A 256,779-nucleotide genomic window follows, 5' to 3' on the forward strand; every position below is an offset into this window, starting at 1 on the left:
AAAATGCCCAAGCAGATGTCCAAGCAGAATGATAGAACAACCAAGGTAGCACAGTTCACCAATGGTTCAACAGGATGGGTAGCATTTTTAGTACACTATATACAATGAGTATCCAACAACTGATGGGTAGTGTCACAGCTCTGGTGTACAGGTGCAGGAGTGGCACGAACCAACCACCAAATGCGTGGTCTGGGCACTTGCATGGTAAAACTTACACAGGCCTCCGAGACCCCGGCGGGGAAAGATGGTCAGGGATCCGTTGTTTGGATAGGCATTGGTATTCAGGATAACCGGAAAGAGGGGCAGGAGAGGGGAGTTGGATGGGCAAGGTAAATCAGACAAAATACTAAATACAACTATTGACAATAACACATACTCAATCAGAGAAACCATGTTCTTCATGCACATTGTACAAAATGGATCAAATGCAAGCCAAAGAAAGACTTATCTCTGGGTCAGTGCTGGCCTGCGCACTCTCAGGTCGGGTAACAGGAGCAGTAAAATGCTGCAAAGAGAGAGTGAGTTACTATCTGTGTGTGTTTACAGCACACACACACAGAACACCATTCATGCCTCAAACTAAGTGACTTCTCCACAAACAAACACTCTTGTCTGCTGCTTTGTTCTTATACTCTTGCTTGCCCCCGTGATGGTTTATGCACTGTCAATGCAGTAAGGCAGCCACACGTGGCCCCGCGGTAAATGGAAGACCAATGTGTTAAGAATCACACATGATAAAATGGTCCTTGGGTGAGCTGCTAGATGCGTTTGGCGAGCTGCGACTTCAGTACAAGTCGTGTTCTGCCAGCCGTGGATTTCAATAGTCAGTGCACGTGGCAATTTGCATATGCAAATGATATGCACAGCACTCGAGTCTGTGCGTTGCTGGGTGACCCCGTGTGTTGTATTAGTTTCTGTATAGGAACGCTACTGCACTATCAACTCAGCTTCCATGGAGCAGGGGGGACTCGAGGATATGGGCGACGCCCCCTACGTGTGCCCCTGACAAAATTTAAAGCTACTTGGCATTTGTTCCTCAATGTGTCTTAGCTGTACTGTGCGCTTCTTCCCCAATGCCTGGCCAAGCTCCCCAGCACTGGCGCTACTTAGCATGCATGTGCAAGGGGCCTTGAGGAGGTTCGGCATGGGTGTGGCCCCTCGTGCTGCTCACCTTGCCTGGAGCTCCTGGAAACACGTCTGCTTCTGTCAGACGTCTGAGCACAAGCCCTGTGCTTCTGCTTGTGCACGCATGGGCATATGTGCACCACCTAACGTGGCCAGGTTTCTGTAGTTCTTGGCCCTGTGTCTGCTGGGAAAGGTAGTCTGGAGGCTCATTTTCCTGCAGAAAGTTCAGAAAAGCTATTAATAAGGCTGAAAAGTTCCCTGTGTGTGTCTTCATGCTGGTTGTCACTGGGCAATGTTTGAGAACTACATCCAACCTCCTCCGACCATCAGTGTGACTTTGACAGCCAAGCGGTGCAGGCTACTGTCTGCAGCATGAAGTGCATCAAGCACAGATACAGGCAAGAAAAGAACACATATCACAATCAACATCAATAAATAGACATATCAATCATGTACTCACCAAAATTGATTGCACACATGCAGTGGAGAAAAACTACATTATCCCCACTAGGGGTGTTAATACAAGTAGTACAGCAGCAGACAAGCCACAGATATGACGAAAGTCAAATGCCCTTGTGTAAATGGTTGTAAAACCAAACCATCCTTGCAAGCCCATAGATAGGGAAAGCAGGAGTGGCATATGTGAGTCAGGACCCCAAGCTGCAAACACATACACAAGACAAGCTTGAAGGGCTTCAAGAAAATGGCCACATACGACCCAGGGGTGAGGGAGTGCACCCAGGAGGCGGGAGATACAGTGTGCACCTCAACAGCATGTAGAGATAAAAAAAAACCTCCATGGCTCAATGCCTGCACAGCCCGACCTGTGTGGGAGATAACTCGTCGTCCTCCTCGCCCTCTGGAACAAAAGGTTGACGTGGCACAGTACCCTGACCACGCCTATGCAAAGCTTGCCCCTTGTTGGCAGCAAGTCTGTGGGACGGGTGAGCCTGGTTCTGTGCGGCAATGACATGTAGGTCAGCATGCAGAACCTCCCGTGATACGTGTGCTTCCTTTTGCAAGGTAACACGTGTAACACAGACTTCTTCCTGCAAGGCCTGGTTGGAAAACTGATACATCTCCCGGCAAGCACATAGCTCAGCCGAGATGGTATGCTCAAGCTGCTCCAACCTCTCCTCTGACCGCTGCCTCTGGATCATCAAGAGCAAACCCAGAGTAGATCTGAGGGATTCATAGTCAACCCTCATGGCATCCATGTGTGCCTCTGCGTGCGCAGCAATTGCTTGATGCAAAAACACCATTTCAGCCAGGCGTGCCCTGTCTGAGGCCATCATGCCCAGCCTGAGCGAGCAGGCCGTGGACTGTGCTGCCCGCTTGTGGAGATCCACCTGCCTAGCAGGGGGGAGCACGGATTGGGCCACACACTCCATGCTCTCAGCGATGTTATCAATTGCTGCCCCCTGGTGTTCAGAATTGGAAACCATGGCTTGCTCCCACTCAGTATACCCCAGTGGCGCTCGGCCACCACATTGCTGGGCTTGACACCTGCAGGGCCCAAGGAGCCGACGTCCTTGTTGGGTTGGCACCGCCCGCAGCTGCAGGAGTACATTCCTCCATTGACGTGATGCCCCAGGCACATCAGCAACTGGTTTGGAGTGTGACCCTCCATCCCGATCCACCACAGGCAGAGGTCCCACTACCGTCTGGCCCCTCAGTGCAGGTGTCGCAGACAGAGGAGTGTCCACATCAGAATCACTCACCGCTGACGAATGGACTTGATGCACATCCAACTATACATTGTTGTCAGAGTGATCATCCAGGCTTGACTCATTGCCTTGAGACACAAAGGTCTGTAACACAAGTGGGATCTCGTGGTCTACCACTCCACGACCCCCACTTGTGCCGGGTTGCTGTTGTGATAGCAACCTTGTGCCTGGCATGACAACACCATCATCTGGCTCCATTGCGTCATCATCTGAAAAGGGGGAAGAAACAAACATGAGTACACATGTCAGAAGCACATAACCCACTCACACAGACATCATATTGACAGCCAACACATGAAGCGGACATGTCACACACAAATGAGAACCTGGCATGCATCCAGTGGCCTTGATATGCAAACACATCCCAAAAGCAGAAATGGATGTGTCTACATAGCAAAGCCTACACAAGTACAAAAAGTAGTACATGAACTCCATCAGACACCACCTCGATCAGGCACATGTCACAGGCAGAAAAGACAGATGGCAACAAAGAGATGGCACATACCATAAGCATGTCTGAACTGCAAATTGACCACTGCTGCAAGTTAATCCAAACACACAATGACACACGTAATATGCATGTACACATGCATCACTAAAACATCATCACCAAAATAGCTCCATCCATCCGCAGCTCGGCCTGTACCGGGTAGCATGGCCCATGTGGATATAATGAATCTCCCAAGCAAATCAAGTGCCGGCAACCAGGCATGAGGGACCATAATGCCCAGTATGGTCCGAGCTGCAGGACATGAAGCCTCCACAACACCCTTCAGGGCCTGATTGAGCACAATGTGCTATGAATGTGCCCTATTCCATCATTCCTTGTGTAAAATCGCCATGGCCAGGCACCACCGTATTAGCTAAGTGGGCCGGGGTGTACACATACTGCACTACAGTGCACCTTCAGGATTGTGCCAGTTGAACATAACCTGCGCAATGCAGAAATCCCACCAGCATGAACGTCAATCAACTACATATTAGTCAGTCAAAAAAAAAGCTGTGGAAGACACATGTGTAAATGAACACTTTCACACACACATAAGTGAGTAGTCGCAATGTTGCACTACACAATGTTGAAGCTGCTTGCATATGTACATGTGTAAGCATTTAAAAACACCCCTTTCCCCATACACCTGTATTGTGAACATGAACAGCATTCAATACAGCAAAGAAAGCAGCTACAACGCTGCTTGCTTTGATGTATGCGGAAGTGTACACATACACACGTGAAGGCAGCTACACAGTCATTACACCGCGATTGGCAGGCTACATTCAATCTGCGCCCTATGCCAGTTGCTATAGGCCGCAGATTGACCAATCAACTTTGCTAAACAACCACTAGGGAGTTCCATTACTGAGTACATGTATCACAGGATGCACCTGTGCCCGTGGCATTCATGACAGAGAAGGGATGATAATCTGACCATACATGCCAGGTCACTTTGACATTGCATAAGTGAGTAGGCATGTAGAACGGTGTAACACGGCTCAGAAGTGGGTTGATGCAGTGCAGAACATGTGTACGTTACCCACTATCTACATGAACTAGTACATTATGATGTCTATCAATAAACGTGAAGGCACTGTACGGGCAAGTTCAGGCATCACGTGCAATGTGCATGCAATGGGTTGCATAACTACAAGCAAACCCAACCCCCCCCCCAAGTGAAAATGCAGGGAGGCATTGCATGGCAGCGAAAGGGTGACCAGAGACCTGTGTATTGGCAGACAGTGTTGACTAGCGTTAATTGCACTATCTGAGTCAACTGACAACACACCAGATGATAATGGGACAGTAAGCAGGACACATGATGAACCCTCAGTAGTACACCCATGTGTGCAGAAGCCACTACACCAGTTGAACAGTTGAACAGAGTCAGGAGGCCTGAAACAGGGGGAGGCCTGTGCCCCACACAGACTGATAACCTAAACATATGCGTGATGCAGGACTGAGCCAGATTGGTCATGGAATGGATGATCAAATGCCATGAAATGTAGGTCATCCTGGACACGTACTACAATGATCATCCAGTCAAGGACACATAGGGGCATGCATGGAATGCACATGGAGCATGAATGGGCACTCATGTCCCTGCGGAGCATCTGCCATCTGCACAGTCTGAGACACCCTGTATCAAGGACAAAGGATGTACACCACTGTATGTGTCTGGCAGGTTGGCAGGGGGAAGTGTGCATGTACACAGGAGCGTTGAAAAGGCCATTGCAGTACTCCAACATGATACCCACCAGAGCCATGGTGAAATTGGGGTGCAGTGGGGTGGAGGGGCAAGGGAGCATGCCTACGTGGAGTACCGCATACAGGCAGAAGACACATGCACGGCAGTCATGCGATGACATAGTCCCAGTGCTGAGTGGAAAGATACCCTAGGCTACATGTAGAAGGGCCAGTGAGTTGGAACATGGACCGGAGGGGCAGATGGGTGACTAACATGTGAGCAGGGCGCAGGTGTGGTGATGAGGACAGTCCCCGCCTGCAATACAAGTCCGGCATCCTGCACAGCATGCAAGCATCAGTGAAGCATTGCATGACTCGCACATGAGAACCATGTACACATAGCATGAAGTGGCAGTCAAGCACAACACATCACACAAGCAAACCACACATGGTCTGGACAAACACACGACAACACTCACTGGATGGGGTGTCAAAGTCCAGCCTCTCTCCCACTCTTTCGACCAATTCTGCTGGTATGAACCCCGCAACGACTGACTCATGCAAAGTGAGGTATTCCTCCTGAGCTGGTGATCCACCGCCAGTCAACCCAGTCACGGCATAATTGGAGGCATGCTACGCCTTAGCACTGTGTTGGAGGTCATCCCAACGCTTTTTGCACTCTTGAGCTGTGTGCACCTCATGTCCGAATGCACTCACTCAATCTGCAACTTGCTTCCAGTGGGACATACGATGAGCAGCCGTAGTGTGACAATTCGGCCCCACTAGGATATCACAGTTGTGGTCCCGCACATAGTCCACAAGGAAGTCCAGTTCCTGTACGCAGAAAGGCTTCTTCCTGACGTGCTGGAGGCCAGAGCTGTGTCTGGGGTCCCAGCATCTACTGCAGGTGCAACCTTCCTCCTCCTGTGGTGCGGACCCTGACTGGCAAATGCCACACTGATCAGTATGGGCAGTGGTGCTGGTGGATTGAAACAAGGGATTGGCAGGTGGAACAATGAGGGAAGCCCTGACTTGCGTCAGTGGCTGCCGGCTTCCACTGACTTGACCCTGCACAGCAACATCCGCTGTCCCAGGGTCATTGACCGTGACTGTCCTGGATGATAGACTCACAACCGGGGTGGTGTTGGCTGCATCTGCCCATTCACTTGCTAACATCCGGCCGCTCGGGGCAGTTGATGACAATACTACCCCAGAGACGAGTGCCTCGGTCAGGGCAGCCCTGCGTGCACTTACGGTGTGCCTCCTGACCTCCTGGAAATCTTCCTGGAACTCTTCAGGTGCCAACGCAGCCTGCGCTGGCAGAACCTGAGCCTGGGTGGTGGTGTCCACAGCTGCACCTGCAGCTACCACTACCCTTGGGCCTATGGCAGTCAATGAAACGGACTGCCAGGTCACATGTGCGCCAGTGCCAGATGCAAGAACTGCATCTCCCGGAGCCGCAGGGGTTGGTGGCATGACTGCGTGCCGAACAAGCGCACCCCTGCCTCTTCCCCCTCTGCAGCCACCCTGGACACTCTGGAGTCCCCCTACTCCCTGGTCACCCCAGCCACATCCCTGACCACGCCCGCCATGTGGAGCACACCCAGCTGAAGCGCACCTCACCTTTCGTGGCCTCCCAGCCATGGCACAGATGTAGTAGTGCCGGAACAGATGGAGTAGTGCCAATGGGAGGTGTACATGACAATTGCCCTGGGCAATTGGGGTGAAGGGGGTGGGATACAAGATGTTAACAGCACCTCTGTGCACCTGCAAGGCTGTATATGACCCGGTGATAAAGTGATGGGTCACGCAATGCTCAGGCACCCCAAAACTGCAGTAAAACCGTGCACGCATCCCCTGGTAGCCAACGTGTGTGGAATTAACCTCCCGCAGTACGCAGTGGCACCCAGGGACATGAGAAACACGTACGCGTGGGACACTCAGTCTACTATGACCTCGGAAACGGGTACGTGACACACAGGGGCACCCACAGTGGGAAAAATAGCGTGCGCGACTCACCATCAGACTAGCATGATAATGAAAACCACGCGTAGCCAATACCCCTGCCAAAAAAAGAGATACGTCCTTGATCTGCTGTGAAGTTGTGATGGCGTGCATAACAACACGAAGTAGCAACACACACGTCGGACTCCACGAAAGGCACGTACAGCGAACTGCTGGACCCGCTCAACTTTAACCCATGCTGAACGCCCACGTGCGTCACTTCACTTACGCGCTTAGGCCCTTTCCTCGAATTACACGCATTGACACGCAGACGTGTTGTTTTTTCACGTGCTGATTCACTATGCACCCGTCACGAGGGAAATGCCTGTGCGCATTACGTCACAGACGCGCTTACGCGCTAAGGGCCTTTCCTCGAATTACACGCTGACATGCTATTTTTTCACATGCCAATTCACGCTGTATCAAGCTGGCCACGCTACAACACACGGAAGACCACGCTCCTGCCCAGAAGGCCATTTACCTACCCCCCAGAGCCCCAAGCCCGCTCCCACCTGCCATCTGCTGCTGCCTGCCTGCCTGCTGGCCACGTGCCCTGCTATTTGGTGCCTGCACATCAGCCATCTGCAGGGGTCCAGTTGCTGTGACCACCCCTGCTGGAACAGAAGACTCCCGGCTGAAGTTCCATCGCTCCACAGCCCAGCCCCAGGACCCAGTTGCCCACCCACACCTGCCTCAGGGGTTGCCATGTCCAAAAAACACCATCTGGCACTAGTGACAACCCCCCAGCAGAGAGGCAGGGGGCTACAGCTTCATTGCCAATGAAGTTGGCATCCTGGTGGAGCAAGTCCTGGGACATTATGATGCCCTCTTTGGAGATTTACGAGCCGACAATGAAAGACCGAAGAGGATCTGGAAGGACATTGTGGCTGCCATCAACGTGGCAGCCCACGACATGCAACACATCCAGAAGCGCTGGGAGGACTTCAGATACAGGACCCTCAGCAAGGCCCGGCGCCTCTTGAAGGCAAAGCATGCAGAGGGGTGCTGGGTCCGCCTTACCAACATCCAGATGAGGGTCCTGGAACGCATACACCCAGCACTCCACCTCCAGGTCCTTCAAAGGCAGACCCATCTGGAGTCGAGCGGTAAGTGTCCATGCGTACTGATTGGATGCAGTGCATGTTGAGGTGTGCCAGGAGTGTGCAGGTTGGACATATGTCTTGAAAGACCCATGTATGGATGTGTATGTACAGGGACATGAGCCTGCCGCATGTGAGTCCAGTCATGTGTGAGGCACATCAATGGTGTATGTGCTCAAATGCATGATGGCCAAATGCATGTGTAGGTGCACACATGTATACATTTCTGTGTATGTACTGTGGCATGTTTGTGGTGTGACACATGGATGCTGGTTCCACCTTCATGTATGTGCACAATGTACATTTGTGCGTGTGTGTATTTGAAATGTGTGCCACTGTGATACACCATGGATGCATGTGACACCGACATGTAGGAGGCTGATTGGCAGATGTGAAATGGATGCCGATGATGTCACTGCGACAGGTGGTGGAGATGTCCAGATGCATGTATGTCTGGTGGCATGTGTGCATGTGTTCGGCACTCCCCGTGTTGCATGTGACGTCAGGCTAAGCTTCGGATGCTCATGTGTATGTATGGTGCTGCCTGTTGCAACATTCCTGTTAATTTGCACATGTGTGTGGGTTCAAATGAAATGTGTGTTGGGGAGTGTGATGCCATGTGTGAAGTTTGACACTGCCACTCATGTGCAACTGTCATGTGTGTACCAGACCATAGTACAGTGCCCTGATACCTGTGTTCTGTCTCTCCCTGTCTGCAGCGTCAACTGATGAAGAGGGCGGAGATGGTGCTGTGGAGCACAGCAGCAGGGATCCCATTGCCAGCCGGAGAAGCAAGGCCCAGCTCCACTCCCATGTTGTCATCTCATCAGGGAGTGAGGAGTCTGGTGTCGCGTCCGCGGCCGCAGCTGCAGAGGGTAGGTCCTAGAGGCGGAAGTCGGAGGTGGACTCCTCTGCAGCAGAAGAGGCAGCTGAGACCCCACAGGGGCCTATGGAGGAAGATGGCTCAGATTCATCCAGGTTGGTGGGGGTTTTGGTTGAGGAGGAGGCCGTGGAAGGCCCGCACATGGGGTTGAAAGGGGGGATTCCACTGTTGCTAGTGGTACAGTCCAGGGGCAGGGACAGGAGGCAGCACAGGCAGCCGCGGAGGTGCCTGTGTGTAATCCTGTCCCCAATCCTGTGACTGCATCATCTGGCACCAGCAGGGATGCCTTGAACCAGACCCTTTTTCAGGGAGGGGATGCGCACGCAACAACTGGCCTTCCCCTCCCTGCGGACTTGGCAATCTGGGACCGTGTTGAGCCTGTCTTGGCGAGGTGGCGTTGCATCAACAGGGCATTCGGGAGGACGTGCAGGGTTCTCGTGTGGACACTGCATGTTATTCCTGATGCCTCGTTGACCGCGTCAGCCAACTAGGACGGGTCACCAGTGCTGGGTTCCTCCGTGTGCTGGACCTTCTACCGACCTCCTCCTCAACTGAACCCCCTATGCGCCAGTCGTCCTCCGTGCCATCTTCCTGCCCAAGTATCACCTCGGCACACTGTGGAGCTGCACCTGACCTAGCGGCCAGGCTGGTGGAGGACACATCCCTGCCACAGTCGGGAGTCGGAAGTCCAGCAGGGGTGGCCACCACAACAAATGGACCCCAGCAGGAGGAGGACGTGCAGGTATCAACAGACAGGGCACATGCACGGCAGCAGCAGGCTCAAGGTGAGAGCGATGATGGCTCGGGGCCATCAACATCAGAGGGGCAGGCATCGGCCAGAGGGCAGGAGGACCCTCGATCGGGAGTGTCTTCCATGTAGAAGCGGTTGGCCCGGCAAATAGATGCGGAGCAGCGGCGGGCGGAAGAGGTATGGCTCACTATGGTCAGGGCAGAGAACTCCATGCGCAGGGCGTTGAGGCGGGCTGAGTGCCTCAAGGCAACACGCAGGGAGTTGGAGGAGGCCATGGCTGTATCACTGCAAGACCTCAAGTTCGATGATGCCCTGGCCCGGAACATCAACAAGTGAGCTGTTGGACTTGCCCACCGCCTTTGTAAATAGTTCTGTAGGTGTACGTTTCCTTTCTATTTTTTTTTCCTTTGGGGCGCATGGACTATGCCCCGCCTTTTTGTATATAGTTATTTATTAGATATGATTTAGTTTAGGTTTCCTTTGGATTGTTGGGCTCATGGACCCTTGGATGTTCATTTGTAAATAGTTTTGGACCTGGATTTCATTTTTTTGGACCCATGGTGGAATACTTTTTTTTTCTGGAACTCAGATTTTTGTTTGATGGACGGACTCATTGGAGCCATTTTACTATGAATTTTATTGGTTACAGCATTCATTTTTATTCTCGCCTTTCTGAACTTCCAGACTTTTTTTTCTATACTTTACTTGGGTGGTCTTCTGTCATGTGTTTTGTGCATGTCACAATGTGGTTTTTCACAGTCATATGTCGCCATTGTGTGGGTCTGAGGGACATGTATTCATGGGCATGCTGGTTATTTATTTTCTATCATGACATTGGGAATTGAATGTGGAGTGGATGGAATGCTTGGTTGGGTGTTTTGCCTGGGGTGGCGTGGGGTGGGATTTGGGTGGCCATAAGGGCCATGGGTCTGGAGTGTGATGACGTGTCGGGTGGGGGGACATGAGTCGGGGCCTGCTGGCAGGTGCCCGTCAATGGTGGGCGGGGGACATGAGTCAGGGCCTGCTGGTTGGTGCCTGTCAATTTGACATGAGTCAGGACCTGCTGGCAGGTGCCCGTCAATGAGGGGTGGGTGGGGGACATGAGTCGGGGCCTGCTGGCAGGTGCCCGTCACTGGTGGGTGGGTGGGTTGGTTGGGGACATGAGCCGGGGCCTGCTGGCAGGTGCCCGTCACTGCTGGGTGGGTGGGGGTGCAGGGGGACATGAGTCAGGGCCTGCTGGCAGGTGCACGTCAAGACTGGGTGGGTGTCAAAGGGTACATGTACATGCTCAAAGGTGCATGGTGTCATGTGGGCTGCCTGCGGGGCATGGTCAGGGGTGTAGGGTGGTCCCTGTGGTGTGGGCTGCCTGCAGGACATGGGGAGGGGGGAAAGGGCTCACCCAAGGGCCCACACTGCCAACCCAGCAGTGACGGGCACCTGCCAGCAGACCCCGACTCATGGGCCCCAAATGCCCACCCACCATTGATGGCCACCTGCCAGCAGGCCCCGACTCATGTCCCCCTGCACCCCCACCCACCCACCATTGACGGGCACCTGCCAGCAGGCCCCAACTTATGTCCCCCTGTACCCCCACCCACCCACAATTGACGGCACCTGCCAGCAGACCCCGACACATGGCCCACCAAACAACATGTCCTAACAAAACAGACCCATTTCCCTAATGCCAACCCTATTCCCCTTTGCCCCCAGTACAGGCATGCAACCATCCACAGAACCCACTCCCAAATTACCCATGCCATCACAGTCTTAAATGGACCACCATGCCCATGCAGGAATGCACAACAGAGCCACACAGTGACAACACATGACTGAGGCAATGTTCATTGAGACATGCACAAAACCAATGATAGAACACAACAACAATCTTGAAGTTAGCTAAAATGTATTACAACATTATGAACTGACAATGAAGAAATTAAACTTGAAAAACAATGTCCAATGAGAGAAATTAAAGAAGAGAAAATGTAGATCCAATGAAGGAAAAATGAAATATGTCATGTTGGATTAAAAAGTGGTCCATTGCCAATGTCGATTAGAAAAACATAACCCAAATTAAAGAAAATCATTGATCCCTGGGAACATTTAGAATAAAGAGTATGTACAAGTCTGTAACTACATACAATGGAAGTCCAAATGGTCATGATCCACAAACAAAAGGAAACCAACTAAAAAGTCCTATGAATAATGAACTATATACACGAAGTGGAGCAATGTCCATGAACTCCACAATGAAAGTAAAAATAAAGGAAACCTAACACTAATGAACTATGTACAATGGCGGCGGGCAAGTCCAACGGCTCACTCGTTGATGTTTGGGGCCAGGGCATCATCAAACTCCATGTCGATGTCCCGGAGGCGGGCCTCTTCCCTGGCCTCGAGGTCTCACAGGGATGCAGTCATGGCCTGTTCCAACTCCCTTCGAGTTACCTCAAGGCACTCAGCCCTCCTCAATGTCCTGCACATGGAGTTCTCTATCCTGACTATAGTGAGCCATGCCTCCTCCGCCCGCTGCCGCTCCACATCTATCTGCTGGCCCAACCGCTGCCACATGGAAGACACTCCCAATCCAGGGTCCTCCTGCTCTCTGACCGATGCCTGCCCCTCTGATGTTGATGGCCCTGAGCCATGATGCCTCCCACGCTGACCCTGCCGGTGCCTCCGGCGCAACTGCCTCTGCCAGCACGACAGCATCCGGGATGATGGAATCCACCAGCGTTGTCATGCATGTGCCCTGCCTGATGATGCCGGCTCATCCTCCATTCGCTGGGGTCCAGTTGGTGGGGTGTCCACCCCTGCTGGACCTCCGACTCCCAACTGTGGCAGGGATGGGATCTCGACCAGTCTAGCTGCGTTGGTTGGGGCTGTTCCACAGAGGACCCTGGTGGCATCTAGGCCGGAAAACGGCACGGAGAACGACTGGCATATGGTGTGCACAGAGGACCCTCCGAACTGGGCCACATTGGCACACAGCTCTTCGTGATGACGTGCTTTGTCCCCCGGGAACCACGCATGCCATCACAAATGCACATGTGCGCAACACGACACCAATCAGGACAGACTCCATCCGGTCACATATCCCCTCATCCACAGGTAGAGGAGTGCCAGATGACATGGACCTCCCCCCTACCTGCGGACGGGCCTGGGATGGGGCATCCCTGCTGGTGCATGGTGATGCAGTCACAGTGTCAGGGACAGAGACATGCACAGGCACCTCTGCGGCAACCTGTGCTGTCTTCTGCCCCTGCCCCTGGACAGCACCACTTGCACCAGTGGTACCACCCCCACCAGGCCCCATGTGCGGACCTGTAGCAGCCTCCTCCTCCTCTATGTCCACCACCAACCTGGAAGGCTCTGCACCGTCTTCTGCCTTCCCAGGCCCCTGTGGGGGCTCATCCGCCCCTTCTGTTGCAGCCGTATTGGCAGATGCGGCAATAGTCCCCTCGCTCCCAGATGATGGTATTTCCTGGGAGGGTGACTGGGCCTTGCATCGCCGGCCGGTGGAGGGATGCCTGCCGCTTTCCCCCACAGCGCCGTGTCCGCCTTCTTCTTCACTCACTGCTGTGTAAAGGGAGACATTGAACACAAGCATCAGGGTACTGAATTATAGTCCCCTAGATACAAAGCAATGGCACATGAGTGGCACTGTCAAACATCACTTCCATCATGTCCCTCCACAACACATGGGTCAGTGCAGGCAACACACATGCAGGAACAGGCATGGCACATGCAACATATATTGGCATCCATATCCAAGGCAACATAGTTGCATCCAATGGTGGGCTGATTCTCACATGCACCATGCGACATGCGGGTCATATGCACATGCGTCACCGGAGGGTCATGCATTTGGCACGGTATACCCCCAGACACAGTGGATACAGGAATGACTAGGCTGTATCAGTGAATCAACACATCATCACCAACATGTGTCATGCATCCATGGCGCACACAGTACTCAAACACACAGACATGTACATCATGCATGTCCATGATAACAGCACACATCTCTCACACCCCAAACATGTAAAATTACAGACACAGGCATACATACATGTGTGCATTCCGCATGCTGCTCCGCATGATGCATTGTTACACATGCCAGACTGGACTCACATGTGGCACCATCGGTTTATAGTCATAATGTCGACAACAAAAATGTCGACAGTCAAAATTTCGAAAAAGAAATGTCGAAAAAAAAAATGTCGACTTTTTTTTCAATGCATTTTTTTTAAAATGTGGGGGTTCCCCCCCCAACCCCCCTTTTTTATTTTTTTTTAAATTTTTCCCTTTTTTTTAACTCTCGAACCCCTAAAATAAATATATAATTAAAAAAAACGAAAGTCGACATTTTTTTTTCGACATTTTTTTGTCGACATTTTTGTCTGTCGACATTTTTTTTTCGAAATTATGACTGCCCACCGGCACCATCATGTCCCTGCACACACACATCCAAACATGACCCATTTCACACATGCAGCCAAGTAGCTAACTACCAGCACACTGCAACATGCCCTTTTTTAAACATAAGTGCATGGCCACTTACCGCTCGACTTTCAGACAGGCCTGCATCCTGAGGATCTGGTGGTGAAGCACTGGGCGAATGCGCTCCAGGACCCTCATCTGCTGGTTGGTAAGTTGTGGTCCTCCCAGCGCTTCTGGACGTGTTTGATGTTGCGGGTGCCACACCCTCTGCGTTGATGGCACCCACTATGTCCTTCCAGATCCTCTTCCGTCCTTCCTTGTCGGCGCGTGATAGTGTGAAGAGGGCATTCTAATGCCCCAGAACTTGCTCCACCAGGATACCAACTTCATTTTCACTGAAGATGGTAGCCCTCTGCCTCTCTGGCTGAGGGTTGCCACTGGAGCTGGAAGGTGCTGTTTCAGACATGGCAACCCCCGAGGCAGGTGTGGGTGGGCAACTGGGTCCTGGGGCTGGGCTGTGGAGTGATGGTAGTCGGGAGTCTTGTGTTCCAGCAGGGGTGGTCACTGCAACTGGACCCCTGCAGAGGGCAGATGTGCAGGCACCAAATGGCAGGGCACGGTGGCAGCAGGCAGGCAGCAGCAGATGGCTCATGGGAGGCTGCTCGGGGCTCTGGGGGGCAGTAATTCGGCCTTCAGGGCAGGAGCGTGGTCTTCCGTGTGTTGTCGCGTGGCCAGTTTGATACAGAGTGATTTGTCACATGAAAAAACAGCACGTCAGCATGTAATTCGAGGAAAGGCCCTTAGCGTGTAAGCATGTGCTTGGGGGAGGGCTCTATGTTGGTCCCCTGGCCTTTGCGCCATGTAGGAGATTTGTGCAATGTTTTTGGCGCATGGGGCTGGATTGGGGGCGTTACTGGCGCTGCTGCAGGGTCGCTGTGCCACTCTGCACCACGGCTGGTTATGGATGTTAAAATCCATGAATACACTGTGCGCTGAAATGGGTTTTGGCGCACGATTCTATGAATTACCCCATTAGTCTTGTTGTGGCTTGTTGACACATGGGTAGTGTCATACCATGTACGTCCAGTTGTCTGTGGAGCAAATTTCAATTATTGGTTGCATTTCTTTTTTCAACATTGTTTCATTTAATTTGAAACAGTGTGCAAGAGTTGGCATTAAAGACATACAATTGACATTTTTGTGTGCTAATTGTTCCATGACTTCTGTAGCACATGAGTTATGGCCCTAAAGTGCATGGATGTGCTGGGTTTTTAATATTGTTTGTGCTTCTTGAAATGTACACCAACACTAATACTTTTTAAAATGTTGGCGTAAGTGAGGCCTGCAGATTGGTGCATGTTTTCTGTAAATTCTATGTATTGGAAATGTTGCCAAAGGTTGACATTTCCTATGCTGCCAACAGTTTTACGGCAGATTCTGTGTCCTAAAGTTTTAAAAATAGGTTAAAAATAGGTTCACCTTTCACTGTTGTCAATTGAAGAAGGTCTCCGAAAACAATAATGTGTTTTCCTCCAAAGAGATCTTCGTAGTTTGTTTTAAATACTTCTTGCAATCTGAGTTGAATCACAGCCAACTAAGGGTTGGAGATCATGTTCACTTCATCTATTAGTAGCATTTTCATTTGTTTTAACACTCTGCATAGTTCCATTGCAGCTTCTGTAGAAAGTTTGTAATATTCTAATTTGTTTTGGTGTTCTACTGGAAGGAGTAGCATTCGGTGTAAAGTGACACTGCCTATGTTGTAGGCAGCTAAACTTGTGGGGGCAGTTACAACAGCTGACAGTTTGTTGTTTGTCAATTGTTGAAGGAACTTGCTGATAATTTTGATTAAGATTGTTTTGCCTGAACCAGCTTCACCACTGACGTATAGTAGTATAGGTTTGTAATTTTGGCAGGTACATTCTTTATTTTGATGTTGTATACCATGTGCAATTTGTTCTGTTTCTTCTCCAAAAATGGTACGCAGCGCTTTGTTCAATTTTGATTGTAGTACAGTTAAGTCTTCTGTATCTTTTTCATAGTGACACATGGTGTTCTCTACTTCTGTCATAGCTAATTCTGCCTCATTTGCTATTAGTGGCTGTCCCAGTGGTTCTTGCCTTCCTGTTACAGAAGGTTGGCTACTTTTGGGAGTGTCCTTATCTAGTTGGGTCTGGAGTACTTCTTCGTGTTGCTGTTCATTGGGCAAAATTGTTTTGTACTGTGTAAAGTTTACATCGGTGATAATGCTTTCATTTGCTTTGAAAGCGTCTTCATAGGAGTTATAGTTTTCTAGTATCTCTTCTTCTTTTCTCCATGGGTCAAAAAGTTGTAGCAGGGACATGTAATATAGTTCTTTATGTTGAGAAGTTTTTAATGACAATTTGATGTGATTAAGTAAGCTTTGTTTGGTAAGTCTCACTAAGCTGCCTTCACAATTTGTCACTCTATATCTACCTTTTTTTTCATTGGGTTTTATATTATTTTTGTATGTGAAATTTTGGGCTATGTGGTATAGACACATGGTTTCCAAAGTGATACTCCTGTTTAGGTAGTATGTGTCTAGTGAATTGTTTTTCAAAATGTCTTGGCTGTTGGGATCATTTTTGGCTACTGTTTCTATGTCATTGTATGATTTGAGAACTCTTTTTCTAGATTTAGCAGGACCAAGACTTAGCTATACTATATTTTCAGATTTTCCATACAAAGCAGTACCAGTTAAACGATCTGCAGCTTCATAGGAGCCACATTCTCTATGAGAGAGCATTTTTATGCCTAAGCTGTACAATTTCAGAGATAGTGTTTTGTCTGATGATAGGTCATTCCAGAGGTCTTGAAGCTCTGTTTTTTCTGCTTTTGTTAAGTAGGTTGTAACATATCGTGCAACTGCAGTGGAATTGTCTGCAATGTACTGCACATCTATGTTTGCATTCCATAAGAGGGTAATGAGTGCATTGTAATCATTGATATATATTTTTTTTTTTTATTTTTTTTTATTTTGCAATTTTTAATCAAATAATTGATTTTTTTGCAACATTTATACTTGCAATGTTAAGTCTGAGGACAGAGAATCCTAGTTATGTTCCTTTCGTTTGAGTTCTAGCTTTTCTGTTAACTGTTGTAAGATCTTGAAGGTCGCCAGTTGCCATGTTGTTCGGTGGCCGCCAATCAGCCGAGCCCACCAAGTGTCTTCATCAGTCATGAAAGAATGTAGCAGAAAAGTTTTAAGGTAGGGCGAACGAATCTCTTTTGTGTCTGGGCATGAAAGCAATAAATGGCGCAGTGATTCCTTTTCTGTGTTACAGAATCTGCAACTGTTTGATTCTGACAAGCCTCTGATGTGTCGTATTTCATTTGTATCAAGGAGGTTTAGTCTTGCTCGCATTATCAAGTTGCGTGCTGCTCGGCTCGGGAATTTTTTAATATAGTTTTGTAAGGTATTCAGTTTCGTTGCCATAGGCGGCAAATGTGAGGTGAGTTTGTAGTTAGTTGTTGTATTTAGTGTATTGATCCAATCCATTTCTTTTAGTTTCTTAAGTATCCTTGATGGATTGTTAATCAGTTCGTCTTCAGTGCACTCTATTGTGTTTAGTAGGTATGCGTTTTCTTTTTTCCACTGGGTCAGCATTTTGCAGCTTGATGTTTGTAATTCTTTAAGGATCAGGCCGTGAGCGAAAGTACCGTTTGGAAGTATGCATTTTCTGTAAAGCATAATTGAGTTGCAATCGACCGTACTCCGGAGGGATAACAGACTCAATTCTCGACGGATCAGTGGTATAGGAGTTGAGTTTGGTAGAAAGAGAGTCGATCTCCAGAAGTAGGCTTCTAGCTTAGGCCAGAGAGTTTTAGGAAGGTAAGGCATGGCTTCAGCAGCGTATGTCACGGAAGGGACCACCTTTGCTTTGTAGAAGTTTAAGAGAGGAATTGCCGAAAATTTGCCAAATTTTTTGTCAATGGCTTTTCCCTTTGTGGCTAGGGTGCGAATTTTGTCCCAGAGGTGTTCTTGCATTGCTGATTCTTTTGTTGTAGTATCGAGGAACGCACCCAAATATTTGTAGTTTTTAACTTTTTCAATCGTTGTTTTCTCAATGGTCCAGTTGAATTTTTCCTGTTTCTGTGACTGGCCTTCCATCACCATTATCTTTGTTTTTTCGATGTTAATTTCCAGATTGTTTTCGGAACAGAACTCATGTAGGTTTGAGAGTTGGCGTTGAAGGCCTATCGGGGTCATGTCTAGTAAGATAAGATCGTCCGCGTAAAATAGTCTGCTGATGTTCGTTTTTGCAAGTTTTGGTGGAAAAGACCTGATCCGGGATTCTGTATGTTGAAAGTCTCCCATATAGGCGAGAAAGAGTGCCGGGGCCAGAGGGCAGCCCTGTTTAACACCTCTACTGGTTGCGATTTCAGAAGAAAGGCTTCCTAGTTGATTCAGCCGTATCTTAATGTTGGTGTCTGTGTGGAGGGCTTTGATAGGATTTAGAATAGCACTTGGGCAGTTCCATAATGACAATTTTTCCCAAAGTCTAGAACGATCTACTCGGTCGAAAGCCTTGGAGAAGTTGATGAAAGCCATGTATATTTTCGGATTTCCCTCTTTTACCTTGGCTTTCAAAGTGGATATCATGAAGATGTTAATAGCTGTCCCTAACGACTTCTTAAAGCCTGCTTGGAAGTGGTCATTACAAGGCGCACTAGCAGCCCATGCTTGAAATTTTTTCAGGAGTAGTGTTCCAAAAACCTTCCCTATAGGGTCCAGTAAGGCGATGGGGCGATAGTTTGTAGGATCTTGTTTGTCTCCTTTTTTATAGATCGGAACCACAATGGCAGAGAGCCATGAAGGGGGTACCGATTGAGAAACCATACACCTTGTGAAGACTGATCTTATGAATTTTGCCCACTCTTTCGGATGGGTTTTTAGTTCAAAGTTTGTGATCCCGTCGGGGCCCGGGGCCCTGGATTTTTTCAGATTATTCAAGATGGATCGTATATCATCTAGATCGTCGAGTTTCGTCCAGGAGTCTTTGGTTTTTATGTTTTTAGCAATAGGTTGGGTCACCTGAGTGCTCGTGCCGGCTGTTTCGTCAGATGAAGGTTTCTCAAAAAGGGCGCTAAAGTGGGCAGCCCAGGTGGATTCGCTGATGCTGTTTGCGATGTTCAGACCATTCGGTAAAGTTGTTTTGTTCATCAGAGACCAAAATTCTTTCGGATTTTTATGGCAAATCGCTTTTAGTATGGCTTCTGCGTCTTGTTGGTGAAGTTGCCATCTGTATGATCGTACCCAGTTTTTGTAGTTCCTGGTGAGATCTTTAATCGCTTGCGTTCTTTCATTGCTCGAGAGTTTTAGAGCGTTTCTTTTGGCATTTCTGAAGATCCTTCGTTTCTGGACGATCACTTTGTCGTACGAGTGAGGAGGCGCTTGCTTCTTTTGGTTTAGTTTACCTCTCGAAGTTCTGTAGGTAGTTAGTAGTGGGCCATAATCGACCAAATCGGGGGTATGTGGTAGGCACGAGTTTGTGTACCGGTTTGTGAGTTCTCTAATGTCATGCGCTGTTAAGCGTATTCTTGTGCCTTGAGGAGTTTGTTCCACCGCAGATTCGTACCTGTCAGAATTGAAATAGGATGTTTTCAAGGTGGTTTGAAGAATGTTATGATCACTCGATGATGTGTGAACGACGTCGAAGGCAGTCGTTAGGTGTAGCATGGGTTCCGAAACAAAAGTGTAATCGATGGTTGAGTTTAGTACTCCATTTGACCAAGTTGGTAATCTGTTGGTGTTTTTAAATACTGCGTCAAGATTGTGCAGTTTTCTTGAGTTCATCAGTTTTGTCCATTTGTTTCCTCGCTCTTCACTCAGGGATTTTTTGTTGGTAGTTTTCTGGTTGCAGCACAAGTTTAAGTCACCACATATTATAAGGTGAAAGGTGTTGTACTTCGTCCGTATTTCATCGATTATGTTTTCAATCAGTTTTATAAAGTTCTTTTGGTCAATTGCCGCCGGGTTCCAGTATGTGTTGAGAATTGCTACGGAGATAGGATGTTGGTAAACTCCGTCTGGTGATCGTGAAGACCAAGTTAGTAAAAGGGCCACTACCGAGTAGTTTGAAGCAATGATGTTAATTGCTGTGAGACCTCTGTCCATTCGGAGGCCGATAAGCAGGCCCGAGGAAGGTCTGCCCATTGGGCCTTTCGCTGCTGGAGCCAAAAAAAGGTTATATCCATCAAGTGTTGGTAGTTTAGTCAGCCAAGTTTCCTGGAGACACAGTATGTCCAAGGAGCCCAAGTTTGTGTCACTGGGCGAGGTGAGGTGTTTAAATCCCCTGGTGTTCCAGGAGGCAAGCTTGAGTTCAAGAAGGGTTTTGTTGCAGTTTTTCGACGAAGGTGGAGCGACGGTCAAGTTCTTGTGTTGCTATTTTGAGCGATGTAATGCTAGGGCTTTTGGGAGCCATGCCCAGAAGCTGGATGAAATTGATTTTTCGTCGGGAGATGTTTTTGGAGCATTTTTTTCCCGTTGGATGGTTCTGTTTAGCTTCCTGATGCTTTCTTGTCGTTCTTTGCGGAAACTAATTTTTTCTTCGGGATTTTCTAAATTTGAATTTGTTCTTTTGGTATTCAGTGTTGTTGAGGTATGATGTGAATCATATTTGGTTTTGTTTGAGAAGGTCACTTTTGAACTGCAATGGCGACTTGGTGGGTCTACTCGATCAGCTAGGTTTTGATGCGCCTGTGAGGTCTCAGAGTTACGGTGTTCACTTTCAACTCTGGTGTTTTTTTTCGAATTCTTACGGGGGGTTCCGGTAGTTTCCCTTATTTTATCAGAGTTTTCTTCTGTTAACGTAGTTTTTGACGAGAGGTGGTAGCCCAGACTTAGAAAATCTTTTTTCCGGTCGATCAGTTTGTCTTTGACTTTTCTTGAGACGATGTGAAGGTAACACTCAGCTCTTCCATGGTGGTGGCTAGGTTCGACTAACCACAAGTCGTCAGACGAAATCCATGTCAGTTTGGGGATTAGATGAATCAGAGTCAGCATACCACCTCTATTCAAGGTGACATTGTCTCGGTTTTCTCTTATTTGTTCTAGTTTTAGGATCCATTTCCCCGGTGGTTTGCCCTGTTTTTTTGTCGTTTGACGAGGAGGAGTTGTCTTTGTGCCGATGAGCTTTGATGAGTGATGTTTGTTTTTCTTAGGGGAATCCTCTCGCAAGCGTTTCCATGATGAAGTGTTTCGAGAGTGTCGAGAGGAATCTTGTGAGTCTGGAAATTGTTGAGAGTCTGCTGAGAATCGCGAACGCCGATCTAGGCGGGGTTTATTGGTGTTATTTTCTTTTCTTTCATTCAGAGGAGAGAAGGAGTCTCTATTTTATTTTTTTTGTAGAGAGAGCCTTTGCTTTGGCTGACGTTGTTAATTCGATCTTCTTTCGTCTCTCTTCTAGGGTCATGAACTGTGGCCAGTGATTTTCATCACTGGCGGTGGGTGACGAAGGGGTCTTTGTATGTAAATCAGAGGAAATATGGTTTTCCAGCTGTACTCTCCGTTGAATTGGTGACGTCGTAGAGGTAAATTCATCACAATGTACTGAGAGGTTCGTCAAATCTGTGATGGAATTTGAGTCCTCTGTAGGATTTGTTGCTGTCTTTGAGTCGTTATTCGCAAGTGAATACAGACAGTTCAACAAAGCCGAGTCTTGATGGGAAAGGTGGTTTTGGTCGGTGCAATGAGTATGTGGCTCGGAGGCTAGTTTTTCGGCTGGATCCGTCACTTTTGCACGGGCCATGGTTGAATCAGAGATTTTCGCAGGCGGTACAGAAGTGTGAGGTTTTGATTTTGTGGAAAAAATTGAGTAGGGTTGCTCAGGTTGGTGTAAAGGTGTTTTGTTTGAGTATTCCTCTTCGTCAATCACCAAAACGGTACTGGGAACGTCTCCGTTTGTGGTTTGTGGCGGTAATAGTGATGGTTTTTTCAAAGGCAATTTCGTTTTCGTACGAATAGTGGAAGTCTGTGGGGTGTCAAGTGTCTGATCAATGGACTGGACCGGGACAGGGAGTGCCTCCCTGTGAGTGTTTGGAAGGACATGTTTCTCCAGACGGCTCAGTGTTTCTTCGATTTCTTGGAGCCGTGTTTCTATGGTCGTCATGGTTGTTGTTGGTGGTTGATTTGTTTCTTTTTGGGCAGTAATGTGGCCTTCTAAGAAGATTAGTTTGGTGTGAATCATCGCTTGCAGAACGGTATGGTCCTTTAGGGTGTCATACAGTGACTCGTATAGTTTAGTAAAGGGGACCAGGGCGATGGATAGTGCCGACATATAGGAAAATAAGTCCGGCTTTTTTGATGATGCGTCTTTAGTAGTTGACGAAGACACACGGGCAGGCTCATGTAAAGGGGTAATATGAATAGAAGCGCTTTGGCTGTCCGAACAGGAATCAGGATTTTGGTAAGGTTTTCTGTTGGCTCTCGGGTCAGCGCTCGGTGGAGTCTGAGGCGCAGCTTGATGGCACTCATGTTGAGTGTCTGATTCTTTGGAGGTTGGGATCATCGTTTCCATTGCACAAGTAGAAATATTTTCTGATTTGTTTTGTGAAGCAATTTGTCGTGTCAGAGCCAGGGAGGGCGAGCTTACATCTTCCAGTAGTTGAATTCTTTGGTTCGTCGACTGAGGTAAGGTGTCGTCGACAGGATGGAGACTTGTTGTTGTAGAGGCCTGAGGATCTATTAAAGGCAGTGAAGGGTTAAAAGGTTGGTTCGCAGCCGAGTTTAAATTGAAAACAAACTCCGTAGGTGCAGGGAATAGAGGCATTTGGCCAAAGATGAATTTGTTTTCTTTAGCTATTAAAGGTTGTGATCTTTTTTCTGTAGTAGGGTGTTTTGAATTCAAAAGGTCAGGTCTGGAAGATGGGCCCTCTTCAGTTCTTCTTAATTTAGTTTGTGGTTGTAGCTCAAGAACTGCGTCTAGAAGTTCTGCGTCCGTTATCTCTGTCAGTGAGATGTTACCATTTTTAGTTTGAAGTTTTTTTTTGAAGAAAGTTTTCAAGCTTCCCGATGGGAGGTGAGCGAAATCTCGGGGCTTCGTTATGGGTTCTTTGTTCTTGCAGTTTTCTTTTGCAGGTTGATTTGTTATGTGCTCATTTGTTTGGGATTTTGGTAGCCTTGCTTTGCTACTTTTTGCTTTTAAGTTTGTTTTTTTTTTTTTTTCCTTTCTTTTTTCAGTGATTCGGGTCGGCGATGATCGTGAACGTTTTTTTTTATTTATCTTTGTATTTGTATTTGTTGACGAGTCTTCGAGCAGGAATGTAAATTGCTGCGGACATCGGGGGCGGAGTTTGGATGGTTCAGAAGGGCCTCTCGCCCCTTGCTCTGATGGCACCGCGTTGGGTGTATTCTCCGCGTCCTCGTCCAGAGCAGACGTCCGCGTTTCGGGGCCCTCAGTCGCCCCCGGTGAGCTCAGCTCGTCAGCCTCCGTCGGCTCAGCGTGCACCTGGACGGAGACGAGGCGGACAATCGACGTCGCCGAGGTAGGCGCAAGCCCCGCCTGTCTCGTTTCGGGACCGGCTCCAAGCCCCTCGTCGGAGGTACACGCCGCCAAGACGGCTTGGGTGGAAACGGCACTCCTGTGTTCCGAGACGGCTCGGCCTCGATGTTCTCCACTCGCGGAGCCGGCGCCGCTCCCCGGCTCAGACTCAGCCTCCTCCTTGTCGAGGTATGTCCGACCGACTGCGAACTCAGTCCCCCCTCCGGGGAAAACTGGTAAGCGAGCGGACGGGAACTCGAAGGAGAAGGCAGTAGAGGGCTCGATAGTCTTTTCTTGAAATTGTGTCTCTGGAGCATGGCTTGACAGAACTGAGAGGAATGTTTGGTCAGCGAGTCCTTGTTGAGTCGCATTTATCAGTGGGTCATCTTCCTTCTGTAGGGATGGAAGTTTGAGCACTTTTTTGCCAACTTTTTTGTTCGGAGGTTTTAATGCATTTGTTGGGTTGTGGAGAGTCTTTATGGATTCGGCTGGATCTTGCAGCAAGGTTTTGTCAGTTTGCTGGCGTGCACGCCAGCTTCGTAAACGGCCATTTTCTTCTTCCAGGTGAACCAAGGGGGGGGCAGTCGATCCAGTCACGACAGTCATGACTGCACGACTGCCACTCTCCGCCACTCCGCGTCCGCTCCGCGGACTAGTAGGTAATTGTAGGTAGCTTCTGTAACTCCTCCTTCAAGAAAGAACAGGCAGGGTGAACAGACTCAGCACCAGCGAAATCTGCACGACTGCCACTCTCCGCCACTCCACTTTGCTTCTTCTGTTCTTTTTATGTAATATGTGTTCTTAGGTGATTTACCTTTAACACTATATCTAACTGAAGGCATGAAGTTGTTCACTTCACCTGTTTCTGTAACTGGTCTAGGGAAACCAAAGCGGCATTTGGTGTAGTATTTTCCTATGTATTTGTATTTGCAACAGCAATATTTACCACATTTTTGTCTTTGAAATTGTACTATTTCTCCATGAAGATCACTATTTGTTGCTTCCGATGGAATTTCACAAGTGACATATTTTTCGATAAACTGTAAAACAGTGGCATCCCTGTCTTGACCAAATTTGGGAACATCTTTAATCCATAAAAGTATGTGGATATGTGGTGCTCCTCTGGCTTGGTATTCTTTTCTCCAAAAGAAGTGTTGCACTTCTCCGAGGGGAAGAAGGGTTTTATTACAAATAAAGTGTAGCATAGCAATGAAACGATGATGGAAATAACTTGAAACATTAACAGGATCTAGAGAGCAAAGTTCTCCACGTGTTAGTATATCTATGTTTGTTTTGTTTTTGTTTGATATGCTTAGGAAATCATGTAGATCTTCCCATGCATATTCTGCACAACTTAATGTAACATACCAAGTGGGTGGGCCAAGGTTTCTTATCATACAACGTACATCTCTGTGACGTCGGAACCAGTACTCTTTTATACCACGCATGTTTGCTAACAGATTTGTAATGCTTGATTGTAAAACCTCATCCTTTTCTTGCACTTTTTGTATTAATTGCGTAGCTGACATATTTTGAAAGTGGGCTCCTGATTTCAATGTGTGTGAAACTCCGTAACATAGAGTTGCTACTCTTTCAAAGAGTAGGTGGAATATGTATTCCACATTTTGTCTAAATCTGGGATCTTCAGAATACATTTGTAAAGAGCGGTATTCTGATGCTGTTATCTGAATAGGTCTATCATCATACCTTCCTCCTTTGCCAGTAGGAAAGAGTAGAGGAAAAGTATGTGCTTCTATACTTTGTTCCCATATGTTGATGGGTGATCGTTTGGTTTGTCGCATTTGGTACGTTTATAGTGCATCATCTATGGTGTCATTAGAGTGTAATGGATGAGTTGTATAATGGTCTAAAATATTGGATACTGTAGCAGGATTTAGAAGTTCAAATTGACCAGTGTCTGGTGACTCTTGAATTATTTCAGTTGTTTCCCTAAAGTTTTCTTCAATATTTATTTCTTTGTAGTATTCATTATTGTCTTTTAGATATTGCAAGGCTTGTCTAACTTTATGGAAGTCTACGAGTTGTTGCCATTTTTTTTTGTCTTTTGTAGGTACACCATTTACTAAGACAATTAAAGATTGATCTATTGGACGTTGCACTCCCAGAGTGTGCACATTTTCTTTCAGATCTAATGGTAAATAAACTACTTTGCCACAAATGCCTTTCACCAATTCAGAGGGAGGTAATTTTGCTGTTTTTGGTTGAAGGCGTATTATTGCTTGAAATGGGTGCACTGTTCGAATTATGGTGCTCTCAGATACATTTAGTTGTTGCAGGGGTTTTGGTAGTGGGAATAATTCCAAGTTATTTGTGATAGCACGTGAAGGAGTTTGGTTTTTGTCAAGTTTTGTAGTGCAGTAACTGCAAAGTATTAAGGGGTCAGTTATTTCGTATTTGTTTTCTGTTATAAGGTAGAGAGCTAATTCAAACCATTTGGAATCTTCATTGTCTTCTATTTTGTATGTTACGTCTACAGTTTTTGTGTTACTTTTATAAAAAGTTCTGCGGCAACACACACACACATGGTTTGGTACTTCAGCGGATGTACATTTAAATTTTAGTATTTTTTTTGTATGTGTGTAGTAGAAGGTTGAAATAAAGCAGTTAGAGCTGCAGAGTCCTCTTTTTTTAGGGGGCTTTGTGGCAAAGGACTAATATGAATCTATAATGCAACAAGAATACCACAAAAACAGCTACCCGCCTACACACATACGTGTGTAGGCGGGTAGCTGTTTTTGTGGTATTCTTGTAGTAGAAGGTTGCCATGTGCAGAACTCTTGCTAGTCTGTTGTAAAGCTATTGCATTTTGTAAGTGACTTTCACTTACACAATATTTTCTCTGGATACGGTTGATTTCTTCTTGTAGGTCTTTGGGTGTATCATGTAGAAGATTGTTATTTAAATTGGCTAGTGCTAAAGCAGGTCTTTTAGCATAATACAGTTTATAGACTAGATTTCTTATAGTTGAATGATGTGTTGATATCATTTTGATACAATGGAAGGTGCTTTTGCGATAAAACCCTGAAATGCAGGCTAATGAATGTCCTTGTAGTCCTGTGTATTTCCAAACTGGACAGGTATCATATTTTGCAGCACTTTCATTTTGATTTTGTCTTTGCCTTTCACATACTGATTGAGGAACTGGCGTAAAGATTTGAAAGATTTTTTTGGAATGTTACACATTGATGTGCATGGCCATTTGTATACTGGACGTTCTGGTTCAGTCGAATGGAGAGGTAATTCTGAGTTTTTTGGGGATATTTCTGTAAGTAGTATTTCTTGCTGCATTGTGGCATTATTAAGTTTTTCATAACCTCGTCCACTGCTATGTATGGCAATTGTGTTTGTTTGGTTTTGTTTGTATGCTTCTTCATTAAAATATGGTTCTGTGCTCGTGGTGTTACTCCATTCACCTCCACAGATATTTAAGAATTTATTTTTGTTGACATTCCGTTTATTGAGAAGTCTTTTTTGTAATTTAGCCGTTAGTTTTGTTAGTGGTTTCATTCTTTTTAACACTAAAATAAATAACATTCTTTTGAGAATGATTGCACTGTCTATCAAAGCTTCTAAGATTAATTTTCTACGGTAGGTTTTAAGGGTTGTGCATGATTTGTCTCCTGTTTTTATAAGATTCTGAAGGACTCTGTGGCGGAACATTTTTGCTAAAATAGTTTATTTGGTATGGTTACTTCCTAGGATATCAAGATGTATAGGAGCAGTTTTAGCAGTAGTGGTAGCTGAATTCTTGTTGTGAAGAAACATATCCATCAATACGACTCTGCATTTGCTGAGAAAAAAAAGAAATGCAAAAGAATATCCGCAATCTAAAACCAACAACTGGCATCTCACTCAGTGTACAGAAGAAAAAAATTAAACAAGCCTATGTAAATTTGAAGACATCACATCAGGCAATGTTGTTACAAAATGACACATAACTTATCATGAAGGCCCACAGGAACCACAATCCAAGACAGCTCTGGAATCTTTTAAATAATTACTATAACAATGGAGAACTTATGGAGAACTTATGACAGCAAACATGACTGAACAAGCTTGGATAGCTCATTTTTCAAGTATATATAATGCTTCTGTACCTTCCATAGCCAGGCTCCCACAGTCCTCGATCAAATTTGGAAGATCCCTTATGAGAAAGAAGACCTAACTCCCATCTTCCATAAACTAAACACCTCACGAGCCCCGGGACCAGATGGCCTGTCAAATGCAGCTTTAAAACAAAATGCTGACCTATGGATTCTCTTCATGATACAGCTGCTAGAAATCATTAACAAGTTGAACAAAATTCTGCCATCCTGTACAACAGAACTTCACACCAATTGCATTACTAGACCCGTTAGGTAAGATCTTTGCAACACTACTTCTGAAACAACTCAAGGAATGGGCCACGAAAACCAAACGATTCGCTCCAAGACAGACTGGATTTACGTCTAACGTTGGTACCAATGTAAACCTCCTTATCATGAACCTGATTAAGAATGATGCCATCAACAAAAAAACACTGATCTATGTGGCATTTCCAGATTTACATATTGCCTTCGATTCGATATCGAGAACAAGATTATGGCAAAAAATAACAATCTACCGGAGATTCCAGAGCCAATAAAATTACTCTATTCCAATACCACAATTACTGTGAGATTATCAAAAGCTGGCATTACCACCCCCTTGATAAATACAACCAAAAGCTTAAAACAAGTCTACCCCCTTGCAGCCACCTTATACAACTTGTACACAGCAGATTGTGAAGAACATCTACATGACCAGGCTCTGAATTCTCCAAAACTGAACTCTGTTCCGATTTCAGCACTATTCTACGCCAATGACATTATCCTTCTGGATAAAACCATACCAGGCTTACAGCAAAGCTTACATCTCATGGGCGACTACATGAAAGCCAACGACCTGCATATAAATACCACAAAGACCAAAGTCATGACTCTAGTTAAACTTCCATTTAAGAAGAAAAGATTGCTGAATCTGACCATGGATGACACTTGTCTTGAAGAAGTATCAACCTTCAAATATCTCGGCATCACGCTGAACCAGATGAAACTAGAAAAGCCTTGGTTTAACACTCTTGAAATGAAACTCAACTATTAGCCAGGCAAGGTTGTATCCTCCATTGAAAATATGGCAAATTTTCATTTAAGCCTATCATAACCTTCTACAGACAGAAGGTTGTCCCAGTAATAACATAAGGCAGTGATGCAATGATACATTCCCAACCAAAAATCTGGACTAAACTTGAGGCAATCTTCTGGAGGAAGTTATTAAGATTGCCAGATGTTTTTCCAATTGGTAGAATTCACAATCAATCGCGTCAATAGTAAGATGGAAACAATTTGATCTCCTAAGAAAATTGCTGATAAATGACGATATACCAGCCATAGCAATCCTGAAATTCAACCCTACCGCCATGCACAACACAGTCCTACAGTAATGGCAAGAACATCTACTTCGACAGCTAAACTCATGTATAGACCACAGCATGCAAAACTTAAACTGGCAAATAATGACTGGATCAGAACTTGTCATACTAAAACTCTATACTCCAGAAACCTCCAATGCCATTCGGATATACGAGCACTTAATGAAATCCCAAACTATTTGGAATTATTCCCTGACTGTATAGTTCGAGCTGTTTACATAAAGATATGACTAAACAACCTACCCACAAGAGACAAACTAGCGACGATACGGAAAATTCCGAAAAGTGAAAGACACTGCCGCTTCTGCAAAAACAGTGAAGTTCCAGAGACAATTCATCATTTAGTAGTGGTCTGTCCAGACCTCATGGACCAAAGATAAATCTTTGGCAATCATTTCAACATATCGGCCCAGCAGTTGGATGAAGATTCCCGTTGGTGATTAATACTGAATGGCCGGGGAAAAAAAACCAATTTTCACAATTGTGAAATTTTTAGAACATGTTCTAAATCGGGATAGTAGACAATGAAAATAGTAAAAGGGAAAAACTGATCGACTATCTATTTTAGTTACTTCTAGAGTGAAACCAGGGATTTCTTTTTCTATTCCTAAATTGTAAATAATAACTAATGACAAGTTAATCATTTTCTGTTTCGTTTTACATTTTGATAGAGGAGGCAAGTTTTCTGTACTGGAAGCTTGTTTTGTTTCACCAAATGAATGTATTAGCTGTTTTGTTTGAACTTTTTGTACAAACTCTGCTAGAGATGGATGCTTATTTTGGACACTTTTATTTTCATTTGCTATATTTCTGCGTTGCTTTCTACGGACCTGCTTGTTGGTAGGCATTCTTTGGGGTCTGTTGAAAAAAAAATGAAGGTATGGGTTAGGCCGTTCTGCAATGTATGTGTGCTGTGTGCATGAGTGTCTGAGTATGATGGTAAAGATGTATGTGGTGGTGTGTGATTGTGCATTGGGCAGCTACAATTAGTTGGGAAGGCTAATCTTCTATGTGTGTGTTACTATACTGTGGTTCAGATGACAGTAGAAACTGAGCTAGTGGTGAGGAGAAGCACTAATAGTAAATCTAATGGTATAACATTAAAAAGGTTATTTGTTTTGTAGTACTAGCATTCTAGGGGCTCAGTTATGTTATTTGTGTTCCAAAAAACGGGGATTTGTGTGTCATTCTGCCTGCTAATCCTTGTTTAATAAATGGGGATTTGTGGGCAGAATGGTTCAGAAATCTCTGTTTTTGTGGTGCGCAAATTACATGAATGAACTACACAGTGTGTTTGAGTAACAGTAAGAATATTAAGGAAGTATTGTACTTACTCTTTTTTTGTGGAATGAGCAGGTTTCTTCGGATATGTTGTTTGTAGTTCAGATGCTGGTGATTTTCAGGAGAGCGGTCTTCACTGCAATTGTAAAAGAAAGAAGTTAGTAATGTTGTGTGTTTATAGCACTGATGTTAATTTAGACATTGATTTTTCTGCTTTTGTAGTAGTATTCTTATTTGATATCTGAACATAGTGTATGCATGCATTTCATTTGACTATGTGCAACCTTTATATTTTATTTGCAATTGTTAGTTCAACAGGATTTGCAAATAACTAGAATTTTAAGTGTATGAAATTCCCTTGGTTTTTTAAAGCTGTGTTGTAGATAGTAACCAGACAGGTTTGGAAGTGACAGTTTATTATAATAGATTGGAGAAATGTCAATAAGTTCATTTTATAGGCAGACATACCAACAATCGGGAGCCCCTGAGAGGGAGATTTCACCACAGCAATCGGGAACATTTATTTTTCCCCTAGGATTGCATTGGGATTAACATTAATTTAGGCAGGAGAACGTAAAAATAGTGCAATTTTTCAATGAAAAATCGTGAGTCTCGCTCCTAAATTGGGAGGTTTGGCATGTATGTATATGTTATGCAGGTTTAGTGGCATTGCTCTGTTTATATGGATTCAGAAGAGTTGTACATGTACTGTGAATAAAATATGCATACCTGTAGTTTGTATTCATGCATGTGGATATGCATGCAGTTGTAAGTAGAAATCTTGGAGACGTGTAGAGTAGTTTTTGTAGTAGGTGCTTTCGAATGATATGAGACTTGTACTCAGAGTGATCAACAGTACATTTGAAGTGTGGAACTCTGATGATGGAGTTAGATGTAGAGATCTTTGATGTGATTGGTGGATGGCTGTGTGACTGCTTAGCTGTATCCAATGAGGGAATGGCACCAAGAGTGATGTGGAAAGGGTAGAAGGGCTGGCTAAGAGTTACGTGCCACGCAGACACTGCGGCTGTCCGCGGATAGGCCGTGCCACATCCGGGGTTTTCCAGCAAATCCAGCATGGAAAGTGGACTGTAGAGATCAGCCAATCAGATCTTGACGTTGTGGATTTGTGTAGAAAGAGACTGTGTGTAGTGAAGAGATGGAGAAAGTCAGGGTGTTGGTGCTCAGAGATATGTTTGTGCATGCTTTACAGAAGAATGCTCAATGCAGGCATGTTGCAAAGAATTTTGATGTTGAAGAAGTGGAGGTTGTGTGGAGCACTGTGCCTGATTGCAATGTACAGGGAATTGTACAAGTTTGTGAAGATGTGGGCAGGATCAACAGTCCGCATGTGGTAGTTTTGCACTATGGTGCTTTCCGTTTGGGCTATGTCAGTGCCCCTACTTTGTTGGCAGATTTGGAACACTTGGTTCAAGCAGTAATGAACATCCTTCCAAATGCCAAAGTAATTTTTTTCTGGATTACTACCTAGGGCAATATGGACAATAGTTCTGTTTTTTGTCCTCAGCAAAACAATGCTAGGTGTGTAATCAACCGAGGCATGTGTGCCTTCATGCTTAGAGCTGTTATGTTCTTCTGTAGTAATGAGAATATTGATTCCAGTAATGCTGTTTATTTTAAAGAAGATGGCTTTTAATTATCTTTTATGGGACATGCCATGCTGTTTTGGAATTTAAGGGTTGCTTTGGAGAAGGTTATGTGAAGATTTTAGGAGTAAAGTAAGAAAAAAAGAAGAAAAAAAATACAAAATAACAGGTGTCTGTCAAGCATCTGCAAAAAAAACAGCTTTTTTCAGAGCCAACCTCAAAGGGAAATGGGGCACATTATTTAAATTTACATTCACCACGCTCAGATTTTCGATATGTCCGCAGATATGGCGGTAGTCCGCGGACATCGATAGCTAGGGGTTCAATATGTTCTATGTTACATGTATTTAAAGTCAGGGATATTATGGTTAAGTTGTGCTATTAAAAACCTATGAAATTCAGTAAAAGAACTTTGTTAAAGGGATGTTATGGTTAAGTTTCGCTACTAAAAACCGATGAAATTCAGTAAAAAATCTTTGAAAAAAAGGAACGTTATGTTTAAGTTGCGCTACTAAAAACCTATGAAATTCAGTGAAAGAACTTTGTTAAAGGGACGTTATGGTTAAGTTTTGCTACTAAAAACCTATGAAATTCAGTGAAAAAACTTTGTTAAAAGGATGTTATGGTTCAAAGTAAAACCGAAAAACCCCAGAAATTTGGCAGTTATGCTAAGCTAAGCAACCATAACTCGCGCCACCACCGTGCACTGCTAAGACTAACACCCAGGACATCAAAGATGACATCACAAATGTCATTGATGACATCACTGATGACATCACATACCTGGCTCCCCCTTTTTTCCTTTACTGACATATCTAGTCCACATGGTTTTCTTCAGTAACAGTCAGGAATTAAAAGTGGAAAAGGTAGTATATTTGTACACTTATCCTTCAAGTATATTCTTACAATAATTCCCTTAGGGTACAGTCATATCCTATGAAACATATACATAGGGGAAGACACAAGCTTGAAAGACAGCAATCCTTTCTCTGCATTAAAATTATCAGTAGAGTTATCAGCACTTTCTGATAGTTTTGATGTTTTTTTATTATTGTACTTTTGCGGTATATGCTGATATTGTTATATGTTGTACTCACACTATTTTCCTTAGGGTCCAGACACATCATGTGATATATATAGATAGGGTAAGTAACAGCTTTGAAACAGTGCAATCATTTCTCTACATAAATGTATTCAGGTTATGAACACTTTCTGCAACTATGCTGTTTTTTTTTCTTCCTTCAATTCCCTTGTATATATTCATATTTGTATGTGGTGTTGTCTCTTTGTGATCTGTCTGTAATAATGAAATTATGTAGTAAGTGGGTTTTATTACCTACTTATCACAAGTTTCACTGTACGTAAAACTCTAATATGAAAACGGTTATCATTTCACTATTCAACATGGCAAGCTTATGAATATTGCACCTCCATCATGTATGCTGCACACAATGCCTATGTTTCTACATGAGTACCTTAGTATACTGGATTGAAGATAATAATAGAATGCTATTTATATCAATGCATATCTTAATGCGCTGATTAGCACTTGATATTTATTCCAATAATCTTTGACACTTTTTTTTATTAACATTACACTAAGAATCCCTTGTACGGACTTTTCATGGAAGGTAAATGCACATGTGATTTCATCAGTGATGTCATCAATGACATTTGTGATGTCATCTTTGATGTCCTGGGTGTTAGTCTTAGCAGTGCACAGTGGTGGCGCGAGTTATGGTTGCTTAGCTTACCATAACTGCCGAATTTCAGGAGTTTTTTGGTTTTGCTTTGAACCATAACGTCCCTTTAAGAAAGTTTTTTCACTGAATTTCATAGGTTTTTAGTAGCGAAACTTAACCATAACGTCCCTTTAACAAAGTTTTTTCACTGAATTTCATAAGTTTTTAGTAGCGCAACTTAACCATAACGTCCCTTTAACAAAGTTTTTTTACCAGTGGACCACCGTCCAGTGGTGTTACATGAAGAAATTGGCAATAACATCACTACGAACTTAACTGCCATCGTCTTGATACTCATCATTGTGTATGGGGACCTCCTCCTCATCCTCCTCCTCCTCTGATAATGCATCCACTGGCTCGGGCAGTCAGTGTTGAATGCTAAATTATACAGCATGCAGCACAGCACTACAATTTTACAAACTTTGTCTGGAGCATACATGAGATTCCCTCCAGAAACATGAACACACCTGAAAGAACTTTTTAGGAGCCCAGAAGTTTGTTCTATTGTGTTCCTTGTCCTTATTTGTGCTGTATTATATTTCTGTTCAGATGCAGTAGTTGCATTCAAGATTGGTGTCATTAGCCATGGTTTTGTATGGGAGGATATGTTTTTAGGACCCCCTTTCCCCCACATCCCTCTCCTACGTGAGGCTCATGACTCGTCGGCAGCCCTCCATGCACCTGGACCTGGGATGCAGGATGGCTGTGGATCGACACATGAGGCTGCACGGCTCACCTTGTAGCATAACATAGACTCAATGTTGTAATGCACTTGGACTCCATTTTGAGTATGCTAAACCCAGGCCTCTGTGGAACAGGCAGCCTGCAGAAGCTGCAGCTCACCTCCCACTTGACCGCACACAGCGAGCCCTGCAATTCCCCCAGCCTCCTCCCCATGGCACATCCGCTGAAGGCCCGTTCTCACGAGCAGCTAGATACGAACAAGTAACAGAACAAACACTGTATCATCTACCGTCCGCAGTGCATCATTGCCCTGGCAGTGACCGGACTTTTAGTTGGGGTCTGGGAAAGAACAAAGACGTCCCTATCAAGCATACCTCGACCCTCCACAGACCCCCCATATCCTTGATATATGGTGTTCATAACCCCCAACCCTGTTCCCCCAGATGAAGTGTTAAACATGAATGTTAAACCCCTGTGCCTCCATGTCTCATCTATGCCGCTAAGCCTGTAGCAAAAAGGTTTAAAACCCATAATGCAGGTCGCTCATATTAAAATGATACGACCCACGCCCACCCCAGGCCATCTTCGTATAATGGTGTCAAACGTACGGACACTTGAATCCGCCCTTTACTGACCAATGTTTGCTGCTATTGTAAAACGGTTAAAAAAGCAATATATAAAATGCTCATGTATGGTATGATTGAAAATGTTGTGACAGATGTGGGCCATTTAAAGTATGGTGTCACATCTACTGTGATTGAAATGTCAGTTGAACTCGTCGTTTCCTAGATCCTTGGGTATGTACACAATTTTGATCATAAGCATAATGTTGGAATTTGTCACTGAGATCAATGCATCCACCAAACTGGTTCTACCTCACGTTTTAGGTTCATTGTTCCTCATGGGCCTCCAAGCAACAGAGTAATGAACGTTATATGATGCAATACTAATGAAAAACTTTCACTCCATTGATTCAGTAAACACGAGTATGCGCAAGTTGTAGAAATGTGCAATTTACACAACGCCCCCAAGTTCTAGCAACCCATCTCTGTGATAGTATTCACAATGTTCAGTAAACAGGGACCCGCAAAACGTTACAAGGCCATCTCCCCCTCCTTTCAGAGAGATGCACTTCTAACACCCCTCCTCCCTCCAAGGCTCACCGGAGCTTGAAGGACCCCAGTTTTTTGTTGTTGGAACACCTCCCTGCATTCCTGCTGGGCCTGCATCAAGTATTCTCCTCCCCCCATGCCTCCGACACCAGATGCCATCATAAAATCCCTGTGCACCGCCCTGACCAGGCCAAGAAGAATTACGAGCCCCACGGTTCCAAATCTCACCGCATTTTGAGGTGTCACCTATGTGCCCCCTCTGACCCAATGGTACTTCAGTTCACCCTAAGCTTAACGGGCCATGGAGACAGTTGTTCACCCCTGTACTAACATATCCTAAAACTATCACTCACTACATCTAACAGAATAGAATGATAAAGGTAGCCTAACCCGCGCCCCCTGATAAGACACCTGGACTCCTGAGATTGGATTCTTTGTTAATGGCAACTTTATGGTGATAAATTAAGGAAGCCTTGTATTGCATACTGGTATTAGATTGATTTGTTGTAGGATTTAAATAACAACTTGACATAGAAGTTTTTGATGAATGTGTATGAATGGCCACAAGGGCAAATTGTTAGAACTGAAGTAGTGGATCTACATGGACAGCTCGCGCCCTGACACACCACCCCGATGAGCCCAGCTGACCCAAGCTCTCTGTGATGCCACCACATGGATCTCTGTCCATCATGAAGCACCGCGCCTACATCATACATAGTAGCTAGTCGTCGCCATCCAATCCCCAAGGCCTCATTACACGGTAGGCGGTAGGGATTTAACATTACCGGTAATGGAATACCAGTAACGTTAAATCCCCATCCAAATTACGACCTGGCTCACCACTATTTGCGGCATCGCTCAGTACGGTGCCACTAATAGCGGCCAGTCCGCGGGCGCGCGACCCTCGAGTCCGTAATTTACGCCATGCCGCTATTAGCACATCATCACAAGCCAGGTGGATGTGCCAATAGCGGAATGGAAAAGCACCCAAAACCCCTTACCGCCAAGGTGCTAATACCGCCATCGCGAACCACCTGTTAAGAGAACTGAGCAGTGTCCCCACCTGCCACAGGTGGACACAATCAGCACAGGTGGAGGCAATGGAGAATCAGGCAGCACAAAAGGAGCACACCACACCCCTTCCCACACCAAGATGGTTCCAATACTAACAGCATTACATGGGCTAGAGGACATGATCGCAGTGCAGCAGCAGCAGCAGCAGGCAGTACAGAGGAAATGCAGGAGGAGGAGGGCAAGACAGGCACAGCAAGCACCACCACGGCACCTAACCATACCACAGAGGCACCCACCAATCCCCAGGATCAGAGCCAATCCATTTAACCTAACCCCAGAGCAGATACACACCCTGTACCGTCTAGACCGGGATACCATAACCAGCATTGTAGACATGATACACAACGACATTGTGAGCCTCACAAACATCCAAACTGCCATCCCCCCTCTACTCAAGGTGGTGACTGTGCTCCACTTCCTGGCCACAGGCACTTACCAGCATACGGTGGGGCAGATGCATGGCATCTCACAACCAGTATTCTCATGCATGCTGACCCAGGTACTCGATGCCCTCTTGAAGCATGCACCTGAACACATATTCATGCCACGGACTGCCCAGGAGATTGCAAACACCAAAGTTGGCTTATATGCACTGGCAGGCATCCCAAGTTGCATCGGGCCAATCAACTCTACCCATGTGGAATTGGTGGTCCCACATCACAATGAAGTAGTGTACCGAAACAGGAAGCAATTCCACTCCATCAATGTCCAAATGGTATGTGACGCCAACAAGCTAATCACTCATTGCTGTGCCCAATTTCCTGTATCAACCCATGATTCCATGGTCCTGCGGAACTCAACTATCCCACGCTACATGGAGTGACAAGCCGGACAACGTTTGTGGCTACTTGGTGAGTAGCAGTGCAAGCACATGGCAGTGTGTTTGGGGGGGAGAGATACATACTCCCATTGGGTGTAGCTTGTTGTCCGTTGGACAAATGCACATACAGATGTACGCCAACATCCATCTGGGTAGGCCCAAAACGTACCAGAGATGAATGGACATGCAAGTGTGAGCTACATAACATAGATGACAATCAAGGTCTAGAAATATCAAACATCCATCCACATCCACATTGCACAACATTCCACACCTCAAAATACACAAATCTCATACATGCCACCAACATAGTCCTACAAAATGAGCGCAGCACCACAGCAATAATGCATTGTGGCCTTGAATGCATGCAAAGGGATCACCCCTAGCCATAGCATTACACCACATACTTATAGCACAACTCAAGTGATGCCTCTCAGCATGGCAACATCAATGTTGGAATGGCAGTACACCAGCAGTGTGATACCAAATCTGCCTAGGACCAAGGAACCCCTAACACACGGCTTCATCCAGGACATGTCAATTACTGTTGTAGGCATTGACGGGGCATGTGTACTTGCAGGGTCGCCCTTACCTTTGCACATTCCAGTCACACAGACAGTATGCATGTATGCTGTTAATTGTGCACTTCAATCACAATGCAAATTAAAAAAGCCTCAAATGAACTGGCCGCACTTGAGCTGAACAGTAACAGGTCCCCATTTGTCCCCCCATAAATGTGATGCTGGCTATCCCCTGAAGAGGTGGCTCCTTACCCCTGTACGGAACCCACAGAACAGGCACGAGGAGGAATACAATCATGCACATACCCGTACCCGCAACGTGATTGAGCAGACTTTTGGCCTTTTGAAGACACGGTTTAGGTGCATTAGCAGGTCTGGTGGCGCTCTCCTGTATGGCCATGAGAAGGTGGCCAATATCACCATGGCATGTGTCATGCTGCACAATATGTGTATCAGACGGAATGTGCCACTGCCCCCTGACGTTGAAATGGAAGCACCTGATGAGGATGATGATGGTGATGAGGACAGAGGTGAAGGGGATGCAGGACATGCAAAAGGGGATGGTCAAGAGGGACGTGCTGTGAGACAACATTTGATCACCCATATATTCTGAGTAACGTGGTTTTTTACTGTCACATGGATATGGGTATGAATGCACTGGTGTATGTTTGGAAGCACGCAATGGACCCTGTCGCCAATAAAGTACACAAACACAATGAAGATGTCCAAGCCAGTGTTTTGATCAGACACCAGTGTATTAAGTAACAGAAAGATGAAAAAGTGCATGTTCCCAAACATTCCACCACCCTTCCACCCACACCCCACAACAAACCCATAACACCCTTCCACCCACCCCCCACAACAGACCCATAACACCCTTCCACCCACCCCCCACAACAGACCCATAACACCCTTCCACCCACCCCCCACAACAGACCCATAACACCCTTCCACCCACCCCCACAACAGACCCATAACACACTTTCACCCACACCCCACAACAGACCCATAACACCCTTTCCCCCACCCCCCACAACAGTTCCTCATGTGTCTGCCACTATGTTTGCGTCGGGCCATGCACGCAGAAGCTTCGCCATAAACTCCCTATTGGCCATTGTCTGCAGCAGCATTTGGAGGCTGGCTAGACATGCGCCTGGTGGTGCGTGTGGAGCGGCGGGGGGGGCTTGTCTGCGTTGAACCGGCGGATGACGACGTGGCAGACTGTCCTGGTGGTGTGAAGTGGCGGTCGATTGTGTCCGCTATTCGAGTGAGGACCTCCTTATGTATGCCTATCTCCTCACACAGCCTGTCTGTACAGGCCTCCATCCCATCCCTGGAGTGCCTTGCTGTCTCCACAATCTCCTCCCTGAGATGGGCAGCCTCCTCCACATGCTGGCCAACCAGCACAGTTAGTTCCTGTTGCTGCTGGCTGATGGTGGCCAGGTCGAGGGCAGTGCTGGATGCTGGTGGAGTGGCTGCTGTGCCCTATAATGCATCCATGTCAGCAGGTGAAGCCACCGTGTGGGACATAGAACCTAGAATGTTGTCCTCGCCAGTGGCATCAGACCCAGGTGTCTGGAGTGGTGATGGTTCAGGAGTTCCAGGGAGGGTTGGGGTGTGCATCTCCATTGTGACATCTGTTGTGTCCTCAACATCAAAAAGTGGGGCAGTGGCTGCTGCCTCTCCTGCAGAGCTTGGCGCAGCTGATGGTGGGCCCTCCGTGGCTGGGATTGGTGGTTGTGGGTTCACCTCCGGTGGTGGGGCTGTAGTTGGTGGTGTGGCTACTTCTATCCGATGCTTGACACTCATCATGTGGAACCTTCCCCCCTTGCCCCTTGATGTCGTGCCCTCAGAGTCCTGTGCCCTTGTTCTCTTACTTGCAGGGGGTGCCTGGGATGCATTTCCGGCATCCTCACTGTCTGTATGTGAGCCTGTCAGGGACAAGAAGGGGTATGGCATTGGTTACGTTTCTATGTACTTTATGCAGAATACATCAATAATGCAGTTGTGGCCATTGGGACTTCATTGTTGGGGATGCAGGTGATGTGTCAGTTCAGTGCCTCATCCATGCATGGTTGTGTTTCGCACTTGTCTCCGGTGATGTGTGCATGTGTGTGTGTTTGGGTCTGACACTGACATGGGCAGGGATGGATGCATGTGTGGATGTTTGTCCATCCATGAGATGATTCTGGGCTCACATTTGGGGGGACCAGTACATTCACATAGCATCCTGTCATGTGTACACTCACCTCCATCTGAAGTGGTTGCCACGCCATGCTCCATAGTGTCAACTCCCTCAATGCATTCCACTGTGATTAGGTTCGCACAGGGCTCCTCCCATTCCTTTAGTTTGATGGGTGAACCGGATCCACCTGAAGTGGCTATTCTCTGGTTTTCGGCAAGTATGCTTCTCACCCGGAGTCTGAGGTCGTCCCACCTTTTCCTGCACTCACGCACATTTTGAGTGGTGGTGCCCACTGCACTAACTTTCACTGCAACATCATCCCAGATTGCCTTTTTTTTAATAAGTGTCTCCCGCCGCATGTCGTTGGCAAAGACAACGGCGGCATTGTCAGCCAGGGTCTGGATCAGCATGATTAGCTCCTCTGAGGTGAATTTTTCTTTCCGCTGCCGGTCGGTGGTTTTTTTCAATGCCTTGGGCATGTTGAGGGTGTCCCTGATGATTTGCAACTGCAAGCTACTCCAAACAGGTCCAGGGGGCAGAGGATGGCAATGGATTGCGCCGCCGTGCTCTTTCCCGTTCCTGTGCGATGATGCTATTTCCGGTTCCACAATTTAACGGTCACCGCTAATAGTGGTGACCGCTATTTGCATGCAGTGTGAGGGCGGAGGTGCTATCTGCACTTTCGTCGAGGGCGGTAAGTGACTTTTTGGGGCCTTTAGCGGCATGGCGGTAGGGTCATTACTGGCATGGCGCTATGCTCGTGTCCGCGTACTCGTAATGGTACGCTATTAGCGCCCTCTTGCGAAGGCGGACACGTTAAGAACGCCATACCGGTAATTTGAGATTTTTACCGCACAACGTGTAATGAGGCCCATTATGTGCCCTCTATAGCTTAGCTCACGCATGACGTGTATTTGTAATAAATATGACTGTCTTTGCTATTGTCAGACAGAGTGCTCTCGGAGTTTGCAGAGTCCTTTGCATGCCCTATATCGATTCGATAAAATCTTTTACATCTCCCTCGCACTTGGTCTTGGTCTCATTGCCTGCTGGGGTGTTTCCATTATTGCCTCTCATTGAAGGGGGTTAACTGCCTTATTGGGGGACGCTCACTTTCAAGTGGTGGCCCCTTAGACCTGATTCGTCTTTCTTGTCCCCTTTTGGCATGAGACGTCCCCGGCCACAGCGGAGATGCACGGTGCGCCCTCTCAAGAGAGCTGCCCACCTGTGGCAACTGGTACGCTTAGACATGCGCACGCAGTAGGGCGAAATGGTACGGGTCCCACTCCGAAAAACCCTTAGTACTGCTCGGCGGGGGCGGCCATTTAGTGTGAGGCAGCGCCACCTGGACGCACTGGGTCTGGAGAGTCTCGGATCAAGACGGGTACGTGAGTATTACGTGCGAGTGACACTAAATGGAGTGGGATATAGAAAAGGGTGTACGAGGTCAAGCTAAGTAGAAAGGGGTTCTGTTTGGGGTAAAGTGACTAGTGTTTTAATACCTTTTTTTTTTCTCCTTTCTGTTGCATATGGCCATTAGGATAAGTTAGGAAGATTACAAGGTGAAAAAAGGAAGACGGGAACCTAGCTCTATAACGGGGTAGAAGGTGGCGCCGCATAGTGCTATCTTGACTAGTGCTGGACATAAGTGAAATAATGGAGCATAGAAGTAAAAGTGTCTGAGAAGTAAGAGACACGGTATACAGATTAGAAAACGCTTTTTCCTTTTTCTTATCTTTTCTGAAATTATATGAGGGAACAGTATATGAAATATAAGGGTTGGAGGGGATAACGGGATAAAGTAAAGAGGCTCTTTTGAAGAAAACTGTACAGTAAGGAAAGGGAGGTTTCTCTTATGTGTTGTAAGTTAAATGTTTGTCGGATGTATGTCATGTATTGAATATGCCATGTCTCTTTTTGTAACTACAATGCAATGTTAAATGCTAAATTGATTACAACAGGAGTTCTGTGAAAAATGGTTATTGTAAGTGTGATTTGGTGAGATTTAGTGCCTAGGTTATTGAGAGAAATACATGAATATTTAAGTACTGCTACTAATGGAAGCATACACATAAGGTATCCTAATCCTCACAGGGTAACACAGAAGGGTGAACGACGAGAGAATAACATGAGGGCAGAAACAGCCCTGGCCCATATTTGTAAAAATGTACCTGGCTATGCGGAACGCATAACCAAGTACCATGACCAATGGGTCACAGAATTAAAAGGGGAAGGACTACCCCAGGTATGGCCCCAAGGAGGGTCTTTCGATAAAAACGTGCTGGACATGGTGGCCACATGCTTGTTCATAAAGTACAAAGGAAAACAATTTCACAATAGAAGAGACATATTCGATTTATGGAGGCTATTTGAAGAAGTGCCCCCAATCAAAAGGAAAGAAATAGTACAAGAACAAGCTAGCTCACCCCTGGCAGCAGAAGAAAATGAAAGTGAGGACAAAGGGAAGGAAGGATCGATAGAGGTAAAACAGTTGTATCCCCTCCTGAATACACCAGTGCCCGCTGAGGGGTATAGTGACCCCGTGTATGTATCCACACCTACTCCCGCAGTTGTCCCACGACCCACTGCACCTCCACCATATGATTGCCCCAGAACAAGTGGACAGATAAGTACTTCTACAGTAGATATTGAAAAATTAACAGAAGACCTAGACTCCCGACTCTCAATGGACGGGTGAACTATCTAGAATACGAAATATATGTGAGCAAAGTGGGTCAAGCATGCCAAGGACTGAGCAGACACACAGGGCACAGACACCTGACAGGTCCATGGAGAAAGGGTGGAAAAAGGGGGAAATACTATTCCGAATACAGAAAGAGCTAACCAGAATAATAGAGTTGGAACAACATATACGCCTGGAGGAACCACAGGGGAAGAGGGAATGGCCACTGGAGGGATGGGGGAGTTGTGGTGTGACATAGAGGAAGATGACTTGGAGGGGGGAAGACTAGGGTCGGCCACTGGGGGAATGCCAGTAAGGTTAGAGGAAACACCTCTGGGGAGGGCCAGGGAAGAAGAATGGACTGAGAGATTGAGGAATAGAGTGGGAATAATGACAACGTTGGGGAAAAAGGGGTCAAAGGTGTGTATTGGAAAAGGAACAAAAAACAAGTTACAGCTGCCTCTGATAAATAGAGGAGGAGGTAGGCCAAACATCATACCCTGGGCTCAGATGGATAAGGCCAATTTACTGAAATTATTGCCCCCACTGTCGGGAGGAGCAAGTAAGTGGATATATGCATTCGAGAAACACACAGCAGGGGTTCAACTAGCCGTAGGTGATGTTAAAAGTTTGTTGGTATCTGCAGAGGCTGATGAAGCTGACAGGATTTGGGCAAAGGCTGGCTTCCCGGGTATAACATTAGATTGTGACCGCCACGATGGAGCTTCTTTTAATACAGTACGCGCAAGGATCTGGGATGCCTTGAAGGACACAGTCCCAGACACACCAGATTTACAGTTAGTAATGCAATTTACAGTGAATTATGGGGAGGATGCTATGGATTTCATTTTACGGGTGCTGGAGATGTGGAGAGCGGAAACGGGTGCTGCCTTGGATCAATCCACATCTCTGTTTTACTTTATAATAAAGAGAGGGCTCCCAAAAGATGTTCAGAAAGCACTTGACAAAATAGCAGGGATTGAAGCAAAAGGCTGGCTGAAATTCAAAGCATAATAGTACACCACTGCAAGAGAATAAAAGAAAGGGAGAAAGAGATAGCACAGAGAAGGTTGGCAGACGAGGCAAAATTAATACAGATGAAACTGGTGAAGGTCGCAGCAGCTGTTGCCACACTCCCCACAGATAGGGACGCAGAGGAAGAAGAGGGGTCAGTAGTAATACAAGGGAGGATGGCAGCAAATTGGGCAGTCAATGGGCAGCCACAGTGGAATGGACAAGAACAGTACGGAGGACCACAGTGGCAAATGGCGAGCGCCCGAGGAGGAAGAGGTGGGTACAGGGGGCACAGAGGGGGTGGTCCGGGATACAGAAGAAATGGCAGGTATGGGGGACCAGGACCTAGGGGAGGACAAGGAAATTGTTGGAATGCAGGAGGTGGGGGCATTTCTCACAAGAGTGTAGAAGCAGGCGGATGAATAATTACCAAAATGAACAGCATTATGGTCACCCCCACCCGGGGAGCCCATATGGGCTACCGATGGGTGGTGGAGGGGGACGAGGACAGCAAGACCAGAGGTGCCCAGAAGAACACAGGGAACAGGCACATAATGTCCAACAACACCCACAATGCCATGAACACATGTCATACACCCAGGGTAATCCTTTCGCCACAACCGTAAATGGTGCACCTGCACCCTTTGGAGGGGTGGCCATGGAATCCGGAAATGTTTTCAACCAAGCGGGGACCACGAGACATCCTGCATAGGACAGCCCACAGAGAACACTTGCGTGTCAAGTACTCTCGACGATCCTCGATGCATCAGAGTAACCATTGATAGGGGCGGAGATAGGGAACAAACAATTCATTTTTATGGGAGAGTCGGGAGCCGAAAAATCTTGCCTAAATGAAGGCAGGTTTCTGCTATCTAATCGTAAATTGGAGACGCTGGGGTTCTCTGGGGCGGTGGTCGAAGTTCCTTATACAGAAGATTTGGATGTAACAGTGGGGGGTAAAACAGTGAGAGTACCCCTATTGTATTACGAACAATCCCCAATCAACTTGCTGGGGAGGGATCTCCTCAGCAAGCTCAACATGACTATTTCTTTTACCAAAAGGGGGATAGTTTGCTTGACACCCAGGATTTTCCCATTGCGAGTGATGTTGGTAGTGCACACACGAGCTACGTCACCAGAAGTCCGCAGAATACCCGTGGACCCAGAGATGCTCATTCAGGGGTTAAAAACACTGGCACGAGTGGTCCCAGGATTGAAGCGCCAGGAGTGGAGGGTGCCTGCAGAATTTGTTTTCCGTCCCATAGCACGCCCAGGGATAGTGCGAGGAACAGTGATGTCATTAGATTTGCATGCAGTGCAGGTTTCACCGCAGAGAATCTTCACAGATTCAGACAGTGATGCGGAAATAATAATGGAGATAGCAATTCCCTGTGACATTATGATACAAACAAGACAAGTACCAGTGCAGCTGATGGCAGTGGGAGGAGCACCACCTCAATTTTTTGACAGTGACATGCAATCAGTACCGGTTGACCTATGGACAACCGGCCCACATGATGTGGGACTGTTACGTGAGGTAACAGATAAAACTCAAACAAAGAGCATTACTGCCCAGAGTAAAGCAATACCCCCTGTCCCGGGAAGCAGAGGAAGGGCTAAAAGAAACAATCACTGCATTGTTAGCACAAGGAATAATCGTACCATCAAACTCGCCGTGCAATACATGTATTTACCCTATCAAGAAAGCAAAAGGTGGGGCTTGGAGGATGATCCAAGATCTACGCCTACTCAATGACATCATACAAAAAGAATTCCCATTGGTCCCCAATCCTGCATCAATTCTATGCAGTATATCAAAAGATGCATCTCGTTTCACAGTGGTCGATTTGAAGTACCACTAGCAGAAGAGTCCCGATATCTGATAGCATTTACACTGGGAGGAATGAGATATGGACATTGCAGGTTACCCCAGGGGTACTGTGAAAGCCCAAGTATATTCAACAGGATCCTACACGAAGACCTAGGAAATGTGGTCACAGATAGCACAATTATCCAGTACGTGGATGATTTATTGATTTGTGGGAAGAATGAGGATGAGTCCAGGAAAGATTCTATCACCCTTTTGACATTATTGGCCCACAATGGTTATAATGTGGATAAGGAAAAATGACAATACTGTCAGCAAGAAGTGTTGTACCTGGGACAACTAATTTCAAAAGATGGTAAACGAATCTTACCAGACAGAGTAGCTGCCATCAAAGCAGTAAACATGCCAAAAACAGCGAAGGAAATGCAGAAATTCCTCGACATGTGTAACTACTGTCGAGCGTGGATATCAAAGTATGCAGCATACACCGAGCCATTATTTCAGGGACTCAAGGAAGCACAAAGAGAGAACAAAGAAATACAATGGACACCAGACATTGATGAGGCCTTCACAACACTTAAGGAGCTGATTTCAACGGCACCAGTACTCGCGAACCCAGACTATGAGCGCAAGTTTTATTTGTTTTCACATTGCAATGGGACACTCATGACAGCCGTATTGACCATTGGCCTATTACAGTGGAACAGTAGAAGCAGTGATGCAAGGACACTTCGCTTGCGAGCAATCTCTCGCAGCCGCAGCTTTCGCAATTGAAAAAAGTGCAACAATAGTGATGGGGGGTTCCATGACACTGTTTGTGGAACTCTCCCTATTTGCTATATCAGAAAGATCGAAAGGCACACTAACAACTCAGAGAGCCACAGCGTATGAAATTATTTTGTCCAGTGCAAACATACACATAGTGAGATGCAAAACTGTAAACCCTGCAACATTCATCACAGAATCGTGCACAGTGGAAGACATGCAAGCACACGATTGTGCAACTCACAGAGGAGAGGAAGGAGACACACCCACAGTAAGTGAAAACGCACTGGCTGAAGGAGAAATATACTTTATAGATGGGTCAGCATCATTAAATTCAGAGACAGGAGAAAAACACGTGGGATTAGCTGTTGTAAGGATAGAAGAAGATGAATATGAAGTGTTAGTACAGCAGCGATTACCAGCCCGTTATTCTGCACAAGCAGCCGAACTGGTGGCACTCATTGAAGCATTAGATGCCGCCAAGGGGTGTGCGGTTACAATTTACACAGACTCAGCCTACTTGACTACTACAGTACACAGTGGATTGGCCAGATTGGGAAGGAGGGGATTCCACAGGGCGGATGGGTCACCTGTGCAACACGCAGAACTGCTCAAGGAATTGATAGAAGCTTTAAAAGATCCAACAATTGTAGCTATAATAAAATTCCAGGCACATACAAACAACATTGACGTAATCTCTTTGGGGAACACGGCAGCAGACGCTGCTGCCAAAGAAGCGTCTTACTTAACAAAGGAGAGAACAGGTGAGTACTTGATACAGAAAACCGTGGATGAGGATCTCCCAGATGGGTATAATACAATGCCAGTATCACAAATATTAGAACTGCAAGATGGGGCAACAAACGGGGAAAAAGAGTTGTGGGAGAAAAAGGGGTGCAGCCAGTCGCCCACAGACCTCCTGTGGTGTCAAAACAGCACAGGTAAGGTAGTGATGCCCAGCAAACTGTTAGAAATAGCATTCCAACAACTTCACTTTCCAGCCACAATGCAAAACAGCATATCATAGCAGAAATACAAGAGAACTGGTTCATCCCAGGGTTGCAGGAACAACTATCAAAACTTATGTACAACCTGCCAGATATACAATTCAGGAATGACATGGAGAACATTGCGAGGAACATTACCCAGGTCAACAGGCCACTTTAGGCAGCTGCATATTGATTATGCAGATGTGGGAGAAAGGTGCAATGGATCACGTTACATGATAGTAGTGGTTTGTCCATTGTCAAGATGGGATGAGGCAGGACCCTGTGCTCACCCGGATGCAAAGTGTGCTGCAAATTCTTACTGCAGGGAGTATTCCCGCGCTGGGGAATTTGCGACGTGATTCGCTCCGATAATGGCACACACTTTGTTAATGACCTCTTCAAGGAAGTAACTGCTCTACTCGGGATAAAACACAAACTCTGCTCTATTTCTCACCCACAAAGTAACGGGGTGGTTGAGAAGATCAACAGCCTCCTTAAGGGAAGGTTGTCAAAACTATGCTTTACACTCAAGAAAAATTGGGTGCACTCTCTGCCCTTGGCCTTGTTTGAGCTGAGGAATCAGCCCAGCAAGCACCACCATCTGTCACCCCATGAAATTGTAACAGGAAGGCGAATGCATACGGCAAATTCTCCACTCCACAGGCATTCAGACGCCCACAGAAGTGCTACAGTACTAGGTGAAGAGTTTAATGAATATCTGACAAAGCTCACAAAAGCAGCCCGTATGATAACAAAACAGCTTGTGCCCCCCATTCACAAATGAAGAAGGGAGTGATGCAATGACATCCACCACAGGTAACCAAACAGGTCAACTAGTGCCAGGAGAGATGGTGCATGTAAGAAGTTTCGTGCATAGGTGGAATGCTCCAAGATTTCATGGCCCACACGAAGTAGTGTATTGCACACCGACGGCAGTTAAGGTGAAAGGCCTGAGATATTGGATACATTTAATAGACGTTCGAAAAGCCTATGATAATGTCACACAGGGGCCCTCATTCCGAGTTTGGAAGTAAGTTCCATCCCTTACCGGCATGGCGCAAATAGCGTGTCCGAGGTGGCAGAAGCCCGCTAAAAGTGCACTATTACGACTTTGTGGGCACAAGCTTTGTGCCATGCCGGTAAGGTACCTAGCGCCATGCCGCAAAAGGGCCCCCAAAAGCCCTTACCGGCATGAAGCGCACTGTAGATAACACTACCGCCATATCCCAAAGCGGTGACCGTAAATAGCGGTGACCGAAATAGCGTCATCGCACAGGAACAGGAAGGAGCACGGTGGCCATCTTTAAAAACACAATCCATTGCCATCCTCACCACACATGACCCCTGGGACACTGGTGATCATCTGGAAAGTTAATCAAACCATCCAGGGATGCCAAAAGCACCCAAGAAGGGATATGCCCGTCTCCGAAAGGAGCGCTTCAGCCCAGATGAACTCCAGATGCTCGTAGACACCCTACACGAGCATGCTGGGACTGTCTTCAGCATTAACATGAGGAGGGAGGCCATGTTGCAAAAAAATGAAATCTGGGCACTAGTATGCCAGAAGGTCAGCGCAGTGGGCAACACCCCCCGCACAGTCAAGGATTGCTGCAAAAGATGGGATGACCTGCGGCTGAGGGTGTGGAACATTCTTTCTGCAAACCGTGCCCAGGCCTTGGAGAACAGAGGAGGACCTAGTTCTCCAATTAAGCTCACACCGTGGGAGGAAACATGTGCGGGCATGATTGGGCCAGAATCCATAGAAGGGGTCGGAGAGGTGGAGTGTGGCGGCAGGTCATCAGCTGATGGAGGTGCATGTCCAAAGCAAATGTTGCTAATCCAAAAGTGATGAAAGTCAATGGCAAATCTCTGTCCAAAGAGTGACGCCATGGTCAGCCACACACACACTCCCTGTAAAGTATGCCCAAGCAGGTGCGACACAAGCCGGTGCCTGGTGCAAGGCCGTAATGTTCATGACACATACCACACAATGTAGCAAATTCCATGAGGCACACAGCGTCCATGATCTAAATAGTGTGCATGTCAGACAGCACAGTACCTGGCCAACATGAGTGACACCGACATATGCCTGCATGTACCACCCATGTATGGAATGACGTGCCGTTCCCTACACAAATGCCTATTACCCTCAATTGTGTGGATGTGTAATCGTACCAATGTATGTATGCTAGCTATCCAAACATCACTCATGCTGCCCCTCTCTTTCACCCCCACAGGCAGTGAGTATGACAGTGAGGTGCAGGACAGCAACCGTCCCTCCACATATAGGGGCCAAGTCAGGGGGCGCCGTGTCCCATCAAGGAGGCCACCACTGGGAATTATACCACCAGCAACAGCAAGGCCCGTGGAGGGCGCACCACCCCCACCCCTCACTGCACTGCCTGCACACACCTGTGCAACGGCATGTTCGGAGGAGTCCAGTGTGGCTGGGGAGGTGGCAGCCACGGCCCCCCTCGCAGTTGAGGACAGCCCCAATGAAATCTGGGGAACCATTGAGGACGACTATGTGGAAGTAGTCCACACCCCAGCACAATTGTCCACTCCCCAGATATCCATGAGTGACACTGGTGATGCCAGCACACCGGAGCAGTCTGGGCAAGAACAGACACAGGGACATATAAGTCCCGTATACAGTCCCGTGGAGGATGAGCCGGCAGGACATGGCAGCCCGATCCCCAGCAGGGCCACTGGTGCAGCCGCAGGAGCACAGCGGGCTGACCAGTTCTCTGCCCTAATGTCGGAATCTGTGCAGGACAATCGGCAGGCCAGGGAGGAGTGGCGTTCGGATTTGAGGGCACTGGGCCAGTCCATCACCGACAACACAAACCGCCTCTGCGAGGTGCTCGGCCGCATAGCTGATGCTTTGGAGGCTGTTCTTCCCGGCCAACAGCCTCAGCATGAGGACACACCGTCCACAAGCAACTCCACTCAGACCAGCCCGCTCCGTCGAACGCTCCGTGCGCAGCGCCGTCGGACATGCTTCCCTCTGGCTCCGGGAGCGCTGAATGACTGTACTGGCAGCCTCATGTGGGCTCCGTGGACGCTATGGGACAAGTGTGGGGTTGTTGTGGTGGGAGGGGGGTGAGGGTGTGTGGGGGAGTTGTGGGGGGAGATAGAGAGGGGTGAGGGTGTGTGGGCGTGTGTGGGGGAGGGGGATGAGGGTGAGGGGGAGTTGTTGGGGGAGGGGGAGGACAGTGAGGGTGGTGGAGGGTTTGTTATTCACGTTCATATTTTTACTTTTAATACACCGGTTGTGTTACAAAAAAATAACCAGAGAGGACATCATTGCACATGTGTCATTTAATCTTGCACAGTGCATAGTGTACATGTATCCCCACACCCAGTGCCCTATGTCCTAACATTATGTCACCCTCTGCTGACTTGTATGTCAGAAATATTATGCGATCAATGACTGCCACAAAGCACGTCCCTCCTGTGCATCAGCACCGTGATGATGTCTTGCCACATCTTCCTCCTCCCCTTCATCATCATCAGGTGGTAGCAGTTCCATGTCAGGGTGCAGGGGCACGTTCCGGCGGATGCACATATTGTGCATCATTGCACATGCCATGGTGATCTTGGTCACCTTCTCATGGCTGTAGAGGAGTGCCCCACCCGACCGGCTAAGGCAGAGAAATCGTGCCTTCAACAGGCCAAAGGTCTGCTCAATTACCACACGTGTACAGGTATGGGAACGATTGTAGTCCTCCTCGTGCCAGTTCTGTGGGTTTCAAACAGGGGTCAGGAGCCACGGCTTCAAGGGATAGCCACCATCACCTGTATGAAAGGGGAATGAAGGTAAATGTTCGCACATTCATGTTGGACAGCTCTACTAGTTTCACATGACTGCAGGTAATTTGTGCCCACAAGCACATGTCCCTGGATGCATTGACCCCATTTCAGGTCCCGCTATGTGTCCTTTGCAATGGACTAATGGTGTGGGTTGCATTTTCAAGATGATTCATGGTGTGCACTGACATCTTGTTGCACGTGCATTGTATATGCATACAGCAGTGTTGGAGTAAAATCAGTGATGTGTTGTGTTCTGTGAGATTTGGTAGTAGGGAGCGTTGGCTGTAGTCAGTACAATATTGGGCCTTCTGCACTGATCATTTTCATGGTGACATGAAGCACTCCTATGGGTGTGCCGAACCAGTGACACACTGTGGTATCCCTGGTTGGCTCAGTTCAATGCACTCCCAAGGATGAGTGTCCTGTGTGGTGATATGCTGGAGACAGCAACATAGTGCATATTCACTGCATAGTGCAGGATAGCCTTATGGTGTGCGAGGGCTGCTGATGAGTGGTGCATGTGTTGTGGGATGTGGGCTGGTTACCTGTTAGTCATGTAGTGATAGGTGTCGGCCCTACTTCATCACTATGGGTTTTGGGTGTCATGTACCGTTTCAGATGCTTTGGGTCACAGTGTTCGGTGATGCGCACATCATGCACTGACATCAACATTCCCACCCAGGTGGAGTATGCAATCCCCCCCATTCCACCCAGGTGGAGTATGCATTCCCCCCCATTCCCACCCAGGTGGAGTATGCATTCCCCCATTCCCACCCAGGTGGAGTATGCATCCCCCCCATTCCCACCCAGGTGGAGTATGCATTCCCCCCATTCACACCCAGGTGGAATATCCATCCCCCCCATTCCCACCCAGGGGGAGTATGCATTCCCCCCCGGTGGAGTATGCACCCCCCATTCTCACCCCGGTGGAGTATGCATTCCCCCCCCCCCATTCCCACCCAGGTGGAGTATGCATTAAGGTGGAGTATGCATTCCCCCCCATTACCACCCAGGTGGAGTATGCATCCCCCCCAGGTGGAGTATGCATTCCCCCCCATTCCCACCCAGGTGGAGTATGCATTCCCCCATTCCCACCCAGGTGGAGTATGCATCCCCCCCATTCCCACCCAGGTGGAGTATGCATTCCCCCATTCACACCCAGGTGGAATATCCATCCCCCCCATTCCCACCCAGGGGGAGTATGCATTCCCCCCGGTGGAGTATGCACCCCCCCATTCCCACGCAAGTGGAGTATGCATTCCCTCCCCCCATTCCCACCCAGGTGGAGTATGCATTAAGGTGGAGTATGCATTCCACCCCATTCCCACCCAGGTGGAGTATGCATTCCCCCCATTCCCACCCAGGTGAAGTATGCATTCCCCCTCCATTCCTACCCAGGTGGAGTATGCATTCCCCCCATGCATTCCCCCCCATTCCCACCCAGGTGGAGTATGCATTCCCCCCCATTCCCACCCAGGTGGTGTATGCAGCCACCCACCACACAACCCCGATGCACTACCGTGGCCCAGTCAGGCAACTCACCAAGCAGCCAGGCACGTCGTCCAGCATGTCGCTTCATGAAGCATGGTAGCGTGGAGTTCTGCAAGACCAAAGAGTCATGAGTTGATCCGGGATATCGGGCACAGCAATGTGTGATGATCTAGCTGGTGTCGAACCATCTGCACATTGATGGAGTGGTATTGCTTGCGGTTGCGATACACCACCTCCATGGCATGCGGGGCCACCAACTGCACGTGGGTGTAGTCGAGGGCACCTAGACAATTTGGCATGCCTGCCAGTGCATGGAAGGCAACTTTTGTATCGAATATCTCCTGGGGAGTCCGTGGTAGGGATATGTAGTCCCTTGTGTGCTTGAGGAGGGCATCCAGCACTTGGTTCTGTATCCGGGAAAATAAGGGTTGTGATATGCCATGCACGTGCCCCACTGTGTGCTGGTAGGAGCCTGTGGCAAGGAAGTGGAGCACAGACACTACCTGCAGTAGAGGGGGGATGGCGGTGCGTATTTCTATGAGTCTCACTATGTCGTTGTGTATCAGGTCCACTAAGGTGGTGATGGTGTCCCGGTCCAGACGGTACAGGGTGTGGATCTGCTCAGGGGTTAGGTTGAAGGGACTGGCTCTGATGCAAGGAATTGGGGGCTGCCTGCGTGGTAACGGTGGCTGCACTGGTGGAGCATGCTGGGCCTGTCTCACCCTCCTTCTCCTCCTGCGTCTCCTCTGTGGTGGTGGCTGTTGTTGTTGTTGATGTTGAGGCATTGCAAGCAGGGCCTTCAGCTCCAGTAATGCTACTACTATTGGTATCATCTTGGTGTGGGAGGGGGCGTGGTGTGTGTTGTGTGCTCCTTTTGTACTGGCCCTGACTCCATTGCCTCCACCTGTGCTGACTGTGTGCACCTGTGGCACTTGGAAACACTGCTCAGGGTTCTTTACGCCTGGTCGGCGATGCCGGTATTTACACCATGCTGGTCTGCACTTTTTCCGCCTTCATGAGGCCGTTATTTGCATGTCCGTCTCACTTGTGATCTTCTCCGGTTTACGGCATGCCGCTAATGCTGGCATGGTGCATTGCATGTGCGCGCCGAGACCGCTATTTACGGCATCGTACTATTGGTATCATCTTTACGATGCTGTTCATAGCGGTCTGGTTGGTCAGAATAGCCCGTAGCAGTATGCGATGCCTTACCGGCATCGTTTTTCCCTTACCTCCAAACTCGGAATGAGGGCCAGGGACAAGACGAGAGAGTGGAAGAGAATGAAAATCAGACATAATAAGTAAAAAGAAAAACCTCTCCCTTCTGCCAATAGACAGTGATGTAATATAAAGAGTACTAAATGAATGACTTCTGTAATGTGTATAATGTTGATAATGAACTGCAAAAATCTCTCTCTCTCTCTCTCTCTCTCTCTCTCTCTCCCAACCCCTCTTCATAAGTACCCTACCACTTTTCTCTAAAAAAAAAAATGCTCAATATAAAATGTCAAAGTAAAAAGTATTTGAATGCTTTTTTGGGATGCTTAATGCACTTTTATATTTTAATATATAGGAGAAACCATGGCAACGGACAGGCCGCCCGCTACAAATAGTGTTAGAGCAGACAGGAATGGGAATGTAAATTTTGATTTGCGGAGATACTTGTATGAGTGTGGCTTGTTTGTATGAGCTGTCATATTTTTTACACTAATGTTTTGCCTGGTTTTATACTGGGCGGTTACATTTATATCTATCGATATAAATGAGGGGGGAGGGAACGGAACTAACATGGTCAAAGAAGGAGCCTATCTTATATGGGAAGGCTTCCAGCTCAAATGGGGGCATGACACTCACCATGATCACGCACAGCACCCAAATGACACGAGCAACGAGCTGATGACCCCACTTCCTACTTCCTCATACAATACCTCTGAATATAGTGTCTATGAGTTAAATGATCGCAATCCTTCTGTTTTATCATGGTTATATGACACCACCTCCACTTCTGTCACACCAGCAGCCCAATCGTCGATAGAGTATGAATCCCCCACGAGTATAAAGGAAGATAATGCAGAAATGACTGAAAGGTTCTTAGCCCTATATGACGAGTGGGAAAAGGGGGGGGGCAGATGAACAAATCACAACACAACAAGCACCCACATCAGTCAAATAAATGGTATGCAGATATGAGTTCTACCGCCAAACAGACAACCAACGAGAGCTGCTATGTATGCTCTCTGATACTCCACGCATCAGGCACACCGAAAGTACTGCTGCTTCAGGAATTGCCTCTTGCAGATACCCAGTGTCTCCTTCATCTCACCCTATGTAGATTAAAGAACACCTTCCAGGCACACACACTATTTTTCGAAATACTGCACAACGAGAAGACATGCTACTCAAGACCCAAAGGGGTGATATGTTTAAAAGAACCGTTTTTTGTCATTAAAGGAACACTATTTTCTGAAAACAAATGGAAATGGAAGTAATTACATGCAAAGCAGAAGCACTATGAGGATTGCCGGCAGATAGACTGCAGTGGGTCAAGTAAACATGCGCACCAGTATGGGCCGAGCACATCACAATGCTAACTTGGGTGACAGCCATAGAAAAACCCTTCAAATTGCAAAAAGAAATTACATATGAACTATGCTTCCTTGGCGAAGGGAAAAACATCATGGGCACAAATAAGAACTGTAACAAAATACTCATCATTCCAGACATGAAGAAAGGGACAGCTGCCATTATGGACACTTACTGGGTCTGCGGTAAACAGGCATACTTGTACCTCCCACAATCTTGGAGGGGCACATGTTCTTTGGCGACACTCCACTCTGCCCTGATAGTGGTCCTGGAGAGTCATATCGAAGGGGAGAAGGACTGCAAGCCGTCCACTGTCCTGAGCACACACAACCAACATAAGAACCGCCAATGTATGCCCTATCCGTGGACAATGTACAAGGTTCGATGTCGAGAAAGCAGAGATCATCCAACTACATATCCAAAGCCTCCACAGACCTTTTGGTGCAAATTCTTGACAGGTTCCAGCTATTCAACTCCTCTGAAACATTCTTTGCCTCCCTCGTCCCCAGTATCCAGGCGCGTGCCACCGCAAAATGGCTGCAAATAACGCGCTGGGAGCTGATCCAACTGGCCAACGACACTGAAGAAGGTTTCGAGGTGATCAAGGTGGATCTAAGGGCCCTACGGCTAATGACAATGCAGAACAGTTATGTCCTAGACCTGTTAACGGCGATGGATGGAGGTGTTTGCCGAAAAATAGGGAGCGCATGTTAAACGTTTGTGCATTCTGCGGATGCGGACAACGGAAACTGTCACACGTCATCGCAGCAGTGCACAATTTTGGAGAGCGGATGAAGAAGGGAGGTGGAGTGGACCCAAGCTCTTGGTTCAACAACATTTTTTCATGGGTACCATCCTGGCTTGGAATGACTGTCAAAATGCTGATACCCATCATCGTATTTTTGTTCCTGATTTTTTGTGTGTGCCAGCTAGGTCTTCGGTATTGCGCAAACGCAGTTCCTAATGGAACAATGATGATGGTGACAATGGGCAACACTAGAGGAGCAGCGCAAATTATGCAGGAGGCACAAGTACAAACAGGTGATGATCCGGAACCCAAATATAGAATGGTGGCATTATGCTATGACGGGGACATAGTGGACAGACTATATCACACGACAATAAACGAGCCCCTGGAACGAGAATGGATAAGGAAGTATGGGTAGAACTGGAAGGGGATGGGGGTAGCATATACATGACCTGCACCCCTGATGAGTATGCTAGGGTGGGAGAGAGCCTCCGAGGGGTGTGTGGAGCCTGGATGCCGATCAAGGGAACACCGGCATGGGATGAAGCAAAAGCCAATGAAAAGGAACGCCAGAGGTTGGGTGAGTTAGAATATTTGTTACTTAAGTAACAAAAGGGGGGAAATGTATGGGAGGATAGGTATTTAGGACCTCCCTCCCCCACATCCCTCTCCTACGTGAGGTTCATGAATCATCGGCAGCCCCCCATGGACCTGGGCCTGGGATGCAGGATGGCTGCGGATCGAGACGTGAGGCTGCACGGCTCACCTTGTAGCATAACATAGACTCCTTGTTGTAATACACTTGGACTTCATTTTGAGTATACTAAACCCAGGCCTCTGTGGAACAGGCAGCCTGCAGAAGCTGCAACTCACCCCCCACTTGACCGCAAACAGCGAGCCCTGCACTTCCCCCCAGCCTCCTCCCCATGGCAGATCTGTTGAAGGCCGTTCTCATGAGCAGCTAGATACGAACAAGTAACAGAACAAACACTGTATCATGTACCTTCCACAGTACATCATTGCCCTGGCGGTGACCAGAATTTTAGTTGGGGTCTGGGAAAGAACAAAGACGTCCCTATCAAGCATACCTCAACCCTCCACAGACCCCCCATATCCATGATATATGGTGCTCATGATCCCCAACCCTGTTCCCCCAGATGAAGTGTTAAACAAGAATGTTAAAAACTTGTGCCTCCCCGTCTCATCTATGCTGCTAAGCCGGTGGCAAAAAGGTTTAAAACACAAAATGCAGGTCACTCATATTAAAATGATACAACCCCTGCCCACCCCAGGCCATCTTCGTATAATGGTGTCAAACGTGCGGACACCTGAATCTGCCCTTTACTCACCAATGGTTGCTGCTATTGTAAAACAGTTAAAAAAGCAATATATAAAATGCTAATTTACGGTATGATTGAAAATGTTGTGACACATGTGGGCCATTTGAAGTATGGTGCCACATCTACTGTGATTGAAATGTCAGTTGAACTTGTTGTTTCCTCGATCCTTGGGTATGTACACAATTTTGAACATAAGCATAATGTTGTAATTTGTCACTGAGATCAATGCATCCACCAACCTGGTTCTACCTCACGTTTTATGTTTATTGTTCCTCATGGGCCCCCAAGCAACAGAGTAATGAACGTTATATGATGCAATACTAATGAAAACTTGATTCAGTAAACACGAGTATACGCGAGTTGTAGAAATTTGCAATTTAAACAATGCCCCCAAGTCCTAGCAACCCATCTCTGTGATAGTATTCACAATGTTCAGTAAACAGGGACCCACGAAAAGTTACAAGGCCATCTGCCCCTCCTTCCTGAGAGCCGTACTTCTTACCCCCCTCCTCCCTCCAAGGCTCACCGGGGCTTGAAGGTTCCCGGATTTCTGTTGTTGGAGCACCTCCCTGCATTCCTGCTGGGCCTGCATCAAGCATTCACCTCCCCCCATGCCTCCGACACCAGATGCCATCATAAAATCCCTGTGCACCGCCCTGACCAGGCCAAGATGAATTATGAGCCCCACGGTCCCAAATCTCACTGCCTTTTGAGGTGCCAGCTATGTGCCCCCTCTGACCCAATGGTATTTCAGTTCACCCTAAGCTTAACGGGCCATGGAGACAGTTATTCACCCCTGTACTAACATATCGTAAAACTATCACTACCTACATCTTACAGAGTAGAATGATAAAGGTAGCCTAAGCCGTGCCCCCTGATAAGACACCTGGACTCTTGAGATTGGATCCTTTGTTAACGGCAACTTCATGGTGATAAATTAAGGAAACCTCGTATTGCATACTGTTTTTCTATGTCCCCTCCCTGGTATTACATTGATGTGTTGTAGGATTTACATAACATCTTGACATAGAAGTTTGTGATGAATGTGTATGAATGGCCACAAGGGCAAATTGTTGGAACTGAAGTAGTGGATCTACATGGACATCTCGCATCCTGACACACCACCCCGATGAGCCCAGCTGACCCAAGCACTCCGTGATGCCACCACGTGGATCTCTGCCAATCATGAAGCACCGCGCCTACATCATACATAGTAGCTAGTCGTTGCCATGCAATCCCCAAGACTATGTGCCTCCTATAGCTTAGCTCACGCATGATGTATATTTGTAATAAATATGACTGTCTTTGCTATTGTCAGACAGAGCGCTCTCAGAGTTTGCAGAGTCCTTTGCATGCCCTATATCGATTCGATAAAACCTTTTACATCTCACCCGCACTTGGTCTTGGTCTCATTCCCTGTTGGGGTGTGTCCATTATTGCCTCTCATTGAAGGGGGTTAACTGCCTTATTGGGGGACGCTCACTTTCAGTTTCAAGTTGTATTCTCCATCCCCAAGCAGCCAGCTTTTGTCTGCCAACAAGCCACTCATTACCACGGCAAGATGCTACTACGCAGAATGAATGCATCATGTTCAGATCTAGGGAAGTTCGCATAGCAATGACTGATTTACAAATCTGCATGTCATGTCATCTGAATGTTCAGTGAGTAGTGCATTTTTACGATTTCTAAACATTTGCTCCCTTTCACGGGGTAGTTCTATGCGCAAACAAGTGCAATCTATTGCCCCTACAATGTTGGGGAACCCAGTTATTGCAAACAACCCACACTTCACAGCGTCAACCAAAAATGGGCCAAGTGGAAAACTAATGAATTTGGTTATGTGCTAGAGCAGTGCAGCCAAAACCACCTGCAAAATTTTACAGATACTTGCCTGTGACATCCCTGCTGCCATTGCAGCAGTGCCCTAGTAGGATCAAGTTACACAAAAGTGGAGCACTGCCAGTACTTTCACCAAAAGTGGAATAGCTGTAGTCTTTTTGGTGCTTCCTTCCAACTCCCCCATTATTAGCTCCACCAAATGCAAAATTGCATCGCCATCCAGCCGGTACAGCTGAATAATGTGTTTGGATGACATGTTGAACAAATTCACCCTGTTGCGATACATGCGCTCTTTATTTTGGACATCTTCTTCTTTGTCTGGGAGGTGGGAGCTCAGCCAGCACATTCTCCTCTGCTGGTTGCACAGGTTGCTCATTGTTGTCACGCTTAAAATGAGCTGAAAAGCATGCTACAGCAGCACTTCACATGGGTGCTGGAAATGCACGGCACACTGCTGTTGGTAGAAACTGCACACACTATTGGTATGTGTGCAGTAGCAGTCAATGTTCATGTAGCACCTGCCCAGAAAATATAAAGAATGAAGTACGAAAATGGTATCCACACAATCCACAACTTTTTATGTATTTGCGAAAACAGTTTAACTAGGTCAGCACCTTTCAAAGTGTAACAACATTTTGAGTAACGCAGCACAAACACATACAACAGCTCAAAGTGAAAGCAACAACACAAGGCCATTACACAACTCTGCAAACGTGATGCCTCCCAGCTTTACATATGGTGTCTCCCTTTTCACCATACTGCAGCACCTGCCAAAAGGCATGCACAGACATCGTGCCCCCAAGAAGCACACTTCATTCCCTCCAATTTAGGCATTATATTGCACATGTGTGATGCAGACCATGTGATCACCGTTCATATGTTGCTCTTCCATTCACACTCATGTGGTTTATAGTACAGTCTACACAAGCTCCACACTTGAGTAGACTTACAATTGCCCTTTGTGGAAATGTAGAAGTCTAGACAGCACGCACCCTTTTTGCCACTGGCGCCGGAACTACAGTATTTCTGCACATGCTTTAAAACAAATCACTCAATCTCCCTGTGCTTTGCCTGACAATGTTGGGTGCCCCTAGAAGTGGTTCAGCTTGCAGTTTACGCTATTTCGATAAGTGCCCCTTCATATTCAACATGTAAAGTACTAGTTAATGTTTGCAAATGTGTATGTCTCCCTTTAATGATATTGGTTACATTTACAATTGCATTGAACCCTGTCTCTCACCTGCATACTAGCACTACCTCATACGCTGAATGTAATAAAAAATGTCCTGCGAATATACAGCACAAAGAACATGTTTGTGCTTCAAAATGACATTCGTTATGCCACACCATCCCCCATTCCGTGCTGCAGTACTCTGGTAGAAGGAGGGATCTGTTCCTTCCTTCCACCAGAGTACTGCACCATGGAATGGGGCATTTCTTTTTGCTGTATTTGCGCAGCACATTTTTCGAAAAGTTTGAGACAGTGCTAGTATGCAGGCGAGAGACAGGGTTCAATGGTGACCAGTGTTCTGAAAACCATTCCACCCCCACAGCCACTAATCTTTGACCACCCACCTGCACTGCGGCCAGCTTCCTGTGGCACTCCTCCACAATACCGGCACCAAAATGGTACAGTATATGTGTGCCACTTTAACGCACATTTAAAAGGGGAGGAGTGACACAAGAATACTTGTCTTAAATGGCAGTTAACTAATGTGGCAGTTGCTAGGTTGGTTTCCCACTCATCCTAGCAAACGCCCCATATAGTCCAAAAGTGGCGCATTCATGCTACCTTCACAATAGGTCTGACCTACCTGAAAAGGTTGTTAATGCTTTTTAGAACCTTTTTGGTACTTAACACCCACTTGAGCATCGGGCCCAAAGTGGGATTCAATGCTTTCTCAATTTTTATGCCCAAATTAATACACTTACTGCTGCTACATGAGTTTTTGGTAGGGAAAATACTAATCTGAATTTGTCACACCATTGATCACTTTTTATACTGAAGAAATAGTGTTTGCAGGGATCGTGCAATCAAGCAATTATATGCCTGTTTCATAAAAAGGGTCCCAGATATTCTCAAGCTCATATAGGTCTATTTCTCTCTTAGGTTTGTCTTAAAATGTTGTCTAGAACAGAAGACTAGGCGGATGAGGGAAACAGCTTGACAGCCGTGCAGATGGGCTTTCGAGAAGGCGTGCACACTCTATATCAAGCCCTTAAGTTATACCTCATCATTACAATGCCATTTTTATTCAGAAGGAGATGCTGTAGGTCGCCTTTATGGATGTTCATTCTGCGTTTGACAAGCTTGATAGAACACAGCTTTCGAATACATTATTAGCAATGGGATTCCCACAAGAATTAGTGATTGCACTATCAAGCATTCATGTTTATAGTATGGGGTGTTCCCAAGCAGGGTGCAGCGGCCAATGCACCCCTTACTTTTTGGATAATTTTGAGGTGCGGCAAGGTTGTTTCCTTGCACCTTTGCTATTTTCGTAATATGTAAATAATTGTATGAACATTTAGTTAACTTTAATGTTTATTTCCCTGTGTCGGGTGGAATGACTTTTCCCTGTCCTGAGTGACGTGTGCGGATCATATAGTCCTTACTGCCAGAACTGAACGTTCATTACAGAAATTAGTTTCATCTTACATGAACTTTATAGGCAGTTTGGACATGTCCATCAACTTTTCTAAATCAGCCATTTTGATGTTTCTCTTATGCTGTATGCATCCTAAATTCTGATCTTTAATTCAGGAAATGACACAGTACAAGTAGGCAATAGCTATGATTATTTGTGTCTCACATTTACACCACAGGTTTGTAGCATGAAACACATAGAACATCAGCAAATCAAAATGATGTAGGCATTGAGGGGTGTTCAGTGCTTTGGTGTGACTTTTAAATCTCAACCTGTAAATATGATGTTGAGAATCTATGGGTCCAAGGAAAAAGTGATCGCTAAACAGGCTTGAGTCTGTGGGCCTTAACAGATATGGCCTGCCTCCAAACAGAAGAAAATTGATTACTGAAATCATTGCTTGGGCTACTGCGGTTGGCATACACATTTGAGAGCCATAAGGAAGTTGGCATGACACAATTAGATGTGGAGCTAAGTTTGGAACCAGTGAAGCTCTGGTTCAAAGTTTAGACAAATGAGAAGGTGACTCTCAACCAGTTGCTTCTGTCTCACCTGTTTTCCTTAGAGGCCAATTGGTTATTGTTACCTTGGCTTTCATATATCCAAAAACATTTAGCCTTTGTGAATGCAAGTGCTTGTTTTAACGATTTATCAGCCAATTCTATAGCCTATTGTAAGACAGTGGTTCAGAATGTGTTTATGTTTTCTAGAGCTGGAGCGCAAATTAATGCAACTAGTAAAATGTCAAAGCCTATGTTTTTTGACAACTTTTAAAATCTCTGGCTACTTGCTTCAGTCTAATTTTTTTAATTTTAAGTCTGAATTTCAGTCTAATTTTTAAATTTTAAGTCTGAACATATTTTAATAACAAGGGACAGTAGTAACTGGAAAATGGTCACCAACCACTGTTGGCACAAGTAACACTGTCCAATGACCCATTGGAAGACATAATGCACTTTCTTTTTTTATTTTTTTTGCCTTGTGTACAATTACATCTGGACATCTATTCTTAACATTGTATTGCATGTTTTTCATTTTAGACATTTTAGACATTGCAGACCTGCCTTATGTTTTTTACTTTTAACTCAATCGCCGCTAGTTGCCTGGACATTCCTCTCTTATCTTCAGCACTCATTAAAATACAGAGAGCAATTACAGAGATCAATCTTAGGTAACTGAAGGTTGACATTTCTGCTCGTACAATTATGCTTCTTTATGTTTCTTATTTTATAGCAATGCAATAACCAAATATTTATTGTCATTTGTCCATGCACTTTATGGATGGTTTTACCTGCAAAGTTGTTTGATGATGGTGGTTTTAATCTGAATATTCTGTTTTATTTAAAACAATGAATCAAAACAATTAAAGCTGGTGCTCTAACTTTGGATGCTGGAAAAGTCACCCGCAAAATTCCAGCTTGCCTACAGAAAAGAAGCTCAACATGCGTCTATTATATCACTTAGATTTACAGTCACAATACACACACATATGTATTTATATAAAAACAAACCTGACTAACTATTCTAGACAAAAATGTGTAATCTTCACCAATATGAACATTCAAATTGTCACCTCTTTCAGCATCACATTTTAAAGAAAAACAAAATATGCCAAGCATATATTTCACTTAATTTTCAATAACACCATTGACAAGTGATAGCATTAGAGAAAAACAATGGATTTGCATATAACTTTCTTATTGTATGGCTGATCCTATGCTAGGTGTGAGGCATTGGTTGGTGGTTTCTAGTTTGGATATGTATATAAAATACAGGGTATGGTATGTTTGGCTAGTTTGTCCATTGGTTGGGATTTAGGATAGAAGCATTCTAAAAGGTCAGGCAAGAATGATAGTTTAAATCTACGCTACAAAAGTAATCAATGCTTAATTTGAATTGGCATTAGGGTGCAATCTATAATTTTCTGTGCAATTTTATATTGAAAAATGAGATTCATAATTTCAAATTGACATTATTTCCTGTAATATGATATGATATGATATTTTATTTGTATCACGCTCGTACACAGGTGTTTTAGAGCGCGGCTAGGAGGCAAAGGAGGGGAACAGGGGAGAAAGAACACAACACAACAACAATCTTACGAGGCCCAGTGACATTGAGAACATGCAAGTGCATGGGAAAGGGAAAAAGGAAAAAGTGCATGGAAGGGGGAGAGTGGAAAGTGTGGAGCAGAGGTGAGCAGATAAATAATAATACATACAATAAATAGAAAATGGAGGCAATAAACAGTGGTAGTGCAGCCAGCAAGTGGCAAGTGCTGTGTTTAAGGCAGCAGACTGGGTAGGTCTGATAAGTGCAGAAAAAGAAGAAAATGGTGGGGGGGGCTGTATGGGTACAGATACAGTCCCCAGTGCAAGGGGTGGCCATGAGGCAGTGCAGGAGGGTGGCAGGGTGAGCCCGGGGAACAGAGGGTGGCCAGGTGCACAGTGCCAAGAGAGAGCAGATCAGCAGGGGAGAGGGATATCAAAGGCAGAATCAAAGAGGAAGGTCTTGAGTTGCTTCCGGAACCAGAGATGGTTCTCCTCAAGTTTTAGAGTGGCAGGGAGGCTATTCCAGAGGTAGGCCCCAGCCAACGATAGAGATCTACCCCCAGCTCGTTTCTTTGAAAAACGATTGACCCCGAGGAGTTAGAGGTAGAGGAGCAAAGAGCTCGAGAGGAGAGGTATTTGCGGAAGGATAGTTGAAGGTATTTTGAACCCAGGCCCCAGAAAGCATTGTGGACAATGCAGAGGGTTTTGAATTTAATCCTTGCATCTGCTGGGGGCCAATGGAGAGACTTCAGAGCTGGAGAGATACGATCCCAGGGCTTGAGGCCAAGAACAAGTCTTGCAGTCCTCTTCTGGATAAGTTGCAGAGGGCGGAGAGTAGAGGCATGTAGATTTAGAAAGAGGCTGTTACAATATTACAACCTAGAGAGAACCAGAGCTTGAATAAATGGGATGAGCTAACGCTTTTCTACTTCATGGGTTATAAAACCCTATTCAGGATTTCTCGTTTTACATAATCTATGTTTTTTAAAGTTATGACAAATTGGATTCTGCCTCGCCAGAGTAAAAAGATAATTAGGGGTAAAATGGCCCTCTGAGCATTCACATTTGTACACGACAAAACACAACACAAAAGGTAAAACAGAGATAATCAAGAGATGAACCTCCTTTGCTTCTTTTGGTAAAGTGGGCTGAGGGAAGGTTATTGTCATGACCCTTGCCCCTGGCCCTCACTGGCAAGTCAGCCTTCCAGTTAGCGCCAGGTCAAATGCCTTAAAACCTCATCCAAGACTCTCTTGGAGTCAGTCCTGGCGCCTTTGGCTCCAGGCTCACAACCATCATGAAGACCAACATTAGAATGGGACTATTTACTTGGGACTATTTAAGTTGGGAGGTTCAGCCAACATGGAGGCACACACATAGCTCAGTTACACAAGGAACTGAGCTATGCGGTCTAGTCTTTTGGGTGTGGCAGGCCTGGGACTACTTTACCTGGACTACTTTGGGTGTGGCAGGCCTGGGACTATTTTACCTGGATTACTTTACCTGAGACTATTTAAACCGCACCCAAACGCAAGAACATGCTTTGCGTTATTCTGCTGTGGGTAGCGTAACGCTCACCGTGTCCAGTTCTTTGATGCCAGCTTACCTGAAACAAAGGACCTGCAGAGAGAGAAAGAACACTACTAAACTTACCTGGAACAGTATCCTGTCTTCAATCCATCGCCGACTTCAGTTCCACTCACCTGAAGGTACGAACTCCATCATCCGGCACTGCATGCATCCTGGAATACCATAACCTGGAAAGAGGAGAAAGAAAGACAGCATTAGTAAGCGTTTACTCACGTTTCCTCCCGAATGAAGAAAGCCACACAATTCTTACCTGGGTAGTCGTCTCCTGGTCAGTATCATTGCTGGAACATTACGGCGCTCGGCAAGGAACATCGCAACCTGCAAGGAGAGAAAAGACACAAGTTAGCAATATAAAAGGCAAAACAGCAACACGCATCGCGCATTACTCACCAGAAAGCATCACGCACACCGCACTTCCGCCCACCGGCCCATGCTCATATTCAAACTGCATGACAACACCAAAATACCTTTCCATACCTAAAAGGAAAGAAGCAAGACATTATTATTCGAACTAAGAGGAACATAAGAACTGCATATAAAGACTGTAAAGCAGCAAACCTACGGAGTCGCAGCAGGCCTGGATTCCCACAGGAGGGGGCTTGCGCCAGTGAAGTAACTTGGTCGCTGCTCGCCCCCCCCCCACATCTACGCGCCTCTGCCACGAGGAGCAGGACCGAGAATCCACCTTTTACAATATTAAGACCCATCTTTAACCAGAGGCCTTACCAAGGGACCGGGAGAGGGTTCAAGAGTGCACATCATCCAACTACGGCTAGGTGGCGTCCCCGTGGATACCAGGTGAGCGTAACAGAACGCAAAGCCTCAATAATATTATCCACCTGGGCATCATGGAGACCTCAGAGACTGACCAGTTAGTTCAGTTGTTGGGACAATTACGCACTGAAGTACATTCAGCCAGGCAAGAAACCAACGCTCTTAGGAGGGATTTGATTGTTACTAAGGATCGTACTGATGAAATACGTAGACAATTGCTCCAATCAAAGGCAGGACAGACCCCATTGCCTGGTAACATTCCGCCAGCACCTGTACCAACTTCTTCCACCAATCCACTACAAATAACCCTTCCTGGGGCAGATCCTTTAGCTCTATCTGAATGATTTACAGGGGACCCCAAGAAGTATGCAACATGAACCAGTGTCATCTTCATTTCCTTTGCAGACCTGGGGCTTTTCCTAACGACCAAGCGCGGGTTGCTTTTGTCTTGTCATATCTGAGTGGCAGTGCTGCGGATTGGTCGGTACCATTGGTAATTCAGGATGACCCATTGTTACATTAATTTGGGGGTTTCCAGATGGAAATGGAAAAACTCTTTGCTCGTCATACCCAAGGCCAAGCATTAGACAACACACTTTTGTCACTTCATTAAGGAAGTCAAGACTTGGTTACATATATAGCAACATTTAACAGACTTCGAGGGGAACTAAAGGATGTCCTTGCTCAAGTGGTTAACCCACCTAAAGACTGTGGAGAATTCATCAACCTGTGGTGCAATTAGATCACAGATTACAAGACTGAAAAGCGGACCGTATAAGGTTAGACACTCGAGTTGTCTATGTCCGGTCAAAGGATAATGTTCCACGTACATTGGAAAACACGGTAGAACCCATGCAAATCGGAGGTTTATGGCCCCCTTTAACTAAAACTGAAAGAGACAAGAGCGTAACAGTTATACTCTTAAGAGGGGTATGAAGGTGAACCAATAGTGACCTACACAGCATACTATCACAATCCAAAATAAAGGGAATGCCCAATCAAGGTTTTCTAAAAATATATATACTTTAATTAAACCCACTATTGGCATGTAGAATGAGAAGGGATAGCTACACAAAAACTCACCCCCAAAGGAAAGAAAGGAGAGGATGCAACAGACTGGATAAAGTAGCACTCTGAGTGTAGTTCCAGGGGTGGTATGATACTACCATAAAAAGGATATCTTAATGAAAATAGGAGCGATTGTGAACGAACCAGTCTCTAGGGTCCTCCAAGTATACCGTGGGGGCAGTTCAAAGTCAACAGTACCTGGATTTTGATGTTGGTGGGCTGATGCAGTAAGAACCCAGGTTTGAAAGTCGATGCAAGCTGATCAGGGTCAGTTTGGGCATGGAGGATTATGGAGGCCTCGGCAGCAAGCAAACATCGTGTAGGGGTGAATGCGGGTGCTCTTGCAGTAGAATAGAGGCTCTTCAAGGCTACAGATTGGGGAAGTTCTAGGAATGCTTCACAGTTGGACAGGCTGAATTGGGATTTAGCCGCTGAGAGGGGTCGATGAGTGAAGATCCAGATGTTTGAGCCAGCGGGCAACGGTTGTTGAAGTCGTGAGATTGATTGAGTCTGTCGATGTGTGATGAATGAGGCAGGAGTGCTTGGGCTAGCTGTGCCGAGCTGTGGTTGTAACCACGGTCAGAGTCGGTTGGTGGCTCTCTGGTGATTTGGTTCAGGAAACAATGAAGTGTCGAGCTGGTTTAGATGCAGGCAATAATTTGGCTGGTTGGAGGATCACAGATGCCTTCCCTCTCGATGAAGATGTGGTGAACACAGAGTGACCGGTTTGGTGTGGTAGAAGAGGGAGCTTTGGCTGGTCTGGCCCGCCATTTGCTGTGAGACCTATGCAGTGGAATCGAGGATAGGATGCTTCCATTCAGGGTCTTCTCTCCTAGCCTTACGAGAGCTGTTGCAGAGAGGTTGGTCCTGATCCTTAGCACTGGTCACTCCCGATGTGCCCTGGGAGTTGTTAGGGAACAGATATTCCTTCTCTCTTGGACAGTCTTTTTTCACCTCAGGCTGAGAGCTTTGGTGAGTACAACTCTCCCAAAGGAAGTCCAAATGAGTTCTTCAGAACAACAGGCAATAATTTGGCTGGTTGGAGGATCACAGATACCAGTGTCAGCACCTTCCCTCTCGATGAAGATGTGGTGAACACAGAGTGACCGGTTTGCTGTGGTAGAAGAGGGAGCTTTGGCTGGTCTGGCCCTCCATTTGCTGTGAGACCTATGCAGTGGAATCGAGGATAGGATGCTTCCATTCAGGGTCTTCACTCCTAGCCTTACAAGAGCTGTTGCAGAGAGGTTGGTCCTGATCCTTAGCACTGGTCACTCCCGATGTGCCCTGGGAGTTGTTAGGGAACAGATATTCCTTCTCTCTTGGACAGTCTTTTTTCACCTCAGGCTGAGAGCTTTGGTGAGTACAACTCTCCCAAAGGAAGTCCAAATGAGTTCTTCAGAACAGCTCTTCAGCCTTACAGGATCCTTGAGGAACTGAAATAAATCTGCTGAAGGGGTGCAAGAACCCTTCTTTTAAGGGCACATATTATCAGGTGATTGAACTAAAACTAGCTTGCCTTAGTGGTCCAATCCCTGCACCATTGGGGTAGATTTTGCCCTGCTGATTTCACACCCAAAGTGCTTTGCTCCAGAGGAAGTGGGCGGTGGGGGCAGAAAAGAGAGAGAAGGACAGTGAGAATCAAAATGGTGGACGCTTTCTCCCATTGACCAGAGCCCTCCTGCTTATCCTTAGCCCGACCTTTCCCTTCTTACTGAGAACAAAGACCTTTAGAGATGCAGCATCCTGGTGTGAGGCTACGTCTTTTGAATGGGTGTGCTCCCTTGATGTCCTAGCCTGGGGCTGCTGCCCGCTGTGCAGCTGTCTCGGTTCGAGGCTATTACTGCACTCCCAAAGAGATCAGAGAGCTGGCCCACCCTTCCAGGTTCTTGTCCTGCTATTTCGTGAGCTACACCCAGCTGAGCAGAGTACCCATCATATTCCATATCTAAGCTACCTGAGAGGAGCTTGCACATGTGCCCTATCAATTGGACTGTGGCAGTTGTAATTATAAGTAGCACCATGCACTATGCCTAAACATAGTCCCAGCTTTTATTTAGAGTGCCATAGTTTTAGGGACAGAGGGGTATACATTAAATGCTCCCTCTGTGCTGCAGGGACTTGGATGTCTCTGAGGCTGTCAAGTGGGCATCTTGTAGCCTTGGAACCCTCTTTGTGCCATGATCAGAGCAGGTGTTGCAGATCAGGCCACGGATGCAGCAGGGCACAAGTGCACTATGCTTTTGGCATGGAGTCGATGGAGAAGGGGAATCCGATTGCAAATCACCTCTTCTGGAGATGGAATTACCCTCATCATTCTATTTATTAAACCAAATAAAAAATGCAGGCCTTTGCACCCTTGCCAGATCGCAATTCCTCACAACAGGTCATGAAGTCTATCAATTGCTGATAATCTCTGAAACACGTTGTATGCATTTCACAAACCAATGTAAAAAAATGCTCTGTGAAATCTTGGGGTTACATTTATGTGGCTAAAGACAGAGAATATTATTCCCTGTGCAATCAAACATTCTGGGCATACTGTTAAATATGCTTTCACAAAGTTTCCCTTACAGACCATCCACCATACAGTGGCATATCTTGTAAAGCATCCAATAGAAATATACTTGATGCCAGGGGTTTATCTCGCTCTTGGGACATATATCTCAATGCACTTTTTATCTTTTCAAGGCACAGGACAGGTAGGAACATCAACAGCGCAAGGGAACCTTGACATGTCAGCTCTACTTCCAGTCTATCCCCTGCTTTCAAATGATCTCTCAGGCACCCTGGTCCTGTAATGGGCGGATCTATGTGAATAAATGGTCAAAGAACACTGTGAATCCGAAAATACAGTTTTTTTTTTATTTTCCTTTGCCCCACTTCACCACATATATATGTGGGGTAGACCCCCCACATGCACCCTGTATCCCCCACATTTATTATCAACTTAACACTTCCCTCTATATATACATGCAGTGAAATGGGGCGTTAAAATTCAATTTATTTCGGATTTGCAGTGATGGTCTGTGATATTTTGTAGTAATACCATCATGGGCAATACATCCTCATCACGCTCCTGCTGGAAAAGGCCTTCTTATAGGGGATTTCCAGCAGCTACTTCCAGGTGCAAGCCCAATTAGCACCTCTCCTGTTGGACAAGCTACCTTTGTCTTCAGGTTTCTAAATGACTCTCCTTTTTTCTTGTGTTTGGCGTTAAACACTTGATATACTACACCCACGCAGTATCATTTGGTGCAGCATTTTCTCATTGGATGGTGGCTATGATACGATCTACTCAGATGCTGACACTCCAAAATATCTTCCACTTTATTTTGACTGTTCCAATGAATTTTGACATATGGCCCTGGGAGTTTTTCTTTTCTCCCATCCAGAAATATGCATGGCATTATCTAACCTATTTGTCTCTCAGAGTCTGTAGTATGGACCTGTACAATTATTAAGGCCTACATATTCAAACTGCTTAGAAAAGTCTGAATCTGTGGACTTTCGTCATGTACCATTAACTGATAATATGATAAATATATGGATGTATGTAAATGTATTAATAATTCCCACATATGTATACATCGTGTTCACAGGTGTGTGATGGGGAGCATTTTGCTGAATTCATATCTGTTTTCAGTTTTTAAATCACACACAGCATTCCAAAGTTATACACACTAATTTAATTTAATTATGGTGCCCTTAAAAAAGCTGAGCTAGGGCCTCTAACATCCCAGGCCATGAAACCGACACACAATAGATAATGGGTTATTCCTCCGACTCAGGTCATGGCTGTATGATAATTTGGTCTTTAGAAGCATTGTTTCACTAAAGGTACAGGAACCTTTGATCTGCTGCCCCTCACTAAATATGAAGCTCTGCAAAAATGGGCTTCTTGAATTATAAAAGTGCATTTTTTGTATTTATACGATTTACCATAAATTCTGAATATCACTCAGCAATTGGGCTATAATAGACACAGACCAGATTCCAGCTGTATTGACCATTTATGGGGACATACATTGAAAAGGGAATGCTAATACTGTAGTTTTTGTTTACAAACTCTTCATCATGTATGTTTTATCAACACTTTAATGTAATTAGTATAACAGTATAACACATATTGCCGCAATGTGTTATTTTCTTGTTCATATTGGAATGCACTTTGTGGTTCATTTGTGTAATATTGCTGCACAAAGGAACACGGTTTTTCATTGAAAAGTTGCTTGGAACAATTTAATTTGTGAACATGGTAGGGATAAAAAGGTATGCACAATGCACCTTATTTAGTAAATATGTGTTGCATTTTTATTAAATAAACTCGGCGGCTGCTATATAAATGTGTAATTTGTCATGTGTGTGTGTGCACTGCATACAATAATGGCATATGCATTGTGTTCTCTAAAGTGATGAGTGCTGAACACAAGAGAGAGGGGCTTTAAATACCCAAGTGGATAAATCGAACAGGCCAGGGAGACCACCATGAGGTTGGTTGCAAGAATGTTCCCTCATGGAACATTAAAACAATTCTAGAGCCACATAAGGCTGTTCATTTTACATTGCAATGTAGAAGGAAAAGTGTTGGGAAAAGACTAGCCAGACCTCAGGGGTAACCTGTTGGTCTGCACTATTCATTTATCCAAGTACATACCCCAACAAAACACTACCAGCAGCAGAACTCAATTAAAACAGGTACGATTCTAGATAAGAGTTCTAGAATTAAAGTGGATGAGGGATGTGTGAAGGCAGGGTGACAGGAAGTATTATAAGCATAAACTGTGAAGGAATAACACAAAACATATCCACTTCATGCCTATCAAGACCAGTGCCCAGGTCACATTCAATTTACTACAAATTAATCCAGCTCGGAAGGTAGAAGGTGTCTCGCCTCACCTGGCGCCCACTGATCCCATGTAAGCTGCCTAGATCTTGCAGACACTACTGCAGTGGCGGATGTGTATCACACCCTCAAACTAAACCCAGCTGATTCAGAGCCACAGGGAATCTGTATTTGATGTGTGGAACAGATCCTAATCACCATTCCAAGTGACTCTCTCAAACTGCAATTACCACCATTGGCTTGAAAAATACAGACTGACTTCTCGATGGGGAACGCTACGTGGGTGGCAGATGTTAACAACATCAACAATTCATACTTCCCTATCTATCCGGCATAACTGGGAGTTGTGTAAGACCTTGTATCTGGCATGGCAGAGAGCAACACACGTGCACAGCCACTGCATATCAATGTAAGTGGTCAGTTGCAGTGGGATACAAGAAGGGTGCAAGGTGGACCAAAGCGTACTTCTTCCACTCCAATGGAATCATGACACCCCAATTGCCACTTGTGGGGTATCCCTCTATGTGACCGACATGCCATGCAAAACCATACTCCAATGTAGGCCGTTGGCAGTGGCCAACTGCAAGGTTTCCTTAATGATGCAGTTTCTGCTATCAACTAGTACTTTCACCATGGGATTGTGTAACGCTGTCTTGCATTAGCTGTGTAGAAGAGGTTGGACAAGATAGATGAGATGTAAGCAGGCAAAAGGAGGGTAGGAAATGGATGAGGACTTATACTGCAAGTTGCCGTAGACTTAGCCAAGATAGCAAAATGGCTTCTTGAATTACTGCTTGAAATACTGCTTGAATGAAATAATATATATGATTTCTAAATTAACTAAATCAATTGAAAGCTTGTGGTCAATGTTAAGGTGCTGGAATATATCTGAAGGGTGAACATCATTAAGCAATAAGCCCCGAGCCGCTAGGGCATTACTGAGTTAGGTAATGCCCTGGGGCCCATGATTATATGGCCTTAACGAAGCGAAGGCCTTAACGGAGGCTGTGGGGCATTACCTGACTCGGTAATGCCCCCGCAGCAAGAGCCTTATTGCTATTAGTACCCCGGCCCACAAGACCATGGTACTAATAGCATTTTTTCTGTTCCAAAACACTGCAGCGTTTCAGAACAAAAAACAAAAAAATGAAAAATTGGCAAAAAGAATGGCCGCCGGGGAAGGGAAAACAGAGTCCGTTTTACCTTTCCATGGCGGCCACGGGAGCGGACGCACTGGGAACAGAAATGTTCCCAGTGCGTTCACTCCCAAAAAAGGAGAAATAAGAAGGTAAGTGGGGTTGAGAGGGCAGGGAGGGGATTATTTGAAAGGGAGGGGGTAAAAAAAAAATAAAAACATACCTGAATCCCTGGCAGGGGAGGATGGCAGCCTGCAGCCGTGTGGAGGCTCGGAGCAGGGATGACCCCGTTTTGAGCCTCCTCATTGACTGAGGGGCTGCCACGCCCACGCCAGGAACAAAGGAATGGAATCCCAGCCGAGGGATTTCCGGTCGGATGAAGCGCCGGCGAGGGGCCAGTCAGAATGTTTGTTACATTCTGGCTGACCCTCGCCGGGTACTAATCTACACAATTTCTCCTTTTTGGTGTGGCCAACTTGATAGTGGCAGGCTCACTTTCAGGGATACATATATTTGTCCTGTAGCTATGCAGTCTTTAAACTTTGGTACCACCGAGAACCAACCAAGGTGTTCAATTTTCTTTCCTCCATAGGCAACTGGTTTAATATCTATTCCATTTAGCAAAATGTTTTGTCTGAACATTGAGTCAAACATCTTCTCTGCCATTGGTGTACATTTTGCATCTGAGTCTATGACCATGTTCATTACTTTGTTCTCTACAATTATCAATGCCAGTTTTTTCCTACTCTTCTATGATTAGGACTGTCATTGCTAGTGGACATTTTCTTGTTTCAATGTCCTCTCTTATTCCACCTTCAGTTACGAATGTTGATTCATACAGTTCTTCACAGAATTCGTCTACACACCCCATTGGATCAGACGTGCTATGACAGCTCTTGATCAACGGGCCTCTTCTGTTACATTTCCTACATGTCACATGGCTGGGCAGTTGTCAGTGCTTGCAATGTGGAACAGACTGTCTGTCCTTTAAGTCTAATAGGTCCTTCTTCTCAGCATTTGTGTTCTCCTCACACCCCTATTGTTTTGCATGATGAGGTCTGTACTTCACTCGTTTTGCTATTGGTTATAGTTGTACCCTCCAGTTCCTTGATACATTTGCTTGTCAGCTGAACTTCCTTTGCTACCCAAAGTACTTCTTCAAGCAAATGATTCCCTTTTGTCCATAGGGCTTCTCTTACTTTGCAATCTTGAAATGCAAGCATAAATTGGTCCCTAAGTCACTCTTCTAGACTCACTCCAGATCACACATGATGCAGCAAGTATCTGCAGTGTTGTGCTATATTGATCTGTTGCCTCCCCTTCTTCCTGCACCATCTCTTGCCAAAGTGGTAGCATTCTAGAACCACACGTACTTTCCTCTTGTAATTACTGTTAACCATGTTTATACATTTGCAGACTCATTCAATCCATGTCATTCTTCCTGATTGATAGGTAGTACGTTGTTTTAATTGCTCTTGACCATAATTATCCAAACAATGTACTAGGAGTGATTTCCTCTACTCCACTGCATAGTTGGTACCATGTATTGCTTGCACATAATGGTCAAACCCCCTTTTCCATCTTTTACAGGGCACTTGAAACTCACCTTGTGTGGCTAAGAAAAAAAATGATGTGGAATTCCTTGCATTGTTTTGTTATTTACTTATTTATTGTTAGTACGTTTTGTTTTAAAACGTTTTTAAACGAATTTCATGGTATACTTTGTGGTGCCTGTAAGCTTTCAGTTGTTTTCATTTGCTGCCTAACCCTCCTTGTGCGTTCACTGGGTATTGTGTCTTGATGGGAACTTCCTTGTTTTGCTATTCCTTCTTTTTACTTTATTTTCTTTTTTATGCTGCTGGTCCTGCACCTTGGTGCCTCCTTCCTCGTGGAGCTTTGTGTAAGGGCAGTGGGCTCACACTTCCAACGTGTATCAGTTTAGTGCTTTTCCCCAATGATGAAGCCTTTTCCTGCCTGGGAGTGTGGGAACCCAGTTGCTCCAAATGTCCCCTGGATGGACTTGTGACAGACTTGTGACATGTCTTTAATTCTTCAGTCGTAGGTTTGGACCTTCTTCACCTCTTACACGTGGACCGTATAGGCTGCCTTCCTGGTGGGGCCAGCAGCCTGCAGCTCATCACCAGTGTACTGATGACACTGAGGGCAGACTAAGGTAAGAGGAAGCCGTTTTTTTTATTAACGTTATAGAGATGTTGATATTACGCCTGCCCCACCGGCCGCCTTTCTTCAACTGCCTTCTGTTCCTCGTTCTCCTGCTCTAGAACACAGAGACAGCACTCGTGTCAGCTCACGAGAATGCAAAAGGACTATCGTTGTTAGTATGTTTATTGTTTGCACTGCTGGGATTTAACACATGAGAGGAATAATCTGCATGGTGTTGCTTATTTTAAAAGCACAAACCGAAAATGCTTTTAGATTGTATTAAACTTCTTAGACTATTTTTCTGCAACATATTAGAAGCTGCATATTATTATTATTATTCTGTGTTTTCCTAACAAATGGTACATTGATGATATATACAGCAACTGGAAGATCTCCTACAATACATTAAGCAAGAGACCATCTATTAAACGGGATGACAGTGAATGCCCATGTATTCTAAGGAATAAAATATCCCCTACCATATGTAATCTAACATCCTAATGCTAATTAAACTAGATGTTTCAAATGTATGCTGACAACTTGTGTATTTTAATGAACATGACAGCATAGGTAAAATATTAAATGACATATCTTCCAAATATTTCTACCTCCCGCTGATACTATATACCCTGATCTATGCGCACTGCTCACCACTGCTTTCTTGCTAGATTTGTGTTTTAAAAATCACCTGGTTACATAAAGATGCACCATGTTGCATTCAAATATAACATGTGTGTGATAAAAGTTCGAGATTAATGGTGTGCACAATGGCATGCAAATCTCCACCTCATGAAGATGGATTGCCATTGGATCGGTTAATGATATGTAATACCTGTTCCTACAAACTCGCTACTACATTTTGTTACAAGTATTCAAATGCCAGAGGCTATTACCATTCCACTCTGAACAATGAAATGCCAGTTTCAAAAGGTTTCCTGCTGAAAGTCACCATACCACTTTCACATGGCCCACGGAAAATGACAGTGCCAAATTGAACATGGCAGTTTCACATGGCCTCATGTAGGTTTGTTGACACCTGACGTCCAATGATACCTTGAGACAAAACAAAAACACAATGAATGGTTTGGTAAAAGCAGCAAATTGTTTAATAGAATTGCTCTTCAATTACAATTTTGAATTTGTTTTTTAATGACATGTTTTCATCTATTTTGGATTATTCTATGAAATGTCGGATTTGTGAACACAACCTATCTTCCCTTTTACAATTACAATACAATTGGGCAGTTGTAGACATGTGCGGATGTATCATTCTTATTGAGTTAGCTGGAGAATTGTTAACTATTTGTGGGATGTAGTAAGAAAATGGGGAAATTTGGAAAATGCAAGGTGGGAAATAGGGGAAATTAAGTTGAAATTGAGTGTCTGGAGTGATATAGGAATGGCGTAATCTGTATAAATGAGTCTGAATCCTTGGATGGCTGATGTTTGACGCCTGATGCTTCTGTTTCTGCTTGCTTGTGTCTGTAGCTGTGTTCTATTGTTGTTTTATGTTATTCATGTTTTCTGATCTTTGATATCTGATTGCCTGATTTTGGACTCCTGCCTTGGACATTTTGGGTTATCCTGGATATTTGGAATCTTGGAATTATGACATGTTTAGAATTGCTAGATATTTCTAATGTTATTTTAATTATGAATCCTTTTCTTTTCTTGTAATAGATTTTATGTTGTATACCGTTTGTAAACAGTGAGAAATCATGTGGGAATTTTGTTTGAAATTAGAGTTTGAAATTCCATTTTATGTACATGTATGCATAGTATTTAAATCTGTATTTTGCTTTTGTTTGTTTCTTTTCTTCTTTATGTGTAAAGTCTTTGACAATAACACATTAAAGTATCAAATAAAATACATTTACAATCCTGCAGGGGATAATTCACCCATTCCTAGTTCTGTGGGACCTGGAGCATATCATATTACCGGGAGCCAAACATAGGCTATCCTGGTCATGGATATGGACAAGTGGTATCACACCATGGGCAACCTGATTGTAGATAAGAGCAATGTATAGAACCAGTGAAAGCATATAACCAGCTGACTCTTGAAAACCTGTCTTCCTATCAACCACTACATCCATGATTATTTCATCACAAGGCATTGACCAAGGCCTGCATGATTGATTTGATCTATTGCTACCTCTTGATTGTTGCTTGTTACCTGAGTTGCTCAGATAGCCAACTAAGTGCATTCACTTAAAACATGAAATACAAGATTAGAAATATGACACGCCAACCATACTAAAAATTACTTCCTTGGTATTTCAGCTCAATCAAGATAAATGAGATCAACTTAGCTGTAATATTGTCTCTGTTAAAGGGTGCCTCCAAGTATGGAAAGACATGGATGAAGTCTGCATTACCTGAGTTTGTACTAAAAGTTGCCATATTGAGTATCTGGGTGGATCCATGCGACAGTAGTAAAGAAGGCCTTCCTTAGCACGGTTTAATGGCTCTTCATGTTTGCTTCACATGTCTTTTTACATGTAAGTGAACTCCTTACATTTGCATTTACTTTGGCATGGGACATCCTTATCTCCAATAATTGGCTGCAATTGTATCTTTTGAGGCAGATACTCATAGATCCGCTCCTTCCTTCATTTCCTGATTTCCTGGAAGGGGGTAACCTTAACCATGGCACCATGACTGATCACATGCTAGGTGTGTTCACTCACCAGGGGACCAGACTGAATGTAAAGCTGGAAGTTGCTGCCTGTTGGTCTTTGAGGGCCATATATATATATATATATATATATATATATATATATATATATATATATCTGTGTTTCCCAGTGTTAAGCATTTGTTAGATGGACATCTGCTTCTATTGTGAACTCCACTTGGAGTTTGAGGCATGACTACTGCTGAGTTCCCTGTGTTTTGGTAAATGTGCAAATCCAAGTTCAGTCACACCTTACACCTATACCTCTGTATGGAGGCCTTAACTCCAAAAGCTCTGTATAATGTGTACCTAAAGGTGCATCACTTGGATTGATATAAACACTGGGAAAATACGCCAAGTGCCATGGAGGAGGTAACCCTTTCTTCCTCCCTGATCTTTGCACAACTCTTTTTAGCTATGTCTTGCTACAACGAACACATGACATGACACACTTCTAAACCTTAACAATTAGAATTAAAGCATTGCATTAATAAATACTTGTGTCAGCATGCTTCTTCTGCCATTTTTGGAAGTGTTATGGAATTTGGAATGATGACAAATAATCTGAAAGCAAATTAAATAATTCTAATTCCATCCTAAAACATGGCATTAAAGGTTTTGCATTTTTCTCATCATATTCAGCCAACTAAATGTTGCCTAAGGTATTTGGATCTGGGGAACTGAGCTAGGAATCGGTTCACACTGTTGATGAGACATGCCTGGGAACTTCCCCATGGAAGCTGGTCTTGGAAGGGCCAGAGGGGCGAAATCTCTCCTGCACTCCATGGGACAGCAGAGTCATATATTATCTGGGAGGTCAAGCCAGGTATGATGATTCCAAACACAGAATGTGATTCCATGTCCTGAGCCCGTCTACCAGATAACTTCCCCTTTAAAGTTGGGAGGTCATCGTTTCTCTGGAAGGCACTTCGGCCCCACTGAGTGAACCAGGACTATTCACTGTACCTAGCCACTTGATGAGATCAAGAGCTATTTGCAAATGTTGTTTTAGGTGGCAAATTGGGTCTACATTGCTATCAATATTCCAGTGAGTAGGTATTTGCTTATTTCCAAGTGTGAGTGCATGGCATGTGAGCAGAAAGTTATTTTACATGTAAATGATATGCATGAAGTCTGCCCATATTTTATGTTATTCTTTTTTTTCATTTGTTTGACCTTGGTCCAAATATGGGCTTTCCTAAATAACATTTGGTTTGATGCTATTTTGGCAAATGTGTTTGGGCAAGCCTATATTTTGCACATTGGAGCTCATTTCCAAGTCCCTGCAATTGGATGACCCGTTACATTTACACTTCAACGTAATCAAATTGTCATCATTTCCAAAGCGGAGTGCAAAAGGATAGGAAAAAAGGCAGCATACAAGTCTGTACACTACCTTTTCCCTCGCCCTTTGCGCTCTGCTGTGCAAATCGACTTAATGCGCCTGCCTTGTACAAATGGCAGGTAGCATGTACAATAGATCCCTAAGGAGTCAGCCGCATTTGCGCCAGCATGAAAATGAATGCCGCCGCAAATGCTGGAGTATTTGTATGGCAGAGAGGAAGGGAGCGGCAGAAACATATTTTGCCCCTTCTATCCACCATACAAATCTATGAAAATGGGCTGTGGATGGAATCTGCTGTGTATACGACTTACACATGGCTTTTATGCAATAGATTCACGCTACACACCATTTACGATGGGCTCAAAATGTGCTCCATTATGTTAGATAATAAGGAAGTTAACATCCAAAAGAAAGGTGCTATATTTTCTAATTCATTAGAGAATGATTTTGAATATGCACCACAATTCGCAATTTAACACAGTAATTGTAACTACTGTATGTTTAAATGCTCAGACGGGCCTATGGATATTGGTCATGATTTTAAAAATAGTTTGTTTTGCTTTTGTATTTGAACCTTGATCTATTTCTTTGTTACATTATCAGTCTTATTACCATTGTTTTATTTGTACATTAATTTTATTTTTTATGTGTGCGCAGATGCACTTGCTATCAACTGCAATAAAATATGGTCTGCTTGTGTGATAAAATAATGTAAAGATTTTCTTCCTATTTTCAAATAAGATAAAGCACTGAGAAAGCCCTGAGGAAGTGCCAAAGGCATGAAACACGTGTTGTTAGCTTTTTTTTTTGCCGCAACTAAATAAATATCTAAAATAGTATTTTGAAAATTGCATCTTGGAAATTGGAGAAAATACGTTCAAATTAAATATAACTGAGTTACATTATTTACTGTAAATCTCTGATTTAGCCACCTATGTTTGGAATATCCACTTTTCTTTAATGGCATGGATGTGACATGAGAGAATTGATTATTGAGTGGCACAAACTATAATCACCATTCAGCTATTAAGAAACATTGTTGACAGCTAGTTGGTGTTTATGTAACAAAAGTAAATATAACAGAAAGGTCATCAAAAGGTGTTAAGGGCCTATTAAGGGGACCCTTCTAGTATTGTACCTGGTACAAATGTGAATGGCTGTGTGTCAATATACTCAAAAGCCAATGCACTGCTATATCTCTGAATGTTTTATGATCTGTCTTGAGTAAAACTTGGAACTCTAGTGACCACTATCATTGTTTGGAGAATGAGAATGTACTAAAATATATCGGCTCCATTATATAACAAGTCTGAATACAACTGCTAGAGAATGTGTGAATATAGTGTCAGAGTTAAGTAACTAAAATGCAATAGGCAAAGTCAATTGAAAGTAAACTTGTTATGGCACCTGATAACAGAAAAGAAATGCTAAGTCATTTCGGCAGTCAAGATATTGACTGAACATAGAAAAATAATTTAAGTTATGGTGGAAGTGAACAATGTTCCCGACATTTACAAGTGTTGTGAAAAAGAGACGTAGGTCTTTGCAATGTTTACGCCACATTAAACGTTTGATTGATATCCAAGTGTCTTAAGTGAGCAATATATGTTTTAATCATTTTTGGAGATAATCGGTTTTGGAGATTGTTGTGTGGTGCCTTTAAAAAAGACAACGGAAACTCTGTCAGGAATGAGTCAGGGATGTGTCAGCTAAGGGTACAGTGAAATAGTTTCATGAATTGTATGGATGCAGTGAAAACTGAGAAATGTTGATTAAGTCAGAAGGTTTCATAGCTTAAAATCAATAAACCCAAAATAAGCCAAATGGGGAGAAGGACGTGATGGTTTGATAGATACAATGTTAAGCATATATTTTAAAGAATGCAAGTCCTATTTTGAGGCTGTTAGACGTTGAATCCAGACACTTGCATTTGCCATACTGTTAGGCAGAATTACAAGCAGTACACTTTGGGAACACTACACACAATTAAGACTACAGGTGTAAGCACAATCTCACCTTTTATACAAGCCTGTACTACACAGCTACGTGGTAGCAGTGGCTGAGTAGCCAAACTTATCTCAAGAGGGATGTGAGCAGTACAAGATATTACACAAAGGACTTGCAATCACAGTAGTTTAAACAAACACTATTCAAGGTTTCTTGCTAAAAGAATATACATTTATTTACACGGTCAGTTGGAAAACATTCCACTAGTAAGAAGCAGCTCAACATCACACTATAATACAATACAGTACATAACCAATACGTTTCTGAACAAGTTAGGCTCCCCTGAAGTGGGAGCAAAATGTCACTTCAGTAACTTTCAAAAGGGGTAGAAATACAAACTTTCACAGGTAGGGCAAATTGTTTCAGTTCACTACAACAGGCATTTCAATTCAATAGGCCTGGGCCAAAGTCAATGGTTCAGTGTCTTTGATAGGATAGCACAGTTGTGGTAGTAAACGGTTAAGTCTTTGCTAATGTTCGAAGAAGTAGTTTACCAGAAAAAGAGTTATATGTCGGATTGGGAGCGAACAAGACTCCAAAGTTGGGAAAGTTTCATAAACTTTGACCGCGGCAGAAGAGATTTCCACACTGCGTTTGCACAGTACTTTAGGTATGAAGTTCCTGCAGATCTCGCTGTTCCTGAGCTTCAGTCGTGGGGACAAGAAGGAGGATGTCGGTAGGTTCCTGCACTGCCCAGGGACGAGGCCACAAGATTGGCTAAGCGTCGGTTTTAAGGTGCGAGTGCCTTAAAGTCCACAACCTGGAATCCTTCTCACTGGCTATCCGTTTTTCAACAACACTCTGATGAAAATTCGACCAGAATGGAGACGATGTCCAAGTTGCTTACGATTTGGTTGTTCCCACCAGCTCAAGGGAAGAAGTTGTCCTTGAAGGGGCTTCTCTGTCGATGGAGTTTCAGGCAATATGAACATGCAGCAGGGCTTCACTGGGCAAACCAATGGTCCAGGTGTTGCAGCAGTCATCTTCCTTCAGCTCGTCTTCGGTTCTTTCGTTCCAGTGATCGACTCTGGCTTCCAGTCCTGGAGACTCACTTTTTAAAAAGTTTTCTCCCATTCATTCCAACCTAGCTGTCACTCATCCAGCAGGGTGGCTGTCCTTGCCGGACAGTCAGCCAGCCAATCACACCATAGTGCATTCAAGTCTCCTAGGAGACTAAGCACAGGGAGTTTCGGGCACCTCCCTCACATCCTGTCCACCCCAGACACTCAGGCGCCAGAGGAGGGCTTCAGCAGTGAAGCCCGCCAAAGGTCATTGAACAAAGGGACCAAACCTGGTTTGGCACACAGAGTTAAACACAAGAAGGACCTTGCCTAAAAGAAACGGCAAAAAAAGATGACCGGAGTCTGTTTGTACAGAGGGGTCATGGGCGCCATATTGAAAAACATGGCTGACCCGATTTTTATCTACCGGTGTTCGCGGTCGGGAAAAATCATGGTAATTTGTTCTAAAACCACTGCCACCAGCCATTTCAAGGGTAACATTAGACTGTTACATGAGTATTTAGACACAGGGGATGCAGAGGGTGCTAGGCAACCCATCCAGCACTCTATAGGAAGATAGTTTGTGCTGGGTCTATGAATTTAAAAAGTCTATCAAAGTCAATTTAACTTTACATGCTCTTGGGGACGGTAATCAGTCCCAAAGAAGGTATTTAAACTTTAGGGAGTCCGAAAGGCACCGCTGTGCCACTGCACTGAAGGTGATGTGTGACACACAAGAAAAGGATGATGCCCATGGAGTTGTTTAAAATTCCATATCCAAAGAACGCCAAAGTAAAACACATTGAAAATGAAAAGTTCAAAGTCCCAAAATGTAGCAAAAGAGCTGGAGGGCTCTAAGGTAGAGGGAATCTAACACTTGGGTGGGAATTCTCCCTAACACATACGTGTAGCCGGCTCATTCCTGGCGTGTTTTTGAATTTGTTATATTCCCATTTTATTCTTCCAAAATTGGAAATCTTTGTGGAACTCATCCCAGTGGAGAATGATGTTATTTGTTCTTTTTAATAATACATTGTTTACGTACAATGGTTTCAACAGGTATTCTTACACAAGTGCACACATTTGATATCAATCCAAAACTATGTTTGACCATTGATAAAGCTGTTGATTTTGAAAGCACACATGGAGGCTCATGATAAGTGTGCTGGTCTGGAAATAAAGTGCTGATAATTCCATTTACTGGCCCTTTTTCTGGACTGCACTACTACGAGACGTAATGCCAGTAACACTGTCGCTGGGAATACCGCTCACTGTGCCACCATTGCTGGTTACACAGACAACAGAAATATCAGCACCTATCGTAACACGTGCATGAAAACCAACACAACAGAAATAAGGTTGCATTACAGCAGTGGTTTTGCCGAAAACACCGGCACACCATTGCACTAGCGGCAAATCCTTTCTGGCACCGCAGAGCAGGCGGAAAACTGGCCCAGGTTCGGAAGAACAGGACACCGGTGCACCCAATACACCCTGGTGCACACAATAAGTACTGTTGAAATGGACCACACCACAAACACTGACCAACACAACCAACACAACCATGCTGCCACTCACAGTGGTAGCAATGGACTTGGAGTTGCTGCATGCTGGAGTGCAGCTGTATGAGCAGGAGCTGCTTCAGAGCAACAGGAAGACAGGAAGTGGAGGAGGATGAGGAGGAGAAGGATGATGATGAGGAACAATGCCATGCAACTGGAGATACAGAGGTGTGCGGTAATACCCTGGGCCTTCACTGACAGACAGATCCATACCCTGTACCGTCTAAACAGGGAAACCATCCTGTAACTGGTGGAGCTCATGCAGGATGACATTGAGAGCAGCATAGGCATCCAGACAGCCATACCACCCTTGTTGAAGCTGGTGTCAGTGCTGCGCTTCCTTCCCACATGCATGCTTCTTGCACTATGTATTCCAGCATGTTGCCCTCCCAACCACCCAGGTCATGCCCAATGTGTTGGAACCACTGGACTGCACACATATCCAGCTGGTGGTCCCCCATGCCACAGAGGAGGTATACATGAACCGCAAGCTGTACCACACACTTAATGTCCAGGTGACCTGTGATGTCATCCTTAACATCACTCACTGCTGTGCCTGCTTCCCACGATCAACCGACGACTCCATGATCTTGCAGAGCAGCACCCTGCCGGCACACATGGTGCATCATGGGGGACAGCGGACCTGGCTATTGGATGAGTGAAATCATAAACACACACACACATTGCTGCATGGGTCACAGGTGGGGCAGGGGGTTTGGCTGGCACCAATGCATATCCCACAGCTCCCATGCCAATGCAGGCCCATAAATGCCATGCACAATTGAATGGCCATGACTTATACCAAGCACATGAAATAATATTGGAACATGCCATCCCATTCTGAGCACATATGGAAATGCACATGTAATGCACTACTGGTACCAGAATGCAACACAGCCATATAAAAAAAAACGGTGTACCTCTACACAGTCCCACCTACACCAATGTGACACATGTTCAGATGATACAAGGTGCATGCTTGGGCACACAACAACGGTGTGTGATCCACAGTCACATTCAATACCACTGCAGTGCACCAAATCCTCACACACATCAGATGTGAATGTGAAAGAGGACACCAATGCACTCCATTCACTGCACAGTGTACACTGGCACAGACACAGTATGCTGTGGTAGCACCACAATGCGGGTAGCACAGGGGTGTGATCACAGTGGGAACTGAAGGGAGAGGGGCAAGCCGTCCAAGCCATTCCATGAATGGCCACAGTGGGACCAAAGTGGGGATTGGCCTCACATGCATTCTGTGCATGTGAGCCTACACGCTATGTGCATGCAAGGCAATCACAGTGAAACCTGCTTTCGGTGCCGTACACTGTGTGCAGTCGCAGCCGTGGCAGAGGTGGGTCAACGTCCGACCCAGACAATGTCGATGTGCAGGCATTTGGATGACTCACAGTATGGCCAGTCAGTACCAAGACACCCTGCACCCATGGCATGTCCAGCAGTTGCTGTCACAGTGTCCAGCAGGGCACATGAGGGCCCACTAAATCACTGTCCCAGAGGAATATGTCAGATTCACAGACATGCATTGATCAAAGCACTGTACTGCCACATGCATGTAATGGCTCACCTTGTGTCCCATCCCTTGCAGGTGATCCGCTACTGCCATGGTTGATGACCCCTGTGAGAGACCTCCAGACTCAGCAGTAATTGGCCTACCATCGTGCGCACATGCAAACCCAGACAGCATTGAGCAGACCTTCGGAATATTGAAGGCACGGTTTTGATGCCTGCCCCGGTTAGGGGGGGCACTCATGTACAGGCCAGAGAAGGTAGGGAAGATAGTCCTGGCCTGTGCGATGTTGCACAATATATGCATCAGATGCCACATACACCTGCCCCAGGATATGTACATGCCACCTGCAGATGCTGAAGATGATGGAGATGGGGATGCAGCTCAAGCCATGCAACAACATGTACACATGGATGTCAGGGATGGGCATGTAGCCTATCAGGAAATAATTTAAAACTTCTTTTGACCACCCATCCACTGCACACACCCCATATCCCTCACTGCACGAGACACACAGAACCAATAAAGAAGAACACACAAATAAGGAACGTCCAGGCATTTACATTTTGTGCATCACAATATGAATGTATGCCCCAAACACTCCCTCCCCAAATACTCCCTCCCCACAAACTCATCCCCAATCACTCCCTCCCCAAACCCCCCCTCCAAAAAAACACCCCCTCCCCAGACACACCCACAAAATCAGATAGTGTCAGTAATGCTGTGGGTCACAGTCACTTTCTTGGTTTTTTGTTGTCAAGGGTCCTTGTCTCATCCAGGTGGCTCTGACAGCTGCAGGGAGCGGCGCCTTGGGTTGCTCTGGTGTGAGCTGGCTGGTCTGATGATGGTGTCGGGGGGTCTGATCCATGGACATATCTGCAGTTGAGGGATGCCTGCAGGGTGTGGGTGAGGGACTCTGCGAGAGCTGAGATGCCATTGTTCCCCTCCCGGACTCTCTGTGACATGGTCATCCAAGGGCATGGGCACAGCACTAGCTGCTGGTCTGCATGCATTCCTGCACGCATTCCTGCATCAGGTGGGACTCTTGTAACTGCTCCCTCACAAGGTCAGCCATCTCATCATGCCTCTGTTCTATTCTGCGGATGTGTGCATCCATGTCCCGTATGTTGGGCATCTGTGGTGGAGGTGGGCTGTGGAGGTCAGAGGGGCTGAAGTTTGTCGTATGGTAGGGCATCTTCATCCGTAGATGTACCTGTATAGGAAGGGGGCTGGTGTTGGGTGGCCACTAACTGTGTTTGCGGGTCAGAGGGCTGCATTACAGGGGCAGGTGGCTGGGCCACAGTGACTGTCAATTGTATGATAGGGGCAGGTATCTGGGACACAGTGACTGTTGGCTGTCTGACAGGGTCAGGTGTCTGGGCCACAGTGACATTTGGCACCACCACAGGGACATGCGGGTGGGCCACAGTGACAGATGGCACCACCACAGGGACAGGTGGTTGGGCCACAGGGCCTGGGGCTGTGTTGCTGTGGTTGGCGTTGTCTGTGCTGTGGTGCTGCGGGTATGGTCTTCTAATTTTGGGCGACTGGTGGGGTGCTGTGGGTCCACCATATTCGCTGTCAGAGGTTGTGCCTGTGTGGATAAGATGGGCATGCAGTTAATCACTTCTGTGTTATCCAACGATCTTGCAATACACAGATTTGACATTCTACCTGAACATGGTGTCTGGGTCTCAGGACAGCTTTGATGCATGCATGCATGTGTGTGGTATGGATGGACATTGTTGCTAGTGCAGCCACGCTACCTTGGTCAGGTGTGTTCTTCGTGTATGTGCTACTACTCAGATTGTCTCTTTGTGCACATGACCGGTACCCATGTGCACATATGTGTGTGCAATGCATTTTGGGTGCAATGTTTGTGTTCCCCTGGAGTACGGCCCTGGACTATGGCCCATTTCATGTAGTGGTTGTGTTTTGGTGTCAGGATGTTGGACCTGACTCCATGATGTGTGTGGTGCATATCACTGTCAACTCAGGTTTAGCGTTTTGATGTGGCTCATTGTACTCACCAACCTCTGCTTGCGTCCGTGCACTGGGCTCTGCCGCTCCTGCTTCCTCGATGCCTTCAAGGTGCAGCAATGTGCTGCATGTCTCCTCCCCGGACATGAGTTTGATTCTGTAGGCTATCCCACTGCCCGTTGCTAGCCATTCCCTCCAGTGAGCTGAGAGCAGGTTGCGCACTCTGAGGAGGAGGTTTTCCGACCTCTTGTGGCAATCTTAAAGGAGGCGGGGGACAGGGCCCGCAGACGACACCTTCTGGGCCACCTCCTCCCATATTGCCAACTTTCTCCGTTGGCTTGTTCGCCTGTGATCAGTGGCAAAAAGTTCTTCAGCATTTGCCACAATTCTGTCTGTTGAGACAGTTAATTCTGGCTCTGAGAAGCGAGGCCTCTTCTGAAGGACACGTGCCTTGGATGATCCTGACATAGTGCCGGTGTTTCAGTGAGTGGATGGCTAAATGATAATGGTGATTTTATTTGTATTGTGTTTTTCAAAATGGCTGCCGGCGAGCTTCCAGTTCCTTCCAGTCCCAGTGTTTCCATTGCCTGTATTACCATCAATGGTCATGCTGGTGATGGTGTTTGCATTGTTTGCCTGCCAGATTAAGTGTTTATGGTGGGTATTATCTACGGTAACACAGACATTTCTCACTTTTGCCAGTGTTTCCTTCATGCCGGTGGCACCAATTTCGGCAAAGCCGGCTTGCATGCTTCCAAGGGGTTGTAATGTGCTGGTGATTCCATTGTTGCGGTTGCTTCAAACAGCACTTCCAAAATGATGGAAACACAGGCACTTTAGTGCCAGACTCGCAATGAAGCCACCAGTCTTGAAAGAAAATGATGATGAAAGCAAAGATACATGCTTTGCTGCTGTGCCCCTTTCGTACCTTAATGATTACGCTTGTAGCCTTGAAAGAGTCAATGGCCCTCATTACGATACTGGCACTAAACCATGGCGCTATTAGCATCATGGTTGGTGCCGGTATCGTAACGAGTCCGCCAATGTTCAATGGGGAATTACCACCCCATTCCAAGGTTGGCGTGGCCGTAATTCCCAATTGAACATTGGCCCTTCCCCAATCCCATTTTTGCCCCGTACGGCTCAATGGTACTGGGGAAGGCGCTAAGTACGGTACCGCAAATTGCGGTACCGTACTTAGCACCAAGGTCCCTTTGCGGGTCCCTACTTTAACGGCTGGTCTAGACCAGCCGTTCAGGTCGGGTCCCGCAAAGGGACCTCGTAGTAAGGCGCTAAGTGTTTAACGGCGCCGCATTCTTTTACGGCGCCATTAAACACATAGCGCCAGGGTCCTAATGAGGGCCAATGTTGTCTAAGATTTCAATTAGTTCAGACACAGCGCTCTTATGAAAGCCTCTGCTTTCAAAAAAACAACGAATGGACAATTAGTGATGCATTTGTCATTATTTGGCCCACAATTAACACAATGCCAGTACATTTTCGGTATTTTACGGTTTGCTTGACTATACTATTGAATGGTGTGATAAGTCAAATTCATCATTTTTTTGGCATGTCTTTTTTATTAAAAGTGTACCAAGTTTGCAGTTGTATTTCACTTAAATTTGAAAACAGCAGTATTTCATTATACTATGTTCATTCTATTTGATAGGTCTTCAAAATCTTGAGTGAAATTCTTATCACTGTGATTGCTGCAAAAACATATCATTTCATCCTAAGGTTGCTTTACTTTGTTTTTCGTGAGTGGGCACTTTCAGAATGTCAGAAGGAATTTACTGGTGTTCATTTCCTATGTAATCTGGTTTTAGTATGATCTTCATTTATGTCAAATGAAACGTCCAACAACCAGATATATCTAATAATGTAAAATACCGTATATTGTCGTTGTTCTGAGGAATTCAAGTAATGAGGTTTTGCAGAACATCTGCTTCATCATCATATATCATAAGAATAACATCTATACATTGTTTCCAGAGTACCATGTGCTTGATGTATAGAATGCTATGTTTAATATATCAAGATTATATAAAGCCCAATGAGAGAATGTATAAATGATTATTTCACTCTGGAAGTAATGACCTTGATCTCTCAGTGATTTTTGCACACTATTGTCTTTTAAAAGTAGTGCACGACTGTGAGTAGCGGTCCGTGTGTCAGTCTGTGCATCCATTGGGATTAGTCCTTGGCTATGTATAGTTGAAAACGCCACATTTTGAGAACTGCAGGATTGGAGAATTAAGGGGGTATTCTGAGCTGATACAGGTACAGGTATCAAGTTCCAGAGGGCGGGTGCGTTACAAGAGAAGGATTGTTTGCCGGTCCTATATTTGCGGACGGGTTGTGGTTTGAGCTGGTTTGTCGATGTACTTCTTGAGGAGCATGTGCTATCCAAAATGTGGAGCCGAGTTGCCTGTTACGATGGTGTGTTACTCGTAACTGATTTGTTGATGATACATGCAGTTTTGAGCAGTATCCTGGCCTGCAGAGGATTTCAATGTAGATTGCGTAGTATGGGGGTGACTCGGTCAAATTTACATGCATCCAGTTGGTGAGCCAATGCAAGAGATAATTGTAATATATTTAGACCCCATCGTCAGGCTATTCTGAGGGACAATTTTCTTTAAAGACCACTTTAGGCTAGTGAGATAAGGTCACGGGAGTGCCTCCATTATACAAGGGAAGAAGATATTCCAGACATAGAAGAAAGGTTTAAATATGAGGATGCAGTGAGGAAGAAGCCTTCCACAACCTGCCTGGGACATAGGGATGCTGGTATCGTTGCAATGAAAGGGTGACCCTTTTTTCTGCTTTCAGCAATGGCATGCTATGTGGTTTCATTCTAAAAAGGAAACGATAGAAATACAATCAGGAGATAGGAATACTTACTGTGCAGAAGGAAATCGAAATTACATACTATCACCTTCAAACGAGATGTGATTGTGCACGTTCCACTTTGGAGATGCTTACACAGAAACACGTCGTACGCCTAGCTAGACATAGATGAGCTCATTTACTAGAACGTTGCATCACCCAAATTTTGAGTGATTTGAACACTTTTGACCAACTTTTTTAATAGGCTTGACCAAGTTCTACCAACTGGGTGAAAAAGAGGCACGCAAAGTTCGAGTTTGTTTTCTATTTTAGGCAACTTTCAGAGAGGCAGGTGGCTGTTGCTGGAGGCAGGATGTGGAAATTTGGAGAAGGACTAATAAGCAGGAGTGGTTAAAGTAGGGTTGGGTCAGAAGAACGACAGGTAGATATAGTGGGTTATTGGGACCTGAGACAGTAATCTTTTGTTTACGTTGTGTGACGAATTTAGTGAATTCAACTGGGGTAAAAATGCAAGGGTCACTTGTTGAGTCTACAAAGAGGGAATTGCTCATAGGGATAACAGATTGGTGGCCATGTTGAGTGACACATATAAAATTCCAAACGAAAAACAGTGATCGCTGGAGACAGAAGTTGATGACAGATAACAGGCATTCTGTGACAGTATGGGTCTGTAAGCTATAAACATTCCATGGAGAAAACAAAAAAAACAGTGTCCTGCTTTTCTTATGCACTTGGTTTAGGAGGAGCAAGAACCACTGAAAGAAGCCAGTGTGGAATTCAAGCGTTCATGTTTTTTTTTAGGGCTAAAGTATTAGACATTCAAGGAGGTGGGCGGTGCACACGTCAGTGTCTATCTCTTGAAGGGAGAAATTGAGACTGGCACCATAGAATCAAACTAAGAGGAAGAGCAAGTATAGAAGGAAACCCAGAAGGCAGCATATATGAGGCTAATGCTTTTGATATTTGAGGTACAATGTAGCAAATACTGAGGGAGGTGAGAGATACCCCATTCAGTTTTCATCTTTCGAAGTGAAGACATGTGCCATCATGTAACACTTGGGAGATGGAGTAGGAGAAGCAGCAAAATCCTTTGGGCTGCCTTTGCAAGACTCACACATCCATGATTTCCGAGGGAGAATCATAGAAGGGATTCAGCCAGAACATACATTTGCTTGTCTCTGTCTCTCTATTAAGGTGAGCAAATGTGACATGTGCCAATGAATGACAGTTAGGAAGACAATTAGGAGGAGAAGAGACTCCCCAATGGTAGATTTTTGAAGACCCACTCTCACATTTCATTTAATGTAGAAAACAGCAAAGATTCAGGGTGAGGGATACACCTGTCACTGTATGTCTCATGAAATGAGCAAAAAAGAAAACATATGTGTTCCAACTAATGACATTTGGGGAGAATCATTGAGGGGATCAATCGTGTGTGTTATTCACACTAATGTGTTGTATGAGAGTGAAATTAGCAGAGAATCAAGGGGGTGGGAAATACCATTTAGTGATGAATGAGAAATTATGAAAACATTTCTAGAGCATCCATATAAATCAGAGGCAAGGTGATCCATGCTGCCCATGGTCTTTCCACATCTGCAGAAATTCTAGTGCTGTGCTCCTTGGTGAAGCACTTGCACATTATCAATTGCAGGTTTATTCAACTCACATGTCACACCCCCATAACAAGTTTCTCTGTGGCACATGCACCAGCACAAGTACATGCACAGAAATGTCTCCATCATGATGATTATCCACCAAGAAGGACAGATGAGGTTCTACTTTCAGTACCATTCACTATCCGTGGAGCAGAAGGTGGGTCGGGGCACATCTCTTGTGCAGTAGGTCAGGGAAGAAGAACACACAATGTAGCTGTCATGGGAAGAGCTTTAAAATTCCCTATCTATGCATGCCACCAACTGAATTAGCCAGACAATAGTGATTATGACTACATTGATTATGATCAAGATAAATATATTGATCTATCAGAGACCTGGCGGGATCATTCTTTATTGCTGGAAATCAGAAATACTGTGTAGATATTGAATACAAATGCAGATACAGTGCATCTAGTAGTTATATAAAATCTCTCACACCCGTGCACAGTCTCTTTGAGGAACACACTTCCTTTTAAAGAGCTGGAAGTACATCACAAATGTGACATATGAAAATTCCTGTCACTGTCATCAACGTGCCCAGATGACCCCGCCTTATATTTCGTTATCCCACAATTTAAATTTGGCATTATTTCACACAGAATAAACATAAACCAAATCTGCCCTCTTGTGCACTCAGGTGGTAAATGGTGTGCTAAGGGAAGGCAAAAGCCAAGCCAACTTGGGTTTCACAACAGCACAGGCTCATTTGCTGCAACACCATGACTTGGGGATAAGTGAAGGGTTACGAGGTGCAGATGCCCAGTACTAATAGACACACAGCATACCAACAGTCTGCACAATTACCCTGAAAATATACCATCCGTGCCAATGCTTGGGGCATGAAGACCTACCTTAAGTGCTCCGGCAATGCATTACACTGGTCAGTCAATGCATGAGGTCGGTTGAATGGGGACAAAAACCTCACAGATTAAACAACAGAAGTTGCTAACCTGGCTATATTTCTTACCATATTCTTTTGTGGAAACCTAAAGTTTTGCAAGCTGATGGGAAAACCTGATAATGGCAGTTAATATGCTAGTCACATAATTTTGACTCGCAGGGCGACACAGGAATTGTACAATCAGTTTCTAGCTACCATGGGGAAGGCAAGTCCCGGAACGTTCACACCAGAGAGAATACAACACACTACGGAAGAAAATCCCAAGTCGATCTTGTAAGGATCATGAATCATGAATCAGCCCTGAATCATGCTGTTCCCATCTTCATCTTGTATCCCGGCTTGCAACATTTTGTGTTACTACTGACTTCTGCAATTGTATTCGCTCTCCCCTCTTGCTTCTCCACTCTTTTTGACTGCTTACTCTCTGTTCTCTCCTCCTCTCCCTTTCTCCCTTTTCCTATCTCCTCCCCTCCTCCCCTTACTTTCTTCTATGCACTTACTCTATCAGAATTGTCCCTGGACCTGGTTTGTTATCAACCTCATCTGTCTACTTCCCCCTCCCCTTATTTGCCACCCCCTCCAGCAATATCTGAAATGTCATCAGGCCTAGTACGATAGTCATTTATTTTTTTCCTCCCCTCCCTTTCTGCATCCCTGACCCTCACCTTTTGTTTTTCTCCAGCTCTATCAGAAATGTTGTCAGCACTAGTACTATAGTAGCCTATCTGTCTCCATTTCCTTTCCACTCTCCCCCTCCTTTCCTATCTACGTCTTAGCTCTTGCACTATCTGAAATGTCGTCAGGCCAAGTCGATAGTTAATTTCACATCCTTACTGTTCATGGCCTGTACAAATGTCATTGTATTTTCCCTTGTTCCCTCCCTTACCTTGAAGCGCTTTGAAACACATTGGGCCTCATTACGAGGCGAGTGGAATGGGTTTAACTGCCACGGTAATGGTGCCGGTGCCGTTAAACCCATTCCGCCCTATTACGAGGTTCCTTCGCGGGACCCGGAAAGGACGTCTGGTCAGACCAGATGTCCTTTCAGGGTCCCGCGAGGGGACCAGGGAGCTAACAACGGGCCCGTTATTAACGGGCTCATTGTTAGCTCCCTCCCCAATCCCATTGAGCTCTCTGAGGGCTCAATGGGAATGGGGATGGGTAAATTGAATGAGGAATTACTGGGTCCTCCAGGGTTGGAATGGCCCGGTAATTCCTCATTCAAGGAATCCCGACCCAAGTTTGGAGGCAGCGATGCCGCAAATAGCGGCATGGCTACCTCCAAACTCCTGAGGCCCATTGTGTATAGGCGCTATATAAATAAATCATCATTTTATTTATTTATTATTACTTTTGTATTGCGCTCTTAACCCTCAGGTATCTAGGCACATGCTTTAAGAATATGATTACAGGTAATGCAAGCTTAAGAATATGGTTAGAGGTTGTGCAGATCTTAAATTATGCAAGTTTAAGATTTTTGATTACAGGTTATGGAGGCTTAAGAATATGGTTACATGTTATGAAAGTTTAAGAAATTGGTTACAAGTTATGCCGATCATGAGTTAAGCAGGCTTAAGAATTCAGTTACAGGTTAAGCAGGCCTAAGAATATGGTTACAAACAAATAGGCTTACGTGGATGGCTACCAGTCATACAGGCTTAGAGGAAAGGTTACAAGGCTTACAGAGTTAAGAGTAATGTTACAGCTCATGCTTAGAAGTTCAGGTTAGCGTGTTATACCATGCAATGCGGGGGCAGTTGTATTTTCATAGATTAGAGTTATATAGGTGGATACAATTTCGTACTGCAGAGAACAGTACTTAGAGTTGGGGTGGCAGAATACGGTGACGCATAGTTAAGGTCCATCCACTAAGCAAGTCGTGTTACATACAGGTTAGGAAGGGGCAACCTGGTGTCCTGTGTAAAGAGCCACGTTTTTAGTCTTTTACAAAAGGATAGAGAGAGATCCATTCTTAGAGCCATCAGCAAGGCATTCCAGTAGTTGGCTGCCATGACAGGGAAGCTTGATCTGCCTGCTCTTTGTCTTTGGTGTCTATGCTTGGTCAGTTGCCTGAGATATGCAGAGTGGGTAGGTCTAGCAGACTGTTTTTTTGTTATCAAGCTGGACGGGTAGAAGGGGGCAGTGTTAGATAGGCATTTGTGAGTGAGCGAGAGTATTGTAAATGTAATACGGTCCCCCACTGGTAACCAATAAATATTTCTCTTGTAGGTAGAAATGTGATCTGATTTGGGGATATTGAGTGCAGCTCTTATGGCGTTGTTCTTCACGATTTGGAGTTTCTTAATGTTTTTGGTCAAAGAGCCTGCAAAGATGGCATTGCAGTAGTCAATTCTGGAAAGGATTAGTGCTCTGCTCTTGCCAAAGTGATATGGCGCTCTTCTATGAGATGGTATACAAGCCGTGATGAGTTTGACTGTATAGTATGATGCTGAGTTGATGGCATTGAATTGCTGCGAAAGAGTAAGTGAAGAGTCGAGACTCCTAGGGGCTTAACCTCTTTGGCGGTTGTGATGAGGATTACCATCTATCTTGAAGGATTGGTACAGAGGTGAGAGATTTTTGAGATTTTGCTTGACTGCCCAAGATCAAGATCTCGGTCTTATCATTGTTAAGACATAGCTCATTCTCACAAAACACACCTAGGGCTAAATAACTCAATACTCTTGGTCCTAAGTACTTTCCAACCGTTATAGTTGCTTACTGTAACAGTGTAGAACGGTAGTGGAGAAACAGAATTACATACTAGACAAATCTAATAACGGTACACTGCACACATACAAGCTGTCCCTACTTAGAAGAACACCCTGTCCCTGTCTGTGGGACTCTTTCCCTAGGTGTCAATTGGTGTACCGCCAATCTAACAGGAGGAGATGAAATAATATCCCTCACCAGCCTTCATTCATACATATCAGCTTTTAAAATATCAGATTAAGGTCAATAACATCACTACTCTAAGGAGACAGAAATACCATATGTCAGTGTCTCAATCAAAGTAACAGTCACCTGACCTCTCTACTGGACTTTCAGTCTATGTTTTAATCACCAGTTATTGGAGGAAGTGCCAATGACTTAAGACCTTATACTGATGGAGGCATAAAAATTTGCTCTACTGTGAGAGCAATGCGAGCTAGAGGCTAAATTAGCTATCTAGCAGTAAAAATAATTCTGTATGTGTCCCTATGTTATGTGTGTGGACATCGTCTTCTGCATGAGCTCACTCATGCCAGGCAGGGTCGACCGGTTTTGACGATCAAGGTAGCCGTGATCATCTTCATCAGGACCAATTGTGTTATGTGTGGTATTAATTCCGTCTGGAGATCAACATGTTGATCCGGTGGACACCTCTGCTTCCTAAAGTGAAACATAAGGGAAAAGTGTACGGGGTGAGAATGCCCCCTGTAACTTGCCTCTGCCAACATGGCTGTGGGCATACATATGTGCACATTCCTTTGCAACTCTTCTAAGTAGAGTCATTGCCCTGATTAAAGGATGTCCATTTAGGGTCCTTGTGGCGGCACTGTATTCATGCATGGAAGGGAGGGAGGGGGAAGTAGGTAATCTTTATCAATGCTTAATCCAGTGGCCATTGTGCATGAAGCTACTGGGGGGATCTGTTCTCGTGTGTGTCACATGCATGCCTAAATTAGTGTAGCTCTAGGCTATTCTTGTGTGTTCCGGTGATGGTCCTATGTCTGAGTGACCTGCTGGCAATGCTGATCTGCTGTAACCTCCATGATATAATTAAGTACCTGTGTCAACCATATGCATACCTGCATGTAATACAGATTAAACAGCCTGTCAACCTACCCGTAATTCGTGTAGAAGCAGTTCTACCAGGGGCGGGTAGCGTCAATCATAAATTGCGGTAAGCTTGTTCCGGAGATCAATGATTCTAAAACTACGTGTAGAACAATATAATTGATGCATACACCGAGTGTCTGTATTTGTTGGTATCGCGTACACCGAGTGTCAGTATTTGTTGGTATCAAAGAAAATTATGGTTCTTACCTGCGCATGTGAGATAAACTTGTGTGAGGTATTGATATTGATATTTTATTTCTATTGCGCTCATACACAAATGTTTCAGAGCGCGAGAGGTAGAATAATGCACTTATGCGCGGTTTGACATTCATGCTGCAGCCAGCTGGTAGTGGATGGTCTGCATGTTGTGCGGAGTCTGACTCCTATGGGCGTATGAAATATTTAAATTGTCACCCCCATTTGTTAACTAATCACAAATCTATAGTGCAAATCGTTCTATTGTCATGCAATGGGGTTCAGCCAAGAGCGTTTACTTTCTGTTGTCTTGGTAGTCTTGGTAGTCAGATCTGTGGCATCTGCGTGTGTTGTGAATCAGTGGGCGTCTCTACAGTGCTGTTCAGCTAGGGAGCCCTAGTCTAAATGGTCAGCCACATGTCGTGCTGCGCCATATTGGAATGGGCTGATCAGCGTGTAAGACTATGCGAAATCACTACTCTGTGTGATCGGGCATTGAGGTGATTGACTGTATGTACTCAATGCTGTAGTCACAATGGTCTATTTTCGAATCTAAATAGTGTGTCCTTATTCAGAGGTTGTATAGCATGTGTTGGCATCTGTTAACCTTCAGCTATCCCTCTGCAAATGCCTCCCCTCTCGAGCTCTTCACTCCTCTACCTCCATCTCCCTCAGGGTCAGTCGTGACCTCAGGGTCAGTCGTTTTTCAAAGAAACAAGCTGTTGAAGATCTCTGTCTTCGGCTGGGGCCTCCCTCTGGAACAGCCTCTCTGCCACTCTAAAACTTGAGGAGAACCATCTCCGGTTCTGGAAGCACCTCAAGGCCTTCATCATTTCTTATGCCTTTGCTCTCCCTCTCCCCTGCTGAGCTGTTCTCCCTTGGCACTGTGCACCTGGCCACCCTCTGTTCTCCGGGCCCAGGTACCTGCTCACCCTGCCACCCTCCCGCACTGCCTCTGGGCCACCCCTTGCACTGGGGTCTGTATCTGTACCCATACACACACCCTTTTACTTCCTGCACTTATCAGACCTACCCTGTCTGCTGCCTTAAACCTAGCATTTAGAAATTGCTGGCTGAACTACCACTGTTTGTTGCCTTTATTATTTATTTATTGTTGTTTATCTGTTTCTCCTCTGCTTCGCACTTTCCACTTCTCCCCCTTCCATGTACTTTTCCCCTCCCCCTCTCCCATGCACTTGCGCATTCTTAATGTCACTGGACCTAGTAAGATCGCGGTTTTGTTCTCCTCTGTTCCCCTCCCTTGCCTGGTCATGCTCTGAAACACTTGTGTACGAGCACAATAGAAATAAAATATCAATATCAATACACGTGGATCCCCTTCGATCAACAGTAATAGTGATGTTATTTACTGCTGTTTGTCGCATAGCGCCCTGTTGGAATGTTCTAGTATGCATACGGTTGGGTGGTTACTGCTAGATGCTGTGTGAGACAATATATGTAACATTTTTTGGTGGTGTGCTGGTACATGGTCATGTTAGTGTGCTGGTAATATAATAGGCACCTCCTGAATAACAGCTCCTACTCTGTTGCTAATCTCAAAGAATGGTTTAGGACGGAGAACCTATCATCACGTGGCAGATTGGAAACTGGAAATCACAATCTAGTACTGCTCTCATGTATTAGCCAGATTGGTTAGTGTTGTTATGTATCCCAGTGGTAACATATCTGTGTGTCTCAATCTACTAGGTAATTGTAAAAACCATAGGTCCTGTTATTGAAATTAGGCATATAGAGGCTAGATAAAGTATGTCTTCTGTGTGAAGTACAGATAAGTCATTCCACTGTATCTGTTCAGTAAGTCCATTTGTGTCTGTACCAAGTCTAAAGATCCAGTTGTGTTCTCTTCTGATAAGAAGATTATGAAAGTTACCTCCACGTCTTGGTAGATATATATTTTCAATGACCGTCCATCTGAAATCAAGCGGCCCATGACAAGTTTGTAGAAAATGTGTTGCTAGGGGGGCAGTGAGTTTTTTTGGTGCATAGGCATGATTTATGTTCTATCATGCGGGTCTTGACTTTTCGCATGGTCATGCCAACATTTTGTAATTGACATGGGCAAGTGATGAGATGTATAACCCCGTTCGTTTTACAATTTTTAACAAAACGTGTGACCAAGGTGTTTTGAGCCCTATGTCTATTTGCGTACTACGCTGTGTTTGGGGACAAATGGAACAGCTGCCACATGGAGGGAGCATGTCCAGTGGGCGGGTTGGTATTCCACAAGGTGCATTGTGGGGAATCCCTATTATTTTGTTCTCATAAGGTCTTAACCAGTTTGTCTCTCACAATGGGTCTGCGCTTAAGCTCAAATGCTGGTTCTGGTAGAGGATGTTCTCCTGTATTGAGAAATGGCCAAAGAGACTTGATTTGTTTTTTGATCTGGTTAATTAGTGGGGAGTAGTTCAGAACTGCTGTTATGTTAGCGTGTGGTGGTGGTTTATGCTGATATTCCAGGCTCTTTTGTATGTCATATTAATAATCTTCTTTGGCTACCCTCTCTAGCCAGTTGATTTTTTAAGTCTTTGCCTTGGGTGATATAGTCTTGTGTGTTTGTGCACAATCTTTTATATCTTAAAAACTGGCCAAATGGCAAATTCTCTTTCAGTGCCCTATAGTGGTAACTAGAAAATGTCAATAGGGAATTTCTATCTGTTTGTTTTTTTACAGACTTTTGAGATAACTCAGCCATTCTCCGACGAGATGCAGATATCCAAGAAGGTTATGTCTTCTTTACTTGGTTCCATAGTGAATTTAAGATGTATATTCCATGTGTTGATCCAAGCATGGAAGTCACTGAGCTCTTGTTGCATTCCTTTGAAGATCATAAACACATCATCGATGTAGCATCGCCAGAGATGATCTGTGTATCATGCCACTCACCCGGAAAGGGTTATTTGCATGATATATACTGTCTTTCTCGAATTCATCCACGTATAGATTGGCCAAACGGGGGGCCAGGCTAGCCCCCATGGCCGTCCCGGAAATCTTTTGGTAATAGACTTCATTACATATGAAGACATTTTTCGTAAGGGCAATTTTTGCCAACTCTATGATGAATGAGGACGGTACATTGTACAGGTCTATGCTTGAGTCCAGGATATGTTTGACCATCGCTAGTATTGCTCCTTGTGGTATCTTGGTATAGAGTGATTCTATGTCCATAATCACGATCCATTCACTCTCTATGTCAAACATAAGGGTATCTAGTAATACCAACATAGCCGTGGAGTCTTAAATATAGGAGTCCATCTTGGGTACCTCGTTTTGATTAAAAAAAGCAACATATTGTGACAGTGGTTCCAGCAATGTTTGGATGCCTGACACAATAAGCCGACCTGGCACAGGATGTACTCCTTTATGGATTTTTGGTGTTGCATAGAAAGCTGGTATTCTGAGGTGTTTTGGTGTTAGAACAGCTACGTCTTTGGCACTTAACTAGCCTTCTGCTTCAGCTTCATCAACACGCATGTTGATCATGTTCTTGAGGATCGGAGAGGGGTCACCAGGGTGGATGCGGTAACTAGTTCTATCTTGTAGTAGGTGTTAACCATATCGTTATAGTCCACTATGTTCATAACAACTGTAGCTCCACCTTTAACCACTGGTTTTATAGTCAGAGATTCATTGCTGGCCAGAGTGCTGAGTGCTTGTAACTGTTCTTTAGTGCAGCTGGCGTGAATGTATGGGATACTGTCCTCCATGATGTATAATTTTTTCAACAATGCCTGTTCAAATGTTGACGATTGTATGGAATTAGTATGTAGTGGAGGAATAAATTCCGACTGAAGTCTAAAGCCTGTTTTGTCCTGAGTTTCAACTGAATTTTCCTAAAAGAATTGTTTTAAGTGTATTTTTCTCATCAGTTGGAATATCTCAATCCTAGTTTGGAATGGGTCATTATGTGCTGTGGGCACAAATGACAGCCCTTTTTATAGGATACCGTCTTCATATCTGGTTAATATATGGGTGGTCAGATTCACAGTTAAGGATGTGTCGGCAATGGTTGTCCTCGTCCTCTGCTGCGGGTGATTCACAGTGACTGCATTTGACATTGTTGCTTCCCTCAGTTTGTACAGCGTGGACCTAAAAAAGCAAATACCATATGTTGGCATGACCATGGCAAAAGTCCAGAACCGCATGATAGAACACAATCATGCCTACACACCAGAAAAATCACTGCCCCCCCTAGCAACACATTTTCTACAAACTGGTCATGGGCCGCATGAGTTCAGATGGACCGTCATCGAAAAAATATATCCACCAAGACGTGGAGGTAATTTTCATAATCTTCTTCTAAGAAGAGAACAAAACTGGATCTTTAGACTTGGTACAGACATGAATGGACTTAATGAATAGATACAGTGGAATGACTTATCTGTACTTCCACATATGAGACATATTTTATCTAGCCTCTATATGCCTAGTTTCAATATCAGGGCCTATGGTATTTACAGTTATCTAGTATATTGAGACACCCAGGTATGTTACCACTGGGATACCTAACAACACTAACCAATCTGGCTAATACATGAGAGCAGTAGTGCATTGTGATTTCCAGTTTCCAATATGCCATGTGATGTTAGGTTCTCCGTCCTAAACCATTCTTTGACATTAGCAACAGAGTAGGATCTGTTATTGAGAATGTGCCTACTCCATAATACCAGAACACCAACATAACCATGTACCAGCACATCAAAAAGACATTTTGCACATATTGGGCCTCATTCCGACCCTGGCGTCAACCAAGGCGCTATTAGCGCCTTGGTTGACGCCGTTATTTTTCCGACTCCGCCATAGTGAATGGCGGAATTACCGCCCCATTCCAAGGTTGGCGGGGCGGTAATTCCCCATTCACCATGGGCCCTTCCCCATTCCCATTTTTGCCCCATAGGGCTCAATGGGAATGGGGAAGGCGCTAATTACGGCACCGTAAATTACGGTGCCGTAATTAGCTCCTAGGTCCCTTTGCGGGTTGGTTTTTTAACGCCTGCAAAAAGCAGGAGTTAAGTACCAACCCGCAAAGGGAACTCGGAATAGGGCGGTAAGGTTTTAACGGCACCGGTCTCGTTACCGGTGACCATTAACAGTTACGGCCCTACTCGGAATGACCCCCATTGTCTCAAACAGCATCTAGCAGTAACCACCGACCGTATGCATACTGGACCATTCCAACATGGCGCTATGCGACGAGCAGTGGTAAATAACATCACCATTAGTGTTGATGGATGGGGATCCACATGTAAAGTTAACAGATGCCAACACATGCTTTACAACCTCTGAATAAGTTTTGTTTAGATATTTCAACCTTTGTTGGCTTGAAATCCTTTCAAGGGCGATTCTACTGTGCCAATGATATTCTTTGTGCCCGGATCTGCACTCCAAATGACTTTATTGTGGCTGAAACAATAATATCTAAATATTTTTTTCTCATATGTTGTCACTTGCAGTTTGTGCGACTCCTGCACCAAATATGAGACGATAGATTCTTAGTTTTTTTGATTCATAGGTGATTTTATTCTTCATGTATTAGTTTCATACATTTCAATCATCTAAGTTTACATGCAAGCACTTTTTCTCCCAACACGTGTTTCTCCACAGCTTTTAGCCGTGGTTCCTCAGGAAAGATTCTGCACAAAAATGAACAGTAGTTTAGTATACTCTTAGAAGTTTAACTCAACCCAACATTAGTTTATAATGATTTCACCATTTTCGCATTATTTATACATTTTCCAAAGCTTTTATAACATCTCTGTATACCAAAAAACTAAAGAAGAGTAACTCTATTTTATTGCATTAAGTATTCAGGTTAACTCACCATATTGTGGTATTCACTTTTTGAAAGATAATTTGTGGTTTTTTATGGTTTCAGAACTTGAAGGTAGATTTCCTTTATACCAAATTTGATAAATCTGAAAAGAATTTCAGAAGGACCGGTTATTTTACTAATATCCTGGCACATTTTTTGTTCAAATACCATTTCTTAGCTATTTTCTAAATGAAAAAAAAAATAAATGTTAAGATTTTTACTTCTTTCTCTAATGTGGCTAGGTTTGGGTAATCAAAAAGTAGAAAATAAGGATGAAAAAGTGAAGCTTTACCTTAATCTGCTTTATATTTGCCAGGTCCGATTGCCTAGACCATACTTACCAGGATCCGCGATTGTTGTGATGTTCATTTCGTTCCGCTTTTGTAATTGAATTTGGCGCGTGAAGACATCATCGCGTGCGCGTGCCGCGATGACGTCAGGACACTCAAAAAAACGTGCCGCGGCCATCTTGGTGTACGTATTGTGTCCCGCAAGACTTTCTTTTACTGTTAATTGCATTGTATTGGATCGATTTTATGGTAATATTGACAGAGCGCTCCAAAAATATGCCGCGGCCATCTTAATGAATGTTTTACATAATGTAAAGCTTTACGTCGAAACCGGTCGACCATACCTGGCATGAGTGAACTCATGCAAGACGATGTTCACAAACATAACATAAGGACACGTACAGAATTTTTTCTAGTGCTAAATAGCTAATTTAGCCTCTAGATTGCACTGCTCTCACAGCTAAGCACATTTTTGCGCATCCAACAGAATAAGGTCTTAAGTCATTGGTACTACCTCCAATAACTGGTAATTAAAACTTAGACTGAAAGTCCAGTGAGAGGTCAGGTGACTGTTACTTTGATTGAGACACTAACATATGGTATTTCTGTCTCCTTAGAGTAGTGATGTTATTGACCTTAATCTGATATTTTAACAGCTGATATGTTTGAATGAAGGCTGGTGAGGGATATTCTTTCATCTCTCCCTGTTAGATAGGCCGTACACCATAGTTCGTTCTGAGCAATCCAAGCTTGGATCGTTTGATAGATTTTATTTAGGGCGTTGTTGTCGGCGTTGTAATCTCCCGTGATATGAACTAGTATTTGGGTGTCGTCAGCATGATTTGTGTATGTGACGCCCAAATTGTCCAATTTATCAAAGAGAGGTTTAGTGAATGTGTTATACATGGTAGGTGATACACTGGATCCCTGGGGCACTCCACAGGTGACTGGCGTTAGGTTAGCTGCTGCCGACGATGAGAAGACTCTTATCGTTCGGTTAGACATAAATGATTTAATCCATGCTATTGTGTTATTGGAGAAGTGAGCATCACTGGCTAGGTGACAGCATAGGATGTTGTGATTTAAAAGATCGAATGCCGCCGAAAGGTCCAAAAGGAGGAGGATGGCTAGGTCACCTCTGTCTCTAATCTGGTCCATTTGAACTTTTAGGTCTACCAGGGCCATTTCCATGCTATGGTCTGGGCAGAAACCTGATTGGCGGAGGCCCAGCAAATGGTGTACTTGTAAGTATTTTTTAATTTGGACATAGTCAACCCTATCAAGAATTTTTAACAAGAATGGTACCGTGGTTATGGGCCGGCAATTAGTTGGTACATTTGGGTCCAAGGTCGTTTTTTTCAGTAAAGGCAATACCCAAGCTTCCTCGCGGTTATCAGGTACTTTATTAGTGGCAAATGAGTTGTTTATAAGTTAGGTGATAAAAGGTGCCAGGTTATCTGCGCAATCTTTGATTAAAGTCACTGGACAGATGTCGCCTTGGCATCTAAATGATTTGAGGCCTTTTTTGATTTTGGTGGTCTCCTCTATCGTAATTGGGGAAAACTCAAACTTTGGGAATGTTTGGGTGGGTAAAGTTCGATAGTAGGCTGCTGCGATGTCTTGAGGTTCAGTTTTTTATTATTGATTTTGAGTTGGAGGGACAAAATGTTGTCCATGATTGCATAAGGGTATCAAGGATAACACGTTTTTAATATCACACGCAGATGAGAGCAACAGCAATTAACTCTGCTGCTAAGAACAGTCTGCCAAAAAGTAGTACAAGCAGAATCTCATAAAGCAAAACATTGGCATACATGATGCAATACATAGGGTAAAATCCTGCATGGCTGGTTGGTGTATCCCTATACAGGATCCGCCAGCCCAATATTGGGATACCAGGCAATTGGTTTCAGCCCAACCTGTCTGTCTTCCATCAAGTGGGTGCTGCAGTGATGCCTTCTTCTCACGTCAAATGTCAGAAAACAAATTAATGATACTTCTACCATACAACTACTTTACCACTAGGGCCTCATTACGACCTCGGCGGTAGCCATGCCACTATTGGCGGCATGGCTGCCGCCGTAATCGCATCGGGTCCAGGTTCCCAGAATGAGGAATTACTGGGCCATTCCGAGTTCGGAGGGCCCGGTAATTCCTCCTTCTAGGAACCCAGACCCTGACCTTCCCTATTCCCATTTCAGCCCCCATAGGGCGGAATGTGAATGGGTGAGGGAGCAAACAACGGGCTGATTACGGCGCTGCTAAACCTGCCCCGCCTGAGGTTATAATGAGGCCCATACTGTGCAGTTGGTAGGCCTCAGGATGGGCACAAAGGAGGTTCTGGGGCACTCTAACCTTCATACACACAATTCACTCACTCCCCTCTGTGCAATCCGGCTCCAAGGTCTCCACCCTCATTTGAACTATCATTCATCCCTCCCAGCACCTTGCAATTCAAATCACAATATTGTTGCTTCACAAGTTTTAGTCAGTTATATGGGCTGTAACTCGAGGTAGCCTGGGGATGGGACAGGTCATGCTTTGGCCAGTGTCAGATAACATACATACAGGCGCCAGTCTGTGATTGTGGGCGTGTAGGCTCTCAAACGTCTTTGCAACACTGTTAGAACAATGATTAGGCGTTGTGGTGGTTGGGTGTGCGGCTGTCCTCATGGGAGCTTGAGCATGGCTGGGAATTTCTCTTGTCTCGCAATTTGGGCCTAGTGGATGCAATTCTGTATTTACTGGGCAGGCCTTCCTTCTATCTACACAAAATATCAATGCTACTTGCGCTTTATGCTGTATTATGTGGATAGACTATACTTGGTTATGTTGGAGTAGGGTCCTATTAAACTGGGAGGTGGTCCTCTCATCGTGTCCCCTACCTCCTGGTCCATAATAGTGCTTCATATGCATCTCACCTAACTTTAAAGTGCCCACTTCACAACATTCACCCCTTTCGTTTTTCTACAGTAACAAACTCTGCTATACCTCTGTGCTCCTGTTCCCTCCACTTGGCCTCTACATATGGCTGAGTTCCCTTTATTGACACCCAGGCCCTACACACTAACTGCAATCTCTCCCCCCTGCGTGAGTACTCTTCAGGTGAGCAAGTCATATAGATGCATCCTCCTCCCCTGCCAGGTCCACCCAAACCTCTTTGTAATTCTCTAGATCAGTGGGTGGAAAAATGATAGTGTGGTATAGATGATCAACTTCATCTCCATACGGTATGGGGAGCATCTCATATTTATGGCCACCCGGTGGGACATCAGTTTGTACTTCAATATTTTTTTGTTTCACAAGGTGCTTTTGGAACCCAAATTGATACCCTAATTCTTGTGCTATTAGGTGCCGCATTGGCACAACATCGAAGGGCCAGCTGACAGGTGCAGAAAATAACAAGGATGAACACAATGATGGGCATTAACATCTTCATGATCGCTCTGAGCCACGAAGAGGCTCAGCTAAATGCCAAAGTAAACCAATCACTGTCTTGCACTCCTCCCTCCTTCTTTATGTGAACACCCTGGCCATGGACAGCTGCTCTGATGTGGGATAACAAAGTGTTCTCCACATCCTCTGGAGGCACAAATGTGCAGCAGGAATCGCCAAACTTTTTGCAAACCCCACCTTCCATTGCTGTTAACATATCCAACACATAGCGATTAAGCCCCATCATATGTCTCAATGCACGCAGCTCAACCTTGATCACATTGGACCCATTCTCTGTCTCATTCGCAAGCTGGACCAGCTCCCATCTCATGATCTGCAACCATTTGGCATTTGCTGCAGCCTACACTCCCAGCAAAAGTAAAGATGCAAAAAAGGATTCTGCTGAGATGAAGCGCATGTATTCTTCTGGTATTTCTGCAAGAAATGCAGAAGAGGCTTTGGATGTGTAATTCGATCTTTACATCCTCTGTGGTTGTTGGAACTGTCCTTTTCTTGGCAGGATGTGGAGACCTTGTGTCAGCAACATGGCCTTATCTTCATTTTCGACTGTGGGGAGACTAGTTGGTCCCTCGGCAGGCAGTGCTTCCCCCTTCAGGTATTCTTCTGGGATTACTCTTAGCACTGAGTACAATGTGGCCAGAGAACAACAGCCCCTCCATGGTGGTGGGAGGTACAAGTAAGCTTGTCGGTCTAACACCCATAAATGCACTCTGCCAATATCAGGTGTGGCACACACCTGAAGACCCCAGTGGCCTCTCATTAGAAATCTGCTTTTCACATGTTGGGCAGGATAACTGAGATGTGCAATACCATCATATTTCACTGGAAGACTCACAGCAGACCTCTAGATTGGGCATTTTGTTACACTGTTTCAATGGGAAGTGCTGCCTAATGTCTGCTTTGCACTTCATTTTTATTTATTTATGTATTTATTTGTATTTGTATAGCGCACTTGCAGCCCAGAGGCATCGAGGTGCTGTTACATGAAAATGTACATAAGTTTGATTCAGTGGTTACATAATATACAGGTGGTCTCTTGATTGCACATACATTAGTCACATTATTGAAGAGGCGTTACAAGATAGCATACAGATAAGGTGATATTACACTCATGCATGAAGGTGTTCTGAAAAGGGGCTAGCATCTGGCCACAGAACGGCTAGATGTAGAGAGTACAAAGTACACCATTAAACAAAGAGCTTAGTTTGGATAGCTTTCCGGAATGCTAAGTGGGAGTCAATCATCCGTAGGTGAGTGGGAAGAGCATTCCAGTGTGAAGCAACCATAGTGGATAAGCTATTGCCCTCAGCACGGATTCTTTGTTTCTTGGGCATGGTGATCAGGTTGTTGTAACTTTCCTCAGAGGCCTAGAAGACCAAGTATACGGGTGCCAGATCATGAAGGCATTTATGCGTGAGGGCTAGGGTTTCAAAAACAATTCTCTCTTTGACAGGGAGCCAGTGCGCCTGCCTTCTTACTTCAGAGATGTGGTCTTTTCTTGAAGTTCCTGTGGCCGCCATGAGGGCATTGTTCTGAACAAGTTGGAGTTTAGTCAAGTTTATACATGACCCTATGAGGAGGGCATTGCAGTAGTTAAGTCTTGATCTAATAATTCGCCTTGCAATGGTGAGGCAGTTCTGTCGAGATAAGAAGGGTCTAGCTGCATTGAGTACTTTGGAGTAATACGCCGATGAAGAGGCAATAGCATTGACCTGTCTAGCCATAGGCAGATTAGGATCAAGGTAGATGCCCAGGGTCTTGACATTATGGGATACCGTGATAGGTATATTGTCAATGGTGACAGGCATGTATTGATTATCCAGATTGCCCAGTGTAGTGGGTGATCCGATTAACAGAAGTTAGGTTTTCTCGCTGTTAAGGCATAACCAGTTATCTGCCATCAAGGACTGGATCGTGGAGTAAATAGTAGTGAGGGTGTTCATGTCTGCATCGTAATCACCTGTGAGTGGAATGAGCACCTGTGTGATGTCTGCATAGTTGATATACGAGATACACAGGGTGTCAAGAACGCTGAACAGGGTCCTCGTGAACAGATTATAGAGAGTGGGCTCAATGCAGGAGCCCTGAGGAACTCCACATTTGATGGGGCTTGGCGTGGCACATGCTGAGTCAGAGAAGACATTCATGGCCCTCTATTGAAGAAAGGATGTTATCAAGGCACATGCCTTACGGGAGAAGTTAGCCGCAGTAGAGCGATGCTGGCAAAGAGTGTTGTGATCCACCAGGTCAAATGCTGCGGATAAGTCGAGGAGCAAGAGGAGTGCTGGTTTGCCTGCATCTCTGAGGTCGTCCATTTGGTTTTTAAGGTCTAGGAGAGCCGTTTCAGTGCCATGTCGTGGGCGGAAAACAGACTGCCAAAGGCCGAGGAGACGGTTGTCTTCTCGGAATTTTTGGACTTGCAGGTCGGCTGCTCTGTCCAGAATATTTAGTAGAAATGGGAAAGTGTTAATGGGCCTGTAGTTCCCTGGAACCGTTGGGTCAAGGGATGGTTTTTTAAGGAGCGGGAGTACCCAGGCTTCCTTAAGTGCAGTTGTGACATGGCCAGACTGGAAGGAGGCATTGATAAATGCTGTTATGAAAGGGGCAAGGATGGGGGCAGAGTCTTTGATAAGTTGGGCTGGACAGGCATCGCCTTTGCAATTGGAGGGTTTAATTGATTTGAGCAAGGCAATGACTTCTGCTTCACTCATATATTTGAAGTTGAAAGGCGTAGAGAGATTTGGCTTGGTGGCCATGGGCAAGTTGCTGTGCAGGTTGGCTATGAGGTGTGTCAGCACCTTTTGATGGCCTAGAGTTTTAGTTTGCAGGGTGTTCAGCTTGTCTAGCATGGCAGATTGAATGTTGTTGCACCACTTTTCATCCTTTAGTAGAGTGGGGGAGGAGTGGACGGTTTTTCTAACTCCCTAAAGCTGGTGAAGATTTCTTTGGACCCTGATTTAGCATTATCAATCCTTGAATTGAATGAGGTGGCTTTAGCCTGGATTATGTTGGCTTTCTAATCTTTGGAGATTGCTTTAAAGGCTCTCCTGGTGGCGACAGAGGGGTTCATTTTCCAGGCTGAGAGTGCTAGCCTCTTCTTGGTACGTAGTTCAAGCAGCTCCTGGGAGAACCAGGAGTTGGAATGTTTAACTTTTTTTGTTTTTTTTAAGATGAGAGGGGCGATGGCATCTACAGCTTGGGGCCTGAAGCATCATTAAGCTAAGTTTCCGTAATTATCAGGAGGTCAATGTTATCCTTGATAATTAGGTCATGAACATCTAGGTCATGGGCTGGCAGCGATCGGGCGTTGATCAGTGCACAATTGAGAGTGGTGGTTGGTCGGGGTGTACCCGGGAGGGTCTCAAGTGGTGAGTGGGATATGCGCCGGCAGAGGGGTGCGAGATATCAACATCACCCGCAGATAGTGGCGTATGCACAGCCACAGGTGCAGGCGCCGCAGGCATAATTTTAATATCACAGGCAAGTAGTGGCATAGGCTGAGCAATAGGCACAGGCGCAGGTATAGTAGGCATGAGATCAGCATCACAATCAGGTAATGGCATAGGCGCAGCAGTGGGCATAGGCGCCAATACAGTAGGCATAGTAACAGCATCATACATGGATACTAATGGGCACAGGTGCAAGCACAATACTGGCTTCAGAGGCATGGGCGAGCATGCAGGCAGCATGAGAAGCAGGCAGTGGTAGACATGTAGTAGTGGACAATGGTAGACAATGATTGTCAATGGTAGGAGACACAACATCCTTGTTGCAGACAATATGCTGGTCAGTGTCCGGCTTAATGGGCCAGTTGTAATTGAAGTATGATGATATCATAAAAGTAGTAGTGGGAATCAACGTTCCAAGGTGCAGCTTAACAGCCACTTTCAAAGCCACTTGATAAAATGTGCTCCATTGAAAGGTAACATTGAGTACCTGTTGGCATCCTTTATGGACCTGCGTTTTAAGGAAAAATTGCTTGCTTGTCATCTGAATGTGCCATTGGTGGTGGATCTGCAGCAAACATCACAATTAGTAGAGACTGTGCAAATATGAAAGAATGTTTGCTGCAGCACTTGAAACATCAATTAGAGAAAGACTTTAGGCAGTAAGAAAGACATCTACCAGCTACATTTTGCCAAATGAGCCAGGATTATAAGATCAGTATTAATGGATTCAATGGTCAGTACATCACAGACACATGTTGAAAGCATTGTGAGCAATGTGGGCACAACCGATGTGGAGATTCTACAGAATAACCTCCTAAGTGATGGAGGCATCTTGAATACAGGGAAGTCATCAACAGGTGCAGACCATCATCTGTGCAGATGCTTGATTTCTACCTACTGCGCAATTTGCCTGTGAGAAGGGATGATGACCCTGTACAGTATCGACACATTACGTGATCTGTCTGGCCAGAGGCCCTCATTACGACCCTGGCGGAAATCCATGGCAATTTGCACCATGGTCCATGGCGCTAAGCTGCCAACTCCGCCATGGGGGTTGGCGGACTTACCGCCCCATTCCGAGGTTGGCGGGGCGGTAAGTCCCCAATCCCCATTTACCCTTCCCCATTCCCATTTTTGCCCAATAGGGTATAATGGGAGTGGGGAAGGCGTTAATTACGCCACCGTAAATTACGGTGGCATAATTAACAACAAGTCCCGTAGCGCCATGGATTTTTCCGCCTGCAAAAAGCAGGCGTAAAAATCACCATGGCGCTACGGGAACTCGTAGTCAGGCGGAAAGGTACGCTTCAAGCAACCATGCCAGTAAAGGTCACTGTGAGTCACGTACATGAGGTTGCATCCAATCTATGGGCCTCATTCTGAGTTGGGCAGTAAGGGTTAACGGTCACTGGTAAGGAGACCAGTGCCGTTAAACGCTTACCGCCCAATTCTGAGTTCCCTTAGCGGGACCCGCAAAGGACGTGTGGTCTGACCACACGTCCTTTGCGGGTCCCGCTAAGGGACCAGGGCGCTAATAACGGGCCTGCTATTCGCGGGCCCGTTATTGGCACCTTCCCCATATATAAGGGCTCAAATGGGAATGGGGAATGGTTGGTTGAATGGGGACTTACCGGGTCCGCACAGGTCGGAATGTCCCGGTAAGTCCCCGTTCCACCAGACCAGACCCGGACCCGGGTTTGGAAGCAGCCATGGTGCTAATAGCGCCATGACTACCTCCAAACTCGGAATGAGGCCCTATGTCAGTAATGGTCTGGTTACTGCAAATCACACTCATGATGTTGTGGCCACAGTCTACATTTGCCAGTAATTGTTACTGAGGTATGGTTGCCCAAGGTTTCAGCACAATCAATTCTGGTAAAAATCACCATAAACCACGTGCCAGATGCTGTGGCCACAATCCATGCCAGTAAAGATCATTGAAAATCACTTATATGGGGCTGCATCTAATCTACACCAGTAACGGTCTGGTTACGAAAAACCACAATCATGAGGCTTTGGGTACAATCAATCTTCGTAATTAATAATGATTCCGGTAAAACACTTGCATACGGCTGGAGTCAATCTATGCCAGTATTGATCACTGTAAATCACTTGCATGAGGCTACACGCATATTATAAATATATATGCCAGTAATGGTCACTGTTATTCACTCTCATGAAGCTGCAACCACCCACAGTTCACACCCTATACCAGCGGTGTGCAACCTTTTGCTCTCCAAATGTTTTGGAGTACAACTCCCATTAGACTTTGCCAACATAGTCACCGGTGAGAGGTCATGAGAGCTGTAGTCCAAAACATCTGGAGAGTCGCAGGTTGCAGACTCCCGCCCTTTGCCAATAATGTTCACTGTAGATCACTTTCATGAAGATAAACCCCATTACTGTAAGCAGCTCCATTCCCCTGCTGCCACAGACACATGTGCACATTGCATTCAAACACCCACATATTCAGACACATGAATGCATACACACACATACTCACTCTTACACTAACATAAAGATGCGTAAAACACACTTACTCATTCAAAACCTGTCTGTGCACATATATTTATTTATTTATTTGCTTCAATTAAAATGTGATCTTTCAAATGTATCAACAGCAATGCACAAATGCAAATACATAAAATTCCAGAATGAATAAGCTTTCGCAATTTAAATACATGTTATAGAAAAGTTTATCATATAAAAGATACACATGCTCACAAAGACATATGCAATAAAATCATTGATTAAGGTCCCAATGTAGAAAAAACAATGTAGAGTTAAGAAGCCCAGTGTGTCCAACTGTCTTAATACCTCTGTAGTTAAAAATGTTTCCCTGCCAGAGTTCATCCTGCTCCAAATATCATCTGGGGAAGACAGAAACTTTTATTAAAAATCGACTAAGAAATTTTGTGCGGATAACAACCAGAGCTGGGCATACTACTAGTATATGCCTCAGCGTCTGAACTATTTCAAAGCTTTTACAAAAACCGCATATGCCTATCAGAGGGTCCAGTAGGAGAGAGCTTAATGACATAACTTCCCTTGTCAGTAGTATATTTAATCGAAATCAGAGAAATTGACCCTGGTAAAATGGGCAAGGATAAAGCTCCAGTAACCACAACTCCCAGAATGTGAACAAACAAAAAAAACATAGGACACTAGACGATTCAAAAGTATAACATTTATATGAAAGGGAAAATGCTTTGCATTTTAAAAAAATATCTTTTTAGGACCATTTCAATTAAAATTGAAAAAAGCATGTATGCATTTCAAACATCACTGTATTACTTCTTTAGAAAAGAAACAAAAAGCAGATGCAAATGATTTCCACAACATTTTTAAGTGTCACTTAGTGTGTGCGTGTTTAATATCTTGACAGTACATGCATACTTGCTAACATGACCCGTTCCAATCTACATGTGCTTACCCAGTCCTATTTTGTTCTCTACATTCTGGGACTTGTTGTCCAATGTTTCTAATGAAAAAACTGCAACTACAACTCCCAGAATGCAAAGCAAAAAAAACAAGACTTTATAAGTACCTACATATTGCAACAGATCATGTTTGCAAGTATGCATCCACTGTCAACATATTAAACCTCCACACACCATGTACCAGTCAAACATGTTCTACACATCTTTAACCTCCACGTTTATGTTAGCAAAACACCATTCCACTACAGGGAATCTTGTGGAGAGACTATACTAATTTACAACTGCAACATTTAAATAATACCCTCCTACATGGAACAGCCAAAGAACTCCTTCAACAAACAACATCCAAAGTAAATATTTTGAAACTGAAGAGCTCTTCGATAATTCAGCAACTTTAGAAAGCATGAGTGAAAACTTTACGAACACCAACCTCTTAACACACACATACAAAAAAGAAATAGCAATGTTTCAAAACACAACCGCTGAAATACCAGACCAAGTATGTGTCTGTTGTTACAGACCTTTTTTTTATAAAAGGAGCACAAAAATAGTAGATATGGCCTACAAAATAGAGGACAATGAGGCATCCCTTTGGTTCCAATTAGCCTTATATTTAACAACAGAACATGAATAGAAAATAACTGAGCCTTCAATACAAAGCTTCAATACAAAGCTTGACAATAACCAACTGCCATCACGTGCTGTCACTAATAACTTAGACATATTCCCACTTCCAAAGCCTCTCCAACAACTTAACTTGTATGATAGCATTATAATCCAAACAGTACACCCATGTCAAGATATAATACGTCTTCAACCCAAAACAGCAATTGCAAATTTACTTACATTGTGCATGTAAAAATGTTGGGGCAGAGACCACACATGAGTTGCCATCTAGAAGAAGGTGGAGGAGGTGGAGGCATAGTGGCTAAGACCTTGTCATTTGAATTTGGGTTGAGTTACGGCTTATAATGGATCGCATGTCCTTGCTGCCTTACGAGTTGGCAATACAATGTATGCTCCTTACTGGCACATGACCTTTATTTGGTTGTCACAAATGTTATCATAAATTGGCAGCCTGTGAATGAAATGGCAACTCTGTCCCTCGAGAAGATCAGCTTGCATTTCAGCCAGGCTTTACTATACAATAATTGGACTCTACCAATTGCAGGCGTGGCAAAAGTTGTCGATGTGCCACCTGATTTCCGAAGTGGCCTCTCATTGGAAACCTGCTTTTCACATGTTGGGCAGGATAACTGAGATGTGCAATGATATTGTATTTCACTGCAAGACTCACAGCAGAACTCTAGATTGGGCATTTTGTTATACTGTTTCACTGGCAATTGCTGTCTAATGTTTGCTTTGCACTTCAACCTTTTGAAGAGTCAATCAATAGGGTTAGCCATCTCAGTGCATTCACCATTGAGGTTCTCTCTCTCGGGTATACCTATTTGAATTGAACCTTAATTGCTTCCAAGCCTGCATGATGATCCAGGGTAGTTCAACTGAAAGATAACATTTTTTAAATGGTTTTAATGTATTGTTCTAGTTGAATAAAGTACTTTTCAACAATTTCCAGTAATTCATTTTAGACAAAGAAATAAAATAACTTGAATCTTAAAATAACAGAAACATACAAAATACATATATATATGTATATATTCTTTCAAATTATAGCAAGTGAAAGGAGAAGAGTAAGGAAGAAAACAAAATGAATGTAAATAATTTTCCAACTTTTAGCTAATGATGGGCGAGAGAATAGGCGAAAGTAATTAAAGACAGAGAAAAGACAAGATTCTGGACTTCTTGGTCAAAACTATGTTTGTGTTCAAATATTGGTTTATTCGCTCTTGAATACACTTCCCTAAACAGTTTCACGGCAGTGACACATTAACCATTGGAGTTGGGTAAAATAGGTGGCTTAGTTGTAATAATTTCATTTAATTTCGTTAGTTGATCGAAGTTCCAGCGAAGACGGTTTCATCCTCCTGTTACATGCGCTTTGGTGGTATATGGATGGATATTTTAAGGATTTGGAGGGCATTGCGATCGCCAGGATGCTATTAGGCATTTTCCATTGAACCGTTTAGCATGACCATTTGCCTACTAGCCATTAGGAATGTCCATCGTTCGTCTGTGGTCGAAAGTATTTCATTCGATTTCAGTAGGCAATGTATATTTAGATCATCTGCTATGAATGTTGCTGTGATGGTGGTGTCTAATATAATTAGATCTAATAGAGCTTTGAGAGGTTTGAGCTTTGAGATCTTTAAGGAAGATTTTTGCTTGGTGGCTTGGACACCCTAGGCCAAAATCTGTATTGTGTGCACATGAACCAAATTCCTGAAATTCTGCTGTGTGAAAAGACTTTGGGTTACCTGTGTTTTAGGCTGTTCCCTTTGCGCCCAGGTAGGTACCCCCAAACATGTGCGGTACCGTTTTTGTCGGGACACCTGTGGGAATGCGGGATGGTAGGCAATGTGTTGTTGGCTGATTTGCACAAGTGAGACCTCTGTGGATTCCCACGGGCGTCCTCTTTTCAGAACTGCATGGGGTTCCCAGTTTTCCTTAGTGGCTTGGACACCCTAGGCCCAAATCTGTATGGCCACGTCCCAACTGGACTTAAGGAAGCCTGGGTACGCCGCTCCTTAGAAAACCAGCCCTTGACCCAACGGTTCAGGGGAACTACAGGCCCATTACCACTGTACCATTCCTACTAAGAATTCTGAACAAAGCAGCCACCTGCAGGTCCAAACATTTCTAGAAGACAACTGTCTCCTCAGACTTTGGCAGTCTGGATTCTGCCCATGACATGGCACTGAAACGGCTCTCCTAGACCTTAAAAACCAAATGGACGACCTCAGAGACACATGCAAACCTGTTCTCCTTTTGCTCCTCAACTTATCTGCTGCATTGAACTTGGTGGATCACAACACACTTTGCCTCCATCTCTCTACTGCGGCTAACTTCTCCTCTAAGGCATGTGCCTCGATCACTTCCTTTCTTCAAGAGAAGGCCATGAAAGTCTTTTCCAATTCAGCATGTGCCACACCAAGCCACATCAAATGTTGAGTCCCACAGGGCTCCTGCATTGCGCCACTCTCTATAACCTATTCACAAGGCCCCTGTTCAGCATCCTTGACGTCCTGTGTATCTTGTATAACAACTATGTGGATGACATACAGGTGCTTATCCCACTTACTGGTGACTACGATGCAGACATGAACACCCTCACTACTATTTATTCCACGATCCGGTCATGGATGGCAGATAAGTGGTTATGCCTCGATAGCAAGAAAACCGAACTTCCGTTAATCGGATCACCCACCACCTTGGGTAATCTTGACAAGCAATACATGTCCTTCACTGTCGATAATATACCCATCAAGGTAACCCATAAAGTCAAGACCTTTGGCGTCTACCACGACTTGAATTTGACTATGGAAAGACAGGTCAATGATATTGCCTCCTCATCAGCCTATTACTCAAAAGTACTCAATGCAGCTAGACCCTTCTTATCTGGGCAGAATTGCCTTACCATTGCTAGGGCAATAATTGGATCAAGACTTGACTACTGCAATGCCCTCCTTGTAGAGACCGCCCGTAAAAACTTGGCTAAACACCAACTTGTTCAGAACAACACCCTTAGGGTGGCCACAGGAACATCAAGGAAAGACCACATCTCTGAATCAAGAAGGCAGGCTCACTGGCTCCCCGTCAAAGAGAGAATGTTTTTAAAACCCTTTCCCTCATGCATAAATGCCTCCACGATCTGGCACTCCTATACTTGGTCCAAATAATTGCCAAACACACATCTGTTAGACCTTTGAGAAAGGATTGTACCAACAAAATTACCACTCCCAAGACACGAAGAGTCCGTGCCGGGGGCACTAGCTTCCCCACAATGGCTGCTTCACATTGGAATGCCCTTCCCACTCACCCGAGGATGATCGACTCCCACGTGGCATTCCACAAAGCGATCAAAACAAAGCGTTTTGTCTGGTTGTCTACTCTGTACATCTCGCCGTATTGTGGCCAGATGCTAGCTACTTTGTGAAAACAAATTCACACCCTATTGCAATGATGACTTATGTATGCTAGCTATGCTAGCTATGAATTTCCTCCTTTTACTTATGTTGCTATCACCAATGTATATGCAATCAAGAGACCACCTGTCGTTTTGTAACCACTCAATCAAGCTTACGTGCAATTTCCTGTAACAGTGCCTCCATGCCTCTGGGATGCAAGTGCTCAATACAAATATAAATAAATAAATAAATACAGAAATAAATAAATGGTGTGCACATGAGCCAAATTCCTGAAAATCTGCTGTGCGAAAAGGCTTGGGGTTACCCGTGTTTTAGGCTTTTCCCTTTGTGCCCAGGTAGGTGCCACATATGTGAGGTACCGATTTTGTCGGGACACCTGTGGGAACGTGGGAAGGTAGGCCATGTGTTGTAGGTGGTGTGTTTCGGTGGGTGGCCAGAGTGAAATGTCTGACAATTGTGTTTATTTCCACTAAATTTCCGAGACATTTCCCTCTGTCCCCCAACGAAACACGTCGCCAACAACAGATGTCCCATCTTCCTGTGTTCCCACAGGTGTCCCAACAAAAATGGTACCTCAGATGTGTGGATGCACCTACCGGGGCGCAAAGGGAAAAAGATAACCCACTGCTAACCCCAAGCCTTTCGGCACAGCAGAATTTGTCCATGTGGGCGACCTACAAATTTGGGCCTAGGGTGTCCAAGCAACGAAAGAAAACTGGGAACCCCATGCAGTTCTGAAAAGAGGATACCTGTGAGAATCCACAGAGGTCTGACTTGCATAAATCGGCCCAGAATGTAATACCCAGAACCCCTGGCAAAGTCCAAAATGAGGCAAAAACCCCACAATTTGCGCACATTTCACTCGGTTTACCCATTGAAACATACTGCCAACACCACATATCCTACCTTCACGCGTTTCCATAGGTGTCCCAATGACAACAGTACCTCAACATGTGTGTATGCACCTACCTGGGCACAAAAGGAAAAAGGCTAAACCACTTATAACCCCCAAAGGGTTTGGGGAGACAACCTACAGATTTGGGCCTAGGTTGTCTAAGCCAGCAAGGAAAACAGGGAACCCCATGCATTTCTCAAAAGAGGACACCCGTGAAAATCCACAGAGGTCTGACTTGCACAAATCAAGAATGTATTACCCAGAACCCCCGAAAAAGTCTGAAATGTGGCAAAAACACCACAATTGTCGCACATTGCACTCTGCTCACCCTCCAAAACATGCCGCCAACACCACATGGTCTACCTTCCCGCGTTCCCACAGGAGTCACCACGAAAATAGTACCTCACATGTGTGGGTGCACCTACCTGGACGCAAAGGGAAAAGCCTAAAAGACGGGTTACCCCAGGCCTTTCGGCACAGCAGATTTGCAGGAATTTTGCACATGTGGACAACCTACAGATTTGGACGTAGGGTGTCGAAGCCACCAAGGAAAATGGGGAAGCCCATGCATTTCTGGAAAGAAGATACCCTCCTAGAAGATATCTCCCCAGACAGCCCAGTCCAATCCACACCAACAACAATCCAGCCCCAGTCTGACCCACCCCACTGACAGTGGGCCCTAACCGTACAATACTAAAAAAAAAGTACTCACATAACATTGCAGCTCCATGCGTAGAAAAAGCTGTAAACGAAACAAAAAACATTTTTTACCTACGGTCACCCCAGCAAAAACAAATACTCTCCGATCATGGCCCCACTTTCAAGCCATCCCTGGTGGTCTACTGAACCTCATCCCACAGTGAAAACACATGTGTACATTCCTTGGGGCCGAAATCTGCCCCCACGGAGTGCTGCATGAGGTGCCCCCCCCTTCATTTGGCGTGGGGTGGGAGAGTGCCACCGAAAAATGTCAGACAGGCCCCCAAATGGATCGGGCAGTAGGGTTTGGGCACCCTGGGGGCAGATTGTCACACTAATGTGCCCAACTGCCCCAAGGGAAGTTGGGTAAACAAAAAGAAAATTTGAAAATGGTAGAATGCATTTTAGGGGGGCTGAGGGGCACCCTAAACCACCGGAATGTTGTAATGTAAAGGAGGGGGCCCTCACCCCCCCACTCCAAATGGAGGGGGACATCTCATGCAGCGCTTCCTGGGCGCAGATAAGTGGGGGCATCGGATGCAGCAGTCCTTCAGTTGGGTTCAGATGCCCCTTCCTAGGAGCAGATTTCTGCCCCCAGGGAGGGATGAATGAGATGGCCCCCACTCCATTTTGGGTGGGGGGGGAGAGGGCCACCCCCCTTTCAATTACAACATTTCCTGGTGGTTTAGGGTGTGCCTAAGCCTCCCCTAAAAGGCAGCCTCCCATTTTCAATGTTTTCTTTGTTTACCCAACTTCCATGTCATGACCACTGTGAGGGGGCACAAGTTGTGCCACAAGCAGGCTCCCACCAGGACCCCTGAGGGCCTAAAAACCACTGCAAAAGGGCTCCTGGAGCCAGTCCTGGCGCCTTTGGCACCAGGCTCATATGTAGGAAGGAAGGAAGGAAGGAAGGAAGGGCTGTTCAAACTAGGTCCCATTTATGTACATGGCCCTTTAAATCCAACACAGAAGCACCCACACAGTCTAGTTCTAAGAAGCAAGCCATGTGGTGTAGTGTTTTGGGTGTGACTGTCATGACCCTTAACCCTGGCCCTCACTGGCAAGTCAGCATTCCAGTGAGGGCCAGGTCAAAGGTCTTAAAACCTTATCCAAGACTCTCATGGAGTCAGTCCTGGTGCCTGGCGATAATCATCATGAAGATCAAAATTAGAATGTGACTATTTACTTGGGACTACTTAACTTGGGGGGTTCAGCCAACATGGAGGCACACACATTGCTCAGTTAAAAGGAACTGAGCTATGCGGTCAAGTCTTTTGGGAGTGGCAGACATGGGACTACTTTACCTGGACTACTTGTGGTGTGGCAGGCCTGGGACTATTTTACCTGGACTACTTTACCTGAGACTATTTAAACCACACCCAAACAGCAGAACATGCCTCGTGTTATTCTGCTGTGGGCAGCGTAACGCTCACCGTGTCCAGTTCTTTGATACCAGCTTACCTAAAACCAAGGGCCTGCAGAGAGAGAAAGAACACTACGAAACTTACCTGGAAGAGTATCCTGTCTTCAATCCATTGCCAATGTCAGTTCCACTCACCTGAAGTTATGAACTCCAACATCCGGCACCGTATGCATCCTGGAATACCATAACCTGGAAAGAGGAGGAAGAAAGACACCATTAATAAGCGTTTACTCACGTTACCTCCCGAATGAAGAAAGCCACACAATTCTTACCTGGGTAGTCATCTCCTGGTCAGTATCATTGCTGGAACATCGGCACTCGGCGAGGAACATCGCCACCTGCAAGGAGAGAAAAGACACAGGTTAGCAATATAAATGTGAAACAGGGCCGCGCATCACACATTACTCACCGGACAGCATCGTGCACACCATGCTTTTGCCTACCAGCCCATGCTCATCTTCAAACTGCATGACAACACAAAAATACCTTTCCATACCTAAAAGTAAAGAAGCAAGACATTATTATTCGAACTAAGAGGAACATAAGAACTGCATATAAAGACTGTAAATCAGCAAACCTACGGAGTCACAGCAGCCCTGGATTCCCACATGGAGCTTGCAACAGTGAAGTAACTTGGTTGCTGCTCGCCCCCCACATCTACGTGCCCCTGCCACCAACGAAATAAGTAGACAACTGCTCCAATCACAGGCAGGACAGTCCGCCAGCACCTGTACCAACTTCTTCCACCAATCCATTACAAATAACCCTTCCTGGGGCAGTTCCTTTAGCTCCACGTGAACGATTTACAGGGGACCCCAAGAAGTACGCAACGTTCATGAACCAGTATCGTCTTCATTTCCTTTGCAGATCTGGGGCTTTTTCTAATGACCAAGTGTGGGTTGCTTTTGTCTTGTCATATCTGAGTGGCAGTGCTACGGATTGGTCGGTACCATTGGTAAGTCAGGATAACCCGTTGTTACATGACTTTGGGGGTTTCAAGATGGAAATGGAAAAACTCTTTGCTCGTCATACCCAAGGCCAAGCATTAGACAACAAACTTTTGTCACTCCGTCATGCAAGTCAAGACTTGCTTATGTATATAGCAACACAGACTAGTCTTTGAATTGGGTAGCCTGAGGAAAAAAGGACCACACTATTTCATCGGGGTCTACGAGGGAAACTAACGGATGTCCTTGCTCAAGTGGTTTACCCACCTAAAGACTGTGCAGAATTCATCGACCTTGTGGTGCAATTATATCACAGATTACAAGACCGAATGGCGGATGGGATAAGACGAGACACTCAAGCTGTGTATGTCTGGTCAAAGGATAATGTTCCACGTACATTGGAAAACACGGTAGAACCCATGCAAATCGGAGGTGTACGGCCCCCTTTAATTAAAACTGAAAGAGACAAGAGAAGGCAACAGCAATTATGCTTATATTGCGGAAAATCAGGCCACTTCCTCAAAAAATGTCCAGTGAAACCATCAAGGAGAACTGTTGGAGCCACAGAGAAGGAAGATAATAACAAGGAGTCGGAAAACTACCAAGCCCGGCAGGCGTAGAGGTCCACTTGTTGAGCGAGCAGGATGAGCCACAGATCTCACACTTTGCATTACCAGTAATTTTGATCAATCACCAACAACAGTCTTGGATGCATGCTGTCGAAGCATACATAGACAGCGGAGCAGTGGGGAATTACGTAGACCAAGATCTGGCAGCAGAGAAGGGGCTTCCCTTATGCTCTAAGGCGACTACTGCAAAAGTTACTACTGTTGATGGGACAGAAATAGCTTCCGGACCAGTAACCCAATGTACAGCAGCACTAACCCTACTGTGCAAGGATGGACACTGTGAATCTATTGCATTCGATCTCATCAAAGATCCTCAGTTTCGACTAATCTTAGGGATGCCATGGTTGGCAGCTCACAACCCTCTAATAGATTGGCGTGCCAAGAAGTTGGCCTTTTCCGATGATTGTGCTTGCACCTGTTATTACCAAGAAATGGGGAAAACAGACTTATGTACATCTGCTAGTCCCAGTACGGCGGCGATTGTACTAGGTGTAACTAGTACTCTACCAAATAAATACCAAGATTTTCAAGACATGTTCCAGAAAGAACAAGCCAATTCTCTACCACCGCACAGGCCCTACGATTGTCAGATCAACCTCATACCTGGTGCGCAAATTCCTTGTGGCTTAATCTATTCACTTAACGAACCAGAAAACCTCCATTTGAAATCTTATCTTGAACAGTACCTGGCAAATGGATTCATCCACCCATCTAAATCACCAGCAGCCAGTCCCTTATTCTTCGTACCAAAAAAGGAAGGAGATTTGAGGACTTGCATCGACTATTGCGCATTAAACCAGATCACAGTAAAAAAACGTTATCCTCTGCCCCTTATTCCCGAATTATTGGATCAAGTCAAAGACGCCCAAATCTATACCAAACAGGACCTTAGGGGAGCGTACAATCTTGTTTTTGTGAAGAAAGGAGATGAATGGAAAACTGCCTTTCATACCGAATACGGCTTGTATGAATACCAGGTAATGCCTTTTGGACTTTGCAATGCTCCTGCTGCATTCCAGTACTTTATGAATGATGTTTTGCGGGAGTTAATCAACGTATGCGTCCTGGTTTACATTGATGACATCTTAGTGTATTCTGCTACAAAAGAATACCATCTCAGGCATGTCCGCTCCGTCCTTACTAACTCTGCCAACTTAAACTGTATGCTAAACTCGGAAAATGCTCTTTTCATGTCAGTGGAATTCCTCAGATTTATCCTCACACCAAAATAAATCAGAATGGATAGGCACAAGGTAGATGCCATTCTTAACTGGCCGTCACCAACTTCATTTAAAGGAATCCAGAGTATGTTGGGCTTTGCAAACTTTTACCGCTGATTCATCGCAGATTTTTCCCAAATAGTGCATGCAATTACATCACTATTGCGAAAAAACAATAAAAAGTTCCATTGGACCGAAGAAGCAGAGAAGGCCTTTCAAGAACTTAAGAAAAAATTCACTTCTGCTCCAGTTCTACGGCATCCTCGCCCAGACCTCCCTTATATAGTTGAAACAGATGACTCTAGCATGGCTATGGGAGCTGTTCTCTTACAAAGGGACCCAGGAACTGGCCAGTTACACCCTGTGGCCTTCTGGTCATGACAATTCTTACCTCCCGAACTCAACTATGCTATCACAAAGAACTCTTGGCTATAAAATCAGCCTTCACGGCAAAGCAACACTATCTCCTTGGTGCTAGACATACTGTGACAGTCATAACTGATCATCGAAACCTGCAATACCTAAAAACAGAAAAGGCTCAATCATCCTGTCAACTGCGGTGGGCTCTTTTCTTCGCTGAATATGACTATGTGATCACTAACTGGCCAGGAGTCCAAAACGGAAAGGCAGATGCCTTGTCCCGCATGGGTGTTGATGAAAAGGTATACATAACTCCAGATCCACGAGCCATCATTCCAGAAGACAAACTCCTGGGTTTTACGACAACATTGACACAGGGTGAACTCCAAAACAAGATCCAACTCTTAATGGATCCCTCTCTCTCACAAGAGTGGTGTACTCAAGGAGAACATTACACCATTAAAGACCAGTTACCATATTTTAGGAACCGTCTATACCTGCCAAATAAAGATTTACAAAAGCAGGTTATTTCAATTGAAGGTCATCCTGAAATTGCCAAAACACTAGCTAAAGTAAAACAAAGCAATTGGTGGCCCACCTGGCATAAAGACATCATCCAATTTATCTAATCTTGCAGTGTGTGTGCACAAAACTAATCCCAAAAGAAGAAAGCAGCTGGTCTTCTCCAACTATTGGAAATTCCTCCCGCACCATGGCACACACTGTCCCTTGATTTCATTACATATCTACCTCGCAGTCAAGGATTCAACACCATCTTAGTAATTGGAGACTTGTTCCCTAAAATGGCACACTTTATTCCTTTTAATGGTCTTCCAAATGCATCCAGTTTAGCAAAAGTATTCTTGGAGGAAATCGTACTGCTACATGGCTTTCCATTGGTCTTGATCTCAGATCGAGGTAGTCAGTTTGTATCCAACTTCTGGAGGAAATGCTGTTCAATGGCCCAAATTGACATTCGACTATCCACGAGTCACTATCCTCAAACAGATGGCCAAACAGAAAGAACACACCAAACCCTCGAGCAATACTTACGTTGCATGTAACATCAAGTGGAAAGAAATTGGAAGGACTTGTTATGGATAGCTGAATAAGCCTATAATAATTCATTACACACCAGCACTGGACAAACCCGTTTCTACACTATATATGGAAGCCATCCACGTACTTCAGAATTGGATCTCCCAACCCCTTTGGAAATGCCAGCGATTAAACCCCTACATACGGCTATTTCCCAGGCCTTCAAAGAAGCAGCAGACCATTAACTCCAAGCCAAGAACAGACAAAAGAAATTTGCTGACCAACATCGTAGTAAAGCCCCCGACTATCAAATTGGAGACAAGGTCTGGTTAGCATCAAAATATGTGTCCATAAAAAGGACTCAGAACTTTCGCCCCCGATATCTGCAACCTTATTCTATTGAATCCATAATAAATCCAGTTGCAGTTAAATTAGCCCTACCACCCACTATGCAGATTCATCGCATGTTTCACGTATCACTCCTGAAATCGGTACAACCTGGTACTCGGGTTACAACACCACCAAAACCAGTATTAGTTGACGGAGAACCAGAGTTTGAAGTAAAGGATATCCTAGACTCAAAATACACCAGATCCAAACTATACTACTTAGTTGATTGGAAGGGATACGGCCCTCAAGACAGATCATGGGAACCTAGTGAATACATCGATGCACCTCGCTTAATTAAAAGGTTCCATCAGAATTACCCAGCCCAACCATGACCCTTAATCCTGGCCCTCACTGGCAAGTCAGCCTTCCAGTTAGGGCCAGGACAAAGGCCTTAAAACCTTATCCAAGACTCTCTTGGAGTCAGTCCTGGAGCCTTTGGCGCCAGGCTCATAACCATCATGAAGACCAACATTAGAATGAGACTATTTACTTGGGACTATTTAACTTGGGGGGTTCAGCCAACATGGAGGCACACACATAGCTCAGTTACAAGGAACTGAGCTTTGTGGTCTAGTCGTTTGGGTATGGCAGGCCTGGGACTGCTTTACCTGGACTACTTATGGTGTGGCAGGCTTGGGACAGGCTTTTCCTGGACTACTTTACCTGAGACTATTTAAACCACACCCAAACAGCAGAACACACTTCGTGCTATTCTGCTGTGGGCAGCGTAACGCTCACTATGTCCAGTTCTTTGATGCCAGCTTACCTGAAACCAAGGACCTGCAGAGAGAGAAAGAACACTATGAAACTTACCTGGAATAGTATCCTGTCTTCAATCCATCGCCGACTTCAGTTCCACTCCGCTGAACGTACGAACTCCATCATCCTGCAGTGCATGCATCCTGGAATACCATAACCTGGAAAGAGGAGGAAGAAAGACACCATTAATAAGCGTTTACTCACGTTTCCTCCCGAACAAAGAAAGCCACACAATTCTTACCTTGGTAGTCATCTCCTGGTCAGTATGATTGCTGGAACATCACGGCGCTCGGCGAGGAACATCGTGACCTGCAAGGAGAGAAAAGACACAGGTTAGCAATATAAAAGGCGAAACAGCACTGCACATCGTGCATTGCTCACCGGACAGCATCGTGCACACCGCGCTTTCGCCTACCGGCCCATACTCATATTCAAACTGCATCACAACACCAAAATACCTTTGCATACCTAGAAGGAAAGAAGAGAGACATTATTATTTGAACTAAGAGGAACATAAGAACTGCATATAAAGACTGTAAAGCAGAAAACCTACGGAGTCGCAGCAGGCCTGGATTCCCACAGGGGGCTTGCACCAGTGAAGTAACTTGGTCGCTGCTCGCCCCCCACATCTACGCGCCCCTGACATGAAGAGCAGGATGGAGAATCCACCTTTTACAATATTAAGGTGAGGAGAAGGCCCAAGGGGGAGGAAGGAGCTGAGGCCAAGGGAGGTGGGAAAACATAAAGACAATCTGGTATTGAATCCAGCTCTCCTATATTGCAGACCCATCTTTAACCAGAGGCCTTACCAAGGGACCGGGAGAGGGTTCGAGAGTGCAAATCATCCAACAAGGGGATGGGTGGCGTCCCCGTGGATACCAGGTGAGCGTAACAGTGGCAGGCCTGGAACTACTTTCCCTAGACTTTACCTGGGCTATATAAACCACACCCTGACTGCAGAACACGCATCGTGTTATTCTGCCACCAACAGCATGACGCTCACCGTGTCCAGCTCCTGGTCTTCAGCATCTTCCTGTAATCCTGCAAGAACAAGAACAAGATTATTCTGTTTTACCTGAGAAAACAACATCCAGCACTCAGCATCTCAACTGGGCTGCAATCTGTGGAAACCGAGAGAAGAAGAAACACCACTCACCTGTGAGTAGTATCTTAAGGACTTCAGGCGAACCGCTATAACAGCTGCCGTTCGAACATTGCGACCTGCAATAACCAGAAAGGGAAAAACAATATTAGAACGCGTGCTTCCAAAACATCGAATTCCATCAGTCTTACCTGAATTCCATCGCGCTACACCACGCTTCCATCCGGAGCACCACAGAAACATCTGAAAAGGAAAAGAGACATATTCAGGTTTGCTTTTAATATTAAACAACCGCACAGCACTGTACTTACCTTAACGGATCCCGGAGGCCTGTTTTTGATCGCACTCTCATCCACTTGCAGCACCACAGCGGCCTCTGAGGAGAAGAAGAAAACACAGGTTATCTCTAAAAGAAACGATGCGCTTCGAGCTTTCTCTTAGCTAGAAATGTGCCTCTCTATCCGGCATGCCAGCATCAAGACCTTCGCACCTGAAAAGAAGGAGATAAAGACATTAACCAATTCCCACCATAAACAGAACAAAGACTTACAATTAACAAACCTACCTGCCTACCAGCAGATTCGGAGTCACAGCAGGCCTGGGCCAAAGGAAGGCATACTGCACCAGTGAAGCAACTCAGGCAGCTCGCCAACAAATGTCAAGCACCCCTGCACAAGAAACACAGGACAGATAGCTCACCCTACAAATAACGAAAGTGAGAAAAAAAACCAGTGGGAAGGGAATCGGTCAGAGGGAGGTGGGAGATACACCCATTAGAGACAGTTATCACAAATCCTCCCTTCTGTAATTGCAGATTCATTATTCAGCACTGGGCATCCAGGGTTCCAGATCTCAGAGCCTTCCAGACGCCCCCAGGGATATCAGGTCAGCGTAACATTCCATTAGTGCAGATGGGCACATTAGTGTGCCAATCTGCCCCCAGGGTGCCCAAAACCTACTGCCCCATCCATTGGGGGGCCTGACCTCCCCCACCCCACCTCAAATGGAGGGGGGGCATCTCATGCATCTCATGCATCTCATGCAGCACTGCCTGGGGCTCCTAGTAAGGGATGCATGTGGTGCCCCCCACCATTCAGGATGGTGGGGAGAGGACTGGTTCGGATGTCACGCTGATGTACATTGTATGCTAACTAACCTAGTCCCACCCACATGGAGTGTTACATTAAGTTGTGCAGAATATCCATGGGATGACTTGCACGACTTATTACACATAGCAAACCAAACTAAAGAAGGCATAGATATAAAAACACCAGGAGAACTCTGTTCTCTTGACCCTGTCAATGGGTCAAGGTACTTTCACCAACGCTCTATTGCCATGCTGCACTTCCTTTGCAATAAAATTACCCCTCTACTTGGAGAAGTAGAACATTACTTTTGGAGAAAAGAATATCAATCTGGTGGAGCACCACACATCCACATGCAATTGTGGATTGAAGATGCTCTAGAATGTGGCCATGACAGTGATGCCACTGTTTTACAGTTTATAGAAAAATACATAACCTGCAACATCCCTTCAGAAACTACACATAGTGATCTACGCACACAAATTTTATGCTTCCAAAAACATAAATGTGGTAAATACTGCCGAGGGAGATATACAAACAAAGGGAAATACTATACCAAATGTTGCTTTGGCTTCCCTAGACCATTTTGTGCAAAAGGACAAGTGAACAGCTTCATGTCTTATGTTAGACACAGTGTATAAGGCAAATCTCCTAAAAACACATACAACACTAAAAAGGATGATGCATGCACGTATATCAATGATTAAAATGCTCTCATTGCCATCTTGTGGAATGCAAATATAAGCATACAATACATTGCAAAAAATGGCACTGCTGGTGCAAGAGAAATCATATCTCACCAAAGCCAAGACAACAGAGCTTTTTGATGACATACCATCTGATAAAAAACACTGTCCCAAAAATTGTACACCTTTGGTATAAAAATGCTCTCCGATAGAGAATGCAGGTGCTACAAGGCTGCAGACCGTTTAACAGGTACAGCCTTATCTGGCAAATCTGAACACATTGTCTGGCGAAACATTGGCCCTGCTTCAGCAAGAAAAAGAGTACCAAAATCCTACCAAGACATAGAAACAATAGCCACAAAAGATCCCAAAAGCCAGGACATTGTAAAAAATAATTTACACATACAATCCAAACAGAAGTACTGCTTTGGAAAACATGAGCTTGTACTACATAGCCCAAAACTATTCCTACAAAAATAACGTCCAACGAGATGAGACAACTGGAAAATTTGTAGTCTCAACTTGTGAAGGAAGCCTAGTCAACTTACCAAACCCGGGCTAATTAATCACATAAAATTATCATTTAAAACTCCACAACATAGGGAACTTTATTACACGGCCCTACTACAACTTTTTAAACCATGGAGAAAAGAAGAACAATTATTACGTAACCATGACTCATTTGAAACTGCATTTAATGCTAATGAAAGCAGTATAAGAAATGTAAATTTCAAACACTACAAAGAAATGTTGGACAATGAACACCAACAAGAGGAAGACATTGAAGCTCAACTAGATAAAGATACTCCTAATGGCAGTCAACCTTCCCTTACAGGAAGCCAACAACTACTTGGAGAACCACTCATTCTAAATGAAGCAGAAATAGCCATGACTTAGGCAGAAAATACCATGTATCAATATAAACAATCAGACGAAGACTTGTCAGTGTGGAAATCACAGCTTAATGATGATCAACTCACCAGTTATCTACAAGTCACTGTAGAAATTGAACATGGTTTAAACATGAAACTAAAACTTGGAGGTGTACAAAAATATAAATCTCTTCCTCTATGTAAGTGGTGAAGCTGGTTCTGGAAAAACATTCTTAATTAAAATCATCAGAAAATCTCTACAAAACATAACAAACAACAACCTTTCGGCTGTTGTAACAGCCCCCAAAGTTTTAGCTGCCTACAACATAGGAGGTGTAACTTTACAGCGACTACTGCTTCTTCCAGTAGAAAACCAAAATAAATGAGAATACAGAAAATTATCAGCAGAAGCTGCTAATGAAGTATGCAGAATTCTGAAACAAATGAAAGTGTTTCTAAGAGATGAGGTAAGCATGGTTTCAAACCTCATGTTGGCTTTGATTTTCCTCAGAATGCAAGATGTCCTAAAACCGGACTACGAAGAACTGTTTGGAAGAAAACATGTTATTGTTTTCAGAGACCTCCTACAGTTAACACCAGTAAAATGTGAACCTATTTTCAAAATACTAGGACAAAAACAATGCTGCAACACAATTTCCAGCATAGGAAATGTAAATTTCTGGGAACAATTCCACTACAGAGAACTAACTCAAAACATGTATCTGTCTGCAGACCTCACCAATGCTAATATTTAAAAAAGCATTAGAAGTGGCCTCCTTACTAAAGATGCAAAATCCATCTTAAATAGTAGACTAATCCATGAGCTATATGGGCATAGCACATCTGCTCCTGATGTCATGGAACAATTACCTCAACAAAATATAAAATGCATGTCCTTAATGCCAACCGTAGCAAGCTAAAGTCAACTCAACAAGACAATGTCAAAAAAAGATATGCAACCCATGCTGCATATTAACTCCACAGATAAACTGGAAGTGCATGGCATGAAACTCCCTATGTGTCAACAAGCAACAGCACGACTAAATAGCAAAGAAAATATATCCCCAACATAGCTGGATTGGAGAAAAAGTTAATGTTGTGTCCTTATTGCAGAGTCATTCTTAAACGTAACCTTGACGTAGAACAAGGATTAGTCAATGGAGCAATTGGTACAGTTGTTGGCTTCCAGACATATCCACATGAAACAACATTCAGTTTGTCAAAGAATCGGATGCTCAAGAGCACAATTCCTTTTTTTTAAAGACATGTATGGATGCAGAGAACAATTCTCTCTGTCTCTTGCATATGTTTTTACTATTCACAAATCACAAGGTATAACCCTAGATCAGGCATTGATGACATTGGCAGCACAGTCTTTAAAGAGGGTATGAGTTATGCAGCACCTTCACATCTATGTACACTCGAAGGACTATTCCTAGTCAATTTTGATGCACCCAAAGTCAAATCTGACATTCCTAGCATCCTACAGTATAACAGATTACATAACCTCTACACACCCCATCTAGATATCTACCAGGTTCATCAAAAAAGCTAATGTTCTAAAAACAAAATGAATGCAAACAGAACTTGTAAAAGTTCTCCCAACAATACCACCAAAGAAACAAAAAACAACTTCTACTCCATCAAGTAGTCCAACCACAAAACTGCCTAGTGCAAACATCCATCAGAAGATAGAAAGAGATATATTTCTTTTAAAAAAACAAGTGGAGGGCCAGCAAATGACACAGCAACAGAACTCTCTGGTCCATTTACATTTTCCAACACAAGTGGTGTGAATTACTTTGCAAATGTAGCAATTAATCTTCTCTTCCAATTGCCACTAATTGTTCAAAACATATACTTGAACGACTCAGACCAGTTGTGTTTGCAAATGCTCATCCTTCATAGAAATGCCACAAATAATCCTGACATCACTTACAGCGTCTCAGGAATAAGGCAATAATTGGACTATTCTTGAGGAACAATACAATTCACCATAAACGCACAGGAAGATCTACAAAAATGTATAATGTACTTACTGCAAGTACTAGAAACCAAAAACATACCTATAAATTAAATCATCTAGATTTCATACATGTGGAAACATACATGCACTCTCTGCAACCATATTTCACAAGAGCACATCCCTAGTGAACAATTTGTGTATGTGTCTATACCAAATTGTGAATCCATTCCATTTCATCAGCTGTTGCAAAATGCAAATCATACCATATTATGCACTCTTTCCAAATGAGACAATCGTTCCACCATTTGCATAAACTCACCTAGCCAATATCTAATACTAATGTGTTTAAGGTACAATGCAGATAGTACCAAAAACAACTGCAAGCTTACTAGTTTCACACATGGGTAAGTATCTGTTGGCAAGAAAACCTTCACAACAATAGGCATAATCTACCACACTGGTGACACAACCACTGCAGGTCACTATACTGCATACATTAAAAAAAGAAGTGGTTGATTTAAATGCAACAACACTCCCATCACTCTAAAACAGAGATTACCAGCAAATCTAACAAATGCCTATTTAATATTCCTTAAAACTAAATTTAACCACTGACCCGTAAAACTATCAATAGTTAGAATACACCAACTGGTATGTAACTATATCTATAATACAACAATGCTACTTTGGATAAGCAAAATAGCTAGAATATGCCAACAGGTATATAACTACTTCAAAAATACCCTTCAGAACTATAAAACTATCAACAGTTAGAATACGTCAACTGGTATCTAACGACATCATCAGTACTGCAATGCTGCTTAAAATGCAAAACAGTTTCAATACAGGTATCTAAGTACTTCAAAAATACCTTTAAAAATAGTACAATGGTGCTTTTCAAAAGCAAAATAGTTAGACTATGCCAACAGGCATCTAACTACTTCAAAAATATCCTTACTTAATATTCTTTAAACCTAAATTTAGTCACTGACCTGTAAAACTATCAACAGCAAGAATATGCCAACTGGTATCTAACTACAGCCATAATACTACAATGCTACCTTTGAAAAGCAAAACAGTTAGAATACTACTTCAAAAATACCCTTCATTACACTTCAATTCAAATACACCATCACGATTCTTCTTACTCCAACACGTGCACTTTACACATTTCTTTAAGTACAGCACACTTCAAAGAAACTTACTGTCAAACATAAACTCACCTAAATATAGTAGTTGTTATTTAAAATCCTGTATGGATTTTTTTTCCCAATGCCCCAATGTTTATGCAAACAGAAACAGCAACTATGCAGAACACACAGTAATGTTGTTCCAAACATAGTACTTAGAATGTTCTGATTATGAGGGTCTAAAATGTACATGAATATGTGTGATTTTATGCAATGAAACATTTAAAATTATCCTCCCTAACTTATCATACTGTTTTTTTTCAGAGAGAATGAAGCTACAATTTCTCCTTCATAACCACATACAACAATTTAAACCTTACCCTCAATTGTACAGCAATCATAAGTACTGCTTGCACTTCAATTGTATTATGTCACCATGTTACAAATACTATATACCACCCCTACACTACCTAGAATTACTATACACATATTATTATAATGGTTGTAGCCAGTGGCCAGATTTAATTACTATACGTATATTATTATAATGGTTGTGGCCACTGGTCACAACCACCACAGCATAATTAACCAATACATAAGAAGGACATAGAATACATATTGGAATAACACAACCCTGAACTCCCCCCTCAAATAACATCTGCAGACATGGAAATGGATAGCCAACCCTATCTTTCACCTATGAAAACATCCCCATATCATCTATATTCCACTCCCCTACCCTGACCAAGCCCTCTTTCAATCACCAAGTAACTCCAAATGTGTTTCTCAAGCTGTCCGTCCAGTGAACTGTCCAAGGATTACCGTGCTGTCTGCATACTACCGCGGCAGCCCTATGCTCCTTTTCCACTTATACAAAGAGCCTCATATTATCTTTTTTCCAGTCCCTCTGTTCACCATCAAATAACCCTAAATGTGTTTCCCAGGCTTTTCCCCACACCGCTGTCCACGGATCCAACATGGCGTGCATTTCGTAAACTATGATGCAACTCAAGCTCTTCACCGTCCAATCGACGATCATATCTGCTCTCCGCAGACATCATGTCACGCCCTGGGACAATCGGAACTTGGTCTGCAGAGCAAACAGGGAAGTGAGTGCACGGTCCAAACCCAGATATTACTAATTTCTTTTTAGCTACTTTTGGGCTGTTTTTAAAAATAATATTGGACAGATTAATGTAAAATCTACAAAAGCACGCTTTTGGGACCAAGCCGCCGCTCCTGCAACATATTTGGTGAAAATCCTGGCTGTAGGCATGAGCAAAATTAATTTTCCATTGTGTCTATGGAAAAAACACACATTTTGAACCCCGCCCCCCTATAACTTTGCACCCCCTGCACGAAACCTCACCAAACTTCACAAAATCAATCTGTCGGGGCCATATACTTTTCTTGCAGGGATTTGTGCGGATTCGTCCAGGAGGGGCCAAGTTATAGTGCTCTTCCTATGAGTTGAGCAACTTAACCATAACTACAGGGCCGCTACCGCAGGAATGTAGTTTCATTATTCATGCTCATGTTTCTTTGCCTGCTTATTCATTGCTTTTTGCCATATAATTAGTGAGTTGGTCACTGTTGAGTTGCAGTAATCTGAAAAAGGAAACCTAGCCCTGGCTTAGTTTGATGGTCTCGTGGATGCATTCTCCATACTGTACACACTCAATCACTGGAGAAATGGATCAGCTCCACGCCTTCCACTGTCAGTCCGCCCACACACCTTTCTCCATAACAACAGACATATGTTGGAACTAGCGTCGATTGCACAAAAAGGCATGGATGTATATGCCATTAGAACGCAGATACCAAGACATTGAGGTGGAAAGCGGTCACTCCATAGACGCACAGCAAGTATTAAAACGTGAAAGTAAGCAATGGAAACTGATATGCTGTTCTGTTTTGATCAGATTGTGGGCATCACGCAAGCAATATTTCAAAATGTGCTATTTGTCTGGCTCTTTGAAGCTACTGTGAGCTGTGGGATTTCCACTTCATGAATCCAATAATAATAATTAAGTGCACAGCTATACTGTCTAACAATTGTTACCAAAGAGCGTGATGATTGTGCATTATTAATGCTATTGTGAGGTCATTTAAAAGCACAATAGCCTCAAAGCAGCCGCTTTAACTGCAGCTTTATCTTAATGCTACACTATCAAAATATGTGACACAAGAGGCCAGCGATGGCCACACAAAAAATAAATAAAAATAAAACTTCAATAAAGGGTGAACGGCTTTGGCGGATTTTAAATAGCAGTGTATCCCTAAAATAATCTACCTTGTCCTATACTACTCCCAGGTGTCCTATTGTTATACTTGTACTATGCGTCCTGCCGATTTCATTCCCATGAGTCCTGCTGCATTTCTGCTTCTAGGTGTCCCCATGAAATTCTCCCTACTGGGACTGCTCTCATGTGTCCGACTGCAATTTCGACCTGCTGTGATTTTTTCCATAGGTGTTCCACTGTCATTTTTCCACACTGTATGTTTGCTACCTCGCGCTAAATTCAATTCGGCAACCTTATGTCCCTATTGACTTGGTAGCCACCGCGAACTGCTCTCATATATCTTTTGACAGTCTTTCTCTAGTGTGATTTGTGACCAGACACTGCAGGGTGTCAACTGTTACAAACACCAGCCCATTCCAGAGTTCATCATGTCCTCCCAATTACCCTACCTGAGGTGCACCAATACCAGGAAGTTGGCACGGCTACGGTGGATGAGTGCTCCGAAGGCCCGTCGAGGTCTCCTCTGACTGCTTTCCCACACTAGCATGCTTCAAATTCAATGTTACAACACACAATATCCTTTTGAAATCAACTACGGACACATGGAAGTTGAGTACCCCTCCCAGCAGACATTGAGCATCAGAATGTTACACTGCGCAAAAGAAGTTATATTTCACAGTCGTGACCAGGGTGTCCGGTCAAAGGTTCGAATCCAAAAGGATCGAATGCCATAGGGTCGAGTCAATAGGACCTAAAAGAAAAGGGTCTTTTTTTTTTAAATATATATTTTTTGGGGGGTTTCCGTATAGGAAAGAAACGTGTTTTTACCACAAAAATTGGGGTTTGGGTGGGGACCCCCCCAAAAAAATAAAAAAAATAAAAAAAAATAAAATAAAATAAAAATCGACCCTTTTGTTTTTGGTCCTTTTAATTCAATCCTTTTGTCATTCGATCCTTTTCATTGGAACCTTTGACCTATAACCCGTGACCAGTGCATCCTCACAGTGTAGGACCATGAGGCACTGACAACTCAAGTGTTCTTGACACGAACCTTCGAGAAACAGATGCACTTGTGTACAGGCACGTTATAAATGCCTTATCATATCATATAATATCATATCATATCATGCACCGAGAGGTAGTACCTGAGTACTTCTGAATCACACACATCAACGGAACAGCAAAACTAAACTGCATTTCCTCTCTTTCCAGATTATCCAAACCCAGCCCCCATCACTTTCATATCTGCGAGGGTGCCACAAGGCCTTTCAAACAGCCGCGTAGCGCAGGGTATAACCCAATAACGGAACATAACTAAATATAACATAACATTACATGGTCCTCTTTATTCTGACAAGCCATAACACAACTATTGACAGATTAGCCATACCTATACCTGTCGGGAGATACAAAGGGCAGCCCGGTGGGTTGGGGGTGCTATTGTGATTTAAGAGGACAGGCAAGCACATACACCAGGAGGGTAAACAAGAAGGAAGAACAGAGAAGGTAAATCAGAACACTGGAAGAGGAAGAACGTTCACAACTTGATGGTGAACAAGAAGGGTTGGGAACCATATACTGGACAAACGATGAGGGATCCCACTAGGGTGTACACACAGGTTGGACATGCGACTACCCACAGAAATGAGGGAAGCTCAATGCCTCTTTGTACATTACTCTTACAGACACGACACCATGAAAGTAAATGATAGGGAGCAGCAAGAATGTCTTCTGTATCTGAACCCCAAGCCACAAACAAGGAGTGTACTTACAAGAAACAAGCCGGTGTGGGTCCATTCGGAACATACAGTGGATGCTCTCTGTGGGAACAGAATGCAACACGCTGTTACATGAAATGCACTATAAGCTACAGGTAAAACGAGACAAAGCAGCCTCATAGGGTATAGGAGCCAATCTCGGGACACATTAATACACAGAGGCATGGGTGTGGACACCATAAAACTCTGACCAGACACTAAGAGCCAAAAAAGGAAAACAAGAGTTCAGAAGAGGAAAACGGGAAGTAGGAGAGCAGAAATATGTAGCACAGAACTGGTACAAGGTAACTGAGCAGGCATCTGGCACAAGGTAACTGATCAGGGTACTGGTACAAGGTAACTGAGCAGGCATCTGGCACAAGGTAAGAAAACACACTGCATGAAATCAAAATCACGATGATTGTTGTGTCACAGTCTACTGAAATTATCTTGTCTCCTTCCAGTCATGGTGAAACCGGTGTGTATGGAACTCAGATTGCACAAGAGTTTCTGGATTGGGCTGCCAGGTTTTCTAGATATCTTGCAGATACATTATGGGAATGGAAGCCCATGTTTGTGGGAATGCAGATTTATGGAAGGAAATGTTAAGTAATGATTCAGGGACCTCTCCCTGTTGCCTCTCTGCCTCCCCACCCCTGTACCCCTCAAAACAAACCATACCCCGTCCCCATTCCATCCTTCCCTCCCCACTTACCTGCTGGACCGGACCTTTGTGCTCTGCTCCCAGCGCACCTCCTGCTCCCGACCGCAACCATAGGAATGGAAAGGGGACTTTTTTTTCTTTTCCTCGAGAAATTGGCGTTGTTTGCACATCCTGAGGAAATAAATGAACCATTTGCACCCCAGATAAACCACAGGGTGAGAATGGTGTTCACCCCCACTGTGGGGGTAGACATGGCCGGTAACAGGCCCCAACCCTCGCTTTGCTTGGGCCTACCTAGGCTCGGCTGGCGGGCCATTACCGTCCATGTCTGGCCCCCGCAGCATGGGGTGAAAGCGAGAGTCATGCACAAGCGAGCAGGGACCCTTAATGGAGAACTCTGCATCACCAAGTCAATACAGCTACCATGTCTGCGAAATGGCTGCATTGTCACATATTATCCTCAAGCTGATTGGGTGGTGTGTGCTTCTACCTTAGCTTGAAAAGTGAAAAGATGGATGGGAGGGATCTCATTGGCCCTCATTACGACCCTGGCGGATTTTTTCCGCCATCGACGGACTTTCCGGCCATGGCGTAAAGTCCGTTTACGCCATGGCGGATGGTGGACTTACCGCCCCATTCCGAGGTCGGCGGGGCGGTAAGTCCCCATTGACCCATTTACCCTTCCCCATTCCCATTTCGGCCCCATAGGGTATAATGGGAGTGGGGAAGGAGTTAATTACGCCACCGTAAATTACGGTGGCGTAATTAACACCAAGGTCCCATAGCGCCATGGATTTCTCCGCCCGCAAAAAGCGGGCGGAAAAATGACCATGGCGCTTTGGGAACTCGTAGTTGGCGGTAAGGGGTCGGCGCAGCTAACGCTGGCGCAAACCCCTTACCGCCAGGGTCCTAATGAGGCCCATTGTCTTTTCCAAAGTGCTTACTGATTACTTTGCCAAAATTGAGTAATCTTGCCACAAATGAGAACAACATTTTGACCCTGCCATTTTTCTACTAAAGCAGCTCCAGGGTTTGGAAACTGCTTCTGTGGAGATGTGCACATGTTGAACTATTTGAGAAACACTGTGCCAGCTGGGGTATATGTTGGTAGCGCCACCAGGTAATTTAAGTGAGTAAAGTTAAACTATCCCTCTTTCTTCCCCTCTCTCCAAAGCACCATTGGTGTAAACCTATTTGTATGCTACAGCACATTATTTTATTGCATACATAGGGCCAATCCAACAGGCAGACCGCATAAAGTTGTACCAAGTACCAGCTATGACATTATTTTTTTAAAATAATAATTGATGTACTTCATTTTACTTGGTTGTTTTGTTAAACGCCGACCATGCTGACTTTTGGCCGCTTCTCAGAGATGGAAAATGTCATTGGTGGTCAAAGACGTGGGGGGTCGAGGGCGGTGGAGGTGGGGGGCTGTTACAGGCGTCTTCCTTCTGTTAAACTGATTGAAGCCGAAGGTAGCATACATGCCAAAAAAAGCTAAATGCTGCTGTCAAAAACAAACCCCCACAGTGAAAGGAAATCTCGCCACAGTGTACCATCAGGTTAATGTTAACACTTGTTCCTGCTTTGTGGGTATTTTGTAATCAACGGGTGGATTGATTCCTTCCGGCTCCGCTCTGTGAAGAAGAAAGTGATATTTCAAGTCCTATCATAACTTCCCCGGACATCCGCGGACACATCGGTGGGGAGCTCTGGAAACCCCATAAGCAGGAACCCTGGAGGTTTGAGTCCTTTCCACCTTGGCAGCTTCTCCGGAGGTTGCGCAGCAGCCAGACGGTGTGCAAACTCCAAGGGGGGAAGCTTTGCGATACATCTTTAAAGATGGGAAACACATTAAACCTTGCAGGCAAATATTTGTGTTCAGTTGCTGCCGTGTTGATTATCCAGATGATTGAACGTGGCTCTCTGTGACCCAGTCAGATGGAAAATTCCATTCCTTTTTAAATTTAAATCTGGACGCCGAGTCCATTTTGCACCAAATAGAAACGATGCATATATGACATCACAAGGAAGGGTGTTCATTTTAAATTAGTGACGGAGGCATGTAAAAGAATATAGAAACATATAAATGATAAATTCTGTTTGATAAATCAATAAAACCCAGGAAGATATACAAAAAGAAAGCACCACCTTACATGGGGTCATTTTAGGAGGTCACCTTGGCATACACTTCAGGGCATGCGTTGGTTCCTAAAGTGTTATCGCTTGCCCCCATTTATTGTCTGCCTTTACTCATATTGGTAGTAGTACACGCAAAGCACTAATGAAAAAACATTTCTTTTAATTAAAAAAATGTAAAACAGAATCGTGCGTATATCTGTTTGCCTGTGAGTCTTGGTCAGTCATTCGCCCTGCAGATAAGGAGGTTTGATTTTGAAATGGGGGTCCATGCGTAGCAGTAAAGAGCTAGACGGGCACAAGAAGCTCCCAAATAGAGCTGGTTGGACTGCAAAGAGCCTCACAGACAGAGGTGTAGACAGGGTAGGGTCTAAGCGGGCAAGGACCACCCAAAATCTGTAAATGCACATTCAGGAGCACTGTGTGGTAATTTACAGATGTTAATGTCACTGCGGTGGGCCAAACTACATTAGCTTCAGGCCCCACTTGTTAGACAATCCTGGCTACGCCTCTGCTCACTGACTGTCTGGTGGAAGGACAGGGCACGCAGCAAAGAACCAGAAAAAAAACGTGTTTTTCGAAGGAAAATGTGATTTCAAATGCTGGAAAATGGGCAATTAGTAACCCATTACGTTCTGGTGTGAGTCCGTTCCCATCATACCAAACTTTGAGGATTGTTGTCTTGAATATGTGGTGCTGCTGTATGTGGTATTTTCTGTAAAAGTACCAACTGGCCTGAACAGGAATAGGCCCAACGTGTCCTCATTACACGAGTAAACCATTGTTCTCAGACTTGTGGGCTGTATGCACCTATCCCAGGGCAGGGCTGATCTAGCTTGTAATCCTTCCTAGGTTCATAAATCGTGTAGCATTCAACATGGGTACATAATCACAGCAGTTATTACAGTGCTTAGAAGCTGGAGGAGTCTAGCATGAAGCACTATATAAGAACGCAGCATTATTTTATGTTTCCAATGCTGTTACAGGCCTGGTGCATTGGCTGTTTTATTCCATATACACATTGTTCAGAGTTATGCTGTCTCTAGACCCCAAGCCTAGAGACCTCATTTCTGTTCTGATGCTCAGAGCTCAGCCTCATATGCCAACCTAGAATTTGAGGCAGCTCCATGGGTAGGTTTAAACATTTGATTCTCCCAAGCAGCATCAGGAATCTTAAATCGATCTCTTTCCCTCTGAAAAACCATCGCACCTTTAAAATGACAGGTGCATTCAGACAGAGTTGTGTGTGTAAATTGAACATGTCTCCTTTAGGGATATATCTGAGATGTGTGTGTAGGCTCTCAACATTAAGCTGAGTCCTGAATTTAAAGAATCTGTGTTTGGATTACTATTTCAAGGCAGACAGAAATTGGGTCTTTTCAGTGGTGGCGGTGGGGGAACAGATAATACTTTAGTAGTGGAGACATGGTGTGCACCAATAATGTGATTTTCCTCGATTTGTTACACGGAGTGAGGATGTATATGCCTGAATTCCTATGGATTACATCTGCAAAAACCAGGTGGAGCACATAGGGTTTTATGCTAATGTCTTCTAACGAAATGTATTTAGAGGGTTGGTAGCATTTGTCATTGGTTCTGTGCATGGTGTAACTGGCAGACTAACCCAGGATCGTGGGAATAAATTCCATGCAAAATGTATAAGCATGCTTGGAAACAATGAAATCATCACGTCACTGTCTTCCCTCCACTACAGCTCTCCTCTCCTGCTTGACTGGTCTGAGCACCTAGCCGTGCCTTTCAACATCCTGCACACCACCCCAGTCAAGCACTCCCAGCAGAAACCCAGCAGACAAACCTTCAGGTCCTTCAAGAACTTCCCAGTGGATGCCCTCACAGGAGACTTCGTCAAACTACACTCACATGGACTGAACACCCCAACCGAACTGTGACTCTCTACTGGAAGCACTCAATGGCACCCTCTCAGCCTCCATTGACCGACATGTGCCTCTGAAACAATGCACATGCAAACCAAAACCGTCAGCACCATGGTACAGGCAAAATCTCATACTCAGCAAAAGAGTCATCAGCAAACAAGAGAAAACCTGGCGCCGCTACAGAATGCATCCAACCTGCTGCTCCTCAAGGAACTCCAAGCAACCTGCCGACAACCAATCAACACGGCCAAGGCCTCCTACTATCAGAATACCATAGCGAAGCTGACAACAAAAGCAGAGCCCTCTCCAAACTGGTCAAGCAGAGCATCAAACCGCTACCCAACACTGTCATATCACACTCCATCTAAATATTCACCGCCATCAACACCTTCTTCATTCACAAAATCAATAAGATTCGCCAACACATAGATGCCAGCTCTGTATCTACAGACCCACCTCACGTCCCTTAATGTGAAATCTCAAAACCCTGGACAACATTTAAGACACTCTTGACAGAGGACCTGATAGAAACCCTGGCTGCCCTCAAAGCCACATTGTATACAGATGACATCCTCCCAGCATTCTCCCAGCATCCATCCTCAAGACCCTCTCTGCAGAAGCTCTTCTTCCCTTCCTGGAGATCATCAACAGTTCCTGAACTCAAAGCACCTTCCCATCGATCCAGTCGTGGATGTCCAGTGCATATTAGCACTCTAAACTCTCGCTCAGCTGTCAAACTCTCCTCTGACATCTGCCGCCTTCTTGAGGAACTTGACCACCGAGACATGGTTCACGACCAGCTCTGTCACCAGCTTTGACACTCTCCTCCCTGATGGCTACAAGATACTCTCCGCTCCCAGGTCCAACTGTTCCGGAGGGGGCTACACCCTGATCTTCCCCAAGTGGATTCCTGCCTCTGTCATTCCTACACAGGCCTACTCCTCTTTCGAATGCCTCGTCTGCAGGCACTCTCTCTCTGCTAGCCATTCCCTTACTGTGGCTACTATCTATCAGCCACCTGGGTGGCCTCTCCTCTTCCCTCCTGGTCACGACCACTCAACTCCTCCTTCTTGGAGACTTCAACATCCACCTGGATGCTTCCTGTCCTTCCTCTGGACTCTTTCGTGACCTTTGCGACTCTCTCTCACTCTCTATTCTTCCCTCCGGCCCGACTCACTCTGCAGGGCACACTCTGGATGTTCTGATCCCCTCAGACCTTCCCCTTCCTATCCCTCTCACCACTCCTCTCTCCTGGGGTGATCACTTCCTCCTTTCCTCCCAGCTCACCCTCTCTACCCCCCAGGCCAAGCCAACTCCATTACTGCCACCCACCTTCTCTGCCATCAGACCCATGAAGCGCATGTCAGTTGAGGCTTTCGCCTCCACTTTCTCATCCCCTTTCCCCCTTTGGCTGACTCACACCCTGACACAGCCCTTTCCTTGCTCCACTCTGCTATATCTGACACTCTCGGTGTTCTTGCCCCTGTCATGAGGATCTGCCTGAAGCCCAAAGCCAAGTGCAACTCCTGGTACAACTCAGACCTCATCACCCATAAACGCAAGTACTGGGTGGCTGAGAGGAAATGGCGTGCTTCATGTACATCCTCTGGCAAACTGGCCTGCCGCTTGCTCCAAAGGTAATACCAGCTCTCTGTCCACACCAAGAAGAGAGCTCACATCCAAGCCTGTGCCTCTGCGGCATCTAAGAACTCGGCTGAACTCTTTCAAATCTGTAAGGAACTGGCCAATCCTGCCGCAGTCTCTACCTCTCCAGTCCCATCCCAGGCCCTCTGCACAGCACTGGGTTCTCATTTCATCTCTAAAACTCAGGATATCCTGTCCTCTCTTTCCTCCTCTCCCCTTCCTCCCTTTACTCCCTGCTCTTCCTCTGGCCCTTCTTTGGCCACTTCTCCTCCCTCCTTCTCTGCCTTTCCCCTGTTCTCCCCAGATGAGGTTTCTAGACAAGTCTGATCTATAAAAGTCTCATCAAAACAGGTTCATCCCTGTTCCTCCAAAACCATCAAGGACCACATTGACTCCCTGGCTCCTGCTCTGGCCGACTTCTGCAACCACTCCTTCGCCACTGGAGTCTTCCCAACCCCCCTGAAGCAGTCCTTTGTGCACACTCTTCTTAATAAACCCTCTGCCGACCTGTCCTGCCCGGCTAACTATCGCCCAATCTCCATCACTCCTTTCCTGGGCAAACTCTGGGAAAATCCGGCCATCTGCCAGCTCAATCTTCACACTGAAATCTGTTGGCTGTCTCCATGATCATCAGTCCGGCTTCAGAGCTGCCAGAAGCACAGAAACTGCTCTCCTGAACATCCGTGAAGATCTGCTCTCCAACCTTGATACCAACACCCCTTGTGTCCTCATCCTACTTGATCTCTCTTCTGCCTTTGACACGGTCAACCATTCCATCCTGCTTAACCGTCTCCGTGATAACCTGGGTATCACCGGTCCGGCCCGGACGTGGCTGACTTTTTTCCTCTCTGATCGACCCTCCCAGGTTTACCTTGGGTCCTTCCTCTCCTCCATCTCTATATCTACCTGTGGTGTTCCCCAGGAGTCTAACCTCTCTCCCTGGATTTTCAAGCAATACCTGGCACTTCTTGCTCACGGCAGTGCTGCGCTCTGCCCCAACTTCCAGTGCAATGCAGATGACACTCAGCTCATTTTCAGGCTACTTTCAGCCACCTCTTCTCCCTCTCTCATCTCTGACTGCCTGTCCGCCATCCAGGAGTGGTGTGTCGCCAATGATATCTGCCTTAATGCCAGTAAGACAGAGATTCTCCTCATTGGAACACCCGCTCCCTCCTTTCCTGTCACTCTCAGGCCGGCCTCCCTTGGCCCTTTTCCTGCTCCCACCTGTGAGGGTAAAAATCTCGGGGTCATCTTCGACTCCACACTCTCCTTCTCTCCTCACATCTCTGATGTCTCTAAGAAGTCACACTACTTGCTGCACCTCCTGAGAGCTCACTGTCTCCAGAGGTCTGGTTCTCTTTAGGCCTCAAGCCCAGGGATCGTATCTCGCCAGGCCTGAAATCTCTGCACTGGCTCCCAGTGGCTGCGAGGATTAAGTTCAAAACCCTCTGCATTGTTCACAAGGCCTTCTGGGGCCTGGGGCCTCAATACCTTCAGCTCTCTCTTCCTAAATATCTCCCTTCTCGAGCTCTTCGCTCATCCACCTCCAACTCCCTCAGGGTTAGTCGCTTCTCCATGCAACGAGTTGGTGGTAGATCTCTTTCCTCGGCTGTGGCCTCCCTCTGGAACAGCCTCCCTGCCTCCCTGAGACTTGAGAAGTCTCCGGGTCCGGAAGTACCTCAAAACCTTTCTCTTTGCTTCTGCTTCTTTTCCTCCTCTACCCTGATGACTTCCTGGCTGAAACTGAAACTGCACTGGTTACCTGGCCACCCTCTGATCTCAAGCCCAGGTCCCCTCCCCCTCCAGTCGCACACCTGCACTGCCTTCCTGGCAACCCCCGCACTTAGGGACTGTTTTCTGTATCCCAACAGTTCCATTACCAGCACTTGACACCTGGTGTCTTCCCTACCCTTGCACTTGTCACCAGCTGGCCGTACTTTACTTATTGTTATTTTCTTATCCCATGTACTCTACTTTCCCCCCTCCCCCTTCCCATTCACTTGCGCAATCTGAATGACACCTGGCCTAGTAGGATTATTGTCTGTCTTCCCTCTGTTCCCCCTCCCTTGCCAGGTCGCGCCTTGAAACACTTGTGTATAGGCGCGTTATGAATGCCATATCATATCATATCATGTCATACTTGAAGCTCAAGTATTCTCCAAGACAGAATTCCTACTCCTCACCAACAACACGAACACCCAGAAATACAGACCTGGCTATGAACCATGAACTCTGAGGGCTTCACACCCAAGCTCACCTCAGGTGCAATGTTCCTCGGGTTCCACATTGACAAACACCTCTCCATCAAGACACACATAGCTAAGTAAATGTAGACAGCTTGGTATCAGCTCTCCCTCCTGTGAAAGGTCAAGGCCTTCCGCTCAGTTTTAGATCCACCGTTCAAGCACTGGTCCTATCTCACGTGGATGGTGATGGATGCACTCCTTGAAAGCCTCTCGTTATCCTCCCTTTTGCCCCTGAGAAGTGTCCAACATGTGGCTGCATGCCACATCAACGGTCCACGCAGATTCAAAAACATTACCCCCGGCCCTCATCGACCTGTACTGGCTCCCACTGCACGCACAAATCATCTTCAAGTCTTGCTGCATCATCTATAAGGCAGTCACCCTCATGTCACCCAGCTACATCGCAGAGAAACTGAGCATCTCCGGTGGACAGCCAACACCCGAAGTCAGGACACGTCCGCCACTGCATAAAGGAAAGGACCAGAAAATAAGCCTTCTCTACCTATGCCCCAAGACTATGGAACCTCCTCCCCTTCTGCATCAGACTCGCCCCCACATTCCTACAATTCAGAAAAGAACTCAAGACACACTTCTTCAAGGAGTCTCTCCTCAACACCTAGGCCATCACGTCGCCCCTCTCGCCACCTGACTCACTTGACGCCGCCTGACCTTCTCCTCGCCATCACTCGGTACAGCTGTACCCCTCCCCTGTGCCTCTCTGTATCCTACCCCCACTATATATCTGTTCTGTTACCACTGAAAAGGTCTCTGTTATGCATCTGTAATGTTGTACACTTCTGTAAAGCACACCATTATGTATCTGTATTTGTGGATACCTCTGTAAAGCACTGCATTGCTTCTCAAAGCTAGGTCTGTGCTCAATAAATATAATAATAATAATAATAATAATAATAATAATAATAATAATAATAATAATAATATTGCCTGGAGAGAACTAATTACACATGCGTCTATACAAAAGTGGTCCTCTCCATGCAATATGAGGCTCCCTCAAAATGATCCCCATTTTAAGCCAATGACATTGGATAGTGTCAGTGAAACTATTTATTAGAAGTTAATATTCAGAGGTTTTTAATGCATATTGTATACTCCATATAAAAGAATATACAAACTATGATGTATCAAAACGACTTTTTGGAGTCTAAGTTTCACATTCTGTAAGTAATAGATTAATCATTTCTTGAAATATCCCCGACTGCTGAGGTAGAGTGGAGTATTATTGCTAAAGAATATAAGTGATCTTTCTAGTAATGTGTGCAGGGCTAAGTGGACATATTACAAGATGTTGGCATGACTCAGTCCCCCTTGGTAGAAATGTAATTAAGGAAACCCTTTGGGCCCGAGTCACAAAGAGTTGTTCAATGGGAAAATCCCGTTGAAACATGCGCTGTGAATCCGTCCCTTTGAGACTTAACTGCCTGCAGTGCTCTACAGACGCATTGCCAGTCTCTAAGATCCCTCCTGGTATCCCCTTACCACGCCCCCTGCCAAGAACTGCAAAGTTGTAACCCATATAGGGAGAAGAGTTTGGTTCCAGTGTATTCCAGTGAATACAACATGGTTATTGTCCAAAGAGTGTCACTCGGCCATTCCCCCTAGTCCTGACAGAACTTCTGTTCCCAGCAACCAGGGCCAAGTCTCTGGTCTCCAGAAGTTGTACTGGCTACGCTGATATTCCTGACATCTTGTTTAAATCCCTCGCGTTTAGGAGGACTCTTAGTGCCAGTGAAATATAGTGGTCTAGATTTGTAACAGATAGAGAGGATTGCCTACTGCCTGACCTCACGACTACACAAAGCCCATGGCTGATATTCGGAGCTTTGCTTCAGACTGAGTGAAACACCTTGTAAGCGCTAGAATGTTACCTGAACTGACTGTTGACGGGGGTTCTTCGTCGTACCCCTCACTCCTAATATGCATACTTGGGGCTATGTCTGGACAACCATCCCTGATTGGTAGCAACAGCTTTCCCGCTATGACCTTGCCACACCTCCCTTTACTCATAGGTGTCCATGCCTGTCTGCGGAGAAAGAGTTGGCCAGCACTTGAAACTCTGACGTCTCTTTGATGTATCAATGGGTATTGTGTCCACTGTGAAATTGAAGACAGAGACGAGTGTTCTATTAAACGAACAAAGTGGCTGATTTCAACAACCTCTGGACAATAGAGCACTGGTGTCTGACCAGCCTATCAGATCCATGTAATCAGTGCACTCACACGCAGTGCATCCACTGTGCTTCCTGTTGCTTAGATAGTCAACATAGTTCCAGGATACACTACTGAATATACCGTTCCCTAAACTGTGAATATTTGATGATCCACCTATGTTATTCTGTACAGTTTTACGAATTCCAAAATGTTTTTTGTTCTTAGAAGAATCGGCATCATAGCCGAAACATCCATTATGCTACTCTGTGCAGTCCCTCCATGGGAACCTGCACCTTCCATGTGATGCGCCATTGAATTGCACTTATAGAGGTAGCCAGCTCTCACACTGGACTGCAAAGCTAGTGTGATGTGCCCCTTTAAAAGTCTTTACTGGATTAACCACTTTACTCTGAAACACTTGTGTACGAGCGCGATATAAATAAAATATCATTTCATTTAATTTCAAGCTTGACTACTCTAGAATGAGAAATCCTAGTGATTAATCACAATAGGTTTTGTTAATGTGTTGCCTCAGTATTTGCATACTTTTAAGGTTACATTATATTTTGCTGTGCCTCGTGTAGTTTTCAGATTTGCCCAGGACTGCATCGAAGTAGCACATGCTGTGAGTTTTAAGGCACTTTCGTTTTCAAGGAACAGGAAATGTGATCGATTTTTGGTATATACAGTCGAGAGCTTGATGTTTCGACCATAACTCTGAACACATCTGTATTTCGTCATTCTAATGTCACTCGGCTGTAGTATTCGTATCAATGCTTCTGTGCAAATATATCAGGCACATTATTGTTAAGTTTCACCTATACATTAAGCTTATTTGAGATTCTGTTTTGGGCAAGGCAGGCCCAGTGGCAGAAAAAGAGAAAGTGAGATGTGGTTATCAATGTGAGAGACGAAAGTGTTCATTCTTCTTTTCTGTTCAGCAGAGATGCCCAATCAGAGAGCGGGGGAGACATGATATGATATGATAAGGCATTTATAACGTACCTATATACAAGTGTTTCAAGGCGTGACAAGGCAAGGGAGGGGGAAACAGAGGGAAGACAGAGACAACGATCCTACTAGCCAGGTGACGTTGAAATTGCACAAGTGCAGGGTAGGAGGGAAGGGGAAAAGTGCAGGGGGAAGTTTAGGGGGCAGTGCGGTACATAGGATAGCAGTAAAATAAATAAGACAATAAATAGAAGTGCAGCCAGCTGGTGGCAAGTGCAAGGGTAAGTGCAGACATCAAGTGTCAAGTGCTAGTAGGGGCTGTAGGGATACAGAAACAGTCCCCAAGTGCAGGGTTGCCAGTGGGGTAGTGCAGGTGTGCAACTGGCGGTGGGACCTGGGCCCGAGATCAGAGGGTAGCCAGGTAACCAGTGCAGTTTCAGATCCAGACAGGAGATCAGCAGGTGAGAAGAGGAGAGAAAGCAGAAGCAAAGAGGAAGGTCTTGAGGTGCATCTGGAACCAGCGATGGTTCTCCTCAAGTTTCAGAGAGGCAGAGAGGCTGTTCCAGAGGGAGGCACCAGCAGAAGAAAGAGATCTACCACCAACTTGCTGCTTGGAGAAGCGACCAACCTTGAGGGAGTTGGAGGTGGATGAATGAAGAGCTCGAGAAGGAAGATATTTAGGAGAGAGAGTTGAAGGTATTGAGGCTCCAGGCCACAGAAGACCTAGTGAACAATGCAGAGGGATTTGAACTTAATCCTTGCCATCACTGGGAGCCAGTGCAGAGCAGGATAATGTCAATCAGCCTGTGATCTGGTGTTCTTTCACAGCGGACGCATGCAGGCATTCCATATCTGAAAGAAAGTGCACCTCCACACACTAAATTCGCACCAACCAAGAATGTAACAAAATTAAAAATCTGTTTGCTCTCTACAAGGAGTTAGTTAACCCCATCTCCAAAATGGTAGCCATCACAGATGCTCACAACCTTCAGATGGAAACATATAGGAGTCCCTTACAGAAAGATCCAGGCAGCTTTCTAATAATTTCAACCTGTTTCCTTGGCATACAGCCTGGCTTAAATGAAAGATACACCCTAAAAAGCACCAGTGTACCAAACTTCTGCCCATTTAACTAAATCCCTTCTTCCCTCCTTGGGGTAATCATTTAACTACACTGAGCAATTCGTCACTAACCACAGGAATCCTATCTCTAACCCCGAAGAAACCAGTTATAAACCCCTACTCCAGAAGCAATAGTTCGACCTGATTGTCTTCATAATCTACCACTTCTTTTGTGTACTGACATTAAAGCTCATTGAAAATGGAAGTCACTAAATCACTGTGTGACTACAGTGAAAATTGTGACTTTATCCTGACATACAGTCTGGATTAAGAGCAGAAGTACGAAGACCACCTTCCTGGATACAAGAGAGGAATTACCACAGATTCTAGATGCAGACTAACTTGTCATTATCTTGCTAGCAGTGCACAACACCAACGACTATAGACTCTTATTGTAAAGACTGCAACAAAACGTGTTCTCAGTTGAGTAGCTTTGGCATGGATTGCAACCAGTTCAAGGGATTGATTACCCCCTCTAAAATAGGGTCCGGTCAACTCTCTCCTGTTCCATCAATTCAGTGGTGTTCCATAGAGTTTGTTAGTCTACCAGTGGCTGGCCATAGAAACAATGTCTATACACACATAATCACGTCGATTGTGTGTGTCTTTGCGTTGCTCCAAGGGACAATGATGGTCATTTTTTTTACGGGACATCAATGAGAAATGTCGAGTAAAAAGTACCATGTCTGGACCCTGGGCCCCCCAGCACCTCGCATACACACATAATCACATTGAATGTATGCGTGTGTTAGGCAAAATGGGGCGCATGGGACAGAGATGGTATTTTATTCTGGACATCTATAATAGATGTCCACTTAAAAATACCATGCTTGATCCCTGTGCCCTCCAGCGCCTCACATAATCACATTCTCATTCAACGTGTTCATTATAGGCACTGGGGCCCAGGGGGCAGGTATGGTATGCTTTAATAGGTATGCCCAGTAAAGAATGGCAGCCCAGTCCACTGGGATTCCTAGTGCCTCACATGCAATGCTATGCCTGAGCTCTAAGCCCTCTAGCAGCTTGAATGCTCACTTTATTGATGATCTGTGCATGTGAGTCATTGGAAGCCCCTGGGGAAAGGCATGCCATTTATTCATGGGCATTAGTGATAGATGCCCAATAAAGTATGCCATGCCTGGGCCCTCCACCACCTTGCATGCATACAATTGATTGTGTTCCTGTGAGGTGCTTGGGTCCCAGTGGACAGGCATGGCTGTTTTTACTGATCAACTATGCCCAGTAAAAAATGGCATAGCTTTACCCTGAGACCCATCGCTTGGCACACATCTGCCCCCTGGAGCCCCAGCACCTTGCACTCACACATAATCACATTCATATTATGATTATGTCTGAGTGCGAGGCGCTGGCCCAGCAGGAGGCAGGCATGGCATTTATTTACTGGCCATGGATGGATGGTAAAGCAAGCATAAGTGGTATTATGTTGGCAGACTGGCTTTTTAATGCAGCCAGTCTAGCCATTTCATATTGTTGTATGACCTTTTGTATGCGCCATTGTTTATATTGATGACATCCTGATATACTCAACAACCATTGCCAAGCATGTGAAGCATACCAAGGCGGTGTTGGAGTGACTAAAGGAGCATCGACTCTTCGCAACAGTGGAGAAGTGTGCATTCCACGTGATGGAAGTCACATTTCTGGGTTTCATCCTATCATCACAAGGGATACGAAAAAAACAACTGGAAGGTTGAATGGATTCTACAGTGGCCTTCCTGTATATCAGAAAAAAAACGTCCAGACTTTCTTCTTGTTTGCAAACTTCTATAGACGGTTCATTCCGGATTTCTTGAATATTGTTAATCCAATTACCTCCTTACTTTGCAAACAGAAGACCTTCCAGTGGATCAAGGACGCGGAACACGGCTTTCAAACCCTGAAACAACTATTCACCACAGCACCGGTCCCACATCATCTAATCCTGAATCCCCATACGTTGTAGAAACTGATACCTCAAACGTTGCCATGGGCGCAGTACTGTTCCAACGAGATCCAGACACTGGGCGGCTTCATCCCATTGCCTTTTGGTTGAAGAATTATACATCAGCAGAAAGAAATGATGCCATAACTGAAAAAGGAGCTCCTGGCAATCAAGGACTCATTCAAAGAGTGAAAGTACTATCTCTTGGAGGCCGAATATCCGTTCACGGTCTTCACCGATCATAGAAATCTACAACACCTACAGTCAGCACGAGCCTAGTCTGCCAGACAGTTATGTTGGGCGCTCTTTTTTGATGAGTATGATATTGTCATATCTTATCAGCCAGGGGCACGGATGGGAAAGCAGATGCTCTATCATGCCTACAGTGCACAGAAGATGAAGAAAACCAAGCCTCTGTACCCCCAGAAGAAGAAGAAGAGCTACAAACCTGGGTAATAAAGCATCCTGAGTGACAATTAGTAAATAGCCCGCCCTATCACCACGGACGTATGTTTATTCCAACTCCCCACTACGCAGTTGGATACTTCACAACTACTACAATACCTTACCAGAGGCACATCCCAGAATCACCAAGACGTACAAGATTGAACAACACTATTCGTGGCGCACGCTGAGACAGGATGTTGTTCAACAAGTAAACAGCTGCGATGTATGTGCGCAGCATAAAACAGCGAAAAGTAAACCCTGAGGTCTACTGCAACCAATGCCTACACCCCCATCCCTGTGGCTTACGGTATCAATGGATTTGATAGCAGAATTACTCACAGGTCAAGGATACAACACTGTGCTTGTGGTAGTTGATCTACTCTCCACAATTGCTTATTTAATTGCCCTACATGGGACACCATTGGCAAATGCACTAGCTCAGACGTTCCTGCATCACATTGTCCGACTGCATGGCTTTCCCTCAGTTGTAATCTAAGATCGAGGAAGTCATTTCATTTCACGTTTTTGGAAACGGTGTTGGGAGGGGCGTTGAGGGGGTGTGCTCTCATGACCATGACCCAAGGCCAACTCCAAATACAGAAAGCAGCCCGGCACCCACACCATTACCTACCAATGGTGCGCTATTGCCCATTCTTATTCATTCATACGGGAAAAGGCACTGTTCCAAGATGGCTACTTGCTCTGTAAATAACACACTCACAACATGGCATTCAGGAAAACCAGACCAGGCCAAGCACTGTGTGCATTCCAACTTCCATCAGGGACCCAGGGCTAAACCCTGACAAAGGTCGCACCCGTGCTTGGCGTTATTCTGGAAACTCAAGTTGCATGCATGGATGTTTACTTCAGCCCTGATGTTGCCCAAATTCACCATAATGAAGGCTTCCTTGATGATCCCAATGTCCTCTGGATCTCTGCTCTGCTCCAGAACCTGTATAAAGATAAAGAAATGAACATTAGGGAAAATTGACATAAGTGTTATGTGTGATCTTCCCCTGTGTATTGCCCCTTTAAGGGGTCGTGTCTCTCCCATGTGTGTTGCCCTTTCAAGATGGGCAATGACTGTGTCATGGCCCAAGCTAATCAAAGGCGACCCTGCAGGCACGTGCAACAGCACGGCTGCAGTCTCCAGAAGAGGAACTCCTGAGTCCGTGTCTCATTGCATGTAGGCTGCAGGCCTACACGTGTTGGCCCAGGCCTGCAGGCCCTGATGCTGTGGGACCCTCGTGCCAGGACGGTGTCAGAGGTCTGCATGGTCAGGGGCCTAGCAGGCTGTGCCCCCACCACCGATGGTGCTGATGCCCCATAGCACTAGGAGGGCCTGCCAGATGTCCAGGGCAGGCCCCAACCCCCACAGGCACTGGGCCTGTCTTGTGCTGAAGAGAATAGCACATGGGGTGCCTGCTGGATGTCCATGGCAGGCAAGCCCCAACATTGGCGATGAGGAAGTCGGACCCTTTCTTGTCAGAAAAAAAAGGGGAGAGAAGATGTCGATGGGCCTGTCCATCTCTCTTGTGTGTTGAGAGAGGATGACGAGGAAACGAGCACCAGACCCCACCGTAAGCAAGGAGTGGCCGATGCCCCACCACCTGCATCATTGTGGAGTCCCGGGCCATCCTGCGGTGAGGTGTGTGTCGTGGCACCCAGCCACAAGGGAGAGGACAAGCGGCCGTTGTTTTGAGAGAGGGCATGCAGCGCTGCTCTCCAGCACGCCAGGAAGAGCCTGATGGAGAGAGACCTGCAAATGGATCCTCCCCAGCCGCAGCCTTCTGGGAGGAGGTTGCTCGTGCGGCTGGGGAGGGAGCCATCCTGCCCCCTGTAGCACCCGCGGTGATGGGAGAGAGGCGGATGGCGATCCCCTGCGGCATCTGCTCTTCGGGGCCGCCGTGTCTTGCCTGCAGCCCGGCATGTCTGCACTGCAGAGAGGGGACATACTGGGGCCCCCATGGTCATCCCGGCCCGGCGACAGTGGAGACTGCAAACAAGAAGAGGAGGCGGCAGAGGTGCGGCCGCGACTGCAGCGGTATGGCCCGTGAGTCATACTGTTATCCCCTGGCGGTATCCCCACCGCAGAATGAAGAATTGTGCACCCCGCCCCGTAAAGAGGTAATGAGCGGCTTCCGCCGCAAAGGGGGAGGCCCTGCTGCCCCCACCCCCTTCCCCACAAAGAAGCAAAACGGCTGTTGAGGCGACCCACAGAGGGGTGTAGATGCCCCAATGCATCCAAAGTCAGGGGGCAGAGGAGCCCTCGGTGCGATCCTCCTGGCCGCAGCCCTCTGCAATGAGGGTGTTCGTGCGGTTAGGGAGGGAGCCAACCTGCACACCTCTGCTATGTCTGCTGCACCAAAAAGTAATAGTGAAAGCGGTCGTGTGAGATCCCGGGCCGCTGGGCGGTGTGATTGATATAGGCTCCAGTCTGGAGGGAAGGATAGAGGCCCCGCACTCGCTGGCTCTTTAGGTGCCGGCAGCCCCCGTGTGATACTGGGCCACCGGCGGTGAAGACTGCAGCGCCTGTCATCGGAGCAGATGTGCAATGAAGTGAGGGCCCTTTGGCGATCCCAGGCCCAGCTGGAAATGATTGAGGGCAAGTGAAGCTCCGAGAGCTGAGCTGTCAATTGGAAAACAATAACAGTTCATCCATGCTGGAGCCCCCACTGAGATCCCGGGCCCGGCAGGGGTAGAAATTCCAAAGTGTGCCGGTGTCGAACTGGTGAATAGTTATGTGTTCCACGTCGGAGCAACGAATATCATTATTGTGGCAGCACAGATGTCTGCAACCACTCAGAGCATGCAGCCCCAACAGGGATCCTGGGCCCCAGCAGCGGTAAATGGTGAAGTGTTATGCCCAATGGAACTGTGGGAATGCAGGCAGTGATGTGAATTGCTGCGCACTGCACCTGTGATCACCTCCCTGCACAGTGCCACCAGAAAAATGAAGGGGGAAGCGTGTTGTGCCCGTGTGGAAATGCATGTGTGCACCGAATGCATCAAACACATAGACCTATGCCCGGGGGAACTGAATGAAATGCAAGTGATTGCCCACACCACTCGCAGAGCCCCACTACCAGCATCTCCTGGCCACGAGTATTTCACTACCAGGACTTGGCGCATAAAAGGCAGCAACTTGTTAATCAAGTGTGGCATTGCACCAGAACCAATGATGGCCAACCTGTGTTTAACATGGGATTTCCACCCTCATGCTCATCAAAACTCTGAGCCATGGCATTTGAACATCCTGCGCTCTGCGCACTATACACCACACTAACGGTGCCAATGGCAAACAGTACACCCTGGCATGGAAGACACCTTGCCGGCCCTGCAGGTGGCCTCGACACCCTGCCACTAATTTCCCCTACTGTACCACCTGAGGACCTGGGAGCTAGTGGCCCTGACTGTCTGCCAACATCCTCCGGCGTGCCTTCTGGTCAAAGGACCAGGCCAATGTGGGCTTCGGGAGTTCAACCAACAGCGGAGGTCTGACTAATGAACACGGGTGACCCTGACACTCACATGAGGAAGCAGTACAATGAGCAGGTCAGGATGAATTCGATCCATCCGGAGGAATATGAGTGATCACATCCTCCATGTCATCACAGGCTACAGTGCAGAGCTAATGCACCAGCACCACATCATAGCTCCAAGCCCAGTGTGCCTGTGAACACTGCTCTCTGAGCTTCGTATACCTCACTTCCGAGTGCAATTCCCAAAATGCTGCACATGATGGGCAAATGACTCTGTGCACCAATGACCGCCCTGTGCAATTGCAGTATGGTATTGACCCGGAACCAACCATGTCCTCACCATGGCCAATGTGGGACTTTCACCCACACGCCCCTCACGGTTCACAGCCAGGAGCACCAGGACATCCTGCATTCTGTTTACCGCCCACCCCAGTATGAATGTGCAAGTGATGCTGCCTACGCAGGGCTGAAAAATTAAGGGGCCCTAACTCTAAGAAGGAGGCTCCAGGCACTGTCAGGTGATCTGAGAGGGTGTCTCCCACCACGACCTGTGATGTCAATCCAGCCCAGCGTTCCCAGCCAGACATGGACTTGTGCACTGTAACAGCATGCAAAAGGGAAGGCCAACCAGCATAGAAGTCATCGTCTCCTGGCACAGTGCCAGCGAAACACAAGCCACCCTGCCTGCCACACTGGTGGCCCTTTCTGCCTGTCACTCAGGACTCCCTGCAAGCCATGCCATCGAAGGACCAAGTTAAATGGGGCTTGAGGGAGATATCTGACGGACCCCCGGAGGTCACCCAACAACATATGTGCGACCAGCGAACCAGGCAGTCCTGGGCCCCAACACCAAGAATTAGTGCTTCGGGCAAGACATGAGTTTCAGCTCATCATAAGTGTTTGTGCACCCTCCTGCGCCCCTGGAGGAAAGAGACACTCCAGACTAGGGGAAATTCTCAGAAGAGGGGGTGAGTGATGTCCTGTCACCCCACGCCCTATCAACAGCACATGGAACTGCATGGACGCCCTGCAACCTGCGTCTCGCTGCTCTGCTCTGAACATCAAGGGACTATGCCGTTGTGGCCGCTGGTACCCGCCAGGTCCAGCTTTGCCAGCCGTAAACTGTACCATCAATGGACCTGGACCTGGGAAGTGACTCCTGAAAGGACGCTGATGGTAGACAAACTGGTAAACTGCAGTCCTGCAATTGCTTAAAGAGGGCTCAGTAATATTTTGTGTTTTGATGAAGTGAACCTGCATAGTAGTTATATGCTTTAAGTAATCTCAGTAAAGAACAACAGGTGAAGCTGTGATCCCGCCGTTGCGGGGTGTGCATATAGTGCCGGCCACTGACCATGGCGTCTTATCGGTAGTTGCGGTTTCAAACCTCAGGTTAATAAAGGGTTTTATAAATTGTGGTCGGACTGCCTACATTCCACCGGCAGTCCACCGACCACTGTCACCCGCTGAGTATGTTTAGAATGGGTTAGTAGGTGTTATGTCTGTAACCATTTCAGTTAGTTATGTATGTGTCAGTGGCATATCCTACTGTCTGTCTACCCCGCAAGTTCTAAAGTGATAAGCATTTTGTCGTTCTCTAACGGGTGGGATGCATGTATGTCTCTGCAATGTTTTGTTCTGTGTTATGAAAAAGGAGGAGTGCTATGTGTGACTCTCCCCTGTGCATTGCCCCTTTAAGGGGATGTGTCCCTCCCATGTGTGTTGCCCTTTAAGATGGGCCATGACTTTGTCATGGCCCAAGCTAATAAAAGGAGACTCTGCATGCATGTGCAACAGAACGGCTGGAGACTCCAGAAGAGGAACTCCTGAGTCTGTGTCTCATTGCATGCAGGCTGCAGGCCGACACGTGGGGTCCCACGACTGCAGGCCCTGATGCTGTGGGACCCTCGTGCCAGGACGATAGCAGAGGTTTGCATGGTCAGGGGCCTGGCAGGCTGTGCCCCCACCCCTGATGGTGCTGATGCCCCATAGCACCAGGGGGGCCTGCCGGATGTCCAGGGCAGGCCCTGTGGGATGTATTGACCCACAAGGCGGTGCCCTGCGACATCACTGTGTGCTGGTGACACTAGAATCTGCAAAAAGCCCTATGCACGTTAAACCTATGAAAAATGCGCTTTGAAACTGGAAAAGATGGCTGACAATCTACTTTGCCTGTGTCATTGGTGGAACAGGAGACCACACTGCTGAAACCTGTCACTGGGCTGCCCACCGAGTGAACATGGAAACTGCATGAAAGGCAGTGTTTATTGCAAGGAAACCCAAAAATTGCTCTGAAATCCTTTTTTTTTCTTGGTTGCTGAAAATACAAAATAATGGTTCCAAACATCAGAAAATATTTAAGGAATCAACATGAACACACAATGTCAGGAAAAGAAGAATCTATCATCAGAATATCCCCATTAAAAAGTGTGCTTACCTGTGAAAATCTGTCAAAATATGGGCGCAGTACTACCGGCCGCCTGCATGACAGCTGTCAATTAATTGCATTAGAAGCTTAAACTTGTGCAGTTAAAATCAAATGGTTGGAATTAAGTGACTTGCCATCAAACAGTAATATAGGTTGCAACTATTTAATCTCTATGTTTGAAAAACTGGAATTAGAGTTCTGTTTGCCTGTTTTAAAATTGTAAATTTATTTTCATCAAAGAAAAACTTATCAAAATGAGTTTTAAAGTAACCTGATGCAAGCCAAAAACTACAAGGCAAATTCCCCAGCTTGCCCCAACAAAAGGCGCCTCTCCTGCTTCCCACCAAAAGCCAGGAAATCACATTCAGGTGTTGATGAAGAGGGGAGGAGATTTGGGCTGCTGCTCCTGGGAGAGACAAAGGACTTCCTTGGCTCAAAGGATATGCAGATTGCAAGTGTCAACAGTAGCACCTGCCAGAGAAAGGAGGCGGGGATTGCTCTTGAGCCACCAGAAACTTTGGGGGCGGGAACAGACAGTTTTGATGATTCTTAAAGCTCAGAAAAGTATATTTTTGAAAAGGACTGACAAAGGACTGTGCAAATTTGTAAAAATTGTAAAATTACAGTATTGTTAATGTAAAAATGTTGGGCACGTTTTAAAAGTACTCAGAACTCTGTGCTATGGTCGGGGACATAACTGCAGAAATTCTGGTTTTGCAGCAAGTGTCTTAATGTCAGAAGCATGAAACTTCATATGATTATGCCCAGATATTGTGCGCACATGTGCATAAAATTGTGGACAAATCAGACATTGGGTCCCAGATCAAAAGTGCGAAAAGTTGCCAAATCCAGAACCAAGCTCTCACAGTGACGGGGCTTCGATGAATACTTGCTCCACAAAATATGTGATATAGATATGCTATTGATATCAAGTTTGTAAAATTGTAAATATGTGTTATATGAAAAGTAGATTTCATGTGCAAAAACAAAGGGGAGCTTTTTCCTGCATCATAAACCACATAATCATGACGACACTCTGTTTTCTTCTCAAATCAAGGGAGGGGAAATACCTTAACCAATGGGCTACCTAGGGGGGTGCCAAGCATAATTCAGCATATCCACCCCTTTAGTAAATACATAAATAGAGACAGCTTAGGACCTAGAGACACACATTCACCCACCATCCGATTGCTGGCGGAGTACTTTGCAAGAAAAATCCATATTCCAGACTCCAGACTCCAGAACTTTGAAAGCAGAAAGGCCCATTTTCAAAGCTGAACCATTCTCAGCTTGGCCTTTAAAAATCCAGAAACCAGATTTTACCCCAGACCTCTAAGGGGAAACAAAAGAACAGCCTGGCTGTGCTGTGCTGCTTTCTTGCTAAGAATTATTGCCAGAATCCAAAGATCCAACCTGTAGAGCCATCCTGTGACCAGATAGCTGGGAACCAGAACCAGAGCCTGTGAGATCCAGTCCAGTCCCACCGTGCGGTGTCCAGAGTGCCTTGCTGATTGCTGACCACAGCGCCTTAAGTCCAGTCCGGTGTGCCTAGCAGAATTCCTGTCCAGAAATCTTGACTGACCTGTATCCCTGACCGTTCTGTCCAAACATTTTTAGTGAGTATACATAGCATAGGATTGTCACTAGCAAATGTATTGTCCATAAGTCATCCCTATTCAAACCCATCCTCTCTTATATCCAGAACTGTATTGCTAGAAATCCTTTTGTCTTGCCTGAACTCTTTCTCTTACCCTGTAGTCCTTTGTAATAGTAGTGTTAAAATCATCTTTGCGCTGATATATTTTATCTGAAGAAAGGCGAGCGTCTCGGCAGGCCCAACCATCCAGAGATATCCTGGGCTGGTGGCTGCGCTGTCATGTAGTTTGCATCTTCATAGTCTACCCTTAGTGTAAAGAAACCTTGTTTGTCATTTTAAAAGCACATTCTTGTTTTGCAAATGTGCCTCTTTCTGAAAAAACAACCTCCACAAAACCCTTCATAACTTCTTCACCGTTTTTTGATAGAAACGAAATTTAGTGTCTACATGAAGATAACATCCTAAGCTTTCCAATTAACCCAAAGTATCTCAACTCCTTATAGTTTTTCCGCAATTGCATTTACCGCGCGCGGAAAAGTTTGCCGCAACTTTTTCGTTTGGCTCAAATTTATAACATGTGAAATAGCTGTTCATTGCACCCGATCTCAGAATTAAGTTTTCAACTTGCTAGTTAATCAAAAATCATTGCTAGTGTTTGTCTGAAACCATAGAAAGTGGCTCCCACTAGTATTGAAACAATTCTAGTGAATTAAATCAATTTCAGTGTTTTTATCATTCATGCAAAGCCAACTTTAAGCCATTTTGACAAGTTTGCAATCACTCCTTTTTTTCTCTGTGTTTGCTGGGGGAAAATTGCTGGGGGAAAATTGGGATTGATACTATTTTTTTGAATTCTGTATTCCTGAAACCTGCTATCTCCCCTTCCATCTCTTTATGTTGCATATTGGGGGGATTGAAGAGTGTGCAGGGGAAATATTAATCACATTGCAATTTGATTGAACCCATACAAAAGTATTATTTCTATGCTGCATTATTTTTCCCATCATTACTCCTTCTGATTATAGAGATTGTGTAGTGTGACATCACCCCATTGGTGATTATTGTATAACCATTAAAAATAGTGTGATATGTATATATTGTGCAAATCATAAATAAATATTTTTAACTTTGCAAACCAGCCTGCTTCCTGGTTTGGTGTGACCGGGGGGGATTCAAAGAGAGGGGCGTGATATAAGTGGTACATCGTTCAGAAATAAAAGAACTTATAGACATAAATAAATAATGAAGGGTTTCAGCTGTGCATCACACGCTAGGCGTTGACTTAGGTGAAGTGCCGGTTTGAAATCATTTACAAGATTGGCGGCTCGTGGCCAGGATTTCTGAATTAGATATACCACTTGTGACAGGGTACATATACCATGTTGTGCTACCACACTGTGTTACACTGTGAAAGCACCCCTCAATAGGAACGCTCCAAGGAACTGGTCTGTTTTGCAAAAATAAAATAAATTCCTGTAAGTCAGAAAGGAAATTAATATTTCCAGAATGGCGACTTTGGTAGAAATCAATATGGCAAAAGAACACCTACTGCACAAACTATTTGTCAGGGGTGAATGGACAGAGCAGGATCAGAATGTGTGGTTGCAGGAAATTAAAGAACAGGCAACTGCAACAGGATTAAATATATGGCAAGATCAGGGTCCATTACATATGGCGCTGAGTGTACTGTATATGGCCCCTAAGATAAAAGAAGAGCAAAGTAAGATTGCCAAAATAGCGGCATATCTGTACTTCCATATTGGAGCAATACAGGACAAGTATGCCGAACGCCAAGACCTGGCAAACAAGCAACTACAAGCATTAGAAAAAGCCCAAACTGATCTGGACTCTGCAGAGCAAAGGCTACAGGGGAGCCATGAATCACAAAATGAAACCAGGCAGTACCTGACAAAAATAAAAGAAGATATAGGTATCGTGCAGCAGGATCAGGTAGAGCAGGATACCAAAGTGCTGGCCCTGCAGAAGGAGTACCAAGAAAGTTTGGACTCTCTACTGCAGAGCCAGAAAAGCTGGAACAGCAAACACATTTTAACAGGGCATGCGCAAAGCGGGTAGTCACCCTGCAAAACCGCCTAGACCAAGAAAAACAAGAGAATAATAAATGAATTCTCAAAGACCTGGACACCCAGACAGAATTTGATGAAGAGCGCCAGAAAGCTGGTGCGCTCCAAAGACAGAGGGACGACCTGGCTGCACAGAGTCATACTCTTGTTCAGGAAAGGGACACCTTAGGCCAGGAGGTCAGTTATTTAAAAGAGAAGAGGGAAGAACATCACCTAGCCATTCAGTGACTGGGTGACCTCCAAAAAGACCATGAAAAACTGTTGGAGCACACCAGGAGGGTGGAAGATGCTCTAGCAAGGAAGGACCAGGCCAGTAAGGACAGGTCTCAGGAGGTAATCCTCCTGCAGCAAAAACTGGCCCAGTACTCTAAAATGACACAGGAAGCACAGAGAGACAATGAGGCTCTCAGTGAGAAAAATGACAGGCTCCACAGACAGGTAGTGATGCAAGAACAATTGATAACTAGCAAGGCCTTGATAGAGGAACAGAAAAGTAGGGATCTGGCATGGCCACAGGGAGCAGGGGCTGAGAGAGATGAGATAGCTGGGAAAGGGAATCACCTGAGCATAACCTAAGGAACCCTACCACCACAGGCCTTCATATCTTCCAATCCTTGGACTCTGCCACCCCCATATCCACTGGCCCACACGAGCCAAGGGCCACGGGATGGCTGACTTCATTCCAATGAGGAATATGGGGCTCATAGATCAGCACCTCCCAGGAATGGATGGGCGGGCATCTGGGTATGGGTTCCGAAGTGCTGTAAAATTTAGTGGGGAACTCCATGAGAGTAGGCCCACTAAGGGCATCCTGAAAACCTCTGCCCAGCTAGGACAGTGGGGGGGGTACTCACAAATCCTGGGAGTAAGGAGGAATCAGAAGACTCCTCTGAGTGCCCCAGGACACAGGAAACTAGGCTCCCACATTCTGCCTGCCATTCCCAGGCTTGCAGAATCCGGGAGAGCCTAGAAGACCAGACAGGCACCTCTGGTAGCAGTGCCTCTGAGCCAGAGGAGGAGTGGACCAGGGTCACCTGAACCAAAAAGGGCAACAAGGTAAAAAGGGCCTTGCTCAAGGATCCCCTAAAACAAATCAAAGCTATTAGGAGCGTCATCACGCCCTATCATAAGAACACAAAATATTCAGTTTCGGAGCACCTTGAGCTCTTTGAACAAATGATGGAAACTTTCCATTTGAAGGACAGCCAAAGCTGTATTCGATATGTGAAATTGACCTTCTCTCCCGAGTACTCCGGCATCTTTGCGGGGCTGGAGGACCAGAATCATTCTAGATGGTCCACCTATAGGGCGGCCAGCTTGAAATAATTTTCTGTGCACAGGAAACCTCAGGAGGCTCGCAAGGCAGCCTACAACTTGCAATTGGGGAAGATCAGGCCTACACGAATTTGTTCAAGAATTAAAGCGTGCCTTTGCACAGACCACCAGAAGGGTGCGCACTGACAGCAAAGAGTGTGTGAATACTTTCTTCCACGCTCTCCCCAAGTACATCATGACCCAGCTAGTGAGAGACTTTCACGAGAAAAGATCACTAGACTGGGTCATTGAACAAGCCACACTCATTTATGAGGTGCAAAAACCTGTGGAAAACAAAAATAATCCAAAAAGCCCCAAAACAGACAACACCCCTGCTGCTGGTAAGGTGGCAGAGGTGAAGGTTGCTCCCATTTAAGATTTGGAGATGGGGGGCCTAAAAACCTGCCTGCACAGAATCAAAGCAACCCCAAGCCCAGCCGGCCCTAGGGCCAATCACAAACAGGGAGCCAGGGAGGCAATCCCACAAATGTGACCCCTAACCCCCCTGACTACATCAGCCCATGCTACAAGGGGAATAGACCAATCCTGTGTTATGTGTGGACTCCTCCAGCTCAAGGGGGGGATCCAGCCAGACAGCAGCTAACCCAGGGAACTTCCCTCCTCACTTCCCCCAGGAGGGCAGTAATCCCTCAAATACTGGACAAAATTTCCTTCCAAGGTACTTGCAAAACTTTAACCCCCAAAACAATCCATCCTTCTTTCCCCACTTTCCTGAGCCCAGACAACCCAATCCGGGAGAGGGGAGCCCAAGGGTGGAGGGGTAATCAAATTTCCAAACACAGGGTATTTTTGGAGAAGGGATAGCTACACTTCCCAGGATCAGCCCAGGGGAGACATGGGAACCCTGTATCAGACTGAGTGGGTGCCACAACTAGAGCGCCACGTCCAAAACATGGCACAGGAACTGGGTCACATGCTGAGGGCTCAACAGAACCCTCAGAAGAGCATGGCGGCGCAGAAGGCCTCAAACCCAGGACCTGGTGCTCCAGAGAAACGATGGGGGAAGAACCCCAACAACCCACCGGTTCCCAGGGAGGAGGCACAAGGGGAAGGGGGGTGTAAAGCCTTGGAGAAAGCTTCCTTCCCCATTTGTAGACAGCCCCTGGAAACCCAGGAACTGGAACCTAAATCTCCTGCCCCTGAAAGTCTGCAACCCAAGGAGCAGAGGGGGGTAGGAGAAATAAAGAGCCCAAAAAGCCCCATTTTGAAAAGGAGGTACTAGTCTTCCAGTATGAAGGAGAGGGGTCCTCAGAGGATTATGGGAAAACAATCTTCTCCTTTAAATATGGGGGAACTCCTCTCAAAGAAAAATGGGTCCCAAAGGATCCAAATCCAGACTGGGTAGATGTGGGGACTGAGTTAGCACCGCCCATCATCAATCCCTAGAATCATCAGCATGAAAATCTTCTGGTTCAAACCCATCCTGGTGACTGCCTCGAAAAGGGGGTGACGACCTGGAACCAGATCCAGGGGAACCCAAAACTTCCCCCATATGTAGCTGTCACCTTTTCTTTTCAGATTCCCAAGACTCCAAACAGAATCCTGCCCAAATCATCTTCCTATCAGTGTCCAAAACCAAGAAACTAACCCACCAGTTGTCCAAAAATGTACATTATCTGTGCCCCCTTGAGGAAAAGGAGGGAAGATTTTATGCCCCGATCCAAATACCAGGGCAGTGTACAAATTTGACACTGGTGGACACTGGATCCCAAGCTACCCTTCTGTCAAAAAGGGCCTTTGACCAACTGAATTCAGGAAGGAGGGATAAATACCAAATTCCTCTCAACCCTCTTCCTGGACAACTTCAGAACTTCGACGGGAAGGAAATTCCCATCAAGGGACTGCGGATTTGGATATTAAAATTGGGCGACACAAGGTGAAGCACCCGGTCATAGTGGTGACTCCATAGGGAACCTCTTGTTTACTAGGGAATGGCCTCCTGCGAAGGTTGTCACCCCTAATAGATTGTGTAAACAAGGTCCTCTGGACACAGACCAGCCGACCAATAAAATTGAAACAGAGTGTCAACCATGTTAGTTTAAACGGCACATGCCACATGGTTGAACAAAAATCTGACCAAGTAGAATTTCAATTCCAGAACAGCCAAATCCCAGACGTAACAGTAATAGCTGTAGGACAACAAACTGGTGATGGTGGTCCTCTCTATTTCAGAAAATCAACCTTCCTTCCAGTCTAAGGTGGCATTCCACACTGGAAGGAAACACTCTGAAATTCTTTACAAATTCACAATCCAAAAATGCCACTCCTATAGTCCAGAAAGATGAGAAATCAGCTCAAAGCCTGACTGATATTCAGAAAATTGGAGAGCAGTTGTTCATCCCTATTCAGTTAAATGAAGGGAAGGACTCTGTTCACGGCCGAGTGTGTGTGAGCAACGGTAAGAGCTTCATCAGCGAAGCCATGTTCTGCAAACTCCCAAAAGGTGTATGCTCAAAATTTCTATAGGCAACAAGAGCATAGTCCATGCTTGTTGCGTCGTGCGAGACGTCGCTGCTGCCTTTTTCTTAGGCTGTGACATTCTCAATCACTTTGCCATTAGCTTGGTGGACCTAATAAACTTCAAAACTTTGTCCCGATTAGCGTGTAATCCCATGGGCTTTGATGACAAAGAGAAAGTATTTAGGTCAGCTCAACTGCTGCCTTATGCAGTTGAAATTCAGATTGGAGAGGAAGTCACCATCCCAGAAAGGACCCGACAATTCTCACTGGAAGTGAAAGTTAAAAGAGGACAGAAACTGAAAAACCCTGGCGCCTATGTTCATCTTAATGCCCATTTCCAACAGCAAGGGTTGGGGGTAAACCCAAAACCACTCGTCAATATAGAACATGACACCATTCCAATAGAGGTGGATAACAGTGACTTAAAGAGTATCACTTTAGCCGAAGGCACTATTATTGGAATGGCGGTTGATGACCGACATTTTTCCATAGATTTAGGTAATGGACTGTTAGGACTAATCCCCAAGGACTGTTTTGACAGTGATAGTGACGATGACACAACACCAGACAGGATCTTTACCCAGCATTGGGGGAACTTCCTGGTGTACACTTCATGCCCTTATGGTAAGGAAGATGTGACCTGTGACTTCAGGAGGGATGAGGTGATTTTCCAGGTCCATGAGGGCTGCCTTCCCCACCTGAAGCCACCAGTCCAAATCAGCACTTTGACCAGGGATATCTCCACCCAGCTGGAGGAGGCCGCTGAAATAGCAAAACCGGAAGTCTTTCCAGGCAGATGGTTGAAGAGAGAGTCAACCTAGCTGATGCCTGTGAGACTCTGGAGCCAAGGAAAACATTGAAACAAGTTTTCTTAGATTTTCAGGATCTCTTTGCGGTGGACTCATATGACTGTGATCGCACCAACATCCACACAACAACAATTCCCACGGACCATGGCATGACTCCAGTGTTTGTAAAGCAATATTGTTTGCCTCTCGCATCAATGGAGTCCCTTACTGAAATCATTAAGAACCTGGAGTCCCGTGGGATAATCCGTCCAGTCCACAGCACCTTCAATAATCCAGTGCTGGGAATTTTGAAGCCAAACGGCCAGTGGAGACTCTGTGCCGACCTAAGGGAGCTCGAGAAATGGGCCCATACTTCCTGATGGCCTCTTCCCTACAAAGACCAAGGGCTGGCACAGATCCAGTGGTCAAGGGTATTCACTGCCATTGACCTAACCAATGGGTACTGGACTGTACCTGTCAGTAGGGAGGACCAATAAAAGCTGGCCTTTACCTTCGTAGGGCAGCAGTACACATGGACCTGTACTCCCTTTGGATACATCAACTCCGGCAATGAATTTAACATTTTTCTACACAAGGCCATGCCCGACCTGGGTGAAAGGGGTAACCAGGCCTATGTAGATGATGTTCTTGTCAAAAGCTCAACTGTGGAGGAACACATAGCGGAGATCCGTTATGTTCTGACACAGTTGAGGGCTGCCAGAGCAAAACTATCCTTTCAAAAGGCACAATGGTGCAGAACCCGTGTCAATTTCCCCAGGAAAAGAAAGTGGAAGCACTCCAGAAATTAAAAGACCCTACAACTCTGCAGAAACTAAGGAGCCTCCTTGGACTGACTAATTACAGCAGAAAGTTCATTGAGGATTACGCATCTGTTGAAGGGGGGGTCAAGTGGGAGTGGGGTCCAGAACAAGCCGAGGCAGTAAAACAACTTAAAAGAAGCCTCTCACAAGCACCTTGCCTAGCTTACCCTGTCAAAAACAAGGAGTTCTTCTTGGAGACAGGGTTCTCTAATGTATGCTTGACTGCAGTATTAAATCAAAAGCATGACAAGATCAATAAACTAATCTCCTACGTGAGTAAAACTTTATCCTCTGTGGAGGAAAAATTCAACGATTGTGAGAAGGCACTCCTGGCAACAATGTGGGCATTGAAGAATTACTGCCCATTTATCCAGGGGAACACATCATAGTGGAGACTCCACACCAGCCTCTGCAATACCGCCAAAGTGACAGAATCCGGGCCGGAAATGTGAGTAAATCCCGAATTACTTCCTGGATTCTGTCAATGCAAGGCTTTCCTGTGAAGGTCAGAAATGGCCAAAACAAGTCTCCTCGTGCAAGGTCTGGCTGACTTGCATGATTGTGCCAGAGAAAACTGTCTCGAGGATGAAAGTCTTAAAATTAAGGACAACACGGAGGCATAGCTTAATTTCCCACACAAAGTCTTTGAAGAAGACCAGTGTGAGGGAATGCCCACTGTCTCTTTGGATGGATGCTCCTACCATGTTGGCAACAACGGGAAAAAAGAACTTGTGACCGGAGTAGGGAATGCATGGGTCAGTGATGCCCCAGAACTCTCCGCTGGGTACAAGATTGGTCCCCGAAGTAGTCAAGTGGCGGTGTTGATGGCTGCGCATCAAGCCATCCTCACTGCTGTCCAATACCAACTCCACAAACTGGTCATAATCACAGATTCGGATTATGTACGGAACAGATTTGTGGAGCACCTGTTTAACTGGAAAACCAGAGGCATGTTATGCGCTAATAACAAACCATTGAAACATGGAAAATTAATCCAAAATATTGATGATATGGTCACCTCGAATGGGATGACCATCTACTGGAAAAAGATCAAGGATCATTCTAAAGTAGAGGGACCAGACAAAACTGGAAATGACCTAGCTGATCAGCTGGCCAAAAGCGGAGCCATCCAAGGGGATCTGCTTGAGATCAAGTCCCTGTTGGGTGAAATCCAGGTTACTGCTATCACTAGGTCCCAGACAAATGCTCACAATGAACTCTCAACTGCACAATGGAGTAAGGAGACCCAGATGCTGATTTGATTACGGCTCAAAAAGGGGATCCAATAATTGGTAAGTTTTAACAACACATTGAGGACCCTGAGAACTTTCCCCAGACAGATACCGATTACATACGGAAAGAGGACCTCAGAGTGAAGATTTAATGTCCAAAAAATGTTCTGAATCCAAGATGGTATGTTGGTAAGGAGATCGCTAGCTGGCCATAACCAGTGGGTGGTCCCCACCTCATTCCGAAGCCTGATGCTAAGTCACGCCATGATGCGGCCACAGCCAGTCATAGGGGGTTTCATAAAACACTTGAAATCTTAAGAGAGGTTGCATACTGGCCACACATGGGGCAAGACCTCGACCAATACTTGAAGGGGTGTCTTGTGTGTGCACAATTTCAGCCAACATTCCTCACACACCGTGCGCCTCTCCAAAAGAGGGGGATGACACTGCCTTGGTCAGATTTGCAAGTCGATTTTATCGGGCCCGTGATTTGCTCCTCTATGGGGAACAAGTACATGTTGACCGTGACATGCTTGTTCACTAAATGGGTGGACTGTCTCCCGGCCCCAAATTGCAAGGCAGAAACTGCAGCTGCCCTGATGATCAACCACATCTTCTCGCGTTTTGGACTACCCCAAAGGATTGAGTCAGACTGAGGTAGCCACTTCACTAGCGAAGTAATGACAAAGATGTGGGAGATGCTTGGGGTCAAAAGGAAATTACACATTGCCTACCGGTCTGCCTCTAGTGGTGCAGTGGAGAGATACAACAAGACAATTGTGAGCATATTAAATAAGTTTGTTGCAGATTCTGGGCCAAGCTGGGACATCCGACTACCTCTGGTTCTGATAGCCATCAGATCTACCCCTTCATCTGCAACTAAAATGTCACCGTTTGAGCTGGACGCAGAATGGTGCTTCCCCAGCATCTGCTCTACAGAACCCAAGAGCAGTCATTGACAAATGCCTCCACAACTCATGAGTATGTTGAAAATCTGAGAAAACACCTTCAACATGCTTTTGCCTATGCTCAGCGAAATCTAGAAAGATCTGCAGACAGTATGAAGACCCACTATGACCTAAGGACTACTAGAAAAGAATACCATGTAGGAGACCGGGTCTACTTATACAATTTCCAAAGGAACCAGGCCAAACAGCGCAAACATTTGCCCAGCTGGAGGGGTCTTTTTGAAATTGTAGACAAAATCTCACCAGATGCCTACAAAATCCGTATCCCCAAAGGTAGTTTGGCAGAGGGGGATGATAAATGGGTCCATATCAACCAACTGAAGTGTTGCCATCCTAGGCACACTCTGCAGCAACTAGAGGATTCACCTGGAAGCCCAGAGGAGGACATCCCAGTTCCCTAGATTTCCAACTCCAAAACTATTCCATCTGTATAATCGATACATTTCAAATAGAAAAGATGTAAACATGAATGTTTCTGCCCCACTAAATAAATAGTGGTGGGGAAATGTCTACAAATATGCTTTGCTTTGTCATCCTGTAATTTGAAACCATGGATCCTAAGATCAAGGAGGACCACCCAGGGACCGGAAGGAAAGATCCAAGGGGCCCGGGGTATTGCTTCATACTCTCATCAGGAATTGGCGAGGAGAACCGGTCGATCCACCACTGATGGGAGAAGCAGATGAATTTTGCCATTTGGACCAGAAAGAACAAAACTGATCATCCCAATCTCGCGACTTCCCCTTGACGGGCGGTCAAAAGTCAAATCGCAAAGGGGGGGGCTTGTGGGATGTATTGACCCACTAGGCTCTGTCCTGCGACATCACTGTGTGCTGGTGGTACCAGAATCAGCAAAATTTGCCGCAAAAAGCCCAATGCGCGCTAATCCTATGAAAATTTAGCTTTGAAACCGGAAAAGATGGCTGGCAATCTACTTTGCCTTTGTCAGTGGTGGAACAGGAGACCACACTGCTGAAACCTGTCACTGGGCTGCCCACCGAGTGAACATGGAAACTGCATGAAAGGCAGTGTTTATTGCAAGGAAACCCAAAAATTGCTCTGAAATCCTTTTTTCTCGGTTGCTGATAATACAAAATAAAGGTTCCAAACATCAGAAAATATCCAACATCCTTGCTGGGTGTTACCCGTCACTTTATTTAAGGAATCAACATGAGCACACAATGTCAGGAAAAGCAGAATCTATCATCAAAATATCCCCATTGAAAAGTGTGCTTGCCTGTGAAAATCTGTCAAAATATGGGCGCAGTACCACCGGCTGCCTGTATAACAGCAGTCATTTAATTGCTTAAAAGCTTAAACTTGTGCAGTTAAAATCAAATGGTTGGAATTAAGTGATTTACCATCAAAAAGTAATATAGGTTGCAACTTTTTCATCTCTATGTTTGAAAAACTGGAATTAGAGTTCTGTTTGCCTGTTTTGAAATTGTAAGTTTATTTTCATCAAAGAAAGACTTAACAAAATGAGTTTTAAAGTAACCTGATGCAAGCCAAGAACTACAAGGCAAATTCCCCAGCTGGCCCCAACAAGAGGCGCCTCTCCTGCTTTCCACCAAAAGCCAGGAAAGGTGTTGATGAAGCGGGGAGGAGAGTTGGACTGCTGCTCCTGGGAGAGACAAAGGACTTCCTTGGCTGAAAGGATATGCAGATTGCAAGTGTCAACAGTAGCCCCTGCCAGAGGAGGGAGACGGGTTTGCTCTTGAGCCACCAGAAACTTTGGGGGCGTGAACAGACAGTTTTGTTGATTCTTAAAGCACAGAAAAGTATATTTTTTAAAAGGACTGACAAAGGACTGTGCGAATTTGTAAAAATTGTAAAATTACAGTACTGTTAATGTGAACATTTTGGGCACGTTTTAAAAGTACTCAGAACTCTGTGCAATGTTCGGGGAAATAACTGCAGAAATTGTGGTTTAGCAGCAATTTATTAATGTCAGAAGCTTGAAACTTCATATGATTATGCCCAGATATGTGCACATATGCATAAAATTGTGGACAAATCAAATATTGGGTCCTGGACCAAAAGTGTGAAAAGATGCCAAATCCAGACCCAAGCTCTCACTGCGAGGGGGCTTGGATGAATACTTGCTCCACAAAATATGTGATATAGATATGCTATTACCACATCGTCATGATGACACTCTGTTTTCTTCTCCAATCAAGGGAGAGGAAAGACCCTAACCAATGGACTACCTAGGGAGTGTGCCAAGGATAATTCAGCATACCCACCCCTTTAGTAAATACATAAATAGAGACAGCTTAGGACCTAGAGACACACATTCACCGACCAACCGATTGCTGGTGGAGCACTTTGTAAGAGAAATCCATATTCCAGACTCCAGACTCCAGAACTTTGAAAGCAGAAAAGCCCATTTCCAAAGCTGAACCATTTTTAGCTTTGCTTTTAAAAATCCAGAAACCAGATTTTACCCCAGACCTCTAAGGGGAATTCAAAGAACAGCCTGGCTGTGCTGTGCTGCTTTCTTGCTAAGAATTATTGCCAGAATCCAAAGATCCAACCCGTAGAGCCGTGCTGTGACCAGATAGCTGTGAACCAGAACCAGAGCCTGTGAGACCCAGTCCAGTCCCACCGTGCGGTGTCCAGAGTGCCTTGCTGATTGCTGACCAGAGCGCCTTGAGTCCAGTCCGGTGTGCCTAGCAGAATTCCTGTCCAGAAATCTTGACTACCTGTATCCTTGATTGGTCTGTCCAAACATTGGTAGTGAGTATGCATAGCATAGGATTGTCACTAGCAAATGTATTGTCCATTAGTACCCGGCACGCGCTGTGAAAACATAAAAATAATATGAGGCCGGGAAGCCCAAAAGAAACACACCAACACAGGTTACAAAGAACATACAAGTGCTTTATTTAAAAGCTACAACAGTTACCAAAGTCAATTGACAAACGGATAGCTATTCGGCTCTCAGAGTAACGTAACGAACTTCAACAAAGGTTCGATGCATTAGTAAGAGAGACTGTACATTGGAATACTTGGGTCTTTTATATGATTTGTCCAGCCCTTGGCCAACCCTCTCGCGGGTTAACCATTCTTGGGATCGGGCCTAGGGTTCCTTGCCAGGTCAATCCTATAATTTATGCATTTTGATCAGTTTCGCTGATAGAGTTGTGCATTTACACATAGGTCAGCAATAGGACAAGGTCTCAGTTCGCGACCCCGACAAGTGGCCTGCAGGCATATTAATTATTCGTGTGTGCGGAGGTCACAACGGCCAGAATCTTACTCAGAATGTCATTCGGCCTCCATTTTGATGTTCAGGGTGACTTGCACAGTACAAGAGAACCTAAAATGGCGGCTTAATCCAAAATGGCGACTTACATTACTTTCTCTAAGGTCAAGACCTTGCCGTGGAGTTTATTCGCATCATGTTTTAGACAACTTGGCGTAGGCCAATACACATACAATTGCTGCGATAGGAGGCATAATATTATTTCAATTCCGACAGACCCTCCTTTTGGCCTATGCCAAGTGCTAATATCATTTCTAATACTTTTGCAAATAACTCCATGCATTGTCGTCCATACATCCTGAATCATTGTCTGTAATGTCTATAGCCATTAGGTCGTTCATCAGAACCTCTTGTAACACAAATTCTTTAGATGCTGTATCTGGGGCATACAGTCTGTGCCCTACTGTGCTCACTGCTTGAGCACAACATCCCCCTAGCATTACACATATACTAGGTAGACATTGAAAACAGCAACAAAGGAATAGCAGGATCCCTAAAATAACCAGAATGACAGAAAGCACCTTCCAACCCCAAGATCGTAAAGAATCCCAGAACCAGGCCCTAATACTCCAATCTCCTACAGGAACATGCACTTCAGAACTAAGGATATGCAAGTTCTGTATTGCTTTAAAAATTGTCGGCGAGGTATCTAGTACGAAAACACAACAATTGGACCCCACTAATTTGCATACTCCACCACGTTCTGCCAAAATGACATCTAATGCCATTCGATTTTGGAGTGCTACCAGTCTAATTGCCTTTTGTTCTAGTGTCATATTGTAGAGTATGTCCGTGGTCCGGTTGATTGTTCTCTCCAGTACTCTTGCTAGTCTCCTAATATTTTCAGAGTTTGCTATCTGTCCCCAAAAGGGCACAACTGATTTTGCTATATCTCCCAATACTTGCCCAGGGGTATCTCCGTTCTCGTCCCGCCGTGGGCGAGCCTTAGAAACCTCCAATGTACTAGCTATAAATACCCCAGGTAACAGGATTCCTAAATAACAGGTTCCCTGCCAATCCTTGGGCAACCAGGGAAATGCTGAACTACCACAAACAAAATAAACAGGCCCCCCACATACAGAGGCCTGTTCTCTCCAGTCAAATTTACAATGTTCATACAACCTTCAAAATCTCCCATTGGTCGAGTGCCATTTCTTTGTAGACAAAAGTGGACTGAATCAGGGCTATGATTTACAGAGTAGGAAGGAGGCACGGCGCACTTATTGCCTATCGGAGCCATTTTAAAGGAAATTAGAGTTTGAAAGGGAAGAGATAGTTTATCAGACGGCCTAATAGAAGCAACATTAGGTTTACTTCTATTTGCAAAAAGCGAGCATCCCAGGGGAGTCAATTCTCCTTTCTCAAAATCATTTAAATTAGTTCCATCAAAGTTCCCTGAGATGCTATCATTCCAACGGCCAAAGAATAGTGCTCTAAGAGAGGCATAGCAAGCAGTCGTTAAAGGTAAAGGGTGAATATACCATCCTAGCCCCTTGTTCCCATGTTGCGGTAAATGGTTACAAATCCAACAATTACTCTTATTAAAAATGGCATGCGTTGCATTCATTACTATCATTGAAGTGTTATTATGATACTTTCGTCTATGCTGGGAGTCTCTAGGTGAAAGAGTGTGAAGGTGTACAGAGGGAGTCAAAGCAGTAGGTACAATCTCAATTGGCAGTAGAGGAATTTGAGGGTAAATTTCTTCGAAGTACCAAAGTCCCACAGCAGTAATCACACAAATACCAATTATTATTAATACAACACAGCAATACGTTTTCGGGGACCAGGCACATTGTTCGTTGTCCGAGTTGGTCACCCCCCTATTTACAAGTCCAGTGCGGGGAGCAGCGGTGGAGGTGGCAGGCATTGCAGTTTCTCAATCGACGACCCCAATGTTCGTTGCTGGCGACACTACGGTCGCGCGACTTCTTAGTCCTTCCCAACCCTAGCCAGCAGAATCCCTTTTTTTTCCTTTTGTTCGAAAGAAACTTTCTTTTACAAGAGAAAACTTTCAATCACATCTCCTTTCCAAATGCACGAAAAGACCCGTGCCGTAGTTCTATTTTCTTCGTCGAAGGTCGTACCTGGTGGTACCCAAAACTGTTTGATCCGAAAATAAGGCGTCGTCACTTCCTGAGGGAAGCGATCTATCGGAGGCGACGGAAGTCGCAGACCTTGAAACAGTGTTTTCCGGAAGTCACTTTTCAAAAGAGTGCGGAGACGAAATGGACTGTTCCCCAAGCTCCACGGGCTCAGAGAAATTCTCCAACGCACTCACAGCGCTGTTTGCTACTCCAAGATCAGAGATTGTAGCATCAGCGAGGGGTTCTGCTTCTTCTGTAACGTGTGGCGTCGGGTGAGGAAGTTTCTTGACATGCGTCGCGTGGATCCAGTGTTTTTTCCCAGCCACCCGCACGGCTGTCCGGGTGACCAACAGCACCTGGTAGGGTCCCCTCCAGCGAGGAGCGAGACAGGAAGACCTTTCGTAGGCCTTCACTAGGACCCAACTTCCAGGCTGAATATCGTGTCCTGGGCCCGTGAACCGTACAGGTAAAGCCGAGTAAACCTGATGATAAATGAAATACAGGTTTTTAGTCAACTGGTTGCAGTAGTCTACAAGCAATACATTTTCCACCTCCCTCAGGGCTTTAGGCTTCGGAAGACCCCAAATGTTAGCAGGTCTCCCCATCACTACCTCGAATGGAGAAAGCCCAGTCTTGGTTTGAGGTGTAGTACGCATGGCTTATAATACAATAGGTAAGGCATCTGGCCATTTCAATTTGGTATCGGCACATGTTTTTGCAAGCTTATTGTTCAAGATACCGTTATGTCTCTCTACCAACCCAGCACTTTGAGGGTGTCTAGCTGAGTGAAATCGCTTTTCAATGTGTAACGCTGTGCATATCTGCAAAATTACTGCTGCAACAAAATGGGGACCATTGTCCGACCAAATTACCCTTGGGAGCCCAAATCGTGGAAAGAATTATTTTACCATAGTCTTTGCAGTGGTCATGGCAGTAGCATCTTTAACGGGGAAAGCCTCGACCCATTTACTAAAAGCACAAATAATCACAAGAACATATTTTAGATTGTTACACCGTTCCATCTCAATAAAATCAAAGTGGATGACCTTGAAGGGAACAGAAGGGGACCCAAAGCTTCCCCTTGGAGTTACTGTCCCCTTCCCCACATTGTGCTGTAAGCAAATCATACAATTCTGAACATATCGTTGTGCAGTCTTCAGAATTTTGTCATTCACCCAAACTTGTTCTAATATTTTCGTGATCTGCTGGGCACACACATGCGTAGGACCGTGTGCCATCGTAACCATTGCCAGCACATATGAATCAGGGAGCAACCATTTTCCTTCAGATGCATCCACCCAACACCCATCATCATCCAGTTTCCCCATTCCTTCGGCCCAACTTTTAGACTCTTCTACTGTGGCATCAGTTTGAATATCTCGCACAGACCCAATACCCTCATCCATTACATAGGCATCTTTTGTTTCTCTTAGAGCATACATGTCTGTGCTAAGGTCTGTGGCCGTTTGCCTGGCTATCTGGTCAGCGAAAGCGTTCCCTTTTCCCACATCATCTATGACCTTCCGATGTGCTGCACATTTCATGATCGCTAACTGCCTAGGGAGTGAGAGTGCCGAGAGCAATTGCACTATCAGGGGACCATGCTGGATCTTGGTCCCATGTGAGGTTAGGAACCCTCTTTCAGACCAGAGCCTCCCAAAGTTGTGAGCCACCCCAAAGGCGTACTGGCTTTCAGTATATATATTTACTATACGCCCTTCGGAGAGTTCACAAGCTCGGGTCAATGCTATAATCTCTGCGGCCTGTGCGGAGTTATACGAAATTCTCTTAGTTTCAACAACCGTACTCAACGTAGTAACTGCGTAAGCAGCTGTAGATATACCATCTGGAAGTTTGAAGCAGGAGCCATCACAAAACAGCTCCCCTTCTGCATTGTCCAAAGGAGTATCTATAAGATCTATCCTGCCCTTCGTTTCCTGATCAGTGGTATGCAGGCAGTCATGTAATTCTTCGTCACCGCAAACAGTATTTTGCGGGAAAGGTAGGAGTTCAGCCGGATTAAGAACACAACACCTCTTAATTTGAATGTGAGGGGCAAACAGAATTAATTCATACCTTGTTAGCCGTGCAGAGGTGAGGTGTTGCGTTTGGGTTTTGTTCAATAGGATATCTACAGAGTGAGGTACCATCAAAATCAAATCATGGCCTAGGACCATTCCCTCACTCTGTTTTACAGACGCGGCAGCAGCAGCGACAGCTCACAAACATCTTGGCAAAGCACATGCAACAGGATCAAGGGCGGAGGAGTAGTAGCCGCACGGCCTATTCTTCCCTCCGTGTTCCTGTGTTAACACAGCCAAAGCACATCCATCACATTCATGCACAAACAACACAAAGGCCTTGTCATTATTTGGAGTACCCAGAACCGGTGCAGAGCATAACGCGGTTTTGAGAAGCTCAAATGATCGTTGATGTTCCGATTTCCATGGCAGTGGCAGAGAAATGCCCTTCTTCGTCAAAGCCAACATCGGTTTTATCACTAGTGAAAAGTTCGGGATCCACAACCTACAGTAAGAAGCCATACCTATTAAGGCTCTGACTTCCTTCTGTGTATTTGGAACAGACATGCCAGAAATGTGTTTTATTCTTTCAGGTGTCAATCTTCTCCCCTCCTTTGACAGGAGGTAGCCTAAATAGGCGACCTCCTGACAACAATATTGACATTTTTTGAGCGAAGCTTTATGACCATTTTTAGCTGGATGAACGAGCAACAGTACAGTGCCTTCTTTACAAGCACTTTCAGAATCTGCAGCCAAAAGCAAATCATCGACATACTGAAGCAGTGTACAAGTAGGTGGCAATTCAAGGGTGTCGAGCTGCTCTTTCAAAGCTCTACTATAAATGCTTGGACTTTCAGTATGCCCTTGAGGTGCCCGAGTAAATGTAAATGAACGTCCCCCCAAGGTGAACGCAAACAAATATCTACTCTCTTTGTGTATAGGAATGCTAAAGAAAGCATTTTTTAAATCCACAACGCTGAAATGCGTAGCCGTAGCAGGGATCATTGTCAGTATCGTTGTTACATCAGGCACAATTGGAAATTGTGGGGCGACAACTCTGTTAATAGCACGAAGATCAATTATGAACCGGTATGGGATTGAATTGTCACCTTTCTTGTATATAGGCAAAATCGGGCTGTTACATAAACTACCTACAATCTCCTCGATCACCCCACGATGCACAAAATCGGAGACAATGCACTTCAAAGCACGCTCGCCCTCAACTGATATTTTATACTGCGGAATGCGTGGTAATTTAACTCCATGTTTCAAAACTATTTTAACGGGCTCAATCTGTAGTACCCCAACATCATTGTCGTCAACCGCCAATAAACATTCCGGAACAACGCTAAACTCAGGAGGCAATGGTCGAGTCAAAAACTGAGAATTGGGAAGTTGCTGTGGTGAAACCGTCAATCGTACTCCATCAGAGGAACAATGAATTACTGCATTCAGTTTCTTTAACAAATTTAACCCCAGCAAATACTCTCCACAGTTTGAAGTCAGAAGGAAAGGGCAATGGTCCGTAAAGGGACCCAAAGAAACAGACACCGGCGAAGAAACCGGACAGACAATTGGTATACCAGAAAACCCTACAGAAACATTTGTTTGCCCTTACAGTGGAATGTTTGGAACCCGGGAATGATCAATGGAGCACTTCTGTGCTCCAGTGTCTATCAAAAACTGGTGTTTCCTATTCCCCACTAACAATTCAACGTAGGGGCCTTTCTGATTAACGGGAATAGGTGAAGGTTCCAAACCCTGCTTCGGGCAATCCTAATGAAATAGAGTATCGTCGGAAGGAAGCTCTTCAGAAAGGTAGGCAGCAGAAGGGTGATCAAATATGTTCCTCGAGTCCACACTTGAAGTCTTATTTTCCCGTGAAAAAGGTTGCTGAGGATCTTGTAAAAACTGACCTCTATCAGGGCCCCCTGCTCCAGGGCGACCTCTAGGTCGTCTACCCATACTCCCAAACGCATTGTTTGACCTTTGTAGAAGGACGGGGCACTGTGCTCGCCAATGACCTTCCTGGCGGCAATAGGCGCATTGATTAATATTCACAGAACCCAAAGGAGCGTTTCCTTTTGGGACATACTGACCTCTAGTCTGTGTCGTGCCTCCTCTGGGGTTTCTAACAATTTGTTGTAATAATACTTTAGTTTTCAGATCTCCTTTCCTCTTCTCTATTTTCTCCTTTTCATTATTAACACCGTTCTCATAATACTGAGCCATGTGCAAAACTTCAGATTGAGATTTTGCCTGCCAAGCACTCTCAGAGGACATAATCTATGACTGGATGTCGGGCAACAATCCACGTACAAATTTGTCCACAAACAACCTTTTCCCAGACTCTGTACCCAAGTCCTGTCCACTGAAGTCAGAAAATACCTGTTCGAATCTATTAAAGAATTTGGTGGCACCTTCAGTTTTTCCTTGAACACAGGCCGTAAGCTTGTCCCAAATAATTCTTTTCTCTGGAATTATAGTTTTTAATTTTGCGATAATCCTATCAGGCAAAGTAAGTATTACCTGAGGTGGTTTCTCACCAGCTGGTCTTTCCCCATCAAACCTAGTCATATTAGCCCACGTATCTCCCAACCCTGGAACATCGTCTATTGTCCGAACCTGCTTCCATACATCTACGGGTAGGAGTACAGGGAATAGCAAGTCAATATCACTTAAGGTGAACACAGAGGACTGCAAAACAGACTCTATCTCTTTGTAAAACCCTGTCGGGTTTTTCCTGATATCGGGGACTGATTGTTTAATTGTGTTCACTTCCTGTCGTGAAAACGGGACGTGAACGAATTGCGATACCACAGCGGGTGCACCAGTCGCAGCGTTAGCAGGGATCTCAACCTTTGGGACAAATGTCGGAGGAACCTCTCTCATAGGCAACTGAGATATAGGTAATTCCGACCGCTTACTAAGCAACAGAGCCAGGTCGAGCGCTAAGGCAGTCGAAGAAGTGTCGGGCGAAAAAGCCCTTTTACAAATTCCCAACAACTCTATAGGACAACTAACCTTCTTCCTTACACATTCTTCCTGCAGGTACTGTACCATTACCTGAATCACCTTCCTTTGCATTTCTACTGTATACTGACTATATGTGTCATATACTTCATCTGGCAGAGTCGATGAATCCGAGATCCATCGAATCACATCTTTGGTACAAATTCGTACTTCCTCAGGTGCCGATCTACGACACGGAAGGAACCGTTTCTGCACATACATACTGTCGTCGTCATCATCCTCATCTCGTGACTTTTCAAAGTCCCTCCTATACTCAAACAATCTTTCAACATGACCATGTACTTTCTTCTCTGTGTCCCTCGAAAGTGCTAAAGCATTTAGATCCCTCACCCCTTGTGGGAGATCCAAATTTTGTAATCTACCCCACATCACACATAAATGAGTCCCCAAACCTTCGATAAAAACATTTTTCTCGGGAAAACTGTTCAAATTAGATAATGTGGAAAAAACATTAACTTGATCACCTTTCTCCATACAGTGCTTAGCCCATGCAAACAATTCCCGTTTCTTATCTGCAGAAACAGTATTACGAGTGACAATCTTTGACCCCGCACCTTGATCAACTTCAATCAATACGGAACCACTCGGGAGCGGAGGTGTAGGCAAATTCAATAAGGTTGCAACTATCGGCACGGGAGGAAGGGGTGGTGCGATAGGTGTAGGAACAACAGCTAGAGGAATAGGAACAAAAGGTTGTACAGGGATACATTTTCTGGATTCCGAATGAAAAAGCCCTATCCATATTTTTAACAGACTCTGAATGTTTTTCCTTATCATATAACAACGCCTTTTCGGCATTTGTTTTATGACGGCGTGCATGTTTAGCCCTACTTTTAAGCTGCTGTAATGCTTCTTTTTTCCAATTCTGCAAAACATCAAAGGATGCAGGTCTGGCCTTCTTTTTTAGCAAGACCGATTCTAGGTATTCAATACGGGGGATCTCAAAACTACCATTGATTGGCCACTGAAATTCGGAGGCATGTCTGGTCTGTCTGTGCCAAATATCATTAAATACTATACTTCCAATGCCATACTTACAGTACATAGTACATGCCGGCGACCCCTCCTGTGGTGCCGGGCGGCTAAATTCCAGAGATTGTCGATCGTTGCGGAACAGAGCCCTAAAGCAGCTAGACAATTTCCCAGGCATTTCATAAAAAATTGGTGTTACCTGGTCAATAATTGTGTCTGCAGATACAATACGTCAAATTCAAATTGTCAGGGTTAAATTAAGAGCCAGGTCACGACTGCACCTGACCAAACCTAAGGAGGACCGTACGGTTTACCAAAGAACTTACCTAACAAATTTTACCTTGTGTTTGGTGGTTTCGACAAATCTGCCCGCCTCAAAAATTACCTGCTCCAAGCCTCCACACGGCTGGAGGCTTCCATCTTCCCCCGCCGGAGGCTGCAGTACATTTTTATTTTTTTCTTCCTCCCCATCCCCTCCCTTCTTCCCTCCCGAACCCACTTACCTTCTTTTTTCTTCTGGTCTTGGAAGCAAAGGCACTGGAAACACTTCTGTTCCCAGCACGTCTGCTCCCGATGGCCGCCATGGAAAGGGAAAATGGACTAGGTTTTCCCTTTCCATGGCGGCGTGCATTTATTTTGCCTTTTATTTTTTTTAACAGAAAAAAATGCCATTAGCACCCCGATCCAACGGGCCGGGCTACTAATGGCAAAAAAACCCTCGGCGGTGGGCCAATACCACCGCAGGTAATGCCTGGGGGCTTCGTTATATAACTATGGCCCCGGGCATTACCTGGGGTGGTATTGGCCCGCCGCCTCGGGTCTTATTGCCACATAAGTCATCCCTATCCAAACCCATCCTTTCTTATATCCAGAACTGTATTGCTAGAAATCCTTTTGTCTTGTAAGAACTCTTTCTCTTACCCTATAGTCCTTTGTAATAGTAGTGTTAACATCATCTTTGCGCTGATATATTTTATCTGAAGAAAGGCGAGCGTCTTGGCAGGCCCAACCATCCAGAGATATCCTGGGCTGGTGGCTGCGCTGTCGTGTAGTTTGCATCTTCATAGTCTACCCTTAGTGTAAAGAAACCTTGTTTGTAATTTTAAAAGCGCATTCTTGTTTTGCAAATTTGCCTCTTTCTGAAAAAATGAACTACACAAAAACCTTCATAATTTCTTCACCGTTTTTTAAACGAAATTTAAGTGTCTGCTTGAAGCTAACATCCTAAGCTTTCAAATGAACCCAAAACCGCACCTCAACCCCTTCTAGTTTTTCCGCAATCGTGCTTTATGCGCACAGAAAAGTTTGCCGTGAATTTTTCGTTTGGCTCAAATCTATAACGTGTGAAATAGCTGTTCATTGCACCCGACCTCAGAATTAAGTTTTCAACTTGCTAGTTACTGAATAATCATTGCTAGTGTTTGTCTGAAACCATACAAAGCGGCTCCCACTAGTATTGAAACAATTTTAGTGAATTAAATCCATTTTAGTGTTTTTATAATTCATGCAAAGCTAACTTTAAGCCATTTTTACAAGTTTGCAATCACCCGTGTTTTTCTCTGTGTTTGCTGGGGGAAAATTGGGATTGATACTATTTTTTTAATTCTTTATTCCTGAAACCTGTTTTCTCTCCTTCCATCTCTTTATATTGCATATTGGGGGGATTGAAGAGTGTGCAGGGGAAATATTAATCACATTGCAATTTGATTGAACCCATACAAAAGTATTATTTCTATGCTGCATTATTTTTCCCATCATTATTGCTTCTGATTATAGAGCTTGTGTAGTGTGACATCAGCCCATTGGTGATTATTTTATAACCATTAAAAACAGTGTGATATATATATTGTGCAAATCATAAATAAATATTTTTAACTTTGCAAACCAGTCTGCTTCCTGATTCATTGTGACCGGGGTGGGGGGATTCAAAGAGAGGGGCGTGAAGTAAGTGGTACATCGTTCAGAAATAAAATAACTTATAGACGTAAATAAATAATTAAGGGTTTCAGCTGTGCATCACACGCTAGGCATTGACTTAGGTTAAGTGCCAGGCTGAAATCACGTACAGCCCCAACCCCTACAGGCACTGCGCCTGTCGTGTGCTGAAGAGAATAGCACCAGGGGTGCCTGCCGGATGTCCATGGCAGGCAACTCCCAACAATAAGTAAGTCTGCGAACCTGACAGGCTTGCTGGCATGCATATCCCAGCAATCATCAGCACGCAGGGATCCCAGCTGAGAGAAGGCATTCACTTTCATCCTAGCACAACACATTAGTACTCTGAAATGCTCTGATACAATTCCTACAGCATTTTTTGACATCGGATGTCCTGCTGGGCATACCGATTTCCACAACGGCACAGAGATCCCTCTGGGCTTCCCTAATGTGACATAATGTGCAAAAAGATAGAAGAGGACATTAGACAGAGACAACCAGCGATATAAAAAAAAAACATGCAACAATCTGCAAAGGGAATTAAGAAAACACTGCAAATTGCAAAAGAGAAGACATTAAAACACGCATCAAAAATGAAAGAAAACAGAAACATCATCAAAGACTACGCAAAAGGCATAGAGACTTTAATTAATACAGTCAAGTAAAGAAACAGTATCCTGAACAGATGGAAGCCGCAGCCAGACTGGGCCACCCCCACAACCCGTGACGTTTCTGGTACCAAGAAGCACAGGTAGCACTATACAGTGTGCTACTCTGGTGGGGTTATATAAAGAGAGATAGAGGGTTAAGGGAGGTTAACCACCCCAGACACTCCTGAATAGATTTCCTAATTTCTACTCTGTCTTTCCCAGGTGATTACACTGCAGATAAGTGACCCAGAGTTTCGAATACAATGAAATCCACAAATCACCCTACCCTTGCTGTGAGTGAGTGGGTGCACCTTTTGAGCGCCACACATGATCGCACCAAGGAGCGGTGTGGGCATAGGTCTTCTTCAGTCCCTGCAAGACACCAGATACACGTTACACTTTGGTAAAGAAAGCATGATAAGTGTTCTTATGAAGCACGTGTGTATAGGTGCGTTATAAATGCCATATCGTATCATATCATAAGCAAAACTGTCTTTTGTATGCAACCAGTCTAGCCATTTCCTACTGTGGCATGACATTATGTATTGGGCATCTTTAATAAAGCAAGCATGATAAGTGTTACTACAAAAATACAATGTCATTTTTTATGGAACCAGTCTAGCCATTACTTTCAGGAGCATGGCATTTTGTATTAGGCTTCTTTGATAAAGTAAACAAAATTAAGTTAGCCACCCATGCCAAACGGTACAAAAAGGAAATTATTAGCACAAAAAAAACACTTACAACGACAGGATAGCTAAAGCCAAATCTGACACTAAGGAATTATTTTCCATCCTCTGTGAAATGGAATCACCCATACTGCAAACTGATAATACTCCCAAAAATAAGCTCTGGTGCACTAATATACAAAATGCCCTTGCAGAAAAAATTAGCTCTCTTCAAACCAAAATTGCAATCAAAAAAGCTGACTTGCTATTGCCAGTGGAGCCTACTCCCAAGGTACAGCCTTCCCTAAACCAGCCAATAACACTCCTCACCCCTTTAGCTTCAAACAAATAACCGTACTAGAGATACTCTCCCTAAAGCCTGCTAATTGCAAAGGAGATAATTGCCCTGCTCAAATTATAAAAGATGCAGCAAGAGACCTAGCTCCCTTCGTCTCCAAACTGATCAACGCCTCCTTTAAGACTAACCTAGTGCCCAATAACCTTAAACAGTCTTGGGTCCTACCTTTGCTAAAAAAACAAATTCTCAACCCTTCCATCCCGACAAATCACAGACCCATCATCACCGTCCCATTCCAACTCAAAATCATCAACAGGGTAGCCTACCTGCAAATTCAGGACTACCTTGAAACTAACAACCTTCTAGGCTCACGACAATCCGGCTTCCGCCCCCTTCATGGCACTGAAACAGCCTTGATTGATCTTAAGACTCAAATTGACGAGTTGAAGGATAATGGAAAATCTGCTATGCTACTCCTTCTTGACCTTTCGGCAGCCTTTGACCTGGTAGATCATGCAGTCTTATGCAATCACCTTGGCTCCGCTGCCCATTTTTAAAGCAATGCCATAACCTGGGTGCAATCCTTCCTTGCTAACCAGATAATGAGAGTCTTCTCCCCCCTAGCAGCTGCTGACTCCATACAAGTCTCCTGCGGTGTCCCCCAGGGATCATGTGTGTCTCCTACTATGTACAACATCTTTACCAAACCTTTGTTTGACAAGTTGGATAGACGGGGTGTCATCTACACTAACTACGCAGATGACACTCAGATCCTCATCCCCCTTTCGGGTAACTTCTTGGAAGACTCAGCTTTGGTAAACAAGATATATCTCCTTATTCGGGCATGGATGGCAAAACGGAGATTCTGATCCTCGGCACAGAGACAGCAATTAAAATACTTGACCCGAACTATGCCTCGTTTAACATTGACAACAATGTCATCAAAGTGATGCCTGCAGTCAAAACCCTTGGGGTCTATCTGGACTCAGCACTCACAAATTAACTCCCTAGCTTCCTCCACATCCTATACTTGTAAACTGATCCGATCATGTAGACCATTCCTAACAGAGGCCAGCTGCATTACCTTAGCTAATGCACTTATCATATCCAGATTGGACTATTGTAATGCCCTATATGCGGGATCTAACAAGTATATCCTTAACAAACTCCAAAACACTTCAAAATAACGCTCTTAGAGTAGCCTTAAACATTCCTAACAGAGCCCATGTCTCTACCTCCAGAAGGAATATCCACTGGCTAAAAATTAAAGACAGGATCATCCTCAAAACTCTTTCGCTCATGTCCAAATACCTCAACAATATAGCTCCTCCCTATCTAGCAAATAGAACCAACAAGAGAATCTCAAACCGCCCCACAAGAATTACTAACGCTTATACCATGATGGTGCCTAGATATAAAAAGAGTACAGCTGGCGGCGCTAGCTTTCCAGTCATAGCTGCCCAAACCTGGAACAAACTCCCCTTAGAACTTAGAAAGGACCAACCCTACCTAGGTTTCAGGTGCAAGGTTCTTTCAAGGATACGACCTAATGACATCTAATGTGATCACCCTTTTTTACTAGAACTACTCGTCCTGAGAGACACCTCCCGACTATGCCCTTTGTTAACTTGACCCCCCATAGGGATCTCCGAATACCACTGCTAGTATCTAGGAATTTCACTGGACCCTACTGGGACTACAAAACTGTGGTTGATTGTTACTTAGCTCTTTATGCTTCTGACACCTGGCATTAACTGTATGAGTATATTCAGACTGCAACTCTACTGTATAAACAACTGCATATTGTTAAGCTTCACACATTGGGCCGCTTATTGTAACCCGCAAGCAAGCCTCCTTAAGTATACTTATAGCGCCTCGTTGCCTAGAGGGCTGCAGTGCGCTTTACAAATTCAAAATAAATAAATAAATAAATAAACACTGCTGAACTGTCCTACTGCCTATTTTGCTTGTCACTGTAACTAAGTTCTCACGTATCCTTGTAATGTTTGCGCCTGGCTACCTGCGGGTTTGGTTTTGCGCTATATTAAATAAACAAACAACAAACAAACAAACATAATCAGTGATATTATTCTTAATGTGGCATGAACTTTTGTATTGGAATTTCTTGGGTAAAGCAAGCATGATAAGTGATATCATGAAGCAAGACTGGCTTTTTTATGCAACCAGTCTAGCTATTTCTTACTTTGGCACAGCATTTTGTATTGGGCATCTTTGATAAAGCAAGCATGATAAGTGTTATTGTGTAACTAGACTGGTATTTTGATGCAGCCAGTTTGGATATGCTTTCATAATGTGGCTTGTATTTTTATTTGGTAAAGCCAAGCACAGTATGTTCTGATCTGGGGATACTGTCATATATTGGCAGCACAAACATGGTTTTGCTTTATTAGAGTATCATTACTGGCTGTACGCGCAAAGCAAACATGAGAATGTTCTTATATGGGAATAATAGGGTATAATGGCACAGTCAGCATGGAAATGTACAGGTGTAGCCAGTGTGAAAATGTGTTATACTGACGCACATTAGGAGCAAGGGCATCATGAAAATGTGTTGCAGAAATGCTCCTGTGCACTGTCCTTGACTTGCTTCTATTGGCTTTGTATATGAGTTACTCTACAAAACCAACTGCAAACTGTTGTTTTTTTACCCTTTTTTTTTTAAAAAAAAGTGTGCTCTAAAATGCACCATTTAACCCCATTAATTCAAAGTGTTTCTCCCAGAAACACCCCTTGATTGTTTCAGCTTTAGCTTTTCTTGGAGAAATATTGCTGCACCTTACCACTTACATATCCACACTACAATCTGAAACTCTGCTCTGCCCTGGCAAGACACATCCTGTTTTGCAGCCATGTTCCAACTTCTTGAATCAGCCTCACTGCAGCTGTAGCCTGAAAACCCAAGCACAGCAGCCTTTGTGGTGACGAAATAAAAAAAGAAAATGAGGATTAACTTTTACCAACAGGAATCCTTTTCTTTTCAAATCTCATCATGTGTTTGTAGCTATGATTTCACGCTAACTCTTCTTCTCAAGATACTCCCCGCATTTGAGCTGACCTTCAAAATAAGACCAGCCACAGGCGCAGATGAATTAATGCAATGGTGTATGTGTAGGCTTCCTAAAGATATATGAATCTAGTGCGTTCGGTTTATCCAAGAAAAGGACTGTGCAACTCGTATTTGGCTACAGGAAACATGGCTAAATCGCTGCAGCATGTAACACGTCATATAGATCGTTCAAATCCAGCTCTGCTAAAGGCAACACTTTTGGGAAGGAACCACTTGCTGCTGCAGCTACAGTAGAGCTGCTGCCCTTCTCAATGCTCTTCTACCAATGTATCTAATAGCTGAGGCTAACCACCTTCAGATCGGGAAAGCGCTTAACACCTTCCTGTTCAAGAAGGCCTTTCCAGAATAAAGCGTGTGGTATAACTTCGCAAAAAGCACTGGAGTCATATACCTTCCTCAACGATGCACTTAAAAAGAAATGTCATTGCCAACGTAGATAGCAACTTGCTGTTGTACAGCTCCTTTAGAATGTTTGAATTATTACTTTTCTTTCCTCTGTGCACCTTTCATTCGCCCTTTCCTTCCCATCTCCCTTGGTACACTGAAGTATATTTTATACATGTGTCATGGACTACAACACAAAATAAATGAATAATAAATGAAACTAAAAGTTGTTATTAGAAGCAAGAGGGTTGCCCAACCGGGGTGCACGAGGCCTTCACTTAATTACAGAGTGTGTCGGTATGCACAGCCAGCTCACACACACGTTGCATGGCATTACACAATCCCAGGTTCATCATCCATGTCGGCAACCTTAAATCCCCAGCCCACACCCAAGCTCCTAAACCATGAATAAAGAATATGTTTGCTCTCTGTATAGAGAAAGGAAGAGGGAAGTGGGCAATTGCGATAATATAAGTGTTGTCAATTTCTGAATACCATCTGCAGTCCTGCAATCCTGCGCACTGTTGTGACCCTTGAAAACCCAGTGCAACTTGGACATCCCGAAAGATCATCCGCTGCCTGGAAAAAGACAAGAATGCAGCCATATCTGAGAGATCTTTGACTCTGGACTCTTTTGAAGTTTTGAGTTGATGTGCAATTTGATGTAGCTTGACTGGCCATGCATCATCTAGGAAGTGTGGTGTTTTTTTTTGCCATTATTGGTGATGAGGGTGTCTGTATTGATGGAGAGGAAGGAGTCCCATGTGTTGGTATGTTTAGGAAAAGGCAGTGGAATTGAGCGAGCAGCGGGGAGGGCTTGTCTGATGTTGTGTACTTTGGAATTGAAGTAATCCATTAGTGAGTTACATACTGCAGTGAATGGGGGTGTGGAGAGGGATTTGACAAGGTTGAATAGTGTCTTTGTACATTTGGTGGTGGAATGGAGTTCTTGAGTTAATGTGTGGCTTTGGCATGTCTTCTGGCTGTTTCACATTTGTTGTGGTTGAGTTTGAGTGGTGTTCTGATGCTGGGGCATTGGTTCTCTGCCAGGCTCTTTCTAGGCATCTGGCTTTCTAATTGATAGAGAGGAGGTAGCTGTGAGGTTTTTGTGATTTGAGGGGGCAATTTTGTCGAGTGCCTGTGTAATGATGTTGTTTACAATGTTGAGGAGCGAGGAAGGATGTTCCTGTGGGGAGTGTGTGTGGCATATCAGGGTGGTTCCATCTCATGTGAAATGTGTGGAGACATTGAAATGTAAATTGTGAGATGTTCAAAATTTGGTTTTCATGCTGAGTATTCAGCTTCCCAGTGATAGAATGCAATATTGTGCAAACTGTATCAACAGAGAAGAAAAAAATATGAACTATACATTATTTATGCAAACATGTTCAGTAGTGGCTGTCCCAGGAGGGTGATTCTTTTGCTTAATGAAAGCTGCTTGTTTCAAAATTCCACGACTCAGTTGGATTTGCACATGTTTTTTTTCTGGTGCTGGAGCCGTTAAAGACCGAATGGCAGAAGGCTAAAGATCACCAGGCAACATGGAATATGATACTCTGTGGATACTGTGTTTTACCTCTAAGATTTTATCCAGGATCACTGTTTTCTAACATATGGTGTGGCGGTTAGAAATATTGACATTATACCAAGAAATGGCTGCTCTTTTTAGCAATGTCACAGCCAAACAACTCTGTCAGTAGCATAGCTGTTCTACTTAATGTATGACATTCTTCATGCTTCCTTACATTACCATCACTCCTGTACCTAAAAGAATATGTACACGCATTGTTTTGGCTGCATAGTCTATATAAGCACTTCTGATTTAGAAACTATTTTAACAATTACACTCCTGTTCAAATCTTCTTTTTCCTCATAAGCGATTGTGTATTTTTTGCATGATTCTAATACGTATGTGTGGCTTGCATGTACATATTAGTGTGACAGATTTCCACCTGGGAAGGGGTAGGGGAAGGGGTATTTATCGCTTAGAATTTTCAAAATGTTAGCATCCCAGGTAAATGGGTTCTGCCTGAAAGGTAGGTCTGCTAAACAGCCTGGCTGTCTCTAGAAATGTTGTGTTAGTGGTATGTGTCTAGCTGGGCCTGACAGCCATAGTGAATGCAATAGAATCACTAACCTACATAGATTAGTTACCAATGTATACTTTCTGCTAGGTGTTAGTTTGTTCTACATCAAACTTTATAAAATCTGATTTTCCATTAACACAAGCAGAAATATACCACGTGATGCACAGGAAAAAAGACATAAGAACCCACACTACAAACACACCACGATTTCAAACTGGACGCGTTGCAATAAATGTAACCGCCTCGAGACACCATCCTTGACATATTTATTTTTAAGTGTATTGCCTCTAACGGGATTGAGTTCTAGATGTTCGAGGAGTGGCAGAAAAGGACAACTTGTGAGTCTTCTCTTTGTAGGATAGCTTTGACACTAACATATTTTTTATCGTTTTGCAACGTGAGGTGCAAGAGTCTCCAGAGCTGCAGAGTTTAGCCAACAAGTATGTTGGTGTTACGTTTGAGACTCCTTTGTAGGTGAAACATGCAGTTTTGAAATGATACTGGTGGGGGTTGGGAGCCAGTGAAGCGTGCGCTTTGTCAGAGAGATAACATCTAATTGGCCGGCACCTGCAATAAGGTGGGCTGCAGCTTGCTCTAAAGCTTTAAGGGGGGCCAGGTGTGTGACTGTAAGTCCAGTAAGGAGGGTATTTCCACCAATGATGCGTGAGATAACAAGGGCTTATTAATATAAGCTGTAATGAAAAGTTATATCATTATAGTGCATCCTGATAAAGCCTGTTATATCTCCTACAATAGGGTTAAATCATTTCATATGCAGTTCAGATTTGTTTTTACAAAACAGAAGAAAATGGCAGACATCCTCAAGAGCTCCTGCATGACAAATGCAGTTCTTATCAGGCATGTTCTTGTCCCATTCTCTTTGCTCTTTTAAAGGCAGCAGATTCAACCAGTTCTTTAGCACCGATCTTCTGCACTCTGCAGATTTTATGACACATATGTTGCCTCCCTGCATCATATTTACATGAAGACCGGCATACATTTTCACTCATGATAGAGTGCTCACTTTTAATCTGCTCAACTTTTTGTCATGCCACAATGCTCTCAGCTTCACAATATTTTACAAACCGGTCGTAAAAGTATGTTAAGATGGCCTGAAAGATACCAAAAAACACAGACTCAATAATGTAAATAGACAAAGTGCAAGGCAAAACCCAGCTTTATTAACATCTAAATAAAGCAGGGGCAGCATACATGCATAGAATGCCGTCACTCTAAACGTGCTTATCAAAAACAACAATTGTTATACTACGACTGTCATAACAGAATATCAGTTTACAAAACCCACGGGTTACGCAGACTGGTTAAGGGGATTGCCTACATATACATTCTACAGGGGTTGAACTTCTATTTGGATAACAACAATCTGGTGGATATTCGTGAGACCACCTCTAAATAGATAATAGTAAAAATACATAATTTCTACAATAGATTATTGGTTGGCATAATAAGTACTGGGCGGTCTAACATTGAAGATTTTCATTGGTTGGCTTTCTACTGACCAACCTTGGGCAACTGACAGGTCATCAAGACATGAGCCAGAAAGGAGTAGGGGGAGAGAGGTTGATGGACTGCTTTCCTTTCAATTAAAGACAAAATCATCCCTATTTCTAGGCCTTGAGCCAGGGTGATCTCCTTGTAGTTGCCCTTGTATGGCGCCTAACGTTTGGAAATGTGTGCTCGGAGTAAGGCAGGTATCCTATCTGTATCCCTTGCTAATGAATAGACAGTGTTCTTCATTTATGGGTCACATGTGGTGAGACCGTATTTGAAATTATTTCACCCTTTATTGGGATTTTATCTAATATTAATGTGAAAGTTATGGCTCCTCTTTCCACTGGAGACACTCTTGAACTATTCCCCATAGAGTCTTTGGGCTTATAATTGTCATGCGCCTGGCTTTCAAAGACTAGTTTTTCTTTTAATCAGTCTAAGAATATATCGCTTGTGTCTTGGGAATCGTTATCTTGTGCATTCACTGCAACGTTCCTATCCTCCCTTTTTCATGATAACCTAGGCTTGGTTTGCTAGCTACTGTTTGAGCTCTTCACACATCTTTTTTTTTTGTTATTTCAGCATGTTGAGTTCTTGTGAAGCCTTGAGGCCTTTCATTTACTTAGAAGCGTATTGCAGCTTCCAGTTTGGAAAAGATGGCTGTCCATTGGTCTCGCATTTCTATGTTAGTGAGCTATATTTGAGTATTGTTCATGTTGCGTTGAGCTTATTCAATGCTTATGTTAGTATTCTTCATTTTTATGAATGCCATGTTAATATTCTTCATGTATAAATGCATATATTACCTAGTGTTTGCGTTCCTCATGTTGAGTGCACATTAGCTTTGTGTTCAATGCATGCACATGTATTGTTTCATTGTCGGTTTGATTATTCTTTCAATATTTAGCTTAGATCATGTCCATCTCCTGTTGTACCTGTCTGGGATATGGTTGTTTATGTTGCCATAGTGAGTAACGTTTCTCACCCGTGCTGTATTGGGCCAGGGAGGGGTAGTAGCTATAGATTACTTAACAGTCTGCCTCCGAACAGGTGTACTGAGTAGCATCCAAATTCAGACTCCCCCAAGCAGTCAATCATTTACGCCCTTCCCTATACCAGACAAATGTATTGCCCAAAGGGTACACTTCTATTACCATATTCTTGTTAGGATTTTCTAAAAGCCCAAATAAGCCTTCAGAAAATAACAGGTACACCTCACTCTTCCCTGAGATGCTATGCTTGCAATCCCCAATTTGAAGTGGATCGCACAGTTATGGAAGGTTTAAGAGTTTTTCAAATAATTTTATTTTTAGTCACCTCAATCTGAGAGCAGTTGGAATAGGCCCAATTTATTTATTTATTTTTACATTTATAAGGCGCGCTAAGCCCACGGGCATCAAGGCGCTGTTACAGGATAAGTTACATGTCTGACATAATGAGTGAAGCATGAGGTATCATAGTAGTACATTCCAAGTAAAAAGGCTGCCAGTGTCTATAGCCAAGGAGGCCATTGTTCATGTGTTGAGGCAGGCTTTAGACAGAGGCCCATTAGATGAACAGAAGAGTTTTTAGCCATTTCCGAAAAGGTCCAATAGGAGTGCTCAGCTCTGAATGAGGGTGGGAGAAGGTTCCAATGTTTCGCAGTGATGGTAGGGAAGCTGGAGCCTCCCACTTTGGCTCATTTGATTTTCTGTTGGATGATGCGATGAGTGTAGGCAGCTCTCGTCGTTCTGGAGGAGAAAGCTTTTGAGAATTTATGTGCAAGTTAGGGTGGGGCATCATTGGACGGGCATCTGTGGGTGATGGAGAGTGTTTTAAAGAGAATCCTCTTACAGACAGGGAGCCAGTGGTCTTTTTTCTTGCAGCTATGATATGCTTGAGTTTGGGGAAGTTCAAGGCTGCTCTTAGTGTGTTATTTTGTATGACATGCATCTTATTGATGTTGTTGGCCGAAGTGCCTGCAAATAGAGCATTGCAGTAGTCAAGTCTTGATCCTATTGGGGCCCAGACCTTAGTGAGGCAGCTCTCTGAGGAGAGGAAGGGTCTGGATAAGTTGATTAGTTTTGTTGTGTAAGCGTCTGAGGAGGCAATAGAGCTTACTTGCCGAGAGAGGAATAGTGTATCACCCAAGTACAATCCTAGTGTTTTCACAGAAGGTAAAACTGGTATTGTAGTGCCGTTGATATAAACGAGGAGTATTGTGAATCGAGTTTCTTGATCATAGATGGGATGCCCACCAGCAGGATTTCTGTTTTGTCATAATTTAAACATAGGCAGTGGGTTGCCATTCATGCCTGAATGGATGTGTAGATGGAGATAAGTGTGGTAGAGTTTTGAGAATAATTGCCGGAGGGTGGGAGTAGTATCTGAGTTTCATTGGCATAATTTGTGCAAGATATGCCGATTAAGTCTAGGAGGATGAAGAGAGGTTTTTTAAAAATGTTGTAGAGAGTGGGGGATACGCAGGATCCTTGTGGGACACTGCAGGTTATGAGAGCAGGAGGGGCATTGGCATTCTCAGCAAATACTTGGATGACTCAATCGCTTAGGAAGGAGTCAATCCAGGAAGAGGCTTCAGGGCAGAAGTTTGTTGCATATTTTGGTGCATATTTTGTATTATTATGTGGGTATATATTGAGCGCAGACCTACCTTCGTGAAGCTACAGAGTTCTTTACAATCATACGGTGAAGAACAAGGTTAGGGAGCAGAGAAACAAGGAAGTAGGGATCTAACAAATGGTGAGGGAGGACAATTGTTACCAATGGGGTCTACAAGTAACCAGGGGAGAAAACAGTAGAGATTAGATCGCCCAGTTTCAGGTATGGTGTGGAGTGGATCGTGTATGGATCGAGGTGTTAGGGAGTAGCCATTCCTTGAAGATGGATGTCTTGAGCTCTCCTGAACTGTAGAAGCAAGGGGGCGAGTAGGATGTGGATGGGGAGGAGGTTCCAGAGTCTTGGGGCGTAGACCAAGAAGGCCTGTCTTCTGTTTTTTCCCTTCCTGCACCAGCGGAGTTCAAGTCTGCACATGTCCATACTTCTGATAGATCATAGGCCTGCGGTGATGCTGAGTTTCTCAGTGAGGTACCTTACAGACTTCAGGATAACAGCAGGATTTGAAGATGATAAGGGTTTTGCAGCGCAAGCTAGTGCCATTTAATGAGGGTTGGATGATGTGGTCGATTTTGTGGGGCCCTTTGATGAGTCACGCTGCAGCATGCAGGACACATCTCTGGAGAGCCTGAGTAGTCGCTGGAAGGCCTTTCAAGAGGGCATTGCCACATCCAGGTTCGAGAGGACCAAGGCCTGGACAGCATTATACAAAGTTAATTTCTGAGATGAAGGGCTTGGTTTTCCACAGCAAAGAAAGTTGGTACCATATTGTGTGTGTCTCCCTTGCTGTGTGCTGCTTGAAGGAGAGTTGTCTGTTGATCTCAAACTCAAGGGACTTGGTGCAGGTGGCCAACTGGGGTGTGAAGCCCTCAAGGTGCATAGCAGAGAGCCAGGTCTGGATGTTCAGTTGTTTGGTGTTGTTGGTCAGCAGTAGGAATTCAGTCTTGGAGGGTTTGGTCTTCAGGTAAGCACTGGACATCCACAAATGGCTCAATGAGACATAGGCTTTGAGTCTGGTGATGTCTATGTTGGAGAATATCTTGAGGAACAGCTGCCTGTCATCTGTGTATTGGTGGATATGGCTGTTGTGTGGAGTGAGGAGGATTCTAAATGGTTGCATGTAAATATTGAAGATCAGAGGGAGAGGATGGATCCTTGTGGGACTCCACAGGAGATGGATAGAGATGGTAATACATTTGTACAAATTGTTGTCGATTCGCAAAGGTACAATTTTAACCAGTTGAGGATGATCTTGCTGATTTCCATACATTGATGTAGATTGTCTGTGTCTGGTAGTCTACTGTGTCAAATGCTGCTGAGAGGTTAAGGAGAACCAGGAGAAAGGATGGCCATCTTCAAAGAGTTTAAGTGCATCGTCAATCACCTCGTAGGTACCCCTTTCTGAGCTGCTTCTGGGTCTGTAGCCAGATTGGTTAGGACTCAAGGAGGTTGTTGGCTTTGATCTGTTGGATATTTTGCATAGCTACTGCTTTCTCAAGGATTTTACCTTTGACAGGAAGATGAGTGGTGGGGTGGTAGTTACTGAGGTTGCCAGGGTTTAGTGTTGTTTTCTTGAGAAGCAGGAGGATTTCTCCGGTCTTGAGGCTTGAAGGGAAGGTGCCTTGAGTTAGGGAGCTGCTGATGATTGTCAAATAAGGGAAGAGTGCTTCAGTCAGAAGTCTCTTGAGTACGTCGCCAGGGAGGATGTCGTCCTCATGCAATGTGGCCTATAGGGATACTAGAATGACAGTGAGGTCTTACATAATGAGTGTCTTGAAAGTTGCCCAGGTATTTTTGTTTTTTCAAGATGGGATGTGTATTGTGCTGTCAGTTGAAGTATTGGTGTCTACGAGTTGGTGGATCATTCTGATCTTATTTTTGAAGAAATAGTTGATGGTGATGGATTTCTTGATGACGCGCAGTATGGGTGGGTCAGGCAGAGGGTTGATGTAGTGCTTGATGGCTTTGAAGAGGGCTCTGCTTTCATTGTTGGCCTTGGCTATGGTGTTTTGGTAGTAGTTGGCCTTGGCAGTGGTGATCAGTCGTCTGCATGTAGTACAGAGTTCCTTGAGCAGGAAAAGTTTGGATGCGCTGCAAGATTATTATTAATGTGTTATGTTAGAATGTATAAATAACAGAGCATCGATCCAAAGGGCATCTTGGCGCTAAAATTCCGACAGAACAGAGACTAACTTTAATATACAAAAAAGTGTTCAGAAAAGATCAGATTTGAACTGTTTACAGAAAGCAAGGTGGTTTACTGTAGCACATAGAATGTGGTGAAAGGCATTCGATAGCTTAGCCTCAGCTACAGAAAGGTCTCGACCCCACCATATGCGATAGTCTAAACCAGGAACCTAGATGCATAGATTCTCCGTAGAATGTAGAGTGTAACCCGGGGCATATTGTTGGAATCTCGATTGCAGTTATTCTGCCCCATTCTCATAGAATACCCAGTGAACTAGAGAAAAAGATTTAAACTGGATTTGTTTGGAGTCGGGAAGACAATTCAGTTTTCAAGAGAACCCGAGAAATGTGGGCTCTAAAAAGAGGTTCGAGTGGTGACTGTGGCAGCGGTGGATTAGATGCATGTGTTGAGCAAAGTATTGTGAGTTGCAGTAGTCAACTGTGCTCATCACCAATGAGGTCCCCAGAGGGATGAACCTGTGGAGAAAGAAAGAAGATAATTGTATGCAGCATTTTGGGCTTATACTATCCAGCCTGACACACTGCAGCCACATAGGTGTCATTAGAAAGTGAGGCAGTAACCTTTACCCCAAGATCCCGCACAGTAGTAACAGGAGAGGGAAGAGGACCAAAGGTTATAGGCCAGAAAGCAGACATCCACAGGGATGAAGCAGAATGGGGGCCAACCACAAGCACCTCTGTCTTTTCCCCATTCAACTTGAACCAGTTATCACTCATCCAACACCCCACATCCTCCAAGCAACCCCTAAACTGATGGTTGGTTGCTGAGCATACATTGTCAAGCATCAGTTGTCTTGTAGTTGTCACTGATGGAGTGCTGATGGGGTGTATGGTGATGTGAGTGGCGATGCGATGCAGTGTTCATGATGTTACATACCCATAATGAAGCATGTAAATTCGTTGAAGGAGAAGGGAGAAAGGAATAACAGTAAAGCATTCAATTACTTGCATGTATTAATATAACATTTATATTTAAGCATGTTATGCTGTGAGTGAAGCGCGCGTGCCACAAATCACCCATGCATGAGCTGCGCGCCCAAAATTAAAAAACACCACTGAGTGCAACTAGATAGTTGATTCAATGTAGAATGTGTGGTTTAAATCAGACCAATCCAGTGCTGTTGAGGGTTCCCACATTGAGCCTTTAGTATGCGATATAGCCAATAAGAAAGTAAAGTCGAAACTGTTACACCCAAAGCCAAGTATAAGAGTACTGTTAAATGAATAATGAATATGAAGTCTCACACTACTTCTTGTGGTTCTCAAACATAATTAATGTTCCTGACAAGGTATTCAGTTCGGCGAAGTGCCACCTCCTAATATCGTCTGTTGATATGTAAACACATTACAAAATTGTTTCTCATTAATTATAACCAGAGCGTTGTTATGGTTTCTCACTGCCATATTAATAAAATGAAATAAAATAATCCAGCTCACCATCATAATGGGGGAAATCTCAGTTGTGTATCTTGCTATTTAGTTCTGTATGCCTCCCTAGTTTTAAGTTCCCCCAAACAGCTGTATAGTGTCTGTCTCATTGTTTAGCATTCTTTGTCCTACAAAAGACATCCAGCTATTGCTAATCGTACTAACAGGAATAATTACTGAACTTCATAAATAGTGTAAGCACTTACCTATATTAAAGGGCTTAATCCCAAACTACATCTTCGCAATGTTATTTAGTCACAAAACCGCTGTATGCAGCACATTAAATAGTGTTAAACGCGAATCTAGATGGACGTGAGTTAAGTTACTATGCACATGCGCAAAAGTAGAATGCTACTCTTTCACACAGCCTCACTGCTCGAAAAGAGTTCTTGACACGTAGCATGCGTATTAGCTGTATGCACATAAATGTCTAATGTGCTCGGTATTTTATGGAAATGAATACAAGAAACGTAGTAAAATTAATCTCACTGCTTGATAAAGTGATCTTAGTATGGCAGAAGCGTGCGTGCTATACGTAGATAACTGACTAGTATATATATTATTTAATAGGTTGAATGCTTTAACATGTGCCATGTCTAAGTGGATAATCTATAGTAAAATGAATTGGTAAAAGAAACTATTGTAATGTTACATTAGATAAGGTAACTCATTTCAGGATAAACTTATAAATCCATGTGGTATATGCTATTGAGAAAAATCAGATCAAATAGCCAACTGGCCGGATAATGCTAATTATAAAATGTCAATGTCATGAGCCATATGTATAGTGGTGTCTTTTGGGCGTGCCGCCCACACACCACAATGCACATCATGCGCACTCCCTCCACCGCAGCAACACATCATATATATCTTCGAAATGAGGGAAGTTTTGCTGATTAGCAACAAGTAAACATCTACTTTGCTTGATTCAGTTAGGACTGATTTGTCCTGTATTTCCATCCGTATTCCACCATATTTTCGAGTTTTGCCGACAAAATGTATATAACGATTGCTATATGTTCATTGGCAACGTGAAGACAATATGCAGACATTCAGCAAGTTCGAAATGATGATTCATAAAAACACATGCATCTCATGATCCGTATTGAGCCCAATCTGTGTACATCGTAAGAGACAAATGAGCCTAGCTTCCATTTGTCTGAGTTGTAGAATAATGTCTCCTCCTCTTTTTCCTAATTTGGCTTTACTCAGTCCCAAAAATCGGATTTGTTCTTTATTATCTGATTGATGTCTGGTTTGAAAATGTATTGCCAGAGGCAATTTCGGATCCTGGCTACCGAAGCTAGCCAAATGCTCTTGGACCCGGTATCTTAGTTGCCTAATAGTAGAGCCAACATAAACTTTAGTACAAACATATTTAAGAGCATATACCACGTGTGTGGTCTTACAATTAATATGGTCTTGTATTTGTAGTTTATATCCATTAACTGTTGTGTACTGGTTTGCATCACTGTCTGCATATTTGCACATTGAACATGTGCCAGACTTATAAAAGCCAGCAATTCGGGACAACCAAGTACTTCTTTCTTTCAATGGTGTTTTGGTAAGATGAAAAAATGATGGGCTCGATAAATCACAAATAGTTTCTGATCTTGTGAAAATAAACTTCGGGTTGTCTGCCAGATATGGTCTGATGTCCTTATCTAAGAGTGATGTACCCCAATGCCTAAGTAGTAGTTTATATAAACATTTGGAATCTTTTGAAAACTTAGTGATAATGTCAACAGTATGTTGTGTTACAGTTTTATGTTTATTGGTCTGCAGAGTGACATTCCTATCCATCGTAATTTATCTACTTAGACTCTTGTTGTTGCTGGTCTTAGAGTAACTCCTTAGCTCAAACCTTTCCGATAGAAGTTCACACTCTCGTTTTAAGTCTGATTCTCTATTGCAATTTCTACGCGCACAATAAAATTCCCCCCTAGGGATGTTGTGTATGGTGGATAAACGATGGCAGCTAGTGGAGTACAAAGTCGAATTAGCCTCAGATGGTTTGTGATATGTTTTTGTATTGATAATGCCTTGATCTATAAAGATTGTGAGGTCAAGAAAGTCAATGGTTTCACTGCTGTATTGCAATGTAAATTGAATGGCATATGAGTTGGTGTTAATTGCTGAGCAAAATTGTGACAGTTCCGGTATGGATCCAGACCAAATCATGAGGACATCATCTATAAATCTTCTCCATATCACAATGTTACATTGATATCGAATGTGATTTAAGATGTGACTTTCTTCCATCTGGGCCATGAATAAGTTGGCCAGAGTAGGGGCATATTTTGCTCCCATCGCTACCCCTTTGATTTGGGCATAATATTGTTCGTTAAACAAGAACACGTTGTTTTCAAGTGTAAATTGCAGAAAGGCTTTCAACATATTTACATGAGTTCTATATGAGGCTGATTCATTACGATATGTATAATCCAGACATGTCACAGCTAAATTGTGGTCTATGCTTGTATATAAAGCAGACACATCCAGAGTAACTAACATATAGTGTGGTTGCCATTGAATTTGTGAAAGAATTTGCGGGACATGCGTTGTATCCCTAATGTACGAGGGCATCTTTGTCACAAAATGTTTGAGTGCATTGTCTAAATATTTGGATAATCCTTTGGTGGCCCATCCAATCCCACTCATAATGGGTCTAACCTCTGGAAGGTGGTCAAAAGACTTATGAATTTTAGGCAGGAAATACATAGTTGCATGATGGGCTCCGTGATACTCAAAAACTTGTTCTCCTTGTCAGTAAGATATCCCAGTAAATACCATTGGTTGATCATACTCAGCATGTTCTTGACTATAACTTTAGTGGGGTTTGTATTGAGTTGACGGTAACAGTTGGGGTGTTGAGGTGCTGATTAGCCATTTGTAAATAGTCAACGGTGTTGAGTTTAACTATATTTCCCTCTTTATCGGCTTCTTTGATAATGATATTTGGGTCCTTGGATAGTCTATTTAATGATATTCTTTCACTTGCAGTCAAATTGGAAAATATTTTCCTTTTACGGACTCGCTTTTTGTCCATTTACGTCTGAATATCTTTTGTTATAGCTTGATGAAAAGTTTCTATAACATTATCTGTGGTGAAGTTAGAGGTGAGCCTGGACCTGGGTTTAAGTTCACAGGTTCTTAACATTCTTTCTTGTACCCCTAGATCCCTACAGATTTGGGCATTATCCTGTACAGTTTCCGAATTAAGTGATAACAAAGTCTGTGTATCCTCTATATGTTGCATAGAATATACACTGAGAGGATTCTGGGTTGGAGTCTGAGTAAATGTTTGGACTTGAGTGGCGAAGTATTTCTTGAGTTTAAGCTTGCGTACAAATTTAAAAATATCTATCTGAAATTGCACAAAGTCTGTCTCTGATGTTGGGGCAAAAGAAAGCCCTTTATTCAAAACTGTGTTCTCGTGGACGTGAGTATTCTGCTGGACAAATTGACTACTAGATTTGGGAGAGTCATCTCCCTAGTTGTTTGCGTGCTACCGACCGTGTTAATATGCTTCTTGGTCTTTGTTCCCCTCCTGTGTGTCCTTCCCCCCCTCCTACTTCTATGATATGATATGATATGATATGATATGGCATTTGTAACGCGCCTATACACAAGTGTTTCAAGGCGCGACGAGGCAGGGAGGGGGGAACAAGGAGAAGACAGACAACGATCCTACTAGGCCAGGTGTCATTCAGACCACTCAAGTGCAGGGGTAGGGGGAAGGGAAAAAGTGCAAGGGGAAGGGGAGGGGGGGAAGTGCAGTACAAAGTAAGTAGAATACAAATAAATACATAGGGCCAGATGGTGGCAAGTGCAAGGTAAGTGCAGACAAGTGCTGGGAAGGGGGGGGCTGTAGGGATACAGAGACAGTCCCGCAGTGCAGGGGTTGCCAGGGAGGCAGTGCAAGTGGAGAGTGGGTGGGCCCAGGACCGAGGTCGCTGAGAGTGGCCCAGTTGCAGATTCAGTGCAGTTTCAGTGAAGAATTTAGCAGGGGAGAGGGAGAGAGAAAGCAGAAACAAAGAGGAAGGTTTTGAGGTGCTTCCGGAACCGGAGATGGTTCTCCTCAAGTTTCAGGGAGGCAGGAAGGCCGTTCCAGAGGGAGGCCCCTGCCGCGGAGAGAGATCTACCCCCAGCTCGTTGCTTCGAGAAGCGGCTGACCCTGAGGGAGTTGGAGACGGATGAGCGAAGGGCTCGGGAAGGAAGATATTTAGGAAGAGCGAGTTGAAGGTATTTAGGCCCCAGGCCCCAGAAGGCCTTGTGGACAATGTAGAGGGTTTTGAACTTAATCCTTGCAGTCACTGGGAGCCAGTGTAGAGATTTCAGTCCTGGAGAGATACAGTCCCTGGGCTTGAGGCCAAGGACAAGTCTCACAGTTCTGTTCTGGATGAGTTGCAGAGGACGGAGAGTGGAGGCAGGCAGATTAAGATAGAGGCTGTTACAGTAGTCCAGCTTCGAGAGAACCAGGGCTCGGGAGACAGTGAGCTTCTGTGGGAAGGAGAGGAAGGGAAGAATACCTCTGAGGAGGTGCAGCTGGTAGTGTGACTTCTTAGAGACGTCAGATATATGAGGAGAGAAGGAGAGTGTGGAGTCGAAGATGACCCCAAGGTTTTTTGCCTTGCAGGTAGGAGCAGGAAGAGGGCCAAGAGAGGCTGGCCAGAGAGCTGCAGGGAAGGAGGGAGTGGGTGTGCCGATGAGTAGAATCTCAGTCTTACTGGCATTAAGGGAGAGGTCATTGGCGGCACACCATTCCTGGATAGCAGACAGACAGTCACAGATGAGGGAAGGAGAGGAGGAGGCCGAGGGTAGCCTGAAAATTAGCTGGGTATCGTCCGCATAGCACTGAAAGTTGGGGCAGAGAGCGGTGATGCAGTGGGGAAGGAGTGCCAGATACTGGTTGAACAGCCAGGGAGAGAGATTAGATCCCTGGGGAACACCACAGGTGGAGAAAAAGATGTCGGAGAGGAAGGACCCAAGTTGGACCTGGGAGAGTCGATTGGACAGGAAAGAGGTCAGCCACGCCAGAGCCTGACCAGTGATACCCAGGTTATCAGGGAGACGGTTGAGCAGGATGGCATGGTTGACAGTGTCAAAGGCAGAAGAGAGTTCGAGCAGAATGAGAACACACAGAGTGTTGGAGTCGAGGTTCAAGGGCAGGTCCTCACGGATGTTCAGGAGAGCAGTTTCCGTGCTTCTGGCAGCTCTGAAGCCAGATTGATGGTCATGAAGACTACCAACAGATTCAGCAAGGAGGTTAAACTGGGAGATGGCCAGTTTCTCCAGGAGCTTGCCTAGGAAGGGAGTGATGGAGATTGGGCGATAGTTAGCTGGGCAGGAAGGGTCGGAAGAGGGTTTCTTAAGAAGAGGGTGCACAAGGGAGTGCTTGAGCGGGGATGGGAAGACTCCAGAGGCGAAGGAGTGGTTGCAAAAGTCAGCCAGGGCAGGAGCCAGGGAATCGATGTGGTCCTTGATAGTTTTGGAGGAACAGGGGTGAGCCTGTTTAGACGAGACTTTCATAGATCGGACTTGTCTGGAAACCTTGTCAGCAGAGAAAAGGGGAAAGGCAGAGAAGGAGGGAGGAGGGGTGGCTGCAGAAGGGCCAGAGGAAGAGCCGGGAAGAGAGGGGGGGAGGTGATAGGAGGAGAGTGAGGACAGGATGTCCTGAGTTTTAGAGATGAAGTGAGAGGCCAGTGCAGTGCAGAGGGCCTGGGAGGGGACAGGAGAGGTAGAGACTGCAGCAGGGTTGGCAAGCTCCTTGCAGATTTGAAAGAGTTCAGCCGAGTTGTTAGATGCCTCAGAGATGCGGGCTTGGATAAGGGCTCTCTTCTTGGTGAGAACGGAGAGACGGTATTGCCTTTGGAGTAGGCGGCAGGCCAGTTTATCAGAGGATGAACATGAAGCCGCCATTTCCTCTCTGCCACCCTGCACTTGCATTTTAGGGTGACGAGATCCGAGACATACCAGGAGTTACATTTGGCTTTGGGCTTCAGGCGGATTCTCATGACAGGGGCAAGGATATCAAGAGTATCAGATATAGCAGAGTGGAGCATGGAGAGGGCTGTGTCAGGGTGGGAGTCAGCCGAAGGGGGAGGGGAGGGCGAGAAGGTGGCAGCGAAAGCCTCAACTGACACGCGCTTCATGGGTCGGATGACCGAGAAGGTGGGTGGCAGTGATGAGGGTGGCTTTGCCTGTGGGGGAGAGAGGGTGAGGTGGGAGGATAGGAGAAAGTGATCACTCCAGGAGAGAGGAGTGGAGAGAGGGACGGAGAGGGGAAGGTCAGAAGAGATCAGAGCATCAAGAGTGTGCCCTGCAGAATGAGTAGGCCCAGACGGGAGAATATGGTGTTTGGTGCTGTTGTGGTATCTGATGATGGATCTAGTCGAAATCTGACTTGTTTGTATGACTTATGGGCTCCCTTCTTTTATCTTCTTATCTGACCTAAAAAACCAGCTCCTCCAGCAAGTGAGCTTGTGTCGGATGTAGTGGGTTCCTCCTCGGAATCAGGATCCGAACTAGCTGGAAATGAAATAGGAGTACTTTCACATGATCTAACTGTTACATCATCATATTTAGTTTTGAAGGTATATACTCTATCATACCGATAATCTTTGTCATCTCTGAAATATTTTTGACATTTCCTAAGTTTGATCTCATCTTGATATTCAGTCAGTATTTCATACATTTTATCAAAGTTCTTTTTCTTTGTTGCGTCTGGATTCGGCATCTCTGAAATTTCTTCTTTCAATGTATCTATCTGTTCTGTCACCCGTTTGTGTTCCCTTTCTGCATGGCTGATAAGAAGTTCTAACACATTTTTCGAACTTAGATTCAAATTGGCCTCCCATTGATCTGCCAAATCTTTGTCTGCCTCATTTTCAAAATGTTCATGTTCAGTCAGGCAATCAAACCCCTTAACCACTGATGTGCTATCAAACTTGGTGGATGCAATACAGTCTGCACATCTTTTAATTTCTGCAATTTTAATAATTTCCTCAAATTCCTCCTTACCTATTCTTTTTAGGCACATCATGTTGTTGCTAATATTGCTAATAGTTGTTGTTTCCAATGTGGAGATTATTGGAAGTAGATATTGCACTTTCTGGGTGAGGGATAGGTGATCACTATCCACATGATTTATTATTGAGACAATAGCTGCTTGAGGAAAGATGTAGCAGTCATTTATGCAGTAATCTATACTTGAGAGTGATGCTCCCAGCATTGGATCAGACAGGCTCTTAAGTGGGGGTTGTAAACCAAAATCTAACATTTCATCCCACACAGAACATACAATATGAGAAAATTCATAATGAAGAGAAGATCTTAAAAGACATATCAGATACTCCCAGGATTATATGCAATATATGTTAATTTGGGAGCGCTTGTATGAATCTTTGTTCTGAAGCATTTTTCCCTTGAAAGTGCAGATGAAATTGAGCCATCTCCAATCTTGCAGAGGGTCAGGAAATATCATTTCCAGCCCTGATTTGCTTGCTTAATATAGGTTTTTTACAAGATTTTGAACAGGGCCAGTAGGGCAGCTATCACTATATCCTGCAACAATATTCTGACATATGCGCTCTGTAAATACTCCATGAGCTCTCTCGTGCCTCCCCCTAACCCCAGAGTAGCAGAACGAGTTCCATCTTGGCTAGCAATATCTATAAACCCCTTGAAACTCCATGCGTTACGATAAGTAGGGACGGCTTGTTACCCCTCAATTGGAATCTTTCCACTGTGTCCCCACTGTTGGAAGCCTGTCCTTTACGGGCCTCATAGGTCTTGATTATTGGAATAAGGATACAGGGGACCACTGAAAATGTTGGGCCAATGCGGGAGCAAGCTTCTTCCCTAACAGAGGGGCTGACCATGCAGTACTTTTGGAGGTGGCTAAAGCACAGATAGCACCCAGAGGAGCTATCACGTTTACCCCTGTGGAACATGTTGTCATGATGCCTACCCCCGGGGACCCAGACCACGTCCAACAACCCCGGAAGCAGGCATCAAGTTATCTTAAGCAAGCCCAACAACCCCTGCTAGGGGCTATTTGGGTCCAGTCTCCTCATATGGAGAGTCAGTCCTGGCGCCATAGGCGCCAGGCTCATAGATTAAGACTCACCTGATGCATACCATGCTGCAAGAGCTCCAAGCCAAAAGAGGCTTGGAAGGGACTACTTTACTTAGGGACTATGTTTTACTCGGGCGGGGCTGGGGAGGAATACTTACCTGGGACTACTTTGCGGGCTATTTAAACCACGCCCGAATAGCAGTACACGCTTTGCGTTATTCTGCATCCAGCAGCGTAACGCTCACCGTGCCTGCAAGTCTGCATCCAGCCTTCTGCCACACCTGCCTCGAGTTTGGAGCTCCTAGAAAAAGGGAGAAAGAAGGAGAAAAGGTTAGAACAAGGGCAATACCTTTAATCCTTACCTGAATTCCCGATCCATCGCGCCTTCAAGCTGGAAGAAATAAGTTATTTTATGCGCGTCGCCTCGCCTGCTGCAGCGCCGCGCTGAACTCACTGGCCTTCGCAGCATCTTCACATTCCACCGCATCCTCCTGTATGTTCCCGCCGCACTCCGGCACCTAAGGAGAAGACAAGAACAGCAAGGTGAGCCAAGGGAATACACAGAGGAATATTAGTTACCCTCCCATAGACTTACCTGATTTTACCACCGGGGGTACTATTCCTCTTGACGGGTCGGCGCAGCTTCCACTGCATCTTCGCCGAACCCCGGCCCCTGAGGGGAAACAAAAGGACAACAAGGTGAAACAAAGGGACTAACAAGGGGAACCCTCCTCACCACAATAGACTTACCTGATTTTACCACCAGAGGTATTATTCCCCAAGACTTCATACTTTCTCTCAGCGCCTGAATAAGGGAGAAAGCAACAGGTTACATATTGACATTATTTTATCGAACTGTGTTGGAAAATAAAAATCCTTACCAGAATACTACCAGTTGCCACAAGGAACTCTTCATTAGGATCAAGCTGCAACCTGCAAGGAATCGGACAAGAGTGAAAGTCAGGCATTTGAACTCTTACGAACTTTATACTTACAGCGTCTTGCCGGGAATCTCAGAGTCAATATTGTTCTGGAACTCACCAATTCCTTCGAGCCAGTGAAGCAACTGGTTATCAACGCACCCCTGCGCTCAATGCAGGATGGAGAGCTCATCTTTTCAAATCATCAGGTGAGACTATAAGAGGGGACATCAAAGGTGATCTGTGGGAGAACAGCGGGGGTGGGGGGATTTACGATCAACTCCACGGGTGGTTAATTCCCTTTCTCTATTTGCAGAAGAATATTCCTACGGGCCAAGCAAACAAAGCTAGGTGGGCCAGTCCAGTCCGTCATCTCGGCCCTACGCATCACATTGGTGGAGAGCGCAGCTGTCCAGTTCCGATCGACACCTCTGTGGGAGCCAGGTGGCGTAAAACACATGTTTTGCATCCATTAAGGTTATTCAAGTTATGTTGAAGTGTAACCAGCCTGAGTGGTGAGTGTGGCATCAGAATGGGGGCAATGAAAAACTGCAAATGGATCATGATAAGACAGCAATTTCTCAATAAGGGGTTTTATCCAGAGGTGTGGGCCCCTCCAATGTAACACTTTTAGAGTCCTTCACTGATGCAAGCAAGTTTGGGATATCGGCCAACCTGGTTTCCAAAAACATAAAACGTACCATCACAGCCTCTACAAAATCATTATCCACTACATGTTCAATGTACTCTTACATAGATTGAAAAACTGGTGATTGTATAAAGGCTGTTGAATGGGCCCCATGATTGGCACAAGAAGTCTCTCTTATCAGTTTTCTGAGGATCAAATGGTATAACTGGCGTCAGGCTGTTTCCTCTTGTGAAATTGAATTTGTACTCGGGATCCATTTAGTTGATTCATCCGTGATTATTACTGGAAGTTCTTGGACTAAGGCATATCCAATCGTGTGCTGCTGGGCACACTTTGCTACTGTCTTGCACATTCAATTATTTAGTCTGCTCTAGCTCTGTCTCCATCTCCCACAAAGGCATTAGGAGTAGGAAGTGAAATTGACAACTATGGGTCATCCAACAGGCTCTTTTTCCTGTCCAACACTGCTAGTGCTGTCTTAGACCCCAGGCACCTCTCTTCATAAAGGAAACTGATAGGGCGATCCAAAGCTTTGCTCAAAGATCTACCATATGGCCCAACCTGTGGTGGAGCCCTATTGACAGGATCGTCCAACCCCCCATCCCATTATTGTACAGGAATAGGTTCCCTCATTTCTTTCTTATTACATTACTTTTGTCACAGAATGTTTACAATTTATAACTGGTATCTGCAGTGAGGGCGGCATAGGAGGCCTAGAGACTAACTACAGCTGAGGCGGAAAGTGAGCAGTCAAGAAAGTTCACAGGGAGGTTCCTCGCTAAGTGTGGGAGCCTTGTCTCTCATAGTTTGTCAGAGGTATCATAGAAAATAACGGAACCTTTTAAGGCACCCCATCTGTGGCCAGAGGCACAAAGGAATCTGATCTCAGCCCAGTAAGGGCTCCTTCTGTCAACTGGCTCCCTACTGAAGTAAGAGTCAGATCAAGTTGAGTGCTGAGAGCATCACTGGGTACGTTCTGACTTCTAGGGGTACACTTAATCACTTAATCAAAGATGGCTTGAACCCTCACATTTCCTAGGTCAGAGCTACAAAACCATTATATTAAAAAAAGACGGTCACAAGGGCTTATGCTTTTACCCCTTATAGAATATTTAACACCCTGTCTTCCCCGGGTGATAGCGATCACACACACAGTGCATTTGAGCTGGGTGTGAGTGTTTGTATAATATAGTAACAAAAATTACCCGTTCCCTGAATGGGTTCTGTGGACAGCCATGACAACACTCTCATCACTTCTTGAAAATCAATGATCCTGTAGGTCACTGTTCTGATTCGCTTATCACTTGATATGCTTTGCAATCGGAAGTAAACTGCACTGAGAATGGGTGTGTGTGGCTGGCTGACATACCCCGGAGCAACCATTGGGGGCAGGTGAGAGTTGGTGTGCAGCTGCATACTGGGACATACTGAGCTCTCTCCGCACCTGTTGCCTCACCCTGGCATGGTGCAGTTGGTCATGGTGCATTGTGGTTCCAATGTCCCAGAGAACGTGCATTCTGGGGTTGGGGACCGGTCCTTCTATGACCACATTGATGTAGCACCAATTTGAGGCAACCATCTCATGTGTGAAGGTGCTGGAATCCGGGGAAAGGGGTGGGGTACAACTGTGTGGAATTGTATGGGGAACAACGCTTCGCCAAGCCACAAACCCACAAAACAATGTTGACTTGTGCTGAAATCCAGGGAAAGGGGTGGAGTGTCCATATGTCATGTAGGCAGTAATGTCCAGAGGGTCCTAACAGGTAATTATGCAACACTGTGGAATTGTATAAGGAACAACACTTCGCCAAGCAACAAACACGCAAACAAATTTAGAGTTTTTCTAAAATACGGGGAAAGGGGTGGAGTGGTTAAATGTCATGTAACCAGTATTGTCCAGAGGGTCCTAGCAGGTTACTATCCAAAATTATGGTACAGATTGGTGAAACAGTGTGGAAATGTATAAGGAGTAATGCTTTGCCAAGCCACACACCCAGCCGCAAACCCACAAATGTTCACTTTTATAAATACAGATGATGTGATATATTACAATATGGGCAAGGTCACACCTCCAAAATCACCACAGAAATGTATGTTAATGCGCAGCACTGTCCAGACCTAGTGAGCTCAGCTGGCAAGGGCAGGTATACAAAGTAAGAGAGCAAAGGTTTCCGGAGAGGGTCCTTTCCACAAGGAATTTTAGACACATCAGCTACCATAGCAAACTGTTCAGTTTACTTCGGCCTCATTACCACAGGATGGCACAATATGGGATTATGGGAACAGCTGGAGGAGTGGTGAAAGAGAAAACAAAGAGAACAAAGGGGAAGACTGGGCAACATAAAGAAGAGGGCGGCAGCAACTTTGTCAGTGAACTGAGCTGTCAGACCAGACCAAACCTTCAGTTATAGCACCAGGAGGAACCTTAACTTTTTCCATTCTAAAGAGTGGAGCTTTGTGGCCACAGCGCAGCCAGCCTAGACCCCCCTCAGCTCCTGCCTAAATTTGACTTTACCCTCTCTCAGCCATACTCTCAATAGATTGCTGGGTTATCAGCAAATTCTCACTAGCCTTCCTCTCTGTCTTCTTACCCAGTCCAGGACCCAGTCAATATGCTCTCCTGGAGCGCTTTATTTGCACTTTGTTTGCTTGTCTCTTGGGCGAGACAAGTCGTCTTGAGCACCAACATGCCCGAATCTCCTTGCAGCTATCATGTTAGAGGAATGCACCCTACGGCGTATGATGCAATACTGCCTAACAGAGAAACCTAAGCAGAAATCATAGTAGCCGCTTCCTACATAAAAACAATGACATCTGCCACATAAGAACAGTGTTGCATACTGGCAGATTTTAGCTCAAAAAGTACCTACTTTAACACAAAAGTATGGACAGCAGCACAAGCTGCATGTAAAGATTGGGTTCTGATAAAGATGACTCTGACATCTTCTGATGTACTAGTTACTGCTTTAATTAAGTTCTTGTACATTATATTAGGTACATCAAGTCAGGTACACTGAAGCTTAGGGCAACATGCAGCGGCATCCTCTCTAGGGGTCTACATCTCTCCAACTGACTCTCACTCAACACTTTGATACGTCAACATTCTCTCATGCTGCATTCTCTGTCACTCACTCCAACATTCCAAGCATTCAACTCAGGGTCCAACGAAAGCTTAGTCACTACACTGCACATGCATAACCTGAGTAACAGCGTCTCGTGTAAGTGTACTTTCAAAACTTGTAATGGTTATTACACTATACAGACAACTACTGCTGCATCCACCTTATTAACCATGTGTTAATAGAAGAGTATGGTGTGGCGCTACAAGCAGCCTTCTAAAACAAAATTAAATGTTTCCTGCAATGCCACTACACTTTTAAGAGTGCCCCTGTTGTATCATATGTCTACAATTGCACTGGTCATTTTGGAAGTAAAGGCATCTATCTATTTGAATGTTAAAAAGGGAGATGCTTCACTTAATTGTTAAAATCATATACCTGGTGAAAGAGCTATAGTCCCTTATAAACTAGAGACTGTGCTGAAAAAGCCTTTGAAGCTGCACCCACAAAAAATGTCTGGAAGGCTGACTTCCTTGGAGGGAGTCCTAGAAACTGTGCAAGTTGAAAGGGGCTTGCCGGCCAAAGGGTGAAGTGGCTGAAAGAGGATAAATACTGGAGCGATTGTGTTATCGTTAGCTGTTAAAATGAGGATGTGTTGAGTAAACAGGGGACGCAAGAAGCCCACACAAGTGTGGTTGAGCCGCTTGGAATACACTTTGTTTCTATATGCTACTGACTACTTGAAGAGTTAGAACTGTGAGAATTGATTGGCCCATGGCAGATGGTTTTTAATGTGGCCAATCACCTCTGAGGATTTGAAAATATAAGGGGGAAGACCCCATGTTTGGGCAATCATCTTTGGAAAATGAAGAAGACTCTAACCTCAAACTTTGCTGGTGCTAAAACTGCTTAAAGCCTCTTCCGTACCAACCTGTGAGGGAAAAGAGAGGTGAATTTCTGAAAGCACTATGATAGCCAAAATAACTGCTGAGCACTGGGACAAACTCCTCCAAGTGAATGCTGCATATTTTCTTACCGGGCAAGAGAAAAACAAGAACATCAGTGATTTCTTAAGGGACTGGTGAAAGGACCCAGATCATGTACAATCTCTAAAAATGCTGCATTTGGCAATGTTGGTGTTAAACACAGACTTACTCTCGTTCTAGACGGATACGAGCTTGTCGAGCCACGCCAAAGACCTGCTGAGGTACTGCGGCTTCCTGTACTCGTTCACCATCTTTACCCCAAGACCGTCCTTCACATGGTCAAGGTGATCTGGACATGCAAGTTAAGACACTCAGGTCAAAGCCTTTCAATACAGATCAATCCTTTCAAGCCAACTTGATACCTCAAGACTCTCCACCCAAATAACTAGATTCCTTTGGTTTTGAGATGCTCATCACCATGGGCCCTTGTGAGTGTTAAGATCCTATGCTATACCGTAAAAAACCTCTGAAAAGTAATTAATTTGACATTTGATATTTTCGCCACCATTTCCTGCAACTCCCTCTTGTTATGTTATGTCATGTTACTTGGCATTTATATAGCTCTCTATATATCATTGGTATGATCTCAAAGCGCTTTTGGGTTGAACACCCTTGGGGACCGTAGTCCAGGTCAGTCGAGAGTGTAGGGTAGTATAGGGTGCTTGTGTACACTCAATATGTGAGCAGCTGATGCGATTGCCTGATGGTAGCTGCATCCGATTTATCAGGTGCGGTTGTATTGAGAAATCAGTTGAATGTGTGCAGTCTGGTGGTTGGTCTCTGAGACTGCATCTGGCAGCATTAGGCCTGTGCAGGATACTTATGTGTGCAGCTAGGCCGATTTGTTTGTGGGGCATAGCTGCGTTCTCGCAGGATGTTGAGGTGTTCATGGAGTATTGTTTGTATGTGAGCAGCTAGGCCAAAATTGATCGAGGGGTTTAGCTGCGCTCTATTGTATGTTGGTGTACAGTAGAGGGTGAGCATAGTGATAGGAGACGTGAGTGTCTGGAGTGGATGTTTTATTCTTACGAGCCAACAGTTCCAGATTACATTCTCGTGTTTTGCGGGAGCTGCACTCAGAGGGAGATGGCACAAGAGGCTGCTATGCCTGTGTAGTAGAATCATCTGTGTTCTTTCTTTACAAGGTCAGACTACTTTTATTTGTAATGGATTGTCTATGATAAAGTAAATAATGCTATTGAATTTTGGACATTCCTTTTATGCAGTACTTTCCATGCTAATTTTAGGCTCTATGCACCTCTTGAAGATTATTGCCTGTCCTGAGACAACACTGTTGTGTCCTGGCAATGACACAGTTAACGGAGCCTCGAAGCTCCATCACATTAGCCAATTAGAATGCGCGAGGCAGGAGCATGCGGGGTAGAGAGCCTGTGAAGCAGCAGTTCGCTGCAGGGAGCAATAAAGAAGCTTTAAGCTGCTAATGGGTCCTGTGATTATTGCAGGCCTCAGCCTGTTCGGGTGTATGTGCCTGGCTGCATTCTCCCTGCACATCTCCTCTTGTTGAAGGATAATCGCAAAGGAATCCAGTAAGAATCGACAATGGCGACAGGGATGGGATGTTCTCTCTGAAAACATTTTCTTTTAAAAATAAAGAAGGCCCTCATAGTGACACACGGTGCAAACGAGGTTACAAAGTCAACGGACCACCGAAATGTCAGAAGTTGAAGATACATGTAATGCAGCAGCCTTTTGCCGGTCTGGACCATTCGACATGGGTGACCAACAAGCCCTGGGGCCATGATGGAAGAGATGGATCCAGAGATTTGAAACTATTGGCATGCCCACGATGAAACCACGACCAACATGTTCGCTAGGAGGCTGCTGGTGAATCTAGTGGGAGATGAAGTAGAGGATCTCATACATAATTTCGCGCCGGAAAACATCACGACATATGAATGCCTCAAAGAAGCTCTGAGCAGATACTTTGACCTGCAGCGCAACATTGATCATGAGAGCCACACATTTAACGTAGCATACCAGATGGTGGGCAAATCCATGGACGCTTTTGCCACCCGCCTAAACTGGTGGCACACTGTGAATTCCACACAGTCACGAATGAGGAGACCATTAGACTGAGGATTATAGGCAGATGTCTGTCATCATCATAAAAAAAAAACTACTGCATGAGCCACTTCCTCTGGCCACCATACTACAAATGGCTAGGGCGAAGTCTCAAGCAGAAATCCAAGCCTAGCAAATTGAAACCATCAAGACCCCCGGAAGAGTACATGTATATCAAGTGTCATCAGCAACCTGAGGCAGGCCTACAAGCAGCAATGTCTCCAAGAGATCCTCTACAGCAGGAAGATGCTATAAATGTGGCCTCCTATTCCCTCATCAGGAAGGTGTGAAATGTCATGCCTTTGGTGAATCCTGTGCCAAGTGTGGCAAAGAGAACCATTTGTCAGTTTTCTGCAACTTTCCACCTGGACGGTCACAGAGGCACAACTCCACGCCCTGTAAACCAGAGTCCAGCATGCCCAGCACTGGCCCAAGGAGAGATGCAGGCACAAGGAGGGACTTTGTAAGACATGTCAAGCAAGTAACAGGAAGATCTCAGTCGTTTTTGCCTTCTTCAGTGGTCACCCAATGTGATTACGTCTATATGATGAATGGAATGACCACGGCATCGGAGGGCGACATCACTCTACTGGTGGGTGATCACCAGGCCAAATTCCTCATTGACACGGGTGCCACCCTAACATCATGTGTATACCAGAATATTGCAGGATGACATCTCCACTGCAGTTAAGGCCATCTGACGTAAAAGTCTTTCAGTGGGCAGCGAGAGGGCCGATGAGGAATAGCAGTAGTTCTTCACAACATCTGCTAACAGGAAAAAATGTGCATGAGCTGAATTCTGCATACTGCAAGGGGAAGTCCCTGGTAACAACCTACTAGGCCGCCCCACTACCCTTGAGATGGAGATTGCGGCTGTGAACTACACCATTCAGCACAGACTATCAGTCACACAAGCCTTCCCTACTCTGTTTGATGGAATCGTATCCCTTAAAGGAGACCCTGTGACACTTCACATTGATGAATCCATAACTCCTGTGGCTCAGCACACAAGGAGAATACCAATTAATTTTCAACTGCTCGTGGAAGAAGAGATACAGTGCATGCTGAAGGAAGGAATAATAGAAACTGCTGGGTTTCCATCATAGTGTCTGTATCCAAAAGGGGATCTCCAGACAAGATACGCATATGCGTGTACACGCAACAAGCAAATAAGGCGATCGGGCGTTCAAAACATCCTGGAATGCACCTAGATGACATGATCAGCATGCTAAATGGGGCGAAAGTGTTCCCGAAGCTTGATTTGAAAAAGGCTATCATCAAATCATGATAGACCAACAGTCCCGATGCATGACTACTTTTGCCACGCCAATTGGGCTATTCAGATACAAGAGACTCAGTTCTGGCATCTGCTCGGCAGCTGAAATATTCCAAGAGAGTGTGAGGAGAGTAATTTGTCATGTGAATAACTGTTTCAACTACAGTGATGATATCCTGGTGTTCGGAGCCACCACCGCGCAGCATGATCAAGCTCTTCAACAGGTCTGCATGGTGCTCGTGGAGGCTTGCCTGTCCCTGAATAGGGACATGTGCGCCTTAAATTCTATGGACACATCTTCTCACACGAAGGCATGAGTCCTGACCCAAGCAAAGTGGCTGCCATTTCTGAGATTTCAGCTCCCCAGGATGTCAGCGAGGTCAGGTCCTTCTCAGGGATGGCCAGCTATTGCAGCCGATATCTCTGGGATTTTGTGACTACCAGTGCCCCTCTTAGAGAACAAACCATGCAGGGCAGGGTATTCTGATGGTCACAGCAATGTCAAGAGGCATTTACACAGATAAAGAGAGACATTGCCTCGGCTGAACACATGACGTACTTCAACCCAATTATGTGCACAGAAGTAACCATTGACGCTAGTCCGGATGGCCGGGGGGCGATTTTAGCAGAACATCGACCAGGGCGAAAATCCTCCAGAACAGTAATTGCCTATGCCAGCAAGAGCCTGTCGGAGGTAGAGACAGATATTCCCAACCTGAAAAAGAAGGAATGGCTGTTGTATGGGCTTACAAGCACTTTCAGATGTTTCTCCTTGGTGATCCATTCACAATTGTGATGGATCATCAAGCCCTGGGGACCATCTACGGCAGCTCTCAATGCAATTGTTCACAAACCGGGAAAGGAATACAACCCAGCGGACTTCATGTCTCGGCACCCACTACTGGAAACGTCCACCAATAACTCAATGGCAGAGGGGTATGTAAACGTTTTCACCCATCATGGGCCCCCAAGGGCTATCACGCCAACAATGATCTCGGAACACACAGAACAGGATGTCATACTGAAGCGTGGAGAGACACAGACTTTGCAAACAAGCAAGACGGAGACTGTGTCACAATAGAACTTCAGGCCTTCAAGAATATAAGAGAGGAGCTGTTATGATATGATATGATATGATATGATATGGCATTTATAACACGCCTATATACAAGTGTTTCAAGGCGCGACGCGGAAAGGGAGAGGGAACAGGCGAAGACAGATAACAATCCTTCTAGGCCAGGTGTCATTCAGATCGCGCAAGTGCATGGGAAGGGGGAAAGGGAAAAGTGCGAGGGTGCAGGGGGAAGGGAAAAGTGCAGTACATGGGTTAGAAGGATAAAATTAGAAGGATAAAAATAAATAAACGGCCAGCTAGTGGCAAGTGCAAGGTAAGTGCAGGCATAAGTGCAGGTAGGGGGACTGTAGGGATACAGAAACAGTCTCCAAGTGCGGGGTAGCCAGGGAGGCAGTGCAGTTGAGCAGCTGGCAGAGCCGGGCCAGTGAACAGAGAGGGAGGCCATGTAACCAGTGCAGTTACAGCCAGGAATCAGCAGGGGAGCGGAAGAGAGAAGGCAGAAGCAAAGAGAAAGGTTTTGAGGTACTTCCGGAACTGGAGATGGTTCTGCTCAAGTTTCAGGGAGGCAGGAAGGCTGTTCCAGAGGGAGGCCCCTGCCGAAGAGAGAGATCTACCACCAACTCGTTGCTTGGAGAGGCGACTGACCCTGAGGGAGTTGGAGGCAGATGAGCGAAGAGCTCGGGAAGGAAGATATTTAGGAAGAGAGAGTTGATGGTATTTCGGCCCCAGCCCCCAGAAGGCCCTGTGGACAATGCAGAGGGTTTTGAATTTAATCCTCGCAGCAACTGGAAGCCAGTGCAGAGATTTCAGTCCGGAGAGATACGATCCCTGGGCTTGAGGCCAAGGACAAGTCTTGCAGTCCTGATCTGGATAAGTTGCAGAGGGCGGAGAGAAGAGGCAGGCAGATTTAGATAGAGGCTGTTACAATAGTCCAGCATAGAGAGAACCAGGGCTCTGGAGACAGTGAGCTTCTGGGGGAAGGTGAGGAAAGGAAGAATACCTCTGAGGAGGTGCAGATGGTAGTGGGACTTCTTAGAGATGGCAGAGATGTGAGGACAGAAGGACAGTGTGGAGTCGAAGATGACCCCAAGGTTTTTTGCCTTGCAGGTGGGAGCAGGAAGAGGGCCAAGAGAGGCAGGCCAGAGAGCTGCAGGGAAGGAGGGAGTGGGTGTGCCGATGAGTAGAATCTCAGTCTTACTGGTGTTAAGGCAGAGGTCATTGGCTGCACACCACACCTGGATAGCAGACAGACAGTCACATATGAGGGAAGGAGAGGAGGAGGCCGAGGGTAGCCTGAAAATGAGCTGGGTATCATCCTCATAGCACTGAAAAATGGGGCAGTGAGCCGCGATGCGGTGGTCAAGGAGTGCCAAGTATTGGTTGAACAGCTAGGGAGAGAGGTTAGATCCCTGGGGGACACCGCAGGTAGAGAAAAAGATATCGGAGAGGAAGGACCCAAGTTGGACCTGTTGATATCAGCAGAAGGGCTTGTCATGCAAGGACACAGAATAGTGATTCCCACGGATCTGCAGCAACAGGTCATAAGCCCTTGAAATTGGAGGCCTGCTGCAGGTGTCAGTGATGGAGAGAGAGAAATCCAGTGCCCAACCAGACTCCAGTAACAATGCATAAAGAAATTAGATTACTGTTTCACTGCGTTGGCTAACAAATGTATAGCTTGAACATGTATACACAATTCTTTTGTTTAATGATCAGCTGATGATTACATTCATGCAGAAAGGCTTTTGTATTGTGGCAGAAAAGGCAAACCAAAGGTTCTATGTCTCAACAGACGATTGTATGCTTTTTAATTCCATACAGGCTTGAACGAGATTGTGGGCTCACATATAGTGGACGCCCATGTGTTATCATTCACTTTGATGAGATTGGTTTATTAGTGACTCGGGGAGACATATATACAGGTACTGCATATTTTTGCTGCACCGAACCGATCACCTAGAAAAAGACCCAGCCGGTCGAAACACATGTCAGCAGTGTTCTGTTTTGAATCATTAAACAAAAGAATTGTCTAAACATGTTCAAGCTATACATTTGTTAGCCAGTGCAGTGAAACAGTGATCTCATTGCCCACTGTTATATAGCAATAAAACCTGAGCTGTTTGTGGCATCCAGTTCATTCAAACAAAATGCTTACCTATGATGGCCACCAACGATATGGAAGGTGGGACTATAGGCAGTGCCCGCTTACAAGTCCATGGGAAACCAGAATATGGCAACCGCGGTGGCTCTGTCTCCAACAGGAAAAAAGTAATAAAGTAATTGGGGTGGGTAGGGGTAGGAAGTGTGAAGCAATGGAGACAGGAGCTAGGAGGAGGAGCAGGGAGGAGTGGGAGGTGGGGGAACATTGTGGGCTGGGTACAAGCGGCCTCCAGGTTGATCAGACTGCAGGCATGGATTGTGGGATTTAGCCCACGATCCAAGCAACTTGATTGGCTACGGCACCTGCCCCAGGTGCTAATAAGTCTTATTTTCTAACATGCCAGTGCTGTTCTGCCATGTTTTAAGCCGAACATTCTACACATTATGAGTGTAATGTTCTAAAGAATTTCTATAAATTCAGAAAGGCCATAATCATAGATACTGAGCCTCGAGCTAATTAAATGGCCACAATGTGCTCAGGCCTTTGACTAAGTTTGTTGGGCCAATAATGTCTGGTCTGGCCCTGCTTTGAGTGTATACAACAATAATATAAATCATAACTACATACTCTCTTGGGCAATATTTGGTCCATTCATTTGATTCCAGTCTTGAATAGCTACTTCAACTCAAATCAGCACTTTAACATCTTTCTCAACTTATTTGAGCTCACTTTTCAACTCTGCAAATATTGGTAATAATACGCAACTTCTATAACACAAATAGTGGTAAAACTAAGCAGTGTATGCAACTCATTGTGACCCTCATGCACACGTGTGAGCCAATTCAGCAATAATTGGGGTCTAGCATTACATATTCTAGTCAAAGGGCAGACACTAAACCTGCCTTGTTGCCCAATTTCTAATCATTCCTTTACAAGAGGGAATGGTGGTGCCAGAATATCTGCCCCTGCCCAGAATCCTCCATTGCTGTGGTGTTAAATACCCACAACAGATGGCCATCTCGCAATAAAGGCGATATAATGCATCATTTGTTACCTCCATGTCTGCCCAATTAGAAGGCTACCACCACACAAATAACAATACTCTACATTTGTGGTGCTGATGGTGTTAGTGGTCTGGACAAGTCACTGCTGGAGCATTATGCAATTGGCATAGTATGCAAGGAGGGCAGAAGTGCTTGGGCAGGCTAAGAATATAGGGGATTTGAGGGCAGGTCAGGTAGGTCTATTCAGGAGCAGTTATACACAAGTTTGTCATCCTCTTAGGACACTCCTGCATTTCCTTCCCCATTGCTGGAATGTTTTGTGATGAGGATTCTATTTCATGCACATGTCCATTACTGTCCTGCTCAATGGAGTACTCCACTTTATTGGTATCTTGCAAATATTGCTTATCACAGTGCCTTTATTCTCCCTCACAGCCTTTGCATCTGGCAATATTAAAATGGTCAAGGCTCATGATGGGGTATCTAGGTACGGATTAGGAAGTCTCTTGACCTGCTGGAACTTGACAAGGGACACCTGTGCCTGCCTGCACCTTCTAGAAGAGCAGTGTGATGAATCAGAGGTGATCATCTCAAAACTCCTAACCTTCAGCCCTTCTCATGGGGCCAGAGAAAGACAGACGCTACTTGTTCTTGAACCTGGGGTGGTATTATGTGGGAGGAGCACATGCGAGGGGATCTCTTGTCAGGAGGAATGGGAGAACCTTCTGAACATTTTGCCTAATGATCCTACACTCCTGAAGGCTTGTAGAAAAACAACTAAGAACATTATGGACTTCAGGTTCCATAATGCTCTTAGTACTGAGATGAGGAAGAGGGGTCCAGAGTTACCAAACTATAATAAGCGATCTAGTGGTTGTAAAGACCCACACCTGAGCGGGACCATTTAACATTTAAAGGCCTTTCAGGTGCGGGAAAGGAAGAGGCAGCAGGAGGAAGCAGAAGTTGGAGCTGCCACTGTGCTGACAGTGACATTGTGCAGAGAAGGTCGGGTTCCTGGAAGGTCGGGGTTCCCGGAAGGTCCAGAGGACGTGCAGCAGGAAGGGGGATTAACATCAGCTGTACCAAGGCAGAGAGAAGCTTTCTGTGTCCTGTTTCTTGCCCTGGTATGAGGTTTTCACCAGAGTGCATGTGGAGAGGTGGAAGCATCATTGACACCAGGCTGTCCGGAGCTGTCAAATGCAAGGGAAGTCCCAGAAGAAGCAGAAGTAGGGAGTCAGGAGGAGCCGCCAGGATACACCGTTGAGTTGGCCTGATACAGGTGACCGGGGGTGCTGCGATGTAGACAGTTGTGTAAGAATTGACCTTTTGAAAACCAAACCTTTAAATTAAAGTTAAAATTTCTGACACGCTTGATGCTCTTGCCCTTGTCATGAGGATCCGTTTGAAGTCCAAAGCCAAGTGCAATTCCTGGTATAACGCTGACCTAGCTACACTAAAACGTAAGTGTAGGGCAGCTGAGAGGAAATGAAGGACTTCCTGTTCATCCTCTGACAAACTGGCCTGTCGCCTGCTACAAAGGCGATACCGACTCTCTGTCCTCACCAAGAAGAGAGTCCACATTCAAGCTTGTGTCTCTGCGGCATCTAACAACTCGGCCGAACTCTTTAAAATCTACAAGGAGCTGGCCAACCCTGCTGCAGTCTCTACCCCTCCTGTTGCCTCCCAGGCACTTTGCAATGCCCTTGCCTCTCACTTCATTTAAAAAACCCAGGACATCCTGTCCACCCTCTCCACCCACACTCCTCCTCTTTCCTCTCCATCTGTGCTTGCTGACCCTCCTTTAGCCACCCTCCCACCATCCTTCTCATCCTTTCCTATTTTCACCCCTGACGAGGTTGCTAGACAAGTCCGATCTATGAAAGCCTCTTCAAAACAGGTTCATCCCTTTTCCTCTAAAACCATCAAGGACCACATTGGCACCCTCGCTCCAGCCCTTGCTGATTTTTGCAACCACTCCTTTGCCTCTGGATCCTTCCCTTCCCCTCTGAAGCACTCCTTTGCGCATCCTCTTCTCAAGAAACCCACAGCTGATCCTTCTTGTCCAGCTAACTATCGCCCAATTTCCATTACTCCCTTTCTTGGCAAACTCCTGGAAAAGTTGTCCATCTCTCAGCTTAACCTTCATTCCAATTCTGTTGGCTGTCTCCATGACCACCAGTTTGGCTTCAGAGCTGCCAGAAGCATGGAAAGTGCTCTCCTAAACATATGTGAAGATCTGCTCGCCAACCTTGACTCTAACATTCCATCTGTCCTCATCCTCCTCGATCTCTCTTCTGCCTTCGACACGGTCAACCATACCATCCTGCTCAACCGTCTCCGTGAAAACCTGGGTATCACTGATCAGGCTCTGGCCTGGCTGACCTCTTTCCTCTCAGATCGACCCTCCCAAGTCCAACTTGGGTCCTTCCTTTCATCTATCTTCCTCTCTACCTGTGGACTTCCCCAGGGGTCTAACCTCTCGCCCTGGCTTATCAACCAATACCTGGCAACTCTCACCCACTGCATTGCCATTTTCTACTCAAATTTCTAGTGCTACGCTGACGACACTCAACTCATTTTCAAGCTGCCCTCTGCCACCTCCTCTCCCTCTCTCATCTCTGATTGCCTAACTGCCATTCAAGATTGGTGTGCTGCCAATGATCTTTGTCTGAATGCCAGCAAGACGGAGATCCTCCTCATCGGAACACCTTCACCATCCTTTCCCCTCACTCTCTGGCCGGCCTCCCTTGGCCCTCCTCCTACCCCCACCTGCGAGGCTAAGAACCTCGGGGTAATCTTTGACTCTGCCCTTTCCTTCTCCGCCCACATCTCTGAGGTCTCTAAAAACTCAACATTTCCAACAGCAACTCCACAGAGGTACTCTGTCTTTCCTCTCCTTCCCCCAGAAGCTCATGGTATCTCAAGCTCTGGTTCTCTCTAGCTTGGACTATTGTAACAGCCTCTTTCTAAATCTACCTGCCTCTACTCTCCGCCCTCTGCAACTAATCCAGAACAGGACTGCGAGACTTGTCCTTTGCCTCAAGCCCTGGGATCGTATTTCTCCAGCTCTGAAATCTCTCCACTGGCTCCCAGTGGATGCAATGATTAAATTCAAAACCCTCTGCATTGTCCACAAGGCTTTCTGGGGCCTGGGTCCAAAACACCTTCAGCTATCCCTCCGCAAATACCTCCCCTCTCGAGCTCTTCGCTCCTCTACCTCCAACTCACTCAGGGTCAGTCGTTTTTCTAAGAAACGAGCTGAGGGTAGATCTCTGTCTTCCGCTGGGGCCTCCCTCTGGAACAGCCTCCCTGCCACTCTACAACTTAGAGAGAACCATCTCCGGTTCCGGAAGCACCTCAAGACCTTCCTCTTTTCTTCTGCCTTCGCTCCCCCTCTCCCCTGCTGATCTGTTCTCTCTTGGCACCGTGCACCTGGCCACCCTCTGTCTTTTGGGCCCAGGTACCTGCTCATCCTGCTACCCTCCCTCACTGCCTCCGGGCCACCCCTTGCACTGGGGTCTGTATCTGTACCCATACAGCCCCCCCTTTTTCTTCCTGCACTTATCAGACCTACCCTGTCTGCTGCCTTAAACCTAGAACTTGCAAATTGCTGGCTGCATTACCACTGTTTGTTGCCTTTATTATTTATTTATTGTTATTTATCTGTTTCTCCTCTGGTTCGCACTTTCCACCTCTCCCCCTTTCCATGCACTTTTCCCCTCCTCCCTCTCACATGCACTTGCGCGTTCTCAATGTCACTGGGCCTAGTAAGATCGCTATTTTGCTCTCCCCTGTTCCCCTCCCTTGCCTTGTCACGCTCTGAAACACTTGTGTATGAGCGCAATAGAAATAAAATATCAATCAATATCAATCAATCAATCAAAGCAAACTGGGTGCACCTCTCCTATTAAGAGATGTTGAATAGGAGAATATTGTAACCCACATTGCCAAAGCCAAAATGGGGCAATAAGCAAGCTAAGTGAATACAACTTACCCAAAGGGAGATATCCATTAAAGGAATATTGTAGCCCACATTGCCAAAGCCAAAGAGGGGCAATAATAAACCAAAGGGGATACAACTTTCCCAAAGAGAGATATCCAGCAAGGGGTCATTATAGCCTGCATTTCCAAAGTCAAAGAAAGCTGAGAGTGGCATCAAGGCAATTTGAATGTAGCAGTCCCAGAACAAGATACCCTGTGGCAAAAAGTTGTAAACTACATTGCCAGCAGCCAATAGCTTGTGTAGAAAGAAATCCCAGACTGCAGGAGAAAAACCCTCCTTTTAGGAAGGATCAAGAAAAAGAGAGAGAGAGAGAGAGAGACCTATAATCACAGGTCAATGTGAGAATCATTGTCCTTTTGCACAGTATACTTGTGGAAGAAGTTGTAAGCCAATTGTTTTGCAAGTCAAAAGACTTAGCCAATAAGTCGTTGTTGGTTCAACTTTCCCCATTGAGATTTTTTGTATGGAAAGTTTGGAACAAGCCTAACCCCAGAGTGCAAGTTGTAGTAGTAGGAGTTTTATCCTGGCAGGTGAGTAAACCAGGAAAGTAGTGGTTTGTCCTGGCAAGGGAGTGGACCAGGATGAAGATGATTTGAAGTACTGTACATGTGTTAGAAGATTGGGGTGGAAAAGAAGGGACAACTACTGTGTTTAGATGAACTGTTGTATAACCATCCTGACTAAAGTATAACTTTTTGAATGAACCTTCCTGACTAATGTGTTTCTTATGAAGAAGAAATGCAATGTGATACAAAGTGATTGGTCTTAGGAAAAAAATACTTTTCCATTGACTTTTGACTTGATGTGTGAAGAAAGAGTATTTTTGGTTTGCCAAGCAGAACATTGTGGCCGTTTTAACAATTGTCTTAAAAGTGAGAAAACATTTTCGACTTGAGATACTGACTTTTCCAAGTGAATGACCCGTTGGATAAAATTAACTAGCTATTCTACCGGGAGTGAAATCTGACTAGTGGAAAGAACTTTCATGAACATGGATTTTGGTTTGAAACATCCTGAATTGATCAAGGGGAATGGGCTCTAATCCTGGTCACAAGGATTTCTGTTTATAATGTTTATGTTTGAATTCATATGTTATCTTGTGAATTGTATACAGCCAAATAATTCCTGTATGATTTGGTTTTATGTATTAGTGTGAGGGACCAAATATTTGGGACATTTGGACACTTTCCTTTAGCCTTAGTTTGTTTAGTAGGGAAATCCTTATCAGGTAGGGAACGCTAGGTGTTTGTCTCACCCCTTATTATTTAATAAAATGGTGACTTGTGAGAAAACTCTACCTATGTGTCCATCTCACATTTCTTACCCCTCATATATGGTGTCAGAGTGGGATTAGAATCAATTGACATACATTGGGGAACCCTTAAATTTGAAATCTTAGTAAAAGAGCCTCTGATATCGCCATTGCTACTTAATATCCCCAGACTTAGTCCATATTCCTCCTCCTGGAATTTACATCAGACTCACCTATTGGTCATGAGGGAGCTCATGTTATGTTATGTTATGTTATTTTGCATTTATATAGCGCCTTATATACCATTGGTATTGTCTGAAGGCGCTGGTAGGTTGAACGCCCTTGGGAACCAAAGTTCGGGTCAGTAGAGAGAGTAGAGAGAGTCCAAAGGTATGTGTGCAGCTGGTGCGGAATTCGTGTAGTAGCTGCTTCTTAGCGGTAGGTGTGGTGGTTGAGAGATCAGGAGTATGTGTTCGCTCTGGCAGGATTTATCCAGACCGAGTGTGGCTGCGTTAGGCCTGAGGAGAACGACTGGCTGGGGGGTGTGAAACCAGCAGTGTTTACTTAGGGTGATGGGGAGTGAGCGGGAGATGTTGATATGAGAACAGTTATACCGAATGGTGTCATAGTATCTCTGTGTTCTAGTTGAGTGGTGGTGTAAAGAAGAGAGTAAGCGTGGGGTGTGGTATGATATATTCTCTTTCAAATGTTCACTGCATTCCAAAGCATAATATGTACGTCACGCAATTCTATGCGATCAAGTCCGTTCTATGCACTTTTATTCATTTCAGGCGTTCAAGATTGCCCTACATACTCCTGTCTGCTCGACACACTCACACACTCTAGTCCACCTCGCGTGCTCTAGTCTATCCCTCGTTCTCCAGTGTGCCCCACGCATGCACGCCTGTATTCCATACGCATGCGCTCCTGTCTTCCCCGCGCATGCACTCCTGTCTACCCTGCGCATGCACTCCTGTCTGCCTACGCACTCATCCGCTCTGTACACTCATCCGCTCTGTACACTCATCCGCTCTGTACGCTCATCCACTCTGTACGCTCATTCGCTCTGTACGCTCATCCGCTCTGTACGCTCATCCGCTCTACACTCTCATTCGATCTACACGCTCATCGATCTGCACACTCATCCGGTCCACATACTCATCCGCTCAACATACTACTCATCCACTCTACGTACTACTCATCCGCTCTACGTACCACTCATCCACTCTACGTACTCATCCGTTCAATGACAATTTTGAAATCCCTGACAATAAGAGGGATTCATGATACATAAATTGCACTCAAACTCATGGATAGTGAGCTTTTTTAAGGTGCCCATCATATGGTATTTGTTTTTACATTTTGATCTTCCAAACACAACCAATTGCATTTGGCATATTAGATGCCTGTGGGTGAATAAATCATTAGCAGTAATCGCAAGGCAACAGTTTGTATTACCAGTCAGTTAGCTATTTCGACAGGATATAATAAGCAGTCCTGTTGTCCAGAATAGCCATTTGGTTGTTTGTTTTGGCATGTTTCAATTTTAATAAATTTAGACACACCAAGTCAATTGGTAGAGATGAGGGATAGCTTCCTCTTTGACTACCCCTGTTAGATAGGCGGCACATCACTCAATACCTAGGGCTAGGCACTCCCGCTAGGGTTAGGGTGTTCTTCGGCAAGGGACAGTAAGAACATTGTTCTTCACCACTTATTTCCTTTTCGATCACGGGACTACACAGTCCATATATATTTTTTTCTCCTGAAGAACCATTTATGTTGTGATATAAGACTGTTTGCTTAATGGTTAGGGAATGCAATATTTTTTCTAGTATGTTTTTTTAATTTACCCTGTTTTTGTAGTATGTTCCTCATATATGGTGTCAGGGTGGGATCAGAATCAATTGACATAAATTGGGGAACCGTTAAATTTGAAAGCGTAGTAAAAGAGCCTCTGATCACGCCAGTGCTACTGAACTGTCTATAGGATCTGATATTTATAGTAGTAGGGGAGAATTAATCCAACCTGTAGACAGAGGGCCTCATCATAAGGCTGGCGCTTCCGTAATGAAGTGGGCCGGTATGGGTCCGACCCCCTTCATTACGGGAGCGCTGATTACGAGCTTCCCATCACGGGACACGGATCAGATGTCTGGTAAAACCAGACGTCTTTTCTGGGTCCCGCGAGGGGAAGAGGGAGGCAACAACGGGACACTCGTAATGTGCCCGTTGTTACCTCCCTCCTCATTCCCATTGAGCCCTATGGGGTCAGCATTTCGACAGCTTAGCAAAGTGCATCCTTCTTGTTAGCTTTCTTCCACTATGTCAGCCTGCGGGTACTCTCTGAATGGTTGTCTAAGTGCATATTGCATCTCATATACTTGATAAGGTGTAGAATCATTGCAAGGATTCTGGCATTGGTTCCCCATAATGTCTTTCCGTCTGCCATCCCAATATGATGGTGGCAAGGGGACAGGGACTAGGGAGAAGACAGATACCAGCTCCTACTCATTCCCCCCCCTGGTCGAGCTCTCAACCAAACTCTTCTCTTCTTCTTCTGCCACTCCTGCTATGCCTTCTTCTGCCATTTCATGATATTTTCTTTTCTTCAGAACCCATATCTTCGTCACCCCCATCAGGTTACCAGCATTTTGTATATGTTTGTCCACACTCCAGGTCATGAATCGGCAATCTCCTGTTGATGACAGAATATCCATCGTCCCACATACTTCTGATCCTTAGAATAATGATACTTAGGTCAAGGAGGTGCAAGGGTACTTTTCTTTATGTGCTCTCAGTTGCAGTCTTCAGTTTGCTAAATTGTTCCAGCAATAATATCAACCATTATCTTCATTCCAATAGCTTTTTTGGCTGTCTTCTTGCATTGTCCCACAATGATTCTTATGAGACAGAATCCTAGCAATACAAAAACTAGTGTTGCTCCAAGTATCTTGAAAGTGTCTGCTAACCAAGTTGGAATCCATGAAAACAGAGATGTGAACCAATCATCATCTTCAATTCCGTCTGTTTCCTCCACCACCTTCGTATGTAGGGTTGTTAATGTAGTTATTGCTTCAGTTCATGTTCCATTGTCAGCATCATGAGAAGATATATACGCACGGCAAGAAGGTCTGACCTTGGGGCACATGCCTCCTTCCATTGCTATAATCAAATCCAAGATATACCTATTCTGGAGAGTCATCAGCCTAATGGCTCTCAATTCTTCTGTAATTGCATTGAATCCATTTATTGTTGGGTTGATTGTCTGCAACAGCTTCGATCTTGTAATCTGGAGCCATTTATCATTTACTGCAGTTTAACGTCCTGGCAAATATATAGATGTCATTATCATTGCCGTCTTGCTAAACAATCTATGCTCATCTGGGATATTGTCATAAGCCTCCATTGATTTCGCTGAGAAATAATTGCTTCTCATCAGTCAATAAAATCTGGGTGATCTCCTCTTTCTTAAATGGTCATTCATTTTTTAAAACACGTCAATATGATGATCGCTTTGTGGAATCACCAAACCGAGTACATGTATCATCAAGATGGAGCATATTCCTCCCCAATTCTTAGGCAACTGCATGTGGGCTCTGGATCCGCAGGCCCATACCGATCCATTAACACTTAAGTTCCTCCATCCATTCATGGAACTTCAATTATATGTTTTCATCCTTTATTTGTCCCAACCAGGATCAGACCATTGTTCCGCAAGCATGTTGTTGCATTGTTTTATCAGTATTATAGGAACTGTTCCTGATTCATTTTCAACCCATGTGAGTAAGTTTGAATACTTGGCCCATGATTCCAGACAGTTCTCACTCACTATCTTCACTATACTGGCTGATTCTTCCTTTGATAGATGTGCAGGGCAGGCCAATAGCCCTTCTTCCCATCCAGTACTAGTGAGAACACATCAACATACCACCAGCTGAGGCCTTCCTCCACATTTTGGCTCTCCTGGTTTTTCAATAATGTTTGAGCAATTCAACTTATCCATCTGGTCAACCCTTGTTTGTTCTCCTATCTGGGATGCATAGATGACGTTCTTGGTTGTCCATCCTAATCCATTTTCAATCTTTCTTGTCTTCATATAGGTATCTTCATGTGGGAATGCTACTTTTGGTTGTACATGCTGCTACATGAATGTGGCATTTGGCATAATATGGTGACATTTCTCTTGCATTAAAAGTTGCTGTCGCGCTTATAGTGTACGGGATCACAGAACACACATAGCAATTTTCGGCTGACAATCTTCTTACCACTTCTTTCATGTGCTGATACCATAAGTTATTCTTTAAGTGTACTGCATTATCTAAATAAGAGTTTATAGTTTCATGATCCTCCCCACTCTCTCTTTTGTGTTGTAACAGGTGCATTGTTGTACTATGAAATCTGGCAATTATATCTTCAGCAGAGACAATGGTAGATGTTTCTGTATCATTCCTTATGCTATCATCTTTTATAACACCTCTACATGCCGTTATAATAAGGAAGAAAACACAGATCATGAAGCCAATGGAGATTACTGCTAATATTACATGAAAGCCTATCGTTTTCTTGGAAAGCAATGAATCTCTAACCTGATCAAAGTTCTTCAATGTAAGCATTTTCAAAAGTATCACCTCTTTGGGATCAGTTCTTAATCAGAAATTGGATTATTGTCTCGATGATCACTCTCCAAACAAGCCAACTATTTTTGGGATTCGCCACAAATGTGACAATGTTTATGTTGCTTCAGATCAATGCTGGATATGTTTCAGAAATGTAAGACACAAGGGTAACTAAGAATGTATATACAATTGTAATAACAGGTATCATAGAGGAAAATTAGAACATGGTTTTCTTCTTTTCTTTTCTTTCAAAACTCAAGCTTTCCTCTTATTGTTCCTTTAAACTTATTCTAGGAAAAATCTTCCACGATTTTTGTAAATTAATTAGTCCATAAGTGAACCCTAATCTAAAAATGTTTCACTTTCTTTATTCCGGATTCTTAGTAATTGATCTTTCAAACCTCAAACTTTTCTCTCATTGTTCCTTGAAACTTATTCTAGGAAAAATGTCCCACGTTTACTGCAAATGTATTAGTCCATAAATCAACCCTAATCTAAAAATGTTTCCCTTTCTTTATCCAGATTCTTGGTCATTGATTGCGTGGTCATTCTTTGTCACTCTTCTCTTGCTTCACTGTGGGCACTTGCTTCAATGGGGATACTTGCCTCACTGTGGGTGGGTGCAGGAGAGGTCAATGCTTCACCTTTATAGGGCTTGATATCATGCAGATGGATGCACGCCTGTCGGCCCTTGAGCTTTGCGTCAGTAGGGCTTATTTCTTCCACCTCATAAGGTGAGTTGTATTTCGGGATACTCCAGGTGCACACAAACTGACATACTAGCACCTGGTCCTCTGGGTATAATATTGGAGGTTTTAAGGAGTCTTCCAATCTACTAGGCAAATTGTTTGTTTTGTTCACCTTTGACCACTCCTATTGGTGTTTGATCTGTTGAGAAATAAAATAAATAATTTGAGTCTTTGTTTTCAAATAATCATGCATCTCATCAACTAATGCCCTTGCAACACTGTGGGTGTTTGTATTTGCCCTTGTTGGCATTGTGAGAGGAGTTCTCATTCGGTGTCCAGTCACCAACTCATGGGGTATTAAATGGTGATCTGAACCAGGCTGGTTACGTAATGCATATAATGCAAGGGGTATGCAATGTAGCCTCCCTTCTCCAATGTGATTTTAAGCTTTGCTACTCTCTCTTTCAGAAGACCATTTCATTTCTGACATATCCCATTGGCTTGCAGGTGATAGGCCGAAGCAGGCTTTTGCTTGATGCCTAAAAGTGAGACTATATTTTCAATGAGTTCATTCACAGAGTGCAATCCATTATCGGATCGCAAAACTTCGCACACCCCATCTTGAAAATACCTTGCAGACTAAAAACTTTGCAGCTGATGCAGCATCAGGATTGCTGCATGGATCTGCTTCAATCCATATGAAAAAGGGACAAACTACAACTATCATGTATCAATAATGATTATATGTTTGCAACATATCCACATAATTAATGTACAAATGTTGGAAGGGGCCATTAGGTCTGGGTATCACTCTTCTCACCATTCGCAAGGGGTGCCCTGCCGTACATTTCTGGCACACAATACAGTTCACAATGAACAGTGCCACATGCTCACTGAGATTCGGTACGAACCAGTCTTCTCCTATAGTAGCATCTACACTCTTTCAAGTCACGGGATGTGCGGGATACTGGAACTGCTCCAATGCTACTCTCAACAATGCTAGAGGCATAACTGACTTTCCTGTATTGTCCTGCCACTAAATTGCCTCAGTGGGGTATAAAGAACATACCTGCTTTTTCCATAGCTCCTTTTCTTGTTGCGATGCTCATCCTTGTACATCAATTAACTGTACAATGACGTCATATTAAATCCTTCTTTTACTAACATGCTGGCTTGCTTCAAATCTTTTAACTCATATTGACACATGGTTGAATAATATGCAGCACATTTCGCCTCTAAGTCTGCGGCTTCATTCCCAAGAGAGATACATTTTGTTCTTTTGAAGGTGCTGTGCATTTCACGATGGCTATGGTTGTGGGAAAGCTTAAAGCTTCAATGAGTTTGTCTAATAGCCCCTCATGTTGCACTGGAGTGCCATCTGCATGGAGGAAGCCTCTTATCTTCCAACGTGGTAGGCCTGCATGTACTGTTGATGTTACACAGGCAGCATCAAAATACACTGTCACTTCCTCATCCTCAAAACTTCATAGTTCATCAATAAGCATGGCTAATTCTGCAACCTCTGCTGAATAGGTTGACGGCAATCGTATGCTCATTGATACTTCCAAGGTGCCCTCTCGTGTCATCCTTATTACTGCCATTCCAAATGTCTCACCCCAGTTTGTTGATCAATTTTAGATGAACCATCAATGGAAACTACTTCCCTTCTTCCTAGGGCATTCTCTCTAACATGGGGAATATCATTATAACATTCGGTATATGTAACACAGTCATGCACATCATGATCTTCTCCCACTGGTTCAGCTATGAAACATTGTTGGATTTACTATACTACACCTTACAATTTTGATTGCAGGATTTGAGAGAATTACTTGATACCACGATGCTCTTTGAGTGGTCAACATACTTTTCGGTTTCTCTAAGATTGCAAATAATGCATGCTCTACAAATAGAGTTACAGAACATCCCATAGTTATACTTGAAGTCATTTCTTTGGCAAATGCAGCAGCACCAAGAGTGTTTGTAAGGAGAGTGTCCTTTCATAACTGGGTCTAGAATCCCACTGTAATAAGCTAATGGTGTGTGACCATGTCCTAATGTCATTTTCTGTGTGTAAGGACTGCTGTCATGACATCTCCATTTGAATGGGAAAATATGTACAATTCTTCACTGTAATTTGAAATCCCTAATACAGGAGCTGTACTTATCACATTTTTTAATTCATTAAATCTTTCAGTCATGTCTTCTGTTCACACTAATCTAGTTTTAGCCACCTGTGCTTCTTTATGCGCTTTTAAAATTGGGTGAATATATGTACTGTATTCAAAGACCCAGGTCCTGTAATGATTGCATTTGCCTAAAAATTGCTGCATTTGTCCCACCATGTTTGGCTGTATGGTTCTCATAATGGCTTCTGCTCTTTCAGGTGTCACTTTTCTTCCTTCATGCGAGATTAACTGTCCTATGTATAACACTTCTTCCTAACAGTACTGTAATTTTTTTTTGTCTACTTTGTACCCTTTTTCTGCAAGTATCGTCATAAGGTTAACAAAGTCTTCTCTACATTTTTCTTCTGTCTCACTGCACATTATAAAGTCATCCACGTGTTGAATTATGGGACTTTCGAGCTCAACATTTCCTAAATCCATCTGAAGTACTCTATTAAAAGTAGAAGGGGACTCAAAGTACCCCCGAGGCAAACAAGTATGTTTCAGGTGAATTGTTCCATATGAAAAGGAAGCCAAATCTTGTGAGTCTTCATGTAAGGGAATTGAGAAAAATGCATTTTTCAAATCAACAATAGTAAAACACCTGGCTGTTGATGGAATATTGCACAATATTGTCGCAGGATTTGGAACTAAAGGAAACTCTGCTTTGACTATATGGATCAAAGGGCGGAGGACCTGGACGAATCTCTATGACCACCCTTTGATTTTTTGACAAGGTACCCAGCCGTGTTGTATGGAGAATCTGACAGTACTAAAATGCCTTGTTTCATTAGGGCGGATATAGTTTCGAATATCCCCTCATCTGCTTCCCTGGACATCGGATACTGCTTTGCACGTGTTAAAATAGCTCCTGGTTTAAGCTTAATTTTCACTGCTCCTACTCCTTTTAATAGGTCCATGTCTCAGGGACTTGTGGTCCATAAGACACTTGGCACTTTCTCCATGCATTCCTGAAAAAATGATGGCTTTTTTTTTACCAATGCCAATCTCTGTGGTACATCTATACTCTCAACTTTAATCCAATAAGTGGGACTTATAAAGAATACTCACTCAAAATCTGAATAGTCATCCCTAAATAGTTCCCCATCTGTCAAGTCTGTCAGTCTATATCCTTCATGAAGGGCTATCTCTGTTCTCCTTCGTCTTCCCTCGTCGTCTGTCCCTTGAAGCATCACACTTTCTTCTCTTAACATTGCTAATTCCAGAGGAATATTTTACTATTTCTCCTCATCCATGGTCATTTCTGGCCTGAACAAAAATGTATCAGGCATCCTTATCATTTTACCTGCCAATTTGGGAAACCTTGATAATAAAATATTCACTATATACAAAAATGCTTCCTCATCTAGAGGGACTTTATTTCCTGCAAAGGCTAATATAAATTCCCTCACATTGTTATAATGTATCCCCGGGGTTGACCACACTATGCCCTCGTCAGTAAAAGATATTGTCATGTTAAGTTTTGTCATTAAGTCATATCTAGTATGTTTAGCGGTGTCGGTTCAGAGTATAGCAATGGCATAGTATTGTTGTGTTCCCCTATAGAAATGGGTAATTCGTCTGTAAATCGAACTAAACTTGTCACCCCAGAAGATCCCTGAACATTCATGGCAGTGCCTGACGTGGGATATTTTCCATCATGGACACAGGAATGAGTCACTCCAGTGTCTACAAGAAATGAGAATGTCTTTCCTCCTATAGTCACCTTGACCCTTGGTTCTTCTTGGGGGTATGGTGTTAAAGATAGTACTGAACACATCAGGTCATCCTGTTGAGCCTGGGCTCAGAGAGGATCTTGTAGCCCTCACGGAGAGGTGTCTCAGAACTCATCACAGAACTGTCCTTAAAACAGGTTTCAATGAGGGCAAGAACATCAAGGTACAGGTGTTCAAGAAGGTAACATATGTCGGACGAGTGATTGACTGCAGAGCGAGAGTTGAGTGTGGCAACGCGGAGCAGATTGCCATTTGTGAAGGATTTATGGGGGAGCAGGGGACAGAGGTCCCCCTCTTAAGCAACGTGGGTGCCTGAGGGATAGAGGCAAGATAAGGCAGAGGGGCTAAAGGGAGTGCAGTCAAGGGAGCCAGGACAGTAGTAGGTGGCAAGGGAGCCAGTGAAGGAGTGAAGGAGGGGACGCAGGGGGCAAGGGGCCCCAGATGTATTGGCAGTGGGACACAAGGGCACCTGCGTGGGAGCGGCTGACAAGGATGTCTGTGCAGAGAGAGTGGGAAAGGAAGCCAAGGTGTGTCTAGCATGCAGGGGAGCCAGGGAGGAAGTGGGTGCAGTTGGCAAGGGAGCCAGTGAGGAGGAAGGTGGAAGGTTGATCAAAAAGAAGTAGGTTGGGTAGAGGACCTTGTACTAAGACGGATATTGCCAATTCTGTTGTTTCATGCCTCCTCTACTTCTACATATTCAAGCCATATGTCCTATGTTTCCACAATTCCAACATGTCAAGGGCTTTCTGCCATTAAATCCTCCCCTTCCTTGAGGGTTTTGAAACCTCTACATCCTCCTCCTCGAGGCCCATTCCCTCAGTTTCTAGGCATATCATTATACCCATTCTGATCTGGGCATTAGCTATATTATTTTGCTATGGCAACCGCATCTCTTGCGCTGTGCTTCCCTCTATGCTTGTCAACACTGTTCCCTCGATGGTGAAGTTTGATAATTTTTTTCTGCACCAACTTCGCCTCATCTTGCTTTCTACCCTAAACTTTCTTCTTGTATTTCTCCTTTAGCATCTTGCAATAATGCACGATTGCCAATTGTATCTCTGGCCATGGATTTGCCTCCATTTCCACCTGTTTCTTTAACTGCTTTTGCACTGGTTCTGGCAGTTCCTGACATAATATGTGGTAAAATAACGCTACTGTTTTATCCCACTATTCGTGCATCTCTACGTTCCATCTATCCTGAATATCCTGAATAAAAGAAATGGGGTCTTCGTCCTCCCTCATCTTCCTTGTCATTATCGCCCCAATATCCGATGTGTCTGGATATTGTACCCTTAGTGCTTGCCATAGGTCTACTTCACAGTTATTAAATGGTGCCCCATCATGCACTTTGTTTTGTGCAGTTACTTTTCGATGCCCTGCACTTTTCCAATGTCATCCGATCTCTCCCCTACGATGGCTGATTATAGGACTTTTATATCGTCTATATTCCTGACGTAATTTTCTCTAATTCTTTGATCAATTTTCCCACACTGGAAGTTAAACTCAGCAGCGTGCATTTTAAGTTATCCTTATCCATCTGGGGGTATATATTATAGTTGACCCTCTCCTTTGTCTAATAGTGGGAACTGTGAACACCCTGATCCTTTGTCATATCTGCCCACACTCCTTGTCTTCCAGGCAGAATTATCATTGCCTGCTTGTTTTCTCCCTGGCAATACCCTTAGTCTGCTCACAGAGGGCAGGGACGAATCCCCTATTTTGTGCGATTCTACTTGTGGTTGTTCAGAATATCATATTGGATCCAGTGTTTTTCTTATAGTGTCCTCTAGATTTAACCATTTTACCCCTTTATCTATGCTTGATTCTCTTGAAAATCCATATGTGCCTTCTTCTCGCATCTTCTTATTTTTGTTTCCTTTCCTTGTCTGACATTATTATGCCCCATCTCGTATGACTATTTTCCTCTTCCGCATCATTAAGATCGAACCCACTTAAGGATATAGTTCTATGGTCATCTGGTCTGATGTCATCAAAGCTTCCTTCTGTTCCTCTAAAGGATGCTCCTTGTTCACCCTCTTGAGTTTTATATCCTTCCTTATCCCTCATGTGGCTATATAGTTTGCCCATTCTTGTTCCTATGGTCTCTATATCTTCTTCTCTCCATGTTGGCATATCTAATGGTCCTCACTACCCTGCATGGGATGGTTGTGGCCCTCTCTCTTCTTTAGTTCGTTCTTGCATTTCTATGGGTATAATGCTTCTATGGCATACATATTCAATCTCATCATCTTTAAATCCTCTACTTCTGTTAATTTCTTCCTCCCTTCTCCTTATTTTCTTTAATTATTCTTCCTCGCACCATCTTTATAACCTACGTGCTTTCAATCTTTGAGCTTCTATTTCTTCTTGTTTCTCTTCTTCTAGCCTCTCCTTCTCCCTTTTTTCCTCATATTCTCTTTGTTCTTCCTTCACTTACATTCCTTGTCTCTTTCTTGTTTATATAGCCTTTCTTCCTCCTTCTCTTTCACTTTCTTATCGTTCTCTTCTCGTTCCTCTCTTTCTCGAACTCCACCAATACCTTTGTCATATAGTTGGAGCAATATTTCTTTACGTTCTTTACTATTAATGCACCCTTAGCTATATCTGTCATTCTTTTTTTTGTTTCACTGCTTCTTCTATCTCAATGTGTTTGCTGTGTCTATCCTTTGATCATAACGCTATTTACTTTCATTGCTTATCTGTATATAATTGCGCTCTCTACTTTTGCTCTCTGCTCATTCGATTCACTAGTATAGGCAGGGAGTTCATATGGTGGATTAAAATACCCCACTGCTGCTTTCAGTTCCTTTAGAGGATAGAATCCCTTTTCTTTATTTTCTACATCTTGTTTCTCGGGAGGGGAAAGAGGAGCTGAAGGTGTTATATCTTCCCCTTTGTGCTGAATTAGCATCCACTCCCTATACCCTGGGTCTTCTTTCTCATTCTGGTACATTTTCCAAAGTTCTAGTACTGCAAATCTTTTCTATAGCTTCTTTCCCTTATGCGTGGCATGTAAATATGTCATCATATTCCACAATACCATATTTGACAATGAGCCTCCTGGAGGCCAGGACATAAATGTATTATTGGTTGTGCCCTTAAACCATTCAGAATGGTACTGCATAATCTTGGCTGTATATCTTGGATTTGTTCTGCATTGGTGTGTGAGAGGTGTTTCTTCCATTACAACAAGCCAATTCAGACTGTCAATACTTACTCAATTTCTTTCTCTCCATTCCACATTAATAAAATATATAGTTTCATTATATTTCAGTAGGCACCATCACTCGCCACTAGTATTCCAGGAGATCAAAATAATGTCCCGGCCTAGGTTCTTTCATTTTTTTGTGTATCGTTTTTGTTTTTTTAGGATCTTCAACCTGTCTTTTTTACTTCTATTTTGGTTTCGTCTAATTCCAGCCTGTGAATTGACATCGATCCGTTTGCAAAAAAGTGTAAGGAAAAATTGCTTATTATTTATTTATTTACACTATTCTTTCTTTATTTTTTGTTGTTTGTTTTATACATTTTTGGCCTGATTCACAGACCGTTTTCCTATGGGATTGTGTCATTATAAAATATGTCTGTGAATCTCGTGAGTGACAGCAGGCGTTAAACCCAATTTTTGGAGGGTCTCTTACTAGTGAAAGAGGCCTCATAAAGAAAATAAAAAAAATAATTAAAATAAATATATAAAATATGTCTGTGACTCAGGCCATTTAACTCTAATACAATCATATTATACCCTTTACATATGTGCAATTCCTATATATATATAAGTTTCCTTTTACGTACGTCTTTCTCCACTGCCTTAGTGGATGTATCCTCCTTTCTTTTTATTGCCCCCTCTGGGAGTTTGATACATGCTCTTCTAATAGGCTCTGCCCTTAGTAATCCTTAATGCTCCGATATGGAACTATAGTGTTTACAATTTCTGTCTCTCTTGAGCCTCTGAATTCAGGGTATCCTTATCTCTCTTCATTTTATAATCCCCAAAAATCCAGTTACTCTTATTTCTCTTTCATTTATAACATAACATAATTACAGTCCCTCCCCCCTTATGTTTTTACCAACTGCAATGACCTTTTTACGTCTGGCAGTCAGCTCGAGTCCCCCGGCATCGACTCTCCCATAATCGACCAGTTCGCCTTTCGTCTGCAGGGAATCTGTGGGGAATGGACAGGAATTTTGTCAAACATTGACCTGTTGACCATATATTGATCACATGATACTTCTTGCGCACTGCTCCCCCCAGGAAACTCCACGCTCATCTGGCTAGTGGTGGGAGCCGTCAAGTACCCAGGAATCTAGGTCTGGGTTCTAGGTCTGGGCTCTAAGTCGATTAAGCCTGAACCATCCTCTGTTACCAAATGTGCTGTCGCACATTGAAGCATATGTGTTCTAAATGGAATTACCAATAAAATATCTCAGACCAAATAACTGGATAGACTCAAAGGAGATGGTAAAATACTGCTTTCATCTCAAAGAAGTGAAGCAGGACGAATAAACACTCATCAAATCGATTCATGCAGGATCACAATGTCTTTTCGATTATATTCAGTTTATGTAATGCTAGATGCGTCATCTATGATGTGATCCTACATGTCACACACCGCAAAACCTACCGAAGTGTGGGATTGGATTAGGGGAACTTGTCTACATATAGAAAATACATGTGTTAATCCCTCATTGGTGGTCTCTTGTCTGTGTGACACACCCTGAGCTACTTCTATACACGTCATAGCAGAGAATATGGCAGCAGAATAAAACCTTGCAACACCGTATGTAAAAGTGCATGGCAGGATTTTCTGATTGGTTGGCAACCCAAATAAAACCTTGGAAATTCGACTTGCTAGCAGCACGTGCGTAGAAATAAAACCCAGGTGATTGGAGATAAGTCAGCTCTCTCCTTGCTTTCCCAATTAGACTACCCTCTCTCATTGGTATGGCTCATGCCAGTGTCTTCTGTTTGAAGGCTGACCTTGCCAGTCGGCACTGTTTCTGGACATTTGAGAGAGTGCAGGCACATCATTATCTTAGCTTCAGACTTAATGAATAGCCCTTGTTTGTGAGCTCTTCGTCACGTGTTACAAGTGTAACGCTCACCTGATTCCCGTAGAGGCGCCGGTCTTGACTGGGCGTATACCGTATCTGCAAAGGTGATGTGTAACACACGGCTGGCTCTTTGGGCTGGACCTCTGTGCACTGTATGTCTGACTTGAAGGGTAAGATGTCTGCAGATAGAAAATATGGGATTAAGGAACTGGGTTATTGAATGTCTCTCTCTTCTTCCCTTTCTCTTCTCCTGTAGAACCCCAAAGGTTAACGCTCTCACCTTAGGTAAGTGAACGCTGTGCTCTCCATCTGCCTCGGGGCCGGGTGCTGTAACCAGTTTCTTCACTGGATAAGGGGAGCAGGTCTCTTGACTTCAGAGGACTGCTGTCCGTTGTTTACTGCACGAACGGTAAGTTCCGAGTAATTCTAATGTCTTTAAAGTCTTTAGTAATGATGTTTCTTGTTTTGCAGGGTTCCGGCGATGGCGGATGACGGGCTGAAGTGAGTTGAAGATGGAGCCCGTGTGATGAATAGAAGCGCCTGGAAGCACGTAAGTAAGCGCTTGTTGCCTGCTTCACGATGCGCTCTAACTGTCTTTTTATTTTGCAGGTACAAGTTCGGAGCGGCTGCAGGGTGCCGGAATACCCACTGGGTTAGATGTGGAAAGGAGTAATGGCACGTGAGTATTAAAGTTCCGCAATGTCTTTAAACGCACCTTGTTTTGTCTTTCAGATGCGGGATGCAGCGCCGAAGGCCTCCGGAGCGTGCAAAGAGTTGGTAAGCTTTTGTCTTTCAAATGCCGGAATGCAGTGTGAAGACCTCCGGAGCGCACGAAGAGTAGGTAAGCCTTTGTCTTTCAGATGCCGGAATGCAGCGCGAGGCGTTGGTGACAGCCGATGGACCAGGTAAGTGAAGAGCTGTCACTGAAGACCGTAATGCTAACCTGTTCTTTCTTGTCTTTATAGGTGTTGCTGAAGACTGGATTCAGGATGGTAAGCCTTTTTCCTTAGGCCCAGGATCAGATGCAGAAGACACGATGAGCGTTCTGCTGCAGAGGATGCAGAATAACGCAAAGCAAGATTCATCCATCGGGTGTGGTTTAAATAGCCTCCTGTAGTGCTTAGGTGTCTCCTTCCACAGCCACGCCTAGGTAAGAAAAGAGTTCCTGCTTTCCAGAAGAGTTCCAGTGTTCTGAATCTAGGGAGTGGCTCCTGCCCCACCCAACAGGAAAAGTAGTTCCAAACAGAAGAGGATCAGAGGCTCAACTGGCAGGCAAGTAAGCAGCATGGTCTGCTGCAGGTAAGTCCACCCAAGCATTATGAGCCCGGCGCTTCCAGCGCTGGGACTGGGCATATTTATGAGCCTGGTGCCACTGGCGCCAGGACTGGGTCCAAAAGGTCCCAATTGGGACTGGTTGGCACTCGGAACCTGGGTTATGGATCTGCTTCCAAGGGAGTTGGGAAAACCCTGACCTTTTGGAAGCAGAGATCATGACAACAAGACCATGAAATTGTCTATGTTGATGGTGCATTTAACCTCATTTGATTGAATTATGCTGGGTGCATTTGTTCCTCTTGGCCTTTAGAGACTTGCTCTCTCTATCCCATATTAACTTCATGCCCTTATAATTATTCAATATTTGGCATTCATACATTTTCTTGTTCCTCCTAATCTTTGGGAAAAATGTCCTCAAACATGGTCTGCTCGTTAGACTCCATTCATGCTTTCCCTTCATCTCTTGAAATAGCATCACTGGTTCTCAGAAAATGTACTACTCTTTTTTGCATGGGAAAACAACTTCTCCATCATATTTCCACGTTAAGATCCTGGGCTCGTATTTTGAGGTAGCTGGGTTGAATGACATAAGCCGTTGTCCATCTTCTTCTAACCGTCATTCTAAACGTTCAATATATAACTAGCTTCTACAAATTCTTTCTACCTCGAGTTTCAGCGTATCTGCAGTTATTGACCAGTAAGTCACTTCATTCTTCTTTGTGTTCATAGGTACTGCATCATGGAATAAACATTTCTCTTAGTGCTTCAGTTACATCGTCATTCTTAAGTATTTTCATATTGTATCTTCTTTATGACATTCTTTTGCTGTCATCAGTCTTTGGTTTATTGCACACTCATTCTGTACATGGCTGCATTTCGACAGCTCGGCAAAGTGCATCTTTCTTGGTAACTTTCCTCCACCATGTCAGCTTGCGGGTACACTCTGATGGTTTATCTGAGTGCATATCATCTATCATATACTCAATGAGGTGTAGAATCATTGCAAGGATTCAGGCATGGGTTCCACCATCATGGTTCTTCGTCTGTCATCTCAATATGATGGTGATAAGGGGACGTGAGAAGACAGGTACCTCCTTCTCTAAAGTTCAAAATATAGTTCAGACTGATATGACATGAAGTCAAGAACATCAAAAGGAATATTATAACAAGAAAGCAGTGATGAGATTTATTCTGTAGGTCAAAAGGTATTGGTTTTACTTCCATCCTCTGACAATAAAATGCTCTCCGAGTGGCACGGTCCATATGAAATCATAGAACGAACAGGACCTTCCAATTATGAGGCATGTGGATCCAATCCTTTCTGTAAATTATATATAGACAATACACTACAACAGTAGGAAAACTATTTTGGTAATACATAAGCACATACGGACCACTACCTGGTACACAATATTAAACCGATCCCAATACTTTCTATGTACTATATGTATACATTAGACAATAATTTGCAATATGTCTCTTTTTACTTGTCATAAAACACCTAAAGAAGTGATAAACACTGAGTGACTCTCCAAAACCAGCCAAAAACCAAAGAAACACTTGATCAGAAGTGGTGGGCCACCTCTTGACATAAACTATGAAACAGTGTGTCTGAATCACCAAAGTCATGCATGCTACATGATGCCATAAGTGAAAATGCACATACATCAGAAATTAACTTTCCGAGCTTTCATTTTACAAATGTAGAAACAGGGTTCTACAATGAAAAGAAGTGTAATAAGCGCCCGAGCACCTGCCAAGCAAGTGGTTAACCTGATGACGAGTCTGAGCCTCTGGATAAAGAGTGCTTTGCCAGCAGACCATGGGGAGGAAGTATGTCAGTTCCCGGCTAGCTTGGAGGAATGGTGTTTACCTGGCGTGGGAATCAGGTTGTGGCAGTTGGAGCGGTGGGAGTACCGGAGCACTGTCGTCCCCCGGAGCAGAAACTGCAATGCTTACGTCAAGTGGAGGTTGTGGGTCCTGGCGAAGATCGATTGCCTGTGGCTGTTCTGCACACTAACGTGTTCTGTATTGCAGTTGTAAGAAAAAGACGTATCGGCGTTTCATAACGTGAGTACGTCATGCGTGCAGCAGCCTGGAAGGACTGGTATAATTGGATCGGATTACTGGAATTAAAACGTGCCTCTGCACTCGAGAGAAGAGCTACGTAGCATAATGGTGTGAGATATTTTTTATTATTTCATAATGTCGGCAGCACCAAGGAGAGATATTACGGCATCCGGCTGTCGGACGTTTGACAATTCTTTGGATGTGCTGTTTGCCATGTGTAGCTGTTTATCCGCGTTGTTCCTGAAATGCGGTTGTTTGTTTCTTGGTTACAGCATAGCGTGCTTCTCTCTCGTGCCTGGATGTGCATGCAATGGTTTGGGGAACAGTGTAGTGGAAATTGACTTATATTATTAACACCTGCCTGTGGAGTAAAGTTCATATATATGTATACAACTTTATAGCAGTTGGATGTGAGTTTAATGGGTTGACTATATATATATTATTACTAAATTGCATACAATGTGCCTGATTATGTTTCGTAAATGAAAATGCAAATACTGTGGATTTTACAGAGTAATGCTGTATGTTTTAATAGTGATTCATACATAATTTCATGCAATATGTAGGTAATATGTAGGCGCGTGTTTAACATGATAAAGAACATGCGAATACTGGTGAGATGCACGTTTAAGAAAATGCATACTGTGTTCATTGGGGTAAATTGCAAAAACGGTTGGGAGGTACATTTGGGGAAATATATACCGCATTTAATGCAGATATTTGTGAAATGTTATTTATGTACTTTACACTTAGAGGCCGATTCATGGAATAAATAGCGCGGCGCAAGTGGGCAAAAACGTGCGAATCGCAGTGGAATTGCGAAAATCGCAGTGCAATTGCGAAAATCGCACGAAAAGCAGCGCACATCGATTCATGGAAGGGCGTGCGCGAAAAAACCATCAGATGTGCGCTAAAAAAGTGCGCGGCGCACGTTGGCGCACAGGCCATCTAACGGCGTGCGCCAGGTCACAGCGAAAATCGCACAGGCCACAGCGAAAATCGCACATAGCGCGGCGCACGCTACAAAAGTAGGCGGAACACGGGGCGTAACAATCGGAATGGGGAACAACTTGCCAAAATGTGGGCGTCACGGGGGAAGTACAGGGTGAAAGTGCGCGGAACGCCCACACGCTCGCCTACAACACGTATTCATGGAATCAAATAGGGCAAAACAGCGCACGGTCAAACCAGCGCACAGGCACAAACACGACCGCCACAAGAAAGCAGGCGGTAGCGTCCCTGCGCCTGTAAAAAATGTGCACCAAAAGGTGCGCCAACAAATAGCACCTATATACAGCTATGATGAATGTCCAATACTGTGGCCCTCCAGGACAAATGACGTGCAAAGGGGTACCCACAAACACGGACACCCGCTGACTTAAAAATAACGTGTGCGTGTATTTCGGGGTGCACGGGAAGTTTCACACGCGAATTGGCTGGGTACGTGGATTCCAGGGGTGCGTGGGAAGTTCCACACGCGATTTGGCTGGGTACGTGGATCACAGGGGTGCGCGGGAAGTTCCACACGCGATTTGGCCGGGTACGTGGATTTCAGGGGTGCGCGGGAAGTTCCACACGCGATTTGGCCGGGTGCGTGTATTTCAGGGGTGCACAGGAAGTTAAACACGCGATTTGGCTGGGTACGTGGATTCCAGGGGTGCGCGGGAAGTTCAACATGCGATTTTGCTGGGTACGTGGATTCCAGGGGTGCGCGGGAAGTTCAACACGCGATTTGGTGGGGGAACGTGGATTCCAGGGGTGAGCGGTAAGTTCAACACGGGATTTGGCTGGGTACGTGTATTTCTGTGTTGCAGGGGAATGCTACACGTGATATGGCCTGTGGGTCCCCCCAGGTGTTCCCCCTACACCCTCCACGGCCCCTGCAGGCAGCCCACACCACAGGGTACTACCCTGCACCCCTGCTCATGTCCCACAGGCAACCCATCCACCATGGCCATGCCCACCAACCAACCCACATGTCATCTTGCACCACTGATCACAAACACATGTCTCCCACCACCCCCACCCCCCAACCACCAGGGGCAGCCTCCACCAGGCCCCCACTCATGTCCCCCTGCACCCCCACCCCCCAGCCACCAGGGGCAGCCTCCACCAGGCCCCCACACATGTCTCCCACCACCCCCACCCCCCAGCAGTGCAGGGGCAGCCTCCACCAGGCACCCACTCATGTCTACCACCACCCCCACCCCCCAGCCACCAGGTGCAGCCTCCACCAGGCCCCCACTCATGTCTCCCACCACCCCCACCCCCCAGCAGTGCAGGGGCAGCCTCCACCAGGCCCCCACTCATGTCTCCCACCACCCCCACCCCCCAGCAGTGCAGGGGCAGCCTCCACCAGGCCCCCACCCAGGTCTACCACCACCCCCACCCCCAAGCCACCAGAGGAAGCCTCCACCAGGACCCCACTCATGTCTCCCACCACCCCCATCCCCCAGCAGTGCAGGGGCAGCCTCCACCAGGCCCCCACCCTTGTCTACCACCACCCCCACCCCCCAGCAGTGCAGGGGCAGCCTTCACCAGACCCCCACTCATGTCTCCCACCAACACCACCCCCCAGCAGTGCAGGGGCAGCCTCCACCAGGCCCCACCCATGTCTACCACCACCCCCACCCCCCAGCAGTGCAGGGGCAGCCTCCACCAGGCCCCCACCCATGTCTACCACCACCCCCACCCCCCAGCCACCAGGGGCAGCCTCCACCAGGCCTCCACTCATGTCTCCCACCACCCCCACCCCCCAGCAGTACAGGGGCAGCCTCCACCAGGCCCCCACCCAAGTCTACCACCACCCCCACCCCCCAGCAGTGCAGGGGCAGCATCCACCAGGCCCCCACCCATGTCTACCACCACCCCCAACCCCCAGCCACCAGGGGCAGCCTCCACCAGGACCCCACTCATGTCTCCCACCACCCCCACCCCCCAGCAGTGCAGGGGCAGCCTCCACCAGGCCCCCACTCATGTCCCCCTGCACCCCCACCCCCCAGCCACCAGGGGCAGCCTCCACCAGGCCCCCACTCATGTCCCCCTGCACCCCCAGCCCCCAGCCACCAGGGGCAGCCTCCAACAGACCCCCACTCATATCCCCCTGCACCCCCACACCCCAGCCACCAGGGGCAGCCTCCACCAGGCCCCCACTCATGTCCCCCTGCACCCCCACCCCCAGCCACCAGGGGCAGCCTCCACCAGGCCCCCACTCATGTCCCCCTGCACCAACACACCCCCAAGCCACCAGGGGCAGCCTCCACCAGTCCCCCACTCATCTCCCCCTGCACCCCCACACCCCAGCCACCAGGGGCAGCCTCCATCAGGCCCCCACTCATGTCCCCCTGCACCCCCACCCCCCAGCCACCAGGGGCAGCCTCCACCAGGCCCCCACTCATGTCCCCCTGCACCCTCACCCCCCAGCCACCAGGGGCAGCCTCCACCAGGCCCCCACTCATGTCTACCACCACCCCCACCCCCCAGCAGTGCAGGGGCAGCCTCCACCAGGCCCCCACTCATGTCTCCCACCACCCCCACCCCCAGCAGTGCAGGGGCAGCCTCCAACAGGCACCCACTCATGTCCCCCTGCACCCCCACCCCCCAGCCACCAGGGGCAGCCTCCACCAGGCCCCCACTCATGTCCCCCTGCAACCTCACCCCCCAGCCACCAGGGGCAGCCTCCACCAGGCCCCCACTCATGTCTACCACCACCCCCACCCCCCAGCAGTGCAGGGACAGCCTCCACCAGGCCCCCACTCATGTTCCCCTGCACTCCCACCCCCCCAGCCACCAGGGGCAGCCTCCACCAGGCCCCCACTCATGTCCCCCTGCACCCCCACCCCCAGCCACCAGGGGCAGCCTCCACCAGGCCCCCACTCATGTCCCCCTGCACCCCCACCCCCCAGCCACCAGGGGCAGCCTCCACCAGGCCCCCACTCATGTCTACCACCACCCCCACCCCCCAGCCACCAGGGGCAGCCTCCACCAGGCCCCCACTCATGTCTCCCACCACCCCCACCCACCAGCAGTGCAGGGGCACCCTCCACCAGGCCCCCACCCATGTCTACCACCACCCCCACCCCCCAGCAGTGCAGGGGCAGCCTCCACCAGGCCCCCACTCATGTCTCCCACCACCCCCACCCCCCAGCAGTGCAGGGGCACCCTCCACCAGGCCCCCACCCATGTCTACCACCACCCCCACCCCGCAGCAGTGCAGGGGCAGCCTCCACCAGGCCCCCACTCATGTCTCCCACCACCCCCCAGCAGTGCAGGGGCAGCCTCCACCAGGCCCCCACCCTTGTCTACCACCACCCCCACCCCCCAGCAGTGCAGGGGCAGCCTTCACCAGGCCCCCACTCATGTCTCCCACCAACACAACCCCTCAGCAGTGCAGGGGCAGCCTCCACCAGGCCCCACCCATGTCTACCACCACCCCCACCCCCCAGCAGTGCAGGGGCAGCCTCCACCAGGCCCCCACCCATGTCTACCACCACCCCCACCCCCCAGCCACCAGGGGCAGCCTCCACCAGGCCTCCACTCATGTCTCCCACCCCCCAGCAGTACAGGGGCAGCCTCCACCAGGCCCCCACCCAAGTCTACCACCACCCCCACCCCCCAGCAGTGCAGGGGCAGCATCCACCAGGCCCCCACCCATGTCTACCACCACCCCCAACCCCCAGCCACCAGGGGCAGCCTCCACCAGGACCCCACTCATGTCCCCCTGCACACCCACCCCGCAGCCACCAGGGGCAGCCTCCACCAGACCCCCACTCATATCCCCCTGCACCCCCACACACCAGCAACCAGGGGCAGCCTCCACCAGGCCCCCACTCATGTCCCCCTGCACCCCCACCCCCAGCCACCAGGGGCAGCCTCCACCAGGCCCCCACTCATGTCCCCCTGCACCAACACACCCCCAAGCCACCAGGGGCAGCCTCCACCAGTCCCCCACTCATGTCCCCCTGCACCCCCACACCCCAGCCACCAGGGGCAGCCTCCACCAGGCCCCCACTCATGTCCCCCTGCACCCCCACCCCCCAGCCACCAGGGGCAGCCTCCACCAGGCCCCCACTCATGTCCCCCTGCACCCCCACCCCCAGCCACCAGGGGCAGCCTCCACCAGGCCCCAACTCATGTCTACCACCACCCCCACCCCCCAGCAGTGCAGGGGCAGCCTCCACCAGGCCCCCACTCATGTCTCCCACCACCCCCACCCCCAGCAGTGCAGGGGCAGCCTCCAACAGGCACCCACTCATGTCCCCCTGCACCCCCACCCCCCAGCCACCAGGGGCAGCCTCCACCAGGCCCCCACTCATGTCTCCCACCACCCCCACCCCACAGCAGTGCAGGGACAGCCTCCACCAGGCCCCCACTCATGTTCCCCTGCACCCCCACCCCCCAGCCACCAGGGGCAGCCTCCACCAGGCCCCCACTCATGTCCCCCTGCACCCCCACCCCCCAGCCACCAGGGGCAGCCTCCACCAGGCCCCCACTCATGTCCCCTTGCACCCCCACCCCCCAGCCACCAGGGGCAGCCTCCACCAGGCCCCCACTCATGTCTACCACCACCCCCACCCCCCAGCCACCAGGGGCAGCCTCCACCAGGCCCCCACTCATGTCTCCCACCACCCCCACCCCCCAGCAGTGCAGGGGCACCCTCCACCAGGCCCCCACCCATGTCTACCACCACCCCCACCCCCCAGCAGTGCAGGGGCAGCCTCCACCAGGCCCCCACCCATGTCTACCACCACCCCCACCCCCCAGCCACCAGGGGTAGCCTCCACTAGGCCCCCACTCATGTCTCCCACCACGCCCACCCCCCAGCAGTGCAGGGGCAGCCTCCACCAGGCCCCCACCCATGTCTACCACCACCCCCACCCCCCAGCAGTGCAGGGGCAGCCTCCAACAGGCACCCACTCATGTCCCCCTGCACCCCCACCCCCCAGCCACCAGGGGCAGACTCCACCAGGCCCCCACTCATGTCTACCACCACCCCCACCCCCCAGCCACCAGGGGCAGCCTCCACCAGGCCCTCACTCATGTCTCCCACCACCCCCACCCCACAGCAGTGCAGGGGAAGCCTCCACCATGCCCCCACCCATGTCTACCACCACCCCCACCCCCCAGCAGTGCAGGGGCAGCCTCCACCAGGCCCCCACCCATGTCTACCACCACCCCCACCCCCCAGCCACCAGGGGCAGCCTCCACCAGGCCCCCACTCATGTCTCCCACCACCCCCACCCCCCAGCAGTGCAGGGGCAGCCTCCACCAGGCCCCCACTCATGTTCCCCTGCACCCCCACCCCCCAGCCACCAGGGGCAGCCTCCACCAGGCCCCCACTCATGTCCCCCTGCACCCCCACCCCCCAGCCACCAGGGGCAGCCTCCACCAGGCCCCCACTCATGTCTACCACCACCCCCACCCCCCAGCCACCAGGGGCAGCCTCCACCAGGCCCCCACTCATGTCTCCCACCACCCCCACCCCCCAGCAGTGCAGGGGCAGCCTCCACCAGGCCCCCACCCATGTCTACCACCACCCCCACCCCCCAGCCACCAGGGGCAGCCTCCACAAGGCCCCCACTCATGTCTCCCACCACGCCCACCCCCCAGCAGTGCAGGGGCAGCCTCCACCAGACCCCCACCCATGTCTACCACCACACCCACCCCCCAGCAGTGCAGGGGCAGCCTCCAACAGGCACCCACTCATGTCCCCCTGCACCCCCACCCCCCAGCCACCAGGGGCAGCCTCCACCAGGCCCCCACTCATGTCTCCCACCACCCCCACCCCCCAGCAGTGCAGGAGCAGCCTCCACCAGGCCCCCACTCATGTCCCCCTGCACCCCCACCCCCCAGCCACCAGGGGCAGCCTCCACCAGGCCCCCACCCATGTCTACCACCACCCCCACCCCCCAGCCACCAGGGGCAGCCTCCACCAGGCCCTCACTCATGTCTCCCACCACCCCCACCCCACAGCAGTGCAGGGGAAGCCTCCACCAGGCCCCCACCCATGTCTACCACCACCCCCACCCCCCAGCAGTGCAGGGGCAGCCTCCACCAGGCCCCCACCCATGTCTACCACCACCCCCACCCCCCAGCCACCAGGGGCAGCCTCCACCAGGCCCCCACTCATGTCTCCCACCACCCCCACCCCCCAGCAGTGCAGGGGCAGCCTCCACCAGGCCCCCACTCATGTTCCCCTGCACCCCCACCCCCCAGCCACCAGGGGCAGCCTCCACCAGGCCCCCTGCACCCCCACCCCCCAGCCACCAGGGGCAGCCTCCACCAGGCCCCCACTCATGTCCCCCTGCACCCCCACCCCCTAGCCACCAGGGGCAGCCTCCACCAGGCCCCCACTCATGTCTACCACCACCTCCACCCCCCAGCCACCAGGGGCAGCCTCCACCATGCCCCCACTCATGTCTCCCACCACCCCCACCCCCCAGCAGTGCAGGGGCAGCCTCCACCAGGCCCCCACCCATGTCTACCACCACCCCCACCCCCCAGCAGTGCAGGGGAAGCCTCCACCAGGCCCCCACCCATGTCTACCACCACCCCCACCCCCCAGCCACCAGGGGCAGCCTCCACCAGGCCCCCACTCATGTCTCCCACCACGCCCACCCCCCAGCAGTGCAGGGGCAGCCTCCACCAGGCCCCCACCCATGTCTACCACCACCCCCACCCCCCAGCAGTGCAGGGGCAGCCTCCAACAGGCACCCACTCATGTCCCCCTGCACCCCTACCCCCCAGCCACCAGGGGCAGCCTCCACCAGGCCCCCACTCATGTCTCCCACCACCCCCACCCCCCAGCAGTGCAGGGGCAGCCTCCAGCAGGCCCCCACTCATGTCCCCCTGCACCCCCACCCCCCAGCCACCAGGGGCAGCCTCCACCAGGCCCGCACCCATGTCTACCACCACCCCCACCCACCAGCCACCAGGGGCAGCCTCCACCAGGCCCTCGCTCATGTCTCCCACCACCCCCACCCCACAGCAGTGCAGGGGCAGCCTCCACCAGGCCCCCACCCATGTCCCCCTGCACCCCCACCCCCAGCCACCAGGGGCAGCCTCCACCAGGCCCCCACTCATGTCCAACTGCACCCCCACCCCCCAGCCACCAGGGGAAGCCTCCACCAGGCCCCCACTCATGTCCCTCTGCACCCCCACACCCCAGCCACCAGGGGCAGCCTCCACCAGGCCCCCACTCATGTCCCCCTGCACCCCCACCCCCTAGCCACCAGGGGCAGCCTCCACCAGGCCCCCACTCATGTCCCCCTGCACCCCCACCCCCCAGCCACCAGGGGCAGCCTCCACCAGGCCCCCACTCATGTCCCCCTGCACCCCCACCCCCTAGCCACCAGGGGCAGCCTCCACCAGGCCCCCACTCATGTCTACCACCACCTCCACCCCCCAGCCACCAGGGGCAGCCTCCACCATGCCCCCACTCATGTCTCCCACCACCCCCACCCCCCAGCAGTGCAGGGGCAGCCTCCACCAGGCCCCCACCCATGTCTACCACCACCCCCACCCCCAGCAGTGCAGGGGAAGCCTCCACCAGGCCCTCACCCATGTCTACCACCACCCCCACCCCCAGCCACCAGGGGCAGCCTCCACCAGGCCCCCACTCATGTCTCCCACCACGCCCACCCCCCAGCAGTGCAGGGGCAGCCTCCACCAGGCCCCCACCCATGTCTACCACCACCCCCACCCCCCAGCAGTGCAGGGGCAGCCTCCAACAGGCACCCACTCATGTCCCCCTGCACCCTACCCCCCAGCCACCAGGGGCAGCCTCCACCAGGCCCCCACTCATGTCTCCCACCACCCCCACCCCCCAGCAGTGCAGGGGCAGCCTCCAGCAGGCCCCCACTCATGTCCCCCTGCACCCCCACCCCCCAGCCACCAGGGGCAGCCTCCACCAGGCCCGCACCCATGTCTACCACCACCCCCACCCACCAGCCACCAGGGGCAGCCTCCACCAGGCCCTCACTCATGTCTCCCACCACCCCCACCCCACAGCAGTGCAGGGGCAGCCTCCACCAGGCCCCCACCCATGTCCCCCTGCACCCCCACCCCCAGCCACCAGGGGCAGCCTCCACCAGGCCCCCACTCATGTCCAACTGCACCCCCACCCCCCAGCCACCAGGGGAAGCCTCCACCAGGCCCCCACTCATGTCCCTCTGCACCCCCACACCCCAGCCACCAGGGGCAGCCTCCACCAGGCCCCCACCCATGTCCCCCTGCACCCCCACCCCCCAGCCACCAGGGGCAGCCTCCACCAGGCCCCCACCCATGTCTACCACCACCCCCACCCCCAGCAGTGCAGGGGCAGCCTCCACCAGGCCCCCACTCATGTCTCCCACCACCCCCACCCCTCAGCAGTGCAGGGGCAGCCTCCACCAGGCCCCCACCCATGTCTACCACCACCCCCACCCCCCAGCAGTGCAGGGGCAGCCTCCACCAGGCCCCCAATCATGTCTCCCACCACCCCCACCCCCCAGCAGTGCAGGGGCAGCCTCCACCAGGCCCCCACCCATGTCTACCACCACCCCCACCCCCCAGCCACCAGGGGCAGCCTCCACCAGGACCCCACTCATGTCTCCCACCACCCCCACCCCCCAGCAGTGCAGGGGCAGCCTCCACCAGGCCCCACCTCATGTCCCCCTGCACCCCCACCCCCCAGCCACCAGGGGCAGCCTCCACCAGGACCCCACTCATGTCTCCCACCACCCCCACCCCCCAGCAGTGCAGGGGCAGCCTCCACCAGGCCCCCACTCATGTCCCCCTGCACCCCCACCCCCCAGCCACCAGGGGCAGCCTCCACCAGGCCCCCACTCATGTCCCCCTGCACCCCCACCCCCCAGCCACCAGGGGCAGCCTCCACCAGACCCCCACTCATATCCCCCTGCACCCCCACACCCCAGCCACCAGGGGCAGCCTCCACCAGGCCCCCACTCATGTCCCCCTGCACCCCCACCCCCAGCCACCAGGGGCAGCCTCCACCAGGCCCCCACTCATGTCCCCCTGCACCAACACACCCCCAAGCCACCAGGGGCAGCCTCCACCAGTCCCCCACTCATGTCCCCCTGCACCCCCACACCTCAGCCACCAGGGGCAGCCTCCATCAGGCCCCCACTCATGTCCCCCTGCACCCCCACCCCCCAGCCACCAGGGGCAGCCTCCACCAGGCCCCCACTCATGTCTCCCACCACCCCCACCCCCAGCAGTGCAGGGGCAGCCTCCAACAGGCACCCACTCATGTCCCCCTGCACCCCCACCCCCAGCCACCAGGGGCAGCCTCCACCAGGCCCCCACTCATGTCTCCCACCACCCCCACCCCACAGCAGTGCAGGGACAGCCTCCACCAGGCCCCCACTCATGTTCCCCTGCACCCCCACCCCCCAGCCACCAGGGGCAGCCTCCACCAGGCCCCCACTCATGTCCCCCTGCACCCCCACCCCCAGCCACCAGGGGCAGCCTCCACCAGGCCCCCACTCATGTCCCCCTGCACCCCCACCCCCCAGCCACCAGGGGCAGCCTCCACCAGGCCCCCACTCATGTCTACCACCACCCCCACCCCCCAGCCACCAGGGGCAGCCTCCACCAGGCCCCCACTCATGTCTCCCACCACCCCCACCCCCCAGCAGTGCAGGGGCACCCTCCACCAGGCCCCCACACATGTCTACCACCACCCCCACCCCCCAGCAGTGCAGGGGCAGCCTCCACCAGGCCCCCACTCATGTCTCCCACCACCCCCACCCCCCAGCAGTGCAGGGGCACCCTCCACCAGGCCCCCACCCATGTCTACCACCACCCCCACCCCCCAGCAGTGCAGGGGCAGCCTCCACCAGGCCCCCACTCATGTCTCCCACCACCCCCACCCCCCAGCAGTGCAGGGGCAGCCTCCAGCAGGCCCCCACCCTTGTCTACCACCACCCCCACCCCCCAGCAGTGCAGGGGCAGCCTTCACCAGGCCCCCACTCATGTCTCCCACCAACACCACCCCCCAGCAGTGCAGGGGCAGCCTCCACCAGGCCCCACCCATGTCTACCACCACCCCCACCCCCCAGCAGTGCAGGGGCAGCCTCCACCAGGCCCCACCCATGTCTACCACGACCCCCACCCCCCAGCCACCAGGGGCAGCCTCCACCAGGCCTCCACTCATGTCTCCCACCACCCCCACCCCCCAGCAGTACAGGGGCAGCCTCCACCAGGCCCCCACCCAAGTCTACCACCCCACCACCCCCCAGCAGTGCAGGGGCAGCATCCACCAGGCCTCCACTCATGTCTACCACCACCCCCAACCCCCAGCCACCAGGGGCAGCCTCCACCAGGACCCCACTCATGTCCCCCTGCACACCCACCCCCCAGCCACCAGGGGCAGCCTCCACCAGACCCCCACTCATATCCCCCTGCACCCCCACACCCCAGACACCAGGGGCAGCCTCCACCAGGCCCCCACTCATGTCCCCCTGCACCCCCACACCCCAGCCACCAGGGGCAGCCTCCACCAGGCCCCACTCATGTCCCCCTGCACCCCCACCCCCCAGCCACCAGGGGGCAGCCTCCACCAGGCCCCCACTCATGTCCCCCTGCACCCCCACCCCCAGCCACCAGGGGCAGCCTCCACCAGGCCCCCACTCATGTCTACCACCACCCCCACCCCCCAGCAGTGCAGGGGCAGCCTCCACCAGGCCCCCAATCATGTCTCCCACCACCCCCACCCCCAGCAGTGCAGGGGCAGCCTCCAACAGGCACCCACTCATGTCCCCCTGCACCCCCACCCCCCAGCCACCAGGGGCAGCCTCCACCAGGCCCCCACTCATGTCTCCCACCACCCCCACCCCACAGCAGTGCAGGGACAGCCTCCACCAGGCCCCCACTCATGTTCCCCTGCACCCCCACCCCCCAGCCACCAGGGGCAGCCTCCACCAGGCCCCCACTCATGTCCCCCTGCACCCCCACCCCCCAGCCACCAGGGGCAGCCTCCACCAGGCCCCCACTCATGTCCCCTTGCACCCCCACCCCCCAGCCACCAGGGGCAGCCTCCACCAGGCCCCCACTCATGTCTACCACCACCCCCACCCCCCAGCCACCAGGGGCAGCCTCCACCAGGCCCCCACTCATGTCTCCCACCACCCCCACCCCCCAGCAGTGCAGGGGCACCCTCCACCAGGCCCCCACCCATGTCTACCACCACCCCCACCCCCCAGCAGTGCAGGGGCAGCCTCCACCAGGCCCCCACCCATGTCTACCACCACCCCCACCCCCCAGCCACCAGGGGTAGCCTCCACCAGGCCCCCACTCATGTCTCCCACCACGCCCACCCCCCAGCAGTGCAGGGGCAGCCTCCAACAGGCACCCACTCATGTCCCCCTGCACCCCCACCCCCCAGCCACCAGGGGCAGACTCCACCAGGCCCCCACTCATGTCCCCCTGCACCCCCACCCCCCAGCCACCAGGGGCAGCCTCCACCAGGCCCCCACCCATGTCTACCACCACCCCCACCCCCCAGCCACCAGGGGCAGCCTCCACCAGGCCCTCACTCATGTCTCCCACCGCCCCCACCCCACAGCAGTGCAGGGGAAGCCTCCACCAGGCCCCCACCCATGTCTACCACCACCCCCACCCCCCAGCAGTGCAGGGGCAGCCTCCACCAGGCCCCCACCCATGTCTACCACCACCCCCACCTCCCAGCCAACAGGGGCAGCCTCCACCAGGCCCCCACTCATGTCTCCCACCACCCCCACCCCCCGGCAGTGCAGGGGCAGCCTCCACCAGGCCCCCACTCATGTTCCCCTGCACCCCCACCCCCCAGCCACCAGGGGCAGCCTCCACCAGGCCCCCACTCATGTCCCCCTGCACCCCCACCCCCCAGCCACCAGGGGCAGGCTCCACCAGGCCCCCACTCATGTCTACCACCACCCCCACCCCCCAGCCACCAGGGGCAGCCTCCACCAGGCCCCCACTCATGTCTCCCACCACCCCCACCCCCCAGCAGTGCAGGGGCAGCCTCCACCAGGCCCCCACCCATGTCTACCACCACCCCCACCCCCCAGCAGTGCAGGGGCAGCCTCCACCAGGCCCCCACCCATGTCTACCACCACCCCCACCCCCCAGCCACCAGGGGCAGCCTCCACCAGGCCCCCACTCATGTCTCCCACGACACCCACCCCCCAGCAGTGCAGGGGCAGCCTCCACCAGGCCCCCACCCATGTCTACCAACACCCCCACCCCCCAGCAGTGCAGGGGCAGCCTCCAACAGGCACCCACTCATGTCCTCCTGCACCCCCACCCCCCAGCCACCAGGGGAAGCCTCCACCAGGCCCCCACTCATGTCTCCCACCACCCCCACCCCCCAGCAGTGCAGGGGCAGCCTCCACCAGGCCCCCTCTCATGTCCCCCTGCACCCCCACCCCCCAGCCACCAGGGCAGCCTCCACCAGGCCCCCACCCATGTCTACCACCACCCCCACCCCCCAGCCACCAGGGGCAGCCTCCACCAGGCCCTCACTCATGTCTCCCACCACCCCCACCCCACAGCAGTGCAGGGGAAGCCTCCACCAGGCCCCCACCCATGTCTACCACCACCCCCACCCCCCAGCAGTGCAGGGGCAGCCTCCACCAGGCCCCACCCATGTCTACCACCACCCCCACCCCCCAGCCACCAGGGGCAGCCTCCACCAGGCCCCCACTCATGTCTCCCACCACCCCCACCCCCCAGCAGTGCAGGGGCAGCCTCCACCAGGCCCCCACTCATGTTCCCCTGCACCCCCACCCCCCAGCCACCAGGGGCAGCCTCCACCAGGCCCCCACTCATGTCCCCCTGCACCCCCACCCCCCAGCCACCAGGGCAGCCTCCACCAGCCCCCACTCATGTCCCCGTGCACCCCACCCCCTAGCCACCAGGGGCAGCCTCCACCAGGCCCCCACTCATGTCTACCACCACCTCCCACCCCCCAGCCACCAGGGGCAGCCTCCACCAGGCCCCCACTCATGTCTCCCACCACCCCCACCCCCCAGCAGTGCAGGGGGCAGGCCTCCACCAGGCCCCCACCCATGTCTACCACCACCCCCACCCCCCAGCAGTGCAGGGCAGCCTCCACCAGGCCCCCACCCATGTCTACCACCACCCCCACCCCCCAGCCACCAGGGGCAGCCTCCACCAGGCCCCCACTCATGTCTCCCACCACACCCACCCCCCAGCAGTGCAGGGGCAGCCTCCACCAGGCACCCACCCATGTCTACCACCACCCCACCCCCCAGCAGTGCAGGGGCAGCCTCCAACAGGCACCCACTCATGTCCCCCTGCACCCCCACCCCCCAGCCACCAGGGGCAGCCTCCACCAGGCCCCCACTCATGTCTCCCACCACCCCCACCCCCCAGCAGTGCAGGGCAGCCTCCAGCAGGCCCCCACTCATGTCCCCCTGCACCCCCACCCCCCAGCCACCAGGGGCAGCCTCCACCAGGCCCCCACCCATGTCTACCACCACCCCCACCCCCCAGTCACCAGGGGCAGCCTCCACCAGGCCCTCACTCATGTCTCCCACCACCCCCACCCCACAGCAGTGCAGGGGCAGCCTCCACCAGGCCCCCACCCATGTCTACCACCACCCCCACCCCCCAGCAGTGCAGGGGCAGCCTCCACCAGGCCCCCACCCATGTCTACCACCACCCCCACCCCCCAGCCACCAGGGGCAGCCTCCACAGGGCCCCCACTCATGTCTCCCACCACCCCCACCCCCCAGCAGTGCAGGGGCAGCCTCCACCAGGCCCCAACTCATGTCCCCCTGCACCCCCACCCCCCAGCCACCAGGGGCAGCCTCCACCAGGCCCCCACTCATGTCCCACTGCACCCCCACCCCCCAGCCACCAGGGGCAGCCTCCACCAGGCCCCCACTCATGTCCCCTGCACCCCCACCCCCAGCCACCAGGGGCAGCCTCCACCAGGCCCCCACTCATGTCCCACTGCACCCCCAGCCACCAGGGGCAGCCTCCACCAGGCCCCCACTCATGTCCCTCTGCACCCCCATACCCCAGCCACCAGGGGCAGCCTCCACCAGGCCCCCACCCATGTCCCCCTGCACCCCCACCCCGCCAGCCACCAGGGGGCAGCCTCCACCAGGCCCCCACCCATGTCTACCACCACCCCCACCCCCCAGCAGTGCAGGGGCAGCCTTCCACCAGGCCCCCACTC

General features: G+C 46.3%; 1 long non-coding RNA gene across 1 annotated transcript; it reads right to left on the reverse strand.

The window, feature by feature from the left end:
* Positions 1-112,901: 112,901 nt before the first annotated feature.
* Positions 112,902-241,586, reverse strand: LOC138452611 (uncharacterized). The gene is made up of 3 exons (XR_011260262.1): positions 241,396-241,586; positions 136,840-136,887; positions 112,902-113,004 (listed from the first exon to the last, which is right to left on the reverse strand). It is a non-coding gene; the product is annotated as an uncharacterized lncRNA (long non-coding RNA).
* Positions 241,587-256,779: the final 15,193 nt, after the last annotated feature.

The sequence above is a fragment of the Ambystoma mexicanum genome, chromosome 4p (assembly GCF_040938575.1).
Source record: "Ambystoma mexicanum isolate Mex_15411 chromosome 4p, UKY_AmexF1_1, whole genome shotgun sequence".
NCBI lineage: Eukaryota > Metazoa > Chordata > Amphibia > Caudata > Ambystomatidae > Ambystoma > Ambystoma mexicanum.